This window comes from Sciurus carolinensis, chromosome 11, assembly GCF_902686445.1.
Source record: "Sciurus carolinensis chromosome 11, mSciCar1.2, whole genome shotgun sequence".
Lineage (NCBI taxonomy): Eukaryota > Metazoa > Chordata > Mammalia > Rodentia > Sciuridae > Sciurus > Sciurus carolinensis.
The window spans coordinates 10685356-10956802 of NC_062223.1; the positions used below are offsets into that span (position 1 = coordinate 10685356).

Here is a 271447-nt window from a genome sequence, read left to right on the forward strand (position 1 = left end):
TGTGACTACCAAGAATGTCTCCAGATATTGCTAAATGTCCCCGGGCTGCAAAGTCATTCCCCACTAAGAACCATTCCGTGTTTGTGTGTGTGCGTGCACACGCGTGCATACCTGTGCATGTCAAGTCAGGTCACACTGTAGTCACTTTTGAAATTAATGCCACAGTCACTTTAGGTGCCTTCCACATTCTTCTCCAGTCCCAGGTCTAATTAAAGGTTGCCAGGAGTTGTTTATCCAGTAATTTGTGGGTTGACAAGAAGACATATCTGTTACAGCTATAACCATCTTTTTTTTTTTTCCTTTTGGTACTTGGGATGGAACCCAGGGGCACTCTATCACTAAGCTACATCCCCGGCCCTTTTATTTTGAGACAGGGTCTTGGTAAGTTGTCCAGTGGGCCTTGAACTTGCTCTCCTCCCGCCTCCGCCTCCTGAGTGGTTTGGATCACAGTCAGGCTCAGCCGCACCCGACACGCTACAGTCATCGTCTATTGCCACACAACAGATTGCTGCGAACCATGATTTAAAAGCCCCATTTATGGGCTGGGGGTATAGCTCAGGGGTGGAGCGCTTGCCTAGCATTTGCGAAGCCCTGAGTTTTATCCCCAGCCGAAAAATAAAAATGAAAACCCTGAGCTCTTGGTTCTGTAGGTCAGAAGCCCAAGCACGTGGTTCCCCACGCAGTCTCAGACACGGAGATGCCAGCCAGGCTCGGCTCTCACCCGGTGAGCTTGGGACCATCTGCTTCCCAGCTCACTCACATTGTTGGCAGAACCTGCTTTCTTGAGCTGAGGGGCTGAGGTGCCTGTTTCCTTGCTGGCTGGCTGTTGGGGACCTCACTCAGCTCCTGGAGACTCCATTCACTTGCCAAGTGACCTCTGTCTTCAAGCCAACAATGACATGCTCACCCTCTCCTTTGCTGAGAATCTCTGACCTCCTTTTCTGCAACCGTCCAGCCAGAGAAAAAACTGCTTTTAAGGAGCTCATGTGAGCAGGTCAGCCCTCAGGGACAATCTCCCTACCTGAAGGCAGCCACACCACCTAATGCAACGGATCAGAGGAGGAAATCCATCCTGTTCAGTCCTAGAGCTCTGCTGGGTGTGTACCCTAGCTGGGGGATCTCAGGGACATATTGCAATTCTGCCTGCCACCCTGATTGAAGGACAAGAGAGGTGTTTCTGAGAGTGGTCGTGGTAACAAGCGGCAGGAGGCCAAAGTGAATAGGCAGGAGATGGAGGCCTGACTCCAGCTCTGAGAAGAGTCCCTCTTCATTCCTGCCCCCAGGGATGCCCCAACTTGCCCTTCTGGGAACAAGCATGGAGCTTGGGTCACCAAAGGGCCTTGGTGAAGGACTCTGGCTTCTGGACCCCTTTCAGATAACATCACCATTGCCTGTACTTGAGGACAGGATGAAGATACAGGTCAGAGGAAAGTTCTAGCTAGACAGAAAGGCAGTGAGAGACTGGCCATCATCAGAGAAGGTGGTCTGGGGCAAATGCGTGGACCACTCATGGGCCACCCAAGAGACCTGCCCAGAGTCTTTGATCTGGGGGGATGGAGGAGTGGGAAGGCCCTGGAGGGCAGGCTTGGTTATGATGTCTAGTTCCTACTGAGGTGTAAGAGTGGCTGAACCAGAAGCCAGGGGAGCTAGGCTCACTGAACATGGGCTGGGCTCTGATGCTGGTGACACAGGGTTAGGGACTCTCTACCTCCCAGTGTGTGAGGCCCATGATGAGGGTCAGAGTGGCCCCCAGCCATGGAAGAACCTGGAAGGAGAACGTGTGAGAGAGATGCAGCTAGAGCAGGTCAGAGGAAGACTCATGCTTGCACCCCACAAGACACACCCCAGGCTGCCCCCGAAAGTTCCCAGACATGAAGAGGGAAGTAGCCACAGTCACATAAGATGAGCTCTGACCACGGTCACTCAGGCAGCAACATCTGTCCCCCTCATTTGTGCTCTTAGACCACTGAAGCTGGGGTCATCAGGGATACACCCACCATGTCATCATTGTAGGGTGAGGGGGACCCCAGGACCCTGCCAAGAACCCCCTGATGTTATCACTGTAGAAAGCAGAATACTCATGTTACCAAATGGTCAGCCACTTCCCCAGGAGGCCCCCAGACGCCATTTGGCCACAGTGAAGGCTGGAGCTGAAAAGGGGCCAGGACCGCACTGGGGCTTTCCAGCGAGTCTGGGATCAATGCTGTGCCCTGCTCTTGGCTGCAGCTCCTGCCTCAGCAGTCCTGGCAAATTAGGGCCACAGGTCCCAGAGATTGAGATGCATGTTCAGAAGCCTAGCAGCAGGTGGCCTCTCCAGCCCAGCAGTTGAACTGTTGTTTACCAAAAGTGCACAGAGGTGTCTAGGTCTTGGTTCTGCAAAACCCTCTGTGGTCATACATGCATGCACAACTGTCACCAAGGCTCCAGAGGAGCAAAGGGGCCACAGGAGCTGGTAGCCTCAGGGCAGAGTGCACTCTAGCCTACGGCTGGGAAACAGGCTCTGAAATCCTGGCTGCTTTTCCATGATCTGGCGGCTTCAAATGGTCAGGGTGTGGAAAGAGACGTGTTCAGATTCCCAAAGCCCAGCATCTCTCTCAGCCTGGAACACAGATACTTCAAGCAAGTCACTGAAAATCCCCGGCTCAGGCTTTTTCTCACTGCGATTTGAAAGCAGATGAGATCTCCATTGTCATCTCTGAGCCCAGCCATGTCCCCACTGCCAGATGTCTGCAGAGGCCTCTGGAGCCCAGTAACGCTCCCCAGAGCCCAGGCCAAGGCCACGCACTGCTGCAAGAAAAGGGCCTCATTGCGTGTGAAGGATGCTCTCATGGCCAGCACTGAAGATCCTGCCCTATGGAAGGACGGACCACCCCAGTTCTTAACCCTGGTTTGGCAAAATTGATCTGCAGGCCAAATCTCTTCATGATTGCAAGAGCAAAAAAATCTGTGCTTATATGCAAACTTTCTCAGTGGAGAGAATGAACCACTTCTCATTTGAAGTAGAAACCTATGAGTTTTTGGTTTTTCCCAGCCTGATTCTTCTGCTGTATTTGGAGGAAAAAAACAAAACAAAACACCACCCCTGCTTTTTTTTTTTTAAGTTGTCTTTAGGGACATGTAGACATTTGCCTAGATTAGGCTGCTAGGGGACGGAGCAGTCTGCTTTGAGGGAGGGCAAGACAGTAGGAGACCTTTTTCTGCTTGTTGAGGGCAGCCTCGGAGAAGATCACAAGGTTCCAGGTTGTGGGTGTGAGTTTGCAAATCAAAGATGAAATCACCAAGCATGGGGGATGGGCATGGTTTCTGAGATACGAGGAAATATTTGAACCCTTTGCAGTTTGCCCTGGTCCCAGGCGGACAAGTGGAAAGTGAACTAGAGAAACCAAATGTAAACAGTTCATTTGAATTTCACAAAACTTTCCCACTGAACAGAAAGTGCCCTATTCAAAATACACAAAGAAATAAAATCAGGATCTTTTCACAATCTGGAACATTATAAGATAAGGAAGCTACGCTACGCAGGACCTGGGCACCAACTCAAGAGAAATTGGGGGAACTGATTCCAGGTCCCTTGAGCCTCATGACAGAGGGAGGGAGATCCCTTCTTCCAGTCCTTTGAGCTCCTTGGAGAAAGTTGAGTGGACATAGAGAACAACAGGGTCTGGGTTTCATTTATAAATAACCCAGGAACATTTTGTTCTCAATTTTCTGGGGCTCAGTTTTCCCAGTACACAGGGCCCTGGGGAGATGGGAAACCCATGCGGGTCAATGTGAGTGAGCTAGGGACTGAGCTCCCATAGTTATTCATACAATGAACAACCCTGTCATTTAGGATCCTCTGCCTGGGGCCCTTCCCTGTCCAGCCCGGAAATTACATCTTCGGGGTGGACCCCTCATCATTGCTGTGTAGGAGGCAAATCCTTTGGTTTCCAAGGCTGACCCAGGAAGTCTGGACTCGGCCTGCTGGAGGCTCCTGGTCACCAGCTGGCACAGCCTCTGACAACAACCCCTACACCCAGGAGCATCAACATCCTCTTGAGAACACCTCCCTTCCTTGCAAAATAGTCTCCCAGCTTCTCTATCTTACTGTGATTGATGGAAAGATTGCTAATAGAATTCCAATGACGGCAGGAAGGCAGGGTCTGAGACCACAGGCAAGACTGGAATCGCACATCACTCTCCTGGGTAGGAGCGAGGGGGAAGGCAATAAATGTTATTCCCTCAAGGGACAGAGGTCCATCCTACAAGACTGGGTGACCAAACCTCCCATCTGGTCCTCTTTGGATCCCACCTAATTGAGATCCCCCAACATATATATTGCTTGTTCTCAGATCTGACTTCCTGCCTGTCCTTTTTGCCTGCCATTCTGCCTTCTTCCCTAATAAGGAGCCCAGTTCCCCGGGCTTCCACATCTCACAGAAACCTGAAAGTTGGAGAGGAGTCTTTCAAGTTCCCAGGTTATTTATCTACTATTTACTTTAATGGGGATTGAACTCACTGAGCTACATCCCCAATCCTTCAACTTTTTTTTTTTGTTTTTTTTTGGACATGGGGTCTCACTCAGTTGCCCAGGCTGACCTCAAACTTAGGATCCTCCTGTTTCAGATTCCATCACTGGGATTATAATCATGTGCCACTGTGCCTCACTTATTTTATTTTTTGGGTACTGGGGATTGAACTCAGGGGTACTCGATACTGAGCCACATCTGCATCCCTATTTTGTTTTTTAATTAGAGGTCTTGCTGAGTTGCTTAGGGTCTCATAAGTTGCTGAGGCTGGCTTTGAACTTGTGATCCTCCTGCTTCAGCCTCCTGAGCCACTGGGATTACAGGCATGCACCACTGTGCCTAGCTCTTATTTTATTTTTTGGTACTGAGGACCAACCAATGAGCCAAATTCCCCACACTTTCTTTTTTGAGACAGGGTATGCCAAGTTGCTGAGGCTGGCTTTGAACATGATCCTCCTGCCTCTGCCTTCCTAGTTGCTGGGATCACAGCGTGCACCATCATGCCCAGCCTGGTTCATTTTATTTTACTTTTATTATTTAAAAAAATTTTTTTTAGTTGTCAATGGACCTTTATTTTATTTATTTATATGTAGTGATGAGGATAGAACTCAGGGCCTCACACATGCCAGGCAAGTGCTCTACCATTGAGCCAAAAACCCAGTCCTCATTTTATTATTTTTTAAATTTATTTTATTACTATTTTGTGGTACCAGAGGTTGAAACCAGTGTCTCATAAATGCTAGGCAAGTATTCTACCACCTACATTACTAGCCCCCCGACCCTTTTTTTTTGTACTGGGGATTGAACCCAGGGGCTTAACCATTGAGCCACATTCCCAGCAAACACTCCCCCCATCCCTTTTTCCTTAAATTTACAGACAGGGCCTCAATAAGTTTCTGAGGCTGACTCTGAATGTGCCATCCTCCTGCTTCAGCCCTCCAAGCTGCTGAGATTATAGGTGAGTGCCACCGAACGCCACCCCCTTTTTAATTTTGAGGCAGGGTCTTGGTAAGTTGACCAGGCTGCTCTCCAGTTTACCATCCTCCTACCTCAGCCTCCCAGATTGCTGGAATTACAGGTGTTCCACCACCACACCTGGCTTTTTTTTTTTTAAATGGTGCTGGGCTTCAAACCCAGGGCGTTCTGCATGCTAGGCAAGCACTCTACCGCTAAGCCACACCCCCAGCCTCACAAAATTTATTATTTTTTTTTACGTTGCCCAGGCTGGTCTTCATCTTGTGGGTTCAAGTATTCTTCCACCTCAGCCCTCCAGCAGCTCAACTACAGGCAGGTGCCACCACCAGCTCCCAGGTCCCCCTCCCACACTCAGGTGAACTGATATTGGTTACATAACAATCAACAGTCCCCAAAGCTCTGACATCACCCACTGAAGCTTCTTACCAGCCTGGACAGCCAAGGGGGTCCAGCTGTGGCCAGGGATGATGGCGGGGGCATGAACCCAATGGAACAGCCAGAAGCTGGTAAGAGGGATAGGGCACAGGTCGGGATGACTGGTGGTGTCCCTAAGCGGAAAGCGGAAGTATTTGGGCTTTTTAATTTCCCCTAAGTTCCCACAAGATTTCATTGTTGCCCCACATAGGGAATTTCCGATTTCGCTTCCTCAAAACCCAAGTAGCCAGAGGGCCTCGACTTCCTCTTCACCCCCTTCTGCCCTGCGACAGTTGAAGCCTCTTTGGGGAGGTCTTGTCTTCTCCCCACAAGTCACGTCATTTATGTCCTCCACGGCTGCGTCCATCTCCCAATCCCAGCCCCGCTGGCTTGAGGGGAGGCCAGGCCTCTTACTGTCGGTCGGACTTTCCCCATCAGACCCCTTCTCCCTCCCCGGCCCCTGGACTCTCTGCTCCCTCGGCCTCTTCTACTACGGCTTTCCCATCTCTCCTCCCCGGGGCAGATGTGGGGAAGAGCGTAGTGTTGGGGAGGCGGACGAGATGGGGAGGCGCCAGGGATCCCGGGGTCCTCCGAAGCTTCCGGGGATACTGAGCCGGTGGGAGGACGGTTCGCGGGAGGCAGCGCGGGTGGGGCGCGTAGTCGGAGAACTGGGGTGTCTGCAACCGTTGGGCGGGGCGTGGGTGGGTCATCGGCGTCGAGAGGCTCGCAGGCCCGAGGCCACCTTGCCGCGGACTCGGGTTCTCCCAACCACTGCACTTCCGTAAACCGCGGCGCGAAGGGCGGGACGAAACAGGCGCGGTTGCCAAGGTACCCAGGCCAAACGATCGCGATATTTGAAATCAGCCAATGGAAGGCGGGGGAGGGGGGGACGTGGCACGCAGCTGGGGGGGGGGCCGGGAGGAGTTCCTCCCTCTGCCTCTCCTTCTCCCGCTGGCCCGCGGGCGGCGGCGCGCGCCCGAGCGCTGCGCTCGACCCTATAAAGGACGCTCGGCGAGGCGCGCGCTCCACTCGGCAGAGGGCGCCTCAGCGAGCCGTGCCGTGCGCCTGCGCAGTGCGGGCCGCCCCCCGCCCCCTGACCCCCGGCCGCCGCCCGCCTCTCTCAGCCGGCCGGCCGGCCCCTCCTCGGCGGTGCGCCCTCGCCCCGCTCTCAGCTGCCCGTCTACCCCGCAGCAGCCAGCCCCGTTTCCCGCAGCATGTTCAGCTGGGTCAGCAAGGATGCCCGCCGCAAGAAAGAGCCGGAGCTCTTCCAGACAGTTGCGGAGGGGCTGCGGCAGCTGTACGCTCAGAAGCTGCTGCCCCTGGAGGAGCACTACCGCTTCCACGAGTTCCACTCCCCCGCGCTGGAGGATGCTGACTTCGACAACAAGCCCATGGTGCTCCTCGTGGGCCAGTACAGCACGGGCAAGACCACTTTCATCCGGCACCTGATCGAGCAGGACTTCCCGGGGATGCGCATCGGGCCTGAGCCCACCACCGACTCTTTCATCGCGGTCATGCACGGCCCTACCGAGGGCGTGGTGCCCGGCAACGCGCTCGTCGTTGACCCACGGCGCCCCTTCCGCAAGCTCAACGCCTTCGGCAACGCCTTCCTCAACAGGTACCCTTCCCTTACCCCGGGGCTCGAGGGGCGACCGGGGCCTCTCGCGTCCGTCACCCTCACTATCCTTTGTCTGAGAGGCCCCGACCAGACCCTGGACGACCACTCCCAGGGACGGCCCATCTGCATCCCACGGAAAAACCCATCCAACCCCGTCCTGAGGTCTGGGAGTGGGCATCGCGGACTCCTCTGACTTTGTCGCCCCCAGAATCTTCCAGGTTATCAGTTTAACTCCCAAACCCTCCTGCAGACCCCAGCTCAACTTAAAGCAAAGGGTTCGGGTTAGAAAGGAGCTATTGCTGCCCACCTTCTCTTGCTCTCCACCTTCTTCCCTAGACTGGAAGCATCCAGTTCATTCAAATCAATCTGTCCCCACTCAGGTCTTTTTTTCTTTTTAACTTTTTATCGTATGTGTATGTGTTTGTGTCCCCATGGGCTGGACCGGGGTGCTTTACCACCGAGCTACATCCCGGTCCTTTTTATTTTGACATAGGATATCACTAAGTTTCTGAGGGTCTTGCTGAATTCTTTTTTTTTTTTTTTTATTGTAAACAAATGGGATACATGATGTTTCTCTGTTTGTACATGGCGTAAAGGCATACCATTTGTGTAATTCTTGCTGAATTCTGAGGCTGGCCTCAAACTTGCAATCCTCCTGTCTTATCCTCCCGAATCACTGGGATTACAGGCCTGAGCCACTATGCCAGGCTGAGATGTTTCTTAAGTGTCCTAGAAAAACCCAGTAAGGCTTTTGGTCATTCCAGTTGCTGGTGTGGTGTGTCTCTGCTCTGCCTCCCCCGGGACCAGTGGTTTTGTGTAGGAGGGACAAGAAGGATCTGTGTGGTTTTCTGACTTTGGGGCAGCCTCCTGAAGGCAAGAGACAGATGGACTCTGAATACTTCTCCCAAAAGTAGCTCTTAATGGGTCATTTCTGCCTTGAGAGGCTTCAGGAGGCAGTGGCACTAGGAGCCCTGAAATGAGATTTGGGCCCTAAGTCCCACTGAAGATGTGCTAGGATGTCCCTTAGCCTACTTGGACCTGTTTCCCCAGTTAAATGGGTGAGACCTGTCTCCTTATTCTAAGAGTGATCCTCCAAGGTTCTGACCCTTACAATGCTATGAGTGAAACACAGTGGTCTCCTCTCTAAGGAGTTGTAACACTTTTCTCTAAAGCAACTCAAGGCGTCCCCACCCTTACCCCTGCCTCCCAGGGGACAAACCTCCAGACTTCACAGAGCCTGCCTTCCTTGCTCCATCTTTCAAATAGACTCCATGCTTTGAAATCCTGAAGTCTGCGTCAGGGTGAGCCTAGGAAAGAATCTCTCAATCCTGCCTTCCAGGTCTCCGCCCCGCATGATCACATTCCTGTCCACACACTGCGGCCGCTGCACAGGGCAGGCCGGCTCGCTCCAGAGCCCAGGCCCTGACCAGGCCCGCCTCCCTGCGTGAGCTGACCTTTCGTGTCTTTTTGCTCCTTGCAGGCATTTGATCCTGTCCTCCCATTTTATGCTGATGCTGTTGGCATGGCAGGGCTAGGTCGAGTGAAGCTCTTTGGGCTAAGGCTCCTGAAGGGCTGGTCCCCTTAGCCCGGACCCTTTCTGAAGGGTGCTTGTGTTTTATCGTGCCTGTAGATAGGTAATTGGCTCAGACCTTAGCTCAGACCTTTGTTCTTGTGAAAAGTTTGGCTGCTGTACTGGAAAGTTGTCCACTCATTAGGTTTCTCCTGCCAGGAAGAACTTTGGGAGTGACAGGGTGGGTCGCTGTCCTTAGATCTTTGCTTGATTGTGAAGACAGAGCTTTTTTAAAAAGAAAAACTTACACTGGGTGCAGTGAGTGGTATGTGCTTATAATCCCAGCGGCTCAGGAGGCTAAGGCAGGAGGATCACAAGTTCAAAGCTGGCCTCAGCGACTTAGGGAGGCCCTAAGCAACTTAGTGAGACCTTTTCTCTAAATGAAAACTAAAAAGGACTGGGGATGTGGCTCAGTGGTTAAGCACTCCTGGGTTCAATCCCTAGTACCAAAAAAAAAAAAAAAAAAAAAAAAAAAGGAGAAACGCAGCATGTTACCTATTTCCTGCTTTTGGAAACCTAGATTTTCAGAGTTGGAAGGATCCTGGATATCAGCTCGGCAGCCCCTGCCTCATTGATTCAGGAGACTGAGGCTCAGAGGGCCCAACTGATTTGTCGAGGTCACTCATTAAAATAAGCCCTCGATCACTGCTGCTCTGCCTGCAAAGGAAGAGCTTAGGAGTTTTGGTCAGACGGGCATTTTGATGGTGTGGGTGCCGCTGGACCCAGAAACCACACTTATGTGCCACTTTGTCACTCCCTCATCTCCAGAGGGTCCCTGAGTGCTGGGGGCCTGCCAAGGGGGTCTTATCAGCTTGAGCTGAGGTCTGAGCTGTGTCAGGATGTGAGGTATGCAGGGTGCTACCCGACCGGGAGGCACAACAAAAGGGGCTTTTCTGTGGCTGTCACAGCCTCTCCCAGCTCTTCAAGGGACCCATTGAGTCATGAACTGACTTTCTGGGCCTTTGCTTTCTGAGTGTCTGCTCTAAAAATACAGTCAGACGGAGGTGGAGCCGACCCAGACAGGCAGTCAGGGAGACCTCCGAGGGGCCGGGGAAAACCTGTCGCATCACCAGGCCGCCCACTTGCAGAGGGTGACAGGCCTGTCCTCGCAGGACCAGCATCTTTCCTGCCACCTGCCTTTCTTGGTTCTCCGCCGCGCTCCCAGGCTCCGCAGCACGGCTTCTTCCTGAGTCTCAGGTGCGCCTTCACTCGCCGGGCTCCTGGAGGGGCGTTTTTAAGTATGTTACGTGGCACTTCTCAGAGCTGGTTCTCCTTCCACACCCCTTCTTCTGCCAGCCTCTCCAGGGAGTCCCTTCCCGAGCAGGAACCCAGAGAGGGTGTACAGAAGGGCACTCATGCTCCGTGCTGGCCTTGCAGGGATGAAGGTTGAGGTTTGCTTACCCTGCAGGTCAGCTGGTTTTGCTTGGTTGTACTTGCAGATGGCACCTCTCGCCCCCACCTGTGGGCCACCAGTCACTTGGGGGCAGGGCCACAAGGAGTTACTAATCAGTTCGAATCCTCCCTGCTGTTTTAAGAGCAGCTCTGCGCCTGTGTTCTACAGGACTGTAGGATGTCCTTTGCTCACGATACCTTTTTTAGAGAGGTTTGGTTTGGTTTGCGGTGCTAGGAATTAAACCCAGGAGTGCTCTACCACTGAGCTGCACCCCAGCCATTTTTTTGTTTTGTTTTGTTTTGTTTTGTTTTGGGGCGGGTACTGCAGATCGAACTCAGGACCTTGTGCTTGTGAGGCAAGCACTATCTCCCAGCACCCCCCTGCCATTTGGGTCTTGCTCCATCGCCCAGGCTGGCCTCACACCCGCGATCCTTCCTGCCTCAGCCTCTGGAGTAGCTGAGACTGCAGGTGTGTGCCCCTGTGCTTGGCTCTTCAGAGAGGTTCTTTTGTGTGTGTATGTGGTGCTGGGGATTGAACCCAAGGCCTTGTGCATGTGAGGCAAGCACTCTACCAACTGAGCTGTATTCTCAGCCCCAGAGAGGTTCTTAAATGAGTCTTTTCTGTGTCTGGTAAAGAATCCTGCTGTCAGTTGCTCTTCTGGGTTGTTCTAAGCTCAGTGTGGAGCTCAAGCAGCATAGCTAAGCTGTCCCCCAGGAGTCGCTGGCCTGTGGTGGCTGTGTTCCTCCTGGGCGCGCTTTGACTTAAGCGTGGTGTGTCTGCCCACCTCCTCACTGTCCACCAGCCCGTGTGCTCCCCAGCTTCTCCTGGTAGCCCTCTGCAGCCCCCATCCTAGCAGCTGGCCCAGCAGCAATGGGAAGAGAACGACTGTCTTCGCTGTGTGGGACTCTAGCCAAGTTGAGGATTGTAATATGGAACGGCAAGGTCCCCATGTCAAGCGTCTGTTTCCTCCTGAACTGAGTGGTGACCTAGGCTCATGACTTTCATTAACAAGTCAGCAACTGGGAAGTTGAACTCTGGAACTCAGGGTGGTGGCCGGGTAGCAGCTGTGACAGAAGTGCTGCTGTGGGTCATTTGGAGCCTGCTGTTACATTTCCAGTTCAGAAAGTGTGTCCACTTGGTGGGGGCTGGGAGCGTGGCTCGGGTAGAGTGTGTGCTTAGCCTGCACGAGGCCTTGGCCACGTTCCATCCCAGCACCAAAAGTGAAAAAGAAAAGTTTTTCCAGTTTGCTGGCCACCCCTGGAAAGTAAGATGATAGGACACCCCCTTACGTTCCTTGCTTCTGGGAAGGAAGCCAGTGCAGAGACAGAGCAGGACAGAAGCCCTCCCTGTGGCAGCTGGAGCGGCAGCAGCTTTGCCCTGACAGCCTCTCTGGCCGTGCTCTCCTGCAGGTTCATGTGTGCCCAGCTGCCCAACCCGGTCCTGGACAGCATCAGCATCATCGACACCCCCGGGATCCTGTCTGGCGAGAAGCAGCGCATCAGCAGAGGTAAACGGACTCGGCTGTAGCCCGGGTGCCGGTGTCTGCGGCCCAGCTGCCATGATGTCCTTCAGGTTTCCTCAACCCCAGCGTTTTTCTTTATTTGTACCGGGGATTGAACTCAGGGGCACTTAAGCACTGAGCCACACCCCCAGCCCTATTTATTTTTAATTTTGAGAGAGGGTCTTACTGAGTTGCTTAGGGCCTCGCTAAGTTGCTGAGGCTGGCTTTGAACTTGCCATCCTCCTGCCTCAGCCTCCTGAGTCGCTGGGGTTCAGGTGAGGCCCAACAGGTTTTTAAAAATGTCTAAGGGGGCTGGGGAGGTAGCTCAGTTGGTAGAGTGCTTGCCTCGCAAGCACAAGGCCCTGGGTTCAATCCCCAGCACCGCAAAAAAAAAAAAAAAAAAAAAAAAAAAAACACAACGTCTAAGGAACAGGTGCCTCACATTGGCCTCTTATCTCCACTCCGCTGCTTTCTTCCTTGCCTCCCTGTACTCAGGTGACTGGAGCAGCCAGGAAGAGGCCACTGTCCATTCCCTGTGACTGACTGCTTTTGGATCCGTGGAGCATGCTGGAAACAGGGCAGATGGGGCCTCTGGCCATGCGGCGAGGTCGCAGGGCATAAGTGCCTGGTGTCTGCTAAGGTGTCCCAGCTAGCACCGCTGACTAAAGGAGTGCCCGGCTGGCCCTCCTGGGGTTTACTTGCTTACTTGCTGCCATCAGCATTTCCAGGTTTTGCCCCCTGGAGCCATCTGAGTTCTACCAAACCCAGCAGGACTGTGGACTGTCCAAACAAAAGGAGAAACTAGCGGAACTAGTTGGTTGCTTAGCGCTCAGAGAAATTTGCTTAAATTTGCTTAGCTTTTGGAGTCAGCAGCTTCCCTGAGGCGGTGTCCCCTGGGAGGTCCTGCCCCATGTTAGACCCAGCTGTGTCAACTCCTGTCGGAGTTGCACGTGCTCATTTGAAGATCTGGTTCACGGTGCCTGGCCTGGGTCACATCTCACTCTCTCCTGCGCCTCTGTGTAGAAAGTGGGCACCCCCTGTAGGGACTGTGCCTTCTGGGAGGACCATGAGCACAGGCTGGGGTTGGAGGGAATCTGCAGCTACAGAGGGAACAGGAAATGACTTCACAGTTGTCCAGAGGTCGAGGACCAGTGACCGATTTATCATTAACTTGCACAACTCCCCTGTGTCCCTTGCCCTCTGGGCCGCCCTGCGGTGGGGAGCCTGCAGATGAAGCCAGCCGCCTAGGCTTTGGGGTGCTTGGATCTGCTTGGCTATGAGGGGGAAGGCTCTGTCCTCTTTCCAGGCTCACGGACCCCAGCCAGTGTGGCATTGCATGGGACTCATTGAAACTGCGTCTCTCGCTTTTTCTCTTGAATTGGAGGTTGAACCCAGGGACGCTTGACCACTGAGCTACACCCTCGCTCTTTTTATTTTTTAATACGGGGTCTTGCTATGTTGCTGAGGCTGGCCTTGAACTTGCAAGAAACCATCTCTCTGTAATCGGGTTTGAGAGCTGCCCATTTTGCTTTTAGGTTGTAACCTTGGTGGGAGTGACACGCCTAGGAGTCAAAGGGAACAGATTTGGGGACCCCTTTAAAGTAGCCGAGGCCCATCTTCTTCCTTTTTATTGGTATTTTTGTTCCAACCTGGTTTTAAGAAAATGCCTACTAAGCCAAGGCCCAGTCGCTGGCCAGGGCAAGGCCAGTCTGAATAAGTCACTTTTTAAGAGGAGGGACTGCTGCGGGTCCATTCACGACATGCCTCAGGGCTGAGGTGTCCTGGCCTCTGAGGCCTTAGGAGCGGGCTGAGGGGTTGGCCCGCGTGGCAGTGTGACAGGGACAGCAGCTCGCCGAGAGGCTTATCCCTCTGGAGTGCCATTGTGGGTATGGCTGCAGGCTTCAGGCCTGAGCGCAGGTATTGCAGAGAGAAGGCGGGGCTCTTATGGGTCCTGTTACCTAATGAAAGGACTCTGCCTGCCCAGTGCTGTGACACTCGCCTGCAGCCTGTGTCCTCAGGGCTTAGGCCGAGCAGCTTGGACCGCATGTCTTGGTGCATTGATTCCCTGCTTCTATCCCCTGGATGCATCCCTTCTCTGCTTCCTTTCCTGTGAGGAAAGAGACGCGTGCCTACCATGTCCTCTCTGGGACATGGTAGGCAAGGGCTGTACACGGAGCTATGTTCCAGCCCGTGGGTTTGGTTTTGTTGTTCTTCTTTTGTTCCCGAAGTACTGGAGATGGAACCCAGGGTCTCATGGTTGCCAGGCAAGCTCTTTACCACTGAGCTACATCCCCAGCCCTTTCTTAGTTTCAGTTTGGGAGAGGGTCATTAAGGTGACCAGACGGGTCTTGAACTTTGATCTTCCCATTTCAGCCTCTGCTGCAGTAGCTGGGATGACAGGCGTGCACCCCTGCACGCTTCCTGGCGATGTGTTTTGACTGGGACTGGGAGGATACTGTGTGCCAGGCAGTTCCAGCCCTCAAGTGGCCTGTGCAGACAACACATGGAGGAGGGCGCCAACCAGAGGCGCAGCGCCTGCCTTGTGGGGCCTCCTGTGTCCACTAGGTGGAACATGAGGCCCCTCTGGTTTCTGTAGCCAGAGCCCCGTGTCCACTGACGGTCCCGTGCTGCATCCTGAGGAAGAAGGGTGCTTGCTGAAAGACTGGTGTGTCACTGACTGGAGGAGGGCTGTCACTGTGAAATAGTGAGATTGAGTTGGTTTCTAGACCGTTCCTTTTTCTCCATAACCCCAGAGATCCCGATTTAAATGTGTCTTACTATATGTTACCCAGCTAGGATTTGAGATGGGGTGTTTTATCGTCAAAAGAAAGACTCTCTTGGCACCTCTTGGGGCTGCTGGGTGTGGACTCCAGGGAGTCACCACCATGAGGTGGTAGGAGGGCTGGACTTCTTGGAGACTGTGCCTGCCAGTCCCACAACGGCCTCATGTGGCCCTGCGCAGCAGAGGAAGTCAGAGCAGGGCAGCATGTTCTGGGCGCCCTGTGCTGGCAGCAGAGAAAGCAGGCGTTTCCCTCGCAGAACGATAGGCCCAGGGGAAGGTGGGCTGGAAAGTGGCACGCTGCTGCCGTCTGTCCGCTGTTCCTGGAGAACACGTCCTGGGGGGCCGCCCGGCTGCGCTGGCGTTGCTGAGCCCACGTGCTCCCGCTCCCGCCCCGTCTGCCGCCCTCTCTGACTCCCTTTTCCCCATGGTCCCTAATGTGTGCAGGAAATGCCGTCTGCAGAGATAAGAGGGGGCCCGCACCGGCCCAGGGCAGTCTGGACACTGCCAGGCTCTGCTGGGGACCCTGGAGAGTTGCCTCAGGGAAGAGAAGGGGCCCCTTTGGGGTCTGAAGCTGCTTTTGCCTGTTCAGCTAATCTTCTGAGTGACTTAAAGATAACATTGTCCTGTGTCAGCCAAGAAAGGTGGTTCCTGAGTGTTACCGTGTGCTGATAAAGGGCAGCTGGGGCCAGGCAGAGCCTGCGCCCTTGGCTCCCAGAGCCATGACCGACCCCCCGCACGGTCACGCCAGTGCCTGGGGCAGGGTCTTCCTGGGCAGTCCTCTGGGCAGCAGCAGGGGCACACTTGGGGACCTGGCCAGTGCTCTCCCCTCCCCCATTGTCACTCTGTAGCCAAGACTGAGCTGTAACTTTTGTGCCTCAGTTTCTCCCATGAAAGCTGTGTTGGCAGGGGGAGCGTGACTTCAGCCTGGCTGGCTCAGTGCCTGGCTTCCTGCTGCCACTGCCCGGCAAAGCACCCCATCTCGTTACCACAGCAGCTGTGCCTGCGGGGGAGCTTCTGCTGTTCCGATGAGGAAACAGGTTGAGGACCCATCAGTAACAAGCACTGGACGACACCAGGCAAGCAAGGGTCGGCCCTCAGATTCGAACCGGCCTGGCTCACTTGGGCAGCAGTGTGGCCGAGAGATGCTGCCTTGGTGTGGGGGCCCTGGAGTTGGGTTCAGAGGGACCTTTGACCCTTTGGGGTCTTTGTAGGGCAGGGCTCTGAGCTCCCCTGAAATAACATAGGCTGCCTTCTGCCTCCCCCAGCCCGGGTCCCACTCAGTCCGGGGCTTGGAACAGCGGTGGCAGCAGCGTCTTCCTGTTCCTCGCCTCCAGCCAGAAGCTGCCAGGCCATCAGTGGAGGTGCCCGGGGTTCTCACTTGCCTTCCTGCCGACCGACTGGTTCCCAAGCTCCAGCCACGCTGTCCTAGTCCTCAGAGTCGGTTAGGGTTTCCCAGGATCAGACTCCCTTCGGTGCCGCCTGGAGCCCTGTGACCTGGTGATGCTCTCGGCCAGGTTTCCCCAGTGTTCTGCAGACCCCAGGCTGCTCCAGGGGTTGCCCAGAAGCCTGGGGCGCGGCTGAGTGCTGCATCCCTCTTGGAAATAGAACACAGATAATACCAGGAGGTTCAAGTCCAGCTCAGTACTGGCCCCAGGGAGTGGCTGTAACTCCTGGGGACCATGTCACGGTGGCAGGTACAGCAGTACTTACACTGTATCACAACCCTCTTAGGGCTGTTGATAATGGGGCAGGAGTGGACCTGCTGTAGGCTCTCGCCCTAGTGCCTGGTCCACAGTAAGCGTTCACCAGTGGCCCCTGATGAATAAGAGAGACCAGAGACTCCAGGGTTCCCCAGCCTGTGCTGTTTTTCTGAGTCACATCCTAAGGAGCATCCTGGGGTGGCACTGACTCAGCTGGGGTTCCCCTTGGATTCCAGAACATCCTTGGCCTGGCCAACCCCGGGCTTGCCTGTAGCCAACCTCCCTAAAGCCTCTGACTCCCCACCATGCACCACCACCGTGCGTCCCTCCTCGCTCCTCCCTCTCTGGTCCAGCAAGCTGCCGTGGCTGAGTGCTCGGCTGGGGGCGCGGCTGGCTCTGCCTGCGGAGGAGGCGTACCAGGCTGTGCCGGCCTCGGCACCTGTTCCCGGGCTGCCAGCCGGCGGCAGGCTGGGTAGCAGCCGGCCTGAGCCCTGCAAATGTTTGGTTTCTATTTGAGGTACCAGGCGTTCTTCACGCCTTAGAAGCCGTCCCTGCCCACACGCCCATCAGGATCTGAGCTTCTCGGCCCCCAAAACAAATCCTGAGAGTAAATAAGAGCAAACATTCCAACAGAGCCAGGCACTCGCTTGACCTTCCCGCAGCCTCTGGGGGAGAACTTAACTGAGGCTTGAAGAGGGCCAGCGGCCTGCTGGGGTGGCCCAGCGGGCTGTTGAGTAGAAGCTCAGGGTTAACGTGGGCCTGACGCCAGAGTCCATCTGGCCTTCCTCCACTGCATCGTCTCATTGCTTATTTCTAGGCCAGACGTAGTGAAGTCTGCGCCCCATGTGCTCGGGTCACCCTGCTGGGGTGTGCAGCTCGTGCAACAGCCGAGTGCCACCACCAGGGCAGGGCACTGCCTCACCCCAAACTCCCCTGCACCCCAAACTCCCCTGTGCCCTTCGTAGTTACTCCATCCCATTTTAGGCAGCATGGTGACTTTTGTCCCTAAAGCTTGCCTTTCTAATGTGTCCTACAAATGGAATCATACAATTCAGAGCCTTTTGGACCTGTCTTCTTCCATTGATCCTGATGCTTTTGAGATTTGCTCCTCTGTTTATGAATATTGAGCCGGGTGCGGTGGCGTACACCTGTAATCCCAGTGACCTGGGAGGCTGAGGCAGGAGGATCTCAAGTTTGAGGCCAGCCTCAGCAACTCAGCAAGACCCTGAGCCATTTAATGAGACCCTGTATTAAAATAAAAACTAAAAAGGACTGGGAGTGTGGCTCAGTTGTTAAGCGTCCCTGGGTTCAATCCCCAGTACCAACAAACAAACTCTCTCTTTAAAAATAAAATTTATTCTTTGAGGTGCTGGTGATGGAACCCAGGGCCTCCGCGTGCTGGCCAGGCGCTCCCTGGCCAAGCCACACCCAGCCCGGCGACGCATCCTCTCTTGCTCAGTTGCCTCCCGTTCACCTGTTGAAGGGCATTCGAGCTCTCTCCAGCATGGTGCTGTTTGGAATAAAACTGCTGGAAATGTTCGCGGGCAGCTCTCGCTGTGGACAGATGCTCTCGTTTTTCTCCAGTGACTAAACTGTGCCAGGGGAGCGTGGGCAGCTTCAGAGCCAGTGCTCACGAGCTGCTCGGGCCCAGATCCCGAGTCCCTGCTTTGCTGTCCTGGCCCCGTCTCCCCGAGTTGGAAGCTGCAGGTGGGGCGTCTTGGCGAGGAATACCGAGGCCCACGCTGCTTGAATGGCAGGAAACAGGAGTCAGCTGGAGACAACCCTCCATTGTTTCATGTTCTAGAAACTTGTGGAATGTGAGGCAGCCCTCTGCAGCTGCTGGAACCTACTGCCTGAGTCGGGGATGGTGCTGGGGACTGAGGGGGTGCACAGCAGCCCCACCATCCACCCCTGGGCCGTGGCGGGCAGGTGACCTCAGGCTTGCCGGGAAAGCAGCTAGCTGTAGGTGACCCGGGGTGGCCCGTGGGAACGGCCACCTCCACTGTGGCCTTCAGCCTCCTGTCGGGATGGCCTGCATGCAGACCTCCCCTCGGCTGGCTGCCCAGATCAGCCCCGTCCCCCTTGGGCCCCCTCCCGGGACTTTTTAAAATTGTGGTAAAATGTATCTACTGCACAAGGTTTCCCACTTTACCCACTTCTAAGTGCAACTCTGGCGTTGGGTACATTCACCTTCTGTGCAGCCATCCCTCTGTCCATCTCCAGAACTTCTCCAGCTCCCTAAGTTGAGACCCTCCCCAGTGACCCCCACTCGCCCATCTCCCTGGCCCAGGCCCCACCCCCCACTTTTGGCCTCTGCATCCCGTTCTGGGACCTCGGGTGGTGTCGAGTGTCCTCTGTGCCTGGCTGCTTCCACTTGGAGTCTCGTCTTCCACCCAGGACTTGCAGCCGGAGCTTATGCTGGTGGCTCATGTCCCTTATCAGAGGTGACTCTGGCTTTTACTCACTAAGATCCCTCACTGCACAGGTCGACTTTCCTCTCCAGCCCACCCTGAGGGCCATGCGTTCTGTGTCCCTGGTGGGAATAGAGGTGTCAGCTCTGTCACTCCACCTGGACCTGACCTGGACAGAGCTCACACGCCCGCCCCATCTCCTCAGGCCACGTCCTCTCTGGCCGAGCACACCGTGACTGCTTTGCCACCAAGCTGCTGTTGGGTTAGGGCGTGTTGACCCCAAGCCGACCTCTGGTGGCCCCAAAACCTGCAGGTTTGTTCCGTGCACATGTTGGGGTTGCCGGCAGCCTGGCGGATGTTCCTGCTCCCGCCGCCCCATTTCTAAGCTGAATGGTGGGCTCTGTGGCTGCTCTTGCCCCTGCGGGGACCCCAGGTGCCTGGGGCTGGTGTGGCCTCTGGAAACCCGTGTCTCAGGCTAGTGAGGTGCCTCCGAGGGCCTTGAGGGACAGTGGGCCACGAAGCTCTGGTGGCCTGGTGGTGGCGTCTAGCACGTGGACACGCCTGTGATGACGTGGTACAGGCGTGAGTGCGGTGACCCTTTTGGTGGCCTATGGCTGTACTTGGCCAGCTGCTGTCTCCCTCCCATCAAGAGTGTGAGCATTTTCCATAATAAACAGGAAACTTCATTCACCTGTGAAAATACGGCCTTAGCTCCACTTTTGCCTCCCGCCTAGGTGCTGGCTGGGAACAGGGCATGTGGGTTGGGTGGGACCGTGTGGGGGCCATGATTCAGGCTCCTTCCTCCTCTCTCATTCCCTGTGGATCAGGTGGGGGCATGAGGCCAAACGGGGTGGGACTTGGGAGGGTGACCTCAGCTCCCCAGGCACTGTCCTGACTGCCAAGCCAAATCCAGCACAGCCGAGCTCAGCCCATCAGGGCGCCCCTGTTCCCAGGAACTCAGTTTTGGCATCGCTGCGTCCCCAGCTGTGTGGATTATAGTTTCCATTTGTGGTGGGGCGAGGATACAGAGTGTGATGAGGGAGAAGTTGGGCCTCACTCTTGCTGAGCGAGGGGCCTCCATTATTCCTGAGCTGTCATTTTTCAGCGCTGGCCTCTGTCCCTTGGGCTGGTCCTCTAGAGCGGGTGTGGGCAGCAGCGTTGCCCTTCCAGTTTTCTGCCGATGTTTCATTCTCTGAGTGTTGGCTCCCCGCTCTGGGACCAGGTGTCCCTGGGGCCTTGTACTTTGGAACTGGCAGCCTGTGGTGGCTGTTGGCTGGCATATGGTGTCCTGGCACCTGCTCAGTGCTCTCCCACACCTGAGCACGTGGAACCTGCTCTGCTGACCTGCGCATTGCCGGCTGGAGCCCTGGGAAGCAGATTGGGCTCCCCTGCCCGGACTGAAGCCCAGGCCCCAGGCACTGCACACTCTGCCTGTGGGGAAGTCACCCTCTGGTCAGTATGCCTGTCCCTGCTGTGCTGGGGCAGCAAAGAGTTGCAAAGCACAGCTCTGGGAGCACCCTGCCCCCCACTGTCACTAAAGCAGCAGATTTGGGATATTCCTTACATTTTGGTGACTTATCTCAATGACAAAGGCTATCCTGTGACCTCCAAGCCAGGCCAAATGCTTGTAGCTCTTAGTTCCTGACCAGCAGTGGAACCCCAGGCCCCTCAGTCCCTTGCTCCCAGGGAACCCCACCATCCCCTGCAGCGGGACCATTTCCTGCTGGAGCCCTGCCCGTTATCTCCTGTGATCCTGCCTGTAGCGCCTGGAGGAGGGATTGTGCAGATAAAGTGTAACTCAGAGGTTAAGTCACCAGTGGCTGGAGCCAGGAGTTGAGTCCAGAACCATCTTATTTCAAAGCCTGTGTTCTCTCTGGATGCCCCAGTGTGGGGAGAGGCTCAGCAACCTGTAGCTTTAGCTGCAGCCAACGCTGAAGTGCACTTGACCCAGGGGCCTGGCAGCGTGAATGTTGTCTCAGCCAAGTGGCGTTGTGCCCTGGGCAGCCTCACGGTGGTGACCCTGGAGCTTAGCACCTTGGGAGCCACAGGCTGTCCAGGAGTGGCGCTGGGGACTTGCCCCCAGCCTGGGACAGGTGGGGACCACCAACACCACAGAGGCTTGAGCTGCCTGCCCACGTGCAGGGCAGCACTGGGCGGGCCTGAGAGGGCTGCCCTGGCATTCCCTGGGTGTCGTCCTCTTCTGTGGACTCCCTTCCCTGCCACCTTAATCACCTCCAGATCGCACGTCAGCCCTGGTGGTTGGGCCCACCACGCAGTCTTCACGGGGATGCCAGGTGCAGGCGGTTTGCGGGGCGCTGGTTGGGCCACTAGCTGGGTAGCGTCCCAGGCGTGCCCCCTCCTGTAGGAAGGGCTTCTCTGGTTTATTCGCAGGAGTTTGTGACTGCTCTCTCTGAAGCACTTCGTGGTTCTTAGAGGGCTGGCCTACATTTGTGGTGGCTTGGGGCACTGGTGAAAAACCAGGGGACAGCCCAGGGAGAAGGGCCGGGCACTTGTGGGCTGTGCCTAGTTCCCCAGACACCTGTTTCCCCAGATCTTCCTTTCTCCTCTTAGTGTTCCTACAAGTGAGAATCACAATTTTCTCTTTTGGAAAGATTTTGAGGAGCCGTAGTTTTCGGATGAGAGACTAGTTAAAGCACTGTTCCAGAGACCCCAAAGTCATGGGCCTGGGTCAGATAGCCCAGAGTTTATGTGAAAAAGGTGTCTGCTCTGGCTGGCTCCTGCCATCGCGTCTGTATCCCTGTCCTCGGGGAGGAAAGCCAGAAGGGCTCGTATGCCTTTTCTCATTTCTGTTGCATGAAGGATGGGCGAAGGCAGGCTGAACCTGGAGGCCGTGAATCCAGCTTGCACCAGAGAGTTGTAACCGGTGGGGAGTTCCACTTAGTCTGTCACATGGCGCAAGTCATTTTAATTGGTTGACCTTGATTGGACTTAATTGGCTGGTGAGAAACAGCATAAGCAGGCTTTGGTGCTGGATTTGGTCTCAGAGACCCCTCCGAGGGCTTGCCGACCCTGCTGTCATCCCCACTGCCGTCCCCACTGCCGCGGGGGAAAAGAAGAGAGAAGTATTTAACACCGAAGGGGAAGTGGTTTGTAGCAGTTCACGGCTCGTTGTGGAGCAAAGGTCAGCACGCTTGCTGGAAGGGTCAGCGTTAATATTGCCAGCCCTGCAGACTTCACGGTGTCCGTCACAGCTGAGCCCTGCCACAGCTGAGCCCGGCCATGTGAGCAGGAGCAGCCCCTGCCTAGTGGGTGGGGCTGTGTCCACAGTGCCATTTACATAAGCAGGTGGTCCCTGAGCTGGGGGTTGCCAGCCCCTGTTGTAGAAAATAAGGGAGCCTGGCACGTAAGCACCGAAGAGATGGCATTGTGACTGAAGAGCACCGCTCACTGCCCGGCACACAGTAGGCAAGCGGCAGCCCCTGGGTCCGTCTCTGCCTGCCCTGCTGTGTGGAGCCTCATGACTAGAGTCTCCGCTTCTCGTCCTCACGTGACCCACTGTAGAACATGGGCTTGGTCGCTTCTGGGCGTGAGCACCTGTCCATGCCAGGTGGCATGTGGTGAGGGTACGGCCATGTGATGCTGCAATAGGGGCGACCCAGTGACCCTGTCCTAGGCTGTGGTGCTGTTCAGATAGGTGCATTCTGGGAATCTGAAGAGCACCCATAGAAGTTCGAGACGAGAGCCACCAGGGCAGCCTGGGCCCTCACCCGACTCATGCCTCTTTCCCCCAGGTTATGACTTTGCGGCGGTCCTGGAGTGGTTCGCCGAGAGGGTGGACCGCATCATCCTGCTCTTCGACGCCCACAAGCTGGACATCTCCGATGAGTTCTCGGAGGTCATCAAGGCGCTCAAGAACCACGAGGACAAGATCCGAGTGGTGCTGAACAAGGCCGACCAGATCGAGACGCAGCAGCTGATGCGGGTGTACGGGGCCCTCATGTGGTCGCTGGGGAAGATCATCAACACCCCCGAGGTGGTCCGGGTCTACATTGGCTCCTTCTGGTCCCACCCGCTGCTCATCCCCGACAACCGCAAGCTTTTCGAGGCCGAGGAGCAGGACCTCTTCAAAGACATCCAGTCCCTGCCCCGCAACGCTGCCCTCAGGAAGCTCAACGACCTGATCAAGCGAGCCAGGCTGGCCAAGGTAGACCCTGGGGCATGGGGACCGGCACGGTATCCGGTGGGGCCCAGGGGCTCTGGGGCTGGAGTTGCTCAAGACCCACCCCACAGGCTGCAGAGCCACATCAGCAATGCCGTTCCTCGTCACAAAGCCCTGCTCCGTGTCCCTGCGGTGTCGCCCGCTCTCGGCTAAGCTTCTTCACCTGGCCGCCCCTTAGCCTGTGGTCTCTGGGGCTGAGCCTCCGTCCTGTCAGAGAAGTCTGAACGTGTTCAGTGTAGCAACCCCAAACAGGAAGTCCCACAGAAGAGGCAGCAGCCCGGAAACGGAGTGTGGTTGGTGGCGCGGGCCTCCTGCAGTTCCCCTCAGGGTGCCTTGTGCCTGGAGGTGCACACGGCCTGGTGGTGGCGCTGGGCATGGTGGAGGGACACCCAGCCCATCCCAGCACTCTTGGCTTCGGTGGGGAAAACTGGCACAGACGAAAATGAGCATCAGGCCTCTGCTGTTGCAGGGGAGGCGTGGGGGCTGCAGGGCCCACAGCTGAGAGCCATCCCAGGGGGCAGAGGGCCACGGGTGGCCTCAGTGGGAGCTGCTGTTTGAGAGACAGGAGGAGCTAGCAAGGAGACGGGCATTGTCCTTGAGCCCAGAGAGAGCACTGGTGCTTCGGCCCACGCCCCAGGAGGCGGTCCTGTAGGCCATCCTGACCCTCCAGAGGAGCACAGGGCCCATCGCGCCTGACGACAGCATGTGTTGCTGAGCTGTTGGGATCTTGGTGCCTGACCAAGTGCTTGAGTGCGAGTCTGGGTGGCTGAGGCTAGGAAACCACAGCCAGCGAACGCTTCACACAGGGCAGAGGGTCCCGTTAGGGTGTCTGTTTTGTTTTTTTTGCAACCCTGGGAGTTGAACCCAGGAGCCCTCTGCCACGTCTCCAGCCCTTTTTATTATTTTTTTCTGAGACAGTCTCACCAGGTTGCGCAGACTGGCCTCGAACTTGCAGTCCTCCTATCTCAGCCTCCCATGTTGCTGGAATTCTAAGCGTAGCCACCATGCCCAGCTCAAAATGGTGTTCTCACATGATCACTTGTCAGAAGCCCGCTCTGGAGGGTACAGGCTCTTCATTTTTCTAGATCCCTCACTTTCTAGATACTCAGGACTCCCCATGAGCAGAGCCAGCTCTGAGAAGGAGCTCCTGGGAAAGCTGTATGACCGGTCCACAGCCTCAAAGGACCAAGAAGGGCCTGAGCCGAGGTGCAGCCCTGGCCCAGCACGCTGCCCCAGGGCTCAAGAGAGTGGTCCTGCCTCTGCCTGCCCAGCCTCCTTCCGGGAGAGGCAGAATAGGGCAGACTGGACGCCCTGCCTGTCAGAGATGGCATGTAACTGTCTGGCCTGGGGCACATTGAGTCACATGCCTGGAAAGCCCCAGGGTCTCTAGTTTTGTCCCCACCTGCTGTTTCATGGCTGCTTCCTTTTCATTGGTGATTCACACCAGCCTGTGCTGGGAGAGTGGTGGCCGCGGCCAACCTGTCACGCATCCCTGGGAAATCCCAGATGCCAGCCCAGGGGTGGGGAGGCTGCTGCTGAACTGAGTGAGGGGACGAATGGGCTGGAATGGCCCCAGGGTGTCAGGGTGACTGGCATGCCAAGGGGAAATGGAGGGTGTGCCGCCTTTAATTGGGAAATGTCTGGGCCAGGCTGGAACCTTGGAGCAGCTGGAGAAAGCCTCGCGGGCCTCTCTAGTCCCGTCATCCCCAGGCTGTCGCGGTGATGCAGCGGAGCTGGGGACTCTGCCCGAGCACGGCAGGGATCTGAGGCTGCAGGCTGGGCCCCGCCCCGCTGCCTGGCTCTGCAGGAGCTCACCTCTGCTGAGGCTGGGCAGCTGGGGCCAAGGAGAAACAGATGGACGGGGCCTGGTCGCCTCAGCAGTCCTGTCACGGGCTGCCTCCCTCCTGCCGGTGCAGGAGCCCCGGGCCAGGCTGTCGACTCTCGGCTTACTTGGGTGGGACTGAATTCTTCTGACCCCGAGGGTCAGGTGAGGATGTGCAGTGCCTAGTGGTGCCTCTCTGTGCTCAGCTGGTGGCCTTCTCTTTTTGACAGGCTGGGCTTGCTGTTCCCACTTGTCACTGTGACTTGTCCAGATGTCGTCTGTCTGCTTCAAGTGCACCTCCTTTTCTCCATCCCTGTGGCAGTATTTGCGTCTGGTCCTGCCCGGGAATCCTCTGATGGAGCCGCAGCTCTGAGCACAGCCCCGGCTCCTGCCTTCCTGCCCCGGCAGTGAGCCGCGGGCACCTGGCCGCATTCCCAAAGGCTCTTGGGCGGCCAGGGCACATGCCAAGCAAGCCCTGACACCCGGCCCTCCTGCCCACCCAGGTCCACGCCTACATCATAAGCTCCCTCAAGAAGGAGATGCCCAACGTCTTTGGTAAGGAGAGCAAGAAGAAAGAGCTGGTGAACAACCTGGGCGAGATCTACCAGAAGATTGAGCGGGAGCAGCAGATCTCCCCCGGAGACTTCCCGAGCCTCCGCAAGATGCAGGTATGGCTGCCCTGGGCACTGCTGCTGGAGGGGGCCCAGCTGCGGGGGGCAGGGCGTCCCCAGACGAGGCAGCTGGCAGGGGAAGTGGTGACTCAGCCGGTGCGGGGGGCGGGGGCACCTGGGGCATCCTGTGGCGACTCCTGGAGGGGCAGCGGTAGCCAGGGCCCACAGGCTGGGCTGACCTGCCTAAGCCAGGCAGAGAGGAACCGGCTTCCTCTTTTGTTTGTTTTGCGGCTCTGGGTTTAGAAGCCGGGCTTCCCCGCGCCAGGCAAGCCCTCTGTCCCCGGGCTGCACGCCCAGCCCAGCAGCTTTCTCCTGGGACGCTGGGGCCTCACTGCTCTGCCTGGAGCCCCAACCAGCCCTCTCCCTCCTCCGCCATAGGAACTACTGCAGACCCAGGACTTCAGCAAGTTTCAGGCCTTGAAGCCCAAGCTGCTGGACACGGTGGACGACATGCTGGCCAACGACATCGCTCGACTGATGGTGATGGTGCGCCAGGAGGAGTCCCTGATGCCCTCCCAGGCCGTGAAGGGCGGCGCCTTCGATGGCACCATGAATGGGCCCTTCGGGCACGGCTACGGCGAGGGGGCCGGCGAGGGCATCGATGATGTCGAGTGGGTGGTGGGCAAGGACAAGCCCACCTACGACGAGATCTTCTACACACTGTCGCCGGTCAACGGCAAGATCACAGGAGCCAACGCCAAGAAGGAGATGGTGAAGTCCAAGCTGCCCAACACGGTGCTGGGGAAGATCTGGAAGCTGGCCGACGTGGACAAGGACGGGCTGCTGGACGACGAGGAGTTCGCCCTGGCCAACCACCTCATCAAGGTCAAGCTGGAGGGCCACGAGCTGCCAGCCGACCTGCCCCCGCACCTCGTCCCACCCTCCAAGCGCAGGCACGAGTGACAGCCCCGGCCACGCAGGACCACCCGCGTGTCCTGCCACCCTCTCTGTGCCCGCCCAGGTGGGTGGGGCTGGGAGGCAGAGATTGGGGGAGGGGAAGGGTCACCACTTTTCAAGGTCCATAAAGACTGAGCGGTGTTTCCTCAGCTCTCAAACAGGAAGAGCACCATCTTTCTTTAAGGCTGTTCCTGGGCCCTGTGCGGGGAGGCAGGGGTGACGCTCGGATGTGGATGATGGAATTTTGTGCACAAGAACTATGGATATTTTTAATATATAACGTTAGAGGCAGCCTTCTTTCTTGCCTCCTCCTCTGTCCGACAGCCCACGCACACACACCCTCTCTCCCGTCCCAGCCTTTACTGTTGCCCTGGCCAGCTGGCGCGGTGGCAGCGCTGACCCCGGGGAGCAGGCCCGCCTGGCCCACCTCAGCTCACCGTCTGGCAGCTGCCACCAGGAGCCCCATGTAGACAGGAGGCCAAGCTCCCTGTGTCCAGGTGGGGCTCACCTGGGGCAGGGGCTTCAGCTCCGCCCCCACCCCCACTCTGGGGTGAGCCAGTCTAGTGTCTCCCCGCCCGGCCTGGGCTCCCGGCGCCAACACTCTGCCCCTGTCCCTCACACCCCAGTCTGACAGCCCTCCCAGCGTGGCAGCCCCAGGTGCAAAGCCCAGCCGCCCCTGTCGTTCTGGAGGACTGGGAGGGGTGAGAGCACCTTCCAGAAACATAAGCTATGTCTTGTTCTACAAAAGGACGTCTTTCATACTTGACCACATTTCCAGAAACTTCCAGACCACTAGTTCAAAAGCTGTGATTTTTGTCTCCCTTGCCCACGGTCCAAGCTGGGGGCAGCTTCACCCAGGAGCCATCGGGTGTGTGGAATAGCGCAGAGCACGCTCTCAGAGGCCCAGGAGCGGCGGCCATCCCAGCTCCGCAGAGGGGTCGCAGCCGTAGCCCTCACTTCACTCCCTGGCTTTGCCGGCGCTTCCTGGTGCTCCTCTTGAGTGGTTGGTGGGTCCCCGTGACCTGGCGTGGTTTGGTGCTGTGAAAGGAAGCCTGTGGCCCTGGGCCCCCTGTCCGGGCAGCAGGGACCAGGGGAAAGTCCAGCCCCTTCCTCTCCCCCCCGCAGCAAAGGGTGTCCGCCCAGGACCTGGATGTCCTCAGATTGACCCCTCAGCCTGACTGAGCAATAAGAAAGCAGAGCCCCAGGCAGCCAGTGCAGCAGCTCCACTCTGCAGCCTCGGGAACCTGGGCACCCAGGTGCACTCGCTGACCAGGGCAGGTGGAGCAGCCTCCTGTGCTCAGGTGGGCTTCAGGGAGCCACGTGCCCACCCCAGTGCTGCTGTTGGCCTTGCCGGGCTGTGTCCGGGCTGGCCTGTTACCTCCACTGCCCTGGCCCGTCTTCCACCCGTGTCGTTGGGTGAGGGTGGATGGGGCGCGCCCTCACCTGCCCCGGCGTTCACTCTTCACTGTGTAAGGGCCACGGCGCCTGTCACACTCACCCGGGGGTGAGCGACAGCCTGAAGACTGTTCTCCTTGCATTAAAGAAAGTTAACGTGCTGACGCTGGCTGCTGGTGCTCAGTTCTTGTCCAGGGCCGAGGGCCCCAGGCCCTTCCCACTCGGCCCAGGGGCCCACTGGCAGAGCATTTGGGGGACCAAGACTCCAGCAGGGACAGATCGAGAGGCCTACCAGGGCGAGGGGGCCATGGCTGCCCAGTCACACTAACTACAGAAGCTGCCACCTCCTATTTACGGGGTCCTGCAGACAAGGGTAGGGAAAGGGGGTCCCCGAGGAGGAGCTGAGGCCCTGTTTCCTTTGCTGGGCGGGGGCTGAGCTTGAGGGGTTCATTCCGGGTGGGGCTAAAGCAGCTGGGAGAAGCCTGATGCGTGGACCAGGCAGGCACCTCCGCCTGAGCGTCGCAGCATCGCTTGGCCTGGGCTCCACTCAGACAGATGAGTGGGTGCCCTTGGGGCCATTGTCACCTGGAGGGGTCTGGTAAACAAGGGTTTCTGGGCTCCAGAGCCAGCCTGGCTCCATGCTCACCCCGAGGGGTGTTTAAAGACAGGGAAGGCGGCTTGGAGACTGAGAAAGCAGACACTGGCGACAAAATCCACAGTCTGGGTGGGGCCAGTCAGGGCCAGCGATGTCACAGATAGGAGGCCTGTTTGTAGCAGCAAATGAAAGGGTGACTCGGGAGTGACGTGCCCCGGAGGGTACCGTCTGGAGGTGCAGCTGGGGAGATAGACCAGGTGAACATGGCCCAGGACGGAGGAAGCAGGTGCTCACATGGAGGGTTGAGGACTCGGCGATGTGCCCCGGGGTCCAGCCGCTGTACCGCATCTGGCCTGATGTCTGGTGTCTGAGTCAAAGTGCCCCAGGCTCCCCAGACTTCCCAGGTCACTCAGTCACCTCCTGTGTAGGTTCACCATGAGCTAGGTTCTCCTAAACCCTCAGGATCCTAGGAGGGCTGCCTTTCCCATTTCACAGCAGAAGAGCCCAAGACAAGACAGCTTCAGTCGCAGGGAGCAAAGGAAGGTTCAGACAGGTCTGTCCAGCTCCGGGCTGTTTCCACCGTTTCCCACCGAACGTTTCCTTGAGAAAGAAAAACAGTCCGGAGCAGTGGCGCACACCAGTGACTCAGGAGTCTGAGGCAGGAGGCTCATGAATTCAAGGCCAGCCTCAGCAACTTGGTGAGGCTCTAAGGAACTCGGTGAGACCCTCTCAAAAGAAAACAAAAAGGGCTGAGGATGTGGCTCAGTGGTTAAGCACCCCTGGGTTCAATCCCCAGTACCAAATTAGTAAATAATTTTTTTTGTTTTGTTTGGGTACTGGGAATTGAACCCAGGGATACTTTACCATAGAGCTACGTTCTCAGCCTTATTTATTTAGGGTACCAGGGATTTAACTCAGGAGTGTTCTACCACTGAACTATACCCCCCAGCCCACCCTCGACTGTGGCTACTCGGGCTCCAGAAGCCCACAGTAAGACTGAAGTCATGTCACCTGCTTTCCTACCCAGGGCCTAGAAGGGGGCGAGCTGTCAGAGTCACTGAGAACAGACCCCAAGTGCTCTCCTGGAATGTGAGGGGCTGGCTGGGTCTGCCCTCTTCCACCGGGGCACAATATCCATGGGGCTCTGCAGCCTGTCCAATGTCCACGCTCAGCATCCCCCGCCTCCCTGCAGCAGTGAAGCCCCAGAGGCTGCCAGGAAGTGAGCTGAGCCTTAAGGAAGGACAAAGAGTGTGCACCCCACCCGGCTGCTGCTGCAGAGCTCCCAGGCCTGGTTTGGGTTCATAGATTTGGGTCCTCTTTAGGCTGAGAAGGGAGTTGAGGGGGCCACTGGATGTGGGTGGAGGAGTGGCACCCTTCCGGAGGGTGACCCCACCACTCGCCCCCTTCCCAGTTCCCTCGCAGCCAGGATCCTGGGTGAGAAAACCCTCTCGGAAGCCTGTCTAGAGGCCTGTTTCCAGCTTCGAGCGTGAGAGGCCTCCGCGGCAGTTTGCCACCACCCCTGTCCTGTCCACGCAGCACCTCGGAGCCCAGGACCGCAACACTGCCCCCCGCAGCAGCTGTTGAATCTGCTGCGGTTCCTTGTAGAATTTCATTCAGAACAAACATGTCTTCTTCTTAGAACACAAAGAAACTAACAAATCCACCCCAGGGCCCTGTCCTTATCTCAATCAGGCTGGTCATAGGACCTGTCCAAGGCCAGCGGGTGCGAGGACACCCAGCCACCATGCCTGCCGTGTTTGAAGTCACCGCCAGGGCCCAGGGCCGGGCTGGGCTGAGTGGCAGGGCACTTCCCCAGCATGCATGATGCGTGGAACTCTAGGTTTCATCCCCAGCACTACAAATTAAAAAAAAAAAAAAAAAGCCAGCATTTAGAGGGCGCCCAGCGGGACCAGTCTTTTGCCTCCTGAGTCGCCTCCTCAGGCTCCAAATGCTCTCCCGGCTCCGCCTTCAGTGGCTTCCTTTGCGGAGCACCTAGGCGGCTAGTTGGGTAGGAGAGAGGGTGGGGTCTGCGGAGCACAGTGCCCCACCCAACACCCAGAACAAAACAAGGGCTCCCACCCTTCCCTGAAGCAGCTCAGACTTGGTGGCGCCCATGGGCCAGAAGGATGGTGGCCAAGGGGGCTCGGGGCAGGGCTTCCTGTGCACCCAGAAGGACCATTAATTGCAAAACCACATGGGCTACAGCTGGGAGCGTGGGAGCCCCTATGTCGAACCGTAGCAGCCTGGGGAAGGTTTTTGGAAGAAAACCCAGGATGACGAAACCACCATATGTCCACTCCTTTGGAGCTTTGGACATTTCCAAGGACGCACCCCTGAGAGCTGGGGCGGGCGGGGGAGTGGGATGGGGTGCCAAGGACGAGGTGGGGACAGAGTGGCTGCTCAACCTGGCCAGCTCCATTAGCCCTCCCCGCTCCCCAACTGACATCTTCAAACAAGAAGGGTGCCTAAGCATCAAGGCAGGCGCACCTCGACCCCCACGCGCTTCCTGGAGACATGGTGAGGGGCCAGGGGGGCCGTAACACGTGCCTCCTTTGTCCCTCACACCTGAGCAGGTGTGCTGCTCCATTATACACAAATGTGCCCAGAGAGAGGGAACAGGACTTGCCCAAGGCCGCACGCCTGGGCCCCAGGGACAGGGCTTCAAGAACCTAGGCCAGGGCTGGGGAGATAGCTCAGCTGGTAGAGCGCTTGCCTCACAAACACAAGGCCCTGAGTTCGATCCCCAGTACCGCAAAAAAAAAAAAAAAAAAAAGAAGAACCTAGGCCAGCTACCTGCTCCCTGCTCCCTGGGGGAGGAGTGTGCACTGTGCTTCTGGTGGCTCAGAGCAGGGGCAGTAGCTTTGAGTAGCTTCAGAAGCCACGCTGGGGGACTCCTCCTTAGCGCCCCCCACTGGAGGCTGAATCTCTGGACCTTGGGAGGGGGAGCCACAGAACTGACCTCACAACTACTACAATGTGACCTTGGAGGTCACAGACCTGGCGCCTGTGTTGTGTGGGAGCCTCCTTCTAGTCCCAGAGGGCCAGGCCGGGGGTTCAGAAGACCTGGGGCCCCTGGGCACGTCTACGGGGCTCTCGGGGCCTCTCCCTGTGGTGAGCAACCTTCTGGGTTTCTCCCCTTTTCAGAAACTTCTCTGCCTCTCTTTCTGCTAAGCCTGGATTGCTGAACGGATAGCTTCTCTCCATCTAAGACTCTGCAGGGGCTGGGAGTGGGGCTCAGTGGTAAGCGCTTGCCAGGCACGCCTGAGGCACTGGGTTCGATCCCCAGCACCACATAATAAAGCGAAATAAACAAAAGTATGTGTCCATCTACAACTAAAAATACTAAAACAAACAAACAAAAAACAAAGACTCTTTGCAGAAGCCTACGCAAAGCCTAACTTGGTCTGGCCTCTGTCTGCCCCAGGTCCCAGCTTTTGGGGGCTGTAGAGTACTAACCTGAGCAGGGAACCCAGGCGCTCAGGTAGGGTGCGGACTAGGGCTGGAGCCCAGGGCTGGCACGGACATGCTAATCTCTGAAGACGTGTAATCAGAACTCTCCTGGTAGGGCTCTTGTGGCGATAAGAGATCTGAAGTCACTTTGAAATGCTAAGGAGCTCCTAGGAATGCAAGGTGTTATCATGACCTCTCCCCCAAGACCAGCACCTCCATTCGGAAGGGGCTTCAGGACAGCAGGTCTTCCTACCGTTCTGAGCCTCTGGAAAACAGTGGCCACGAAGGAGGCATTGGAATGAGGACAGTGTGGGAAGACGGAACAGAAAGACAGTGGCCGGACTGCTCAGACCAGCTGGGGGCGAGGCCCGGGGTGGAGGGAATCTCTCATTCACTGACACCTTTTGAGCAGGGCCAGCGGCCCCCACAGGGCATGAAGGGCTCTGTGGGGAGCGAGGCCTGCCCTGGGGGCCGTGGGGGCCTGGCTTACAAAGGATCCAAACGGAGCTGGAGCTGCTGGGACAAAGGGAGGTCATGTCCAGGTCATGTCCAGGCGCTGTTTCTGACTGTCAGGGCTGGAGGCCTGGCCACCCGTTGGGGCTGGACAGGGGCAGGCAGAGTGAGCCTTTAAGGATTTTGAGCACCAGGGCTGCAAGAGAGTGAGCAGGCAACTGCAACCCCATTTACAGGTGTGGAAACAGGCCTGCAAAACGATGTGACAAAAACAGACAACCAAAAACAAAATCAAATGCCCGAAAGTGCCTGAGAGGCAGGGAGTACCCAGCACCAGTTCCAGTCCTGCCCGGCACCCGGAGAACTCAGGACTCAGCGCCCCTCTGCTGTAGGGTGGGCATAGAGTTATGCCGCATGGGTTTTTCTGAGAATTCAGCATTCAGAGAGGTTAAGGGACGAGCCCAGGGTTATACAGGGAAGGAGCCAGGACCTGGAGGACTGGCTGCAGTGGAATGGGGTTAGAGGATCAGGATGCCCAGTCTGTGGCGGGGTGTGGGTAGCGGGGGAGAAGTCCACCTTACTGCCCAGGACCCCTTACCTGCCCCCTAACTGGCTGAGAACTTGATTCCCGCAGAGCGACGGCCCCTCCTCTGGTCTCTGGCGCCCCCGTGTGGCCCCTTCTTGCCTTCCGTGTGCCCCACCCGCGCCAGGTCCCCCGAAGGCGAGCTCGAAATCCCTCAGGTGAAAGCCAGGAGGCCTCAATCAAAGGGTCCAAACGCCTGTCCCTCCCGCTCCAGGAGACCCGACGCAGTGATGAAGATCCCAGATCTGGGTTTGAATCCGCTCCCCTTCCCGGCCTGACGAGGCAGGCCCGCGTCCGTGGAGACCACGTGGAAGAGCCGCTGCGTCAAGCCCCAGTCTGCAGCCAGGGGTGTGGGGTCGGCTCTGCAAACATTCACAGGGCGCCCCCTCGACGCGGGAAGCCCACCCCGTCCCATCCCAGGGCGCTCCCCAGCCTGAAAGGTGCAGTGAATCACCAAACAGGTCTTGTAAGGAAAGAATGTTTTGTTGAAAGTAACCTGGCCTCGGCTTCAGGGCAGCTGGACACAGCTGGGCAGAAATGAGCAACGGCATTAGACAGAATCGGCCCCTTCCCGCCCCGGCCTCCTCCAGACATCCCGGACCTCTCCTGCCCTTCGCATTCCACGTCGGGCCGCAGGCCCTGCTTAACAAGCCTGTGGAGGAGGCGCCAGCTCAGGCCACGCCGGGGTCTGGCTTTGGAGTTCCCTCACTCAAGCCCTCATTCGCCTTCGTCCTCCCGAGCCTCAGTGTGCCCATCTGCCAAATGGGTGTGAACAAACCTACCCCATCTACCTCTCAGGTCAGTTCTCACGATTAAAAAAAAAAAAAAAAAAAAAAGGTAGGAGCAGAAATTTGGGGTGGGGTGAGGGAGTGCTGCCAAGCGCGGCGGGCAAACCCGGGAGAGAGCGAACTACAACTCCCATCCGGCTCCGGGGCCGCGGCCGTCCCCAGCCCCTCTCCCTGGGCCAAAGGGGAGGCGGCCGCTGCCCTGGGCGCGAGGAAGTCGTAGTGACCCGGGCATGCACCATCTAGGTTGGGGCCGGCGAGGGAGCAGGTAGGGCGGGCCTGGGGTCGCGCAGGGGTCCCGGCGGTCGTTGCGACCCCAAGGGAGCCCCCTCCCCGCCCCGCCCAGGAGTTACTCTTCGCGGCCCGCCCCCCCACTTCCTGGCCGGGAGCTGGCCCCGCCCCCTCGCGCCTCCGCCCTCCCACCTTCACCTTCAGCCGCAGCTCCCATTGGCCGGCGCGCACCTGGCCGTCCGTCGGGGGGCGGGGAGGAGGGCGGGGCGCGGCGCCCAGGTGAGGGTGCGCGGGCGGCGGCGGAGGAAGGTGACAGCGGGGAGGGCGGGAGGGTGGGGGGAGGCCGCGCGGAACCAGCTGCGGACCGACCGACGGACGGACGGATCGACCCACCGACAGGCGACCATGCCGACGGCCTGGCTCTAGTCCGGGCGCTTGGCTCCGGCCGCGGCCATGGAGCAGAGGCTACGCGCGCTGGAGCAGCTGGCGCGGGGTGAGGCCGGCGGCGGCCCGGAGCTCGACGGCCTGCTGGATCTGCTGCTGGGTCTGCACCACGAGCTCAGCAGCGCCCCCCTGCGCCGGGAGCGCAATGTGGCGCAGTTCCTGAGCTGGGGTGAGTGGCCCGGGCGGCACGGGGTGGGGGTGGGCGAGCTGCCCTAGGGACCCCGCGCTGGGACTCCGGCAGGAACGCACACCCTTGAGAATCCCCGTGAAGACTCCCCCCATCCCCGCACTTGGCTCTAACACGTGCCGGCGGACCCCAGGGCTGGCCGGCTGACTCACTTGCACACCTCAGTGTCACTCACACACGCTGGTTCCCACTCCCAGACCCCAGCACATGTGCACAGCACGTACTTAACACAGGCGCACACAAACGAGTCCCCAGGTGTGGACCGCCGACGTATGTACTAATACACATTCTCCTTAACCTGTATGCAGGATTCCCTGGTCACAGGCCACACATCAGGCCCCCACAAGGACCCCTCTGCCTGTCACACAGACACACACAAGCTTTCTCAGTCTCTCTCGTTCCTCACCCACACATTGAGACACATACTGCCAGTGAAGGGACCCAGGGCGCCCTGCCCTCGGTGCTATAGAAAACCTGGATCCCTCCGACTGTCCGACACATTCACAGACCTGGAGGTGCTCACAACACCTCACACCCCGCACACAGCCCACAGCCTGGTCTCCCCTTTTGTGCAATCTGCTTCCTGAGGGCTGGGGAGGGGGACCTGACTGGAGGTGGGTCTGCGCCCTTTCCTGGTTGACTCATCTGAATCACTGGGAGTGGCCGGCTGGGGGGTGACCCTGAACCCAGTGTGGGCACTGGCGCCAGCCTGAGGGTTCCCTGGTCACACCTGGCCAGGGCATGGGGACCCAGCCTGGAGGGTGGAGTGAGGTGGGGTGTTTGCCCAGTGGGCGACTAGCGTTCCTGGCGCTCCTGAGCTGTGGGCAGGCAAGGCTCCGCCTGGCACGGTTGGGGGCCTGCCACCTAGGCTTGCTCCTTCCTTCTGGGGTGAGGGCAGTCCGGGCCCTGCCCCTGTTGCCTGCTGGTCTGCCCGGACTCCTGCATATCATGCCGTGTGTCTTAATGTGTTGTCGTCACCCACCCCTCCCCCATGATGCCCACACCCACGTGTGTGTGTTTGCACACACGCGTGTGCTCCTCCCTGCCTGCCTTGGCATCTCTACCTAGGACCCCAGCATGGGGGCCCGTCTGTTGACATCTCCCGAGGTAACTCCAAGGGCGTGACTCACTGCTTTCCTGCCCTAACTTGTCCCTGCTCCTGCCCAGAGCCCCCATCCCATGTGGCAAGGCAGGGGTACTAAGCATCCTGTCCTGGGGGCCTGGACTCTCCGGGTCCTGGACCCCAAGCCGGTGCCCTATCTGGCTAGTGGGGAACTGCCCCAGCCTTGTCCCCCTCAGCTTGTGGCAGCCCCTCCCTAGCTCCATGCACAGACCTGGGAAAGAGACAATTAATTTCTGTAATGAGGTTTCCACACCACCCCCGCTGCGGGGGTTCTGCCTGATAAACCTGTGGAGCAGCTCTCCGTCCCACCCACGGGCCCGCCCAGCTGGAAGGGAGTTTACCTCCTGGCAGGGGGAAACTGAGGCAGGACGCCAGACCACAGCGGCCCTCAATCCTGACTGGTGGCTCCTGCTTCCCTCCCGCCGTCCCCAGGACCCAATCCCCCCGGCCCTGGGCCCGTGGCTATTCCAGGCCTGGGGAGGCCTGGGAGCGACTGGAGATGCCCCTCTGGGAGCTCTCGGGGACTGTGACGCAGAGGAGGCTCTTGGCCAGTCACAAGCCCAATCCGAAGAGAGAGGCAGGGCCAGAGCAGCAGGGCTGTCCAGGCTGGAGGGGATCCTGAGTGCTCACACCCTTGGGTGCCGGCATCAGGTGCCAGGTAAAGGCTTCTGGGCCTGTTTTTGAGTCTTGAGAGCACCCGGGACGCCGGTATCTATGCCTCCGGACCGAGGAGCCCCACTTGGGGCGCACAGCCTGTCCTCCCTGCCCTCGCAGACCCCTCCCTGCCCTCCAGGACCTACCCAAACTTCACCTCAGCCAAGTACTTCTGTACCTGCAGGGACCCTAGACCCAGGCTCACAGTTCCTGAATGGCAGAGAAGCCTCTCTGGGGACAAGGAATGTCACCTGTCCAGTTTCCCAATATAGGCCCCTGGCGTGACCCTGTTAGGGGCCAAGAGCTGGGAGCTGGGAGTGGGAATGGTGTCCTCATTGTCCCCAGGGTGACCTGGCCAACCAGGGTCAGGGCCCAGACAGGGAGGAATACAAGTCCCATCAGCTCCTGGGAAGGAGGCTGCCTGGAGTCTGGGGACAGGGTCCAGGGAGGTCAGGGGGCTGTGCGTAGGCTGCTGAGCCAGGACCTTCCCTCTGGGCTTCTTGACCAACGTGAACAGCTCCCGGTCTTATCAGCCCCTTGCTGTCCCTGGCGAGTTTCTCTCTGCCCTGGCCTCATGGGAGTGGTAACTCCCAACTTCCCCAAGGTAAGAGAGGGAGCTGGGGCCCTCTCACAAGTGCACTGAGCCACCTGCTCTGTCCCCTCAGCCAGTCCCCTCGTAACCAAGGTGAAAGAACTTCGTCTACAGCGAGATGACTTTGAGATCTTGAAAGTGATTGGCCGAGGGGCCTTCGGGGAGGTGAGCAAAGGGCCTGGGGTAGGCAGAGAGGAGGGGATTTGCACCTGACCTGGGCTGACCACAGTTCTCCCTGTGTCCTCAGGTTGCTGTGGTGAGGCAGAGGGACAGTGGGCAGGTTTTTGCCATGAAAATGCTGCACAAATGGGAGATGCTGAAGAGGGCCGAGGTCAGTGTGGGCTGGTGTGCGGGAGGAGGCGCGGGCCGCCAGTAAGACCTGAGCATCCAGGGGAAGTGGGAGGGCGTGGCCGCTAGGCAGGCGAAAGCGCCCGGGACAGCCTCCCTCTCACTCCCCTTCCTCCGATAAGCCTGAGTCACCCCCAGCCCTTTTTGTTTTTGAGACAGGGTCTCACCAACTTGCTCAAGGCCTTGCTAAGTTGCTGAGGCCGGCCTTGCACTTGTGATCCTCCTGCCTCAGCCTCCTGAGTTGCTGGGGTCGCAGGCATGTGCCACCTCACCTGGCACAATAAACCTTTCTTAAGAGTAGGCAGGGTTGTTCCCACCTCCTGTAGGTAACGCTGAGGCCTGGAGCTAAAAAGCATGGGCTTGGCCCATCCGAGGTCATCCTGGGGCAGAGCAGAGCTGTACCATCAATCCAAGCCCTAGGCTTATCCCCTGAACTGATGAGGGGCCTTCCTAGGCGCTGCTCCTGACTGCCCTCTGCTCCCCAAAACCTGTTACAGACGGCCTGTTTCCGGGAGGAGCGGGACGTTCTGGTGAAGGGGGACAGCCGCTGGGTGACTGCTCTGCACTACGCCTTCCAGGATGAGGAGTACCTGGTGTGGACACTTGGGAGTGGGGCAGAGCTTGCCTGGACAAGGAGAAGCCCCTGGGGGGCGGGACACTGGGTCCCACCCGGACCGGAGGCAGCCTCTTCTCCCTCGCTCCCGGGCCAGGAGCCTCCTGCCCGAGCTCTGGCTGGGAGCTGGCTGCCCGAAGCTTTCAGGAGGCATGGCCCTGCCCTCGCGGTGCCCCAAGGGACCTCCTCCCCATCCTGACTGGCACTTCCTGCCTAGTACCTGGTGATGGACTACTACGCTGGCGGGGACCTCCTCACGCTGCTGAGCCGCTTTGAGGACCGCCTCCCCCCTGAGCTAGCCCAGTTCTACCTGGCCGAGATGGTGCTGGCCATCCACTCGCTGCACCAGCTGGGCTACGTCCACAGGTGAGGCCCTCCCAGCCCTGCCGACTGCTGGGGATAGTGTCGCCACGCGCCCGGCTTCGTGCCGGTGCTTCCTACGTTGCCCTTGACTCCTTCCAAAAGCAGCGTGCCCTTCACAGCAGAGGAAGCCAGCACTAGGCTTCCTGGAGCTAGACAAGCCCCTAGCTCCAGGTGACCCAGCTAGTGGGCAGTGGAGCCAAGGTCCGCCTGGGGTAGCCAGACTCCTTGCATCCCCCGCAGGCTCCCCAGAGCCATCTTGTGGGCCTTTCCCCGCAAGCTAGCCACCTTCTTTCCCCTGACCCCCAGCCTTCTCCCTTCCCGCACGCACGCACGCACACGCACGAACGCACACACGAGGCCCGCAAGTGCCCACAGGAGCCACAGGTGAACACATGCGTCGAGCAGGCGGCACCTGGACGCGTGCCTGATGTGCGTCCGCGCGGAGCGGTCCCTCACTCTCCCGCCCTGGACGCGTGCCTGATGGGCGTCCGCACGGAGCGGTCGGTCCCTCACTCTCCCGCCCTGGACGCGTGCCTGATGGGCGTCCGCACGGAGCGGTCGGTCCCTCACTCTCCCGCCCTGGACGCGTGCCTGGTGTGCATCCGCACGGAGCGGTCCCTCACTCTCCTGCCCTGCTCCAGGGATGTCAAGCCAGACAACGTCCTGCTGGACACGAATGGGCACATCCGCCTGGCTGACTTTGGCTCCTGCCTGCGTCTCAACAACAGTGGCAGGGTAAGGACCACGCCCAGCGCGGGAACCGGTGGGGCCAAATGCTCAGGGGCCGAGGGGGCACCAGGGCAGCCGCCTCTGGGTAGTGGTGGTGCCAGGCCTGACCTGGGGCCATGATGCGGACCCAGCAGGCCAAGCCAAGCCTGAAGGTGTCCTCTCAGCAGCTGACACCAACACCCACAGGTAGACTCATCGGTGGCAGTAGGGACACCCGACTACATCTCCCCTGAGATCCTACAGGCCATGGAGGAGGGCAAGGGCCACTATGGCCCACAGTGCGACTGGTGGTCACTGGGAGTCTGCGCCTACGAGCTGCTCTTCGGGGAAACGCCTTTTTATGCTGAATCCCTGGTGGAGACCTACGGCAAGATCATGAACCACGAGGTCTGGCTGCCTGGCCCTGGGATCCTCGGAAGGCAGCGGGACCCCCATAGCTTTGTGGTCGGAACGCCTGCAGGCCACGCTGGGCCCCGGGCCTGACCTGTCTGGCCCCTGCTCTGGCCCACAGGACCACCTGCAGTTCCCCTCGGACATACCTGACGTGCCAGCCAGTGCCCAGGACCTGATCCGCCAGCTGCTGTGCCGTCAGGAGGAGCGGCTGGGCCGTGGCGGGCTGGATGACTTCCGGAGCCACCCCTTCTTCGAAGGCGTGGACTGGGAGCGGCTGGCGGACAGCACTGCCCCTTACATCCCTGATCTTCGAGGGCCTGTGGACACCTCCAACTTTGATGTGGATGACGACACCCTCAATCATCCGGTGAGTGGCACATGCCACTGCAGGAGGGTGCGGCCCTGCCTGCTATGAGGCTAAGAGAATCCCCAGAAGTTCCCTAGACTGTTGCTGGACTGGGCGAGGCCTGTGGGGGTTCATGGAGTTAACGGTCCACCTGGTGGTTCACCTGCATGGAGGTGGAGGTACCACAGGAAGGTCATTTGGCCAGGGGTCTTTCTGTTAACCAGAATGCTGGCATAACTTCAAGGACCTGTGGGACTTGTGATCGGTTTGGTTGGTCGGGCCACGTTGTCCCTCTGGACTCAGGTCTGAGTAGGAGGAGGCGGTCATGCCAAGCCATGGGGTCTCCTGGAGCTGTGCCTGCTGGTCGTGACTCTCCTTCCCTGTCCTGCAGGGTACCCTGCCACCACCCTCCCATGGGGCCTTCTCAGGCCACCATCTGCCATTCGTGGGCTTCACCTATACCTCCCGCCGGTGAGTCCAGTCCTCACACACGTGCTGGGAAGCTGGGGGCCTTGCCCATCAGGAGCCTGAGAAAGGCTAGAATGGCTTCCTGGCGCCAGTGTTTGGCAGGTGTACACCGAGCCTCACATCCTCAGGGTCCAGGCGAAGCCAGGGCCATATCCTGCATGTGACCTTCATGATGCCCAGCACCACAGTCTTCAAATGCACTGGACTCAGAGGAGAGGCCTGGAGTTGGAAGGGCTCCTACTTCCCCTGAGCCTCAATTTATGCCTCTGTAAAATGGGTGGGAAGATGACCATTTGTGGGGCTGGCCCAAGACTGAAGCCAGAACTCAGGGAAAAGTGCCATGAGACCGGAGGAGTGCTTTGAGCAGCACTTGCTGAGGACCCACTGTGTGCTGGGTGTGGGGCCAGTGGGCCCACCTCACCTGGGCCTCTTCCCAGCCCTTGGAGGTGATCCTGCTACCACCCCCATTTTCCTGTGTGAAAACTGAGGCTCAGATATGTTAAATGACTGTCCAGGTCACCCTGCTTGTAGGGCCAGAATGACCCAGGGTCTCCTAAAGGCCTGGTTTGGTCTCTCCCTGGCACTGGGCATGGAGCTGCCGCGCAGTGGGTGTTCCCAGGGTGAACGGATGATGGAAGCAGGAGGGTGGAGGAGGCTTTGGGGCTGCGGTTCCTGGTAACTCGTGTTGCCCTGTCCTCTAGTGCCGGCTCTGAGAGCAGACCTGAACCTGCAGCTGCCCTGGAGCAGAAACTCTGCTGTTTGGAGCAGGAGAAGGCGGAGCTGAGCTGGAAGCACCAAGGTACGGGCAGCTGGGCCGAGTGGAGTGCCCAGGCCCTGGGGCTGCTGTGTGCGGCAGGGTGGGCCACTCACCTGCGGCCCCTCCCCTGCCAGAGGCCCTGCAGGAGCTGTCGCGGCTGCAGAAGGAGGTACAGACTCTGCAGGAGAGGCTGGCAGGTATCGCTCCCCTTTCCCAGTACAGACCAAGTCCTCCCTGTGTCCCCATCCTGCCCCTCTCTGTTCATGCTGCATGGTCTGAGGGGAGAGCTCTGAGCCGGGGAGGGCCCTGGGCTGGGGAGGTCAGTATGCACAAGTCTGAGTGACTATTCCTGGCAGAGATGCTAAGGGACAGCAAGGCCCACTTGTCCCAGACGGATGGGGCCCCTGCCGGTAGCCCAAGCCAAGACAGTGACCTGTGGCGGGAGAAGGAGCGACTCCAGCAGGTGAGAGCTGAATGAGGGGGCGAGTGGCCAGGGCCCATGCCACACAGGTTGGCGCCCTGACTTGACCTTGTGCCCATCCTGGGTTCCCCAGGAGCTGGCCCAGGCTCAGGCACAGGAGCTGCACAGAGTCCAGGGCTGGCAGGAGGAGCTGCTGCAGAGGCTGCAGGAGGCCCAGGAGAGAGAGGCAGCCTCGGCCGGCCAGATCCAAGCCTTGAGCTCCCAGCTAGAGGAAGCCCGGGATGCCCGGAGGGAGGTGGGTGACGGAGGGAGGGACAGCAGTTGGACCCTATCCCTGTGTGTCAGGAGGAAACCTGCAGAGCCTGGGTCACATGCCTTCGTGTCCCACACGTGGCTGGCGGAGGCTGAGCCAGGGCACCGTGGTGGGGAAGGGGTCTGGGAGCCCATTGCCTCCCCCGCCCACTGTGGCTGGCAGAGCCTGGGAGTCTGTGTCAAGATGGGGCAGAGGGATTGGCAAGGTCAGCAATGGCCTGATTGCATCCCTCACAGCTGGAAGGCCAGGTGGCTACGCTGAGCCAGGAGGTGACGCGGCTCCAGAGACAACTGGAGCAAAGCCTCGAGCAGAAGTCCTCCCCGGCCAAGGTAGGGTAGTTTCAGCCCCCTGGCGAGGAGCACTGCCCCTCAGGGCCCCAGGCCAAGCCCCTGTCCTGTGGTGGAGTGGGCCATGGCCGCTCGGGCCCTGCCCCGCCTGACCTCTCTCCACATCCTCAAGGCTGTCCACACAGCCTCTGAGACCAATGGCACGGAACTGCCTGAAGGTGGCCCTCAGGAGGCCCAGCTGAGGAAGGAGGTGGCTGCCCTGCGGGAACAGCTGAGACAGGCCCACAGCCAGGGGTGAGCAGGCAGCAGGGAAGGTGGCAAGGGTGAGCGGGGGCCCCACTGGGTGTCACCGCCACCACCTCTGCCTTCTCGCGCCAGGCCTGTTGAGAAGGACGTGGCCCTGTGCCGGCTGCAGGAGGAGAACCAGCGGCTGAGCCAGGAGCAGGAGCGGGTGAGCAGGGTGGATAAAGGGGACTGGGCGGCTGACAGACGGACAGGTTGAGTGCTGGTGGGGTAGGTGGGCAGAGCTGCCAGGGACCCGGCTGGTGGGCATGCTGTAGCAAGTGAGAAAGGTGAAGGGCGGTGGGAGACTCGAAGGGCTAGGGAGCTGGCAGAGGGCCGGGCCGCCCAGGCCTCCTGGGGACTGAGCCCACCTCCCACCCGGCCCAGCTGGAACAAGAGCTGGAACAAGAGCTGCAGAGCAAGCGGCGGCTGGAGGGCGAGCGGCGGGAGACGGAGAGCAACTGGGAGGCCCAGATCGCAGACATCCTCAGCTGGTGGGTGCCATGGCCAGGGGGTCCCAGGCAGGGCTGAGGGCCCAGCCTGTGACCCTGAGCCCTTCCCAATCAGGGTGAATGATGAGAAGGTCTCTAGAGGCTACCTGCAGGCCCTGGCCACCAAGATGGCTGAAGAGCTGGAGTCTTTGCGGAATGTGGGCACCCAGACACTCCCCACCCGGCCTCTGGTGAGCTCCGGATTTGTGCTGGGGGGTGGGAGTGGAAGAACCAGGGCTTTGGGCCTGGCTGGGTGGCATGGGCAGTAGTGTGCTCTGGTGGGAGGGAGTTCTAAGGCAGCCAGGCCCAGAGGGCATCTTATGGGACTGCCCTGTGGCCACCAGGACCACCAATGGAAGGCACGCCGGCTGCAGAAGATGGAGGCCTCTGCCCGACTGGAGCTGCAGTCGGCGCTGGAGGCTGAGATCCGTGCCAAGCAGAGTCTGCAGGAGCGGCTGACGCAGGTGCAGGAGGCCCAGCTGCAGTCTGAGCGGTGAGGCCAGGGGTGGCACTGCGGGGGCCGGGCCCCTGTGGAGGCCTGTGGTAAGCCCGGCTCCATGGCTCCATCTCCCAGACGCCTGCAGGAGGCCGAGAAGCAGAGCCAGGCCCTGCAGCAGGAGCTGGCTGCTCTGCGGGAGGAGCTGCGGACCCGCGGGCCAGGTGGTGAGTGGCCACAACACACCTGCCCGGAGCCAGTCCCCCGCCCTGACCTCATGGGCACCAAGGAGGCTCCCAGACAGCATGGCAGGGCTGTGGAGAGAAAAGTCTGCCTGCGCTCTGCAATGAAGCCCAGCATCTGTTCCCCAGTACTTGCTGAGCACCTGCTGTGTGCCATCTCCCCTCCCACCACTTCCTGAGATGGGAGCTGAGACCTCCCGCTGTCACTGCCTGTGTCCGCAGCCCAGGAACCGCACCTCCAGTGACCGTGCCCTCTGTTTGCAGATACCAAGCCCTCAAACTCCCTCATCCCCTTCCTGTCCTTCTGGAATGCAGAGGTGAGACCCAGATAGAGGGACTGAGGAGGGGTCCTGGGAGAGGCACAGGGGCCTTGACTGTGTCCCTCCCTCTCCCACCCCCAGAAGGACTCTGCCAAGGACCCTGGCATCTCAGGAGAGGCACCAAAGCCTGGGGCAGAGCCAGAGCTGAGGCCGGAAGGCCGCCGCAGCCTGCGCCTGGGGGTGAGGACAGGTGGGAATCCCCTGGGGGGCTGGGCCGTGCCCCGCCCAGTGCCCTTGTCACCTACTCGGTCCTCCTGCAGGCTGTATTCCCCAGAGCACCTGCTGCCACCACTGCCCCTGCAGAAGCTCCTCCTGCCAAGGTCGGTGCCTTGAGGGGCAAAGCGGGGTGGGGCGACCAAGCCATTCTGCCGGCCTCCATGCACCCGGTGGGGACCCTCCGCAGACATCATGGCAGGCAGACCATGCTTGTGGTGGCAGCAGTGGCCAAATGCACTGCCACAGTCCCACACTGGGCCTCGGAGTGGGCACTGTGACACTGTCAGCCCCTGTCTGTCTGCCTGACGCCTCTGAGACGGGAAATGGAGCCCTGGGCGTGGCGGGCATGGTGACGCGTGTCCCTCCCCCGCAGCCTGGCTCACACACACTGCGTCTCCGGAACTTCTCGTCCCCCACCAAGTGTCTCCGCTGCACGTCACTGATGCTGGGCCTGGGCCGCCAGGGCCTGGCCTGTGAAGGTGAGAACCCCCCACCGCACACCCGCCCATTTCCCCTGCTAGGCCCCAGGCCCAGGGGTGTGGCCCTGACATCCCAGCCTCTTCCTGTCCACCAAGGGTCACTGGTGCTTCCTGGTCAAATTTCCCACCACTCAGTTTTTCTTTCCTCATTTGACGAGCAATTGGCAATAATAGGTGAGGTGCCACCGTGGCCTCAAGGGAATGGGGACTGGGAGGCCCCCCACCATCCAGCCTCATGCCATCCTCCTCTGCTTCCCTGCAGCCTGTGGCTACTTCTGCCATTCAACCTGCGCCCCACAGGCCCCACCCTGTCCTGTGCCCCCTGAACTCCTCCGCACGGCCCTGGGAGTGCACCCCGAGACGTGCACGGGCACTGCCTATGAGGGCTTCCTGTCGGTGAGCTGGGGCTAGGGGACAGGGAAGATGGCACTGGGGCTGAGGACAGGAGCAGCCCTCCCATGCCTACCTCCCCAGGTGCCGCGGCCCTCGGGCGTCCGGCGGGGCTGGCAGCGGGTATATGCTGCCCTTAGTGACTCCCGCCTGCTGTTGTTTGACGCACCTGACCCGAGGGTCAGCCCAGCCAGTGGGGCCCTGCTGCAGGCCTTGGATCTGAGGTAGGTGCCAGCCAGTGTACGGGCCCAGTGACTAGTGGGTGAGGCGGGCGGCTAGGGACAGTGCAATCTCTGACCTGCTCCATGCCCCTCCCAGGGATCCCCAGTTCTCGGCCACCCCAGTCCTGGCCTCAGATGTTATCCACGCCCAATCCAGGGACCTGCCACGCATCTTCAGGGTGAGTGCTTACGGCAGGATGGACTCAACCACTGTCCACCTTGCTGTCTCCAGCCTGGCCAGAGCTGCCCTGTTGGCCAGTCCCCTTTGCCTCCAGGTGAATGGCTATGTAGGCCTCATGGGCTCACCTTGCAGGAACTGGCCTTGTCCTGCCTTGTTTAGGGCCCTTGTGTCGTTTCCCAGTGCCCTCAGGGCTTCTGAGGCTGAGGCCTTTGCCCGTGGATCTGACCCCAGACCTCCCAGCATGCTCTCCTGTCCCCTCTGCTCTGGCCACACCGTGCCTTCTCCAGCTCCCAGAGTGCCTTGTGCTCGTGTGCGCCTCCTCTTTGGCCCCCCACATTCTCTTCCCCTGTACGGACTTGCCAGCCCCAGGCCTTCTCCCCCGGCGACTAACTCCTGGTCAGTCTGCTTATCCCCTGGGCACTGCTCGCCACCTCTCGGCCTGGGTAGGGCCCTGCTCTGCATTCACACAGTGCCTGTCCTGCCCCCACTGTGGCGCTGCCCACAGGGCTCAGAACTAGCTGAGTGCTTGCCCGATTGTCCTGTCAGGCTTGTCCTCTGCTGTCCTGTGCTTAGCCCCTCTCCCAGCAAGCACATGGTCAGTGCTAACAAATGGTCAGTGCTAACAAACAGCCAGCTGGTGGAGGAGGGAAGGGGGGAGGGAGGGTGGCTCTTGTCCTGCAGCCCTGCGGCCTGGGTCCCCGCCCACAGGTGACGGCTTCCCAGCTAACGGTGCCGCCGACCATCTGCACCGTGCTGCTGCTGGCGGAGAGCGAGGGGGAGCGGGAACGCTGGCTGCAGGTGCTGGGTGAGCTGCAGCGGCTGCTGCTGGACACACGGCCCAGGCCCCGGCCTGTGTACTCGCTCAAGGAGGCCTACGACAACGGGCTGCCACTCCTGCCCCACACACTCTGCGCCGCTGTCATCGGTGAGCCTCTTGCCGAGGGGATGCCACTCCAAGCAGGCTGGGGGAAAAGTTCAGGCCTGCAGGGAGGGGCTGGCCCAGACAGTCATAAAGGCCACTGTCCCTGCCCTCTCCCCGCAGCCATGAGCTGTAGGCTCCACCCTACACACAGGTCCTCTCAATCCTCCTCTAGGCACAGCCGTGTGAAGAGCCAGGGCCAGGGGGCTTCTCACGCTCTATTTCTCTGGGCCTCAGTTTTGGCTTTTACTAAAGAAATCTCAAGTGATTGGAGGGAGCAAAGGCCTTAGAAATCGACAAATGAGCCAGGCATTGTGGCGCACCCCTGTAACCCCAGCAACTTGGGAGGCTGAGGCAGGAGGACCCCAAATTCAAGGCCAGTCTCAGCACTTTAGCAAGGCCCTCAGCAACTTAGCAAGACTGTATTTTTAAAAAATAAAGTGGGCTGGGTAGATAGTTCAGTTGGTAGAGTGCTTGCCTCACAAGTACAAGGCCCTGAGTTCAATCCCCAGCACCCAAAAAAATAAATAAATAAAATTTAAAAAGGCTGGGAATGAAGCTAGGTGGTAAAGTACCCCAGGTGGGTTCAATCCCCAGTACCTACCCCCATTACCACCCTCCAAAAAATCACAAGTTCAAGTCCAGTGTGGGCAACTTAGCAAGACTGTGTCTTAAAATAAAAACGACTAGGATTGTAGCTCAGTATACAGCACTGCTGGATTCTATCCCCAGTACTGGGGCGGGGGGTGGGGTGGGGAGATAGGTGAGGGGTCCAGTCCTGGTTGTCCTGCCAGCTGCTGGGTGACCGTGGGAGAGCCACAGAACCCCTAAAGCCTCAGAATGTCTCCAGAGCTGCCACGAGGTTCACTTGGGTTCAGCTGGGACCCTTGGCTCAGCAGAAGTGAAGCCGAGCTCTTTGCCTTCCCCGGCAGCTGAGATCCTGAGCCAGGTCCAGCCATGCCGCCACTTAGGGTGGAAGCCACAGGAGAGACCGTGTGGGTCTCCTGGATCATGCTGGAGCCAGAGAGGTTGAGGTTGTTTCGGAGCAAGGGGCTGTACTTGGCGCTTGGCACTTGGCACTTGTCCTGTGCTCCTTCATCTCCTCTTCCAGGCACCTCTGTTTACAGGTCTTTAGTTTATATAAGGGGAAACTGAGGCTCCAAGAAGTGACATGTTGTATCCAGAATCCTACAGTTTGAGATGTTAGGCCTGTCACCTGGACCCCAGCCACTGAGGCCCTTCCCCTTTAAGAGTCAGCACAGACTGGGAGTGAAGTGTCCACTATGGGACAATATGCAGGATCCTCGCCCCCATCACCTCAAGAGATAGGCTCAGCAAGGCAGGTGGCTGCCCAGTCTCCCCAACCTGGCCCTCTGACCCTTGACCCTCTTCCCCTCCCAGACCAGGAGCGGCTTGCCTTGGGCACAGAGGAGGGGCTGTATGTGATCCACCTGCACAGCAATGGTACATGCAGGGTTGGGCCAGGGTCATGCGATGGGGCCAGCCCCAGGGTACAGAGGAGGATGGGGATGGGCGGCTTTTCACGCACCTGCTCTTCTCTCCACTCCCCAGACATCTTCCAGGTCGGGGAGTGCCGCCGGGTGCAGCAGCTAGCCGTGAGCCCCTCTGCAGGCCTGCTGGTTGTGCTGTGCGGCCGCGGCCCTAGCGTGCGCCTCTTTGCCCTGGCGGAGCTGGAAAGCACTGATGCAACAGGTGCCAAGATCCCCGAGTCCCGAGGCTGCCAGGTGCTGGCAGCCGGGCGCATCCTGCAGGCACGCACTCCCGTGCTCTGTGTGGCTGTCAAGCGCCAGGTGCTCTGCTACCAACTGGGCCCAGGCCCAGGACCCTGGCAGCACCGCATCCGGGAGCTGCAGGCACCTGCACCTGTGCAGAGCCTGGGGCTGCTGGGGGATCGGCTGTGTGTGGGTGCCGCTGGTGCCTTCGCCCTCTACCCGCTGCTCAATGAGGCTGCACCTTTGGTGCTGGGGGCCGGCCTGGTGCCAGAGGAGCTACCACCGTCCCGTGGAGGCCTGGGTGAGGCCCTGGGTGCCGTGGAGCTCAGCCTCAATGAGCTCCTGCTGCTCTTCACCACTGCCGGAGTCTATGTGGATGGCACTGGCCGCAAGTCACGCAGTCACGAGTTGCTGTGGCCAGCAGCACCCACAGGCTGGGGTAAGGCCAGTGGCGGGCCTGGCTGGATGGGGCTGGGCACTGCACTGCACTGAGGAAGACAGGGTTCTGCCCAAACCCCCGAGCGCGGCACTGGAGCCCGGCATGCCCTGTTCTGCCCTGGGTGGCGTGCCTGGGATCTTCCTCTTCTGTCCCTTCGCTTCTGCTCTTTCCCTCCCTGTGCTGCCCTCCTTCCACTTGTGTGGAGGGTGGTGACAGACTCTTGGGCCAAGTCGTTAGTTAGTTATTTATTTTGGTACCGGGGATTGAACTCGGGCACTTGACCACCAAGCCGCATCCCTGGCCCTATTTTGTATTTTGTTTAGAGATAGGGTCTCACTGAGTTGCTTAGCACCTTGCCTCTGCTGAGGCTGGCTTTGAACTCCCCATCCTCCTGCCTTAGCCTCCCGAGTCACTGGGATTACAGGTGTGCACCACCGTCTGTACCTGGCCAACTCTCAACAAGTCCAGCTCCATGGCAGCTCAGGACCTGGAGCGCCCAGGCACTCCATGACTGCTGTCATCATTATTGCCTTCCCGCTCCCTGTCCTCCCTCCCCTGTCACTGGTCCCTGGCTTCTCTTTGCTCCTCCACCTCTTTTCTTGGCTCTTTTCTCCTACTTCGATACTGGTTGTGGTGCACCAGGAGCCTGCAGAATAGGCTGGGACTGGTTTCTTCCACATCCGGACCCAGCCCAGAGCTAGGGGCTATGGATGTCAGGAGCAATGTGCAGTGAGGTGGTCTGGTGCGTCCACAAGTAACGGAGTGATGGGATTAGGGCTGATGAGAGGGACAGGGCTTCCTTCATGAGCAATGGCCCTTCTGGAGTAGAGCCTATGGGTTGGTTCAGCATTGTAGGTGTTAAGACTCAGACTGCCTGGAGCCAAATCCCAGTTGCCCTCATCAGCTGGGTGACCTTGGCCCTTACTTGGCTAAGGGTTTCCATTTCTCTCATGTGTAAGTTGGGGGTGATTCAGTACCAGCTCGCAGCTGTTAGAGAATTAAGGGAGAACAGGCCAAGACCCAGAGCTGTGTGGGCGTGCAGTGAGTGCACCCTGGTTGTCTCATTGAGTGGGGCAGCTGGAGTATTCAGAGGACCTTTGCAGTGGGGCGTGGAAGTCTTTGTGCTATGGCAGGGCACAGGGTCTTCCCCCTGGAATGGAGGCGGGAACCAGCTCAGAGAGGTGCCTGACTTGCCTAGGGCTGCACAGTACAGGCGGTTTCCCACCGGCAGGTTACACCGCCCCCTACCTGACAGTGTTCAGTGACAACGCCATTGATGTGTTTGACGTGAGGAGAGCAGAATGGGTCCAGACGGTGCCTCTCAAGAAGGTGAAGGCTTGCCCGGATCCCTGGGGCTGCACCGGGGCGGGGCTGGGGGCGCGGCCTGACCCTTGCACCTACTGCCTCAGGTGCGGCCCCTGAATCCAGAGGGCTCTCTCTTCCTCTATGGCACCGAGAAGATCCGCCTGACCTACCTCAGGAACCCGCTGGCAGGTGAGGGAGCGTGCACACGGTGGATGTGTGACCCTGAACGCCAGCTGCCTGGAGCCCTGGAGACTGTGAGCACCCCCACCCCCAGCTCTCTGCTTCTCCCACAGAGAAGGACGAGTTCGACATCCCCGACCTCACCGACAACAGCCGGCGCCAGCTGTTCCGCACAAAGAGTAAGCGCCGCTTCTTCTTCCGTGTTTCACAAGAGCAGCGGCAGCAGCAGCGCAGGTGCGCACGCGCGGTGCGGGGCCGCTGCCGGGCGGGGCCTCCCACTCGGGGGCGGGGCGAGCGCCCGCTCGGCCGCCCTGCGCCTTACGCCCCCTCTGCCCGTAGGGAGATGCTGAAGGACCCTTTTGTGCGCTCCAGGCTCATCTCACCGCCCACCAACTTCAACCACCTGGTGCACGTGGGCCCTACTGACGGGAGGCCCAGCGCCAGGGACCTGCCCCGCGTGAGTCCGCCGGACCCAGTCACGGGCTTCCCAGGGAGGCCGAGCCAATCACCGGGCTCCCTGGTGCGCGCCAGCCAATCACAGGCCTCTGATTACCTGACTGCCGAGACCTGTGACTCACCCCCCTGATACCTGGCCCGGAGCCCAGTGTTGCTTGGGATTCCCGTCTGGGTGCTTCCCGTTCCCAGCCCCTCTGCACTGTCCCTTAACAGGCTTCGGAAGAGAAGGGCCGAGGCGCCCGCAGCTCCGGCCCGCAGCGGCCCCACAGCTTCTCCGAGGCGTCGCGGCGCCCTGCGTCCATGGGCAGTGAGGGCCTCCCTGGAGACACAGACCCCAGTAAGGACAGTCCCGCAGCTTCCTGTACTCCGCACCCCTCCCCTGAGTTTCCAGTCCTTCGGACCCCTCAGATTTGACCTAGGCATTTTTGTTCCCTCCCCAAATCCTGCCCCTGGAGCAGTGAAGAGGAAACCTTGGACATCTCTGTCCAGCGAATCAGTGTCTTGCACCCAGGGATCCCTGAGTCCTGCAGCATCCCAGATACAGGTGAGCCGGTGGGAGGGGCTTTCCCTCCCCCACTCGAAGGGCAGGCAGTTCTGTTGTGCGCTAACCCCTGCGCTGGCACGTGAGGCCAGAGCCTATCCCTGCCCCCTATCTGTCCTAAGACAGGCAGAGTCTTATCTGCCTTAGCCCCTGGGGGCAGGTCGACCCAGGCGGCTCCGACTGTTCTAGCTATGTGTACCAGTGGGGCCAATCTCCATGGGCTTGTCTCACCTATAAAATGAGGTAATACCGTGAGATCGGTATGAGGCGATGTTACCTGTGATGGGAAGTGCCCCAGGAGAGTTCTTGGGTCACTTTGTATTTTTGGTGGTTGTGGCAGCCTGCCACCAACCCCGGGTGCTGGGGACAAAACCCAAGAGCTAGGCAAGCACAATACTACTGAACTCCATCGCCAGCCCCTGGGATTCTTCAGACCCAGCCTGTGGTTTGGGAGAAAGGTCAGGAAGGAGCAGTCCCGTGGTCAGAAGCATGGAAGACAGAAGAGGATTCGGGAAGTGTCTTTCTCCTTCCAGCCACCTCTCCTTCTGTCCCCCGATATACACTCTCTCACACACACACTCTCTAGTCACTTGGGGCCACTCAGAACCTCAGACCTTCCTTCTTCTTCCATACTTTCAAGCTCTTGGCCCTACAGTCCCCCCCTCCTTTGAATGTCCTTTTCTGTCTTCAACCTGATTCATATCCAGGCTGCCCACCACTATCACCTTCAAAGAAGTGCTCCTGGCCACCTGGTCAGAGGGTCACTGCCACCCCACCACCCCTTCATTGTGGCTCCTACCTTGCTCTGGTTTTCTTCTGGGTACCTGGCCTCTTTAGTGGACTGTGGGTTCCTTGATGGCGGGACTCAGGTTTCAAGGTTTGTCTGCCCAGAGTAAAGCCAGTTTGTTGACTGGATGCAGATTGGGATTCACTCAGGGTTAAGTAGGAGTTCTCCAGGTTCTTCCAGGGACTCCGTTCCCCCCACCCCACCTCACACCTCGCTTCTGTCTAGGCCCTGCTACAGCAAGTGGTGAGTTCTAGGGAGGCCTCCGGGAGGCACTGGTCCGCTGAGGACGGTCTTCCTGCCCCTTCCCCACTGCCCTTCTCTCCCTCCAGGTCTCAGAGCGTCCCCGGAGCCTCCCCCCAGCTGCTGAGTCAGAGAGCTTCCCTTGATGCCCTCTGCGGGCACCCCAACCCCAAGACCGCAGGATGTGAGGGAGCAAAGAGCTAGAGGAATGCCATACTCCGGCTGGTCCCGGACACATGGAAATTGGACTCAGGGAGGGCCTGGGCAGGGCAGTGGCCAGGAGGCTTGTCTGGGCTCCCAGGACTTGGAGTCCTGACTCCCTGCCCTCTCCTGCCTTTCCCCTTGGCTCCCATCCCCAGCCTGTGCTGGTCACTGGGAATAGAATGGCCCTGGTACCCAGGGATGACAGTGCCAAAGCGCTTTCTCCCAGTGCCAAGAGTCAGGGTGAGGAGGACAGAGAAGGACAGGGCCCCTGGGAGCAGGTCAGGAGTCTGGTCTACACACTGGCCCCCAGCTGAGGCCAAGATGGGGCATGTCACAGGCTGTGATTCAGAGAAAATGGTAGGAAGAGGAGGAGGAAGGATGTAGGTGAAGGAGAGAGAGAGAGGGAGAGGGAGAGAGGAAAGAGAGAGAGAGAGAGAGAGAGAGAGAGAGAGAGAGAGAGAGAGAGAGAGAGAGAAGGGCCAGAGGGAGGGAGGAAGTGGAGGGAGGGGAGAGAAGGCATCCAGAGGGGAATGGAAGGATCAGGGAGGAACAAGGAAGAAGATGGGGAGGGAGCTGAGGGGGAGAACCAGACCCCCCCAGGGCTCTTCCCTGGGAGGGCTTGTGGTCCTGGGAGCAGGATGACCTGACCAGCTAATCCACCCATGGGGGAAGACGATTCTGAAGCAGGGGCGGGATGGGGAGGGTATTTATAAGGCTTCTTGTGGGAGATGGACACCCAATGGGGGCCACTGTATGGTCTCCAGGCGTACTTTGTCCCTTCCAAGAAAGGGGGGTCCTTTTTCTCGAAGCTTCAACCAACTGTGTATTAGGGGAAAATAGGGGGCATTTTATTATTGATTATAGTCATTATTATTGTTATTATATTACTATTTTTATTAAACCTCCCCCCACTAAAGCCTGGGGGGCAAAATAAGTATTTATCTCCTCAAATGCCACATCCCTGGGAAGGATCGACCTGATGCTCTGTAAAGCAACAGGAAGCCAATAAAGACAACTTTGTAAGCTGCTGGCCTCCCCGCCTGGGTGTATCCTCCTGGGGTTTGGAAAATGGGGGACGGGAGATGGAGGAAGGAGTGGTGGGGTGTCTCATGGATAAAGACTGGTCCCCTTCCCTGTTTTTAGAAATCTAGTGACACTCCAGCAGTGTGAGACTTTAGTCATGAAGGGAGGGTGTGCAAAGGCACAGGTAGGGTGAAGGGAACCCTCTAAGGAAAGGCCCACAGGCAGGAAGTCGCAGTGGTGCCACCTGATGGGAGCTGTGGCCTGTGGTAGCCTGGCCGTGGCCGAGCAGGAAAGCAGCCCAGGAAGTGAATCCCTCTACCTGGCCGTGTCCTTTTGTGAAACCCAGCCAGCAGCCAGAGGCCCCAAGGGCACAGTTACTGTAGGTGGTAGAGGGCAGCCCTGGGGGCCAGGAGCCGGGTGGGGAGCCAGGGTGCAACTGGAGGCCTTCCCAGGTGTGGCGCCGACAGGAGTGGGGGGGTGGAGGGAGGGCCTGGAGGGGTCTAACTTCTTAGTTGGGGTTTCCATGACGGCAGCACATGGACCCTGGCAGCTGGGCTACATAGAAAGGAGGGGAGCCATGGAATCAGCTGTGCCATGAGGCGCCGGAAATACAGAGAAGAGGCCGGGGTGCCACCATCTGGTTGGTAGTGGGGGTTGAAGGTGGACTGTGGGATTCTAGGGTCTGGTTAGCCCAGGCATGAATTAGACAGCCTGGATTCTAGTCTAGCTGTGCAGTCATGAGCAAGTTACCTGGCCTCTCTAAGCCTCAGTTTCCCCATCTGTAAATGGGAATCATAAAACCCATCTCCTGATGAGCTTCAGCGAAACAGTGATATACAATGTTTTCAGGCCACTCAGGAAATGTTTCCTCCACCTATTGGGGTGCAGAGGCCCAAAGAGAGGACTTGTGTTGAGACCTGGAGCCACTCTTCACCAAACTAGAGAAAAGACTCCTTCCCTGGCACCCAGCAATGAGTTAGGCAAAAGACTTCCAGATTTTGACACCTTTGAAAAGTTAATTTTTCCTAACATTTTATATTCACAAATTCCAAACTAATGAAAAGGTTAAAAGAATATGAACTCAGGGCTGGGGAGATAGCTTAGCTGGTAAAAGTGCTTGCCTCACAAGCACAAGGCCCTGAGTTCGATCCCCAGTACCGCAAAAAAAAAAGAATATGAACCCTAAATGCTCTCATCTAGATGCACCAAATAAGAGACCAGGGGTTGGGCATGGTGGCACGTGCTTGTAAGCCCAGCAACTTGGGAGGCTAAGGTAGGAGGATCCCAAGTTTGAGGCCAGCCTCAGCAACTTAGCAAGCCCTGTCTCAAAAAAAAAAAAAAAAAAAGCTGGGGATATCATCCTTGGGTTAAGTACCCCTGGTTTCAATCAAAGCCCCAGAGAGGGGTGGTATTTTTGTTTTTGTTTTTTCTTTTTGGTGGTACTGGGGATTGAACCCAGGACCTGGCGCATGCTAAGTACTCTACCACTGATCTATAATCCCCATCCCTTAAAGTCACTTTAATGACAATATATGCAAATATTTTTTGTAACAATTAGAGGCCCAATTCCCCTTTGCCCTCCCCCATCCCACAAGATGAATTTATGTTCACGTGAGCGGGTGTACCCAGGTCTGTGCTGTCTGGTAGATCTCCAGAGGCCCCTGCCTGCCCTGGCCTCCTGGCCTCCTGGCCTCCAGCAGCAGGAATCAGGCTGGTAAGACCACCACACCCCTGCCTTCACACTCACAGGCTCGCCAAGCCCACAGCGTCTTGAAACCCTAAGACGCGGTTCACCCTTTATCCCTGGAGGTCAGGCTCACCGCGGAGTCTCAGGCTTCCCAAGTGCATGACCACACCATTCTGTTGTAGCCCACTTCTGGCCCTTGACCCCAGATAGCTGCTGCGTGCCCTGTGTAGTTGATGATCCATCTTCATCAAACTCCTGGTCCTCACCACCTCCAAAGTCCTGCCCTCCTTGAGGTCCTGGCCCCCACTGCCCTGTGACTTTCCTCCTCCTGGAGGAGGCGGGCAGACATGCCCTTGGCCCTCATGCCACTTACATATGTTCTCCTTCCTCTTCCAGACACTCGAGTTCAAGCTTCCTTGTTAGCTGTTCCCCCTACTTTGTTTCTGACATCTCCCAACCCAGGGTGGCTCATTTCTTGGTTAGTCCGGCTGCTGGCTTGCCACCCCGCTGCACCCTGCTCCTCTCTCTCGGTGTTCTGTGTACATGACCCCGCTGTCCCCTCTCACTCCCTGGATCCCTCTTCTCCCAGGATATTCCATCCTCCATCAGCCGCCAGCCAAACAGGGCTTGAGAACACTGTGACCAGTCTGAATGGACGTGCATGTGCTGGAATATCAGGTGCATCTCAGCTTCCCAAGACTCAGTGTGAAAGAAATGTAAATTATTCGTAATTTGAATTTAATTGAATATAGTTGGCCTGCCTCCAACTCAGGAGAGTCAATCGATCCTCCTGTCTCAGAATCCTGAGTAGCCAGAATCCTGCGCTCCTCTCAGCAAGTATTTGGTGAAAGCCTCTTACGGGCCAGATAATATTCCAGGTACATGGAACACAATAGAGAACAGAACACACACACAGGCTCCCTGTCCTGTGGTGCTGGCGTCTCGGTGGGAGGAGGCAGCGACAAATAGGTGAATGCCAGAACAGTGGTTCTCCACGGAGGGCCATTTTGCCCCTCAGCAGACATCTGGCCATGTCTGGGGACAGTTTTAGGCATCACACTAGATGAGGGGTGCTACTGGCATCCAGTGGGTAGAAGCCAGGGAGTTGCTACCATCCTGCAAAGCACAGGACAGCCCCCACCACAAAGAATTACCTGGCCTTCGACGTCAATCCTGTGCAGGTCGGGGAACGAGGGCGTGACTGAGTTGGCCTTGTTGAGAAGGTGACATTTGAGCAGAGGGATGAAGAAGGGAGACTGGTGACACTTGCAGAAGAGACGCAGACCCCACACCTGGTGCCTGTGTGCTCTGCCTTCTCTGCGGCTCTCGTGGGCTCGCTGTCCACATCCTGGCAGAGCTGGACTTGCACCCGGGAACCCGTTCCCCCAACCACTCAAGGCCGTGGCTCCTACATGCTCTGTTAATCACCCACAACCTTCCTCTACCTCTTCTTTCCAGCTGTCTTACTTTTCTCCTTGACTTTGCTGCAAAGGTCTCTGGAAGACTCTGGGCTCAGTACGGTGTCCAATCTCTCTCCTCCCCCTTTCTTTTTTTATTTTTTTGGTACCGGGGATTGAACGCAGGGTGTTCAACCACCGAGCCACTTCCCCAGCCCTATTTTGTATTTTATTTAGAGACAGGGTCTCGCGGAGTTGCTCAGCACCTCACCGTTGCTGAGGCTGGCTTTGAACTGGTGATCCTCCTGCCTCAGCCTCCTGAGCCGCTGGGATCAAGGGGTGCGCCACTGCGCCAGCTCTCCTCCCCTTTTTCATGAGCCCAAGCCCATCAGACTTTTGCTCCCACACTACTCTTAATACGGTCGTCAGGGGCTCCCCCAGGGCCGCACTTGCTGTCAGTCCTGGTCCTCAACTTGCTCAGCCGGTTGGCAGCATCTGCCACGTGGACCACACTTCTGCCCTCATACTTGATCTCTTATGTCCCTCAGGTTTTTACTCAAATTCCTCCTTTGCAGTGAGGCTCTTTCCAGGCATCCTAGCTAAAAATAACCTCACACTTTTCCTTTTATTGCTGTTGGGGATTAAACCCAGGAGCAGTGTACCACTGAGCCACATCCCCAGTCCTTTTTATTTTTATTTTGAGACAGGGCCTCACTAAGTTGCTTAAGGCCTTGCTAAATTGCTGAGGCTAACCTTGAACCTGTGATCCACCTGCCTCAGCCTCCGAGTCCCTGGGATTATAGACATGAGCCACGGTGTCTGGCTTCCCTTTATTTTTCTTGTATAAAAACCCTATGTTGTAGCCACAGCTGGAGGCTGGACCTTCTGCATAGAGTGTCTGGTGTGGGTTTTCACAAGATAGTCGGTGAATTCCTGATGGGGAGACTTGGTGAACACAGTCTCTTTCCAGAGATGGGGGGTCAGGGGGCTGTATGTCTTGGAGATGGCGTCAAAGGTGGCCTTGGCAAAGGTGCCCAGGGTGGCAGTGCAGCCCCTGGCTGAAGTGTAGCAGCTGCCAATTCCAGCCATCAGCAGCAGCTTCTTAGGCACAGGGCTGAGTTGCTGCCTGTGCTTCTGGGGGCAGGGATGACACACCCCACGCAGAAACACAGCAGTGGCTTGTCACCCTGCAGGGGACAGTGTGGGGCTTGCCCATCTTGTTCCCCCAGTAGCCTCTGCGCACAAGCAGTGGACAGTTGGCCAGGATGATGGCCCCTCAGAGAGTGGGCCTCCTCCTTAGAGCACTTAACTCCTAGGCCCACGTGACCACTGTAACCCACATTGACAAAAGCCTCGCAAAAGCCTCGCAGCTGGTCCCCGGGCCAGCTCTGGGCTGCTTCTGCACAGGCATGATCGTCAAAACCTCACCCTTGAGCGATGCCCCAGGAAAAAGTCAAAGACCTCAGACTCCTTGATGGGCAGAAAGCTGAGCTAGATCGCCTCCACGGCTGATCTTCAAGTCCTTGACCAGGAATCTCAGCTGGGTGACAGGCATCCACTCCTAGCCTCAGCCTCAGCCACAGCCTCAGTGCCAACCACCACCTTGGAGGAGGCTGCCATGGCCTCCCGTGGGGGCCTTCCCACTGCAGTGGTGTCATTGACCTCCTAGGCACCTTTATCCCCCTCTTTGCTTTACTAATTTTCCCCTTAATGGTGTTACACACTATACTTACTATTGTGCACGTTGCCGTCTGTCCCTCTAGAATACAGGCTCGGCGAGGGCAGTGGCCTAAAAACAGCTGTTAGGGCTCGGGAGGTGGTCCAGTGGTAGAGCACTTGCCCAGCCTATGGGAGGCCCTGGCTTCCATCCTCAGCACTGCAAAGACACAAATAACAACACCGTCACAAAACAAAACTAAACAACAACAACAACAACTTTATTTGATCGAGGTGGTGTGGGAGGCTGAGGCAGGATGTCTGCAAATTTGAGGCCAAACTGGGCAACTTAATAAGACCCCGTTTCAAGTAAAAAATAAGGACTGAAGGGGCTGGGTTGTGGCTCAGTGGCAGAGCGCTTGCCTAGCATGTGTGAGGCACTGGGTTCCATTCTCAGCACCATGTATAAATAAATAAAATAAAGGTCCATTGACAACTACAAAAATATTTAAAAAAATAAGGACTGAAGGTGTGGCTCAGTGGCAGAGAACCACTGGGTTCAATCACCAGTACCAAAAACAAAGCAAAATTTATTTTTTAATAATTTTGGATTTACACAAGTATACCCTTCAAACCCGCTGCTCTGTTGTTAACATCTTAATGCAACTTTAGTGTATTTGTCAGGATTAAGTGATGAAAACTATTAACAAAGCTACAGATTTATTTGAATTTCACCCATAGGGCTCTCAGGCACTCAGGAATTGACCAGTGAAACAGAAAGTCCAATGCCCCTGAGTCCCCTCAGTCCTGGACCAAGTGGGATGGTTGGTCACCCAGTTATTCACCAGTTTTTCCACCAGTGTACTTTTTCTGTTCCAGGATTCATTCCAAAACACATTGCATTTAGTTATCCTGTCTTCTTAGTCTCTAATTTACAAGATGCTGGATCTTTCTTTCATGACCTTGACACTTAAAAAAAAACCTTTATTTTATTTTTCTGTGGTGCTGAGGATTAAACGCAGTGCCTCACAGGCGAGGCAAGTGCTCTACCACTGAGCTAAACCATCAGCCCGCCCTTGACATTTTTAAGGAGTACCATTAAGTGTGTTTTTAGAATCTCCCTCAGTTTGAGTTTACCAGATATTTTCTCAGAAACAGGCTAGAGTTATGGATTTTGAGAGAGAGAGAAAAAAAAAAAAAACTACAGAGAATAAATAGGGCAGAAATTTAATCTGGTTGTTCACTACTTTATAACTAATACCCAGAACGGATTGCCTGGCTTATTGTGGGACACACACATATACACATTTGTTAACTGGGTGTGGGGACGCAGCCTGTAATCCCAGCTATTCAGAAGGCTGAGGCAGGAGGATGGCAAATGAGACCAGTCTGGGCAACTAGCTAGACACTGTCTAAAACACAACACAACACAACACAACACAACAAAACAAAACAAAACAAAACAAAACAAAACAAAACAAAACAAAACAAAAGGGATGGAGTTATAGCTCAGGGGAAGAATGCCATTGGGGTTAGTCTTCAGTTTGAAAGGAAAAATTCTTGTTGAGCGAATAAACGAATGATTGATGCTGTATAAGTTTTTTAGTATTGTTTTGAAGTTTTACAATATCATTAATATAAATACTGTTCTAGCGTGCATATTGCTCTGCAGTTCTTTTCCTGCAAGGATATCCCCTGAAGATTCCTTTAAGGATGCTCAGAGCTACGTACTTCACTGTTTTTGAACGTCTACCCTAATATAAATTACTGCAGTGGTTCTTTCAATGTGCTTTGCATGTTAGATTTTCTCGTGTCAGAATGAGCGGAGAAATATTAGACACGGGGTAACATGTGACACACGTTACAGGATATTGCTAAACTGTCACCTACAGTGGCCGAACACATACGCATTCCAGCAGTGTTAAAAGTACCCCTTTTCCTCACATCTTGCCGACCAGTCAGAACAGACCCTACAGCAGCGCATCCACTCGCCCAGGGCTCCTGGTCACTCCGGGGACTACCTTTCCCACAAGGCACCGCGTACCCCGTTCCTTACCTGCGCCGCGTGAAAGGAGAAACCAATCCCCGAGGACCGCGGGAAGGTGGTGCGACCTCCCTTCCTACCCGCCTCCCGGACGTCCGGACTAGCGGGACTACCTCTCCCACAAGCCAACGCGGCCGGCCTAAGCGCCACCATTTCCAGACCCGGCGGGGCTGGGCGGGGCACGGCCCCGGACTCCACTTCCCGGCATACAGTGCGGCCCGAGGGGGGCGGGACTCCATCTCCCAGCAGGCTCCAGGCGGCGGGTGCCGCGGTGCCTTGTGTGGGATGTAAGCGCGGAGGTGGGCGCGGGGGACCGAGGCCAGGACTCTCCTTGGGATTTAGGGGGACTGGCCTGGGGGCGCCTTCCGGACGACTCTAGGGGCTCGGGAGTGCGGTTGCAGGAAGGGGGCGGGGCGGCCTTTGGGGCCCTCAGAAAAATCCTTGGGGCGCACCCCATCGGGGCTGGGGGTCCCAGGGTTGTAGGGGACAAGGAGGCCCTTCAGCTTCGACTGAGGGGTCTCACCGGCGAAGGAGGGGCCGCCGGTGGAGCGGAGGGTGAAGGGGGCGGGGAAGCAGGGGAGTTACGGGGGTAGAACCTTAGCCGAGCCTGGGAGGGGGCTCCCCGGCCGAGCCCGACCCTTCCTCCCCCGGCTCCTCCGCAGGCCGCCGCCCGCCGCCATGGGGCTGAAGGCCGCCCAGAAGACGCTGTTCCCGCTGCGCTCCATCGACGATGTGGTGCGCCTGTTTGCTGCGGAGCTGGGCCGAGAAGAGCCGGACCTGGTGCTCCTCTCCTTGGTACTGGGCTTTGTGGAGCATTTCCTGGCTGTCAACCGTGTCATCCCCACCAACGTGCCCGAGCTCACCTTCCAGCCCAGTCCTGCGCCCGACCCTCCCGGTGGCCTCACCTACTTCCCGGTGGCCGACCTGTCCATCATCGCTGCCCTCTATGCCCGCTTCACCGCCCAGATCCGCGGCGCCGTCGACCTGTCCCTTTACCCGCGAGAGGGGGGCGTCTCAAGCCGAGAACTGGTGAAGAAGGTCTCGGATGTCATATGGAACAGCCTCAGCCGCTCGTACTTCAAGGACCGGGCCCACATCCAGTCCCTCTTCAGCTTCATCACAGGTTGGAGCCCGACAGGTGGCCAAGGGAGAAAATGAATCTTGGCCCACCTCTTCTCGACACTGTGTGGTTTACAGAACTCTTTTGAGACCTGTAAACCTTGGGAGGTGGGGCAGGTATTAATTTTCCCTTCGCATTTGGGGAAACCAAAGCTTCAAGAGAGGATATGTTGTGTCAAAGTCACAGAATGGCAGGACTGGGAATGGAACCTGATCAGATGACACCAAAACCATTTACTGACCCTTGGCCCCTGAGCACTCCCAGCCCTGCCACTGAGCAGCCACAGGAGTCCTGCAGCCCAGCATGAGGCACAGAGAATGGCAGCAGATTGGGGGTGGGGGGAGATAAAAAGAGGACTGTGTTGGAGACACTTAAATGGAATGATATCAATGAAAATGTTTTGAAAGGGAACAGATCATGGACTTGACCTTAAGAAGCTTAAGGGTGTAGGTTGCAGAGCCTGTGCCAAGGCTTGGTGATGCAATTGCATCATGGTGTCATGGTGAGCAGGTATCTGAGGTCACTTCTGGGCTTAACAGGAAAAAAAAATGTAGAGCTAAATTAAGAATATCTCTTGGTGGGCGTGTGAAGTGTTGTCCAGAGTGCCCTGTTATAACTAACAGGTGCAATAAAACTGGGAAATCCTACAATTAATAGAAACAACATAGGGTTACAGAGAAAGAGAAGGGACAGGGTCAAAGGCTGGGTCAAGCTGTGGGAGGTCCAGAAAAGTCTCTTGCTGGGGATGGGGGTGTAAATGGAGAAGGAGAGGCTGTAAACGCATGGGAGGGCAGGCAGAGGGATGGGGGCAAGAGCACCTTCGGCAAAGGGAACAGCCTGGGGGGGCTGTGGGGAGGGGCAAGACCCATCAATACCTGGTCTCGTTCCTCCAGACCAGAGCCAAGAGGACCCTTTTTCATTACTGTCCCCTTCACAGGTACTAAACTGGACAGCTCAGGTGTGGCTTTTGCAGTGGTGGGGGCCTGCCAGGCCCTGGGTCTCCGGGATGTCCACCTGGCCCTGTCAGAGGATCACGCCTGGGTAGTGTTTGGGCCCAATGGGGAACAGACAGCTGAAGTCACCTGGCATGGCAAAGGCAACGAGGACCGCCGGGGTCAGACCGTCAATGCAGGAGTGGCTGAGCGGGTATTGTACCCCCCACCTTGTCCCCTTTATACTCTGCTAGCCTAAGCCATCCAAGAGATAACTTTCAGGGCTGCACTCCCCTCTTCCTGTCGCCACATACATACAGTCCCCAAAGGAGGCACAGGGTGGGCCATCATGAGACATCCAGTCTTGTCCCCATTCAAGAGCTGGCTGTACCTGAAAGGATCATACATGCGCTGCGACCGCAAGATGGAGGTGGCCTTCATGGTGTGCGCCATCAACCCTTCCATTGACCTGCACACCGACTCCTTGGAGCTGCTGCAGCTGCAGCAGGTAAAGGGTATGCCCCAGGGGCAGCAGAGGACGAGGCCGGGCTGCTGGCTTGATTTGCTGTGGGGTCAGGGGTCCCTTCCTGAGCCTCACCTTCCCTTTTGTAAGATGAATGGAGGATGCCTGACCTTTCCCAGTGCTCTTGGGAGAGTGAAATCGAGACATGAAAGGGCTTCGACTCCATGAAAGGGCTGGTTCCTGAATTGTGCCCTTTCGTACCTGGTGGGAGGTCCCTGCTGGTTCTGGACCACACCTTGCCTGATAGGCAGCTCCCCTTCCCACAGTTCATAACTCTTCTTCGGCCCCTAGAAGCTGCTCTGGCTGCTCCATGACCTGGGACATCTGGAAAGGTCAGTAAGGGGAAGTGGCTAGGCTGAGCCTGAGGGGGCCAGAGGGCTGGGGGGTAGCCTGGACTCCCGATCCTTTCCCAGGTACCCCATGGCACTAGGGAACCTGGCAGATCTGGAGGAGCTGGAGCCCACTCCTGGCCGGCCAGACCCACTCACCCTCTACCACAAGGTGAGGGCATCTCAAGATGGGGCAGAAGGGAGGCCCCAGAAATGGCTGGGGTCCCCTTCTTTCTGGGGACAGGGAGGATTCATGAGAGAACTTTGTGAGTTCAGGGGTGTTGCCCACCCAGTTCCACTTTGTATCAACCATGTGCATAATTGGCATAGTTAGGGCTGCCCAAGAGGTGCCCTGTGTTCTCCAGCCTAGGATTGGCAGAGTTTGGGTTGTCCCCTGAACTCTGCATTTTTTACTGCCTCTCATTGTCCTGTCTGTGTCCTGTAGCAAAGGTCAAATGTGGTGGAAGCATTGAGGAAGGGAGGGGGCAGGAGGGTCACTGGGTTTGGAAGTCTGATGTTTTGGTTAGAAGAGGGTGTGCGAAAGACCTGTCCTAGGCCCCGCCCCTCCCAACCCTTGTTCTGTGGGGGTCCCTACCCCTGCAGTCTGCCCCAGACTGGCAGGGAGTGGAGGTGAGGTCAGAGTTCAGGAGGTCAGATCTTCCTTTTACCCCTTCTGGGTGTGCCTTGATGGGGCATTCCTGCCAGCCCAGGCAGCTGGTGGCTGCTTCCCTGAGGGTCTTCTGCCCCACCCCCCAGGGCATTGCCTCAGCCAAGACCTACTACCGGGATGAGCACATCTACCCCTACATGTACCTGGCTGGCTACCACTGTCGCAACCGCAATGTGCGCGAAGCCCTGCAGGCCTGGGCTGACACGGCCACTGTCATCCAGGAGTGAGGATCCCCCCAGTAGGGCCCCTAGCCTGTCCCTTCCTCTTTCTCCACTCTATTTCCAATCACTCTTATTCAGGCGTGAGATCTGAGTCCCAAGCCCTGTCCCCTCTCCATCCAGTCTCTAGGCAGCCAACACCACCATTCACCCAGGAGGTAGGGATCTCAAGCCCCTCCCTCCCCTCTCTGCCCAGTGTTTGATCATCCAGAGACCCTCCCCTAGCTGCTTGCCCCCTCCCCACTTTTGCTGAGGACTGACAGACATCATCATCTGGGGGAACAAGGATCTTAGTCACTCACTCAGTCTGTGGGATGACCCCAGAAGAGTCCTGGGCTGCATCCCCCGCCAGCTCCCTAGGGGTTCCCACCATGGCTGAGCCCCCACATGCCCCGCTGCTCCCGTAGCTACAACTACTGCCGGGAGGATGAGGAGATCTACAAGGAGTTCTTTGAAGTCGCCAATGATGTCATCCCCAACTTGCTGAAAGAGGCAGCCAGCTTGCTGGAGGCTGGCGAGGAGCGGCCAGGGGAGCAGAGCCAGGTGAACGGCTGAACAGTTCCACCTTCCCACTTGTGCAGTGCCCCAGCCGATGGGACTGCATGGACAGGACTGGGGACTGCACACTGAAGGTGGCCCAGAGCAAGGGCTGTGTTCCCTTTTACTGTAGCTGAGGTCCTGGGTCTGGGCTTGAGGGGACCAAGGTGTTCCAGAGGTTTCTACCCTGTAGGTAGAAGCCTGTCTCTTTTATGACCAGGGTCTCACTCCGAGGGAGCCCTCCATCCTGGCTGAGGACTGGCTTTATTTTAGGAAGGAAGTTCTAAGAATGTTCCTGACCCCAGGATACCTCTGCAGCCAGGGCTCTGCCTAGGGGATGTCTTGGCCTGCACTGTCTGCTAAGGGGGTCTGACCTGTGCCCTCCCTTCCCCTTGCCCAGGGTACCCAGAGCCAGGGTTCTGCTCTCCAGGACCCCGAGTGCTTCGCCCACCTGCTGCGATTCTACGATGGCATCTGCAAATGGGAGGAGGGCAGCCCCACGCCTGTGCTGCACGTGGGCTGGGCCACCTTCCTTGTGCAGTCTCTGGGCCGCTTCGAGGGACAGGTGAGGGTGATTGCGAGGGGCTGGGCACTACAGGGGGTGACAGCAGCCATGGGGAGTTAGACCTTTGGGGCCCAGAGGCCATACCTGCCCAGCCATCTGGATACAGATGAGACTGAGACTCGCAGATGGCTTGGCAGCAGGTAGCCCTCGGTGTTCAGCCAGTGGTCTGCAACCTTTCCCCGGCTTACTCTCTACCCACCCAGGTGCGGCAGAAGGTGCACATAGTGAGCCGAGATGCTGAGGCAGCGGAGGCTGAGGAGCCCTGGGGTGAGGAAGCTAGAGAAGGCCGGCGGCGGGGCCCGCGGAGGGAGTCCAAGCCGGAGGAGCCACCACCGCCCAAGAAGCCAGCTCTGGACAAGGGTCCTGGTTCAGGCCAGGGTGCGGGGTCGGGACCTCCCCGAAAACCCCCAGGTACAGTCCCTGGCACTGCGCGGGGCCCTGACGGTGGCAGCGCAGCTCAGGGGTCAGCGCTCCCCTCGTCACCGCCGCCCGAGGGCCCCGTGCTCACTTTCCAGAGCGAGAAGATGAAGGGCATGAAGGAGCTGCTTGTGGCCACCAAAATCAACTCGAGCGCCATCAAGCTGCAACTCACGGCTCAGTCACAAGTGCAGATGAAGAAGCAGAAGGTGTCCACACCCAGCGATTACACTCTTTCTTTCCTCAAGAGGCAGCGCAAGGGCCTCTGAACTGCTGGGGACTTATGAACAGCCCACGGGGACCCAGGCCCCGCCCTCAGTGCGAGGGGATACTTCACCCCAGCCCCACACCCAGCGCCAGGCTCCGCCCCCGGGCCTCACCCCTACCTGGAACTCTAGGTCCCAGATTTACAGACTACACACCCCGGCACCCGAACCTACGATTTGCTCCAGCTCGGAACCCAGGGCCCTGTCTTGGTTAGAATGTAGGTCCCATCTTCCAGAATCCCAGCTGGCCAACTGGAATCCTGGCCCCACCTTGGAACGGAAGCGCAGACCCCAGGCCAGACGGTGTTGCTCAGGGTTTCTCCCAGTTCCCCTAACTCAAGGAGCACAGATCCTGCCTCCACCATGAGACGAAGGACCCTACTCGGCCCCTGGGAATACGTTTCCGTACTTAAGAACTCCATCCCTTGGGAATTCAAATCCTCAACCCCAAAGAACTTAAATCCCATTGCCAGAATTTGGGAATCCTAGCTTCCTCGCCTCCCTGTCCCAAGAGTCTGGACGCGAAGCTCCGCCCCTAGCCTGTGTGGCCCCTGAGCCCCGCCCTCTTCCTGAGCAAGCTGGCCCCAGATCAGAGCAGGACCTCTTCCGACCCCCTGGGAACCTCTCCGAGGTCCCGCCTATCTCTGGGGAGCCAGGAGGAAGTCTGCAGGGGGTTGGGAGTGGGTGAAGGGGACCTGGGCTCTTCCTGTTTTGTACATAGATCTATTTTTCAGTTCCAAGGAAGATGAATACATTTTGTTAAAAAAACACGTGTCTGTTCCGTCTGGGAAATGGGGATGGGGCGGGAGGTGGAAGGTCCCCTCTTTCCTCTGCCTTCTTCTGGCTCTGGACTTTGCGTTCCCCACCTGTAGAGCGCGAGAAACCGGTGCCTGGAGAGGACCCAAGCTCCGCCCGGGCCTCGGGACTTCCCCGCGCGGCCGGGGCCTGTCCCGCGGGCGCCTCCTCCCGGCTGGGCGGCGGGGCATCCCTGGCATGGCCCCGCCCCCGGGCCCCGGCCCCGCCCCCGCGGCCTCGGAGCCACCGGCGCCCGCCCCGCCCCGCCCCGCGCCGCCCCGCGCCGGCTCCGCAGCTCGCGCCCGCCGGGCGCCGGGCCATGGCGCTGCTGCGGGATGTGTCGCTGCAGGATCCGCGGGACCGCTTCGAGCTGCTGCAGCGCGTGGGGGCCGGGACCTATGGCGACGTCTACAAGGTGCGCCGGGCGGCAGGACGGGCGGGAGGAGGGTGCCCGCGCCCGCGCCCGCCGCGGGAGCCGGCCCCCAGCCCCGCCCCCTCCCATCCCGCTGCGTCCCTCCGCCCGCAGGCCCGCGACACCGTCACGTCGGAACTGGCCGCCGTGAAGATCGTCAAGCTGGACCCAGGTGAGGGCCCGGGCGGGGCCTCTGCGCCGGAGGGAGGCCGGGCGCGGGCGGGCGGGCGCGCTGTCGGGGGCGAAGAGTTGACGCTTCGAGACCCCCTGGGAGACAGGCTCCGGGAGGAACTGTGGCCTGACACCTGTCTGGCCGGGAAGGAGGCACTCTGCGCATTCCGCAGACGGGGACACTGAGTCAGGGCGACCCCTACCCTCCACCCCATGATGCCTTGTGCTCCTCAGGGGACGACATCAGTTCCCTCCAGCAGGAAATCACCATCCTGCGTGAGTGCCGCCACCCCAATGTGGTGGCCTACATTGGCAGCTACCTCAGGTGAGGTTGCTTTACCCTCTGTCCAGGCAGCCCCCATGTGGCCTGCTGTGTGCCCACCCCCAGCTCTGTGTCCTCCCCAGGAATGACCGCTTGTGGATCTGCATGGAGTTCTGCGGAGGGGGATCTCTGCAGGAGATTTACCACGGTGAGGGCCAGGCTCCAGGCCTCAGAGGGCTATGGCCTTCCCCCAACACCTATACTGGGGGAAGGAGAGGGAGTTCAAATGGACTTGGGCTTCTCTCCACTTCTGACTGGCTGTGTGACCTTGAGAGAATTGCTCTCCTTCTCTGGGCTCAGAATCCCAGACTATGCTGGGAGGGGATTCTTGGCCTGCACTGTCTGTGGCTAATACTCCTCCTCGCTTAGCAGTGCTTGCTATTTACCTGCTACAGGGTAGTTGGGAGGGGTGGCATCAGGTGGAGACTCCTGTGTCAGCCCCTCACCCTTTCCATTTCAGCCACTGGGCCCCTGGAAGAACGGCAGATTGCCTATGTCTGCCGAGAGGCGCTGAAGGTAGCTGTGCCCGTGAACTCCGCACACCCCCTGGAGTCCAGCTGACCAGTGGTGGGAGGGTGGAGGCCTCAGCAGCTGGCCCAGGGGCTGTGAGTCCTGGGGGGAAGGGGCCTCAGGCCTGTTGCCGGAAGTAGCCCATTTCCCTCTTGGCTCAGTCACTTCCTGTTTGGGGAGAGGGGAGGAGGAAGCGCCTTGGGTGGGGGGCCCCAGGCCTGAGAAGGGGCTCTGGGGAGGGGAGTTGCCCTCAGGGATGCCTCTTTGTCCCCAGGGGCTCCACCACTTGCATTCTCAGGGGAAGATCCACAGAGACATCAAGGTAGGGTCGGCCGAGGGCAGGGCACAGGGGTGGGGGCCCAACGGGACACCAGCCACTCTCTCCGTTCCCACAGGGAGCCAACCTCCTCCTCACTCTCCAGGGAGACGTCAAGCTGGGTCAGTACCGGGCACGCAGTCAGGGTGAGGGCTGAGTGGGAGCCCTGGAAGCCTCAGGTGCTGGCGACTTGGGCAGCCGCTTGACACCTGAGCCTCGGTTTCCCCACTTGGAAAACATCAGTACCTCCTTCTTGCTGGAAGTTGGCCTGGGTGGAGGCTGAGGTGGGACCAGGCACTCAGGCAGGGACAGAGAGTGTCCGACCCCTCCTAGGGACCCGGCCTGGCCTCAGGCCTGTGGCAGCTGTGACTGTCCTGCGCCACCTGCCATCCGAGCCTGAGCCCTGGGGGTGGACAGCAAGTGGGGCAGAGGGCTGAGGAGAGCAGCTCCCTTCCTTGCAGCTGACTTCGGGGTGTCTGGGGAGCTGACGGCGTCTGTGGCCAAGAGGAAGTCTTTCATTGGGACCCCTTACTGGTGAGGCGGTGCCCCGGGCAGAAGGGTGGGGGCCACGTGGGGCACCTGGCCATCCCGTCTGCGCGCTCCTCTAGGATGGCTCCGGAGGTGGCCGCGGTGGAGCGCAAGGGTGGCTACAACGAGCTGTGTGACGTCTGGGCCCTGGGCATCACCGCCATCGAGCTGGGCGAGCTGCAGCCGCCTCTGTTCCATCTGCACCCCATGAGGTCAGCCTGGTGCCTGCCCCTCGCCTGACCCGTGCCCGCTGACCCTTGACCCGACCTCCCACCCTCCACAGGGCTTTGATGCTCATGTCAAAGAGCAGCTTCCAGCCACCCAAGCTGAGAGACAAGACGCGCTGGTGAGGACCCACCCCCTGTGGACCCCTTTTCCCCCAGGTGCCCCGGGGAGGAGGAGACTTCTGCTGGCCCCAGGGCGGGCACGGAGTCAAGAGACCTGCTTCTCAGGCCTCCACAGACCATCTGAGTGTGGCCTGGGCTGGGGGGACCGGTGTGGGCAGGAAAGAAGGGCAGGTGACTGGTGATGGAGTCGCTGCCATGTCGCAACAGCCTTGGGCCCAGGCCGGCCCCTTCCTGCGTGGGCCGTCAGTCCTGGAGGGTGGCTGGGTCAGCCGGCAGGTGCCCTGCACGAGGCCTAACCTGGGTCTGGGTGGGGGGCTTTCGTGCCCACCAGGACCCAGAATTTCCACCACTTCCTCAAGCTGGCCCTCACCAAGAACCCCAAGAAGAGGCCAACAGCCGAGAAGCTTCTGCAGGTGGGAGGAGGGGCCTGGGCCTGGGCCTGGTGCCTCGAAGCAGGGCCTGGCTGACGGGGGCCAGTCTGATCGCCCTCCATCCTCCAGCACCCATTCACAGCCCAGCACCTCCCACGGGCCCTCCTCACCCAGCTCCTGGACAAGGCCAGTGACCCCCACCTGGGAGCCCTCTCCCCTGAGGACTGTGAGCTGGAGGTAAGTGGACAGGGTGCTGGGAGATGGGTTTGGCCTGCCCACGTAAGAAGGTGCCCAAGGGCTATATAGTTTGAGGGCCTTCTAACTCCCATTCGGTTGAGCCTGCCCACGAGGAATCTTTGCTGAGCTGGGTCCGGCTTCCCTTTCACATCCCCTTGATAGGTTCTTACCCTTGGGCCCAAGCTGACCATGACTAAGCCTTCTTGCTTTCTGTGTGGTCTTTGGCAAGTTACTTGACCTCTCTGTGCCAGTTTTCCCATCTGTGAGATGGGGTGCCATTTCACCTCCCAGGAACCTCAATGGGTTGTTGGGAAACAAAACACACCTATGCCTATGAAGTACCTGGAAGAATTCCTGGCAGCAGGTGAGGCCGGCTGGGCGTCCACTGTGTGTCCTTTTTCAGACCTATGACGTGTTCCCAGACACCATCCACTCCCGGGGGCAGCACGGCCCGGCCGAGAGGACCCCCTCCGAGGTCCAGTGTGAGTCCTCCGCAGGGTGGAGCAGCACAGATCAGGTGTGAGTGGGGCCCGTCCTCAGGCTGCGGCCCTCACCTCCGCGCTCTGGGCCCCCAGTTCACCAGGTGAAGTTTGGCGCCCCTCGCAGGAAGGAGACAGACCCGCTGACTGAGCCGGTGAGGGCGGGCTGCGGGCAGCGGGCGGGCACAGGAGGCCAGCGTCTCTCCAGGGACCCTGGGTCCAGGGGCTTCTGGGGCCGAGTTCTCTGGATGGTGGGCTGGAAGGCGGCAGTGACCACACCTGTCTGAAAGGGGCCGCAGCCCCTGTGCTACCCAGCCCTGTCTTTCTGCCTTGGTTTCCCCCAGTGGGAGGAAGAGTGGACGCTGCTGGGACAGGAGGAGCTGAGTGGGTGAGTGGAGGAGGGGAAGTCACGGGCGGGTGTGGGGACGGCAGCGAGGCTGACCTCTGACCCCGCCCCTCTGCCAGGAGCCTGCTGCAGTCTGTCCAGGAGGCCCTGGAGGAAAGGTGAGGGCTGGTGCCTGCGGCCGGTGGGTCGGCGACAGCTGGGCCCAACTCACAGCCGGTTGCTCTCTGCTTTGTCGCCACAGGAGCCTGACCATTCGGCCGGCCTCGGAGCCCCAGGTGCAGGATGGTGGGAGGCTGGAGCTGGAAGGGGGTGAATGTGCAGGAGGCAGTTAGGCTGGGACAGGTCACTACTGACAGTCAGCTGGGGCCTCGACCCTCTTGCCAGGAGCCGGAGCCCCCAGATGACGCCATGGGAACCATCAAGCGGGCCCCTTTCCTGGGGCTGCCCCCCGCTGAGCCCACAGCTGAGGCCCCTCTGCCCAGCCCCCCAGGTGAGTCCTGGGCTCCGGAGCCAGGAGGCCGGGCGCCCAGAGTGAGGGTGGGGCTGGACGTCCCTGGTCTGTGTCTGCAGGAACCCTGCCCCCGGCTGCACCCGGCCCCGGCTGCCCCGCACTGCTGCCCACTGCCTGGGCCACCATGAAGCAGCGGGAGGATCCCGAGGTGAGGGGCCTGCCCAGGATTGGGGAGTGGGCCCGGTGGCACCTCTGCCTGACTCCTTCCCTCCCTCCCAGAGGTCGTCCTGCCACGGTCTGCCCCCCACCCCCAAGGTGCACGTAAGTGTCCCCGCCCCCAGCCCCGCCCCCCAGCCCCGTGCCCGCTGCCCCGCCCCCGCAGCCCCGCGCCTCACGCCCCTCCCCACAGATGGGAGCCTGCTTCTCCAAGGTCTTCAACGGCTGCCCCCTGAGGATCCACGCTGCGGTCACCTGGGTGCACCCTGTTACTCGAGGTAGGTCAGGACCGGGTAGACGCCAGGGCCCTGTGCGGCCTGCCAGCCTCTGACCTGGCCCCTGCTCCGCAGACCAGTTCCTGGTGGTGGGGGCCGAGGAGGGCGTCTACACCCTCAATCTGCACGAGCTGCACGAGGACACACTGGAGAAGGTGAGGCTGGCGGGCTGCGGGGCCGGGGCCGGGCCGGGGCTGACCTGCCCTCTGCCTCTGGCCTGCAGCTGATCTCGCACCGCTGCTCCTGGCTCTACTGCGTGAACAATGTGCTGCTGTCACTCTCAGGTAGGAGGACGGAGGCGGGGAGGCAGCGGGGAGGTGGGGAGGCGGGGAGGAGGAGGCGGCTGTCTGGACTCTCAGCCTGGCCTCCCCCTCCTGCAGGGAAATCCACGCACATTTGGGCGCATGACCTCCCGGGCCTGTTTGAGCAGCGGAGACTCCAGCAGCAGGCTCCTCTCTCCATCCCCACCAGCCGCCTCACCCAGCGCATCATCCCCAGGTGAGGGCTGGAGTAGCCTCACCCCTTACTGGGACTGTCGTGATCTTAGATGTGTCACTTGGTCACGTCCCTCCCCGAGCCCTGTTTTCCTCCTGGTTAATAGACTTGGTGGCCTCCCCTCCCCCTGCCCCCAGGCTCCTTGGGAGACAGGAAGGGGACAGTCGATGTGAAAGTACTTTGGGGGTCGCCCCACAGTGAAGCAGGCACTGAGCACTTATGCAGGGCCTGGGGACATAAGCCATCAAGTGAGTCCTTCCTTTCGGAAAGAAGGGGTGCACACCAGTGGCAGACAGCACCCAGGACTAGGTGGGTCTGGAGGGAGACCCTTGGGGGCCAGGAGGCTTCAGTGAGCCAGAGGGGCTCGTGGGGTGTGGGGTGCCGGAAGCTCTCCAGGTGGCCGGGTAGGGAGCAGCCTTCGGGCAGGAGAGCCAATGCAGCCCACAGACCTGGGTGCTCTGAGTCCGAGTCCCGGGGCCGAGCTCAGCCTCTGCCTCAGGCCCAGGCTTTGGGATCTGTCTGCTGGCAGTGGCCTTGGCAGCATGTTATTTATTGTTTTATTTTATTTCTTGGGGGTGGGTACTGGGGATTGAACCCAGGGCATCTAACCACTCAGCCACATCCCCAGTCCTTTTTTATATTTTATTTAGAGACAGGATCTCACTGAGTTGCTTAGGGCCTCACTAAGTTGCTGAGGCTGGCTTTGAATTTGTGATCCTCCTGCCTCAGCCTCCTGAGCTGCTGGGATCACAGACATATGCCCCTGGGCCCAGCCTGTTATTTGTTTTCTTGAGACATAGTCTGCTGCTATGGCACACATCTGAAAAACTCAGCTTTTTGAGAGGCTGAGTTCCAGGCTGGAGAATCACAAGTTTCAGGCCCCCTCATCAACTTAGCAAGACCCTGTCTGAAAATAAAATTTAAAAAGGGCTGGGGAGCTGGGCACCGTGGCACACGCCTATAATCCCAGCAGCTCGGGAGGCTGAGGCAGGAGGCTCAAAGTTCAAAGCCAGGACCAGCAACTTAGTGAGCCCCAAGCAACTCATAGAGACCCTTTTTCTAAATAAAATACGAAATAGGACTGGGGATGCGGCTCAATGGTTAAACGCCCCTGGGATCAGTCCCTGGTGCCACAGGAAGAGAAGCAGATCAGATCTTGCTGTGTTGCCCAGGCTCAGCTCACACTGGCAATCTTCCCGCCTCAGCCACCATGTCCAGCTACTGTCAGCATTTTAAGAGGATCGGTCTGTGGGCCAATCAGGATTCTTCCTCCTGTAGGTGATTCAACTCTTTGACTTAAGCACAAAACGGAGTTTAACAGCCATGTAACTGAAAGCGCAGGAGTAATGTTAGCTTCAGGCTCAGCTGGATCCAGGTTTAAATGGCACCAGCCAGTCTTTCTGTGTATCAGCGCCGTTTCCTCTCGTTGTCTTTATTCCCAAGCTGCCTTTCTGGTCAGGTAAGGGCTGCCCACGGTCCTAGGCCAGCATTCTCCCCACAACAGCACCAGGGCCAATTTGCATTTTTTAGCTTAAGTGCCTGCTCACCCCTGATCCGGTCACTGGGGTCAGTGGCCCGGCCTGGGTCGAGGGGGCTGGTCAGCCCTGCCCAGAGGAACATCCTGATCTTCTTGCCAAAAACAAAGAAGAGGTGCGGGCAGATGAGGGCCAGGCACATCTGCGGCCCGGCGATTGGAGGAGGGGAGGGGGCGGGGCCAGGAGGCTGACGCAGAGGAGGGCAGCGGGTTAGGCTGCCCTGGCTGGGGCAGGTGAGGAGGGACGTGAGGGCCCTGGGCCCTGCCCTTGTCCCCACACCCCACGTTTGTGGAGAGAGGGAGGCAGTCGTCAGCCTGAAAATGGAGGCTGCCTGGGGTGAGGGCTGAGGGAGGTCTTCCGTGGAGGAGCTCCAGGAAGGAGGCCAGGGCGAGCGGGCTGGCGGCTAACTGCGGCTTTCAGTACTGGGGATGGGACCCAGGGCCTGGCACGTGCCGGCAGCGCTTTACCAGGGCCACATCCCTGGCCTGCCCTTTTCGTTTATTTGATTTTAAAATTTAACTTTTACTTTTATTTTTTGGTGCAGGGGATTGAACCCGGGGGTGCTTCACCACGGAGCTTTGTTCCTATGCCTTTTTCACTTTTTATTTTGAGACAGGGTCTCACTGAGAGGCTGAGGCTGGCCTGGAGCTTGCCGTCCTCCTGCCTCAGCCTCCTGAGTTGCCGGGATTGCAGATGCGCGCCCCCGCACCCGGCTGTGCGCGACTTTAACCAGCACTTTTCTCTGGCGAAGTGCTGTTTGAGCAAAGACTGGGAGGAGGTGAGGGGTGGGCCCTGTGGGCTCGTGGGGAGGGCATCCAGGCAGAGGGGGCAGCAGAAGTGGTCCAGGCCTGCCTGAAGAACAGGGGGGCAGACCGTGTGGCCAGAATGAATGGAGCGAACGGGAGGTGATCAGGGAGGGCCCTGTGGCCTGCAGCCTTGATGCGGAGAAGCCCAGGGGCCACTGCTGAGGACACGCCTCAAGATCTCCGGGGACCACTTCAGCTCGGGGTCAGGGTGGACACGGGGACTGTCTGGGAGGAGGCTGTCGCAGGGGCAGGTGGGAGGTGGTGGCCTGGTGGACCCGGGCAGCAGTGAAGGACGTGAAAACCGGCCCTTCTCTGGCCCTGTTTTACAAGCTGAGCCAACAGGATTTCCTGACAGATGGTGGATGGAAGAGCAGGGGAGTCAAGGTTGGCTCCAAGGCCTCTGGCTGGGCCACGGGAAGGACGGCGCTGTCATCAGCTGTGGGCGGACCAGGTTTCGGAGGGAGCGGAATCAGTTTTGTCGCGTTAGTGTGCTTCTTCCAATGGTGCAGGCCTGTCATCTCAGCTACTTGGGAGGCTGAGGCTGGAGGATCACAATTTGGAGGCCAGCCTGGGTGGCTTAGCGAGACCCTGTCTTAAAAAAAGAAGGGCTGGGGTGCAGCCTGGTGTTGAGCGTTTGGCTAGGTGCGCGCGGCTCTGGTTCCAGCTCCAGAAGCGCAAACAGGAAAAAAAAGATGCTTGCTTGACATGCAGGTGAGACCTCCATCAGTTCATGGCTGGAGGGGGCTGGTGCTCAGGAGAGCAGGCCAGGCTGTGGGTTCAGTGGATGGTTCCAGAAGCTGGTGGGCCAAGCGAGAAGGGTGGACCGGGCCAGGCCAGTGAGCACCAGCTGGGGACCGGGAGGGCCAGGCCTTCCTGTGTGCTCACTCTGGGACTGCACCTGGTGCCCTGTGGCCTCAGAGCTTCCTGAGCCCTGTCCCCAAGCAAGCCTCTGCTTTGGCCCAGCCCAGGACCTGCAGGAGCAGAGAACTGAGCTCCTGGGAGTCAAGGACAGCCGTAGGACTGCGGGAAGTCGCAGTCACAGGGTCCACTTGGAATTTAAAGAAGAGAGAACCATAATTGTTTGGAGGAAAAATCAAATACAAATATATATGCCACTGTCTCACCCCAAGGTCAGCTGGGGAAGAGCGGGAGGAAGAAGAGAGGCAGAGGGCAGGGAGGGGCAGACGCCAGCTTCCTCCCAGGGGCTGCGTCCTGGCAGAGGTACAGGCAGGGCCTGGGCCACTGGGTGGGGGTGGCAGGGCACATCAGAGGAAGAAACAGGCTCAGAGGGTCCCCTGGGGGTGGGGAGCTCCCCGTAATCAAGGCAAGGACCCCTCTGATGACCACCCCCACCCCTTCTCCCAGGCAACAAGACAAACCACCCACTGGCCCCACAGGCTGTGGCCACAGCCCAAGTCCTTGCTGCTCCCTGGACCTGTTTGCCTGTCTGTGAAACGGGCCACGCCTGCTCTGTGCAGCGCTGCAGTCAGATCCCGCCTCGATTCCGGGACCTCCGTAGTCTTTTTTTTTTTTTTTTTTTGGAGGGGAGTACCGGCAACTGAACTCAGGGGCACTCGACCACTGAGCCACATCCCAGCCCTATTTTTTTATATTTTATGTAGAGACAGGGTCTCACTGAGTTGCTTAGTGCCTCGCCATTGCTGAGGCTGGCTTTCAACTCACAGTTCTCCTGCCTCAGCCTCCCCAGCCGCTGGGATTATTGGCATGTGCCACCATGTCCGACCTACAGTCTCCTTTCTTCATTTCTTGGCCTTGCCTTTGCCTAAAAAGGAGGTGCAGTGACTCAAAACAGCTGAGAAGTAAGGATCTTGGGTGAAAGTGCCCCCCAAGCCTTGTTGTGAGCCCATGAGGTGGGCTCCACTGATATCCCCATTATACAAATGAGGCAACTGAGGCACAGACAGGTGGAGTAACTTGCCCAAAGCCACACAGCACTAGATGTAATTCTGGGATGCAAACTCCTAGTGTTCATGGAGGAGGTGCTTGTGGGACAGCCACAACACAGCTGCAGACTCTCTGCCCCTTCCAGCTGTAATAAGCAAGTTGCTTTGCCTCTCTGAGCCTCAGTCTTTTACTTGTAAAGTAGGAAGATGAGCCAGAACATGGTGGTGCACACCTGTAAATCCCAACTATTCAGGAGGCTGAGGCAGGAAGATCCCAAGTTTAAGGCTAGCCTTGCAACTCAGGGAGACCCTGTCTCAAAAAATATAAAGGGGTAGGGATGCAGCTCAGTCAGAGAGCACCCCTGGGTTCAATCCCCAGGACTGCAAAAAAAAAAAAAAAAAAACTAAGCAGGAAGGTGACCTTGGCCACCTCGGGGCTCAGGACCTTGCCCACAGATGACTCCCCACGGTAAGTCCTGCTTGTCACTCCTGCAGGCGTTTTGCCCTGTCTACCAAGATTCCTGACACCAAAGGCTGCCTGCAGTGCCGCGTGGGTAAGAGCCGGCCGGCGTCTGGGCGGTGCGGGCGCAGGCCTGGCCCCCGCTGACCGCCCCTCTCCCCCAGTGCGGAACCCCTACACGGGCGGCACCTTCCTGCTGGCCGCCCTGCCTGCCAGCCTGCTCCTGCTGCAGTGGTACGAGCCGCTGCAGAAGTTCCTGCTGCTCAAGGTGGGGTCCCGGGACCCTCGGGGGGCGGCAGGGGGCCTGGGGGAGAAGCAGACCCCAGCATCCCTGCCGCCCCCCAGAACTTCTCCAGCCCCCTGCCCAGCCCTGCGGCCATGCTGGAGCCCTTGGTGCTGGAAGGGAAGGAGCTGCCGCAGGTGTGTGTGGGTGCCGAGGGGCCCGAGGCACCTGGCTGCCGCGTCCTGTTCCACGTCCTGCCCCTGGAAGCTGGCCTGACACCTGACGTCCTCATCCCACCCGGTGAGCAGGAGCTGGGCTGCTGGGTGGGTTTGGGGTGCGCATCTGCCGGTGTCGGATCCCCAGCCAGGTTGCCAGGTGACGCCACCCAGAGCGCTCAGCTCCCGTGATCAAGTCCGTCCCGCCTCAACTGCGGCCTCTCTAGTCACAGCTGCCTGGTAGGCGAAGGTGGGAGGGTCGCTGGAGCCCAGGAGTGTGAGGCCCTCTTGGGCAGCACAGTGAGATCCCGTCCCAGAAAAAGTGGGCTGGAAGCTGGATCAACTGGTGCGTGCTTGTAATCTCATCGATTTGGGAGGCTGAGGCAGGAGGGTCACAGGTTCGAGGCCAGCCTCAGCAACTTGGTGAAACCCTTTCTCAACATATAAATAAATAAATATATAGGACTGGGGGGTGGCTCAGGGGTACAGCGAGCCTCTGGGTTCAATCCCCAGCACCAGAAAAGGGGCGGCTGGGGTTTTGTTTGTTTGCATTAAACTGAAGGGCACGGGAGCCGAGAAAAAAGGGGTGGTGGTGCTCGGCCACGGGGGGCTGCAGGGAAGAGGAGCAGGGACGAGGACCAGAGGCTTCTATTCTGAGCAGGGAGGCGTGGGGAAGGCTCCAGGCAGTGGGCACAGGGGAAGGCACAGCCTGTCCTCCCACAGCTGCCCTGCGGGGCAGGTGTCCTCAGGCCTGGGTTGCCACCGAGCTTGTTCTGGGCCACACAGTGACTGAGTCTCAACCCTGGATTCCTCCCCTGCCCCCGGGAGCCTGAGGACAGGTCCCCGATCTCATCTGAGTGAGACTGGAGTGCCCTCATGGCCAGGGCTGTCCTCTGGGGCCAGCGTGGGCTGGTGGCTCAGCCAGGCTCTGTCTTCCTTCTCTGCCCACAGAGGGGATCCCAGGCTCAGCCCAGCAGGTGATCCAGGTGGACAGGGACACAGTCCTGGTCAGCTTTGAACGTGAGTGTCTCTGGATCAGGGCTTGGGGCGCAGATGGGGCAGTGAGGGAGCCGTGTGGTCTGCCTTTCCAGAAGGGAGCCCCGACCAGCCCTCCCGCCCGTGCAGGCTGCGTAAGGATCGTCAACCTGCAGGGCGAGCCCACGGCCACCCTGGCCCCTGAGCTGACCTTCGACTTTCCCATCGAGACTGTGGGTGAGTGAGCCAGAGGAGGGCGCAGCAGTGTCCCTGACGCCCAGCACATGACGTGGCCCAGGGCCTGGGGCTGGCAGTGTGGGAGGGCAGGGCCCCTGGTCCTTCTTGGGAACACCCTGGCCACCTGAAGTCAGTGAGGACCTCCATGGTCCAGACCCGTGTCCTGGGGGGCTGTGGAGCCCGCTGCTGGGGGCAGGTGGCGCTGATGGAGCTGCCCTCCCAGTGTGCCTGCAGGACAGCGTGCTGGCCTTCTGGAGCCACGGCATGCAGGGCCGCAGCCTGGACACCAACGAGGTGAGTGGGCTTGGACCTGGCTGCCCCGTACCCTGCTGTCCCTGCCTCTGTGGAGAGGATCTGTGGGGGTGGCCTTCACACCTCTCGTCCTCCCAGGTGACCCAGGAGATCACAGATGAGACAAGGATCTTCCGAGTCCTGGGGGCCCACAGGTAGGTGGGACCCGCAGCTTCCCCTTCAGATGCCCGAGGCCAAGAAGGGGTGGGCAGGCCTCCCTGCCTCACTGACGGGGCTGTCCCCTCAGAGACATCATCCTGGAGAGCATTCCCACCGACAACCCCGGGGCGCACAGCAACCTCTACATCCTCACCGGCCACCAGAGCAGCTACTGAGCGGCCCTCCCTGCCCTTTTGGGCCACGGGGCTCTTCCTGGTTCGGAGGCGCCCAGGCCTTGGCTCCACCGGAGCTGAGAAGTGTGGGCAGGAGGGCAGGAGCGCCCCCAGGCCTCAGCAATAACTGGACCAGAGGAAGCTGCTGTCGCCTCCCGGCGCATGGGCAGCTCCGCCCTTGGCAGGGTCCCCTTGGCAGGAGGGGCCCCTGCCAGTCCATTCCATTTTCTTCCCATTTCCTTTCCACTCCTCTGCCAAGAGCCGGCTGGGCTCCATCCTGGGAGGTGTGTTCAGGAGAGCGCGGTATTGGTATTAAAGCTGGCTGCCTTGCCACTGGTCCCTCTGCTGGGGAACCCAGCCTGCCTCACCTCCCTCCCCCGCTCCCTCCCCGCAGCGCCCCGTCCGCGGGCTCCTGGTGTGTACTGCATATGCCCCATGGAAGGGGAGGGCCACCAGAGCTCTGGGAGTCCAGGCATAGGTGACTGAGGCCATGACCCCAGCAGCTGTCTCCGGCAGGGCCACCCTCAGGTTTGCAGTTTGACACCTCCCGGTTAGTTTGAGCCCCAAGGACTCATGCAGGGGTCTCTGAACAAGGAACCCCCAGCCAGGGCAGCCCTGCTCCCGGTGGCTCTCTCCTGTGGCCCCCAGAAGGAACCTGAGGGCTGCTCCCCCAGCCCTGGAGGCTGCTGCCCCGAGACAGCCTGGGGACAGCCAGCGGGCCCTGGGCTCTCCCCGCCCACTGATACCCTGCGGTCTTCAGGTTACTGGGAAGCTTGGCCCCGTCCATGGGCACACTCCCCGAGGTAGCCCTCAGTGCCAGGCCCTGGAGTCACACCAGATAAGGACCAGCCCTGGGAGAAGGGGCCGTCCTGGCCAGAGGCTACACCTCAGAGCGGGTGTCCTCACGTGGCTCAGCTCACACTTTACCTTGTTCTGTGAACCCCTCAGAAGGTCTGGGCGCCCATGCCGGGGGTCCCCTGTTGCCCCAGGTATTGACTGGCTGCTTGTGACCAGCGCCTTTGTGCAGGGCAGGCCATGGAGGCAGGATGGGAGCCCCGAAGGAGGCTTGGGGTGCACAGCAGGGCTGCAGGGGGAGCCTGGGTCCTCTGCACCCCCAGGCCAGCAGTGCCTGCCAACTCAGTGAAGCTACCGGAGGGCCGGGGAGGGCCACTCCTGTGAACCAACTCACGGCCCTGTTGTCCCACTTGGCCACCCGCCAGTAGAGCTCTGACTGCTGTTTCCAGGGACCAGGAGGGGAATGGGGAACTAGACCGAGTGAGGGGCACACCCCGCGTCCCTGGTGAGCCCAAAGGATGGCGAGAGGCACCTGCCCAGCTCTGAAGGCTCATGTCCATCAGGGAGCCATTTCGGGCTAACAGGGGTGGGGCACCTGCACTCCCAGCTCCAGCCATCGGGACCTGGGGGGGGGGGGGGGCTGCTGGAAGCCGCTGCCGGTGAATCCCGCCCTGCCGAGGCGCAGCCGGGCCAGGGGCCCTCGGAGCAGCTGGCGTCAGCGCCACCTTGTGGCAGGCCGTCCAGCCCTGGGTTTGGCCTGAAGCAGGGCTGTGGAGGGGGGTCCCTCCTGTGAAAGGCCAGGAGGGGCCTCTGATGAAGTGCTGCCAGCAGAGGCAGGCTGCAAGCCAAAGATGGCCCAGAGCCGGACACATACCGAGACGCTCACCTTTATTTCCGTACGCGTTCATACACAGCCTTGCCCAAGGCACAGGATTTTTTTCTTTCAAATGCAACAATGAAAAGTCTCCCTTCCACGCCACTGCAGCCCCGGTGCCAGTCACTTACGAAGGCTTTTACAAGTGTTTATGTGTATTTAAGCATTTCAGTATGCTTTTTCACACATGCGGTGACACATGCCGCATGTCCTACTGGCTTGCCTTTCCCTCATCCCTGCTGCCCTTGTCTCTTTATGGCTAAGGGTGGTCCCTGGTACGGGTTCCCATAACTGATGCTGGTGACCTGTAACTGGATACCTACTGATGGAAAGTCACGTCGTTCCTACTACTTTGATATTAAAACAATGCTGCAATAAATGTCCTTATGTCAATGCCACTTGGCACAGTCAAGTGTCTGGAAAATAAACCGCTGGGAATAGCCTGCTGGGCCTGCAGTGGCTGTTTGTCCTGGTGAGGCCACTGTCACATTGCCTCTGTGGGCAGAAACCTGTGGAAGGGGAGAGCAGCCTCATACCTGTGGACAAGGACGAGATCTGGGCACCTCAGGATGCCCAGGGAACGGCCCTAACAGGTGCACCTGGTAGCGATGGAGGAGGAAGAGCCCCCTTGATGTGTGGTGGGGTTTGCACATTTGCTGTGGGTGCACGGGGTCCCCGGGAGGAGTGAGTATGATGTGGTGAACAGGACGCTTTCGAGGCTGAGGCTTCCCGAGTGCTCCAGGTCTTCTGCCGAGGGCAGGGCCACAGAGGGCCTGCAGGGCCACGATGGCACGCTGTGGCTCACGGGGCAAGGGGCGGGGGAGATGAAGCCATCTGTGTGTGTGTGACAAAAACATGATAGATCATGGGGAGCGGCCAGGCCTGGGGCGCACACCTGTACCCCCAGCAACCCAGGAGGGTGAGGCAGCGTTCCAAGTTCGAGGCTAGTCTGGCCGACTTAGGGAGAACCTGTCTCAAAATAAGTGTCAGGAAGGAAAAGGACCAAATTCAAATGACAGCCTGAGGGGAATGCAGATGGCATAAGGACGGACCCAGGGATCTGCAAAGGGACCGGTCATATTCCGGCTCTCGGGTGGTGGGGTTACAGGGTGTGCAACGTCCAACTTGGCTTCTAACTCCTCAGGTACTACACACCCTTCTATATCAAATATGTGGAAATTTTACTTTTAAGTCGTGCAAGGCAGTGCACGCCTGTAATTCCAGCGACTACAGAGGCTGAGGCTGGAGGATCACAAGTTCAAGGCTAGCCTCATTGACTTAGCAAAACACTGAATCAAAAATAAAAAGGTCTGGGGTGAAGCTCAGTAGTAAAGTGCTCTGGATTTAATTACCGGTATCAAAACCAAAAAACAATTATGCCTTAAGCCTGTGCTTTAAAAATACAAATAAATAAAACAAATTTTAAGAAGCCAACCACCCAACTTTATTCAGGTGTAACTGGTATACAATAAACTGCATATATTAAAAGGTACTCTGTGAGCCAGGCACAGCGGGGCACACTTGTAGTCCTAGTTACACGGGGGCATCAGGCCGCCCTGGGCCACACAGGGAGACCCATCTAAAAAAAATGAGCAAAACGAGATGAACAGAGGCACACGAGGGCCCCATCTTCAAAAAAATTTACAGGGCTGCGGCTGTGGCTCAGTGGTGGAGTACTTGCCTGCACGTGAGGCCCTGGGCACAAACCTCAGTACCACATAAAAATAAAAAAAGGTATCGTGTCCACTCACAAAAAGATGTGACTTGATACTCAACTCCTATCCCACTTTTTTTTTTTTTTTTTTTTTTTTTTGGGGTGCTGGGGATCGAACCCAGGTCCTTGTGCTTACAAAGCAAGCACTCTACCGACTGAGCTATCTCCCCAGCCCCCAAATGGGGGGAAATTTTTTTTTTTTTTTTTTGTGGTGCTGGGGATCGAACCCAGGGCCTTGTGCTTGCAAGGCAAGCAGTCTACTGACTGAGCTATCTCCCTAGCCCTCCCACTTTTTAAAAAATTATTTTTTATTCTAATTGGTTCCTACTCCACTTTTTAAAACTTTTAGTTGTAGGTGGACACACCTTTATTTTTATGTGGTGCCGAGGATCAGACCCAGGGCCGCACACGTGCTAGGCCAGCGCACTACCACTGAGCCGCAGTCCCAGACCCCTACCCCACTTTTGGGGGGAAAAAAAAAAGTCTTTAAAAGGCTGGAGGGCTGGGGATGTAGCTCAGGGTAGAGCATCTCTGGGTTCAATCTCCAGCACCAAAACAAACACAAAACAAATTACCTTTAATGGGAAGCTATAAACAAACATGGCTTTACTTGAATAAATATTTGTATACCAAGGTTTAAAACAAACAAACATGGCTTTCAGAATTACCCTGGAGTACTGGGGTGCTCACTCCAGGGTAGAGGGCTGCAAAGACGGTGTGGTCCCCAAGTCCAGGAGTTTCTGTTCTTGGGGAGTCAGGGTGTACCCTACCCCGCCTCAGCACCATGTTCCCCAACCTGGAAGCTCTCCCTGCCTCCTTGCTCGGTTTCTACTGAGGTTTAATTACATAGTCGTGGTAAAAGGAATCACTGCCATGGGATTACACTCAGCCTCCAGCCCCTCTCCCCACCCTAACTGAAAGAAGATTTCTTTTTCCCCTGATGATAGCTCCCATCCTGAAGCTATCTCAGGGCCCGCACGGCTGGCAATGGGTCACTTTGTTAGCATTAACCCAGGGTAAAGTCCCAAGAGGTTTAATGTGAGCAGCAAAACACTCCTATCAGGAAATTCCAAGAGGGTCTGAAGTTCTGTCAGGAATGGCAGATAAAGGCCAGATGTATATATATTTTCCCTCTACCATACTCTTCTATAAAACCAGGAGCATCTGTCTGAAATCTGTGTGTAGTTCTGGCCCCTACAGCTCAGGAGTTATCCTACTAAAACCAACTATGCAGCCAGGCGTGGGTGACCCATGCCTGTATTCCAGTGACTCTGGAGGCTGAGGCAAGAGGCTCACAAATTTGAGGGCAGCCTCAGTAACTTATCAAGGCCCTGACCAACTTAGTGAGACCCTGTCTCAAAGTAAAAAAATAAAAGGGCTGGGGATGCAGCGCAGTAGTTAAGTGCCCCTGGGTTCAATCCCCAGTACCAAGGGGGTGGGGGAAATGTGCTTTTTGGAGATTTCAAGGTCATATTATAAAGGTAACAAAAGTAGAAATCCATAATAAAAAGATCATCAAAATATTTTAGTTTGGTAATTAAAAACACTCATAAAAATCCTGGCTCAGAGAGGCAATTAAGCTGAAGTAACTAGAAAGTGTGAGAGTGACCGCCCATGAGTCGGTCACAGTTGCAGCCCTGACGGTCATTATTTGTCAGCTCAGTTATCTATGCACTTTTGCTTTTTCTGTGTTAAACTATGCTTCTCCGAAAGGCAGAACTGCGTTTCGGTCACTGTGGCACCGACGGGTTTTGCGCTCAGTAGCTGCTCAGACATCAACGGCTCATCCCTCCACAGAACTTGTATTTACGGTAGAAGTTAATTTTTCCTTCTCTCCATTTTCAAATAGATGATTTTAAGCCTTTTTTTTTTTTTTTTTTTTTTTTGACTGGTGATCGAACCCAGGGTGCTTTCCACTGAGTCACATCCCCAGCTCTTGTTTTGAGACATGGCCTCACTAAGTTGCTGAGGCCGGCCTTGAACTTGCCATCCTCCTGCCTCAGTCTTCTGAGTAGCTGGGTTTACAGGTGTGCACCACCCCACCTGTCGACCTCTTGATTCCCTCTCCAAAGACAGAGGATGTGCTGTGCATCTTTCAGTAGCTTTCTGTATACAGTTGGCTATCCACGAGTCCCCCTCCATGGATTCAGTCAACTTTGGGTGGAAAATATTCAGAAAAAGGAAATGGACAGACAACAGACGTGAACACCGTCTGGGTCATTACTCCCTGAACAATAGAGTGTAACAGCTACTGGCAAAGCATTTACATGTTAGGAATGAGAGATCACCTAGAGATAATTGGCATTAGACAGGAGGACGTGCACAAGTTATATACAAATTCTATACCCATTTTGTAAAATGCACTTGAGCAACCAGATTTGTATCCCAGTGGGGTTCTATAACTGAGGTGTAGTAGAAACACGCACAAACACATATAGGCATTTTTGTTTTGCAAAAACAAGATTACATGCTATGTGCTTCTCTTGCTCAGTAACACAGAAATCCCTCTAGATCAGTTGGTATGGATTAACGGCTTTTCAAGGCTGCCTAACAGTCCAGTTTATGAATATTCTAGCTTGCTCATCCACTCAGGTATTGATGGAAATTCACTGTTTCCAAATTTTGGCCATTACAATGATGCAGTAAATGCAGAGGACTTTGAACACATTTTATAATCACTTGTCTTATTTGGGGGCAGATCGCCAGCAGTGAGGTGTTGGATTGAAAGGTTTTGTTTTTTGAAAGGGAGTAAAAAAAAAAATTTTTTTTGAGACAGGATCTTTTTACCCAAGCTAGTCCCCAGCTCCTGGGCTCAAGAGATTCCACCTGCCTCAACCTCCCAAGTGCTTGCCTGGGTGTCCAGTTCTCAAAAGAGCACACTGCCTTTCTTTCCTTTTTTGCTTGGCTGGTCATGAACCTAGGATCTCACTCTCGGCTAGCATGTGGTCTACACAGAATTATGTCCCAAGCACACTCCCTTTAAATTTATTTTATTTGTATGCGGTGCTGCGGATTGAACCAAAGCTTTCTATGCACTTTTCTGCTACTGAGTAGTAGCCCACTCTCCATTTTCAAATTTTTCTTTCAAGACAGGGTCTCGCTAAGTTGCTGAGGATCTTGCTAAACTGCCGAGGCTGGCCTCAAATATGCAATTCTCGTGCCCCAGTCTCCCCGTGATTGGGATTACAAGCGTTTACCACCATGCCTTTTCCAATAATGACTTTTAACCTGCCCTATGCGGCAATCCGCCCCCAGGTCTATCATCCTTGACTTTTGCACACAATTTAATTTTTGGTTATAAAGAATGCCTTCTGTCCTTGTAATCTCTCCGCCCCACCCCCACCTTCACTTACTTCCTGGTACTAGGGATTGAACCCAAGCGCGATTTACCACTGTGCTGCATTCACGGCCCTTTTAGTTTTGGGACAGGGTCTCACTAAGTGGCCGAGACTGGCCTTGAGGTTGTGATCCTCCTGCCTCGGCCTCTCAAGTAGTTAGGATTACAGAAGTGCGCCACCACGCCTGGCTCAGACATTGTTCTGAATCCTTCAATAAGGCTACCCTATTTTATAGCTCTTCTGGGACACTTTTAATTTTTTCATGGAAAACAGGAAGTCCCTTCCTTCTGCGGCGTCAACGGGTCCGGCTTGCCAACGAGCCTGCCCCTCCCCCGCTCGGGCCCCACGATTCCTGGTTACCACAGGATCAAGCAGTGACGTCACTTAAGGCTTCCGCTCCAGACCAGTGGAGGGAGGAGCGGAGAGGCCGCTTTGCCCTGATGTACGCGTGCGCACTCCCTGCCCCACCCCTCCCCCGCCGCAACTCTTGTTCCGACCCGGGCTTTTCCGCCGCGACTTCTTGTCTAATCCCAGCGTAACTGCTCCCTGGGGGAGGAGAGTAGAGAGAGGGAGAGAAAGAGTGAGAGAGAGGCTGGAAGTAGAGTCGGCCAATCACACGACACTACGAGGCAAACGAGGTTGATTGACTCCCTCACCTGCAGCCAATGAGAGCGTTCTCCGCCCTACGTCACAGAGTTTGCTCCATCCTATCCCCTCTTTTCTGGCCTGCGAGCTCAGTCCGCGCAGTAACAAATGAAGTGCGCGCTGCGACACCTCCCAGCCCACCGGGGTTCGCCGCCATTTCCTCGCCTGGCCTAACGGTTCGGCCAATCGCAGCGCGCATCGAGAAGGACTAGCGCTCCGCCAATCGGAGGCCGCCGGCTTCGACCCCTTGCCTCCGCCCGGCCCAATCCAGGCCGCGGCCCCGCGGCCCCCAGCCCGCCCCCGCGGCCCCCTCTCTCCTCCCTCTTTGTGCGTCTCGCGCCGCCGCCGCCCGCCGCGTGAGAGGACGGGCTCCGCGCGCTCCTCGGCAGCGTAGTCGGGTCCCCTCCCCCCCGGAAGGTTCGCGAAGGAGAAGCCGCCGCCGAGGAAGAGCCGCCTCCGGTGCCGGTCCCCGGGGGCGCCATGGCGACCGGAGCGAACGCCACGCCGCTGGGTAAGCTGGGGCCCGCCGGCCTCCCCCCGCTTCCCGGGCCCAAAGGGGGCTTCGATCCGGGGCCTCCGCCCGCGCCTGGGGCGGGGCTGCTGGCGCCCGGGCCGCCGGCGCCCCCGGGCGCGATGGGGGCCCTGACCGCGGCCTTCCCCTTCGCGGCGCTGCCGCCGCCACCGCCGCCACCGCCCCCCCCGCCTCCCCAGCAGCCGCCGCCGCCGCCACCGCCGCCGTCCCTGGCGCCTCGTACCCGCCGCCGCAGCCGCCCCCCGCGCCGTCGCTCTACCAGCGCGTGTCGCCGCCGCAGCCGCCGCGTCAGGACCAGCAGCCGGGCCCGGCCGGCGGCGGAGAGGTGAGTCGGGCCGACAGCGCGAGAGGCGTCGCGCGGACCGGCCCGGCCCGGCCGGCGGAGGGGCGCGCTCGCGGCGGCGACGGCGGCTGCACCGCGGCAGGGACGCGCGCGCGCTCACGGGAGGCCCGGGCGGAGGCGCCCCAGGGTGCGCGCGGCCTGGTTCACGGGGCCTCGAGCGCGCATGCGCGATGGGGAGGGCTTGGGGGGAGAGGAAGGGCGGGAGGCGCGCAGGCGCAGCTTGGCGGCAGCCCAAATCTGAGGACCCGGGTCCGAGCACCTGTGCCCTCAGGGCCGCTGGTGCAGGGTGTAGGGGTGAAGGCCGGGGAGGGGTTCACTGACGACGTGGAGCAGCTCCCATTCTGGTCTTAGAGGAATCTTAGAGGGAAACAAACAGCAAGAGTCTCTGCTTTTACGATAAACTGGATTTTCACTAATACGGGAGAGGTTGGAAGGCTTCAGGTGGTGATTGGGCCCGATCTTTTTTGGCACTTGATCTCCCTTTATTTACCTAGAGATTTCTCAGTCTGTTCAGTTTCTCTCTTCAAATTTTTTTAAGACTTTCTCTCTGGGCCTGTGCCCTTAGGAAGTACACTTACCACGTGGTAAATGCAGGGAAATGCCTGTGTATCGGAGAATGAGAATTTGGCGACCATCCGTGTCTTGTTTTGTTGAATTTTTGGTATGTCATTTAAGAGTTCAGATCTTGTCTGCCTAACTGGCCAGGAAAATTGAATGCTAGTCTGGGCTGCAGGTTTTCCTGTGAAAAAAAAATCAGGTCTTTTCATTTAGTAGTTTTGAGTTTGGTTGTGCTCTGATCTCTTTTAGAAAGGTGTTTGGGGTAGGGGGAGTTAGAGGTGGGAAGAGCCAGCAGGTCTCTTTATAGACTGAGTGAGTCTTCAATCTTGTTTCTGTGGTGCCATTAGTCGTTTGTGAATGATAGTGTATATGTTCATAATACTTTACATGGAACCTGGCTTCCATGCCCATCACTGGAAAAAAGAGTTGTTCCATATGCTTTACAGAGTTGTTCTAGACACAGATTTAAATGTGAAATATTAGCTTTCCTGACCCAGACTCAAGTACCCTTGTAGTGACCATGTTTCATCTCTGACCTCTGAGGTTTGTTTTTTCATTCTTTGCCATTTAAATCTTAAGTTGAGTTTCTCAGTTTCACGAGTGTGCTGACGTTCTGCATGATATCCTAAGGATCCTGAACTGCCGGTTGGTAATACTCTGCTGGTTTATATTTGTACCTGATGGTCTTTGTCTGCCTTTAGACTTCCCAAGTACGAAGCGGAAACGGAGCAGATGGAACCAAGATACAATGGAACAGAAGACAGTGATTCAGGAATGCCTACAGTTATTCCCCCTGGACTTACTCGGGAACAAGAAAGAGCTTATATAGGTAAATACACGTTCTGTATCCAAGTGCATTTTTAGGTGATTATTTATTCTGAGTGTTCTGTTGAAAGTACTATAGTTTATTATTATTATTATTATTGAGACAAGATATGGTCAGGTGTATGCTATGACTTTGGCATAATCTCAGGTTTTGCTCAGTAGTGCTGTATTTGTAGTTCCTTGTTTTGGTCTGTTCATAACAGCAGTGTTCTCCCACGAGTGCCAGGAAGTAGAGGGCCCCATTTAGGATGAGATAGTCCCCAGTACAGCAGCCCACCCTTTTCAGCTGCTGTTCATTGCCAGTTGATGAGGTGAGTGTCTTGTCTTGCCTCTCTGGACGGCCCCAGTGGAGAACACTGCAGGTATTATAATCAAGTACCTTTTTCACAGCATGGCCTTTCACCATAATTTCATATTCCTCCCTTTCCCTAAAATGTGGTTTTACTTTTTATAGGTTCTTTCTGAAAGGAAAAAAATTTTTTTGAACAGGTGTTTCTTGACAGGTGGTTTACAGTTCACCCCTTTTACCATTTGTTGAACTTAACCTTCCCTTCAGCATCTTCTGTTTGGTCTCTGGAGAGCTGTCTTAAGATGAAGGCTCTTGTATTTACTACTAAAGAACTCTACTGGGAAGGGGATATTGCTTGATACATAGCATAAAATGGTAGCTTTTCCCCTGTGAGGATTTCAAGAGTGACTATCCACAGTGGGATTAAAACTAACCTCCAAATTACTTTAAGAAAATAATGCAAAGTCTGATGTAGTCTTTCTGTTTATATACTTGTCTAACTGTCTCAGAAAGTACACTTCATAACCTTCCTACTAATCAAGTAAACGTCTGTCCTGCCCACTCACCCCTTTGGAGGAAATTAGGGCAAAGACCTCCTGGGCTTTTGAGCCTGTGGCCTTCCCAAAAAAGCTTCAAGGCCATCACGGTCTTAATTTTAGAGAGGGTTTTGATTTTGTGGCTTTTATATTATTGGGGGAGGGTGTTTTGTTTTTGGCACTAGGAGCATTCTGCTTCTGAACTATACTCCAAGCCTTTTCTTTAACTTTAATTACTATTATTTTTGGTATTGGGGATTGAACCCCAGGGCACTGTACCTCTCAGCTACTTCCCACCCCTTCACCTCTTTTAATTTTTATTTTTTAAGTATTTTTTTTTTTTAGTTGTTCAGTGAACCTTTATTTTATTTATATTGGTGCCGAGAATCAAACCCAGTGCATCATGCAGCTAGGCTGACGCTGTACCATTGAGCTACACCCCAGTTCTTGGCCCTTTTAAATTTTATTTAGAGACAAGGTCTTTCTGAGTTACTTAGGGCCTTGCTAAATTGCTGAGACTGACCTTGATCTTCCCTGCCTCAGTCTCAGTCTCCTGAGTTCATTGGTTATTACCGATGTGCACCACTGTGCCCTTTTTTTTTTTTTTTTTTTTTTTCTTTTTTTTAGTTGTTGATGGACATTTATTTATCTGTTTATAGTGTGATGCTAAGGATGGAACCAGTACCTCTCACGCCAGGGCAAGCTCTACCTCTGAGCCACAGACACAGCCCTCTACCCATGTTCTTTACTTTATTATTTTGAGACAGTCCACTAAGTTGGAGAGACTGATTTTGAACTTAAAATCCTCCTGCCTCAGCCTCTTGAGTTGCTGGGGTCTTAGGTGTATGCCACCATACCTAGTGATTGTTGAGAATTTGGATGGTATTGGAATCTGTATGTGTGATTGAGGCTTTAATCCAGGGGTGCTTTACCACTGAGTTACACCCCAGGTCTTTTGAGAGGGGTAAATTGACCTTGAACTGATCCTCCTTGATCTTCCTGCCTTGTTTCACTAGTTGGGATTATAGGGGTCTATCTCCTTTTTCATAGTACTACTAATACTTTCCCCATGCTCCTGTCTACTCCATCCCACCCTTTGTGTCTTATTAGACCAGCGTGGGACTTCACAACCTTGTGAAAATGCCTCTAGTGGAGTCATATCCACAGATACAAGCAGACTTGAAAAAATGGGGACAACACGACTCATTCTTTACAACTTCATTTCTCTCCCTGTGCCTCATTACTGCACTGAGCCCTAAGGGCCGTTTTATAGCCATCACCAAAGTACAGATAGAATACTCCAAGCGAGACTGGTACAGGCCTCTGATCCGTGGCGATAGCAACCCTTTTTTAATTTAATTTCACTATCAAACATTAATCGATCAATACTTATACACCCACAGTCCAGTAAGAGGACTGCCACATCCTTGACTGTGAAGTCAAAAGGTCTGGCACGGAGGAACTTGCAGAGCCATGTGTCTCACTCATCTTCTGTCTCTTATGGTACACAGTGTCTTGTCCAGAATGCCCCCAATATTGTCTCTTGTGTTAATGGATTTTCATTTCTTCAGAGGTTCAGTACAAGGATGTGGTTTATACCCCTGTGGGATGTACTTACAATTAGAAGGTATCTGGGGTTAGATGTACATTAATCCTATCTGGAGCCAACTCAACTTTAATCCGACCCACTTAGCCTTGCCCCTATTTGAGGTTGCTGCAAAGGTAAGAAAAAGGTGATTGATTAGCCTGTTGAAGAAAGCCCTCTGGCTCTGCAGTTCCCATATTTTGGAAATCAACCGTGTAACATTTCCCTGGATTCTCTGGCAACTTTGTGAAACCCTCATCTCTCTCTTTCGTGTACAGCCTCAGGTTCAAGGCCTGAGGGCCTCATGTATTCTCCTTGATCCACACTTTGCATCTTCTACATACCTACTCTCTACATTAATAGCGGGTCTGAAGATAAACTAGCACTTTATGCCTACTGGTTTATGAAGATAAAACATGGTTTTCCACTTAATATTTGCATAAAAACTGCAGGTATTGGGAGACCCTTACTAGTGCAGGTCTGGATGTGCAGAAAGTATATGTATAAATCGATTTAGGTGTCAGGTTGGTTATTGAATGTATTTGTTCAGAAGTTTTAAACCTGGTCTTATGAAATGATCTTTGCTCAACTGGTATTTTTCTTTGTCCCATGTTAATTGGGTCTCACTTTGGGCTATGTTTAATATTTAACAAAGAAAAATAAACTTTGCAAGTCGTGCCCTCAAGTAATTTGATGGGAACCAGGTAACGGTGATGTCATACAATTGGTGTTGGCTTTGGGTGCCAATTGTAATAATAAGCAAGTGTTGGTGGGGAGGGAGAGGTGAACACCTCCTGATAATGGTTTTGATGTAAGCCTTAGTGAACAGTCTATTGCTAACCCCTCTTCCACAAACGGTTTGCTTCCTTAAGTGAGAACCATTTTGAAGTGAAAAATAACCTGTAGATGTAAGTGGACTCCTGCCGATAGGTGGTTGGGGGGTTTTTGCCTCAATGTGTTCACTGATCAATCATCGTCCCTTTCAAAGTCTCCGAGTTCTTCATGCTTGTTGTTGAGATTTGAGATGTTTTTTGGTAACATTGTCTTTTTTCCATCCTTTTTTTTCTTTCCCTAACCTGGTTTCTTCCAGTGCAACTGCAGATAGAAGACCTGACTCGTAAACTGCGCACCAGGAGACCTGGGCATCCCCCCTAACCCTGAGGACAGGTTGGGAAACAGTTTTACCAGCTGACAGTAACGCTTTACCTTTTTCTCAATACATTTACTGGTGGCAACATTGTGTCAGTTCGATATAAAATCCTAGTTAAAGAGACTGGTGGTTCTGACCACTCTGGGGACTAGGGTTTAATTAGTAAATGTATGTGGTGAGTCAACAGTTAGAAAATTGGAATTTTAACTAAAAAGAATAAAAGTTACAGGAAAATGGACAACTGGTTTCTAATTGGTAAGCATCTAGGTTTAACCTGATTTACCCACCCTAGGGACAGTGAGAGGTGGCCATTAACCTGCCTTTTCAGTGCCTGCTTTGGCTGCAAGCCCAGAGTATAGTTTTTCTCACAGGTACATGATGTAGGGGTTAAGAGTATTTTTGAGCATCACTGAATTTAAGCGTGGCAGAAACTTAGACCAGCTCATTGCTACAGTATTCCTGCTCAAGGTTTTGAGGTGGTTTTAAAATTAGGTGAGATTTCTAACCAATTTCCTTCACTGCCAATTAATTTTCAGCCTTGGCCATTGCCTGGGGGTTTTGGGAGGGGCCAGTATATTCTCACCTGTTTTGGGGAAGGCAAGCAACCAATCCTAATTACTTTTTTTCCCCCCCCCCTTTTTCTTTTTTTTAAAGGGAATGTGGCCTCAACAGCTGTGGTCATGTCATTTCAGTTTATAATTTTCTCTCGCCTCGAAAAAGTAGAGTCTATGTGAGGGAGATGAACTTTTTAAACTGAAATTTTATGGCTGATTGATCTTTGAACAGCTAAAATCTGATCATTTAATAAGATAGTAACCTTCCTCTCACTGAAATACCTTAGTGCATGCAGCGTACTTTAAAAGGTTTGCTTTAGAAAGTAGTGTTTTTGGCTTTTGTTACCCAGTGTGGCTCATTCAGTCAGGAAGATGATGTCATGACTTTACAAGTCACTCACATAACGCATCTTTCTGCTGCCTTTTGCCAGGAAACAAATTAACTTCATTATTTCTCCATGTTGACTCTTTAATTTTACTTAATAAATTTGTTGTATTTTTGCCTGTATTTTGGTTGGAAGATTGTGTTATGCTTTATTTCTTTTTGAAGATTTTTTTCTTTTTTTCTTTTTTCTTTTTTTCTTTTTTTTTTTAAGATTTACATTGTAGGTTATAGACCACAACTGTTAGTGCCTTTTTGGCCTTTTTCCCCTTTAATAACATGTCTACAGGTTACAGGCAGTTCCTCTAAAGATTGAGTTTTTAACAAACCTCTTGCTTCCTGGAGAACTGGGATTAGAATTTAGTTGATGTGCCCGATGCCTATTCAGGTGAAGAAGTCCATTCAGTCTAACCTTTAGATCATTAGCTTTTGCCTTTCACTTCCATAATTGGGGAGAGGTTAAACTTGTGAGGTCTTTAAAAGGCCAATTTGGTACTGGTACATCTTGTTCTGGTGATTAGCCAGAAATGCTCAATTCTAGACAGCCGTGGGGTGGGCATAAAAATGTCAAGCATGTTAGAAATAAACCAGAGTAGGGTTTTTCTTCCCTTGCACTTACTTAGTTTTGAAAAAGGCTCTAATGCCTGATTGGTTTTGCTTTTTGAGCCCAGGTTGGAAGGAAATGCATGAGTTTCTTACTTTAATAAGATTATTTCTTAAGGTATATCTCAAAATTAAGCCACTTTATATGCTATTTTGATGTTACTTAACTTGCACAGTTAAAAGTGTTTTTAAATCTCTTGTAGACTTTAATGTGTAAGATGATAGTCTAATGAGCTGGGGTATGTTTGCCTGTGTTCACTTTCACCGGATTGTGCTAACAGTTTATGCAAATGCTAGAAACGGAGGTGTCATTTAGCCGTCATTAGCCATGAACAAACCTGACCTTTTATTCCATCGTGTGTGTGATGTGGTATGACATGGTTACCTTTAGGCTGAAGACAGTGGGAGCAGCCGTTCAGTCCTTGCTCTCCATCTAGGCAAGGTTCTCTCAACTAAACCAAGGGTGTAGGAGTCTGGACTACTTTGAGGATGTTTTTTTAATAACCTGATACACATGGTCTTTCCCTTCTTGCAGCTGCTACTAAATTTTCATACAGAATATCAAGCTATGGTCCTTTTTGTAATCTTAACTCAGAATTCTAGGAGTGTAACTTCTCTTTTTTTATTACCGCAAAATCCAGCTGTGGTAAACTGACCATTTTATCATTACTATTTTTTTGCTTGTAGCATCAGCATTTTATTCCTTAAAAAATGAGAGAGAATAATCTGCTTTCTGGACTTGTAAACTCTGGCGAGAATCATAGGTTTCCCCCTTGCTGTTGACAGGTTTAGACCCTAGACAAGTATTTGACCAAATCTGCATTTGCAGCCTCTTGCAGAAGCTGCTTTAGCACTTTAACGGTTTTCTCCATCCAGACTCCCCACCTCGAACAGCCCAGAAACAGGTTGTCTCCTGGGCCTTGGACACAGCCAGCCAGGCCATTGAAGGAAAAGCAGAGACGAAGCCTTGAATCATCTCTCTCCATTGTGGGGGCCAAGTAGCTGCAATAGCTTGAGTCCCAGCTGCTTTGGTGAAAGAGCTCGTGTTCACTATGTGTCAGGGGTACAGATGCTCTTCCTGATAGGCATGAGCTCTCAAGAGATAACGTTTCACCTAAACTCGGGTTTCTGTGGTTAATCAAGTTGGGATATTATATTTTTTTTCCCAAATGAAAGAAAATTCATATTTGGCAAGAAGATTCCTGAGGATGATAACTGTCCTTGCCACTTATAGTCCAAAGATTTCCCCCAAAGTACAGACTCCCCCTGGCATCACTTTTAGAAACCACCTTTTTTTCCTTTCTCACACACACCCCAGTCCCCCTAATGCTAAGCCAGCGTCCATTTCCCCATTCCACACGATCTCAAGTAGCACACGTTATGGTCGGTTCCTCCGAAGAGTGTTAGGGTCTGAGAGGCAGAGGGGCTGGGGAAGACTGTTATAGTCCATGTGGGAATGAGGGAAGTAGGGACAGAGCAGTAACGGGGGTCTGTTTCCCACAGGTCCCCTTCCCCTGAGCCCATCTACAATAGTGAGGGGAAGCGGCTTAATACCCGAGAGTTCCGTACCCGCAAAAAGCTGGAAGAGGAGCGGCACAACCTCATCACAGAGATGGTTGCCCTCAACCCTGATTTCAAGCCACCTGCAGATTACAAGTAAGCAGGGGACCAGGTCCCTTGGGATAAGGACACATGCCTATCAAATGTGACCTGCTGGGGCTATTTTGGTACTACTCACTCTTGTCCAGAATCATCCATGAGTAGTACATGGTGCTGGTGATTAGTTCTAGAAAGTATTTGTTCTCTGGAAACATACAGAGTTGGTGATAGTCTTTCTTTCATAGACCTCCAGCAACACGCGTGAGTGATAAGTAATGATCCCTCAAGATGAGTATCCAGAATCAACTTCGTTGGGCTACTAATTGGGCCCAGGTGAGTAGTTACTAGCCTTTGGGGTATGGAATTCCTTAGAGCCTCTGAGATGGGTCTTCTTGTGCCTAATTGGAGCGCCATTCATTGGCTTTGTTTTGTTAAGATGTTGGCTTTGGCTGAACTCTGACTTTCTGTGAGAGACCTTGTCAATATTCCCTTTTATTGCAGAGAAGTAAAATCCTCACATTTGCTGTGACGAGCTTTAACTTAGAAGCCACAGAGTTCTCAGTGGGAAAATCTAATTCCCTATAGTTGTAGTTTTCCATCAGTTTGCTCCCAGCCCAGCCTCCCTGTTGAGTTCGCGCTTGGGTATTGAGTACAAATGAAATCCTTTCTGCTTCTAGAGGGAACACCCTGAAGAACATTGAGAAGGAGTGCAACGCCAAGATCATGATCCGGGGGAAAGGATCTGTGAAAGAAGGGAAAGTTGGGCGCAAAGATGGCCAGATGTTGCCAGGGGAAGATGAGCCTCTTCATGCCCTGGTCACTGCCAATACAATGGAGAATGTTAAAAAGGCCGTAGAACAGGTGAGTGATGAGTCCAGAAAGGAAACCTCTTCCCAGCAATCTAGGTGGCAGCCTAGGCTCGGAGGCAGCTAACTGCTATTTTTTGTGTGTGTATATTGGGGATTGAATCCAGGGGCACTTTACCACTGAGCTAAGTTCTCAACACTTTTTATTTTGTGATAGGATCTCACTGAGTTGCTTAGGGCCTTGCTAAGTTGTTGGGGCTGATCTCAGCCTCCTCCTGAGTTACTGGGATTACAGGTATGCATGACTAACTTCTCGTTGGTGTCTTCACTAGATCAGAACATCCTGAAACAAGGTATTGAGACCCCAGAGGACCAGAATGACCTACGGAAGATGCAGCTTCGAGAGTTGGCTCGCTTGAATGGTACCCTTCGGGAAGATGATAACAGGTAATGAATGATTAGTTTAGAGGAGTGTGCAGAGACCTGAAGAACCTGTGGAAGTGGAGAGGTTGTCCGCAGCCTTTGAGTTGATTTCTCTTCTCAACAGAATCTTAAGACCCTGGCAGAGCTCAGAGACCCGCAGCATTACCAATACTACAGTGTGTACCAAGTGTGGAGGAGCTGGCCACATTGCTTCAGATTGCAAGTTCCAAAGGTGAGGGACTAGCTGTTCTGGGGGTTTCCTGGTAACCAGTGACATAAAAGATAGTTCTCTTTAGCACATGGTTGGGTGTTGGTTAATCTCATGCATCCAAGAGAAGTATCCTTCCTGTGGATATGTCCAGTGATGGTGTGGTTGAAAAATTGAGGAGGATTAGAAACAACCTTATAGAACATCCCCATTTTATTATTTGTTTGTGTCCACAAAAATCAGAAGGTTTCTATTCTGATATTACTATTTTTTGTTTGTTTTGGTACTAGGGATTGAATCTCAGGGAAAATTTTATCACTAAACTACATCCCCAGTCCCTTTATTTCTTATTTTTGAGATAGGGTCTTGCTAAGTGCTTAGGCTGGCCTCAAACTTGCCATCCTCCTGCCTCAGCCTCCAAGTCACTGGGATTATAGGTGTGTGCCACCAGGCCCAGATTGGTTATAATGTTTTCACTGTAACTCAGTATTAGTTTACTGCCTTTATTGCTTAAAGATTTGTTTGAAGCTAGCATAGTGACTCAGGAGGCTGAGGCAGGAGATCTCAAGTTCATGGCTCAAAACACCTTAGTGAGATCCTGCCTTCAGAATTTAAAAAACACGATTGAGGTTGTAACTCAGTGGTAGAGCACTTGTCTAGCATGTGTGAGGCACTGGGTTCAGTCCTCAGCCCCACATAAAAATAAAGGCTTTGTGTCCATCTACAAATGGGGAGGGTGAAAAAAAAAAAAAAAAATATATATATATATATATATATAAACAAAAAGAGGACATAGCTTGGTGGCAAAGAATCCCTGGGTTCAATCCCCAGTATCCCCCCCCCCCCCCAAAAAAAAAAAAAGGTTGAAGAATGCTAAACTGACTATAGAATTTGACCATTTATAAATCAGCCCTTGACACCAGCATTTTCCTATTCTGGAGGCAAATCCCTAAGGCTTTGTTAAGATGGTTTTTCTGGCAGTTGCTCCAGTCTTGAAGAGGTTTTTTTTCCCCTCACAGTGGGAAAGTAGAATTTGATGAAACTTGAGAGACGTGGTGGGGACCTGTGCTCTTGTGACTGGCAAGGGCCTAATGCTTCCTCACTGGTTCTCTTGGCCTAGACCTCTGCTGTGGCAGACTCTGGTAAGCTACTTGCAGAACTGGCCCTGAACTAAAGAGCTGGTGGAACTGTTTATGCCCAGTAAGAGGTTAGAAAGAAGTGGTGACCAAACTCTTAAAACCGTATATTGAGGTTTCTCAGAATCAAAGCTTCCCCTTCTCTATGTCCTGCACCCCGACTTCAGGCCTGGAGACCCCCAGTCAGCTCAGGATAAAGCACGGATGGATAAAGAATATTTGTCCCTGATGGCTGAACTCGGAGAGAGCCCCTGTCCCAGCATCTGTGGGCTCCACCTCAGGGCCTGCTACCACACCCCTGGCCAGTGCACCCCGGCCTGCTGCTCCCGCCAACAACCCGCCTCCACCGGTGAGCCTTAGGGAGGGTTTTCTTGGTCTGGCTCCCCTAGTCTCTTCCTCAGAGACTGGACGCTATGGCCAAGGGCTTTGGGTGGAGCTGAGTGATGGACATGGGTGGCAACACTGTTCTTCTGGAATGTCTGGCCAGTGTGGGACTTCTTACTTTGAGAGGACCCTGTACTTAATCCTGGTCCTGTGGCATTGCTGGAAGGACAGTGTTGCCATCAGGGGGAGCAGGCAGGGACGTTGGCGGGAAATGCTCTCACATAGTCTCTCATGTCCACCACCCAGAGCCGCCCACCCTGGATGAATTCTGGCCCGTCAGAGAGTCGGCCTTATCATGGCATGCATGGAGGTGGTCCTGGTGGGCCTGGAGGTGGCCCCCACAGCTTCCACACCCGTTACCCAGCCTGACAGGTGGCATGGTGGACATCCCATGCAGCACAACCCAAATGGACCCCCACCCCCTTGGATGCAGCCACCGCCACCACCGATGAACCAGGGCCCCCACCCACCTGGGCACCATGGCCCTCCTCCAATGGGTAAGTAAGTGTCAGACCAGAAACCTTGGGGCTCTGGGATAAGCAAAGGGACCTGAAAGCAACTCTCTCAGTGGCTTGCCAGTGTGCTGGGCCTGCTGGCCTTGCCAAGTCTTGGGTTCTAGAAGGAGCAGACTCCATCTGAATTAAGAAGTGCCTTATGCATGGGGAGGCCCAGCACTGCCTCTGTACCAGGACTCTCAGAACTGCTCTCATGAGGGTAGCGATTCAAGCTGTGTGACCGAGGAAGATGTTGGGGGGTGTCTTCCCTGGCTGGTTCAAAAGTCCTGCTAAGTCCCTGCTCTTTCCTTCCATCAAGATCAGTACCTGGGAAGTACGCCTGTGGGCTCTGGGGTCTATCGCCTGCATCAAGGAAAAGGTAATAGTGTCTGCTTGCTGTGGGTCTCCACCCAGGTCTGGGAGTGAGTGGGCTCTGACCCAGGTTCCCTCCTTCCCAAAGGCCTCACCCTTCTTTGACCTACCTGTAGGTATGATGCCGCCGCCGCCTATGGGCATGATGCCGCCGCCGCCGCCGCCTCCCAGTGGGCAGCCCCCGCCCCCTCCCTCTGGTCCTCTTCCCCCATGGCAGCAGCAGCAAGCAGCAGCCTCCGCCACCCCCTCCGCCCAGCAGCAGTATGGCTTCCAGTACCCCCTTGCCATGGCAGCAAAGTGAGTGCACTATTTTGGGCTCGTGGGGGTGGGTGGGTCAGGGTTGGGGTTTAGAACAGTAGGGCCTGGTAGCTCACACACCTTGGGATGAGACTTGGTCTCTGCTGGGGAGCTGGGAGGCAGAAACAGAAGGGGCCACCTGGCCCTGGGATGTCTTGGGGAGGAAAGCTGATGTTTGGTGTGGCTGTGTCTGGGGAGAGATCTGTGGGGTCTGGAGGGGAGCCTGCAGTTGTAGGTAGGGACCAGAGGTCCAGGCTCCCGCCAGCTGAGTGAACTGCTGGCTGGCAGGCCTCGTGCATAGGGCCAGAGTGGGAAGGTGCATGCTTGCTCTGGACGGGGCTGTGACTGGGCCTGAGAGACTGCAGAGATGGGACTGGGCAGCGGGGAGAGAGCAGCTGTGGCCTTGAGGTTGAATGTGCCGTTCGGTGGTGGTGGCGGCGGCTGGGCGGAGGGACGTCAGAGCCGGTTCTTGTGTCTGGTACTTTCCCCTCAGCCCCTACAGGGGCATTGGTGACAAAGGGCTTATGCCGTTAAGCCCAGAGACCTCGAGGCTGACCCCAGGGTAGTCCTGCCCACCCCTCCACTCCCCATCACCAGGACAGCCCTGCCCGCCCGCCCCCCACCACCGTACCGCATGCCAAGCAAGGAGCAGGCGCCCCTCGCCCCCATCCCAAGGCAGCAGCCGCAGAGAGCCGCGGTGTGCCCCCCGCGCGTGTGACCTTGGGCTTCTTTACCACCCCAGATACGACGACTACCACACGAGCGCTGGCACAGGGTCCATCCCGCCATGGCAACAGCAGCAGGCGGCTGCCGCAGCTTCTCCAGGAGCCCCTCAGATGCAAGGCAACCCCACTATGGTGCCCCTGCCCCCGGGGTCCAGCCGCCTCTGCCGCCCGGGGCCCCTCCCCCTCCGCCGCCTCCGCCACCTGGTTCCGCCGGCATGATGTATGCCCCGCCCCCTCCTCCTCCGCCTCCCATGGACCCTTCTAACTTTGTCACCATGATGGGCATGGGGGTGGCGGGCATGCCGCCCTTCGGGATGCCTCCAGCTCCCCCACCGCCTCCACCACAGAACTAGACTCGTTTTTTAAGAAAATATATTATATATAGAGAGAATTGGTCTCGTTTAAACACACGCCGAACCTCACCATATGGAGCCAGACATTGGGACGCACGCATGTGATTGTGTGTGCACGCATGTGTGTGTGTGCACGCACCGGGCTGGGCCAAGCGACTGAGGACTCGCTTGGGAACGGGCAGGATATAGTAGGGGCGCCAGCTTGGGCTCTCCTGGCGCCCCGTAGCATCGAGTGTCTCTTTGTCTTCTCTCCTCACCCAACTCCCTTTGCCTCTCCCCAAACCGGGCCGCCCGGATCCCTCCCGCAGCGGCGATGGCCCGAGCCATGAGAGTGAGGACTTTCCGCGCCCATTGGTGACCCTTCCAGGCAGACAGCCTCAGCAGCGCCCCTGGTGGACAGGATGGTTCGGCAAAGCAGCCTGAGTTATTTTTTGTGGACGGAATCGGAACACGCTGGCTCCATATCGTGAAATTTTTATTAATTTTTCTTTTTCCTTTGTTATTTCCTTATCTCTTCCTTTCTTCAGACTCCGTCCAAGGAGATGCTCTCCCCGGTCTTCTGCTGCAATTAGAATCCTTCCCTTCTCTCCATTCCTCCTCCTCCCCCTGCCAAGGAGAGGGGAGCAAATGGTTTTAGGCCCAGGCTTTGACTATTAATGTTAGGCCAGTGGGGGTGTCCTTTGGTTCTAAGTATTTCAGGGGGCCATGGCTACCCTAAAGATGTTTGTCTTAAATTTTTGAGTAGCGGGTTTATCTCTGCCACCTTGTCAGAGAGACATGTGAGGTTGCCAAGGGTGGCTTTCCACACGCAACCTGCACTTCTGCCAGCAGTAGGGACACAGCCGAAGCCACCTTGGCTGGCTTGCCAGCCATGCTCCCCAACCACCTAGGCTGCCGCAGAATCCATTTGTTCCTCTCCTCCCTGGAAGGCTTCCTCTTTTATTTAATCCCAAATGTCTGAATGTGTTGCGGTGTCTGGGGTGTGAGCCCCCTGTTCTCTGTTCTGCTTCTTTCCCGCCCCTCCCCTCTTCATGGAGTGATTATGTTGACAATAATGTGTAACGCGCGTTCTCTTCACTGGTTTACCTACAGAAATTTCTCTGGGCTTTTTTTCGGTGTTTGATCCAACACTGCACTAAAGGGGGGGTGTTCCGTTGAATAAAAGAGCAGTGTGGTTTTCCTGGGTCTGTTTCTTTATTTTCTTTTAACCCTCTGCCCGCAGTAGCCCCAGAGTTTTCTGGGCCACGTTTGTGCTCAGCACCAGGCCCCGGTTCCCCCTTCTGGAGTGAAGCCATGGGACATTAATTAAGGAAGCCTTCCACCTGCTCCCTGTGTGGCTGAGCCACCGGGAATGGAGCCGGCTGTGTGGCCCCCTCCATCTCGATCTTGTTTGTACTCATGTACCGAGAACATGGCTCACCCCACATCCCTCTAGTCTGTCCCTTGGAAGGCCTTTCCCTGGCGCTTGGACCCCCACATTTGCTGAGCTCCAGTGGTGACTTGTGCCTGCAAGCTGGCACCTGACTAAGACCCTGGGCCTGGGGAGCCATCAGCACTAAAGGTCAAGCCAGCTAATCCTGCCTGTCAGGCACAGTAGCTAAAATTAAAAACCGCCAAGTGGCTTTTTTTTTTTTTTTTTTTTTTTTTTCTTTCTCTGCTGGTGGCTCGTGGCCGCCAGCACTGTAGGCTTGGGAGCAGTGGGGGCAAGATGGTGCCCCACCTTGTGCTTTGTCAGCACCTCTTTGCAGAGGGTGTTAGCCGGCTGTTTCTTTGTCTGGGGCTGTTGATGGTACCTGTTGTGGCATCAGAAAATCTAAGTCCACGAGGTAGTAAGGTTCTTGACCAGCCTCTGCTGCTGTTTCTTGGCTGTGCCACCCCTGGGAGCGAGCCACCTTGGAGCTGGGCTGCTCTCCAGCTTTGAGCTGAGGCTGGCTGGCCATCTGGGCCTTCCAGGGTGCTTGTGCTCAGCCAGGGGCTATAGGCCTTCAGCACTGTGAAGCAGGCGGGGGCGAGGGGCCTCCCTAACTGAGCCCTGAGCTAGACGAGGGTGGACCTTTGTTCTTAACTGACAGGAGCTGGGGCAGGGCCTTGGAGCCCAGCCCCTTTGACCTTGGCTTTACCTCGTTGCTTCCCCCACAGGCTTGGTTTCCCTGGTGGGCTCATTGGGCGGTTAATTAGCTCTTTGAAGCTCTGGAAGCAGCAAAGTGGCGCTCTGTGGGTTTTAGAAATGAAATCAATAAATGACTAACCACAGCCGGGCTATCTCCTCCGCCTCTCCCTGGGGCCAGCACATTCCTGTGCTCCTTCTCTGCCCCCAGCCCACAGCTTTAAGGTTTTGGAGAGTTAACAGCGGCTGTAAAAGGCATCCGTCCAAACACTGCCTGGTGGCAGGCACCTGCCACAGTGGCAGCGTTGGGGAAGGTGGAAAGGCTTCCCTGTCCGCCTTAACACTACCTTGGGTGCAAAGGTAGCCCCCTGTCCTGTTGTGATAGGGCTGTGCCCACACAGTTCCAGTTTTCTGCTGCTGCAGCAGTGGAGTGTCCCCACCCCTTGAACTTGGCCAGGGGCATGTCAGTCGGGAAAGGTCAGTGTGAGGGCTCTGTTACTGAGACTCAGCCAGACACTGCAGAAACCCAAGATTGGTCCAGGGAGGGAGGCCGAGTTTCTGCTTAGAAACTTTATGATCATAAACAACCTCAACTTGGTTCAGGTGGAAGAGTGAGCTTCCGGGGTTAACGCCCCTGGGGCGTAGGGCAGTGGAGGAGGGTGGAGAGATGGGAAGCAGAGGTGAGGTGAGACATGCAGGGCTGTGTTGTGCAGAAGGAAGGGGGGCCCTGTGATGGTGTCACCTCAGGGAGAGGAACCTGGGGACAGTCCAAAGGGTTTTTGTGCCACCCAGAAGGAGAAACAACAAGAGCAGACGCTCAGACGACCTGTAGGCTGGTACGTGGAGTGCAGGAGGGTGAGCTGGGGTGGGAGTGGGGCCAGCAGCAAGCGAAGGACCCCTTACTTGGTGTGGAAATGGTCTGGTGGGGTCAGACCCTTGGCAATAGGGTGGGTGAATCTTGGACACAGTAAGGGGCAGTGAAAAGTTGGCATGACCCAAGCATGCTGCCACCATCAGGGTGGTGACAGTCCAGACAATGAACTACGTACGGCTTGTCAGGTGATTGATTGCCAAGAAGTCGGCTCACAGGCTGGGGATGCAGCTCAGTTGGTAGAGCGCTTGACTTGCATGCACAGGGCCCTGGGTCCAATCCCCAGCACAGCGGGGGGAAAAAAGAAATTGACTCTGCCACAACCCACCAAGGGACAATGCAGGGATAATGCACGTCTGGGTCCCCCGCACATGTGGGGCCACACCAGAGGATAGGTGCAGCCCTGTGCAAAGATGGGGATGGAATTGTGAAGGGGCTGCCAGGTGTTTTTTTCCATTAAAAATGGGAAGTAGCCGGGCATGGTGGTGCACACCTATAACCCCAGCTCGGGTGGATCGGGAGCTCAAAGCCAGCCTCCGCGACTTATACCCAGACTCAAAATATAAAAAGGACTGGGGATGTGCCTCGTGGTTAAGTGTCCCTGGGTTCAATCCCTGGTAACAAAAAAGAAAAAGGGAAGTAGTGCCTCAATCCATGCATGAGGCACTGGCATCCGTCCCAGTACCAAGAGAAAAGTTGCAGAGTTGTCCACTGTCTGCCCAGGTGTCTGTCCTGATCTCTGTGGAAATGGGGCCTCTCCACCCCTGAAACCCAAGCAGGGCAACACCCCTGCATCTGGGACAGGTGTAGAGTGGGTCTTGGGAAGAGTGGAGGCCTTGCAGAAGGGCCTGGTCTGCCCAGCTCAGAAAGTTCTCGTCAACAGCCTGGCTGTCCTGAAGCAGGCTCAATAGCATCCCGCAGCTGCCCAGGCCTCTGACCTGCTTCTTTGGTCCTCAAGCAGAACAGCTAGTTCTTCCCCTGGACCAGCCGGCCACCCTGGGAGGCCCAACCAGCCTTTGAAACAGCACAAGATCCTAGGTTCTGTTTACCCGAAGAACAAAACAGTTTCCAAAGTCTGCCCCCAGGAGATTAGAAGGCAGTGGCTGAAAGGGGCAAGGTTTAATAGTCGGTTTGAGAGTGTAATTGGGGGGGGGGTACCAGAGACTGAACCCAGGGGCACTTAAGCACTGAACCACAACCTTTTGTTGTTTTAGAGACAGCATCTCACTGAGTTGCTGAGGCTGGCTTTGAACTTGTGATCCTCCTGCCTCGGCCTCCTGAGCAGCTGGGATTACAGGCTCAAGCCCCGCCCTGGCGAGAGTATGCATTTGATGGAATCCCAGGCTCAGAAAGTTAAAGCAACCATCCAAGGGCACCCAGCAAGTCTGTCACAGCCAGGACGTGAGCAACCCAGATTTTAGCAGGAAGGGCCTGAAGCTGACTGGAAGAAAGTGGCAGAGTAGACCCGTTTTAAGTGAGGTCACAAAGCCATGAATCCTGGCCTGCTAAATCCTTGCCCACTGTGCGGCCCCAGATAGGAGGAGTGGGTGAGAGGCGGCCACGTCACCTGCTGAGCAGGTGGGTCACAGGGAGACCTGGATGTCACTGACTGTCACCATTGAATGAGTGGGAATGCTGGTTTCTCCTGAACCCTCAGGACTACAGTTCCCAGGGACTCCTGCGCCAGGCTGGAAGCCTCCGCCAAAGCTAGCCTGTAATCTGACCATCCCTCAGGGAAAGGTCACTTCAGAGCTCCTTGAGGGACAGCAACAGGAGGGGCTCAGAGTGGCTCAACTTTGGTGGGGGTGGGGTGAGGGCAGTTTCCCTGCCTCAGGCGAACCCCCCACATGCCACCTGCTGGAACTCAGGTCCTGGTTCCCCTGCTAACAGCTGCCCAGTGTCTTGAGTGCCAGCCACACCTCTTCTGTTCAAGGCACACTGACCCTCAGTTCTTGGCCCCTCTCGCTGTCGCGTGCGGCTCCCCCCTGTGTGCAACCACCAACAGGCCCCGGCCCAGTTTCTCTGCCGTGATAAACCTGACTAGAGCTTGTTGGAGCTGCCGGCTGCACCTCTGGGCAGATGTTAGAGCAAGGGCTGGGGATGTGGCTTAGTGGTGGAGCGCTTGTCGAGCATCTGTGAGGCCTGGCGTCCATCCCCAGCACCACTAAAAGGAAAACGTGCGCAAAACAGGCCCTCTGCTCCGCGGAGGGGATGGCATGTCCAGAGCCCAGGACTGGGTCTCCTGAAACCTGTCCCCATGATGGCCCCAGCCCCTCGTCCTCTGCAGGTGTCACATCCAGCCCCACACTTCATCCGCGGCTCAGGAAAGGGGCTCAGTGGGGAGGCCTTAGCCCAGGTCCGTCTCCCAGGCCAGTACTGCCTGCGTCATCTTGTCTGGAAACCTGCGAAAAGCAGGAACAGGACAGAAGACAAGTAGGAAGTGGGTCAGTACAGGCTGCAAGCAGGCCAGGCTGGGCCTGGTCTGGCCTGTGTGGAGCTGTCCCTCCCTCCCCTCCCCTCCTCTTGCCCCCAAAATAGCTCCAGGAGCCTCCTGGCCAAGACCCTCCCCTGGCAGGGGAGGCGGGGCAAGCCGCCCTGAGCCAGGCTTTAAATCCCTGCTGGGCCGGGGAGCCCCACTCCCTGGCTGGAAGTGCCTCAGAGGCTGCCTGTCCACTCGCCCCTCAGTCCAGCCCGCCCTCCCGCAGCCATGTCCCGGCCCCTGTCAGACCATGAGAAGAGAAAGCAAATCAGCGTTCGTGGCCTGGCCGGCGTGGAGAATGTGACGGAACTGAAAAAGAACTTCAACAGGCACCTCCATTTCACACTGGTCAAGGACCGCAATGTGGCCACCCCACGCGACTACTACTTTGCGCTGGCTCACACCGTGCGTGACCACCTCGTGGGGCGCTGGATCCGCACGCAGCAACACTACTATGAGAAGGACCCCAAGGTGCTGCTGGGGGCACCCCGGGTGGGGAATGGGCTGGGATCCTGCCAGGGAGCCGGGAGGTCCTGACCAAGTGGCTGCCCCTTCCTGGGGCTTGAGTTTTCCATGACAAAATAAAGGGTCACCTCAGGGTCTTGGGGTTGGAGGGTACAGGGTGTCAAGCAGAAAGGGTGAGACTGGGGCTAGGGGCTAGTCGGGGCTCAGGGCAGGTGGGCTGCTTGCAAAGAGTGTAGTGCCCACTTCAGGTTGGAGTGGCTGCTGATGGGCAGGAAGACTCCGGTGGCCTGGTGTGGGCCCTCCGTGGAAGGACGTATCACTGAGTGTGTGTGGTGTGCCTGTACCACAGGTGGGGCGAGCCTGGGGAGTCTGGGAAAGCAGGGATCAAGTGTCTGGTGGGGTCACGGTAAATGTCAGCAACCTAACACCCCATGCCAGGGGTGGGGGAGGGGGAGGCGACCAGGAAATGGGGAGATGAGGCACTATCAGCATCCTCATGCCGCCTGTCTCTGTCCCCTTCTTGGCACTGAGGCCGAAGGGCCAAGGGGAACTGGGCACTGCATGGATGGGAGGCTGCAATCTCTAGCCTGAGTCATTGTGTGACCTTGAGTAAAGGCCTCCTCTCTGGCCTTGGTCTTGCCCTTTGGGGGAGCACTTGGAGGTGCTTCTCTACGTCCTGACCCCCTGTGGGCTACTGGGGTGTGTGGGTATGACTGAAGGGGTCTGCACCTGTCTCAAGCACCTCAATCCCTGAGGTAGGTCTGGCCAGCCCCATTCTCCAGATGGGGAAACTGAGGCCAGAGAGAAAAGACACGTGTCTGAAGTCAAAGGAATGATGGGCCCTGAAGTCTGAGTGGGGACAAAAAAATTGGGGACAGAGATGGAACATGCTGGGGCCTGGGAGTGGGAAAGGAGGGTGAGAGACTGAACACTGGTAGGTGACTCTGACTCCTCTCCTGTCCTCTGCCTGGACAGAGGATCTACTACCTGTCTCTGGAGTTCTACATGGGACGGACACTGCAGAACACCATGGTGAACCTGGCCTTGGAGAATGCCTGTGACGAGGCCACATACCAGGTGGGGGGCCTCTAGGACTTGGGGGGGCTTCCCTGCTGCACCTGGTCCTGACCACTGCCACCCCCTCCGCAGCTGGGCCTGGACATGGAGGAGCTGGAGGAAATCGAGGAGGATGCAGGGCTGGGCAACGGGGGCCTGGGACGGCTGGCAGGTGAGAGGGTGGCTTGCAGGGTTGGGCTGGCAGAGGGTCCCTTCCTGCCGGGTCCCTGACACCCACTCCTTCAACACCCCAGCCTGCTTTCTGGACTCCATGGCGACACTGGGCCTGGCTGCCTATGGCTACGGGATCCGCTATGAGTTTGGAATTTTTAACCAGAAGATCTGCGGGGGTTGGCAGGTGAGCAGTTTGGCCCGGTCATGATGGAGAGCTCTCCCATTTGGTCATCCAAATCCGGATAGGACCAGAATCAGCCCCTCTCCAGTTGCCCCAGCCAGCTGGGGACCCCCATAACCTGTGGGCGCCCCTGGGCCTCTGCTCCTGCCCTGCCCCATGGCCCACGCGGCCTGAGTGCCTGAGTCTGACGCTGCCTTCTTTTGCCCGGACCTGCCTTCTGCTCAGATGGAGGAGGCTGATGACTGGCTTCGCTACGGAAACCCTTGGGAGAAGGCCCGACCTGAGTTCACGTTGCCTGTGCACTTCTATGGCCGAGTGGAGCACACTAGCCAGGGGGCCAAGTGGGTTGACACACAGGTGAGGATGAAGGGGCAAGGGAGGAAGCGCCCAGACGAAGCGGGACACAGGGAAAGAGCCTGGAGCCGTTGTACAACTGAGGGTGCCGAGGCTCAGAGAGGTTAAGTGACTTACTTAAGGTCAAACAGCCAGAGCCAGGAAAGGTTGGAATGAGGATCACTGGGGGCCCAGGTTAAGAGAAAGACTGGAGGGAGGAGAGAGGTTGTCCCTGCTCCAGCAACGCCTCTCCCCGCCTCCACTGCTCTCCACAACACGACTCATCAAAGGGCTCTCAGCTACCTGACTCCCCTGCACAGCTGACCTGGGGGTACCCATGGAAGCAAAGCAGCAGTCTCGAAAAGGGTCAAGGGGAGAAAACGAAGGCCTCGCAAGAGCAATTGCTCTGGTCACTCAGCAGCAAGTTACAGGGAGCCCAAAGCTAAGCCAGGCATCTAGATCCCTGGTCAGCCAGTCCTCTCGCCGTGGCTGCAGGTCACCAGCCTCCAGAGGGGCCACACAGAAGCCTCCATGCTTTCAGAAGTGGGCATTTGATCCAGTGACAGGTTGAGGCCCAGGGCCGTGTGGCCTGGCACGTGCAGCGCTGGCTCCCTGGGGCTGTGCCGGCACCTTCCCTCTCCCAGCTTCTGGGGCTGACACTGAGCTCGCCAGGAGAGGCCGCCTCTTCTAGGGGGCTCCCTTGGAGGCTGGATGTGCCTTGGCACTGAGGCAGCAGCGGTGGCTCAGCAGCCATTACTGGTGCTTGCTGCTGTGGGAAGGCTGCTCAGCAGCTCTGATCAACCAGACACCAGACCTTTAGATAGACCCGGCCTTTGTGACCCTTCACCCTGACCCCTGTGACCCTTCGGTCCCCCCCTGAGTCCAGAGTGTCCTCTTGCTTTTGCTGAGCCCTGCTGCAGAGTGGCCACCCAGAGAAGCCCCACCTTGGGCTTCCCATAATACCCCTGAGAGAATAAGGTAGCCGTTAGGGGTGTTGGGGGAGAAGCTGGGGTTTCTGCTTCTCGATGAGATCCAGAGAGGTTATGCTGCTTGCTCATAGTAACCCAGCTAATAAACACCAGCACTGGGACCAGGTCCTGGGGGTGGAGCTGGCAGAGTGCAGGATGATGCCCTCAGTCCCCACGAGCCACAAGCAGGCAGGTGCCCAGGGCTGGCCCGCCCCCCACTGGCAGCCTGTCCATCTCCTGACCCAGAGTGCTCCACGCAGGTGGTGCTGGCCATGCCCTACGACACACCTGTGCCCGGCTACCGCAACAACGTGGTCAACACCATGCGCCTCTGGTCTGCCAAGGCGCCCAACGACTTCAACCTCAAGGACTGTGAGTTCATCTGCTGGTAGCAGCAGCCCGCCCAGCCCCTGTTTGGCTCATGCTTAGCCTCAGTCTGACCCTGTCCCCACTTCATTCCTCAGTCAACGTTGGTGGCTACATCCAGGCTGTGCTGGACCGAAATCTGGCTGAGAACATCTCCCGTGTCTTGTACCCCAATGATAACGTGCGTTGCCCCCTGGGCTGGGGTCTGGAAGCTTGATCCTTGGGAAGAGGGGTCAGGGGCGCTAGGGAGGGACACTCTCTGCTGCCTTAGTCTCACCCAGAGCATACTGCTGGCCCTGCGTGTGCTGCGTCCCTAGTCCCTACCCCGAGTTGAGTGGGAGGGCACCTGAGTCCTGAGGGAGGCAGGCTGGGTGGGGCATTGTGGTGGGCTGTTCCTGCTGACACGCACTGGGAGCTTGACACACTCCTGCACCAGCCTACCTGGGGCCTGGGGCCTGCGCTTTAGGTCACGCCCCTTCACCCTGCACTGTCCCTAGTTCTTCGAGGGCAAGGAGCTGCGGCTGAAGCAGGAGTACTTCGTGGTGGCTGCCACCCTCCAGGACATCATCCGGCGCTTCAAGTCCTCCAAGTTTGGCTGCCGTGATCCAGTGCGCACCAACTTCGATGCCTTCCCAGATAAGGTACTCCCCGAAAAGGCCGCCACTCCGTCTGGCCTTAGCCGGCCTTACCGCTCTTCGTGGGTGAGGCGCGGGGGCTGCGGAGGCCCTGCACTCTTCTGTCTGCTGCCCGGGCCTTCTGCCCTTGGAGCACCTTGGCCCTGCTCAGCCACACAAGGGACAGAGGATAGTCGCCACAGCAGTTAGGTCGGGTCCCAGACTGACTCCAGTGCCCTTCCATAGGTGGCCATCCAGCTCAATGACACCCACCCCTCCTTGGCCATCCCCGAGCTGATGAGGATTCTAGTGGACCTGGAGCGACTGGACTGGGACAAGGTGCGCTTCAGGACCTGGCCACCCCTGAGCTGTGCTCTGTCTCGGCGTCCCCTTCCCAGACTGGAGGAGGACATGAGTTGAGGGGAGGGTACGGGAACAGGAGACCGGAGGGTGAGGGCCGGAAGCCGGCTCTGCAGTGGCAGGCCCATGGGCGCAGTGTGTGGAGCGCCTAGGCTCCAGCCTCCGTCCTGACGCCCCGCCTCGTGCGCCAGGCCTGGGAAGTGACAGTGAAGACCTGCGCCTACACCAACCACACGGTGCTGCCCGAGGCGCTGGAGCGCTGGCCGGTGCACCTCATGGAGACTCTGCTGCCCCGGCACCTTCAGATCATCTACGAGATCAATCAGCGCTTCCTTAACGTGAGTGGGCGGAGCCAGGGGTGCCCTGAGCCTTGGGCCCCGGAGGGCCTTGGGCCAGGCTGGGGCGGGGCGAAGGCGCTGGGGACCCGAGTTCCTGGGTCCTGGTCCTAACTCAGCTCTTCTGGCACAGAGGGTGGCGGCTGCGTTCCCCGGGGACGTAGACCGGCTGCGGCGCATGTCCCTGGTGGAGGAGGGCGCTGTGAAGCGCATCAACATGGCGCACCTGTGCATCGCCGGCTCGCACGCAGTCAACGGCGTGGCGCGCATCCACTCCGAGATCCTCAAGAAGACCATGTGAGCCCGCTCTGCCGCCACCGCGCCCCTCCTGGCTCCGCCCACCCCACCGCCCTAGAGGTCCCACCCCCTCTTCCCCGGTGGCCCCTTCTGCGGGTGCTGTTCTTAAACACACGGTGACCCCTTCCAGTACAGCCTTGTTTCCAGATCACCCCCTCTTAGGCTGAGCACCCCACCTACCCCAGGGCTGCATCCCCCATTCTAGAAACTAGAGTAGGGACCCCAGGGAAGAGAGCCCAGCAGGAGCCAGCGGTGACTCCCGTCCAACCTCATCCCGCAGCTTCAAGGACTTCTATGAGCTGGAGCCTCATAAGTTCCAGAACAAGACCAATGGGATCACCCCCCGGCGATGGCTGGTTCTGTGTAACCCGGGGTTGGCAGAGGTCATTGCCGAGGTGAGAGGCCACAGTAGGGCCTGTAGGACCAACACGGGTCCCTTCAGGGATTGGCTGGGTACCTTGTGCAGGTAGCTCACTGTGCAAGTGCTCCCAGGTGAGGGCTGAAACCCATCCTCTATTGGGGTCCCCAAGCCAAGCACCTGCCTGGAGAGAGGGGCACCATTTCCCTTTCCGCATGAGCTGTGCTCAAGGGCTAATGAAGGCCAGCTACAGAGGTCAACCTGCTGGAGTTCACAGTCTAATGGAAGGGTCATCAACCGGTCACAACTGAAGTGAGACTGTGAGGGGCAGGTGTCTGATGGAAGAGGCTCAAGGTTATACCAGAAAAGCCAGGAATCCAGGAGGGCCAGTTGTGTTCAGCTGGGTCAGCCATCAGAGGTCAAGGTTGGGAGGTGAGGAGGATGCACCATGCCCTCACTGGGAGGCTGGAGAGGAGGAGATGGGAAGGCTTCCAGAGCAGTCAGCTAGGGGGAGGAAGTGAAGCTGGCTGACCTCAAGGAACCCTCAATGTCTGGAGGAAAGAGGTGGAGCGAGGGGGCTTGACTGACAGCCTGTTTCCGCAGCGCATCGGGGAGGAGTACATCTCAGACCTGGATCAGCTGCGCAAGCTGCTCTCCTACGTGGACGATGAAGCCTTTATCCGGGACGTGGCCAAAGTGAAGCAGGTGGGGACCTCTGTACCAGGGCTGGCATGTGGCCAGTGCAGAAGGACCCAGACACCTGGGTCAGGATGGCAGTTCAAGTCCATCTGTCCTGCCAAACTGAGGCCTTTGCTAAGCGCTCCTTGGAGCTCTGGAGTCAGTGGTGGAAGGCAGCATCCGACCTCATGGGAGAGTGCGGACATTGATTAGCGATGTCTGCCCTGGTGCAGGAGTGGATGAAGGTGGCAAGTGAGCCTCCTACCATCTGCCTTCCCGATCCTGAGTGAAAGGAGAGACAGGACGGGAGGACTGTGTGTGGTGCTGGGGCTGGAGCCCAGGGCCTCAGGCTCACCAGGCTGACACTACTCCAAGCCACATCTCCAGCCTGGATTTCTTGATGCCCGAAGGCTGTCGGTGAGCACCTCACTCTGCCTGCAGGAAAACAAGTTGAAGTTCTCCGCATATCTGGAGAGGGAGTACAAAGTCCACATCAACCCCAACTCACTCTTCGATATCCAGGTGAAACGGATCCATGAATACAAACGCCAGCTCCTCAACTGCCTTCACGTCATCACCCTGTACAACCGTGAGTGGCAGGGACTCTGCCGGTCCCAGTCCTCCCTGCTGTGCATCTTCTAGCACCATACCACACTGCTTGATCCAGAGCTCCTTGGGCCTGATGACAACATGGTATTATCCCCATTTCATAGATGGGCAAATTGAGGCTCAGAGAGGGGGAAGTGACAGCCACAGAGCAAGTAATTGCCCCAGCCAGGCCCACCGTCTCCCAGTCCAGGCCCTGCTGCCTAGGTGCTCTCAGGGGCTTCTACCTGAGGGGACAGCTGGCCTGCTTCATTCTCTTTTCTCCATAGGCATCAAGAAGGAGCCCAATAAGTTTGTGGTGCCCCGGACTGTGATGATTGGAGGCAAGGTGAGAAGCACAGACCAGAGCTCTGGGCCTTGGTGTCCGGGCCGGATCCACCTGGCTGGCTTGTGGGATAAAGGGTCAGGAACAGGGCAGTAGCTCTGACCCCAGACTGTGCTCCTAGGCCGCACCCGGGTACCACATGGCCAAGATGATTATCAAGCTCATCACTGCCATCGGGGATGTGGTCAACCACGACCCGGTGGTGGGAGACCGCCTCCGCGTGATCTTCCTGGAGAACTACCGAGTCTCGCTGGCAGAGAAAGGTGGGGTGCTATTGGCAGGAACCTAGGGAGGCTCTGAATACTTAGGTCCCAGGAGTGGCACTGGCCATCTTTTGCTTGGGTGCTTGCACGTTAAAGAAGGTGCTGGAGAGGGTCAAGCTGCGAACACAAGAATGCTCCCTTAATGGTGGGACCTCAGGCAATACAGGGTGAAATCTGGGGAGCTGGGTACTATTGGTGCCCTTCAGGTCACACAGTGGAGGGCTCAGGTTGGCTCCCAGATATTGGAGGATGACAAGAGGAGGAGGGACGGGGGAGAGGGAGATTGGCTAGTGAGGACTAGAGGGATGGGGTGGAGGGGACACTGAATCTGGCTATGCCCAGGGCCAGCCTAATCCAGCTGGGCTGGGGCCATTTCCCAAGTTGACCTTGTTCTCTGCTGCTGGCCTACAGTGATCCCAGCAGCCGACCTCTCTGAGCAGATCTCCACGGCTGGCACCGAGGCCTCAGGCACCGGCAACATGAAATTCATGCTCAATGGGGCTCTGACCATTGGCACCATGGATGGGGCCAATGTGGAGATGGCAGAAGAGGCCGGAGAGGAGAACTTCTTCATCTTTGGCATGCGGGTGGAGGACGTGGAAAGGCTTGACCAGAGAGGGTATGGGGTCAAGGGCTCCAAAGCTGAGGGTTCATGGGCAGGGGGCACCAACTGTGACTGTGGGAGTGCAGGGTTAGGAGGCAGGGGCATGCCTGGAAAGGCTGACCCAGGCTGTGCAAGGGCTTAGTTATGGCCCTTAGGATTCTGGAAAACTTTGGGGGAGCTTAGAGCTCCGAAGGTGAATGAAATGGGAAAAGAAAGAAGTAACACGGAACTGAAGAAAAAGAAAGGAAATTATGTCAATCCTGAGGGATAATATTACTCTGCAATTGGAGGTAAAATTAAATCATTAGCTACCTGGAAATCATGGCAAAAAGAGAAAAAGAATAGTAGTGATTACAACTGTGCTTGTGGTCAGGAGCACAGTTACTTGAGCAGACTTTATTTTTACATGAAATTTTTTGCCCAGGCTGGCCTCAAACTCATAATCCTCCTGCCTCAACTTCCCAAGTAGGTGGGACTACAGGTGTGCACCCAGCTAAAATTTCATTTGTTCATTTTTGTGGTGCTGGGGAGCTAACTGAGGGCTCTCCACATGCTAGGTGAGTGCTCTACCACCGAGCTCCGTCACCAGCCTAAAACTTATTTTTTAAATATGATTTTTCTAATTACAAAAGTAATACTCCTCATTAATTAGAAACATACAAAACAAAGAGTAAAAAAAAAAAACTGTCACCCATAATCCCACACCTAGATTTAAAGCCACAGTTCCCTTTTTTATGTGTGTTTATATGCATATATAGTTTTTAAAAGTTGGGAATAAGGGCTGGGCATGGTGGCACATGCCTATAATCCCAGGGGCTCCAGAGATTGGGGCAGGAGGATTGCAGGTTTGAAGCCAGCCTCGACAATTTAGCAAGGCTGTATGCAACCTAGTGAGACCCTGTCTCAAAATAAAAAATAAAAAGGGCTGGGGATGTGGCTCAGTGACTGAGCACCCCTGGGTTCAATCCCTGGTACCAAAAAAAAAAAAAAAAAAAAAGTTTAATAAAAATTGGGAATAAGGGGCTGGGGTTGTGGCTCAGTGGTAGAACGCTCACCGAGCATGTGTGAGGCACTGAGTTTGATCCTCAGCATGGCATAAAAATAAATACATAAAATAAAGGTATTGTGTCTATTTACAACTAAAAAAATTTTTTAGAAGTTGGGAATAAAGTATGTAGAATTTTAAGCCCGGATACCTTATTTAATATTGAAGAGACCTTTTCTTTCTTACATTTTGCAGTCCTAGGGATTGAATGAAAGCTTCATACATGCTGGGCAAGTGCTCTACCACTAAGCTATATCTCCAGCCCTTTAATTGATATTTTAACACAGGATCTCACCAAGTTGTTGATGCTGGCCTCGAACTTGTGATCCTTTTGCCTCAGCCTCCTGAATAGCTGGGATTACAGGCATGTGCCACCATATCTGGCTAGAGAGACTCTTTTTTTTTTTTTTTTTTTTTTTTGGTGCCAGGGATTGAACCCATGGGCGCTTAACCACTGAGCCACATCCCTAGCCCTTTTTTACATTTTATGAGACAGGTCTTGATGAGTTGCTTAGGGTCTCACTAAGTTGCTGAGGCTGAGTTTGAACTCGCAGTCCTCCTGCCTCAGCCCCTGGAGTCCCTGGGATTACAAGCGTGCCCCACTCACTGCACCTGGGCTTAATGACATTTTTCATGTCATTAGTTTTCAAAAATCTTTTAATATTTGTATATTTGTATAGTGCTCCATCCTAAGGATATGCCATATTATTATTATTATTATTTATTTTGGGGGGTACTGGGGATTGAACTAATGGGTGCTTAACCACTAAGCCACATCCCCAGCCCTTTTTTGTATTTTATTTAGAGACAGGGTTTCACTGAGTTGCTTAGGGCCTCACAAAGTTGCTGAGGCTGACTTTGAACTCATGATCCTCCTGCCTCAGCCTCTCGAGCAGCTGGGATTACAGGCGTGCACTCCACCACACCCAGCTTATATTATTTAACTCATTTCATATAGTTGGACAGGAAGGTTAATTTTGCCGGTTAGTCTAATCATTGCCATAATGAACAACCTTTCTCTCTGTGTCTTCATCACTATTATTCCCTTAAAAGAACCACTAGAAGAGCTTTGCTTGCTTCCTTTTGTTTTGGTCAGAGTCTGAGTTCTTAAGGCTCTGGGACAGATTGCCAGATTGCTTTCCAGAAAGTTGGTTCCAGTATACACTTCCCCCAACAGCTTCAGAGAGCTGGCATTCAGTGCCAAGAGACTTCTCCTGTGAGGCTTGACTCAAAGATTGGCTTTGTCCTTTGGGCAGGAAGGAGCTGTGGAACGTTCTGAGCAAGGTCCCACATTTTTCGGACTAGGCTTCAGTACCGTTCTGGCTGCAGGATGGAGACTGGGCTGTAGGGGGTGGAGGGGGGACCCTGTGGGGCCAAAAGTCACTAAAGCAGGGCAGCACAGGGGCCTGGGATCAGACATCGTGGAGGAGGCCTTGGTTTCTGACTGGAAAAGGCAGGTAGCGAAGGAGACCCGGCTGGCCTCGGGGAGGGTTTCGAATGTGGGGTCTGGGGCATAGGTTTGCCATCTCAGAAGTGGAGGAAAGATGGTACCGCCTATGATGAGCTGGGTTGGACATACCCGAGGATGTACCTGTTGGTGCCACCTGGAGCCCAAAGGCGAGGCCAGGGAGGGCTTGGGATGATAGGGAGAAAGGACATTCACAGAGGTTTTTCCTTTCCTTTCCTTTTATCCCCCTGGTGCTGGGGATGGAACCCAGGGCTACCAGGGAGGTGCACACCCAGCTCAGGCCATTCATGGAGGAAAGAGTTGTGGTGTGTGGGAGGAAGGGCTCTTGTTGGAGGCCTTGGCTCCAAGACTTACCTTTCCACCCAGGTTGAGTTTCCTCATCCACAAAGTGGGAGAGGAGACAGGGAGCCAAGCAGAGGGACTGCCAGGGAAGGACTCCAGAGGGGCAGCAGCTCCAGGGGGTAGCAGCAGGCTATAGGCCTGGGGTTGACACTGAGACTTGGAACTTCCTGGATCTTCTCTGGAGGAGGAACCAGGAAGCCCTTTCTAGGGAGCTGACCACGGCTCTGCCCTGGCAGGTACAATGCCCAGGAGTACTACGACCGCATTCCTGAGCTTCGGCAGATTATTGAGCAGCTGAGCAGTGGCTTCTTCTCTCCCAAACAGCCCGACTTGTTCAAGGACATTGTCAACATGCTCATGCACCATGACCGGTGAGCTGGCTGGCCGGCCAGGCAACCATGCAACTGGGGCTGCTGGGTGGGGCAGGGCTTAGGTGGGGGTGGGGAGGCTGAACAGGGTCCTGAGCAGCTGTGGCCAGGTTGTTTTGCAAGGAGCATCAGCGATCCACTGGGGCGAATGACCCAGAGCTTGCTGCCTCTCCTTTCCCTTCCAGGTTTAAAGTCTTTGCAGATTATGAAGAATATATTAAGTGCCAGGAGAAAGTCAGTGCCCTGTACAAGGTGAGAGGTCCTGGCCAGGGGTTGGCAGGGCGTTTATGGCCCCGGCTGGGTTGAGGCAGAAGGTAGGGAACCTGCTTATGGAGTGACCCAGAGTTCCCCTTTGGCCTGCAGAACCCGAGAGAATGGACACGGATGGTGATCAAGAACATAGCCACCTCGGGCAAGTTCTCCAGTGACCGCACCATTGCCCAGTATGCCAGGGAGATCTGGGGTGTAGAGCCCTCTCGACAGCGCCTGCCAGCCCCTGATGAGAAGATCTGAGCCTCCACACCAGACCCCAAACCTGTCCTTGAGTGTTTGCAATCCCTTGGGCCAGCTCCAGCTGGTCACCCTGAGAGTGGGCCACTGGAGTCAGGTCCTTAGGCCCCTTCCTGGAATCCTCACTTTCTCAGCCTCTAGGTCCCAGCATCCACTGTAACTAAGGACACTGCCCTCTTCCTGTCTTTGGGCTCCCTGCCCCCTCCTATTTATGGGGTCTGACCAACCGCACCCACTCCCCAATAAATTGATTCTCCCTGGGAGCCTCCCTACTCTGTGGGAAATATTTTTAGCTTTTGGCGGGCACAACAGCAGCTGTGCAGTCACACTCTTAACCCTCCTACCCGGGCTCGGCAGGTGCGTCCTGGTGGGGGAGCGCCGATGGGGGCGGGGCCTGGAACTCTCCCTTTGCCTAGCGTCAGCCTCCACGCCTTTCTTCCCACTGCTGTGTCCATACTAGGTCAGCTGCCAGCTAGGCTGGCCGGGGGCGGGGCGTCCTCTGGGTGGGGCCCACTGGAACTGGGAGCCGGGTCTCGGGATGAAGCCTCCCCGGCTACAGGGGATCCACACCGTGGCGGAAGGACCCTAGGAGGGGGCGGGGCCTACGGGTCCTAGGCGCCTTCTTGGCCCCGCCCCTAACCCCGCCCCACTGCGGCGTTTTAGGGTCTCTTAGCAGGTGGCTTTGCTTGGTAGAGTCGTGGTGTGGGGGGAAGCGTCAGGGCAGGGGGCGTGCACAGACCGTTTAGGCGAGGCCTTTGTCGTCCCCCTCATTATGGGGAAAGTGGGGGCCAGGCGGAGCCTATTTGTGCCTTTCACATTACCGAGGCCGGGGTGTGGGAGGAGGTCCTGCCCCCGGCCTGAGGCAGGGAGGGGCACGCCGCAGAAGCGAGGTTTGGGGCCCGTGTGGGGCCCGTGGTTTCACAGCGAGTGTGTTTGACAGAAACGGCCGGAAACTGTTACGGGTTCCCTTGGCCCGGCTTGTGGGGACCCCAACTGCCTGTGGCCGCCCCTCCCAGGTTGCTTCTGCCGGGCCCAGGCCTCCAGGCCCCAAGCTACGGAGAAGCCACCACCGCCGGCAGCTGCCCCTTGCGCCCGGCCTGTGGGGAGCCACGCCTTCCGGCGTGAACCAGAGAAGCCCCTCGCCCATCCCCAGACCCCCGGGGCCGCATGTCGGGTGTCCCTCGCCCCAGTGTTCTCATCTCGTCCTGGCCCCTTCCGACTCACAGGACCCACTGCCCCAAGCCCCCGACCTCCACCAGGCTAGCGCCCCCGCCGCCCGCTGGAAGACGCCCGGCCCGGGGCCGCGCTAGCCCCGTGGGAACCGTTAGTCTCGAAAACAGGAACCCGGGCCGGGGGCTGGGCGGGGCGCCCCTTCCCCACCGCAGTCCGCTTCCTGCCCCTCCCGGTTTCCTCCGTCCGATACCCAGGCGGGCGGAGGGCACCGGGGCGTCCGGGGTGGGGGCGGGGGCTTGTAGATCAGTCCCCCCGCGTCCCTCCGCTCGCCCACCCGCGGCGCGGCGCGGGGCACAGCCTCAGCCCGCGGCGCCGGCCTCCCGGGCGGTGCGGCAGCGGAGGGGTTAAGCTGCCGCAGGGACCGCCGCGTGCGGGGCGAGGGGGAGCCCCGGCCGAGGAGGCGCAGCCGGCGGTGCGGAGCCTGGCGCAGGGGCGGGGGGCGGGGCGGGAGGGGAGGGGGCGGCTGCGGCGCGGGGGCGGGGCGGCGGGGAGCTGGGCCGCGGCGCGGAGAGCGGGTTGGAGCCGCAGCCGCAGCGAGGTCGGCGGGTGGGAGCGCACGGAGGTGGCCGGCCGGACCCTGTGCGGGCTCCTTGCGGCGGGTCCCAAGAGTGAGTGAGCGAGCGCGGGCGGGGCGCTGAGCAGAGGAGGGCGCGGCCCCTAGGGTCCCTCGGGGCGACGCGGCCAGGTTGGGGTGGCGGATGGGTGGGGAATCTGCGGTCCCCGTCCGGGGTGGGAGAGAGCTGCATCGCTCTGGACTACCTGCGGGAGGGGGGACATCACAGCGCACCCAGTTCTTCCCTGCTACATCTCTCAGCCTGACCTTTCCCTGCCAGTCCCCATTTAACAGATTGGAAAATTGAGGCTGAGAGGCCAAGTGATTTTCAAGGTCACAGCATGGAAGCAGCAGAGCCAGGCGGGGCAGCTCTGGTGACTGAAAGGAAAAGTCCGCCCGAGAACTCCGTAGAGGAGCCCCCTTAGTCCCAGAATGGGGGAGTATGTGAAGGGGCGGGGTACCTTTCCTTGGGGCAAAGCTCTGCAAGGGTCCCGAGAGTCAGGGCGCTGGGGCTGCAGGGCTCGCCCTGAACCACAGATGAAGGGGGAGGGGCGGCAGAATGGGCGTGTGCGCGCCCTGGGGGTGTGTGCATGTGCATGTGTGGGGAGAGTACATGCGTGGAGACATACAGTTCGGCGTGTGTGCACACGTGTGGGGATGTCAGCGCCACTGTGACCGCGAAACTAGAGGTTGGCTTGGCTCAAGTGAACAGCAGGTCTGGGAGGCGGCTTCGTCCTCGGATTTGAGTTGAAGGGTGGACGAGCTGGGAATCTGTGTTCCCGGGGGTTCCCAGTGCAGGTGTGCGCAGGGCGTGGGTGCCATTGTGTGAGACAGAGGGTAGGAGGCAAGTGCTTTGTGGCCTTGGTGGGTGGGAGAGGGGGCTTCCTGCACCTAACGTAAGTCCCTGGCCTCCGGAATACAACTTGGGTATTGAACGAGAGTCTGTCCCTGCATGGGTGCGTATAGCCCCTGCCAGTGACCAAGTTGCTGGTGTTATCATGACCGCAATGGCCACCCCATGGCGCTAGCGCCCCCTTCTGGGCACCCTACTCTCTATGCGCTCACGATTCGCCTGTGCAGAATGAGGTCCCCGGCTGAGAAGGAAGATGGCCCTGTGGAAGGGCTGAGCCGGGACCCCTGGGGCCTTCATGGAGTTGACTTGGGAGCGCGTGGTTCCCAGGCTCCGGCTTCCCGCTGACGCCGCCGGGCCGCAGCGCCCCCGCCCCACACCAGGAATGTTCCTCTGCACTACAGCCCGCCGCCCCGAGGACAGGCCCCAGGGGGACGCCACAGCCCCGCCGAGGAGGGGCGATGCGGGCAGGACGCCTGGGTTCCCTCTGCACCCTCCCATCCCAGGGAGAAATTCCTCCGAGGTCCCCTCAGGCTCTGGGTTCCCAAAATAACCCTGCGGGGGAAGGGAGGCTGTGCAGGGAGGGAAGCGGGAGGGGCGCAGAGCCGAGCTGCGGGGTGCTGCAGGTGCTTCTGGGGAGCAGGCGCGAGGAGAGGGCCTGGGGGGGCTGGGACACCAGCCAACCAACCCCTGGAGTCCGGGATGGGCCTCATCCTCGTGGAGCCCTTCGGTCCTCCAGCAACTCGGAGGGTTGGCCGGAAGCCTCTCCGCGGGTCCATTTCCCAACTAGAGGGTTGCACCATCCGGGCCCGGACCGTTTAGCCCCGGGGGTGGCCGCGGAGGACAACTCCGCCCCTGCCCGGCAGGGGGCGTGCCCGCCCCGCCCCGTTCCTGCCCCCGGGCCGCTCCCCGGGTCCGCGCCTCCGCAGACTCCCGCTTTGCCTCTCCCGGGACAGGGTCGGGTGCGAGCCCCTTGGGGAAGCCTCCGGAGCGTGGCTACGGCCCAGCGCACCGGCCCCGGCGGCCATGGCGGGCACCCTGGACCTCGACAAGGGCTGCACGGTGGAGGAGCTGCTCCGCGGCTGCATCGAAGCCTTTGGTGAGTGGCGCGGGAAGGCACCGTCCGGAGCCTGAGCCCGGGTTTCTGCTTCCCAGGGCAGACCCTTGGCCAGGACCCACCCTTCCCTCCCATCCTGCAGCCTCCTTAAGCCTCTCATCATCACAGGGCAGAGAGGTGCCCACGCTTCAACCAGATGAATGCTTCCCTTTTTCAGTCTTCCGAAGGGGGCGAAGGGAGGGCCGGGGTCCCAGACTTTGACACATGCGGGGGCATTATCTGTCTCTCCGCGGGATCCGGAGGAACTCGCTATCTGTGGCCTGGAAGCTGTTTCCGGCAGACGGGTGGGGGCGGCTTATCTGAAGGGGTGCCCCTTCCCCCAGCGCTCAGGAAATGACCTCTGGATTCTTGACCCCGGGGAACCCAGGCTCCTTCCGCCCCAGCTGGTTCCCCTCCGGACGATGGACTGTCTGGGACGCTCCCTCTAGCTCCTCGGGCCCTTTCGTACCTTCTTCACCCCTTTTCTTTTTAATTTGCCTCCTGGTTTCCGAGACCTGGGAAAGCAGGAGGCCGGCTGTGTTAAGAGTGCAGCCCGAGGGTCTGATACCAGAGGGCTGCGGGCTAGGGCTTCAGGATCAGAGCTTGAGGACCAAGGGTCAGCCCGCTTCTCTTTGATCCTTCCGACTTAGATGACTCCGGGAAGGTGCGGGACCCGCAGCTGGTGCGCATGTTCCTCATGATGCACCCCTGGTACATCCCCTCCTCTCAGCTGGCCGCAAAACTGCTCCACATATATCCTTCGCGGGCTCGCCCAGGCCCCCGCTGTTGGAGTCCCTGATCGAACCCCACTGCGCAACTTGGCTGGGAATGCGCCTCAGGCCGAGAGTGCAGGCCCCTCCTACGTCCCAGAATCCAGGCTTGGCCCCTTCTCGCTCTAGGGCCTAAGCTCTGCCCCTGCCCTCCCATCTTGACTTGCTGACCTAGGTCTTGCCCTCACTCTCCCTAGAGCCTAGGATTGGCTTCTGCTCCCCGCCTGGACGGTCTCTTGCCTCTCAGAGCCCAGGCCCCACTCAGCCTCGCGGATAAACTGCCTTTCCACCCCCACCTGCGCCCCCTTCCCGAGCTCATACCTCACCCTCAGCATCTTCCCGAACCCAGGCTCTGCCCTGGGGAGGGGGGGGTGAGGGGGCATCCCATCCCACGCTGCAGAGCCCAGGCCCCGCCCCTAGCCTGCGCTGGTTCGCCCGCCCCTGCCTCCCTCCTTAATGTCAGGCTCCTGCGCCTGTGTTCCTTAACTCCCCTTTACCTACCAACAGTCCCGGAAGGACAACTCCAATTCACTGCAGGTGAAAACATGCCATCTGGTCAGGTGAGTCTTCCTCCTGGCTCCTGACCCCTCCTCTGGCTCCTTCCTCTCTGTCTTGGGACTGGCCAGAGTGGACCTAGTGCCCTCGGGTCATGTCCAGGTGGGCTTTGCTGCTGCAGGACCCCTTCCTCCACTAGCCCTTTCTTTTCTTATTCCCTCGGTGTGGGTGGATGTCTCAGGAGGCTCTTTAGCCTTGGGGAAGGAAAGAGCTGGGAGATAGGGAACCCAGTTTTGAGGCTCTTTCCCCCTCTTTGAAGGACTGCAGTTCCGACGGTGACTTTGGCTGCCCACGTGGGGACAGGGGGCGCCCGGCCTTGTGTGATTCTTGTGATTCCGTCCCTCTAACCAGGTACTGGATCTCAGCATTCCCAGCAGAGTTTGACTTGAACCCAGAGCTGGCGGAGCAGATCAAGGAACTGAAGGCGCTGCTAGACCAAGAAGGAAACCGGAGGCATAGCAGCCTCATCGACATCGAGAGCGTGTGCGTGGGGGGACCTCAGGGGGGACTCAACATCCTACACCATCTGCGCTTAATAATAAATGTCTGTTGAATTGAATGAGTGGGGGTCATGTCACTCTCTTGCTTAAAAACCTCCATGGCTCCCTGTCGCCTTTGAAATGCCTGTCTGGCCACGGAGGCCCTTTGTGGTCTCAGGCCGGCTTGGTGTTCCTGCCTCATCTCCCACGGCCCATCGCCCATCCCATGCACCTCACGCCTTGGCTGCACGGGGTTCACTCAGCATCGCCTGCATCCTTCCCACCGTGGTGCTCCACTGCTGTCATTGCCCTGTCTCCTTCCCCGGGCCACCAAGACTCGGCTGCAATGTGGAGTCCGCAGCTCTGAGGGCTTGGGCTCTTCCAGGGCAGACCTCGTTGCTCCCTCTGTTTTCCCATGGCACTTTGGACAGACGCCTGTGCAAAGGCCTCGGTACATGTGTCGCGCTGTCCAGTGATCGTGTGTTTCTGTGTCTGTCTCCCTCAGTGGACTGTGAGCTCCTCGGGGGCAGGAACCGTGTCTTGCTCACCTCTGTACCCCAGCGCCTAGTGCAGCGCCTGGCACAGAGTACGTTGTCCATAAGTGTGTGTGGAACGCGTGACGAGGGGGAGATGGAAGAACTGCCAGGACTGGGGCCATTAGTGCCTAGGACAGTGGCTCCCACTGCACAGGTCCCCAGTCAGCCCGAGCGGCATGTCTGCGTGAGTGTGGGGCCAGAGGAGGAGGGGGTGTCCCCAGCACAGGGCTCACTTCCCCTGCCCCCTCAGCCCCACCTACAAGTGGAAGCGGCAGGTGACCCAGCGGAACCCCGTGGGACAGAAAAAGCGCAAGATGTCCCTGTTGTTCGACCACCTGGAGCCCATGGAGCTGGCAGAACACCTCACCTACTTGGAGTATCGCTCCTTCTGCAAGATCCTGGTGTGGACCCAGGGCTGTGGTTGGGCTGAAGTGCGGGCTGGGAAGGGGCTCCGGGAGGGGTGGGCTGGGTCACAGGGAGGCCGAGGGGCCAGCACCGTGCTGAGCTGCCCCTCCCGCCCCCAGTTCCAGGACTATCACAGTTTCGTGACTCACGGCTGCACCGTGGACAACCCTGTCCTGGAGCGGTTCATCTCCCTCTTCAACAGCGTCTCCCAGTGGGTGCAGCTCATGATCCTCAGCAAGCCCACCGCTCCTCAGCGGGCGCTGGTCATCACGCACTTCGTCCACGTGGCTGAGGTGCCCTCCTCTCCCTATCCCGCCTCCTCTCCACCAAGGCTGCCTCGCCTCCTGACTCACTGCCTCCCTCTCTGTTGTCCCTCAGAAGCTGCTGCAGCTGCAGAACTTCAACACTCTGATGGCGGTGGTCGGGGGCCTGAGCCACAGTTCCATCTCCCGCCTCAAGGAGACCCACAGTCATGTCAGCCCTGAGACCATCAAGGTGCCTGGGCCGGGGAGGGCCTGTGCTGTGCTTCCCAGTGGTGGGTCTAAGCGCCGCTGTCCTCATTTGACAGCGGAGGAAACTGAGTCTTGGAGGAGTTGCATAATGCCGGTGACAGGGGGACTCAGGTTGGCCTGACCCCAAAGGTTGTGCTTTCTCCTTTGTACCATATCGGGTATTATAGACATAGAGAAGCAGATAGACCATGTGAACGGTTCAAAGAAAAATTATGAGGAAGACACTGGGCAGCCACCATCCAGGTCACGAAATAGAGCTTAGGGGTAGAGACCCCAGCACCTTAATTCCCTCGCCACCAGAGGTAGCCAGCGTTACGACTTTCTTTGTGGTTTTACATCTAATGGGGATTTGGGGTGCCCATTTTTAACCTCCTCTGAGCGGAGTCGTGTCCCGTGCTATCTGGTGTCTTGCTCCCTTCTTTCCGCCGGATTGGGAGAGTCTTCTCATCCTGTCATGCGGAGCAATCGGTCCTCATTTTCATTTTCAGACCATTTGCTATTGTAAGTCCACCCCAGCTTATGTGCCTGTTTGGTCCTTGGACGTACGGGGTGTGCAGTTCTCTGTGTTACCCTCTGCACAGCCCGGGGCGTCCTCCTGGGTGGCCTGTGCTGCCTCGCCTCGCTGAGCCTCCGTTTCTCTTTCTGTTCCATGTCGAGGGTGCCCTGTGAGCAGGGCTGGTGTACAGGTGTGGTATTTGGCAGCGGGTGTTGCTTTGAACTCATGAGGTGTGAACTAAGAGATCGAGGGAGCCCTGTGGGGGGCCAGTAAGGGGGATTTGACCTTTTCTCCTCGTCCTTTCCCACCTCTCCAGGGGAGGTGGGGAGGATGTTCAGTGCGGGGGGGGGGGGTGCGATCCTCTGCCCTTTGCTCCCCAGCTCTGGGAAGGTCTGACGGAACTAGTGACAGCTACAGGCAACTATGGTAACTACCGGCGCCAGCTGGCAGCCTGCGTGGGCTTCCGCTTCCCCATCCTGGGGGTACATCTCAAGGACCTAGTGGCCCTGCAGCTGGCACTACCTGACTGGCTGGACTCTGCTCGGACCCGGCTCAATGGGGCCAAGATGAAGCAGCTGTTCAGCATCCTGGAGGAGCTGGCCATGGTGACCAGCCTGCGGCCGCCCGTGCAAGCCAACCCCGACTTGCTGAGCTTGCTCACGGTGAGGGGCTGGGCTCCTGGGCCTGACAATGGCACCTGGTCCTGGCAGTGGGCTTGACCTTGGGTTCTGGGACCCGCTCAAGGAACTGCGATGGGGCCTGGGTTCTAGAGCTTGGGCTGAACGGAGACGGGCTGCAGACTGGTCAGGCCCGGGACCTGAGGTCTCGGGTTGAGGCAGGCAGGAGGACCGTGGGCTGGTTTGAGGCTGGACCTGGGTCCTGCATCTGGGTCCAGTTTATGGAGGTGGATTATGTTCAAAGTCTGGGGTCAAGCTCTGGATTCTGCCAGTTGATGTAGTTTCTAATATAGTCCTGGCCTCTGAGTGAAGTTCTGACCCTAGCCTTGCACTGGGTCTGGAGGCACTGGGTCTGGAGAGTGAAGTGGGAGTCGGGGTCTAGTCTAGAGCTGGACGTAGTACTGGACACTGGGCCAAGGCTCAAGTGTGAAGGTTTGGAGTGAATTCTTAGCTTCGAGACTGGGTGGGGATCAGGGTTGGAATCTGAGCTGGGTTCTGGATGAGGGACAGAGCTCAGGCTGTGTTCTGAATTGGCCTCTTGACTAAGTCTTAGCAGCGCATTGGGTTCCAGGTCAGGCCAAGCTGTGTTCTGGTCTTTGTGCAGGCTGGCGTGGGCGTGGCTGGGCTGTGTTCTACGCCCGGCTTTGTCCAGAGTCTAACTGGGAGCTGGGCCAAGCCATAGCCTCTAGGTGGCCCTGTGACCCTAGACTGGAGCTCCTGAGAACTGTAGGGGACAGAGGGCGTGACCAGATCTGTGTACCCCAGGTGTCTCTGGATCAGTATCAGACGGAGGATGAGCTGTACCAGCTGTCTCTGCAGCGGGAGCCGCGCTCCAAGTCCTCGGTGAGGGAGGGGCTGCCTGCTTCCCCACTTCTCTACCCCACCTGAGAATCCCGGGTGTGAGGATGAGTCTTTTTTTTTTTTTTTTTTTTTAATACTTTTTAAAAAAAATTACTGGGGCTTGAACGTAGGGGTGCTTAACCACTGAGCCACATCCCCAGCCCTTTTTATATTTTATTTGGAGGCAGAGTCTCACCAAGTTGCTTAGGGGCTTACATAGTTGCTGAGGCTGGCTTTGAACTTGTGATCCTCCTGCCTCGGCCTCCCTCGCCTCTGGGATTATAGGCGTGTGCCACCATGCCCAGCAAGAGGAGCTCTCTGCAGCTACCCCACCAACCTGCTTGCTGGGCAGAGGAGTTCTGAGGGTGGACAGTGGCCTTGGGCAGGCTCCCTTCTCCTCTCAGGGCCCCTCTGTTCCCCTGGGCCCTAGCACCGCCCTGTCCATTCCCACAGCCAACCAGCCCCACCAGCTGCACCCCCCCTCCCCGGCCCCCAGTGCTAGAGGAGTGGACTTCGGCCGCCAAGCCCAAGCTGGACCAGGCCCTCGTGGCGGAGCACATAGAGAAGATGGTGGAGGTGAGAGTCGCGGAGCCCAAGCTGCAGCAGTGGGTGGGCAAGTCCGATGGTGGATGTGGCAGTTAGTGAGGCGTGGCTTTGCCAGAGCTGCCCTGGGAGCCACCACTAGTGCCCGTCCAAGGGCCAGCGCTCCATCCCCAGGAAGCCCAAGGCAGAGCAGGCTGGCGGGCGGAGCTGATGCGGGTAAGGTGGCAGGGAGCCGTCTCCGATGCCCTTCCTAACATAGGTCTGTGGGAAGGATGGGCCCTGACGTTCCTTTTATTTTCCCCTCTCCTGCCCCTTCATGTCCCTCTGTGTACCCCAGTCTGTGTTCCGGAACTTTGACGTCGATGGGGACGGCCACATCTCACAAGAGGAGTTTCAGATCATCCGTGGCAACTTCCCTTATCTCAGCGCCTTTGGGGACCTGGACCAGAACCAGTGAGGAGGGCCGGGGGCTGGGGGAGAGGGCAGGCAGCCCGGCTCGCTTCCCCTAGGGCTTCAGTTTCCGCATGTGCTGGAGGAGGCCACTGATCACACGACCTTGGCGGGGGAAGCCGCCAAGGCCGGGAGGGACTGCTGGATTTTTCTTGGGCGGAGGAGGCCGCCAGCCTAGAGGGGCACTGCTGCCTCACTAATTCAGACAGAGGGGGCGCCACCTGAATCTTGAAAGACTGAGTTTTGGGGACCGTTGCTACATGAGCGCTGTTTTATTTGCGGAGCTCACAGCTGGCAAAAAGTGTGCGCGAGTCAAGCGCCTGGGTAGCCGGTTTTAATGAATAGATAAGAAAGGCCTGTAATTAGCAGCACCCACTTGCTTATCCACAATTCATATGCTGACAATTTGGAAAAACATCTGGTTCTCTGAAGTAGGTTAAACATGCCCTCTGCAACCATGTTTATGCCCCATTTTTGCTGAGCAGTCAAAACCCCAGTGAAAATATACAGTCCATCCTAGGTCCATCGTTTATTTTTAAATGTGACCTGTATTTCAAAAGTCTGTTGTTCTTTTGTTTTGAATTTTGGTTTGGTACTGGGGATTGAACCCAATGTGCTCTACCACTGAGATACATCCCCAACCCTTTTAATTTTATAATTTTGAGATTTGAAATAGGGCCTGGCTAAGTTGCTGAGGCTGGCCTCCAACTTGTGATCCTCCTGCCTCAGCCTCCAGAGTCGCTGGGAGTAGAGGCATATATCACTGCACCCAACAGTCTGTTGTTCCATAAATCCCACATTTAAAAAATCTGTGATTTAAAAAAAAAAAAAAAAAACAAGAAGTGGTAAGAAGTGAAAGTCCCCTCCTCCTTCCCACAGGTAGAAGTGACTAATGTTAATGGTTGGGCAATATACCTGTCCTTCCAGTCTTTTTTCTATGCAGGTTAAAATGGATGTAGATTTTGTTTGTCTGGTGTGTGTTTCATGGACAAACAGGATGATAGCATAAATCCAGTTCTGCCAGTGATTTTGTTGTGGTTGCTTTGTTTCTTGTTCCAAAGTTGAGCCAGAAGCAGTGAGGTTGGGGTCCTTTAAGACCCTGGAGGCCCCAGCTTCAAGCACAGCTCAGCCTTAACTCTACCTCCGGGGCTTCTCAGGCCTAATGCCCAGCCTTCCCTGGGTATGGAGCCCCAGCAGCCAGTTCACACAGAGGGAAACCTTGCAGGCCGGGATTGCAGCTCAGAGGTGGGGTATGTGCTTAGCACGTACAAGGCCCTGCGTTCCATTCCCAGCACCAAAAAGAAAAGAAAGACCAGCGCCCCCTCCCAGGACCAACCCCAACTCACTGCTTCATCTTGAAGCTCTTTGTTTCTGGAACCTGAGGGTTTTCCATTCCTTTCTTGCAAAATCATCTATGCATTTAAATTTTTTGATATATTTTTAATAGCATCTAGGTATCTGTAACAGTGGGGTTTTCTTTTTCTTTTTTTTAAATCATGGTCTCCAAGGAACCCCACACCTTGCTTTTTCCTTTGGGTCTTTTCCCACTGCATCACAAACATCTTTCAGGTGGATTCATGTAGAACTACCTCATGCTTCAGAACAGCTGCAGAGTGTGGCCTGTTCCAGTGTTTTTCTATAATTATATGCCACACTGCTGTGACCCTCTTTGTGCCCATGCACTCAGGCCAGTATTTCTGTAGGAGAAATTCCTAGAAGTGGGGTTAATTGGATCAAAAGATATGCACATTCTAAATTAGGAGAGAGACTGCCAGACTGACCTCGGACAAGGTTGTAGCAGTCTGCACCCCCTCCGCAGCCTGAGTCCTGACTTACTTGCCAAGAATGCACACTATAATTACAAAGCTTGACAGCCTTACCCATCTCATTGGCAAATGGTATCTTGGTTAAATTTGCATTCCTTAATATGATTGGGGATAGCTTATTTATTCATATGTTTATTGGCCACTTATATTTCTTTTGTTAACTGCCTGTTCATATATTCTTTGACCAGTTTCTGGCTGGGTTTGTTGGTCTTTTTCTCCTTGGTTTTTAGACTCTCTGTTAATGGATATTAACCCTTTGCTGTCGAATGTGTTGAATATTTTCTCCCTGTGTGTCCTTTATGTTGTTTTTTCCATATAAAATTTAAAAAATGTTTGTGTGTCCAATATGTCAGTCTTTTCCTTTATGACTTCTTGGATTTGTGTTGTGTGTAGAAAGGTCCTCAGTTGCTCGAGATGACAACATGATTCTCTTACATCTCTTCAGATACTTGTATACTTTTATTTTTGTCCATGTTCTTCATTCATTGGAATTAGTGAGAGAGTAAGTCCCACACCCAGGATGAGGTTTACATGTACTGTGTATTTTTCTAAATGGACAGTTGTCCCAGTGCTCCATGGATTTGAAGGACCACCTGGGTCACAGTATGGACCACCCCCCACACGGTGGGTGGAAGTTTCAAACAAGGGCCCACCTTGCTGGAAATAACTCCTGGCGGCTGAGGACCTACTGCCCACATGGCCACTTGTGTGCATGATCTCATTTAATTCTCACCAAAATCCTCCCAGGCGTAGGAAGTATTACGATGTCCCTGTGTAGATGAGGAAACGGAGGCGCAGGGACATTCACCAGCACCAGGTCACATGGTCAGGAGCAGAGCTGGAATTTGAACTGAGGGCTCCTTCTTCCCCTAAAATAAGTAAGAAAGGGGGCTGTGCCTAAACCCTGGTAGGAGGGAACCCTGGAGCACAGGTGTCCTTCGGCGAGCGGGGTGCAGCCCTGCAGTCCCGCCGGGCCCCAGAACGCAGGCATCGGAGAACTCCTGGGGCTGGGGCTCCGCTCTGACAGGTGTTGCGCCGAGCGCGCTTTGGGAGCCGCGGGCCGAGATCCCGTGGGGAGGGCTCCCCGCGAAGCGTGCGGGGCAGGGAGGAGGGAACCCACGGAGAGCCACTTGCCGGAGACCACTGGACCAGCTTGTGGCAGCCGCCACGTCTGTGTGGCTCCTAGTCTCGCTTATTTCTCTTCCCTGGACCAAGGTTCAAATTTGAGCTCCCCAGGGGCGGGGCGGGCGAGCAGGGGGCGGGCGGCCCCCAGGAGCCCGAGCTCAGGCGCCGCTCGCCACCAGGGATGGCTGCATCAGCCGGGAGGAGATGGTCTCCTACTTCCTGCGCTCCAGCTCGGTGCTCGGAGGCCGCATGGGCTTCGTACACAACTTCCAGGAAAGCAACTCCCTGCGCCCGGTCGCCTGCCGCCACTGCAAAGCCCTGGTGAGCCCCCAGCCCGGCTCCGCCCACGCCCCGCCCCTCCCGCCGGCCCCGCCCCTGCCGGAGCCTCCCCGCCCCTGCGAACCTCAAATCCACCTGCCTCTCCTCTGCTGGTTCTGGCCCGGTCCCGAGGCGGGTTCTAAGGCTCCAGGCCCTGCCCTCGGGAAGCAAGAGCGAGACATCACCTCTAAATCCCTACTCCCCAGCACGACCCCCTGCTCTGTTGCAGATCCTGGGCATCTACAAGCAGGGCCTCAAATGTCGAGGTAAGATGGGATGAACTGCAGGGCTGCCGGGCCGAGGTTTCTGGGAGAGTTAGTTTCTGGGTCAGAAGTTTTAGTTTGGTGAAACAACTGCCAAGAAGTGAGGTGCTTTGGAACCAGGAAGGTATGCTGATCGAGGTGAAGGGTCAGCCTTGAAGAGAATGGTACTTTGGTGGGGCGGCTGCCTAGAAGCAAAGAACTTTGAGAGGGGATAGGCTGGCAATTAGAATGAAAGGAACACCTTGGAAGGGGACTCTTATTTTGGTGAGGCGGCTGCTCCAGAGCGAAGGAACCTGGGGAGAAGTTCAGGGCTGCGGGATGGGATGGAGGGTTCTTCCACCAATGGCCCTGGCTGGGCTCTTCTTCCGTCCTTCAGCCTGTGGGGTGAACTGCCACAAGCAGTGCAAGGACCGCCTGTCGGTGGAGTGCCGGCGCAGGGCCCAGAGTGTGACCCTGGAGGGCTCCGCACCCTCCCCTTCCCCCACGCACACCCACCACCGGGCCTTCAGCTTCTCCCTGCCTCGCCCTGGCAGAAGGGGCTCCCGGCCCCCAGGTAAGAGTCTCTCAGTACGCTGCCTGTAGAGGAGGCAGGCAGGCCCACCGCACAGCCTGTTCATTTATCCAGGAAGGAACCCAGTACAGAGTTTGCAACTCTTTTATTTTGGTAGGATTTATAAAGAAGGATTGGTAAGGGTGCCAGGAAGGTAGCCACGGAGCTCTTGAACTTCCAAAGCTGGGGAGGAGAGAGACTCCAATTTGTAAAGCAGTGTAAAAGTGAAAGAGGTTTCTATCCTCTTATTTTGTTAGGATTGAGAAAGGATTGGAAGAATCGCATGAAGCATTTCCCCACATTTCCTTTTTTTTTTTTTTTTTTTTTTGGTCCTGGGGATTGAACTCAGGGGCACTCAACCACTGAGACGCATCCCCAGCCCTTTTTTGTTTTTTATTTAGAGACAGGGTCTCACTGAGTTGCTTAGTGCCTCACTTTTTTTGAGGCTGGCTTTGAACTCCAGATCCTCCTGTCTCAGCCTCCCGAGCTGCTGGGATTACAGTCATGTGCCACCATGCTCGGCTCCGCATTTCCTTTTTTGACTGTTCTGAGAAAAGTTCCTGACCCTGATAACCTCCTGGCTGCTTTCTGAGGGTCTCCAGGGTTTTAGATCAGTTTGATGAATGACGATTCACCAAATAATTACCTGGCTGAGAACAGTCTGAACAGCTATGTTAAACTGGAGCCTGAGGCAGTTGACCACAGCCATTTTCGGTGGCCTAAGTCCTCAGAAACAGAGGCAGACACAGGGTATTCGTCCTCCAAAATAGAAAAGATAAGACCATCTGCACTGAGCCTTCCAGAAGTGCTGGGGTCTGAAATGTGAAATACACACACAATTGACCTTCAGGCTCACTGCTCGGACTGATCTGAGGCTGTGAAGGAAGCCGTGGCAAAACTAAAACTTAGGGAAAAAACCTTGATAATTGGGTCATTCGGTGGATGGATCTGCTTCCAGGGTGGGGGGCTGTTTCCGTGAGACAGGGAGGGTTGCACCCAGGATGGAGACCAGGAGTGGGTTCTAGGAAAACCCTGCCCCCTGCAGAGATCCGCGAGGAGGAGGTGCAGGCGGTGGAGGACGGAGTGTTCGACATCCACTTGTGAAGAGGTGAGTCCGCCCAGGGTGGTCTGGAGCTCCCTCTGAGGGCAGGAGGCAGGGCGAGGGGCACCCGGGAAAGGGTGCTCCTTCAAAATGGTGGCCTTGGGGCCTGCTTGTGGGCCGGGTTGTTTCCCTCACAATCCGTTTTTCTCTTTCCAGCTGACTGTATCAAGGACTCATTCCTGCCTCGGAGGAAAGATTTGGACCAGAGCAGGGAGCCTGGGGTTCCGGGGCAGGAGTCTGGGGCTGGGGTTGGGTGTGAGGGTGGCATGTGCTGATGGCAGGGCCGGGGACAGCGTCCCTAAGGTTGTACAGACTCTTGTGAATATTTGTATTTTCCAGATGGAATAAAAAGGCCCATGTAATTAACCTGGACCATCCGAGCCTAGAATCCTGGGGGGCTGTACTTATAGGGACAATCTTGGGACCTAGAACTTGTGGCCAGAGAGACTTGGGAAATCTTGTATCTCCTGTGGCTGGGATCAGGGGAATAGGATCTTAGAACCAGAACACCTTGGAACAGAAGAATCTCGGGGAGGGTCTAGAATCTGAGAATCCAGGATCTTGGGATTGAAACCTTGAAACTAGTATGTCTGTGCACTCCAGAATTGCTGGGCCCAGTGGTCACATATAGCCAGAGGCTTCCGCCTATAATCAGAATTACCTTGCTTGACAGGTGACCTTTCAGTCACTGCTTGAATACCTCTAGCAACAGGGTGCTCACTTCGGGAATCCTGGGAGGGAGAGGGCAGCTTGGCTGCTGTGGGCAGAGGGGCACAGACAGCCACAGGCCCCGACTGGGCTTGTGTGCCTCTGGGCGGGGGACACTCCCCATCAGGCAGCCTCCTGGCCTGGCGCTGCTGCCAGCCGGAAGGACAGTGACTTCCAGAGGAAATGCGTATTGATCCTCTACTCAGCCTCCGGAGGCCTCTCCCAACCCAGCTCCTCCTTCCCTCCTGAGCCTGCAGCTCGGAGGTTCTGTGAGTCACAACTACCTGGAGAAGGCCAAGGCCACTTTTAAGGCTGACCTGGGTGAAGAGGGCTGCTCGGGTGTTTCCTAAAGATTCTGGAGCCAGGCCAGGCTGCCCCTGGGTTTAGGAGACTCTGGACAGCGGAGTCTGGGAGCTCCCGCCCCAGTCCCCCCAAACTGGGGGGTGCCCTTCAGCTGTGGGCTCATCCTGAGGTGGAGACAGACGGCACCCCAGATCCTCCATGCGCAGCAGCTCCCCTGTGAATGCCCTCCCCCGGGCCCTTACCCCATGTCCATCTCGGTTTTTCCTAATTCACTCCTCCTGGCCTTTGCCTTATTTCGGGTCACCCCTTCTCTCTCCCTGTCACATCTCAGCTTCAGCCCTGTTCCTCACTGGGTCCCCTGCTCGGCCCAGCTTCTGTCCTCAGCCCCCTCCCGCCCTTCCCCCTCTCAGGCTGTAATATCCGTTTCACGATTTGGGGGTTGAGTTGCTATAACAACAGACGGCGATTGTGTTGTGAAGAGCAGCTAGCTCCTGCACCGCCCGCCGCTCCGCGCTGCCTCCATTCCTGCAGCCTGGTCGCTCCCCTTCCCACCCCGGCCCCAGCCCGGCCTCTTCCTAGTGTGTGTGCGTGAGTCGTGTGCTCAGGTCTGCCCCGCCCGGGATGTGACGTGTGCCGCCTTTTCATGGTCGCATGTGTCAGAATCGGATGTCTGAGCTTCATGTTTGCGGTGTGCGTCTGTACGTGTGTGCAGGGACATGCACTCTATTTGCTGCATGTCCCCTCCCCATGTCCCCACTGACCTGTGTGCAAGGGAGAAGGGTGTGTGTTCTCACATCACAGTGAGAGGGCGCCTGTGTGTTTGGGGTGTGTGTCTTGAAGTGCTGGGGTCCCAACTGCATTAGGCATCTGACTCCGGGACCTTTCTGTGAGACATCCCCGTAGCGGGCGGGGCAGACAGGTACAGCAGCCACTGAGTGACCTTTCTGCCCTTGATGGGCAAAGTCTTGTGTGGCCAGGAAACCAGTGCTCACCCTGACCTCCCTCCCCGCCCAGACTCATTAGAAGGGTCTGAGAGTTGTCGTCACGAGTCACCGCACCTCGCTGTCCCTCTCTGCTCTGGTCCCTGGGTGGACATGTATGCCAGTGAGGAGGCTGTAGGAAGAGGTGCGTGCGGTTGCGGGGTGAAGGGGCACTGGGCCGTGGGGTCAGAGAGGTGATCTCACATTCACAGGCCCTGACTCAGCAGTTCCCATTCTCTGGCTCCTCCAGTGGCTTTGGTGAGGATGGCTTGAGGGTCTCTCCAAGGTCAGAGCTGGTCTGAGGTCTGGGACCTGGTTCCCTCCCAACCCTTAGCAAACACCCCCTGTAGCCTGGATCCCCCTTCTACCCTCCCACAGGCCCCTCTGGGGGAGTGTCCACATTAATCTCTTCAGTAATTGATTGCTCTCTGTGAAGTGCTTAGATGGGCAGGGTGACCCTGTGGGCAGGTCTCCTGTTTGTACCTATTTCCCTTGGCATGTATTTGCCCTTGAGCGTAAAGGTACCTGTGTACATAGTGTGTGTGTTCTTGAGCAAGTATGTGCTTCCTGAGGCTGTCTTACCATGATGGGGCATTTTTGCAGGTGTTCCTGGTGTCTCTCTGGATTGCCTGTTTGCACAGATAAGTGTGTTTGGCTGTGTGTGCATATGCATGCATTAGTGGTTTAATGTGTCTTCTTGTACACTGCCTCTGGCTACAAAATGCCAACTACCACCAGCTGTGCAGATCACAGACCCTGCAACAGGAAACAGGGTCCTGGAGTGAGCTGGCAAAATGCTCTAGTGTACACACACACACACACACACACAGCCTCATTCAGAAGGCAGTGGTTCAGCTTACTTAGTGGTACACACACTAGGTGCTAGGTGCACCTTTTCTTGGCTGAGTGAGTAAAGGGATGTCCCCTCCCCACCCTCAGATGCATGCAAGGTGTTGGAGCTGCTGTGCACTCCAGTACCCACCTGAAACTCATGGTCGGGGGACAGAACAGAGAGGGGGCTGTTGCCAGTTTCCCACAGTGAGCAGGCATGAGTACCCGCCATCCCACCCCCAAATTTACTAGGCAGAACTGGAAGTCTGGCTCCAAACTCTGGGATTCCCATGAGACTGGGCTGGGAAACCCCAAGCCCCTAGGTTTACCCCACCCCCATCTCTGCCTTTCCCTCCCCGCACCGTCTTCCACCTTATCCCACCTAAGACCCTCCCTCCTCGGTTCTGGAGGCTCCCAGATAGGAGGACCCGCTGCCCAGCCCCGGCGCCCCGCAGTGGGAGGTCTGCCGACTGGAAAAAGCCCTCAGCGGCCCGGGGTCCCCTTCCCTAGGCTCCTCGCAGCCCAGGCCCACCCCCGGGAGCAGCCAGCAGAGGGCGCTGCGGCTCAGGCCCCGCATCAGTCCTGCTCCCTCGGTGCCCCAAGTCCGGGTCCACGCCTCTCCTTTGGCTTGTCCCATTCCTGGTCGCTGCCACACAGGACTCGCCAGTGGGGTGTGGAAGGTGCAGGACCTGAAGGCTCGACCCAAGGGCGAGGAGCTAAGGCACCTGGTTTCCGGAAAAAGACACTGAGGCTGGGTTGGGAATGGGCTGGGTTGGGGACCCGGGCGGCTGGGCTAAAGACCTCGAGAGGCCGGGAAGCGCTCTGATGCCCTGGGGCCGGGACGCCTGGGTCCGGCGCGGGGGAGGGAGGTGGGCCTGTGGAGCCGCGGGACTGGCGGCTCCTGCGCCTTCGCATTGGCTGCGCCGCTCGTCCGTTGGCGCAGCGTGGTCCAATGCGCGCGCCCTGGGGGCGGGCACTGGTGCTGATGCTGCCGTCAGTCGGTGTTGCAGGGATGCGGCGGCGGGAGCAGCCGCCCTGACTCGCGGAGCATCCTCCTCGGAGCGGCACCGCGGCGGGGCGGGCGGGGACGCGACTGGGAACCAGAGAGGCGCGAGGCGGCCAAAACCGCTGGTCCCGGCTCTGCCACCCGCCGGAGACGGGGCGACCCCGGGGCTCTGATCCCTACTCTCCAGCTCCTGGCGCCCCCAGAACTAGGTACGGGAGGGGGGGCTGCGGCGGAGACGGGCGGGGGGCGGGAGCCGATCGGGGGAGGGGAGCGATCGGAGGGGGCGGGGGAGGCAGGAAGGATGGATTGGGGGCGGGGGCGCCGAGCTGAGAGGTCTGGCTGGGTGACAGCTAGGAGGCGAAGCTGCTGGGGGGCTTGGCGGTCGGAAGCTCCCTGTGGAAGGGGGCATTGGCCCTGAGCTGGGGCGAATGGAGGGGGTTAGAGGGAGGGTCGTTGGGGGAAGGGTTGGGGAGAGAAGGAGGGGCATCTAGAGGGTTGTGAGAGGGGCTCTGAAGAGGGTCCCCAGGAACTGGAAGCAGTGCTGGGCCAGAGGGGCTGGGAGCTGTTGTGCTCCGGAGGGTCCGCAGGGCAGAAACCAGCGGGACTGGGCTTCGTGGGAGGAGGAGAGGGGCTGGAGAGGAGAGGAGTGGAGAGGAGAGGAGCAGGCCAGAGGACTTGCTCTACTGGGGGTGGGAGCCAAGGGGAGAGGAGGTTATGGGGGGAGCAGAGGGGAAGGTGCCACGGTGCTCAGGGAGGGAGGGGTCTGCGCCGGGGGAGACTGGGCAAGGTGGGGGGCCTGAGAGAGAGGAGCAGAAGCTTGCGGGGGAAGGCCAGGGTGATGAGCAGCGAGACTGGGAAACCAGTAGGAGGGGGCTCTGCTGGGGTGGGAATGCGCTGGGGGAGGCGACAGGTTCTGGTCAGAGTGCTGCAGGGGGAGAGGATCGGCTGCAGGGCCCTAGGCTGGCTCCCCAATCCCTGAAGAGGAGGGGACCATTTTTCATGTCCCAGCCTTCTCCCCAGCTGAAGGAGCAGTCTGCCCTGGGTTCTTTGGGCTGGAGTGTGAGCTCTTGAACCTTGATGGGCTGTTGGAAGCAAAATTGGCTTTGGGTGGGCGTCTCCTTTACTCTCACCCCCTTGAGTCCTGGGAGAGGGATCTGGTGCCTCACTGAACCAGCAAGGGCTGGGAGGGGCAGCCTGGAGGTGGAGTGGAGGCAGACCCGGCCTGGAGTGATGAAATAAATCTTAGGGGTGGGTCCTGGGCCTCTGCTTGGGGGGCTCTGTACACCTTGGTCTTCTGGGTGCTGGGTGGGTGGGGTGGGCGAGGACCTTCTGTTCATTCCTGTTCCTCTGGTCCACCTTCCCAGTCTGGGTGTTCCTTCCTGGGGGAGGGTGGACTTAAAGGTTTTACATTCTCTGTCTTCTGTCGGAGAGGGAGGAAGAGAAAAGGGAGCAGGAAGGAAGGGAGGAGGGCGGTCAGCTGGTCCCTTAACCGTGGAGCCTTTATTTTGTGGGTGCTTTAGCGGCTCAGGGATGCTGGCATCCAAGCTGGGCGGGATCTTCCTGGGGGCAGGGGAGAAGGCTGGCTGGAAGGCCCTTCATCCCTGTTAGGGGAGGTGTTCTCAGACCCATCCTGTCCTCAGCTGCACGGGTGGGCGGGACTGACTGGCGGGCAGTGGCTGCTGGGGACTTCTCTCCAGGAGCCGGGGCCTGTCCTGGCGGCTCTGCCTGCTGAGTACACACAGACAACAGGCTTCTGAGAGGAGGGGGCTAGGTTTCCGGAGGGACTGTTGGGGGTCTCTCGTCCCTTCCAGACTTAGTCTCCACCCAGGTCCAGTTGCTCTCTCCTGCCCACCCTTGCCAGTGACACAGACACCCTGACACAAATACACATGCTCGGTGACACCCACCCAGACACACGCCCACACAGGCGCACACACCTGCGTACACAGCACACCTCCCGGAGCACACCACCCACACTCCCGCCCAGAGAGGCCTCCCCGGGGAATCCTGCTTTCACGTACACGACTCGACACACACTGCCCCTGGGTCCCCCAACACCACTGCCAGCCCTCGCGCTCAGACGTGCACAGGCCTCCATGCGACGGTTCCCCTCCCCGTGCCCACAGACACCTCAAGTACCCCTGCCCTGCCACCCAGGCCTTCCTCCCTGGAGCACACCTGCCCTCTGGGTGCCCCCATGCACACACGCCTTCCGGACAACCATCCTGCGCCACGTGCTTGTCGGGCCTGAAGCGCTTGGCCTCAAGCCTTTGTGTGAGTGCACATGCGTGTGCGTGCGCACACCGGCGTACACACACACCGGGCTATTATTTTGAGATGGGGTCTCTCTGTGTCGCTCGGGCAGTTCTTGAAGTCCTGGGCTCATGCCATCCTCCTGCCTCGGCCTCCCGAGGAGCTGGGACTCCACATGGCTGCTGTGCTGCCTCTCGCACCCTTCAGCCTTGGCTCGCCTCCCCAGTTCATTCTGCCACCCTCTCTCTTATCTTTGCACCCCCCAGAAAGCCCCAAGCCCCAGGCCCTCCCGCCCCTCTTGATCATGCAGTCCCTCTGGGTCTAGCCACACTCAGCCCACCTGGCCTCCCTTAGAACCCGGATGCATCACCCCCAACACGGGTCTTCACACACAGGGCCCCTGCCCCTGCCAGAGACACACTGTGCGTTCATTGGAAGCGCCCTGCCAGCCCCCGCAGGGATGCCCCCATGTGTATCCTCACACCCCACCCACCCCCAGCTCCATCTGTCCCTGTGGCTCTCCCATCTTGCTCCTTCCATGCTGACAGGTCTGTGGGCTCCCCGAGACTCATTCAACAAAGAATCCAGCATACACGGCATTACTGTCATTTTCAAAGTTGTCCTTCCGCTGCCACCACCCTTTAACTTGGGGGAGGCAGCGAGGATGAGGCTGCATGGACTCCACTCTGCCCTGGGTGAGCCTCAGCTTCCTCATCTGTTAAATGGGTGCTCTCATACCTACATCACAGGGATGTTAGCAGGACTAGATGAGATGGTTAAGAAGGCAATAACAATGGCATTTAATGTGCACCTACTGTATGCCTAGCTCTGTGAACTTCCTTTCATCTGATGTGTTTGTCAGGCACATAGAGGGCCCCCGATGGGTGGTGGCTATTTTATCTTTGCTCTCATAACTTCTCCTACACACACACCCTGCCATGGTACGTCCCCGGGTACCTCAGGCTTATTCACAAGGCCACCCCTGGAAGCATCTGCCCCCTTTGCATTGCTGGGGTGCCCCCATCCAGGTTAGCATGCCCCAGCTGTGCCTGGCACGGGGACACTCCATGTGCCCGTCCCATGCACTGCTTACCCCAGGGCTCCAGCCCCCGCTCCGCCGAGTCATCCTCGGCACCTCCGGCCCCAGCCCGCCCCCTTCTTCAACCCCCCTCGCTTGACAGAGCCTCCTCGTGGCACCGTGAGCCGGCACCCTGTCCCCAGGTCCTTTCTGCTTCCCCCAAGCACCCAGAAGCCTGCCCAGGGGACCCGCACACACACCCGCACCCTCTCAGCCCCGCTGGCGTTACCTCCCGTGGTCTAACAACCTCTATCTGCCCGGCAGAGTGGAGAAGAGCCGGGAGCCCAGGGCTTGGCTAGACCCAGACCTGAGCTCCAGCTTGGCCACTTATGAGCTGTGTGACATCGTGGGCCCCTTCTGCCCTGTCAGTTTTCTCTGCTGTAAAAGGGAGAAGTGATAACACCTGCCTAGCTTACACCCCTCATAGGGTCCTGGTGAGAATCAAAGGAAACGATAGACGCCTGTAGTTTTGTAAAGTGTGAAAGGCTGAGATGGAGCGTTTTAGAAGTGATTGTTAGTGTAACACACCCCTCACGCTTCAGTCTCTGCTAGGTGTTGTACTGAGTGCTTTACACATATTAATTTGAATTCTGCCAACACTATTCCCACCCCTGTTTTACATGGAAAGAAACAGAAGTACAGAGAGGCTAAGTAACTTGCCAAAGATCACACAGCTAGACAGGGGTAGAGTTGGCATTGGCAGCCAGCTCCAGAGCCAGTGCCTCTGATTAGTGTACGATCTTGTTTCTGTCCCTGCTGAGGCTGGGGCTGGGTGTGGATAGGCCCAGGTCTCCTTCCCTCGTCTCTGCGAGGTCATCAGAACTGGAAGGAAGGAGCAGGAAGCGCAGTAGGAACGCTCTCCGGTCCTGCGGGTGTTGCAGGAGCTGGAGGGCATCTTCTACAACATGCTGACCTAGGGACCTTGGGGTTGAAGGGGTCTGAGGCCCCTGCCCCTGTGACTCAGGAGCCCCTGGAGCATCCTGAGCAGTAGTCATCTCACAGCCCCCAAGACAGGCTGCTCCGACATGCTCCCAACTTTGGATTGCCAGCAAGTTTCTCTTCAGCTTGAGCCAAAATCTCCTCCCCGCATAGCACGCACTGCTCCCACCTGTCCACGGGCTGCCTTCTGGGGCCACCAGAATGTGTGTAAACCAGCTCTTCCTCCTGGCGCCTGGGGGAGGCCCCTGCTGTCTCACTCCCAGCTGGCATGAGAGGATGTTGGCGTGAGGCGAGGAGAGCCAGAGGGAGGCTGGCATTCCCATGGTGGAGGTGTGTGTGCGTGCGCGCGTGTGTGTGTGGTGTGCACCAGGCCAGAGGGGGCTGAATGGATGCTGGGAGAGGGCCCACGCTCGGGGCTCTGCCGGAGTGGGCTTGGACTAGCTCACTCGGGAAGTCGCTTTCATTTGCTCACTGGTCAGGCTGGACGGCCAAGGTCTGATCAGCTGGTACAGGGGGAGCTTCCAGAAGGCAAGGCTAGTGACCTTGGGTCTTGCTCTTCTGTGTGACGCCTGGTCAGTTTCTGTTCCTCTCTGGGATTCAGTTTCTACCGCAGGAAAAAAATGAGAGGGGTGAACCCAGTGGCTCGAGGTCTCTGTCTTTAGTTCTGGGTGGGCTCGGAATCTGGGGTGCCTCTGTGGGGGCCAGACTGGGAGCACGCGGGCTCTGAGCCTCAGACACTGCTCTGCAGCTGTGGATGGTGCGGAGTGGAGGAACAGTCATGGCCTAGGAGCCAGCGACCCTTTATCTACTGTGCTAGTGAATTCCCCCTTCCGAGCTCCGCGGCTTCGTAAGACAAGGTGACAGAACTGCCTCTTAAAACCCGGGGGCAAATAGGACAGTGCTAGTGGGGGTCCAGCCTGGGGAGCCCCAGAGTTGCTGCCCAGTCACAGTGGCACTGAGGACAAGGCCTTGTGGTTCGGGAGGACCTGGGAAGAGCTGCCGGGACACTGCCAGTGAGAGGAGGTCCACAGAAGCCCTGAGGGCAGCCGGTCACCTGGCCCAGCCCACCTGTGGCATCACCTTCGGCCCAAGGCTGTGGAGTGTATGTGTAGGTAGGGGTGCTGGGTGCTTTCTGGGTGCAGAATCCCGGGCTCTGTGGGAGAGGTCGGTCCCCTGAGGAGCAGTGACCTGGGGAGATGGGGGCTGGGAGCAAGCACGATACCGACCTCTGTGAGCCACAGGGTAGCCTGGGGGCCACTGTGCCAGCGTCCCTGAACTGGTAGTGGGCACTAGAGGAGTGTGGGTCTTGGGGGCTGGTGTTCGGACGCAGTGGGTGTGGGAAGCCTCCATTTCAAAGCCTGCGAGGTGGCCTTGCCTGGCACAACTCCTGGGGACGCCTTTACTGACATACTTGTGCAAGGCAATGGCCCCGGCCCGAGGGGAGCAGGTCTCTGGAAGTAAGGCTGCTGCTGAGGCCAGGGAGCCCAGGAGCAGGAGCTGAGCAGGTGCCTCCTAGGCTACCAGGACCCCTGTGAGCTGGAGGTGGGTCGGCAGAAGCCTGGCCCTGCGTGGGGGAGGCCAGGGGAGCAGCAGAGAGCAGCAGGTGTCCTGAGCACTGCAGGGTGAGGTGGGGTGGAGAGGACCCAGGTGTCCATTTAGCACTCACTCCCCTTGGGGTTCTCTCTGATTCGCAAACCCGAAGCTGCCCCAAGGGCCTTTGGGTCCCTGGAGAGAGGACTTGGGAGGGCTGCGGCTTCCTCCTGGCTGGCCCTGCAGCCCGTGTCCCCAGTGTGGAGCCAGGTCTGCCTGTGCTGCAGAGCTTCGGGCTGTGGAGAGCACAAGTAATGAGTGTGAGGCCCACGGGCGCAGCCCTGCCCTCGCCCCTTATCCCCCACAGCGACCCACAGAGTGCCTGCCGACGGCAACCCCCACTCTCCCCCCACAGCCAGCCAGGGAACCACCCCCTCCTGGCCTCCCCGCCTCCAACCAGGTAACCACCTCAGGCTCCCAGAAGCCAGGCGTCTGCTGCCCCACCTCTGGGAGGCCTCCCTGCCATCTTCTGCTATCTGTCGTCCAGTTCCCGGAGTGGAGGGAGACCCTGTCCCTAGGCTTTCACAAGGACCCCTCTGCCATCTTCCAATGGGGATTGTGAGCGTGACAGGGGCCTGCGGTGGGAGGTAGGGAGGGCTTTGGAGGGATCACCTCCTCCCTGAGCTGGCGGGGGGTGGACAGCAGCTCGCAATCGCAATCCCTCTGCTAGTGGAAATCAATAGCTAATTAATTCCCTCCCCAAAACAGTGTCCGGGGGCAGGGGTGGGGGCCAGGAGGGAGGCAGACAGAGGCTAGGCTAGGCCAGACTGACTGAGACCCCAACAGAGGCGGTCGGGAGGATGGTCAATCTTCTGGTCACCAGGGCTTGGCCTTTGTTGGGGGATCTCTGCCCCTTCTGGAGAAAAAGGGGAGCGTTTCCTGTCCTGAGCCTCAGGGACCCCCTCCCCTGCCCTGGGCTGGGGTGGGGGGTGCATGTATGTGTGTGGGGGGTGAGGGCGTCAATCAGGCTGGGAGCAGGTGCTGCATTTAATTTGATTGGCTAATTAGCCCGCGCATGTTAATTATCTCCATTACCCAATGAGGAGAGGCAGCGGCAAGCTATATATAACCCAACGATGGTGTTTGGGGGAGTGGGGGCTGCTGGGCTGGATCTCCTCCCTGCCTGGGAAGGGGCAGTCCTTGGAGGGAAGCTGGGGCAGGACATGTGGGTCCCCGTGGGAACCTGTAGGATTGGGAGGACAGCAGTCAAGGGGCTGATGGAAGGCGCCCAGGAGGGAGGACGGGGTTTGCGGGTCTCTTGGAGAGCTCTCCCAGCACCGATGGTGGCCTCGGAGCCTTCTCTGCCCATCTTCCTCCTGCATGTGGGTCACTCTAGCCAGCCCTACCCTCCTGTGACCCTGCTCCTCCTTCGCTAGGATCTTTTAGGGGGGCCTGAGCTTCCTCTTCTTGGCTCCCTTCCTGTCCCAGCTCTGTGGCTCCTGGCCCCACCTCTGCACCCACCCCTCTCCAAGCCAGCCTTCTTGCTTTGTTCCCACCTGAGTTGCACCTGTGGCTGTCCTGCCCTTTGTCTCCTTGGTGGGCATGCTGGAGTTGACAGACTTGGATCTGAGGCCGAGTTCCCTGCTGACCCGCTGCATGACCTTCGGCAATTACCCAGACTTCTCTACGAGGGCTTCCCCAAGGGTTAATGGGAATAATGGGACTTCTCAGAGTGATTAAGTAAGATGACATTTATAAAATGCCCAGGATCCAGGGCCTTGACGAATGCTGTTGAATCCGGAGTTTAATTTTCTCAGTCTTCTCTTGCTTTTCTACTCTCAGGCTTCCCTTCTCTTTCATTATTCTTCCATCTCTGCCACTTTTCATGAGCTCCTCTCCTTCCTCTTTCTCCCTCCACCCCACCTTTCCCTGTCTCCTCCTAAACTCTGGCCCCTCCCTCTTTCTCTCCCAGGCTTCTCCCCACCTCCTTCCCTCCCTCCCTCCCCAAAATAAAATCAATGCAATATTCAGGAGGGTTGTTGGATATAAATAATTACGACTCAGAGTTTAACGAGATGCAAATTCCCCTCCCCGTTGTGGGGTATAAATTGCTCTCTGACAGCCAGTTACAAGGGTAATCATTTCAGAAAGGCAATTTTATGCAAATAAGCCTGCCTGCCTCCTGGTAGCTCCCCCATCTCTGGGTGGGGGGCCGGGAGGAACTGAGGGGTGAAGAGATTCCAGTAGTGGGGCCAGTCCTGAGGCTGAGGACTGGAAGCTGGAGGTGGAGGGTGACACATACTTCCTCAGAAGGACCTGAGCTGGTGAGCAGTGGGGTTGGGGCCCCAGAAGGCGTGAGTGTGATTTGGGGGGAACTGGACAGAATTGGATGCCTGTGTCCTTGCAGGGATGGAGAGGGTTTGGGGTATGGGTATATGGGTGGTGCCTGGCTTCTATCCTTTGCCCCCTTCCCAGCCTGGTTACCCTGTGATACCATTGACGAATTGGCATTTAATTAATCCCAATGAATTATTTAGCAACTTCATTATCCAGCATCAAGAGCTGATGAGAGAGAGAGTGATCCCTGGCTAGAGGTGGGAGCCACCGCACAGAGGTTGGGCGGCTTAGAGAGGGCGGGTCACAGTAGGAGAGGTCCAGGACTCACCCAAAGGAGCTGGCCTTGGTCCTGACCCCTAGGTCTTTTGAGAGGTCAGGGTGAGGCCAGCAGGATTGAACTACTGAATGCCACGGTGCCACTTTCCCACCTGTCCACATCTCAAGGCAATACTGTCCCTTCCGAGTCCTGTCTCCCCAAGTGTTTGTCCCCCAGTACCTCGTCCGCAAGTATGTTTCTTGCTTTAAGACACTCTCCAGGCCAGGGCCAGTTCAAGTCCTAAAGGCAAACAGGTGGGCATCTGTTGGTTTGAGGCGGGAGCCAGACACCGACCGGGCTTGCTACCTCCGAACCCCTCATTAAAGCTTTCTTCTCTGTTTCCCCGCAGGCGTCCCTCCCCCAACTTCCGTCCGAGCCCGCAGCGGGGGAGGGGCTCCGCCGCCGCCGCCGCCGGGGGGACGTCGGCACCTGGGCCTCAACGCGCATCGCCCCACCGCCAGGCCCATGGCACTGTGAGCCAGCGAGGGAGCCCCGCTCGGTGCGGGGGGCTCCCGGTCCCCTCCCCGCCCCATGCGCCCGCGGCTCTGAAGCCTGAGCGGGGCTGGGGGCCGGGCGGCGCCGGGGCCGCCGGAGGCATGGCGCCCGGGAGCCGGTGGCGACCGCCACCGCCGCCACCGCTGCTGCTGCTGCTGCTGGCGCTGGCGGCGGGCGCCGGCAGCCTGGAGTTCGGCGGCGGCCCCGGGCAGTGGGCTCGCTACGCGCGCTGGGCAGGCGCCGCGAGCAGCGGTGAGCTCAGTTTCAGCCTGCGCACCAACGCCACGCGCGCGCTTTTGCTGTACCTGGACGACGGCGGCGACTGCGACTTTCTGGAGTTGCTGCTGGTGGACGGGCGCCTGCGGCTGCGCTTCACGCTTTCGTGCGCCGAGCCCGCCACGCTGCAGCTGGACACGCCGGTGGCGGACGATCGCTGGCACATGGTGTTGTTGACCCGCGACGCGCGCCGCACGGCGCTAGCGGTGGACGGCGAGGCCCGCGCCGCCGAGGTGCGCTCTAAGCGGCGCGAGATGCAGGTGGCCAGCGACCTGTTCGTGGGCGGAATCCCTCCGGACGTGCGCCTCTCGGCACTCACGCTCAGCACCGTCAAGTATGAGCCACCCTTCCGCGGCCTCCTGGCCAACCTGAAGCTGGGCGAGCGGCCTCCGGCGCTGCTAGGCAGCCAGGGCCTGCGTGGCGCTGCTGCCGATCCGCTGTGCGCGCCAGCGCGCAACCCCTGCGCCAACGGCGGCCTCTGCACAGTACTGGCCCCCGGCGAGGTGGGCTGCGACTGCAGCCATACAGGCTTCGGTGGCAAATTCTGCAGCGAAGGTGAGCCCCGGGGAGTCGCCGCAGGGCGCCTGAGTGCGGGAGTAAGAGGCTAGAGGTGCCGGGGTGGGGCGGTTGCGAGGGCGGGGATCCGGGTCCCGGCGTGTTGCCGCGGGCTCGGGCGGAGGGAGTGGGAGACAGTACAGCACCCGAGGGTCGTGCGAGCGTGCGCGTCCGCGAGAGGGCGTGTGCGGTTAATCAGTGGGCGGGGAGAGACTGCGAGCCGTGTAGGCGTGACCCGTGTGAGTCGGTCAGGTGTTGGAGGGGCTGGTGGAGGTCTTGTGGGCAGGCCCGGAGAGCGGCTGTGGCGTGCTGGCATGGGTAGTGTGGGGGGTGGGCGAAACCTAGGAGAGGCAGTGGGTGGGGCTGGTGGGCAGGACCTGGGACGAGTTTGACTTGCGTGGTGGGCGAGCTTGGCCTTGCGTGGGTCTGGAAGGGTTGTGAATGGGGCCTACGTGGGAAGGTCAGGGAGTGTGGGGGGCCTTTGAGGTTGGGAACTGTGTGGCCGGGCCTGTAGGGGTGGGGCTGTGAGGGGTTAGGGCAGGACCAGTTGGGTGGGCCCTGCGGGAAAGTGGGCGTTCCCTGGGAGAGTCAGCAGGCCGTGTGGGCCGCACTTGCTGGAGGCTTGGGGTTAGGGACAGCCACAGTCTGTCGAAGGTCCTGAGTCCGCAGCCCAGGCAACAGGGCGGATGAGGGAGAGTGGGGATTGCCATACTGTGATCTCAACCTCTAGGAAGGCGGGAACCGAATTTCTTTTTCATCCCAGAATCGCCAGAGCTCCTTGGAGAGTGAAGGGAATAGCGGGAGAGGGTGGCTGACGCTCTTGACAAGGACTTGACGGTTTGGGTGAGGGGACAGGAGGGCAGGTAGGCTGTCCCAGGTGAGAGACCAGGAGGCGAGGCTTCTGTGTCAAACATTGGAACCCTTCGGGCGCGGGTTCGGGTTGGGGATTACTGGACTGTTCAGGGGTTGCTGACTTTGAACAGGAGATAGAATGTGGAATGGGGACTTGGAAGGGAAGCGTTCGGGAGCGGGTTCTGTCAGCACCCCAGCTGCAAGAGGGATGCCTGGCAGGCAGCAAGGGTCAGGGTCTTGGGCTGAGCCTGGCCTGGGTCTGGGCTGTGATTTTAGTGGGGATGAGGGAAGAAGGGAGCTTTCAGGATCCTCTTTTACTTTGGTCTGGCCGGGTGGTGGGGGAGAGGTTTCCCAATCTGTGTGGGGGTGACAGTGCCTTTCCCAGCAGGTGTGTGCAGTCAGACATGCTTTCTTCTCCCCCAGTGCCTCTAGAAGGTGCGGGCCACTCTGCAGTGTGTGTATGTCTACCCTCCAAGAGGTAGAGTCTTTTGGGGAGTGTGTGACTCAGAAAATGGGTGTCCCTATGACTATGTGCATGTGGACAGCCTCTGGAAGAGCTGAGCATGCAGGGTGGCTCTGGGTGTGAGAAGTTTGGGCTTTGGACAGTATCCTGATTGTGTATTTATAAGGTGTGGTAGATGAGTACACAAGGAAGGAGTTTGGATTGTTTTTATGGAGCTATTTGTACAAGGTTGTGGGATAGATCTTCAGGAACTGTGTGTATTAAATTAATCTGACACCTTCTCAGCTTTTCTCCAAGGAGCTCAGGTGCTCCCTAAACTGTGAAGTTGTGTGTCTTGTGTGCAGAGACCTGAGAGTCTGGCAGTGTGTGTTCTATGTATGAAGGGATCTGTTTGAAGTAGTGCTTCTTGATAGGAACCGAGTGCCTAGTGGGGTGAGTGTGTCAGGGGGTGTGCGCATGTGGAAAGGCAAGACCTCAGTAAGACGCTTGGAATCTATGGGAATTCTGTCCAGGTCCTTGACTTTATCCTCTTAATTCCTATGACCCCTCTCCAGCAAGGCTTCCTAAGAAATAGGAGGAATCTTTTTTTTTTTTTTTTTTTTTTTTTTGGTGGTGGTGCTGGGGATTGAACCTGGGGTGCTTTACCACTTAGCTACATGGCCAGACCTTCTTATTTTTTACTTTGAGACAGGGCCTTACTAAGTTCCTGAGGCTGCCCTGGGACTTGCGATGCCCCTCCTCAGCCTCCTGATTTGCTGGGATTACAGGTGCATGCCACTGTGCCTGGTGGAGATGAACCATTTGATCTGTGGAGAGCTACAGTAACAGGCCCGAGAGTTCACTGTGTCTGAACTGGGCTTGCAGATAGGAAAACTGTCCGGAGGCACCCTGGTCAGTCCATTCTTTGAAAGTATTCACTGGCCAGAGGTTTCCTGCGAGACAAATAAGGTGTGTGCTACTGAACACAGGGCGTGTATGTGTGTCAAAGATGTGTCTGAGTAGCTGAGTGAAAGGAATGGTTTGTGTGTATCGGATGGGTGTGCATCAGAATGTTGGTGTCAGCTGTGTTCCAGCTGAGAGATGGCTATGTACCTGACCTGCTCTGTGTGTGTGTGTGTGTGTGTGTGTGTCTCACATAGGAAATAGGAAAGGGAGATTTAAGGTGGGTGTCAGGCAACTGGCAGGGCAGGGTTGCTGGGTGTACGAGGGGTGTGTATGTCTGTGTGTGAGCTGTTGAGAGAAGGGTGTGTGAGAAAGGGCACGATGTGCCTATTCATTCCGTAGTCTCTGCACCTAATATAGCACCAGGCACTTAGTGGGTGTTTGATAAAGATTTGCGGAATGAATGAAGAGATATTAATGAGTATTTGAGAGAACAAAGGCTTGAGGTGAGTCCATATGTACATGCAGACGTATGTGTGTGTCATATATACACGTGTGTGTTGTCAGACATATGTGGGGGTTGTAGTCACGGATTGTGTCTGGAGGTAGCAGGCACCGCACGACCCTGCCGACTCCCCTCCTTCTCCCGCCCCTACCCCAGTCCTCATTCTTTTCTCCTTGTATTTGTTCCTTGTTTCCCAGGCAGATTTCATGACATCTGATGCTCATTACACTTCTTCTAGGACATTCTTGTTCAGCCAAGGAGGGAGGGTATGGGATCCCGCCATGGTGACTGTGGGAGCAGGACAACTTTGGGGTGCTCAGGCCTGGCTCCTGATCTCAGAGTTCTTAGGACAGAGTCCTTAAGCTTCCCTGGAAGTTGTAGTCACTTCATTATTATCTGCTTTGAGTGTTTGAGTGGTTTCCAACTTTTTCTGAAATTGAGGACATTTCTCAAAGTCAGTAGTTCACACTATTCCTTCTAAATAGTAGTTATTGTTTTTATTTCTGTTTATTGGGAAAACAAATGACTCAAAGCTCCTATGAATTCAGAAAAGCTTTTAGATGACTTTGATGTTTCACTTGCCATTGCAGTTAATAAAATATACATTAGAAAAATAGTTTTAGCTTCATACGCAAGATGTACCAAATTACCTTCAGATGTTTGGTGCACATCTGGATTTGTGGATACTTTGGAGGCTTCGTGTGCCTTTCCAGGGTCTGGGCTTACCCACTGATTGAGAATCTCCAAACCAGGAATTTGCTTTTTTTTCTCTGGGGGGTCTGGCTACACGTAACTGAAGAGAGCTGAGTGTGAGTGGCTGGGAGTCTTGTCCCTGCTGTTGGTTATCTGCCAAAGGCAGGAAGGAGAGAGTCGGCTGGGATTTTGCAGGGGGTTTGCACATCTGTGCTTCCTCATTCGTCTACGCATGTGGAAAAAGGGGTGCAGAGGTGTGTGTGGGAGACCTTGGGTGGAGGTGGGGTACAGATGTGTAGGGCTGAGTGTCAGGGGTATCCTGTGCTCAGGAGAGGACAGTAGGAAGCTGGTGGTAATGTGTGCTTGTCTGTGAGAGGCTGTGTTGGGGTGGCAGGGGAATCAGAGACGAGGAAGATGGACTCTCTGCTCTGGGCGGTCACTGTTCCCTGAGGAAGCAGATAAGAAGGCAGTCCAGTGAGTGGTTAAGAGTGAGATTCCGCATCCAGACCCCCTGGGCAGGGAACTTGGGCTTAAGCTTCCTCATCTGTAAAAGGGAATAGCCACAGTTCCTACCTGATAGAGTTGATGTGAAAAGTAAGTTAGCTAATTCAGGTAAAGTGGGTAGCACAGTACCTGGCACTTAGAAAATGCTCTGTAAATACGGGTTGAACATCTTTAATCTGAAAAATCTGCAATCTGAAGTGCTGCAGAAGCTGTAGTTTCTGAGCACTAACATGATGCCACAAGCGGAAAATTTGCCGATGGCAGGTCACAAACATAGGCGCAGGAATGATATCGTATAGAAGAGTCTTCAGGTCTTGTGCACAAGGCGTATGGGGAGCAAATGCATTTTGTGTGTGGAGTTGGGTCCATCCCCAAGACAGCCCGTGATACGCACATATGCCAAATCTGAAAAAAAAAACCCAAATTGGAAACTCCTCTGTTCCTGGGTGTTTCAGATAAGGAGTATGCAACCTGCAATGGCAAGAAATAAACAAAACCTCAAAACAACACAAGAGTATGGGGTCTGCCCTGAGATGCAGCAAGGTAGTGTAGCTTAGTGGTTAAATCACAGGCTCCTGAGGCTCAGATCTGGGCTTAAATCTGTCTTTTCTACGCACTAATCCTGCAATATCAGAAAAGTATCTAACCTTTAGACTCATTTTTCTTGATCTGTAAAATGGAGATCAACATGCTTATCTCAGGTTCGTTGTGATAATTGTCTGGTACATAATTAGCAGTGATTGGTAATTATTGAAAGCAAGATATGATTGCGGGTCTTTTTATTACATCATGAGGATATTTACAATAAATAATACATACTTGTGGACACATCAAAAGTTGGGGAGACACCATCAAATAGTTGGTTGGGGCAAGACTTAAGTTGTGTATTTTCAAAAGTTGTTCTATATCAGGAGAGATTTAAGTCGGGAACGCAGGATAGTGACTGTCTGAAGATACGTTCACAAGTTGGTTTGGTAATGGGTTTGTGAACAGCGTGCTGTCTGGGTTGGTCTGAATACTGACTAGCAAGTGTGACTTGGGGGAGGTCACTCCAAGCCAAGGAACCGGCAAGGACAGAGGCGTGAAAGGGGGCATATGCATTGGGTCTGCAGAAGGTCCCCAAGGAGTGAAGGAGACAGAGTGGAATCAGCAGCAGGAGAAGTAGAAGGAGACCCCGGGGCTGAAGATTTGGCTAAAGTCACTCAGCTAACAGTTAGTGGGTGCTGATTGGGTACCATGTGCCGGTAAATGAGCCCCAAAAGGGCTCAGGTATATGAAAGTATATGAAGATAAGAGCCTCATTAGGAAGCTGGGGGTGAAAGGCAGCAGGGCCAGAAAGGGACGTCTGGTGGGGGAAAGGCAAGAGGTTTTGAGGCCCCAAACCTTAGTGTCTTGGAGAGTGGCCGAGGAGGGTGGTGACAGCTGCGGTGGCCGTCCTGGCAGCCGCAGAGCTGGAGTGCCATTATTGAGGCTGAAGCTGCACAGGGACTCTGCCTTTTGGATGTGGGGCTGGGCTGAGAGGGAAGAGGGCAGTCGGGATGGGGAGCAGCTGTGGACAGCAGGTCACGAATGTCTTGGTTCGGGTGCCCCTGGGCGTTCCTCCACAGAGATGTCCGGGGGTTGGAGAGGTGAGACCGGATCTTTGCGTTGAAGTGGGGGCTGCAGATGGTGCCCTGGGAGTCATGTGTGGCGCGGGAGTATGTGAGACTCTGGGATGGGAAGAGGTGGCCGGGAAGCACAGAGCACCAGAGGACCATAAGTGGGAGGGGGCGGGAGAGGAGGGCTGTGTCCCAGCAAAGGAGCGAGTTGGAGCCCAGAGAGACCTGGATGGAGAGTCGAGGGAGGAGGAGGGCCCTGCAGCTGGCCAGCCTTTGCTGGGTCCCTCGGGTGTTTCATCTCAGTTAGTCCTCAGGATCCCTGCACGAGGGTAGCTCCATTTCCCAGAGGGACAAAGTGAGGCTCAGAGATGTGGAGCTGGGACCTGCGCCCTGAGCTGACTCCAGGGCTGTAGCTCCTCACCTGTCTCCATGCTGCCTCCAAAAAGGAGCGCCGTGTCCCTTGATTATCTGAGTCTGGCTATTGGGGTGACTTAGGGATAATGTCTCAAGCATCTTAAATCCCCTGGCCACAACTTCCCTGAAAACCAGGTGGGCCGAGGGTGTCCCTATGGTTGCAGGCCAGCTGTCCCCGCACAGAGACAGGCCATGGGGACAGATCAGGAGAATGTCGGTCTTCTGCATCTTCTGGGAGGAACTGCCCCTGGAGAGTGGGGTGTTGTCCCCCTAAAACACCGAACTCACCCACACTGAAGCCATTTTCGTGGGAATCTTTTCGCACTGTCACGCACCTCTCCGCCTTCCTCAGCGTAGTGCCTGGCATGTGATTTAGCTTTCCCCGGGGACTCAGGGAGGTCACGGTTCTCCTCAGGTGTTAGGACTGGCACACGATGGCTCCTTCCCTGAGGTTTGTCCCTGCCTGAAGTTGTGCCTGACTGTTGTGCTTGGTCTGTGGCCCTGACACTCCCTGTGGGTAGAAGGGGCTCCGGGCTGAGTGGGATGGATTTCTCTAGACAGTGTGGACAGTGGCTGCCCTGAGAACCCAGGGTGAGCGAGGGGCTCCCAGGGGAAGATGGCGGTTGGTGAAGAATGTACACTGCCCGGTTTTGAGTCCCCTCTTTGCCACTTTCTCGGGGTGCGTTTACTGATCTGCATTGTTCTTCCATGTCATCTTACTCTGCAAAATGGAAGCAATAATGTTGTAAGGACAGATAGTTACTATGATTACTAACCCGAGTGGTCAGGGAAGGCTTCGTGGGGGAGGTGGGACTTGGCTGGACCTTGAAGGATGACCATGTGAGAGTTATCCCGGGGGAAAGGACAGGGACCAGCTTTCCTGATGGTCGTGTTGCCTAAACCTGGCGTGTACGGGATGTGAATTGAGTGGTGTGTAGGAGACCAGGTTGGTTGGCAGATAAAATCAGAACTGTAGGTTAGTTAGAAGCTTCTAGCAATCTTGACTTCCAAAACATAGCCCACTGGAAGTTTTAAAACCAGGCAGATTTCGGTTCAAATTTTGACTCTGCTCCTCACCAGCAGTGTGACCTTGGATAAGTTACGTCTACCTTTTCTTTTTCTTTTTTTCGTTTTCCTTTGGTACCAGGGATTGGACTCAGGGGTGCTTAACCACTGAACCACATCCCCAGCCCTATTTTGTATTTTATTTGGAGAAGGGTCTCACTGAGTTGCTTAGTGCCTTGCTTTTGCTGAGGCTGGCCTTGAACTTGTGATCCTCCTACCTCAGTCTCCCGAGTAGCTGGGATTATAGACATGCACCACCACTCCTGACTTGCTTCTACTTTTGGAAGTGTGGTTTCCTCATCTCTAAGAGGAACCTCTAGTAATATGCATTTTTGTGAGGTGGGTAGAGGAAGCAGTACCTGCCAAGAGCCAGGCACACTTTAGGACTCAGCACACACGAAGTCTTATTTTATTATTCACTCAACAAACAGAAATGTCTTTTTCTGAGCCAGGAACTGTGCAAGCAGCTGGAGATAGAGAGATGAAACACACATTGTCCTGTGGGTATTTTCACAGTCCAGTCAGGAAGCAGACCCGAAACACAATTGCAATATAGCCTTGATAAGTGCAACAATAATAGAATGTGCACGTCTAGAGCTGGCACAGACTAGGGTGACTGGCTGCTCTCCTGTGTTCAGAACACACAGATGCGTGTTGATTCAAGGAAGAGTCGACTTCCTCAGGCAGCTGTGGGAGGGAAGAGCGTTTCAAGCCCAGGAAACAGAACGTGCAGAGACATGCGTATTAGGCAGGCATGGTGGCACTGGCCTGGAGATCCAGCTACTTGGGAGGCTGAAGCAGGAGGATTGTGGGTTTGAGGCCAGTGTGGGCAACTCAGTGAGACCCTCATAGAAAGCAAGAAAGCCTGTGCCTATGAGGGAAGTTGGGAGAGGCAGGGTGTGGCTGGAGCCTGGGTTGGTGCAGGAAAGGCCCAGTTGGACTTTGAAGGGTCTTCCCGCCAAGATTGGACCTTATCTGGTGAAGTCCAATGAGATGCCAGTCGTGAAGAGTTTTTAGCAGGGTTGCGATATGGTGGGGCTGCTTTGGAGGAGCAGAGTATGAACCGCAGGATGAAAGACGGGTTGAAGGGGGATCTTCTCAGAGGCTCGTAATGTTCCCAGGAGAGGAACAGCTGGGGAGCCGACCGGGGGCCGTGCCAGGGCTGCAGGGTTTCAGAAGGCAGAACCCGTAAGACCTAGTGATCCGTCTGGAAAAAGAACAGGGCTGCTTCCTGGGCGCTCACGGGATCGGGGCATGCAGGCGGGCAGAGAGGGCCTGGGGAAGGTTCTCGGGGAGAGCCAATCCGAAGCTCAGGGGTTTGACCCAGAGCCACGGTCAAATTGAAGTGTGTGTTGATCACTGCAGGGGTTGGTAAGATGTGTCTGGTCTCTGTGCTGAGAGAGCCGGGTGGGGACAGGAAGGGGGACCAACCAGGAAAAGGCTGTTGCAGACAACCAGGCGAGAGGGGTGGACAGTCGCCGCGGGGTGTACCTCCTCTTCGGCAGGGAGGAGACAGATGAGTCGCTGAGTGCGAGGCTGTTACGGAAAGTCCCACGTGAGGGTCGCTGGGTGCCTGGCACATGGTTAAATGGTATCTCTGAAGCCTGGGAGCTCCAGAAGTGTTGACTGGCAGCAGGACGAAGCCTAGGGACATGCACGTTTGGTTTCGGGCTGGGGATCTTGCATGTGGCCTCAGTGGTAGTTTAGAGGCCACAGAGCTGTGCAGGCAACCGTGGGCAGTCAGGTGGGGATGGACCGTCGCTCAGAGAAGAGACTGGGGCTGCAAACGCAGGTGTGGGAGTCCCTCAGCCACCGAAGTGAGCTGTCACCAAGGAGAGTTGGGGGGGGAAGCAGGAGAGTGAGGCAGGGGACAGAGCCTGGCACAGGAGCCGGCAGGGAGCAACGAGCAGCCTAGAAGAGAGGGTCTCTCAGTGCTTCTCTTGAAGGTGGGAGAAACCAAGCTTCCTGAGATAGCGTGTCGTGTTTCTGGCAGGTGGAAATACCTTTTGAAATACCTGCCTTGTTGGCTTATCTAGAGTTCCGCCTGCCTCCTTGTCCACACAGGTGCCGTGAGTTGGTTGTGCTGACGGGCCAGGGCCTTAGCAGCTGGGACAGAAGAATTCTCAAGACCTCCCTTAACCAGCCAGCTCTCCCCATAAATGTGTGTGACTGTTTAAGAAAATCATTGTATTCATAGCATTCGGGGCTGTAGATGTCAGGCTAAGAAGCTCTTTGTTGTATAGAAATGTGTTTGTAGCACGCGGAGGCTGTGTGTGGAGGCTGTGTGAAATGGGCAAGAGACAGGGAGAGACCCTGGATAGGAAGGGAGTGGTGCTCCTCGAAGGGTGGGTCGCAGGCACTGAGGGAGTGTGGGGTGCTGGGTGGGTGCAGCCCCTGTTCTGCAGTAGATTGCCGTCCAGGGGTCGATACTGGCATTCGGCTTCGTGTGCGTGCGTGCACGTGTGTGTGTTACGGGTGTGGTACAAGGCATGATAAACAACACTGTTTGTCCCCCTCAGAGGGAATGAGCAAATAGCACGTGGAGGGAATGTGCGTGCGCGTGCATGCGTGTGCACCAACTCTGGTTTCCGGGCGCCCGGGGCCTGCTTCCTGATGGGTTCTGCTGTTTCTCTCCTCTGCCTGTCGCTTCCTCTGGGGGCTCCCAGTAGCTGGCAGGCAGCAATGTTAGGAGATGGGGTGCCTGGGTCCCCGTTGGAAGCAGGCCGGCGCTGTCAGTTTGAGGAGCTGCGCCCACCCCCACCTTCTCTCTTTACGCGTCTGATGCACCCTCAGGCCAGGCCGGGGTCAGTCCCCCATAGGCCCGGGGGGTGCGTGGGCAGGTCCCGGTGCGCCCAGTGTGGCCCATCCGGCCTGGGTCTGCCTCCCGCTGTTGAGAAGGCGTTCATCTGAACCGTGGAAGCTGAGCCGGCCAGAGGGCCCCAGAACTGCAACCCGCCCTCGGTCTTTGCAGGAGGGGGAGGAGTGGCTCGGAGTGGCCAGTGGCGGGTGGACATCACAGGCACTTTGGGGCAGAGCTGTTTCCTGACCGCGTACTGCGCGCTTCTCCCCTGGGTGGTGGGGGTGGGGGGGTGGTTGGATCCCAGTGTGAAAAGCCTTCAGGTGTGAGTAGTGTGAGAGCTGAATGTGTCACTGGATCGCTAAGTGCTATGTGTGTCAGTGTGTCACCGAGCGTGAGTGTGTCTCGGGCAAACCCAGCGAGACAGTTACTGGTGTTAGCGTGTCCCCATCTGTCTCTGAGACGCAGTGGAGTGTGGGGAGGAGCCTGCCTCGGGAAGGAGCCTGGCTGCTGCTGCTGCTCGGCCTCCCCCTCTCCAAGTGACCTTGAGTGGCCGCTGCCCGGCCTGGCCTGGGTTTCCGAGGGCAGCATGAGGGTTGGGTGCGAGGCGCATGGAGGGGCTCCTGGCCTCCTGGACGGGCTGGCTCTGTGGGAGGGAGGCTCAGAGGACAGCTCTGCCGTTCCCTGAGATTCAGGCCTTCCAGGTTGGGTGACCTGTGTCAGGGCCTGGGTGGGCTCAGGCTCTGGGAGCCCTGGCCGTCCTCGGAGCCTGGCTGGTGTGTGGCCTGCTTGCTAACAGCCCTGCTTTTCCTTCTCTCCCTGCCTCCCCTTCTCTGAACCTGGCTGGCTGCAGAGGAGCACCCCATGGAAGGTGAGTGAGGCTTCTCTGTCACTGGGGTAGCACATCTGTCACCATGGGGCCCATGTGAAGGCGTGTCATCGGCCACTCGAGGGCTCCCTTCCGCGCCTGTGTGCGGGGCCCCTCGGAGGAAGGCTGTCTGGGTCCTCCCTTCTGCCTGGGCCCACTTCTGCCCGTGCCTCTTTGTTGCTGGTGTGGGGCTGCCAGGTGGCCGCAGGCCCTCCCCTTGCCCACGTCACCTCATCCTGACCACTGGCCTTTCTTCTTCCTCGCAGGACAGGGAAGGGGATCTTTGGGAAGAGCTGGGGATGGGGATGGAGGGCTGTGGCTGATCGGATCAGACGTGCCCTGCCCGGCTCAGGAAGCCGGGGAAGGCCCTGCCTTGGGGGTGGGGTGACGAGTGGCCTCTGCCCCAGGAGGCTGTGCGTGGGAGAACCCACCCTCTGCTCCACGGCTCCTGGGCCAGAGACTGCAGGCTGGGTGGGGACCTGTCACTGGGCAGGCATGTTGGGGCTGCTCCTCTGCTCTGATAAACCCCGATGGCCATGGTGAGGTGAAGACAGGTGGCCTCTTCGTTCTGCCCCGTCCCAGGCAGGGCGAGGTTGGGCCTCCTTTCCGCCTTCTGTGCTGGTGGTCTTTCTCTCTCTGCTTTCCGTCTTGAGCTTCCTCCAGGGTCCCGTCCCTGACTCTTTCTGTGTGTCCTTCCCACAGCTCGCTCTGGGTTTCTCTTTCTCTCCATCCTTCCAGCTTTGGTGTCCCTCTTTCTTTTCCTCTTCGGGGTGGACTCAGATCAGGGAGCAGGAAGCCTGTGTTCAGTGGTCCGGGCTTGCAGGCTGGGCTGCAGCGGAGTCCTGTGGCCCCCCGGGAAGGCAGTGGTGGGTGCGAGTCTGGACCACCTCCCAGCCCCACCCTGCTCCACAGTCTCTCCTGTCCTGGGAAGGCAGGAGTGGGCGACATGCCAAGATCGCGGGGCCCTGGCCCGGGAGGAGCAGGGAGATGCAGGTTCCTGGGAAGGAAGGCGGGAGGGCTCTCGGCCTGGCGTGGTGGAGTCCATTTTTCCTGTGGTGTCCATGGTTTGGCTTGTCTCTCCTGGTGTCTCGTCTTCTAGGGGGTCCTTAGGTCCTCTGGTCCCAGCAGCAGGCACTGTGTGTGCACACTCATACAACTCTGGGGCCTCGGCATGTCTGCGGACATGTGCCTGTGCACAGTTGTGTGTCCTCGTGTGAGCATGTTGCACGCCCACATGTGTGTCTTTGTGCGGTGGCCACATCGCCGTGTGCCTGCAGAGCGCCTGTGGCTTTGTGGTCCTCGCTGTGTTTGCATCTGTGTGTTTACTCTTGTGTGTGTGTGTGTGTGTGTGTGTGAGGGAGTCTGCGTGTCTGGGTGGACGCAGCCTTCTGAGGACTGGAGATAAGATTTAGTGCTGATGTGACTTTTACTTGCTCTTGATGTCATGTCTGCTCCGGAACAAAGGGAGAGATGGAGGGAGGAAGAGAGAGAAGAAAGCGGGAGGAAGGACGGAGCAGAGCCAGGGAGAGCGGGTGGGCTAAGTGAGGAGGTGGGATGACGACTTGCCGAGTGAGGCAGAGAGGAGAGGGAGCGGGAGGGAGTGGCGGGTCCAAGAGAGGAGACAGGCAGCCGGCTGCTGAGGTGGCCTGGAGATGGGGGGCGGGGAGGGGCAGGGGCAGGAGGGAAGCTGGGCTTGGGGCGGTGGGACCGAGACCTGTGGGCACCCCTAGACTTTTCTTTGGGGTGCGGCAGCCTGCTGCTTAGATGTGGTACGGTGTGGGGCTGCGAGCCAGGCCATGCAGGTGTGTGTGGGAGGCTGTGCGTGCGCGTGTGTGCACCCAGGAGTGTGGTCTCTGTGTCTCTGTGCCATATCTGTGCCTGCCCGTGTGTCCTGGTCTTGCCCCGTGGCCATCTTTCTCTCGATGGCTGTCCACTCGGGAGTGTGTTGGGAGAATCAGGGATGGGGTTGGGCATGTGGGTGGAGGTTTCCCAGAGCTGGGCGGGGGGTAGGGGGTCTCTTCCGTGACACTGCACTCTGGACCCTGCAGCCCTCTTCACGCTCTCAGGTCCTCAATGCCTCTGCCTCTTCTCCATCCCTCCGTGCTGTGACACTGTGCCCGGAGGCCTCTCTTCCTTCAGGGGCCAGACATCCTGCTCCGCAGCCCCGCCAAGCCCCCTCTCTGCTCCTAGCCCCTTGCGGCAGAGAGAGGAGGCCCAGAAGCAGCCAGATAGAGTGCCCTAGGAAGAGACCCTGGGCAATGCCATCCGTCACTGCTGCCTCTTCTCCAGCGGTGGAGGAGGGGCTGGTGCTACAGGTGGACATGGGCAGGAGAATGCCTGGGCAAAGCCAGGGTCCAGCAGGAGGGAGCGGACACAGGCCTGGGTAGGGGGAGTCAGACTTTGGGGAGGGGACCCTCGGGCTAGCTGGGGCTGAGCCAGGGGTAGATGGGAAGGGAACCAACCTCCCCTCACCAAGATGGCTGGCTCTGTCACGCCTGAGGGAGCCAGCCGAGCAGCTGGTTGCCGTGGTGACAGAGGGAGAGTGCCGCATGCTAATGAGGCTGGTGAGGAGCTGGGCAGCGGAAGGGTCTTGGAGGGGAGAGACCCTGCCCCCCACAGCAGCGGGCAGGCAGGCCTACAGGGGACAGAGTGCGTTTCCAGCGCCCCTGGTCCCTGGATAGGGTTGGGCAGAAGCCTGAAGTCCCAAGAGTGGGTGCCAGGGGTGAGGCTGCCGCTGACAGCTGGATTTAGGGGGTTTGGACGCAGGTGCTGGTACTTCTTGGGGACAGAGTCAGTGGCCGGGGCCTTCAGAACAAGGAATAAGACAGCCCAAATACTGGGGTCCCCACCTGTGCTGTGGAGGTAGCCTGTGTCTGCCCTGCCAAGAGCCGCTCTGTCCTTGGCACCCCAGCAGCGGTGCTCCCCCCCAGCTGGCTTCACACCCAGAGAGGATGAGTGGAGCACCCCCGGGGAGTGGGAGGAAGCCGGTGACCATCCAGGGGCTGGGCTTTGGTCCTGCTCTGCCCCTCTTGGCCTGGCTGCGTTTCCTCCTGGACCCCAGGATTCTGGTCCTCAGCTCTGCCCCAGCGACTCCTGTGGCCCTGTAGCCTGATGCTCCCATCCTGGTCCCCGTTTTCTAAGGCCCGCATCTCTTTGCCATAGCAGCTGGGGTGGCTTCCTGGGGTGACAATGGTGCTGCAGGCTGTCCCCTCTCCCACTCTCTTGACCAGACCCCACAGCTGGGAGTCAGGGTTGGGAAGGGACTGAGGTTTGGTGGGCTGGCTGGTCATCTTGGGGAGCCCTGGGGTCTCAACTCAGCCATGGGACCTGGTTCCAACAGCCTGTGTAGGGCCTGGGGTCCTGATCCAGCGGGCTGGTTCTCTCCCACTCTGCCTGAGGAGGGGGGTCCCTCAGGTTGGGGCTGGCAGGACTCTTCCAAGGGGCTGAGGTAATCCTGGGTGGAAATCCTAGTTGATCTTGATCTTCAGTAGATTTTCAAAATTCAGCTTTTGGATTATCTCAGAGAGGTCCTGGCCAGAGCCGGGGGATCCGTGGCTAATTTAGGAATGAGGTGCTTTGACCTCAGAGCTGGGCCTCCTGCCCAGGGGCTTGGTGTCCTCTTTGGACCTTGCCAACCTTCCTGTGGAAGAATCCACGCCTCCAGTCTTCGCTCCTGGGTTTCCCCAGACTCCACCTCCTCTTCCTGGCTTCCTCTCTAGCCGTGGCCTCTGAGAGCCACTTTCCTCTTAGAACCCAGGCATGGGGGATCCCTGTTCCCCAAACAGTGGTCATCGGGAGGGCAAGTGGGAGGGTTAGGCCTGGCGACCTGTCTCTGCAGACCCCGCTTGGGTGGGGGACTCCTTTGAGGCCCAGGTTCCTCCCCTGCACCCCCTCTGCCCCTCCTCAGCCAAGGTCACAGGGGTCAGGGGGATGGGTGCATGGGCGGGTGGAGGCCCCGTGCCGGCTCAACCCCATGCTAACAGGACACTCTCTCTCTCTCCAGGTGGCTTTGGTTTTTGTGTCGTGTTTTATTTTCTCCTCCATCTGAATCGTTTTTCTCGTTGACCGTTTTTTTTTCTCTCCGCCTCCCGGAAGAAAAAAAAAAAGAAAAAAAGAAAAAGGAAAAAGCAGTCCGCCCAGCCTCATGCTTGTCCTCCTTTTCCTTTTTTTTTCCGGCAAGAAGAAAAAAAAGAAACCAAAATCCCCCCCCCAGCGACCCCTGCCCCTCCTCCTCCGGCCCACCCTGTCACCCTCGCTGACTGACGGCCCTGTCTCTCTCTCTCTCTTCCCCTCCACCCTGCACCCTCTGTCTTGCATCGGGCCCCTTCCCTCAGCTCCCGGGCTGGGGGCTCTCCCCCGATGTCTGTCACAAGTTAAAAAGGGTTTTTAAATTGTGGCAGCAAAAGCTTTTTTCCTCCCTTCTCTCTGGCTGATTTTGATGACGCGTGTTTTCTTTGTTTCTTTCCCCTTTCCTTTCTTTTTTTCTTCTTTTTCCCTTTCTTTCTTTCTCTCCTCCCCCTTTCCAAGGTCCGGCTCACCTGACGTTAAACAGCGAAGGTATGGTCTGAAGTTTTGGTTTGCTTTGGATTGGATTGGATGGCCCCCAAGCTGCGCCTGGATTTTTCTGTCCTCCCCTCCCGCCCTCCTCCACCGGTCCTGCCTCCTCCCTTCCTTTCCTCCCCGCCTCCTCTGCCATCTCTCTGTGTTACTGGGGGTGCGGGTGGGGGCGGGGCCGACCGGCTGTGCGCTGCCCTCTCCCCCTGCCCTTCGCTCCATCGCCCTCATCTCACTTGGTTTCTGACATCAAGAGATGTTTGAACTCCTGCCGCGTCTCCAGTCACCCTTGGTTTCCCTGGTAGTGTATCTCGCTCCTTTTCTTTCTCATGGTGGTGTTTTTATTTTCTTCCACTCATTCTGATCATCCTTTCTTTTCTGTGAACCCAAGTAAACAGAGAAGGGCCTGGGCTGCAGACAGAGAGCAGCCATGTCCCCACCTTCCCCTTCCCCTGGGGCTGTGGGAGGCTCCCATCTCCAGAATGGGGAGGAAGTAGGGGGCTGGAGGCCGAGGACCCCCCTCTTCCATAGTGTCTCACTGTCCACCTTCACCCTCTTGCCTTTTAAATGGCTCTTGACCCCATTGGACAGATGGGAGCCTTGAGGACCAGAGATGAAGTGACTTGCTAGTGATCGCACAGTCCCAGCTGGTAGTACGTTGGGACTGGACATTTAACCTGAGCCTCCCTTCAGCCGAGTCCCTGCCACCTTTCAAAGCCCTGGTGTCAAGAAAACCTGGGGACGGAACCCAGGAGTCCTGACTGATGCCCTCCAGCTCTGGCCTCCTCCGTCCTCCCTGTAATTGATTCTTTAAGAGCCCAGGAATTGGACCTTCCAGGTGCTTGGGCATTGCTGTACCTGCCCTCTTTTGAGGTCATCCTACACAGGGACAGGGTGGAGTTCTTAACTGTGGGCAGGGGGACCCCTGGGACTACAACTGGACTGTAGGGAGAGACTTACGTAGATCTAAGATCGGGGAGGGGTTTAGGTCTGGGTGGTCAGGGGCCTGGGCTTCTTGCAGGGATTTGAAACTATGGCAAGAAGCGAGGGGAAAGAGGGAGTCCCAGGTGGGGGCAGGGGGATGCCCTGGCTGGCTCACGCACGTCCCTCATGCCGCTCAGTCCTCGATTCTGGGGTGCTGGCTGTGGTTCCCCTGGTCATTCCAGAAGGCCCTCCCCTCCTCCAGCAAGTTCCGCAGTTGAGTTCTGGGGACTTGGGGTTGGAGTCAGAGTCACAGCCTAGATCGGAGCTGTTCCTCTCTGTCCCTGGGTCCCCTCATCCTGAAGCCGTCCTGTGGGTCCGGCAGTTGAGAGGGTGCCTGGGAGCCGGGCACTGAGCTCCTGAGTGAGCGCTCTGGCCACTCCCGGGCCCAGACATGGCAACTGTGCCTTGCGGCCCTTTAGAGCAGAGGCCCCGTGGCGGGGAAGAGGGTGGTGGGGAGCGGGAACTGGCTCCCGGGGGAGGCCGCACACCTCCTTAGTGACCTCTGCCCAGCCGGGCCCTCCCTTGGGCACTGCCCTTCTCTGGGCACAATGCAGGGAGGATGAGTCAACAGGAACCATGGGAAGCCCCCCCCAGGGTTTAACTGATGACATTCCCTGCACTCGGAGGGGACTCCAGCTAGTGTAGGTGGCCAGCGAGAGGGTGGACACAGCCGAAGAGGAGTCTGGTGTGAACTGGGGAGGCTTTTGGAGCAGGGCTGTCTGTGTCTGGAGAGGAGGAGTGTGAACTCTGACCCAGCAGAGGGATGTGAGCAGAGATGCCCCGTGGGGAGGCACAGTGGCAGGGACAAGCGGGAGGTGGGAGTCAGAGCTCAGGGCCGCTGGGGGTCAGGGCTGGCCTGTGTGCTCCTTCCTCTGCTCCTCTGCCCAGACTCCCCTCCCCGGGCAAAGACTAGAAGTTGGTGTTTGTGAGTCTAATAGGGTCTATGGGGACGGTGGTCCTTGGTTTGTCATTTGGCTCCTTCCTAAGAGGTCCCTAGAAGTGAGTCCCCAGAGAAGCCCCCATCACCAGTGCCCTGCAAGCCAGCACCTTTGCCCTGGAGAGGGCCCTGCGTCACTCAGGACTGGGGTGGGCCTGGCTGGAGAGCCCTCTGTGCCTGACCCCCCAATTCTGCTTCTCCAGTAGGGTCCTTACTGTTCTCCGAGGGGGGGGCCGGGAGAGGAGGAGCCGGCGATGTGCACCAGCCTACGAAAGGTCAGTGATCCCACGGTCCCAGAGAGCCCAGCCCTTACCCACTGCAGACTAACTGCCCTTCTGAGAGAGCCAAATCGGCACGAGGCCTTCCCTGGGTACCCACGAGGCCTTCCCTGGGCTTCTACTGCAATGCCAGTCCTGAGGCCCCTGCCCGGGGACGGAGGGCCGTAACCTCCATTTCTTTCCCAAAGCCTGTTGTCCTGATGACTTTCTAAAACACAGGTGTCCTTTTCTATGGGAGTCGTCAGGTCATCCCTAGAAAATATCTGTTTCTCTGGGAGCAGGGCAGCCCCTCATTGAACCATCAAATTCTGAAAACCCACCCAGGGGGATTCTGGTTGGGCTTCTGTTTTTTGTGTGTATCATACACATGGCCTCAGAGAGCCTCCATGACTCTCGGTGGCAGGGATCATTGCTCTCATTTTACAGATAGGGAAACTGACACTGGCCAGAGCCCCCAAGGCCAGCGCAGGGGCCCTTTTGCATCTCCGGGCTCTAAGATTTCAACTCCTTTTTCCAAGCTGTGGCTGCCTCTCTTAGGAAAAAATCTTTCCGAAGAAATTTACAGGCCAGTTTGACAGCCCTCAAGGAACTGCGGTGGGTCCAAAGCCTGGTGCTGTCACAACCCATCTCCGTCCTCCAGTGCTCTTCTGTCTGCCTGTCCCGCTGTCCCTGCCCGCCTCCAGCTCCGTGCTGTCTCTTTCAGCCATCCACGTTGGCAGTCTCCCTCAGCTCCCCAGGCCAACCTGGACATTTCCCGGAGCCTCCATTAGAGTCGGTCACACTGCCGCGTAACTGTTGCCCCCCTGCACTGAGCTCCCTGAGGACTGGGGATTTTCATTTGTATCGGATCCCCCCCGACCCCGGCCCCCCATGCCCTGCACGGTTGCTGGCACAAGCGTAGGTGTGAGCCCAGCACACTGTTCTAAGTCAGTGAATGGTCTCTGGCCCCAGGGGCTCACTGATGGTCTAACAAGTAGCTACAATATAGTGTGGTCCACGCAAAGAATATGAAGAGTGCAGACTTTGTTCAGAAGAGTTGATTTATTCAGAGAGAGAGGGAGAGACAGAGAGCGCCTGCGCACATCCGCACAAGTTTCCTCCCAGCAGAAGAGGTCATCTGTGGGCTGGTGTACAGTCGAGGAAGCTGCCCCTGTCTGCTCTTTCTGAATGCCCGCAGCAGCCTGTGTGGTAGGCTGATGATTAGCTCTTTTTTCCAGAGGAGAAAGCTGGGCTTAGAGCTCTTGTATCTTGGCCAAGGTCACGAAGCTGGTGGCGGAGCCAGCACTAGTGTCCAGGTCTTCTTTCTCACACCACACTTCCTCCCCAGGGAGCAGTACACGATGTTACTAGGCAGTAAGTGCCAGACGAGCAGAACAGACAGCTGTAGTGCTCCAGAGCGGGGAGGGCCCCGGGGCTGGAGACCTTCCCAGAGGAGGCCTTTGAGCTGGTCCTGGAAAAGAGGCAGCTGCTGTGTCCCTCCCTTTCATGGCGCTCGGAAACCCAGGATCATAACAGCTAGTCTCTGGCCTTACTCAGATACACTGGGGACACTTGTGGGACCGCAGACTCCTCCGCCGGCGAGGTAGCGGAGTATCAGTATTACAGCCTTTCGGCTCCCGGAGCTCGGGAGCTCTAATTGTTCAGGCGCTGCTGGGAGTTGTAGTTCTCCGCCCCGTGGTGCCGGAGATGGGGCGGAGCGCCCCCTGGTGCTTCAAGGGCTCCCGTATCCCAGACCTGGTTGGTGCTCTGCAGTGCATTCTTAGCCACCCTACATCCTGACCCAGGAGTGTCACCCCATTATCCCTTGAGGTCCTGACCCTTGGGCTCCCCAGGGTTCTCTCTCCTCTCTGCCCTCTGTTTTTCTCTGCTGCAGTTTCTTACCTCTCTCTGTCCTTCCCCTCCCCAGGCTCCCAGGTTCCCCTTGGCCACTTTGGGTCTCTTCCCATCTCTGGGCCTGCCAGTTCTCTGGTGGCTCTGGGGACTGGAGCCTATAGTAGGCAAAAACTGCAGTGTTACTGGCTCTGCCTTCTCTCCCAGGAGGCCTGGGACCGAGCTGAGGAGTCGAGGAATGGCCTCATTTCTCCGCTTTGCCTTGGCAGGCCTGGTCCAGCCCCAGACCCGCCTCTCTCCTTTTTTCCAGCTTCTTTTGTTCTGTCCCAATCACTTGTTCCTGTGGCTGCCCTGTTCTTTCTTTTCCTTTGGTCTGACTTGCTCTGTAATGGTATTTTCTTTGACTGCGGTGAAGGTGAGGGAGTGGGAGGGGAGGCCAGGCCTCTGGGCGGGCCTAACCAGTAGTGTGGCAAACCCAAGGTCAAACACATTCCCTTTTCTGGTCCTTGAGCCCCCTGGCTCTGCCAGTATCTGAGCAGCAGGCCTGGTTACTATGGAAACAGTAAGGTCCCAGAAAGGCTTGTCTTTCATTCCCTGGAGGGTCCCTGTCCCCTCTCCTTGTTGGCCCTCTTCCCGTCTCCCTGCCTGTCCCCAGGGCCTGTCCTTTTTCTTTACCCATGTAGCTTCACATCACCTCTGGTTCCCATCCAGCCCTGAGCTGTGTCCATCTCTCCTCTGATCCCTGGATGGCTCATCTTTCTCCAGCTCCATGATACCTCCCTCCACAGCACCCTCTGCCCCTCCTGTCCCTTCTTGTCCTACTGGATCCTCACCATTGCCTCTGGTCCCCTAGGTAGACAGAGGGAGGGATTCAGGCTGTCCCGATGTGTCTCATGCCCTTCCCCCAGCCTTGCCGCCCTGTGGCCTCAGGACACCAGGCCTTGCCAGCTGCAGTGAGGGCTGTGCCAGGCGCTGGGGCAGCAGCTGGTGCCTTGGCATCCGGAGGCAGTGAGGGCAGAGTCTGTGGGCAGGCTGCCCGGAGAGAGAGGCAGGCTGTGTGAGCAGGGCAGGGGTTCTGCTGGATCTGCACCCGGAGACCCTGCGTCCACATGTGGCACTGCTGCTGAGCCACAGGAGGGCAAGAGCCTCCCGGTGGTCCTGCATGCCCCTGGCATGGTGAATGTTCTTTCCTGGGCCTTGGGAGTGTCCGCGAGAACCTCTGCACGTGGGTAGCTCAGTCTCTGCGCAGACCCTTGCGACACAGTCCTGTTTGCTCCTGCCCACCTGCAGCTGTGGTGCCACCATTGATTAGCAAGGAGACACAAGTCACTGCCTGAGCCCAGGGTCTCTGGTCTCCCCTGATGGCATCTGGTTCCTTTCCCTCTGCTTGTGCTCTGGCTTGACCCCAGCTTCCTGGTTCCAGAGTCAGTGACCTCTTGCTTGTCACCTACTTGCAGGGCATTAGCAATCCCTAAGGCCCTCTTGGAAGTCACTGCTGCTTAAACAGTGCCAGTGGAAGGGGCCCTGGGCTGGATGCTGTGACCATGCACACCTCCCGCGCACACAGGTGCACGCTCGTGAGATCTCAGCCCAGCCTTGTGGTCTCGCCGCTGCTGCCTGCCTGGCACACCCAGCACACCCGGCCCTGTGGGGCCCCTCGGGGGCTGTCCTCAGACTGGAGTCAGAAGCTGGGGGTGGGGTGAGAGCTGGCCTGGCGGCCACCATGAACACTCCACACAGTGGCTGCTGCCTGCTGCACACCCCTGTCACCTGCATCGCCTTCCTGTTGTCTTACCCGTCCTCCCCTTCCCACTATTTCCTCTCCCCCTGTCTGCTCAGGGCTGTACAGTAGGCTTACCAGCCCCATCCCGAATGGTAAGGCCTGAAACTATCCCTGGGCACTGAGAATGTCCGTCACCTGGGGAGGTGGGCTGCCCTAGGGAGACCCTTGGTGTCCCAGTCCTAGGGAGGAGCCAGTGCAGCCTCTTGTCTCTGTCCTATGTCTCTTTGCTAAGGGAGTGGCCAAGGGAGGGTCGATGTGGGGAGATGGTGAGGACTGTCCGCTCTGCCTGGCCCTCTGGCAGCTTAATTGGCAGCTGTCAGTGTGGGAGCCACTTAGCAGCCTCTGGCTTTGGAAATGGACCTGAGGGGAAGTTGGTTTTTAACAGCAAAGATGACTGGGCCCGGAGAGGAGGGTTGACAAGCTGAGGAAGGGGAAGGGGGCCTAAAGCTCAGAGGCGAGACCCCAGGACCCCCTGTGCCCAGGGCTGGTGTGTGGGTTGCTGGCGGGAAGAGGGAGCCTCTGGCCCACCCTGCTTCACTCAGCCTTCTCCCCTTTCCCCAAACCACGGCGTCCAGGCAAGGAGGAGTTTGTGGCGACCTTCAAAGGCAACGAGTTCTTCTGCTACGACCTGTCACACAACCCCATCCAGAGCAGCACTGACGAGATCACGCTGGCCTTCCGCACCCTGCAGCGCAACGGGCTGATGCTGCACACGGGCAAGTCGGCCGACTATGTCAACCTGTCCCTCAAGTCTGGGGCTGTCTGGCTGGTCATCAACCTGGGCTCGGGTGCCTTTGAGGCTCTTGTGGAACCCGTCAACGGCAAGTTCAATGACAACGCCTGGCACGACGTCAGGGTCACCCGAAACCTGCGCCAGGTAGGGGGAGCAAGAAGGCAGGGTCAGCTGCACCTGGGACAGGGCACAGGAGAGGGGGCTGTGCGCTGGAGGGATCAGGGCCAGGCAGGGCTTGTGGTTCTGGAGAAGAGCAGGACTTGGGGCTGTGGGGGCCCAGAAGGGAGGCCACAGCTGGGTGGCAGGCAAGAGGGAGCCCAGCTGAGGATCCTGGGCAGGATCCTTAGGCCAGGCCAAGGGCTGAGTCTGATTGGTGGGAGCAGCTGGGCTCCGGAATCAGGTGATGGGCAGGAGGGTGTGTGTCAGGAGACGCAGGTGTGAGCTAGACCTGACTGGGGGCCAGGGGGTTGTGGAGCAGAGAGGGGTCCTCTGGGGTGCAGCCTCTGACCTGGTGCAGCAGGGTGGTGACCTGACTCTAGGCTGAGGCGGAGGCGAGGAGAGTGAGGCGGAGGCGAGGAGAGTGAGGCAGAGGCAGCCCGCGGCGGGTAACACGGTACTTACCCTTCCTTTCTCTTCCAAGGAGCCATGCTGGCCTTCTGCCTCTGGCTCCTGGGTGCGCAGAGGAGACCCTTCTGGGTCAGCTGTGTCGGGCAGTGTGCCCTCCGCTTCTGTTACCAGACTCACCACAGGACAGGCTCTCTCAGGAGGGGCCTTTTCACTTCTCACAGGGCCTGTGGTGACCACTGCAGGTGAGGCCATCTCTCTGGTCAGGACTGCCTGACAGGAGCCCCACAGCTAGTTTCCAGACCCAAGAAGTCCCTGCCTCCATTCTGGTTCAAACTGGCCCTTCATCCCGAGGAGAATCAGGGGAGCCTCCTGTGGGGCTGTCTCGTCCGTCTTCTCCCTGCTTGCTCCCGCCCTGGGTCCCGGTTCTTGTGCTGTCTCAGGGTCAAGGTCGCACGGCTAGTGGCAGTAAAGCTCTTCCAGCTGCACAGGCCCGGTCCTGCTGCTTCCTGGCCCATCTCTTGCTGGTTTTCTTCTCTGGACTTCCTGGTTCCTGCTGGGTGGCAGCTCACCTTCTCTCTCGCTCTTCCTTGTCCTTACTGTGTCCCCGCCTCCTCTCTTCCTCCCGCTAAAGTCTCATCAGCGGGACTCCTGACCTCCCACTCCTCTTACCTGTCCCTGCTTCACATGGCGGAGTGATGATCTAATGGGGATTCCTCCTCAGTCGATGCTGCTCCCCTTGCTGTGACAGCGCTGTGACTAATCCTGCTGCTCTTTTGGGAGCCTGTGCGACCTGTCGCAGTCCAGCTCCTGCCGATGAATCTCTCCTCAGCGCCCCTGTCTTCTGCAGGGTGACGTGCACGGTGGGCTCACTCTGTCCCTCCAGTGCCCCTGTGTCATATGATCCATTTCCCAGTCAGAGGGCTGTCCCATGTTGTCGCAGCCATCTGAGCACACCTGGGTGCATCACACGCATCTGTGATGCTTTCCGGTGCCGCACGCATTTTATCCGGGAGCAGGAAGTCGTCTTTGGTGCTTCTTGCTCACTAGCCCTCCCTGGGACCAATGCTGTCACCTTACCTTTTGCAAGACACCGCAAACCCACAGTCCCTATGCACGTGTCATTTGGTCAACAAATACGGTACATCACACTGGGTAGAGAGGGGACGGAGACCTGGTTCCTACCCTCTGGGACCTCGGCTCTTGAGGAGCTCGTATAGATTTGTTGAGAAGGAACACAGCGAGACATGCAGGTGCCAGGCACAGCAGAGGAGGGAGGGGTCTGTGGCTAGGGAAGGTAGGAAGCCCCCAGGGTGGTTTGTGGTCACCTCTTCCCGCGATGTGCAGTCATGGGTCCAAGCTGATAACTGATGGAAATCCCTGAATGGCCCTAAATTGTTCTACCAGCTGACTCAGAGCAGAGGCCTCCCACTGACCCAAAAGCCGGGCCTCCAGGCCACACCGGGTGTCTGCCTAAAACTTGATGGAGAGCCCTCTTTGGGTTCGGGGGATTTGATTTGACTCCTGAACCCAGACCACACCCGTGAGTGAGAGGTGCAAGAACTGCATCTGGGCAGCCTCCCGGACAGCCCCAGGGCCACCTCTGGTGCCCCAGGCTTGGCTCAAGGCTTAACCTGTGGCCAAGGGCATCCTTACCCTGGCCTCTCACCTGCCTGTTTTTCAGGATTCCCAAAAGTGATTTCTTGGGCAACCCCTCTTGGGTCCCTTCTTACCCTGAGAGAACTCTATTTCTTTTCTTCCCACGTGAATAAATCCCACTTTTCTTCACTCAAAAATAACAACAACAACAACAACAAATAATAATAATAATAATTTGGGGTGTTCTATTGTTCCTACAGCAGTGTCTCTCAATCATCCAATCTCACTGTCTCCAGGAGACATTTGCTAGTGTCTGGAGACCTCTCGGGTTATTGTAACTCAGGGGGTGCTATGGCATCTTGTGGGTAGAGGCCAGGACTCTGCTATACAGTTCACAGGACAGTCCCCACAACAAGGAATCATCTGACCCCAAATGTCAGCATGCTGCTGGGGAGAAACCCTGTTCAAGCAAGTTTTCACTGTGTCTGTTTGACATCCTGGAACTGGAGAAGTCCTTCTGTGGTCAGAGGGGTGATTTGGGGTGGGGTGGCTTGCATCAATGTCCTGTCTTCCTTGAGTTTTATGGGCCAGAAGCCCAGGACAGAGAGGTACTTTAGGAAATGAATCTGCCTCCAGGTTTACAGGGTGGATGGCCAGAGTCTGAGAACACCGTGGTTTCCACATTCTTCTCCCCTCGTGGTGAGCGTTCTGTTGAGCTTCTCCAGGACCAGCACCCAGGGTGCTCTGCTCCTTCTGCTCCTGCAGGTACGGGAGTGGGTCAAAGGCCAATTCCAAAGATGGGAAGGAGGCCAGAATTCCCTCCTTGTCCTCCTGGATTATGTTATAATCCCTGGAATCATTGAGACACTCTTAGAACTTAGGAGTTAGGACCAGAGGGGCCTGACTGAGATATATCTTCCTTTCCTTTCCAACTCAGCTTTCGAAGCCACTGTGACAGTCAGTTCTCTTGGGGGATCTTGGCAGGAATGATTACCTCTGAGAATTCCCTGAGGCCTATTTTTAATCCTGGGCCCCATTCTGCTTCCATCCCCAGTATGCCTCCCAACTGCCTCCCCCCGCCATGTAAGCGGAATGTGCAAATCCGTTTATCATTTGCTGGTACCAAACTTGGAAGACAAGCTGGTTACCAAAGAAGCACGTGGGGCTGCCACTTGCCCAACTCGGATGGTGCCTCTTCTCAGTGCAGAGACTTGCAGGAGTACCTCTCGGCCACAGGGATGGAGTCCTTCAAGGACAGAATTCCTTAAGAACGGAGTCCCAAAGGATGAGCCCCTCAAGGAAGGAATTCCTAAGGCTAGAGTCCCACAAGGATGAAGCCCACCCTCAGGGTGGAATACCCTGTATCTAGTCCCTAAGGATAGAATCCCCAGGGATGGAGCCCCTGATGATGGGATCCCCAAGGATGGGGCCCTCTAAGAATAGTTTTCCAAGGAGTCCATCTGGAACTCAGGGCTCCTCCTCTTCTAAGTGCTCACTGAGCTCTGCTCCTCTCCCTGACCCTCTACACTGACATGCCTAGCTCCCCCTTTCTGCACACAGCTCTCCGAAGAGAGCTCCCTCCTTCCTGCCCGGCAAAATCCTGGAGCTGGGGTTTGAGTCTGACAGACTGGGTTCGAATCCCAGCTCTGTCACTTGTGCTTGAGTGACTTCAGGTAAGCAATACAGCCTCTGAGCTGCATTTCCTCATAGGCAGAGTGGCAGGGAGTCTTCCCGTGACTGAAGGAGTGCCTTCAAGCATTCAGCACGGGATGGACGGCATAACTTATGCACTGAAGGGCTCACTACTGCCTTGATGGTGAGCGGAGCTCTTTTACTTTTCCCTGAGTCCTTCAGACCAGCTTAAATGCCACCTTCTTCGTGAAACTTCCCCAGCTAGGCTCCCTTCTTCCCTCTGTTCTTTGAGCCTGGGGAACTTGTCACTTTCTGACCGTGTGTCCTCATGTGGGTTCATTTCTTATCTCAATTTCTGGGTGCTGAGCACACTGAGGGCTTAATCCCAGCAACTATTGTGTTTAGTTGTTTTTCTAGTTGTTTCCCTGATTCCTCTGGTTTCCTTCTTAAAGCCAGTTGGTGAGATCTTGGACATGAGGACCCCTGTCCAAAATGAGCAGATCTAACTACTTCACACACCTCTTGTCCTCCTGGAGGAAACTCCCATTTGCTCTGCAAGACCAGAAGGTCTGTCCCCACCCCTGCTCTGAGAGGATTTTCTGAGTTTTTTCAGGACTCCTTCCTCTGGCAGAGCATTTCTCAGATCACACCAGACCCTCTCTTTTCACTAACCCTCAAGTTCAAGAGTCTCATTCCTCCTTTGTATCTCACCTGGTTTGTATAACAATTCCATGAGTGGAGATATTATCCCCATTGTACTGATGAGGAAACCAAGTCTTGGGAGGAAATGGTGGAATTGGAAGTCTGTGTGACTTTGAAGCCACTTTGTTTTCTGCCTCCCAGGGAGGACCTGGTGGTAGTCATTGGTACAAAATGCAAAGGAGGCTGTAGCTCCTCTTGTGGTCCTGTCATTCTTGAATGTTCCCAAGTCTAAAAACTATTAAAATGTTCTGCTCTTGTCTCTGAAAAATGGTTTCCCCTTATCTCTGAGTGCAGTGGGTTCCTCTTTTCTCTCTCAAGCTTCTCTTGCTCACACTCCATGGAGATTGTCTTCATCCCAGATTTTTGCAATTAGTGCACGTAACCCCTCTCAGCTTCTTTCTCGAGGGGTCTGGAGCTACTCTTGGAGTTCAAGGTGGAGGTGGAGTTTAGTTTTGTCTACAGGCCCTTGGCCACGGCAAGTCACCACCTACAGGATGACTAACTTCTCCCCTTGTGACCTGATGCCCGCCTCACCCATCAGACTTTGTCATCTTTGTGCTCCGGGCTCAGAGGACAAGATCTCCAGTGCTCACCTGCTTGTCTGGAGGCTCAGCTCTCTAGCTCCTGGCCTTCGGAAAGGGCTGGCATGCTGTGGCTCCCTTCCCTGTGCTGCCACAGGCCACCAGGAATGGGAACCAGTGGAGAGTCCATTCTAGCACTTGACCACCTTTGCCCCAAATCACGATCACCACGGTGGATACAGTTCTAGGTCCTCAGTCCCTAGGTCTCGAGGGACCCCATTTATCACTCCAACTCTGCTATTTTTCTGCGGAAACCTGGATCTTTTGACAATTTAGTGGAAGGCCCAGGCTTTGAACTTGCATCTCTTCCTTCTCAATCCTGGTTTTAATTTGCTTTTCTGCTTGCAACGGTGGAACCTTCTTGCCGGGTGTGGTCCCATCAGGAGGTTCACAAGTTTGAGGTCAGCCTCAGGGACTTAACAAGACCCTCAGTGACTTAGTGAGACACTATCTTCAAACTACATTAAAAAAAAAAAAAAAAGGAGTGGGGGAGGACTGAGGACTACGGCTGTGGCCCAGTAGTAAAGCACCCCTGGCTTCAATTCTCATTACCTGAAAAAAAAAAAAAAAAAAGAGCTTTCTTTGTGAATATAATTATTTTTTTTGTATTTTAGTCTTCACAACCAGTTCTAATTCAGAAAGAATAGTACTTGAATTATTTATTTATTTATTTATGTATTTATTTTTGTAACCAGGGCCCGGGGCACTTAACCACTGAGCCACAGCCTCGCTAATTTACTGAGGCTGGTCTTAAACTCGTGATCCTCCTGCCTTGGCCTCCAGAGCCACTGGGATCTCAGGCGTGCGCCACCAGTACTTGGTTTTTGCCCTTCCCACTGCACCTTGTCCAACTGATAGTGATATCAGACAACTCCAACCCTTTTGGGCCCGATGGGCTTAGCTGCCCTGAAGCTAACTGTCCCTTGCTCTGACTAGCTGGCCTCTTCATTCCATGACAGTCCCACCAGCCGGCAGTGCTAATCCTCCACTGCACGTGATGTTGTCCTCCAGTCCCGCACCTGCAGTTCCACTCTTGTGTTATGCAAACTGCTTCCACATCAGTAATAATTAATATTGGTTATCCAACACCTCTAGCTGCTCAATATCGAATTCTGTTATTTTTAATTATACCAGGCCCTTATTAATTGTCTTACTGAATTAGTCCTGTGCCCACTGGTTATAGCAACTCTTTAACTAATGGATCTGTCCCTCGAATACCTCCCCCCTCCTGCCGCGGTCTTTACTGGACACCAAGCAGCAGCGTCCCTGCTCTGTAGTAAGGGCGCCTCAGCCTCTTCGCCATCTCCTCACCGAGGACCAGGGTGCTTCTGAGGTGGTTGATGCCCCAGTCCCTGGCAGTGGGAAGAGAAAAGGAGCTTAGAAGCACACAGGGGTGGGGGCTTTAGAGACCAGGGCAGGAGGTCCAGCTTACAGTTCAGGGAGGAGGAAGGGGTTTTGGAGGTGGGTGGTCTGCTCTGTTCCCTTCTAAGGGTGTGAGGCGGTGACCTTCTGGTGCTGGCTCTGGGAAGCAGAGGGTGTCCAGGGAAGGAGGCTGGGATGCGGGGATGGCCTTACCAGTTCTGGGGACTTGCAGGGTGGTGATGGCGGGCATTTAATTCTGGGGTGGGGGGCAGTCAGCCGCACAGAGGAGATTGAGAGAAGGGGTAGGGTGATTGAAGACCTGGAGGACTTTGGGGGCAGGAAGGGAGGAAGGCGGGCTCTGGGAAGCTCAGGGGGGCTGGCAGGGACAGTCAGCGTGGGGGGAGAGGGAGGCGAGGGAGGCGGCGTGGGCTGGGGCTCTCTGCCAGCCCACGGAGGGCAAGGCGTCCTTTCCTCAGCTCTGATGGCGACTCACTCTCTTCCTTTCTCAAGGAAGAAAAGCAAGGAAAAAAATAACAATAACAAAATAAGAGAGAGAGGGATAAGCTGCCCCTCTCCCCCAGCGACTCCTTGGATCTCTTCGCCTATCCCCGTCCCCAGGAGACGCAGACACCCATGTCCCCTCCTGTGCTCCTGGGGAATCGCTTCCTGTGGCCTCCAAATGAAACTGCCTCTCATTCTTGCCAGCCCTTTGATTCTCCGGGGGCACTGCCCACTCTTCTCCCAGCCTGACAGCCAGCTGGCCCATCACCAACCAGTTAACCCATTAACCCGACATGGCCACCGGTCAGCCAGTTGGACAGCACCAGCTCGCTCCTTCGCCAGGTCTCTGGAAGACCATCTGGTTGACCAGTCAGCCAACAAACCCATCGTCCATCACCGAGTCAGCAGCCCCCCTCGCACCCTCCCCTCCCGCCTCCCCTGATCCCTAACATTCCAGCCCACGGGACGTACTAATACCGCATCACCGGGCCTGCTTCTTAACCCTGCCTCCCCCCCTCTGTTGGAAAACCCCGTTGCCGACTCTGTGTGTGTTACTAACACGCTTATAACCCAGGGGACCAAGGGACGGGCAGGGACAGGTGGGGCAAGGTATGAGTGAAAAACCGAACTAACCTTTCTGTCTCATCTGCGGAATGTCGGCCATCCTAAGTCTTTGCTTTCTTGGTCCAGTTCTTTTGTCGTTTTCTCTACTAACCCAGGTCTCTAACTGTGCCCCCTTCTCTGCAGACGGCTCTTCAGGGAGGCCGGGCGGGGTGCGGGCTCCAGGCCGGCGGGGTGGGCTGGGGGCAGAGGGGTTGCCGTGTGTGTTTTCTCCCCCTTTTCCTTTGATTTTCTTTGAACTGGCGCTGCTGAACCTGAGGCGGGAGGGTTTGAGCAAACAACCAAATCTATGTGGATATATACTTCTCCTCCTTCCTCGAGTTTCACAGTTGGTCATTTTTTTTTTCCCTTTTCTTTTCGTTCTGTTCTTCCGTTGTCGTTGTCCTTGTTTTTTTTTTGACCCCCCATCTCCGGTGAAGCACGCAGGGATTGGACACGCTATGGTAAACAAACTGCATTATCTGGTAGATATCACTCTAATTGTCTTACCGTTTGGTTTGCCGTGGGTTTTTTTAACTGTTGGATTCTCCCACTTTTCGTTGCCTCTCCTCGTTTGGTTTGGTTGTTTTGCTCTTCCGATTTTGTTTTATTTATTTATTTATTTATTTTGCGTCCTGGACAACCTGCAGGTTTTGCTTCTCTCTCTTTTTAGTTTCCCTCCTTCCCTTTTCTTTCTTTTTTTGGTCCAAACTCAAATCCAAAAGACAAATGGACCTCAAGGAATCTGGCCTGGCCCTGTCCTTACGACCCCTCCCTCCGGGATCCAGATTCCTGGCACGGAGACCCCAGGCGGGCCCCACGTCCATCGGCTCTGGTTAGACCAGCCCCGATGCCCAGCGGCTTATTTCTGTTGCTTTCTTTTGTTCTTTTCCCCCCTCCCTCGTATTTTCTCTTTGATTTGGTTTCTTTCTTGGTCTCCTGAAAATCCATGGAAAACACCATCCCATGACATGCTACGCTCCGCTCACTGTTGGCTCCAACGGGGCCCCTCAGGCTGAGCGGGGGGCTGGGGTGCCGCCTCCAGGGGCAGCCAGCTGGGCAGGCTCCCCGCAGGGAGGGGAAGGCCTTGGGGGAGACAGTGCCGCCCCGGGCCAGTCCAGACCTCCTTCAGATGACCGGTTTGGGACTGTCCCCTGCTGGCTGCCAGGGAAGAGGTGACATCCCTTCTCTCACTTCTCAGCCGTGAGGGCTCCCGGTTTGGTTGGTCTCCCCCCATGTTGCATGGCATGAATGGTCTTTCCCCCGACCAGGGATAGCGTCCGGTCCCCCACGCTCCGTGGCTCTGACTAACACTGTGTTCCACACTGTCTTCCTCCCTCGGCCCCTGCCCTCTGTGCCCCTGCCGCTCCCGCATGGCCTGTGACAGGGCTGGCTTCCTTCCCTGGTGAGGGCAGCGAGAGGAGGCCCCGCGGGGGGCGGGGGGCCGTGTTGGCGTCCTGGCCCTCGCACGCTCCCGTGTTTGGGTTGGGCTGGTGTGGGTGTCAGTGTAAAGGCAGCTGGTGTGTGCTGGCGTGTGGGCGTGACTGTGTGTAAATGTTGGTGTGACATTTAGGGATGTCAGTGGGAGGCGCGCTGTGTTGGGCGATTGCTGGTGTCTGCGTGTGTAAGCGCGGTGTGAGCGGGGACTGTGGCCCGGGGCCTTGGTGGGGGTGCCGTGTGGGGCGGGCGCGGGGACTGGCCCTTCCGTGTGGGTGCCACGGTGGGCAGGGATGGCCGCGTGCTTCTCGCCTGCCTGCCTCTCAGTTCGTGCCCGCAGGCCGCGTGGGGCGGTGCGTGATCCCCTGGGATTCCCTCATGTCTGCCCAGTTCTGGCTGTGCCATGCGGCCGGTTAGTCATCGCCTATTAATAATGCAGAGTGATTGAGCACCAGGCTGGGGACCCTGCAGATGGACGTGTCTGCTCCCGAGGGGCCGGCGCTGCTTGGGGCCAGCTGCCTGTCTGCCCAGCCTCCCAGGTCTGAGTGGCTGACCGGCTGGAGGAGGGAGGCGTCAGGGCTGGGGTTCCCATCCTGCCTCCCTGGGCGGTACCACCTCTAAGGCGGCCTCTGGCCTTTCCTGACGCTTCTGTAGGTTTGGGTTTTCCCACGCCCACATAGGCTAGTGCCCCACACCCACCACCCCCAGGCCCCCCATCTAAGACCTCAGCGTGGCTACTCCCAGGTGTCCCAGGGTTCAGATGGAGCTGTGTGGCAGGGCCAGCGATGGCCCTCTCTCTGTTCCTCCAGCTGCTGCTTCTAGGAGTTAGCTTGGGTTCCCTGCTTGGGCTCCCTGCTTGGGCTCGGCCTTTACCTGGCCATTTGAAACTTTCTATGTAGAGCTTCACTGGATAACCAACGGCTCTGGGGACAGAGGGAGGCATTGTTAATCCATGTGATCCGCTCCAAGCACCTGGGGAATACCGTCCTAGAATAGGACCCAGCAAACCTTTGTCTAGGCTCAATTTGGTGAAAATTGACCACTTGGGCTGAAACTCCAAAAGCTCAGTTTCCTCATCTGTCAAATGGGATGATCGCACATGAGCATTGCATTGAGTTCATGGGGTCAGTGTGAGGATCAAGCAGAGCAGTGGCGGGAAAGCTCCTGTACTCTACAAAGGGAATCGTAGTCTTATTAAGCTTTGTAAAGCGTTAGCTGATCAGCTCAGTGTTTCTGGAGCAGGGATGTTGTGTGAAGAAGTGATTCCCTCCCTATAGCAGCCCCTGGAGAATACAGCATCTCTGCCCCGCCAGAGATCCTATTACCATCTCTCCCTCGTTAGGAAACAGTCCCAAAATAACTGCAAGAAACCTTCAGAAATGGGGCTGGGACAGGGAGGGGAGATGAATGCCTTGGTTAGGTTGGTTAAGAAGCCAGCAGCCCTGCCAGGTGTCAGCCCTACAAGGAAAACCCCTGCTGAATTCTGAGTCTCCAAAGTCCACGCTTCCCTTCGGGGGCAGCGCTGATTGACAAACAGAGCCCGTTGCCTCGGGTGGCCTCACAAGCTGGCTCTAAGGACAGTGGCTGGAGGCAGAGATGGGGTGCAGCAGCTCCCATCCCCTCGGAAGGGGTTTCGTGGAGTTCCGTAGCTATTTTCACTAACCTGCTCACATGGGCTCTTTCCTTGTTACTTGGCACCACTTCTTGGGGGCAGAGTGGGGAGGCAGAAAAAGCCCACCTACAAGCCAGGTTTGGCTGAGGATGGCCAGGCCCCTGGCTTCTAGTTCTTTGCGCACTGGGATCTTTCGGTCACTCTCACATTTTGCATATTGGTTAGACTTGATGAATGTCTGGATTCCAGGTGGGAGGTAGGGATTGTTCCCGTTTGCTGACGAGGAATCTGGGGCCCAGAGAAGCAGCTCACTGGGGCCCATTCAGTCAACCCTTTCCCCTTGGTCTCAGCGGATGCTCAGAGCAAGCGTGGAAGACAGGGGGTCAGAGACGTAAGATGAGATGGTTCTGGAAGACAGTGTGGGCTACAGGAGAGCTCGGGGCTCTGACCTGACGTCTGCTCCCAGGCTTTGTGGAATCCAGACCTCAGGTGCGCTGTGATCTCAGGGCTGTGATGCGCTGGCTAAGTTTATGTCTTGGGTGCATCTTTCCAGCTGCCTCTGCCCTTAGTCACTCCCGTCACCCCAAACAGGTGGTCAAACTAAACGCTTAGCAGGGCTGTGGCGCTCACGCAGCTCGGCGTCCCCTCCTTCTCCCTGTCTCCCGCCCCCACTCACTCCACCCTAAGAGGGATGCCAGGGACTTTTTTGTTGACCAGTTGTTCTTAACCACCTTGGGCTCAGGGTCCCTTGAGAGTCTGACAGCTGTGAACCCTCTCAGGAGATGATAAAGCCCATCGATGCAACTTCGCATTTGCTGTCGAGGGGCGTCAGAGAAGCCCGTTCGGTGGTCCACAAGTTTAAAACTCCTGTCCTTGTCCCATTCTCCCCAGAGTAGGACCATTAGTGACTCTGTGACCATGGCAGGCAACTGGGAAAGGCTCTAGATAATGACAGTTTCCCTTCTTCCTCAGCCTGTCTTCCTGGGGCACAGTGGGTATGGGGTACCCCCCCATGTGGGGACATTGATGGCCAGGACCCAGTTTTCCTTCCTACCCAACGTAACTAAGTGGGGTGTGCAAAGGTCCTGGGAGCGCAGAGGGCCTGGGCTGGGGGCTCCTCTGCTTCTGTGACCCTGCCCTCTTCAGGACCCATGCGCTGGCTCATCCCTTGGCCTCCTTTGAACCCCCTGGGCTGGTGCGTCTCGGGGTCCTAGCTACAGTCTGGCAGCGGAGGCCTCCTGTGGCCTTCGGTGGCAAGTAGCGTGAGTGTGGGTGTGTCTTGGACTGGCGATCGGTGGCGAATGGGCAGTGGTGCGAATGGGCGGCCAGCTGGTGAGGAGGCTCAGGTCGACGTCCTCTTTTCTTTCTCGGCCCGCAAGTGTCTGTCCTGGTGGTTGCTCCTCTCTCTCCCTCGGTGGAAGGAAGCTTCTCCTTCCCGCACCCCGACGGCTCTCTCGCCTCCATCTCTGCTCCCCGATCTCCCCTGCCCTGCATGCCTGCTCACCTGCCACCGCCCTTCTCTGGCCTGTCCTGCCGGGCCTGGCCGCCCCCCTCCTGCTCCTCTAACCTGCATGGGTCCCGGCTGCAGGCTGTCTGTGTCGCACGGCACCCCTTCCTCCCCCGCTGGCCCCACCCTCCAGAAGCTGCGTGGGGGGGTTGGGGGGCAGGGGCATCGAGACCCTGGGGGTGGAGGGGGACCGGGGAATTATTCCCCCGTTTCCTGCTTTTACTAACGAACCTGCCATTTTTGTGTCTGGACTTTGATTTGTCTGAGGGAACAGTTGGGTTTTACTAATCCAAGCCATCTCCCTCCCTGTCTTCCCGAGACCTCCCTCCATTCCCTCCACCCTCGGCTTCCTCTTCACCACGGCCGACTCCCCCTCCCGGGCTGACCCCCTTCCTCAGTGCACCTCCTTGTTCCCTGGCCTCTGCTACCTTCCCCGCCCCTGGGCCCTAACAGGGTGATCAGGTGGCCCTTTCCCCATAGGGGCCAGGTAAGGTTTGCCTCTTGGTTGGGGAAGCCAGAAGGGTGTTCGTGTCCACCCGGCTCCAGGTCAGGCTCTTCTAACTCAGAGGGCAGCCTTGACCTTGGCAGATGGAGTGGGGCGAGAGCCTGCAGGATAGGGGTGCCTTGGCTCCCGAGGCCAGGGAGGGCGGGCCCAGCCGGGGTCTGGGGGCCTGGAGAGCAGATTTCCTGAGGGCTTTAGGACCAGGAGAGCCCTCCCCCTGAGCAGAAGCAGGGGCGCACAGACAAGCACACTGGCCGGAACGGGAGGTACTGTCACCAAAGTCACAGGCTCCCAGGGTGTTAGGTCTATTAGGTGAAGAACAGGATGTGTCCGCTAGTGACCATGTGCTTTGTCCCCTGGGCTGTGCTGGGGTTAGTGGGGTTATAGGGGCATGTCAGGCAGGTGCTTCCCCTGTGGGAGTCTCAGGAACCCCAGTGGCCCACTTCCAGGTCTCTGTCCAGCGTCAGGAGCAGTGGAGGTGGCGGGCAGGGTGGAGCCGGATTTGCCCCAGAGAGACCCTTTCCCTGTCTTGCCCTCCCGCCATGTGCCCGCCCTTCATCCCACCCCTCTCCCCCTTGCCCAGCCCCTTCCCCCCAGTCTAACCTTGTTTGCATGTTTCTGTGACTAATACTTTGACCCTTCCCTTTTCTACCCAGACCCAACCCCCTTCCCAGCCTCGGGGCGAGGTGGAGGGAAGAGGAAATAGCTGATAATGACCAGCCCTCCCCTCAAAACCAGACACGGAGCTTTCAGACTGCCCCCTTTCACAAAGACACCTTCGCCTTGTCCCTGACCCGCCTAGCTCCCACACCTGCACAAGGTTTGATGGTTCCGGCAGGACCTCTTCAGCCCTGGCCCTGCTCAGCCCCACCCACCCACCTGCAGGCTCCAGGCCAGCGTGAGGGGGACTCCAGGGTCCTGGGGAGGATGGGGGACTCCCCCTACCCCGGTCCTTCCCTGTCCCGAAGGAGTTCCTACCCCTACCCCCAACTGAGACACAGGAACCTGAAGACCAGGTGCTGGAAGGTGGCTGGTGGCACGTGCGTATGGTCTGGTGTCATTGGGGAGATCACAATGTGACTGGAAGGCCCCCATCTGCAGACTTTGCCTGGAAAGGGGATTCTGAAGCACATTTGGGGTGCAGAAAATGGGTGAGCTCTGGCCTGTGGAAGCAGCTCCCCGATGACCTTCACAGGGGGCTGCCTCTGTCCCAGAGCCCTCCTGGCAGTCTTCCCGGGCTCGTGGTCCTGCGGCCCTTGGCTTCTTCCCACAACCTTCTGGGCGTCTCAGAGCCCTTGCCGGCTGCTGCTGTGACTGCAGGGCCCAGGTGCGCATTTGCCTGGGGATGGGACAGAGTGTCTGTACTTGGCCCTCCTCCGAAGGTCACATCTGCCTTCCCCGGGCCAGTGCCAGTTGCCTCCTTGGAACACCAAGTGCCCCCCTGCCATCTTGCTTTCTTGCTGGTTCCCCACCCTGGGTCAGCCTGTCCTGCTCTGCTCCCTAGGGCTGGAGTGACAATGGCATCAGGGAAGTCAGGAGACTCGAAGAAGTGGGGTGAGGAATAGGTACGGGCTGCCCTTTCCTTTGGAGGAAAGAAAGTGACCCAAATATTGGGGTGCACAACATGCAAAGCGCCCTGAGAAGTGGGAACCCTGGGAACTTAGGTGGCAGGGGCCCCAGTCAGCCCCAAAGGGTGCTGTGCACCCCAGTCCCAGGACTCCCCAGGCTTATGCGAGCCGTGGTTCCCTCTGCTGCGTCTCCCACCGGGGCCAGGACTGAAGGACCTTGGCACCCGAGGGGAGGGCTGCGGGTGAGTCTTGGCCTCCGGACCCATGAGCCTCCTTTCTGAAGGAAGCTCTGAAGCCACGTGTGTGTCCGGACATCCGCACTGTGGCGAGGAGAATGCTGGGGTGCCCTTCATCTCCCCCCACTCCCTGTAGGGGGGCCCTGTCCTGGAGTCCCCTCTCCCATCCTGAGCACCTTCCAGGAGCTGCTCCTGGCTCCCTCATGGGCTCTCCATCTCCCTCCGGCTCTGCCTGCTGAGCTGGGCCCACAGGGCCGCAGGGCAGGCCCGGCCCACCTGGACCATCAAATCTTGTGCCGCCCCTCCTCCCCTTCCCTCTCCTCCCCGGCTGTTCCTCCTCCGAGACAAGCAGACATAAAAATGGGGGTCCCCCTCCCCCGCTGCCCCCTGGCCCCTCCCTTGCCCAGCCCTCAGCTCTTCCCAGGGAGTTGATGCCAGTTGTCTCCTGTCTCTCCCCTCCCTGGGCTGGGCAGGTGACCATCTCGGTGGACGGGATCCTGACCACCACAGGCTACACGCAGGAGGACTATACCATGCTGGGCTCGGACGACTTCTTCTACATTGGGGGCAGCCCCAACACAGCTGACCTGCCGGGCTCGCCCGTCAGCAACAACTTCATGGGCTGCCTCAAGGACGTGAGTAGGTCCAGGAAGGGCTGGGGTCGGCCAGGAATTGTATGGCTCCTTTGGCCTGGCCAGCTGCCTGGGGCCTCTGACATATCCCCTCTTCAAACCCCAGGCGTCTCCCCTCTCATGTTCTGGTGCCTTGGGGAGCCCCCCAGCCGCCCCCGTCCCCAGCCTCTAGAGGACCTCAGAGGCTTGGCTGTGCCGGTTGGAGGCTGTGTTGAAGTCTCCTATCGTCCACTCTCTAGCTCTGCGACCTTGGCCAAGTCTGAAGCCCAGTTGCCTGTGTCCACATGCTTCCTAAGGTGGTAGTGAGGAGCAGATGAGTGTCAGTTAGGGGGTGGCGGCCAGCTGGGGGCGGCCATTGCTGCCTTTCACGATTGTGAGCTGTGGTCCACGGGCCCTCGGGAGGCCCCGGGTAAGCCTCCAGTCAGTGCTGAGGCAGAGGAGGGAAACGGGGCAAGGGAGGGCTTTGTGCGCAGCCTGTGTTTGGAGTTCTAGAACAGAGGCCCAAGCCAAGTGCTCTGGGGCGGGGTGCTGGGGTCCCCTGTGCTGGGCAGGAGCGGCCAGGCCCTAAGCTGCTTTTGCGTCTTCATCCCCTCCGGCCCTCCCTGCAGGTGGTCTATAAGAACAATGACTTCAAGCTGGAGCTGTCCCGCCTGGCCAAGGAAGGGGACCCCAAGATGAAGCTGCAGGGGGACCTGTCATTCCGCTGCGAGGATGTGGCTGCCCTGGACCCCGTGACCTTTGAGAGTCCTGAGGCCTTTGTGGCACTGCCCCGCTGGAGTGCCAAGCGCACTGGCTCCATCTCTCTGGACTTCCGCACCACTGAGCCCAACGGGCTGCTTCTCTTCAGCCAGGGCCGGCGGCCCGGGGCCGGGGCGGGCGGCCACAGCTCTGCCCAGCGGGCCGACTACTTTGCTATGGAGCTGTTGGATGGCTACCTCTATCTGCTGCTGGACATGGGCTCAGGGGGCATCAAGCTTCGGGCATCTAGCCGCAAGGTCAACGACGGCGAGTGGTGCCACGTGGACTTCCAGAGGGACGGGCGCAAAGGTCAGGAGGCTCTGGACTTCCCCTCCCTGGCCACTGCTCCACCTGCCCTGCTCCCCGCCAGCCCTCTTCAGCTGGCCTCTGTGCTGCGTCATTTCCTGCATGGCTCCTGGCCGCTCCTTGCGCCTTCCTCCTGTCCCCCCTGTCCTTTCCCTCACAGCAGAAAGGACACCCTGTTCCTTGCCAACCAGACCTAACCTCTGCCCCTTGCTGCCTGCAGGGCTCAGGTTCCTCACCTGTGAAAGGGACAATGACACAGGGCCATCAAGAGGGGAAAATAGGATCAGCACAGCCCCTAACACAGTGGGTGTCTGTCCTCCCTCAATGGCTCCCAGCCCTGCCTCCCTTCCATCCAGTGCCACCAAAGTTCCTTTTGTGAACTCACTCGACAAATACAGCCGTCCCTCGGTGTCTGTGGGGCTTGGCTCCAGGACGCTCCCATATCGAAACCCACGAGGCCAAGTGTCTTATATAAAATGGCTTCATGCTGCCTGTAAGTCACACACATCCTCCTGTGCATTTTAAGTCATCTCTAGATTTCTTATGATGCCTAATACAGTGTAAATGCTGTCTAGTCGCCGTCACGCTGTATTATTTGGGGAGCAATGACAGGAAGATCTGCTCATGTTCCATACAGACACATTTTTCCCCCTCAAATATTTCCCACCTGTGTGTGGTGGAACCCATGGATGTGGAGCCGGAGGACACAGGCTGCCTGGATTTACTGAGCACTTGCTATGTGCTGGGCGCTGTCCAAGGTGCTGGAGATGCACACAGCCAGGACTGAATGACTGTCCTCTGTGTCTGGCCAGGAGAGTCCACAGAGTCCACAGCAGCCACAAGGAGGGCGCCAGATCAGTGAGGCCGCAGAGCTGACTGTCCAGCCCCCGCTTCTCCACCCTTCCATGTCAGCCTTCCTTCCCGTCCTCGTGTTTTCTGCCTGCTAATTCTCTCTTCTTTACCCTTCTCCATCTTGTTGAGCATCAGAGAGTCATCCCAGAAAGGGAGGATTGATATAAATGAGACCTGACATGTTATCCAATTTAAGCACTTATCAACGTCAGCTAAATTTTTGTGCCCGTCAGGCTGTCACCACCCCCGGCCTGGTCTGGGCGAAGTGACCAGTCCTCTGCACCCAGGGAGGAGGGGACTGCCAGGCTTTCAGAAATGTCGGCTTCTCGTGGGCCTGCTGTTTCTTCCTCTTCCTTCCTCAGAGGATGTGTGTGAAGTGGCTTCATCCCCCGGCTGTGGCGCGTGACAGCATCAGAGGCCAGCATCCAGGCAGGTGACCTGCCACTCCCAGGCTGGAAGTCCGCCCAGGCCCTGGAGAGCTCACCAGGCCTTCTTCTCCTCTGTGCTCTCCGGGAGTGGTCCTGTGGGCCTCCCACCCATTTCTAGAGCCCAGACACTAGGTCTGCCTGGGCCTCCGACCACCGTGTTGAACAGCTCTGGACGTTTCTTTTCTTTCTTTGGGGCTCGAACCCAGGTGTGCTCTACCCCTGGGCTACATCACCAGCCCTTTTGGATCTTTTGTTCTGAGACACTCTTGCTAAATTGCCAAGATTGGTCTGGAACTTATGATCCTCCCACCTCAGCCTCCTCAGTAGCTGGGTTCACAGGTGGGTGCCACCCTACTGGGCTCAGTCTCCAGACATTTCTGATGGCCCACGTTCACGGGTGCACATGAACTCAGGCTGCGAGCCTCGATTCCAACAAAGCTCTCCTAGAACTTTCCCTGCTTCTTTTATTCCCCCCTAACTTTAGTTTCGAAATTGTGCATGACATAAAGTTTGCCATCATAGTCATTTTAAGTGCCCGACTCAGTGGCGCCAAATCTTTTCACTGCTGCGCACCCACTGCCACCTTCCATCTCCGGGACGTTTTAATCTTCCCAGGTTGACACTTCGTCCCTGTGATGCACCAGCTTCCACTCCAGCCCCCGCCCTGGCGCCCACCTTCTCGCGTCCCGTCCCTGGGAGTCCGGCTACGCTAGGGCCTGGGATAGATGAAATCAGACAGCTGTTGTCCTTTTGCGTTTGGCGATTTCGCTTAGCTCGGTGCCTTCGGGTTCCTCTGTGTCGTAGTTCCAGTCGGTCTCCCTGCTTCTTAGGGCTGGAGAGCACCGGTCGTTCTCCTGTTCTTCCTACGGGGACAGACTGGCCTGCCCCTGCTCGCGTTTTTCAGTGGCCTGGAAGTAGAGGCTGTGCCCGCTCAGACTTCCTCTCCCGACTCCCCGTCATAACCCCTTTCCCTGCCTCCCCCTTTCCCACCACTCTGTTCGTGTGCCGAGAGTTCAGCTGGGTGGCCTGGAGCCTTGGAGGCCCCCATAGTGGGTGGCAGAGCTAAGGGACTCTGGCCCTAATGGGGGCGTGGGTGAACCAGTGGGTCATGTTTGGGGTCCCTCAGGGAAGGGGGCTGCTAACTCTTGGGAGTGGGTGGGTTTAGCAGCTGGGCCCTGGGACAGGTGACATCATGGCAGGAGAGAAGATTATGAGACTAAAAGGGGGCCAGGGTGGCATGTCTGAGTCAGGTGAGGTTTCGGTCAGAGAATGTGCAGGCGACGGTGGCCCCCAACTGACCTCCTTCAGCACCCACCCCCAGAGATCCTTCCACATTTAGGCCTCATGTAGACCCCAGCCCCTGCCTCTCTTTAACCCCACTAAGTTTGGCAGAACCCCCCTCCCCAGTGCCGGGGAGTGAACCTGGGGCCTCTACCAGTGAGCTGCATCCCCCAGCCCTTTTTTATTTTATTTTGTTTTTTCACTTTGTTTGTGGGGGGGTTTGCATCATAGTGGTACATAGGTGGTAGGATTTGTTGTTTAGAAATATGAAACACTGCAGGATTTGTGTGTCCTCCTTGTACAGCGGCTGGGCTAATCTCTGTACCCTTCCAATTTTTAGTACGTATGTTGCTGAAGCGCGCACCAAGTTTGTTTGTTTCACATAGGGTCTTACTAAATTGCCCAGGTTGGCCTCGGATTTGTGATCCTCCTTCTTTAGCCTTCCAAGTTGCTGGGATTACAGGTATGCCCCACTGTGCTCAGCGTGGAAGAGCTTAAAAAAAAAAAAAATTCTTACTAGGTATGTGGTGGGACACACCTCTAATCCCAGCAACTTGGGAGGCTGAGGCAGGAGCATTGCAACTTGGAGGCCTGCATGAGCAACTTAGTGAGACTCCGTCTCAAAATAAAAAATAAAAAGGGCTTGGACAGTAACTCAGTGGTTCAGCACCTCTGGGTTCAGTCCCCAGAACCCACCCCCCATGATTCTTCCAAACTTGAAAAGGAGGAAGGAAAACTTATAGAATAAAAATTACAAACAGAATAAAGTTTCTACTACATAAATTTCTGCAGCTTAAGATCTCAGTAAAGGCTTTGAAGTTCTCACCTGACCCCAGTCTTTTTCTAAGATGATTACTTGTTTTAGTTTGTCTTCTGTTGCTCTAACAGAGTACCTGAGACTGGACAATTTATAAAGACAAGAAGTCTATTTGGCTCATGGTTTTGGAGGATGGGAAGTCTAAGGGCATGGCTGTAGCTTTAGTGAGGGTTTCTGTTCTGCATTATAACATGGCAGAAGAACTGAAGGGAAGCAAGTGCTTAGGAAAGGGACAGAACCTGAGGCAGCCTTGTTTTATGACAATCTGCTTTCTTGAGAATGAACCCACTTCCAACTTAATACAATTCCTTTGAGAAAGGCATTAGTTGGTGACGTAATCACCTGCTACAGGCCCCACCGCCCAGCCCTGCCACAATAGCAGTCAAATCTAACCTGAGTAACCGTATCCAAACCACAGTGTCACTCACTCCTTACAAAGAACCCTCTAACTCAGCAGCTCCACACCTGGCCTCCCTTCTGGCTGCCAGCCAGCTCATAGGCCCAGGAGCTGGCCTGTCTGCCTGCTGGCCACAGGGCTGGTTCCAGGCCCGGATGCAGGCCCAGAGGTGGAGAACATGCTCTAGGGTCCTGCTCCTGGATAGGACTTGAACTCAGCTCCTTCCCCATGTGGCACTTGGGCGGGTTCCCTGGTCTCTGGAAGCCTCATCTGCCATTTCAAAATGAGATCGTGAAGGACCAGTTTCGTGCGGTTATTGTGAGCCTCAGAGATCTAATATGTTTAAAGTACTAGGCGCCTGGCAAACCATCAGAGAGCTCAATAAATGTTCGCAGCGGGAAACCCTTTGGATTCAAATCTTCCCTCGTCCTCCAAGTTCTCTACCTCCAGCTCCTTGGCTGGCGGGATAGCCCAGTGCCTGACTGATCTGGCCCTTTTGAGCTCAGACTTTGGGGTGTGTCCACCTTCTCTGAGGGCTTGCTCAGGTGTTGGGGAGGGGTCTGGACAGAGGACCCCAGCATGCTAGCTGGGCAAGGGCTGGGTTGCACAAGCTCCTGAACTTGGAGACCTTTATCAGGCAGTTTTGGCAGCAGGACGAGAGAGCCAGGCCCGCAGACCAGGGCTGCTGCTTGTTCTGAGTCCACTGCAGGCTACAGGGTGCTAGGGCCCAGCTGGGACCGCGGCCTCCTTGGCAGAGTTGGGACAGCCCTTTCCAGCCTGTGGCTCGGTCCCCTCCTGCCTCCCCACTGAGGCCCACTCTCCCTTGTCCCCAGGCTCCATCTCGGTGAATAGCCGCAGCACCCCTTTCTTGGCCACTGGGGAGAGCGAGATCCTGGACCTGGAGAGTGAGCTGTACCTGGGCGGCCTGCCCGAGGGGGGCCGGGTGGACCTGCCCCTTCCCCCGGAGGTGTGGACAGCGGCGCTCCGGGCTGGCTACGTGGGCTGTGTGCGGGACCTCTTCATAGATGGACGCAGCCGAGACCTCCGGGGCCTGGCCGAGGCACAGGGGGCTGTGGGTGTGGTCCCCTTCTGCTCCCGAGAGACGCTGAAGCAGTGTGCATCCGCCCCCTGTCGCAACGGGGGCGTCTGTCGAGAGGGCTGGAACCGCTTCGTCTGTGACTGCATCGGGACCGGCTTTCTGGGGCGGGTCTGTGAGAGAGGTGAGGCTGGCCGTGGCCGGCGCCCCGCCCTGCTCCTCAGGGGACCCCCACTCCCGTGCCTCCGCCCCCAGGGACCAGTCCCAGCTGCCACCTGGTAACGAGTCTCTGGTCTTCTCTCTCCCTTCCTTGGCCTTCGCCTGCCCGCCCCGCTTCCCGCTCCCGGGCAGAGGCCACGGTCCTGAGCTACGATGGCTCCATGTACATGAAGATCATGCTGCCTAATGCCATGCACACGGAGGCCGAGGATGTGTCCCTGCGCTTCATGTCCCAGCGGGCCTACGGACTCATGATGGCCACCACCTCCAGGGAGTCTGCGGACACCCTGCGCCTGGAGCTGGACGGGGGGCAGATGAAGCTCACTGTCAACCTCGGTAACCACCCCGCCCCGTGCCTTCTGGCCCCCTCCCTGGCCTGCCTCTGACCCCCACCCCCCTCTGTCTGGAGAAGCTGGTGGTGGCGCCAGTGCGGGGTGCCCCCTGCAGAGTTTGGGGGTGGGAGGTGACAGCCTGGGTCCTGGTGAGGACACATAGCCTAGGCCCCTGCTCCACGCTCGACAGCACAGTGAAGGCCGGAGACCCAGAGCGTGGCCACACACCTGCCCGAGTGTGCCAGGGCTGTGGCACCTGTCTTCCCAGAGTGCTCACGTGGACCTTGGTGGCACCTGTCTTGCACACACATGTGATGACACAGCTCGGTCTTGCTTCTGGTGCGCCCAGCTGCTCATTCACTGGGGTCCATTCATTGGGGAGACCCTGGCGGAAGCCTGCTGGGGACTGAGCCTGAGCTCTGTGCAGCGGCGGATACGGGACGGCAGGCAGCCACCCCTGGCTGCTCTGCGTTGTTTAGAGAGCCAGCTCTGGGGCGGGGGTGGGACCTGTGCACACACTGGACTCTCAGGGACATGCTCTCCTGCCTTGTCCAGCACCACCGGGTTTCACAGCCGAGCCCCGAGGCTGCCCCGTGACAACACTGGGTCCCAGGCAGGCATCGCCCTCCCTGTTTTACAGACTACGAAACTCGCCTACAGCCCAAAGCCAGGATGGAGCCCGTCCTAAGCCCTTGCCACTGGCCCTGAGGTGGTGCTTTCTCTGTCACCTCCACAGGGCTGTCAGGTTGCTGGCCCTCTCTACCCCTGTCCACTGCCTCTTCCTCTGCTCATGGGTGAGGGCAGGTTTGGTTCCAGGTCACCGGCCAGTTCCCAGTATCCACGTGGGACTGAGGCTCCCTTGGGAGGCTCCATGGGCTTCACCTTGCATGGTCAGGACAAAAAGAGGCCAGTGGGTTTACTCATCCGGCTAATATCTACGGGACATCTCATAAGTGCCAGCTGTCTTCAGATCCAGGGGCTGCAGCAGGGAATAAGCAAGGCTGTGCCCTCCTGGAGCTTCTATTGCTGAGGAGCTTGGGAAGCGAGGGGTCCTAAGCTGATCGCATGGGGTCACATCTGCCCATCTCAGACTGGCCGCTCTTGGCATATGAGGATGCAGTGCAGGGACCTGACCCGTAGAAGCCTTCAGGCCACGAGGGTCCCCTGGTGTGTCCTGGCCTGGAGGAGAAGGAGGGCTCTTCTGAGCAGGTTAGAATCCTCAGCTGGGCAGAACAAAGAGGGTGGAGCTGTGCACATCGACCTGGAATCTCGTCCTCGCCTTGGACTCCGGGGCACTTCTGGGGAAGACTGGCCTTTCAGGGTTCGTCACCTGGTTAGTGGGGTTACACTGTGCCTTTCCTCCGCCTGGTCACCCGGCCTGTGCATTCCTGGGTCCAGGGCCTGTAGGGAGCAGGGCCTGAGGTGGGGAGCTGTGCAGGTGGCCAGGCCCTTGAGCTGTTTGAGGGGATCCTACAGCTCTGCTCTGACCGCAGTCCCAGCCCAGAGAGTGGGTGGGCAGCCGCTCTGCCGGGGAAGCCGGCTGGGAGGCGCCCCCTGGCCAACATCCTCAGGTCTGCACAGCAGACTGGAGAGGAGGCTGCATCCCTGGCCTGGAAAACATGCCCTGCTGGGCTTTGGGAACTTTCGCCCTTGGGATCTACCCTCCTTCCCATTGGGCATGCTTCTCTGTCTGAGTCACACAAATCTCAGAAGTCAGATAACAAGGTGGCCCTCCTGGAAGACCCATGTGTTAAGAATGGGCTTCTCACACTGACAGCCAACAGGACTGTCCTGCCCTCCTGTCACCTCTGGCTGTGTTCCTGCCCCCATCCACAGGGATGTGTGTGCATAGCTCATGACAAGCTAACCCAGCACTTGGTGCAGATCAGATGCCTCCTGGTGTGTGGACACGGGGTGTAGCCACTGGAGACAGACACAGTCTCAGATGACGATTACCTAGCTGCCCAGCCACCCAGCCTAGGGCTGGGCCGGGAGAGCTTGTGTTTGGGTTTGGGGTCTAGACTTGGGATCTTTTAATATTGGGTAAGTCATTTCTCTTCTCTGAGCCTCTGTTTTCTTTTCTGTTAAACGGGGATAAGAATCCTCTCTGCTCTCTGGGGTGGTTCTGAGGCTCAGATGGGATGATGGGACTGAAGATATCTGCAGGGACCCATCCACCTTCTCAAGGAAAACCACTGGAATAGGGGCCCGGGCTTGGAGGTGGGCCTGGCAGGCTGCTTCCACCTTGTGTCACCCAGTCTCGCCTCAGGAGCCCCATTTCCATCTCCATCTTGCTACTCCCCAGGGCCTAAGGGGCCCCACAGACCAGCAGCACCCAGGCCCTGGGCCTGGGCCAGGGTTTTAGTCTCTGGCCTCATCTGTAGGGAGGGAGGTCAGAGGTACAGAGGTAGCCATGCGACTCAAGAGGCACTCATGGAAGGACCCAGACTCAGTGCTGGGCCTGAAGAGGGAGTGGAACCTGCCAGTGACCCCTTGGGATAGTTGGAGGGACCCTATCTGGTGACTCCAGAGATGGGGAACTTGCTAGACAAGACAGGGCTCCTTCCAGGCAGAGGACTGAGGAACTGAACTGTGCCCCCGCCCCCACCCCGCCATGTCTGCAGACACGGATCACATTTCCTGAGCTACCTGCAGCCTCTGAGTGAGGCAGTTGCTCTCTGTCCCTAGAAGATGGTAGTGTCGCTGGATTCTTTGCCCTGTTCCAGCATGGCCTGGGTCCTGCCTTCTGCCCTGGGGTTGACCGCAGGGCCAGTGCCAACCTAGTCTGTCCCCTCCTCCCCCTTCCTGCAGTTGTCCTCCACCAGGTATGCCGTGGTGGCCCAGCTGTCCCAGCGTGGCTGACATGAAGTGCGTGGCCCCACGCTGCGCATGTCCTGTCCGCGGGAGGTCATGTGCTCTGCCGTGTCTGGAGCTGCCCTCCTCTGAGATGGCCAATCTGATGTTGGGCTCCTCTTCCTTAATGTCATCCTGCTCTTCTGAAACCCCCTGGTTCCAAATTCCCTCTAGTTCTGCCTCTGGAGCTGAGTGGAGCTCTGGTTCACATTTGAAGTCAGGCTGAACGCATGTCACATCCACACCCTTTGACCCTGGCGCTGGGGGAGGGACGCTGTCTTCCCGCGAGGGGCTGGTCAGGGGCTCCTTCTGAGAGCCAAGCTGCAGGGGAGCTGGCCGTGCCCGAGGCTGTGCCAGGAGCTTGTGCTGCCACTCTCTGTGTCGCTGCCGAGAGGAGATGCAGCCATGGGCTCCGGAGGCTGTGGGCCACAGCTCCATTCTGGGCCTGGTGCGACGGCGCTGGGGAGCCGCGTCTTTCTCTGCATCCTTTTCCACATGGATGGCTTCCCCCTGTCCTGTCATGCATTCACACCTCCGCCCTGCTCTGTGCAGCTGGGGCCTTGGTGGGTCTGTGCAGGCTGATCCCGGCCGTCCACTCCCTGTTCTCAAGGCGCAGGCTGCGGGAGAGCAGGCCACGGGTTTTCCGGCTCCGAGCTGTGCTCGGGTGGGCGTGCATGGGAGGGGCCTGCTTCTCCAGCCCTGCTCCCCTGGGAGTCCACCTTCAGGGTGGGCTCACCCTTCTCACGCCCCACTGGAGCAGGGGCTTCCGAGGTAGGAGTCGCTGCAGGTGGGCTGTTGCCGTCACCTCTTCTCTGGACAGATGGACCCTCCGCTCCTGACCCTCCTCTGCTGGGGAAGGGAGAGTCAACTCCCCTGGGTCTGTTCCCCAGCGGGGATCGGCCTGCCCTTCCATCCCCTTTTTTCTTTTTTGGACCCTTCATTGGTGAAGACTCTGCTGGCCCTGAGAGAGCCCCCGGGCCCTGACTCCAGGCCTGGCACCCTCCCAGCTTGCCGGCACCCCTTCCGCCTCTGTCCAGCCTCTCCTGCCCTCTGCTCCCCAGACCTTCACTTTCTCTCTGCACCCTCTCTGCCTCCTTCCTCTCCCTGTCACTTCTCACTTCCTGTGTCTGCCCTTTGACCTTCCTCTGCCCCTCTCTTGGTGCCAGGCTGTGGCTCAGGGTCCCGGCTGCTCCCCCCACTCTTCTGCTGCGGTTGACAACGCGTGTGGAGCTCAGCTGTACTGCCCGACAGGCCCATGACCCCCAGGGCCACAGGGGCCATCTGATTACCTCCACTGCAGGAACCTTCAGGGGCCCAGGGGATGCCAGGGGCATCCTGAGCCATGGGGTATGTGGGCAGGGCCTGTTTTTGGAGGAGCAAAAGGAGGGAGGCCAGGATATGGCTGTTCACTGAGGGCTCCCTGCAAGACGAGGGCTGTCACCTGATCCCTTGCTGATCTTCCTGTCCCAGTCCCAGTTCACAGCAAGGGAAGCCGAGGCTCAGAGAGAAACCCTTTGCCCCAGATCACATAGTAGGCAGTGTTAGGAAAAGACCACCGACCCCTGCCTCCAGGCCCAGGGCTTTCTGCGGCTCCGGCCAGCCGACTCCCTCAGGCTGAGTCGGGTCTGGGTCTCATAAAGCAGGGCAGGCAACCTAAGGGTCTAGGACCTGGACTTCACAGGACCTGGTGCTCTGTTCTTCTGCAAGGGCTGGCTCTTCCACCTTTCGGGCGATGTGTCCAACCAGGGTGATGGCCAGAGGATCTGGGGCCCCAGGTTGCAGGTTCTGCGAAGCCATGGTCTTGCCAACCATGACCCCTTCCAGCCTGGAAATCGGCACGGCAGTGCCGGGCTGGGCAGAGGCAGGAGCCTTTGTTTACCAGGTCTGCTCGGCCCCGACTTGCTCTGTGTCTTAGGAGAGGTCGTATTTTGGAGGTCTCCATGTCTCTTTCTGTGTGACCTTGGCCCCTCCCTAGGAAGACATGAAATACTAGTTCTTCAGGGTGAAGGAGCACCCCAATCCCTAGTGGCAGCCTGGCTTCTCCCAGGACGGGTGGGCAGAAGGAAGGTTCCTGTAGGGGCGGTGCAGCCCCTGGGGCTCTGGGAGGCACATGGCCTGGGGAAGGGGCCTGGGGCAGACCCCTCCATTGAGCTCAGAGCAGGAGCAGCCGTGTCACGCCCGGGCTCTGAGCAGGGAGTCGTTCCAGAGCAGGGGGTGCAGGACCTTGGCCCCCCACCATCTCCCTCCCAGAGGCTGGGGAGATGTGGGGCTGGCCAAGCCCTCAGCCCCTGGTGATCCCCTGTACGACTGGGATTCCCAAGGTGCCCGTCTCCCTCAGACACGAGCGGCCTGGGCCCCTCCAAGAAAGGGACACAAGCCCTCTTCCCATCACCTGACTGCCCTGCCTCCCGGCTCTGGGGAGGGTTGGAGCCTTCTTGGGGGCAGGAGGGGTTGGGGTTCAACTGAGGAAGGGGAGAGGGCACCTGAGCACGCGTGGTCCCCGGAAAGTGGCCCTGGGGGGAACCCCGCCCGCAGATACCCCTCCCTGTGAAGGATGTAAAAAAAAAAAAACCTTGTTCTGCCTTTTTGTCTCCCCTCCCCCTCTGCCCGCCCCATGGCCCCCCCAGACTGCCTGCGCGTCGGCTGCGCACCCAGTAAGTGGCTTCCCTCTTCTGCAGAGGCCCAAGGGGACTGGGGTGCTGGACACTGGGACTTAGGGAGGGAGGAAGGGCGGGAAGGCGGATCCTGCATCGCTGGCTTGTGTGGATGCTGGGGATGGGTGAGGGGTGGGGAGCAGGTGTGGGGGCCGAGTGGAGGGGGTACTGGAGGGCAGGACGGACAGAATGAATCGGATCAGGGACAACTGGCAAAGCATCCTTGGTCAGGGTACTCGGTGGGTTCTGAGAAAAGAAAGACCAGGGAACTTGTCACCGAAGTCTACAGGAGGGTGGAGAGGAGGTGGAAACAGGGGCCAGGTGGCACCTGCCTCAGGAAGCTCCACCATCCTATAGGCGGGAAGGAGCGGAGGTGCAGGGGATGTGCTGCCGCATCTCCAGAGACGGCCACAAGGGGGCAGGCGAGGCACGCGGGAAGGAAGACGAGGGCCAGGAACGCCCAGGGCCTCAGAGTTGAGCCCAACGCGTGGCTGTGTTGGCTGAAGCGCGCCACCCTGCGGGCTCCTTCAGAGAGGGCAGTGAGGGTTACCAGCGGGGGCCGGCAGGAGGGCGGGTGTGGCTGGGCTGGATGCTCTGAGGTCAGGTCATCAAGGGAGCATGTGAGCATGGAAGGCACGGGTAGACTGTGCACTAGGTCCCTTGCTGAATGTGTGTGTCACATGCTGTGTGAGGACCAGAGACCCTTTAATGCCAGCACACTCAACCCCAGCAGGAGTGAGCACCAGGGGCCCAGGGATGACCTGGGAATGCAGCACAATCCACCTACGGTTGAAAGATAAGTATGTTTGATCTTAGACTTGGGGAGCAGATAATCCTGACCTTGAATAAGTGGTCGAAATTCTGAGGAAGCAGAACATCGCCCTCTGGCTGTGCTGGCTCCTTACCTGCTGTGCATGTGGCCACACGGCCTGTGTGCAGAGTTCAGCAGGCAGAAGGGTCACACAGGGTCCCCCTGCGGAAGGGGGAGCTGGGTACCAGGGTGGATGATGAGCTCCGGGTGCCGTTTCCATTGGGCTGTGCGGTCAGGCTGTGTGGCTTTTGAAAGGGTCAGGCCTGTGCTTATGTACTGGCGACACACTGCAGGTCCTCAGGAGTCAGGAAAGTGATTGTAGGTCTGAACCTCTGCGTGTGGGGTGTCAGGGTGCGACTCCAGGGGCACCGTTCACCCCCTCTTTTACGTGAATGGCACCCTCTGAAGTCGCGCCCCGTGACTGAGTGCATCTGAGTGAGAGAGCTGTGTGTGTGTGTGCACCCTGGGTGTGAGGTAGGCTGGGCGTGTGTGTACTTGTGTGCACGGGTGTGTGGCATCACAGCTGTGTGCACACGTGCGTGGGGGCTGCCGTGTGCCCAGGTGGCCCGGGAAGCTGCGTGGGCACGTGCGGGTGCCGTGCTCACTCCCCCCTTGGTGCTGCAGGTAAAGGGCCTGAGACGCTCTTTGCGGGTCACAAGCTCAATGACAATGAGTGGCACACCGTGAGGGTGGTGCGGCGTGGCAAGAGCCTGCAGCTGTCCGTGGACAACGTGACCGTGGAGGGTAGGTGGACACCTCTCTGGGGTCCCGCACTGGGTTCTTGTGGGCCACAGTGGCGTTCTGGGGCGCGGTCGCTGCCTTTTCTCCCTCAGGGGTGGTTCAGCATGGGGTGGGCCCCAGGGCCTTCCAACGCCCGCAGGCAGCTTTCCCCGAAAGCCCACAGGCCATCCAGCAATGGGCCCACCAACTCCTCGAGCTGTGTCTGCCGCTCGTGCTGGCCGAGGCCAACTCTGCTGATGTCCCTTAGACCCCAGTGAAGTCCAAACCTTGACACGGTTTACTATAAATAATCCCAGTGTCAACTTTGACCCTATCAATAACCCTTTCACTTGAATGGTAATGGTTAACTCACTAGAACCTGAGGCCCAGTCCCAGAGGTGACCCTGCTCTGTGCTCCGAGGCCATCCCCTCATCTTGTCTCCTGTCCCGAGCAGGGCAGATGGCAGGAGCCCACACGCGGCTGGAGTTCCACAACATCGAGACGGGCATCATGACGGAGCGGCGGTTCATCTCCGTGGTGCCCTCCAACTTCATTGGGCACCTGAGTGGGCTGGTGTTCAACGGCCAGCCCTACATGGACCAGTGCAAGGACGGCGACATCACCTACTGCGAGCTCAACGCTCGCTTTGGCCTGCGAGCCATTGTGGCGGACCCTGTCACTTTCAAGAGCCGCAGCAGCTACCTGGCGCTGGCCACGCTGCAGGCCTACGCCTCCATGCACCTCTTCTTCCAGTTCAAGACCACGGCCCCCGACGGGCTTCTCCTCTTCAACTCGGGCAACGGCAACGACTTCATCGTCATCGAGCTGGTCAAGGGGTGAGGGGCCGGGCATTGCTTAGGGGAGCGAGCGGTCCCCTCCCCTTTCAGACCAGACACAGCTCCCTGGACCACTGCGGGTACCTGGCGCCCCCAAACCACAGGTCAAGCTTCAGCTCCCCAACTACGGAGCCAAGATGGAGAAGCAGCACCATGTGCAGGCTGCTGACTCCCCAGTGTCCTATCGTCCCCCTTCTCCCCGGCCCTCTTCACACGCCAGTCAGCCTAGCCCCTCAGCCTTGGAGGAGTCTATCCCAGAACAGCTCCCGGGGGACCCTGCCGCCCCGTAAAACTGCCCCCATCCACTGGCTCCTCTGAGCTTGTGTCACGGGAGCCCGCTCCTCAGTGGGCCTCTGTCCCGGTCCCCTCCCTAGGATGGGACCTTCCATCGTTGCCCTCTTGCCATTGCTTCGGTTCCCTCCTTGGGGTCCCCGTTATTCCCACGGCCCCCAGGACCCCTGCCAGCTGTAGCTCCTCGGTACCCGCCTTCCAGCATCGCCCCCTCCCTGACCCCGTGTCTCCTCCCTACCGTGGGGCAGGTACATCCACTACGTGTTTGACCTGGGGAATGGCCCGTCCTTGATGAAGGGGAACTCAGACAAACCAGTCAATGACAACCAGTGGCACAACGTGGTGGTGTCCAGGGACCCAGGCAACGTGCACACGCTCAAGATTGACTCCCGCACTGTCACGCAGCACTCCAATGGCGCCCGAAACCTCGATCTCAAAGGTGGGGCTGGGGCCTCTGGAGGAGGCCTGGCCCTAGCCCAGATGCCCGGCACCCCGGCAAGGGGCCCTTCCTGCAATGCTGCTTCCTCACCCCCACCCAGCCTCCCTGCCTCCCAGTCTCCACTAGGTCTGACTGACCATTTCCGGTCAAAGTCCCACTCAGCTTTCCTGCGAGTCCACCTTGCCACTTAGCCCTGGTCACGAGACATGTTCCATGGGGTTCCCAGGGGCCTGAACCTAGAGCGAGGAGCATGTAGCCCAGGCCTTGCAAGGACCTCCCAGACCCCCAGCTTGAGAAGCCTGCCTCAGTTGAGGGCTGGAGAGAGAAGAGGTGCTCGGTAGCTGGTCCAGTGCTGCTGCGGGGCGGGGACAGAGGACGGAGCACGCACAGTACCTGGTGGCCCTGAGTCCTGCATCTTGGGCATGGGCTGGGCTCACTGTGGGTGACACCGGTGTTCCACATTCTCCAGGGTCTCTTCACTAGTCATCGACATGGTCATTGCCTGTCCCCAGGGTAGGCGGTTGAGAGGGTGGGAAGAGGAGTGTGAATGAAGAGGCTGGACATTGGGATAGGAGGGATGAGGCTGGTGGCTGCTGGAGCCCACGGAGGTCCATGTGAGCTACCTCCTCGCACAGGCCCCGAGGGACCCCGGGTATCCACAGGACTCAAACCGCCAGAGCTGGGGAGGGCACCGGAAGTCAGAGAATTCACTCCCCTCACCAGATCCCAGGTCTGCCAGACCTGGTGGCACAGGGCTGCCAATTCTTCTTGCTCCCAGGAGAGGGCGATGTGCCCCAGAGAATCTGAAGTGGCCGCCAGCCTGGGGTGGGCTTGTGCCCGCTGGCCAGGGTGCAGGTTGACCAGTGTGTGGGCGGAAGCCCTGCTAAGCACTGGCCAAGGGGGATCCTGGGGGGGATTGGGTGGCCCCAAGGAGAACTTCTTCCCAGAGCGCCAGCTGTTTGGGGCGGGGAGGAGGCTCAGCGCTGCCTGGGAGAGAACTCCAGGTTGGGAGAGGCCTAAGGAGTTCTAGAAGGGGAGGCTTGGGGGGAGCGGCGGGGGTGGAGGGGATGGGGCTGCACGTTATGAAAGGCCCTGATTACAGGCCGGAACTGGAACCGAACGTGTGGGAGAGAGCTCGGAGCAGGTTCCTCCAGCTGTCCCCCCACCCCCAACTCTCCCCGGCATCTGGGCTTCTCTGGGAGGGGTGCAGGCAGATGGCAAAATGGAGAGGAAGGAGGAAGAGGTGGGGGGTGGGTATCTGCAGGTCGCCGGCTCTCTGTTAGGGACACCATGAGCCTCCTAGAGAGCTGGGAGGACCTGAAAGCAGGGTGCCAGGGTCCTGGGAGGGGCGTGGGGACCGGTGTGCTGACCCCACTCCCTTTGCAGGGGAGCTGTACATTGGCGGCCTGAGCAAGAATATGTTTGGCAACCTGCCTAAGCTGGTGGCTTCCCGGGACGGCTTTCAGGGTTGCCTGGCCTCGGTGGACCTCAACGGGCGCCTCCCGGACCTCATCGCCGACGCCCTGCACCGCATCGGGCAGGTGGAGAGGGGCTGTGACGGTGAGTGAGGGGAGTGGCTCGGTGTGGCCTGGGCCCAGCACATGCTTCCTTCTTGGGCCTGTGGGAACCTGTACCCAGAGCTCTGGGGCAGGGGACCTCTGGGTGAAGGGCCGCTGGCCCTCCACTCCGGCTACTTTGCATAGTTCAAGGCCAAGCCAGGCAGTCTTTGAGCCTCACCTCGTCCCCCAGGCAGAGCTGAGGCTCCTGCATCCCCTGGGGGAGGGAGGGGGCTCGGCTGAGTCGGGGTGTCCCTTCCTCCTGCCCGCTCCAGGCCCCAGCACCACCTGCACGGAGGAGTCCTGTGCCAACCAGGGCGTCTGCCTGCAGCAGTGGGACGGCTTCACCTGTGACTGCACCATGACCTCCTACGGAGGCCCCGTCTGCAACGACCGTGAGTGCCCGGGGGCGGGCGGTGGGAGAGCAGGTCCCCAGCCCGGGAGCTCTGCTGCCTTCTTCTAACTTGCCACCATGCCACCAAAGCCAAGCAGAGCTGCTGGCAGAACTGTCTCGGAGTCTTTCTCTGGAGACGGTGCAGAATCACTGCTGCCTGGATCTCTGGGGTCATCTGTTGATAGGTGACCCCTCCTGGTTCTGAGCTGGTGGGACAGCTGGCTTCCCTGGATACAGGCCCTGCTGTTCCCTTTTTCTCCTTCAAGAATCCCAAGTGCAGGTTGTCCTCTTGAGACACAAGGACACTCCCTGGTGTCCTGGCTTGGTTCCTATCCCTCCCTGGGCATCTACCTGCCAGCTAGTGTGTTGTCTGAGGTCCTTCCCCAGAGAGGGCAGGGTTAGCAGCACTTTCTAGTCCCTAGTGGTTGGTGGCTGGCAGCTAGTTAGAGACTGGCGGAGTGGGGACAGTCTTTGGCTTTTGGAGGGACTTTGGAGCTTCTCTCTGATGACTGGGCTGGGGCAGGGGCTGGGCAAAGGACAGTCTCCTCGGACATCCCTTGAGAGGGCTCTGGTGGGAAGCTCTGTTGAGAGACCAAACAGACACGCTCATTCACGGGCACACGCGTGTGTGCACTCACACACACACAAAAGAACTGCGTCTTTCCATGTGAGGAGCGTGCAGAGAGTCCCGGCGAGGGCAGCAGATTCGCAGAGGTAGTCCACAGCGCCCCTGCCTCCATGACCACACTGCTGGCTCTTTGGCGAATTTCTCATGGGGACACCTACTGGTTCCAGGGACTGGGGCTCTTGAAGGGAGGTTGGCTTTCCCTTCCCCTTTGAAAACACATCCAGCCCATCTCCCTCAGCACTTTTCTGGTGTTCTTAGGCATGGCCAGCCCTGGGGCCCTTGTCCCCACGCTGTCCCCAGGATTTCTCTCATCTGATCTGCTGCTCTCTGTGTCTGCCACAGCCTCCCAAGACGGTCAGCTCAGGGGCACTTGGGGCCTGGCTGTCATGCTGTGGCCGGGCCTCTTCCCTCCAGGTAGCTCAGCTCCACACAGTTCTGCAGACATATAATGGACAGTTCAGTGTCACTGACAAAGCCCCTTCCGTTTGATCTTCAGAGAAGTCTGTGGGCTGCAAACCATCCTTACCTTTTGACTGGGGAGGAAACCGAGCCTGGCATCCCAGGGCATTGGAGGCACAGCTCAGCTAGAACCGTGTGTCCTGCCTCTGACTGTTGCCCCTGTTGCTCGAGTTCTGAGGATGGTGGTTGTGCCATTTCTTACTTGGGGTGGAGGAAATCTGATCAAAAATTGCTGCTACCCATCAGCACTACTCACTCCCACACAGTGGAAGCTTCTGGAAAGGGGGCCCAGTGATAGATGGTGTGTGGGGGGGAGGTCTAGGGAGTTGTGCCACCTTTGGGCAGAGATGGGAGGAGCAACTTCTCTGGGTTCCTGTCTGGTGGAAGGGAGGGAGAGTTGGGGCTGGGGAGCAGGGCCCATCTTGGGAAGTGTCACCGTCCCCAAGCACTGGTCTGGTGGCATGGCCTGAGCAAAGCTGCGGAGCTAAAGACAAGGTGGGTGTGATTGGGAGCCTGCATGCTGCTCCTCCCAGGGAGCCACCACTGACCCTGGGGTACCTCTGATCTGTCCCCACCCCAAGGACAGGGCAAGAATCTGGGGAGTATGGTCTCTGCTGAGGCTTTCAAGCCACACCCACTTTCCTCCTGGGGTTGCTTTTCTGTCTGGCTTTTCACGCCTTTTCTATGGCTGGTCTTCTTGGGGACCTGTGTGCCCAATATCAGGCAGGGACCCAGTGGGGAGGTGCACTCTATATGAGGGTCCTGGGAGCCCAGCATGGCCTGGGCCTGAAGAGAGGGAGGAGGGAAGACTCCACCAAGGTGGAGAGGCAGAGCCAGGCCCCTGAGCATCCCAGCTGGGGCAGGCAGCTGTCTGGTGAGGAAGACACTGGGAGGTGTGACCTTTGGGACAACCTTTCTTCATTCATTGACTCCATTTCTCCATCTGTGACTTGGGAACTACTCCTGGTGGGGACAGGACCTCTGTTCCTCTAAGGCTCAGGAGATTCTGCTCTGGGAAGACTGGAGAGAAGATCAGAAAGAGAGAGCCCATCTCTGTGATGAGAGACAGGAAGGTGGAGAGGATGAAAACAGGATTTGAAAAGAGAGGGGCGGTACTTCCTTCCCCAGAGCCCCTGGGCTTGTGCTCTGTCTCAGAGGCTGTCTCCTGCCTCCCAGGGGGTCGGCTCCTCTCTGGCTCTGCCTCCCTGCCTCTGCGTCTCTGCAGCTCCTATTGATCTCTTGCACACCTCTGTCTCTCTGCCTTTACCCTCCTGTCTCCCCCTCGCCAGCGCCTCCCCTCCCCCTCTCTCCAGTTCCCACTCACCGATATTGATTGGCCTCTAGGCGGTTTCCCTTCCTCTCCTCTCGCCACCAGCTCCTCCCTCCCTCCCTTTGGGGCCATAAATTTTCTGCCTGCTCAGAGCTGTGTCAGTCTATATTCCAGAGCACAGGAATGGGCCAGAGAGGACAGGAAGGCTCCTCCTCTGGGAGCCTCAGCCTACTGTCTCCTTCCTCTTGGGGCCACGCAGCATCCGGAAGCCTCATCCCGGGGGCCTCTGCGAACCTCTTTCTTAACTTTAGAAGGACTGGGGGCCTTAGTAGGTTCTGGCATCTAGCAAGGATTAAGGGTGGCAGCCGCAAAGGGGGAGCTGTCCCAGGTTCTGACTGTACCCAGGAACAAGGGCAGTGTACAAGTCTCTCGGAGACAATTCCGCTCCCAAACAATTCAGACTCCATAAGCAGGAGCCAGCTGTCCCCAGCCCTCCCCTTTTCCACCTCATCTGCCCCTTCCTCTTGCCCATTTCTTCTCACTCTGCTATACCATGTTTTCAGCTCCGCACCACCTCTCCTCTTCCCTTCCTCCTGTACCCTCCACCTGCTTCCCCAGGGCACCCTCTTTCCTGTCCAAGCAGGTTGATACGAAAATGGAGGTGACATCCAAATGCACTTACCCCCAGAGCCATGACGAATGCTTCCCAGAGGCCCCCCAAAGTTTTTTGGAAGGCAGATCCATGTGAGGGGCACTCCATGGGAGACAAAAATATCCCAGGAAGGGTTTTGTTGTAAGTGGGACACTCAGTGGACAGGTGTCCTGGAGACCCCCCGTGAAGGGAGAGGTTGAGGCTGGGAGAGAGGTCTCAGGCCTGGAGAGGAAGGAGTGGAGGAGTGGGGGAGCTTGTGCAGCAGTTGAGATCACCCTCTTGGGACGGTGGGGAGCAGAGTGTATGGCTGTGTCTTACTCTTGAGCACCTTTGGGGCTCTGGGTACATTGTCTGGTATGGATGACCCTGTTTTGGAGGGTGAGTTTCGGGGGGGAGGGGTGTATGTGTGTGTGCTGGCCATGCATTGCCTGCGATCAAACACGTATGTATGTGTGCACGAATGCCTCCGTGAGCATGTGTGCACGCCCTGCTGAGAGCGATTTGGTGTGCAGTGTCCGTGAGCACATGCATGGATAGTGTCTGCACCGTGTGCCTGCCCGCACACTGGTGCCTGTGTGGACACGTGGGTGTCTCCATATCCAAGCCCGTCTACATCCCAGCGTGCACGTGTGTTCGGAGGGCTGCGTGAAGAGGTGGCTCTGGCCACATCTCCGCGCTGGACCAGCGAGCACTACTGGGGCTCGTCCGGGTGGGGGGCAGGGGAGGAGGAGGAAGAGAGCGGCCTCTCTCGCTAGCCTCAGTCCTGTTCAATTATTCAGCAGGGCCCCTTCTCCCGGAGGGGGGCGGTGCGGGTGGAGAGCGCGCGCCCGGCGCGGGGGAGGGGCGGGGCGCGCGCAGAGGAGAGGCGAGCGCCGAGCGGGCTAGCCAGGTGCCACGCCGCGGAGCTGCCCAGCGCCGCCCGCAGATCGGGAGCCGCTCGGCCCCTCCGCCCTGCCCCCTCCCCCCGCGCCCCCTCCCTCCCCGCCTCCTCCCTCGCCCTCCTCCTCTCCCTTCCAGCCTCTCAGCCTCTGCAGCAACACTCCGCTGCCTCCATCTCTCCGCCGGAATCTCGCAGGCTCGCGCCTCTCCTCGGCTCGCCCCGCTCCCTCCTCTCCTCTCCCCTCCTCTCCTCTCCCTTCACCCCCTCACCCGGATTCGCTTCCCTTCCCCGTTCTCCCGCCCCCCTCCCCGGCCGCTCCCTCCTCTCCCCCGGCCTCCGTCGGGCGGCAGCGGCAGCGCGGCGGCGGCGCGGCCGGGAGTCTCCGCCGGCCTCGCGCTTGCCGGGGAGCCGGGCCTCCGTCCCCCTTCTCTCCTCCAGCCCGCGCCCTCCCCCGCCGCGCTCGGTTTTCCGCAGGATTTCCCCGCTCTCCCCTCCCCGCGTGGCCCCCGCTCGCCCGTCCTCTCCGCCGGGCACCATGCCCCCTCCCGCGGGTCTCTGACGGCCCCTCGCCGCGCCGAGCCCGCCGGCATGCGGGGAGACCCCTAGCTGCTCGCGATGGACCCAGGCGTCCTGGACCTCGGCGTCGCCGCTCCGCGGACCCCGGATTCCCCGGCGGGATCCAGTTGATCTCATTGGCTCCGGACTGAGGCTCGGGCTCGGGCGCTCCTTCTCCTCGCCCCCACCCCCCTCCCGGAGCTCGGAGCCGGAGGGGGGCTTCGCGGGGCCGCGCAGCCCCGCGTCCCCGCCCCCGGCATGGGGCTGTGAGGCGGCCGCCCCCGGGCCGAGATGCCCCCCGGGGGGAGCGGGCCGGGGGGGTGCCCGCGCCGCCCCCCCGCCCTGGCCGGGCCCCTGCCGCCGCCGCCGCCGCCGCCACCGCTGCCGCCGCTGCTGCCGCTGCTGCTGCTGCTGCTGCTGGGGGCGGCCGAGGGGGCCCGGGTCTCGTCCAGCCTCAGCACCACCCACCACGTCCACCACTTCCACAGCAAGCACGGCACCGTGCCCATCGCCATCAACCGCATGCCCTTCCTCACCCGCGGCGGGCACGGTAAGTGACGCCGCCACGCCGGCCTCCGGGTGCACCGCCCAGACCCCGGCGGGCCTCACCCCAGCTGTGCGCGCGCGGACGACCCGGGGCACCCCTCTCCAGCTCCCATCTCGGCCCCACCCTCGCCTCCCTCTCTCCTCTGCCCCTCGGTCCCTCCGTCACTTGGTTCCGCGCCTCACCTGCATCTCCTGATCCCGGCGTCCGCTCTTTCCGCCTGGCCTCTCCGTAGCCCCATCACCTCCTGCCTGTCCTTTCATCCTTCCCATTTCCCTTCCCCATCACCTCCATCCCTGCTCTGCCTGTTTCACCTCCACCTCTGCCTCCACCGTATCACCGCTCTGCCTGTTTCACCTCCACCTCTGCCTCACCCTCACCTTCCCATCACTGGTCTGTCGCCTTCCCCTCCCACCCATCTCGGTCCCATCTGTCATTTTTGCCTCTGACATGTCCATCTCTTCTGCTTTTGCCTCTTCATATCTGTCGGTTTCACCTCTGCCCCTTCAGCAACCTTCCCTTCTTCTTCCCTTACCCGCCTTCCATCCATCCCGGCAGTCAGCCCCATACTGTCCCATCGTCCACCCACCCTTGCCCCTTCCTCTCTGGTGTCTACTCTCTCTGCCACCTCATCTCAGCTCCACTTCACCTCTGACCCCTAGCATCTCTCACCTCTGTAGCCCCAGCACTGTGTCCCAGGCTCCCCATCACCTCCATCAGTCACTGTCCACTCATACCAACCTCGCCTCGTCCCTGCAGCCTGCCACCCCTAATCCCTTCCCTTTCCACCTCAGGTCCCAGCCCCTCTGCTTCTGCCTTCCGCCACTTCTCACCTCCACCCTCCCTGCCCTCCCTAAGGGCCCTCTGTCGCTTCATATCTTAGGCCCCCAAGAATTCTCTGTATGCCACCTCTTCCCATCTCTGTCCCTGTCACCTCCTGCCTCCTTTTCACTTCCCTCCTCTGTACTCTGCCTCACCTCCCACCTCTGTACCTTGTCCTTCCATGGGTTACCCTCATCACCTCCATCTCGACCTCTCTTGCCTCCACGTCACTTCCCTCCTCACCTTTCATCGTTCCTTCCCACTTCATCCCTCCATCACGTCCCTCTTCTGTCCCATCCCATCCTGTATTCTCATCACCTGTTCCTGAACTCCCATCCCTTCCCATTTCTGTGCCCCCATCTGCGCCTTCCACTTCTGTACCCCTGTCACCTCCCATCTGGGTGCTCTGACACCTCCACTCTCCAGCCACCTTTGATCTTGACTCCTATCCCCTGCCACCACTGGCCTTCAGCAGTTTTGCTCTGTGGCCAGTGTGGCTTCCCATTTCTGTGCTTCCCTTCCCTGGCAGGCCTGGACCCTCCTCACTTCTCATTTGTGACTTCCCACCCCCTCACTCTGTTCCTCCCTTGGCCACTACGGCCACTACGCCTCCCTCTTCCTTGCTTCCCATCCTTGCCCCCACTGCCGCCCTTTTCTCCACTCATCTCTACCTCCCATTGTTGTTCAGGCTGCCCATCCTTCCTGCCCCTGCTACTCCAGGCTTGCTGCTCCGTTTCTGGCCTCCCCTTTCTCTTTCTTCCTCTGTAGCTCTCTACTTTCATCTGTCATGGCTCTACTTTTGTTTCATCCAGTTCCCCAAGAGCAGCTCCTGCAGATCCTCTCTCCTTTCTTCTCTCTTCTCCAACATAGCTTCCCCTATCTAATCTCTGTCCGGGGGTGCTCCTCCCTTGCAGTGCTCCCAGTTTCTTCTCCCATGTCCCCACCCCACACCTTGCTCCGGATCTTAACTCCCTCCCCTCCCCAGAGTCTCTCTGGCCTTCTCCACCTGCTGCCCCTCATTGTCTTCTGGCTCCCCAGGCCCGGTTTGTTCTCAAAGGCTCTCAGGCCTTGGTCTGTCTGGGCAATGAGGTGAGGCATAAAGGGGAAAGATAGGAGAGGGGAGCCAGGTACACTGGGAAGAACTTTGCTGGGTCAGGAGGAGGGGAGTGAAAGAGGAAGGCAAAGGAGAGAGGTGCTGGCCCAGGGATGATGGGATGACTGCAAGGAGGGCCCAGGAGCTGGAGTGCCCAAGGATCAGTCAAGGAGCAAGAGCGGGGCAGAGAGAAAGAACACGGGCCATGGCTTTCCACTGTGCCTGATGTTTTAGTCTCTAACAATTCTAGATCTTCTAGAAGGGTTTTTTTTTTTTTTTTTGGCCTGGCTTCTAATGCTGCATGGACGCAGGCAGACACACACACACACACACACACACACACGCACACACGCACGCACGCACACGCATGCGAGCGCTCAGAACCTATGGAATGTTGGCATTGAGATTGCTTCACAGATGGCTACTCTCTTTCTGGGCACAGGAGGGAGAGGACCAGTGACTGCCCAGGGCCATGTGAAAGTAAAGGAAGAGCTGGAGGGCACAGTGGGACAGTAAGGAAAAGTGTCTGGAGGTGGAATGGGGAGCCTCTGAAGGGTGGGGTGGCCAACAAGGAGGAGGGTCCCAGGAAAGACAGAAGGCAGGGAGGAGGCCACCTGTCATGGCTGAATGCCACCTCTCCTCAGGCCTCATCCTGCCCAGAGGCTCCCCAGAGACGCCCTGTGCAAGAGCACCCCTCTTCTCTCCTCGCCTGCTCCTCTGCTACCCTCAGGGAGTCCCACTGTGCCTCTGCTCCCCTTCCTCATCTCCTCTCCACTCCTTCCCATTCCCCCTCCTAACCCTCACCTCTCCTGTTACATAATGTCCCTGCCCACCTGCCAGATGCCATGGACACTTCTGTACCTGATGTCACTCTGGGACGAGGGAAGACCATGCACCTGGTCTAAAAATGTGAAGAGGAGGTGACACTCCCTTGGTCCTTGACCTCCCCCCAGTTCTTCCTTTTTTTTTTTTTTTTTTTTTTAGTGGGGATTGAACCCAGAAGTTCTTAACCATTGAGCCACATCCCCAGCCCCTTTTTTGTATTTTATTTAGAGACAGGATCTCTCTGAGTTGCTTAAGGCCTTACTAAGTTGCTGAGGTTGGCTTTGAACTCGAGATCCTCCTGCCTCAGCCTCCTGAGTCACTGGGATTACAGGTCGTTTTTCAAAGTCCTTGAGGAGCTTTCAGCCTCAGGTTTCAGGTGCCAGAAAAGGAGGGCTAGATCCCAGCTTTGAGTCTGTAGCTTCCAGAGCTTCTGAATTTACTGCTCCATTACAAAGGAGTTCAGCACATATTTTGATTCTGGATATGAGTATTATTTTGGATTTCATACTGGATGACTTATGGCCAAGAATGGGGTTAAGGGTTGAAGGGATATGTTCTGGGATTTTAGACCAAGAGAAAGCTGAACTCAGGGATCTGGACCTGTGGAGATCGCCCCTCTGTGTTGTGGAGGTTTTTACAGAAAGATCTGGGACTGGCTGTGAGCACCTATGTTAGTCTGAGTCTTCTCTGGATTGTGCAGGACACTTCAACTTCTCACAAGTCTAGATCTTCTGTCATGGCATCTTATGCTGTGGGGAAACAGGGGGTCTGCACGACTAGCTTTAGCCCTGGGGGCATGAGTGTATGGGATGGTTTTACATGAATGATTATGTTGTTTGGGTCTGGGTTAGCTAGCCATTATTAATGGTTGGTTGGATTTTTTTTTTTTCTTTCTAGAATGCAGGTGTGTGTGGACTGTATGGAAGATTGTGATCATTTAGTGTTTTACTGGAGCAGTGAATTTCTGAAGACTGTTGGGTGTGGGCAGAAAGTGTCAACCTTAGGCCTATGAGCTCTGTGGCTGGCCACTGTCTTGACTTGGGCTTCAGGGGTGTAGTACTCCCGGAAATGTCTGAAGACTCATACTGACCATTCCCCACACTAGTGATTTCCCAGGGAGGTCCAGAACAATTGGTCGGCACCACCCTAGGGCAACATTTGGGGCCTTAGCTTAGGCTCTTCTCACTCTTGAGCCCTTTTTGGAGGTTGTCAGAGGTTCTGGATGTGGGGGGATGTCCTGGACTCCGTGTCTGCTGGAAGGCCAGCCATGCCTGCTCCTGGGGAGCCTGGGGCAGGGCAGGGGACAGCTTGATGGAGAGCGGCAGGAGGAGCTTTCTGAGCGCGACCGGCCCGGGGCGGGACCGGTGGAGGCCCCGCCTCCTCTGCCTGGGCCTCCTCCCAGCCGAGCCCTTTGCGCCCGCGGGCGGGAGCCGGGGTGCCGGGGAAAGAAATGTCTCCCCAGGGTAATTACGCCCGCCCCAGCCCAATAAACCATTCATCCTTCACCTCTTCTGCCCAAGAAGTGTCTCTCCGCCCCTGTCCCCCCAGTGTAATAAACGCCCTTAGGCTTTAACAGGCCCGCCCAGCGTAATAAACTGGCTGCAGTGTGAGAACAGCTGGGTAATCAATCCCGGGGGAGGCCTGGGCCGGGAGCGCGGCGGGCATCGTGTGCGCCGCGGGCCTCTCCCGCGCCCAGCCGGCCGCTGCCCTTGCGCCGCCCGCGATGGCCTGTCTTTGTGCGCCTACCGCCATGTTTCCCGGCTGCCAGCCCCGGTCGGGGTCTGCCTCCCCACGCTGGGGCTTTGTGTGCCGCTGGGTGCGTCGCGGCCTGTGTGTGGGTGTGGGGTCTGGGCGTGCGTCACTGGGGAGGTGCCTGCTGCGGGGCCTGGGGCTTGGGCAGTGAGCACGTGCCTCCGATCCTCCCGCCTCACTGCCCAAAGGGGCATCAGGCCTGCCGGCTCCTCGGATGCCTGGGCACCGGCCATGGCTCTGTCCATGGTGCTGTGCTGTTTGGTATCCAGCGGGAAAGCCGGGAGAAGAGTCTGCCTGCTTTCCCCTAGACTGCGACGGGGCTGGGCTTGGGGGCAGGAAGATGGGGCTTCCTTCCCTGGTGTGAGGGGACCTAGGACCCCAGGGGTGTAGAGGCTTCAGCCTCTGGTCAGGGCCTGCGTGTGGAGGAAGGTCAGCATCTCAGCTCCCCTGGCCTTCCCCACCCCCTAAATTCGACGTGCAGCTTGTGAGTGGAGCGGGGAGGGAGGACCCTGGGTATTACGTTGCCATGGAAACAGCCGATTTTCCGGAGCGCTGCAGTGTTGGGAGTGGAGAGACTGTACCGGCTGAGGCCTAGCCCTTTCCAGGCAGGTGACCTGCACAGGGGTAGAGATGGTACTCACTGTGGGCTCCGCCCCAGCCTGCTCTCCACTCTGGACATGGGGCCCATCCTGAGGGTTCAACCTTTACCACTGTGGTTTCAGGGTCCCCAGGTAGAAAGGACACCTGGGTCTGGAGGGGCAGAGGTGCACTCCCTATGCCTGCTGAGGTGCTTTCTGAGCCACAGACTGGATGAGATGTCACTTATCAGACATCCAGTGGTTCTTCCTGCCTGCCCTGCCCCGGGGTCATGTCTCACTCTGGCCTGTCTGGGGAGGTGGAGGGCCACTTGGTAGGAGCTCTGGGAGACAGCAGGGTTCTCACGGTTCTGCTGCCCCAACCCCGATCCCCTGCTATCTCACTACCTCTTTGGTACCCAGGCAGCAAGCCTTCCCTTCTTGCCTCAGCAACCCCCTGGGCTTTGGGAGAACTTCCCTCCAAGGCATGCAGGAGTCTCCCCTCTCCCACGGGGGCCTAGGAGCTCCCTGGGACAGAGCCCCCTTCCACCTGATTGCTTGAACTACAAGGGAGTTCCTGAGAGCCTGAGGTGAGAGACCTTGAGGGTGTGAGGGGACCTGGTTTTGTATTACCAGCTGGGTTGCCACCTTGACCGAGCAGGTTTCCGCCTTGCTTCTTGGAAGTGTCTTAGACCCTGCAGGATGTCCTGCCTCCTGGGAAGCCGGAGCACCCCCACCCCCAAGACCAGCACTTTCCACAGGCAGGGCCACACACCTCTCCCAGCCTGCTCCAGGCGCTTGCCCTCAGGCCCCACCTCTCTCTCTGTCTCTCGGTCTGGCAAAGTTTTTCCTTAAGCCCCTTTCCCCCCAAGACGTGCTTTGAGAGGAGTCGTTAGTGGCTAATTATTTAATTAAGCATTTTATGAATCTCATCTGCTCCATTTATGTCCTGAAGAATGCAAGATTGTTCTCTTCCCTTCCCTGCTCTGAAGGCTCCAGAGCCCTAGTCCTCCAGGCCTCCCAGACAAGGCTCTTTCCCGGAAACTGGGTGACCAGCCCCCCACCCCCACCCCCAGGGAGCTCAGTCAGCCCGCAGGAGGGAACATGGCGACTAATGGGGTTTATTTTGGGGCTGAGATCGTTAGGGACCTCACACCCGCCCCCGGCAGCCGGATGGTGAAGAGGAGAGGGAGAAGGGGAGAGGGTGGGGTGGGGGAGGGCAGGAGAGGGAGCCTACATCTTGGGCTCCCACTCGCCTGTTTCTCTCACCTACATCCCTCTCTGTCCTTCTCTGTCCATCTGTCTCTGCCTCCTTCCTCCTCTGGCTCTCAGACCCCCCTCCCCACTGTCTCTTCCTTTCTGGGCAGGGCTCCAGGTCTGCTTTGGGACCCAGGCACCCCTGCTGGGGGGTGGAGGCAGGGAGTCCTGGACAAAACAGGAGGGTTCCCAGAGGGTTGGGAGTGGACTGGTAGGGGGAGATGTTGGTGGCAAGCCAGAGATGGGCCATGAGTCAGAGCTGCCCACAGCCCTGCTCATCTTCCCGCCATCGCCTGGGGCTCCTTTTTGCCTTGGTGCTGCTCAGCCCTGGCCCCAAAGAAGCACACATTTGAATCTGTCACCCCTGTCAGCCTTGGGAGAAGTCATGCTGGTCAGAATCAGGACCCTGGGTTCTGGCCCAGGGCACTCTTGTCACCTGGGTCCCCTTGCAGCCTCTCTCTGGGTACTCTCTCTGGGTCACTCTCTCTATTACCTCTCTGCTTTGCTGTAATTAAAGCAAGCATTCTTGATGAGGCAGCTACATCTGTCTGCGTGCACAGACTCTCGCCCTGGCACCCGCCTGCCAACTGTTCCCTAGGGCTGCCGGGCTAGTGGCTGCTGAGGGCATCACAGCTGAAGCCCCGCGCCCTGAACCTGGGTCGGCATGCTCTGCCACAACTCCAGGACCTCCTGAGCTCACCCTCCTGATGCCTTCTCTCCCTCTCTCCCTTTCCTTTTCTCTGCAGCCGGGACCACATACATCTTTGGGAAGGGGGGAGCGCTCATCACCTACACCTGGCCCCCCAATGACCGGCCCAGCACGAGGATGGACCGCCTGGCCGTGGGCTTCAGCACCCACCAGCGGAGCGCTGTGCTGGTGCGGGTGGACAGCGCCTCAGGCCTCGGAGACTACCTGCAGCTGCACATCGTAAGCACTCTGGCCCTCCCCCGTGCCTGCCCACTCCCTGCCTGCTGGTGCTTCACGGCTGAGGGTCAGCCCTGCACTGTTCCCTTCCTGGGGAGCCCTTAGAGCCTATTCCCTCATCCTTAGGGCTTCCCACAAGAAGTTCTGTTTCTGGGACCCAATCCGCCTCTCATCTGGTTTGTAGGTCCCCACCTCCTCTACGCCCTGAGACCGTCTGTATCTTCCTCCTTCCAGGATATAGTCGAGGGCCTTCCAGGCCATTCTCCTCAGCCTTTAGATGTCCCTACATTTTTTTCCCCACTGAGGGGCTGGGGATTCGCACCCAGGTCTGTGCGCACACTTCGTGAGCGCTCTACAGGATGAGCTATCTGCTCTACTGTCCCTACATTTGTGACTGCCCCTGGGTGATTTGCCTGCTCATTCCTAGTCCACCTGGAGCAGCCCCCACCCCATCCTGCACCTCCCTTCCCCACAGCTTCCTACCTTTGCTCTACCTGGTCTTGAGATCCTGCCCCTGCCTCTGACCAGCCTTTGAGCTCTGTTTCTGTGGACTTTGCCCCCCCAGCAGCCGCTCCTGACTGTTTAAGCTCACTCTTCACTGACCTCTTGGCTCAACCCCTCGTCCCTGCCCTGGCCTCTGGTCCCAGCCAGCTCTGCCTTTTTCTGTCCCTCCACCCCCACCATAGGCCTCGCCCCCTACCCTAGCCTGTCCTGCTGGGCTCCTTGATCTCTGTTCCCTCTCAGTGCTTCCCTTGGGCCTCCCTCCATGTCCACCTCCCTCACCTCACAGGTTTGCATCTGACTCACGTCTTCACTGGGCCCTTGTCCTTCCTGGCCCTCTGCCCCATCTCAGGTCCTGCCCATGACCTTCCCTGAGACCTCTGGCCTTCCCCATTTCACTTCTGGTCTTAGTCTCTCCCTGGTCTGCTCCCCAATCTTAAGTCCTGGGCTTCTGGCTTTCGTCTCCAACACCATATTTACAGCTGTTCCTTTCCCTCATTGGCTGGCTGTGTCCCAAGGCTGGCCCCGGCCAGGCACTTTGGGTGCCTTAGCTTTAAGGAGGGCAGAGTCGGGAGGGGGAGGAGGCTTGTGTGAACTCTGACCCCTCCCACCTGCTTGAGGCGGGTATGCTGGCCCCTCACAGGACAGCTCATCGGAGCCCCAGTCTGCACCCCTCGCCCGATGGGGGTTTGGAGGACGGAGGCGGAGGGGTCCTGTGGGCAGAGCATGGCTAGGGTGGCAGCAGCAGCTGATGGGCACAGACCTGTGGGAAGGGGTGCAGAGGGAAGGGTAGCCAGTGGGACACTGGGCCAGGCCAGGCGTTCTGTGCCTGTGAGTGAGTGAGGCAGTGTCTCTGACTGTGAGTGGCAGCCTGTGGGGAGAGACGGTGCAGCTGTGGATGACAGTGTGGCGCCGGGTGCCTGATGGTTGTGTGTCGGGAGACGGCTGTGACTGTGGATGCCGCCTGTCTCTGTTTGAGGATGTAGCTATGCGTTTATATTTCCCTGAGTGGCATTTGCTTGGTTTCAGTCACCCCTGAGTGGCAGGGTGTGACCGTGTTTCCCCATGTCCTCTGTGAGCGCAGACGGTTGTTCCTTTCCCTCCGTTGTCGTGTGAGGCCCTGCGTGGCTTTAGAGCAGATGGTCTGGGTTTGAGTCCCAGCTCTGCCCCTTCCTGGCTCTATTTTTGTGCAAGTCACCGCACTCTTAAGTTCCCCCAGGTGTGTGGCACAGTAAGAGGGCAGAGGGATGCCAGGCGGCTCAACTGACAGCTTGCATGTAACGCGCTCACCCCGCCCTGCCTGCTCGCAGCCCTCCGTACCCCAGTCAGCTGTGACGGGCCACCCCGATGAGTCTGCGTGCGCTCTGTGCCTCAGTGCTTCGTCCCAGGGCTGAGAGGAGAGGGTGGGGGTCCCGGCTGGGAGAAGGGGCATCCTCCCTTTCCCTCGCACATGCCTCACCTGGTGCAGGGCCGTGCGGGAGCAAGGCCTGGCACCTGGGTGCTGCAGAGGCCTGGGAGGAAGGGAGACCCAGTGCGAGGGTGGCAGAGCCTGGAAAGGGTAAGGGGTCACCAGAGAGGCCAGCTCTGTTGGGCACCAAACAGGCCAGAGCCCCTTGGGGTGAGCCCCTAAGCCCCCTCCTCCCCTGGTGACACATCAGCTCCCACCGCAGCGTCATTAGCAGCTCTCAGAGAGTGGGGAGGCGGCAGCAAAATAAGAGAAAAGCAATTTGACGTTTCTAATAAAGCGTCGCTCCACTTTGCCAAATTAATTTTGACTCCCATAATTATTTGCTGTAGGAGCGGCCGCGTTCTCCCCACCGCCGCCTAATGAGGTAATTGGGGAATTAGGAATTAATGACTTTAACAGAAGTGACAACTGACTTCACATCGGGAGCGGCTCGGGGGAGCTGCCTCTCCCCCGGAGCACACGGCTCGAGCTGGGCTGCCTCCTGGGGAACCCAGGCGTCCTGCCCTCCAGCTCCCCGGGCTGGCCCTTTGCTGCTGGCTCCCAGACTGCGCGTGCCCTTGACCATCACTGCTTGGGCGGAGCCTCGTGGGGAGGAACCCTCAGAGGCATCCAAGGGGCTGATGCTATTCTGGGTGATATTATTACTAACAATAGTAACGAGGAGGCTCGACTGCTCGCTTCCCGGGTGTGTGGGGAGGATGATGAACCGTCTCCCTGGGGATGTTGTCAGTCTGTGGGTGGCGGGTGGGTGGGGCTTGCTAATAGTCTCTGTCAGGCAGACCTGGCCTCAGTTTCCCTGCTTTACTGCACACATGTGTGGCTGGGGGTGTGTGCGTGTAGATGCCTGCCTGCGTGCGCCACTTCCCTAGGTTCTAGGAGGGGGAGGACTGTACACCACAAGTGGAGAAAGGACATGGCATGGGTCTCCAAGGAAACCACAGCTGCCCATCCTATCCCTCCACTCTCTCTGCCAAGCCCCAGCCTCTGCCCCCTCTGTGAGCCACCCTGCCCCTATCCCCAGTGTCACCAGGCCTTTCAGCTCTGTTAGATGTAGGAGGTGACAGCAGAATGGTTCCTTTGGCCCAGGCGGGACTGGCAGTCTTTCAGGAAGACCCCAAGAGTATAGTGTGTTTCTATGCTGGGCTGGGACCCTGTGAGCAACATAGGGGGCCTAGAGAGTCTTGTGTCAGTCCTGTGGGTGGATGACTGGGCCCACTCCAGGGCTGGGTGTAGGAAGGTGGCTGAGAGGCACAGGGGAATGGAGTCGGGGCTTACACCGAGGGCCATGTGGGCTTTCTACTGCCTTGCCAGACCTTGGAGGTAGGGTGGCCTCAGCAGATGGCCCCACCCCAGCCCTTTGAGTCAGTGTCCCAGACTAGTGGGCAAGGGACAAGAACACTGGCGTTGGAGTTAGACTAGCTGGGGTCCAAACCTGTGAACCACGAGAGTTTGAGATGTTATTTAACCTCTCTGGCCCTCAGGTGTCTTCCTGGATAAAATGGGGTGCTATGAGCTTCCTCAGAGCATTGTGTGGAGATGACCAGAACACATGCAAACAGTACCCACAGGCCTGTCACTTTTGGGGTCTCAGCCTAACTCCTTTCACTCCAGAGCCACTGGCAGAACTGTTCCTGGGCTGACCCCAGGTGGCCTCCGTAGGATCTCTCTGGTTGCTCAACCTCCTTCCTCCCCTTCTGCAGTCCTCAGTCCTTGTCTGGGTTGCCCCTGCCATCAGAGCCTGACCTGTGTGGGGCCTGCGAGGCTTCAGAGGCTGCACACTGATGCCCCGATACAGGGGAGGGGAGGCTGGAGACTGAGGTTTGGGCTTGAAGGTCAGGGCTGTCCTCTGGAGCTTCTGTGGACTTCTGTGTTGTCTAGCCCTCAGGGAGGCACACCCTCCCAGACCCAGGCTGTTCCCCAGCTTGGTCCCCATCCGCATCCCCTCTGCACTCAGGGGTACTTGCACCGCATAGGTGCTCTGTAAACATTCTTTGCAAATGCTCTGGATGAACCAAAAGGCAAGAGACAGAGGCGACTAGTGGAAAGGGCTCCAGGTCTTGGCTCTGCGCCCCACGGTAGCTGCCAGCAACCTCTGAGCCTCAGGCATCTCCCTTGTTTGCAAGTGAGGGTGGGCGCTCCAACCTGCTCACCTTGAACGCTTGAGACCTGAGGAAGTTGTATTATGAAGCTGTAAAACGCTGCAGAGCTAGGCTGGTGGTATCCACAGATGGAGTTCTGGGAGGAGTGACTAGTTGATCTCTCCCAGTGGCTGACTTCTACCTCCCTGTTACCAGGACCAGGGCACCGTGGGGGTGATTTTTAACGTGGGCACGGACGACATTACCATCGACGAGCCCAATGCCATCGTGAGCGACGGCAAATACCACGTGGTGCGTTTCACTCGAAGCGGTGGCAACGCCACCTTGCAGGTGGACAGCTGGCCGGTCAACGAGCGGTACCCGGCAGGTAGGCGGCTCAGGCCCGCAGAGGAGGAGCGGTGGGGCGGGGCGGGAGGCTGGAGGTCTCAGGTAGGAGCGCGGTGCGTTCCTGGGCGGGGCTCAGTAGAGGCTTTTGGCTGCGGGGTGGGGCGTGGCTATGGAAAAGATGAGGCTTGCAGGGGCGGGACCAAGGCGGGGGCGTGGCTAAGACTCATCGGGATTTGGGGGGCGGGGCTAGACCGCAGTGTTGGGAATTGGGCGTCTGGTGTTGGGGGCGGGGTGCAAGGCCAGGGTCCAGTTTGGGTGTAGCCGGAGAAGAGAAATGGAGGAAAGCTAGCGGCAGGGAGGGTCTGATGCGACCGAGTGCTAGATGATTTCAGAAGGCAGAAGGAAATGGGGAGGCAGATGCAGAAACGTAGGAGAGAAGATCCAAGTAACATAAAAGGTGTCTTGGCAGGAAGCAGGGTGTTCCCAAAAACAACCAAGGAAAGAACCAGGGTCTTTAGAAAGACCCATATTAGGAGATGTAGGTAAAGAAGCGCATTAGCTAGGGAGAACCAGAGAAAAGGAACCTCAGTGTCTCAGGGGATGAGGGACATGGCAAAAGGGAGGGAGAGACAAATGACAAGGCTGAGCGAAAAGCAGGGTCTGATACAGTCAACAACCTTCCCTGACAATCGACTAGGTGTTAGGGTCTATGCCTGGCCCTGGGGACCAGGGAGCCTCAGGAGTACAGATGGACCCAGTCCAGCAGGGTGACTGCTGTGGTCATCAAGGACAATTCAAGGTCTGAGGAGGACAGGGGAAGAACAGGGATGAAGATATAAAAGAAAGGAGGAACTCGAGACCCTGTACGATATCAGAGTGAGAGGAAACCAGAAAAGAAGCCAAGGAAAGATCTGGAAATAGTCACTAAAACAAATGCAAAGATGGAGGCAGCTCCAGGAGGCATGCAGAGAGATATATGGAGAAACTGACACGCACAGCCAGCCAGGGACAGAAGAGGTGGACAGAGCCCAGTGAGTGCAGGAGAGCCCAGCACAGGAGACAGAGAGGGAGGGGCAGGGAACACTGCAGGGAGAGCTGCAGGCACAAGAGATGCTGAGATACAGGCTGGGTGGCACTGCAGAGTCACACACAGGACCCATCTGAGGAGAGAGTGAACATCTGCAGCCTCCATCGCTCAGCGTGACAGCCAGGCCCAGGCGGAGGCTGCTCCAGCTGATGGAGGGGCATGGGCAGGCCAGGGTGCAAAGCCTCTGGGCTCGCCAAGGCTGGAACAAAGAGTTCAGAAGGCCCATGACTCCCGGTCCTGCAGACTTGCACCCACATGTTCCTAGGTAGCTCCTGAGATAATGAGACCCCCAGAGTCCCTTCTAATAAATACAGAGGCTGAGGTACACACAGGCCAACCCCAGGCATATGGAGCACTGCTGCCATTCACAAGGTCAGACAGACATGCGAGAAAACTGCTCTGCAGAGGGATGCTAGTCTATGCTAAGGCCCTGAGCATGTGTGGGGTCACTCAGACACACCAACCTTCCTACAGGAAGTCCCAGCCCTGCCATGAGCAGACCCTGACAGCTCGGGCTGTGCGGCATGGTTCTCTGAGCCTTCAGAGTTCACTCCGTCTCAGACACACATGCTCCAGGGCAGTGATGACATGGCTCGTGCTGGACAGAGCTGGACTTGGGGGCACGAAGGCCTCACCAGGTGGGCCAGGACTCACGTCCAGAGCTTCACCCTTCGGAGCCCAGCAGACCGGGGAAGCCAGATGAAGGGGTTATGCCTGTCTCCTCTGTTGAGGAGCCCCTGACTTGGGGTGGAGAAAGGTTGCCTGGGGTCCTTTCCTGCAAATTCCAATAAACCAAGGGCCTGGTGGCTGCCTGTGTGCACTGGGAGGGCGAATCTTGAACATCACCAGCAGGCCAAGTCAGCAGCACGCCAGGGCCTGGAGAATGACCCCCACTACTCTTAGGGAGCAGAAACGCAGCCCATGGACTCCCAGTTAGCAGGATTTTAATACTGGATCTCCTCTTGCCCGGGGACGGGTCATCTAGCCTCTGAAACCAGCTTCCACCTCTGAACCATGAGGACAATTCCTACCTCATAGTGATGCTGTGAGGATTCCATGTGAAAATCCAAGGAAAGTGCTGGAACTGAGAGAGATGCTCCATAAACAGGGTTTTTGTTAGCGTTTTTATATACTCAGCTGCCCTCCAACAAGTCAGATGTACCTTCTTCCTTTCAGGACACACACACACACACACACACACACACACAGATGATCGAATTATCCATTTTCAATTTATAGGGAAAGCGGAGTCTGTCTTGTAAGAACCTGAGGAGGCACCATCTATGCACACAGGAACACACGTGCCCACGTTCATGGGAGGTGTACACAGGCAGGCCCAGGCCAGAGCCATGCAGTGGAGACTCTGCTCCCAGGCCCAGGGTGTCCTGAAAGGCATGGAGTGGTTTAAATGGAAGGAGTGGCTAGATTCCCAAGCTCAGCCATTTTCCTTTTCATTGCTATGGCTTGGGATCGCCTCCGCCCCCGAAGGAGCACATACATACCTAGAGGCACACCGACAACCCCGTACCACACAGGTGCGCGTGCGCCTGTGTGCTCACGCACACCCTCCCTTCCTGTCTCCAGGGGCTGCAGATTGGGAGTGGAGAGAGGAGCAGGTGGGTATCCAGATGGGCAGCCAAGGAGGGAGAGAGGGGAGGGTTAGAATTGGGAGAAGGAGTCTGAAGGAGGAAGGCTGAGGGGTGGGCTGGGCCTGCGGATGAAGGAGAGGCGAGGAGCTGAGACTGGGCTGGCAGGGCAGGAAGGAGCGAAGCGCTTTGAGCAGAGAGCAGGGGTGAAGGCCAGCTGCCTGCAGGGGAGGGCTGAGAGAGTTGTGGGAGAAGGGGTTGGGGGCTGCGAGGTCACCCGTGGTGGCCACCAGGTACTGAGGGAGCTGGGACTAGCGTGAGGAGGCACGGTGCCTTAAAAGAGAGCAGCGATGGGGTCAAGCTGGAGCAGGGTTAATGTGAAGGTGGTGGCGGGGCCAGGGTGTGGCGCGAGCGGGAAATGAGGGGCAGCTGGAGCTGAGCACCTGAGGCAAAGGGAGTCACCGTGGCTTGGAGAGAGCTTTAAGTTGCACAGTCGGATGCGTGTGCCGGGAGACCCCCTTAAATGCCGCATAAACCCCTCTTAACCCACCCTCCCACTTCTAAACTGCCCTCTAAACCAGTAGCCAGTTGGGCCACCTGGGCCACGAGGACTCCCACCCCGCACTTAAACCTGCTAAATGCCCTGCCCCTGTCCCGCCGCCCACTTTGGGATGGCGGAGGAAGAAGGGCCTCAACCCAGGGACCAGATAAACCCGTTCCATCTCTGACCTTGACCTTCGGGCTGCCTTTTCTGTACATCCCTGGCCTTTTCTTCTTTTCCCTCTTTTGCTCTGGGTTGCTCCCGCCCCCGGGGGGGAGGCTGGCTCTGGATGGGAGCCTAGGGAGGGGCTGGGAGAGGAGAAGAGGACCCAGCATTTCTTTTCCTGCCTCCCGCTCTTTCGTTGGACGTGGCTGCGTACCCTGGGTCTCCTGAGAAGTGCATAATTACTTTCTAACTCCTTTGGACTTCGCCGCCTGAGAAACCTACTGTCTCTCTAAACTTTTCCAAGGAAACTTTGATAACGAGCGCCTGGCGATTGCTAGACAGAGAATCCCCTACCGGCTCGGTCGAGTAGTAGATGAGTGGCTGCTCGACAAAGGTAATTAACCAGAACTAATTAATCACTAACTAACCCTAAACTGCCATCTTAGAGGTGCAGAGCTCTCTCTTCCCCGCCCGTGCCTTTGCCACGCCTGGCCCCACGCCAAGGGACGATTGTCCGGCCAGATGCTCCCCTCCGTCCGTCCCCTTTGTAGCCCGCAGTCTCTGGGTTTCAGGATGGGGTTTGGCGAAGGGTTTTCTAGAAGAGAGAGAGGCTTCCTTCCCTTTCTAACCCTGAGATCCACGAGGTCAGACGCTCCCCAGCTGCTAGGTCAGATCCCTCTGTCTGAGCCCCTCTCTGACTGATGAGGCTTTTGTGCAGGGCCAAGCGGCCCTGGCCCTTCGGGAAGCAGGAAGGGCTGATTCGGGGATCCAGGTGAGGGCTGGGCAGGCCTCCTGGGGCCAGCTGAGGAGAAGGGGAAGAGCAGGGGCCTCGGATCCTACTGGAGAGACCCCGAAGCTAGCTCCTGCGGGCCACTGTCTCTGGAATGGGCTCCTTCGGTCCACAAGACCTCTCAGAAGTAGTGGAAGCCAGTGGGAGACTGAGGGAGGGAGGAGGCCATGGCCTGCAGGGGCTTCTCCCTACCGGGCTATTGAGGAAGAGGGTGGGCTCCTGAGAGGCCCCCCTGTGGCAGGGTGTTGGAGGAGGGGCGAGCTCTGTACCTCTAAGGCTAAACTCCAGGGGGGAGCAGAACTGTTAAACCCCCACTTAACCAGCTGATAACTGTGCTTAAATGTCCACTGGGGCCTTCCCCAATAAAACTCCCAATGTAACTTCCAGCCCCCCACACCAGAGGGGCCTAAAATGCTGATAACCAGATGTGATAAATCCATAACAGGACAAAAAGTTAAAGGGACTGTAATAGACATCGCTAAAACCTACAGCCCCCAGCCACACTGGGCTGCTCCCTCCAGCGGGGCGAACTTTAACCCTTTGAGGCATTCACGGTGGGTGGGGACAGGGGCAGGGGCCACAGGACCAAGTTTCCTAAAGTCAGGTGGCTTCCTCTCTGTTACCCACCTCCCTCTCCCAGAATCACAGAGGCCAAGGGATCTGCCTGGGCTGAGGCTGGGCAACTTGTGACCCCAAAGGTTAGGGAGAACTGAACAGGCCCTGCTAGGGGCAGGATGGGACTTGGGGTCCAGCTGTCCTTGACCTCTGTAGGCCTGTATGTACTGTTCTAGAAAGTGACAGATTGAGCTTCCCAAGGAGTGGAAGAAGATGCTCAGTTTGGGTGTGGCCTTGGCTCAGTGCTTCCCCCAGCTAAGCTAGTTCCCTCCTTGAGAAGACAGGGACATGGGCCTAGCTCAGCCCACCTCCAAAGCATATTGCAAAGGTGCTGTGCAGTGAGAAGCCTCAGGCAAGTATCTGAGATAAGGGTGAGGCCTTCTTGGAGGGGATGTTTATTGTCACAGCCCGGCTTATGGTAGGTGCTCAATAAATATTTATGGAATGAATCAATTTTCCAGTTCAAAAACACATTCTGTGAAATAGTCCCATGAGATGCTTCACAACAAAGGGACTGTGGTAAGATAAGTTTGGAAGTGCTGAGTCCTGTTTCCTCCTCTCAGAGATGCACATGTACCTCGTTTCATAAAGGCTCTGAGACATCCCACAAGAAAGGAACCTGTTTAGTGATGACTTGTTTGCTTTTCAAACCCATTTGACCACCATGACTCTCTTCTTTTTTTTTTTTTTGGTGATGGTACTAGAGATGGAACCCATGGATGGGCTCTATCCCTGAGCTACATCCCCACCTCCTTTTATTTTTAATTTTGAGACCGGGTCTTACTAAGTTTCTGAGGCTGGCCTGGAACTTGTGATCCTCCTGTTCCAGCCTCCCAAGCCACTGGGATTACAGGCATGCACCACTGTGCCTGGCTCTTTTTTTCTCACCATTCTTATGCCTAGGAATAAACTTGAACACAGTGGTTCTCAGGGTTTTCTGGATCTGGTATCTTGGGACCTGTCCTAAGCTGCCACCATCAGTCTTCTGCTTCTGTGGGTTCTGACTCCCTCGTTTGTAAGGAAGCAGCGATGCTCTGGGATCGTCCTTGTGTGGGCAGTGAGAGGCTGCTGGAGGAGGAGAGGCTGAGCAGGGAGGCTGAGGAAACACACCAGTGGCCCATAATTGGCCAGAGGCCAGGCAGATGACTGGGGGTTCCAGGGACTTGGGTGTCCCAGAGAGCAGGTGTTTCCAAAGAGGTTGTGGGTTTCACAAGTTGGACTGTCCTCAGCCCAGGCTTTGGGGGCAGGGCTTACAGGCACCTAACTCTAAACCAGATCTTTAACGAGGCATTAACCAGAGGCTAACAAGGGCTAAGCCAGGACTTAAAACCCCCAGAGCCAGCAGTTGAAGGTCCAGGGGAGAAGGGGCAATGGAGCAGTCCATCTGTCCAATCCCTACCCCCCAAAATAAGCAACACCAAAAATCAAAGTTAAATCTAAACTTAAACATAATAAATATCTTTTCTAAAAACCAAACCAAAACAAACAAACTCAGAGGGTTAAACCGACCCCCAGATCCACTAAAACCAAAGTGAACAGCCAAACCCCACGCAGGTGGGAAATCTGAGGTGTAATACGGCCGAGTGCGGAGCGAGATTGGAGCTGGAGCGGTTTTTTGGCTGTCAGCGAGCGAAGCAAGGTCCCTTTAACGTTTTCCACTTCTGTGCTTGCACACCAGGCGGGAAGGGCTGTGCCGCCCGGTGCGGGCCTGGGCGGGCGGGGCCTGGGCGGGCGGGGCCTGGGCGGGGAGGAGCCGGGGCTGCGGTGGGCGGGGCCGCGCACTGACCGCCCTGGTCCCGCCTCCTCCGCCGGAGTGCCCCGTCTCTGCCTCTTGGTCTTCGCCATCTGCCACTTCTGGGGGCGCCACGGCTCAGGGCTGGGCACGGGTGGGGTGCGCGGGGAAGCGGTGGGAGAAGATGGGGGCTGCATTGAGGGGAGAGGAAGAAGCGGGTGATGCCCTGGCAGGGGAGCCGAGGGGCCAGGTGGAGGCTGAGAAGGCATGCGCATGGTGGGGAAGAGGGGGTGACGGCTCCCTGTCCCAGCTCATGTGTGCCCTGGGGACCCTCCCCTGCCGGGGTCCCTCCTGGCTCGGCTAAGGGCTTCAGCTGACAAGGACTTTCCCTTTGGTTGTCTGCCCCTTCCTCATTTCTCCCCGACCCCACCCGCGGTGTCCCCCTGGTTCCTCCCTCCTCCCCTTGGCTCCCCTCCATTCTCCCCACCCTTCCTGGCCTCCCCCACACTCCCTGACCCTCCTGTCACCTTCTCCCGCCCCTTTCCCATTGCCCCCCACCCCAGGACGCCAGCTGACCATCTTCAACAGCCAGGCTGCCATCAAGATCGGGGGCCGGGATCAGGGCCGCCCCTTCCAGGGCCAGGTGTCCGGCCTCTACTACAATGGTCTCAAGGTGCTGGCGCTGGCCGCCGAGAGCGACCCCAACGTGCGGACTGAGGGCCACCTGCGCCTGGTGGGGGAGGGGCCGTCCGTGCTGCTCAGTGCAGAGACCACGGCCACCACCCTGCTGGCGGACATGGCCACCACCATCATGGAGACCACTACCACTATGGCCACTACCACCACGCGCCGGGGCCGCTCCCCCACGCTGAGGGACAGCACCACCCAGGTGAGGCTCTCAAGGACTTTGGGTGAAGGTCCCAGGGGTCTGGTAGGATCCTGGAGGCTGCTTTTCCTGACCATGTTGTCAAGGTGATGGTTTAGGTGAGAGATGCTAGGTCACCTTCAGGAAGTGGCCTTCACCTTGGTGACCAGGGATACTGAAGATGTGGGGGCCATTATTTCTAGAGGGTCCTTTCCCAGAGCTGGGGGGGTAGTTGCCCAGGGGAAGACTACCCACCCCACCCAAGAGCCGGGAAGTCTAGACCAGGGGTTGGGGCAAAGTGACCTTTCTGCTTTCCACAAAGGCCCTGGCTGGTGTTGTGAGGACAGGTAGTGGGAGGTGGGCATTACCTGGATGTCAGCATCTTGGGCAGAGGGGCCACACTGGAGGGGACAGATGTAGTCACCCTAGGTGTATGTCCCCTCTCCAGAGGCTGCTGTAGGCCAGGAGCAGCCTCTCCTAGTTTGCCGGAGTCCCTTCCAGGGGAGTTCCTGCTCGGGGACAGGCCCTGGCTGTAGGTCCCTTGCCTTCACACATCCTCTTCCTGTGACCTGGAGAAGCACCCCCAGTAGCCAGCCTCAGCATCCTCCTCTGTGCCTGGGGGTCTGAGCAGGTCACAGTTCCCTGGAGCTTCACCCCACCTATGTAGGTGCGCCCAGGGTCAGGTCAGGCTCTGAGGGACCCAAGTGGGCTGCACGTGGGGAATGATGCTCCAAGGAGCAGGGTGGACCTGGCTTTCCTGAGCGTCACAGCCGATTAAGCCTGGGGGACTACTGAGGCAGCCCTGGGGCCGGCTGAGCTTCCCGCTGCTCGTTGCTTGTTCTGGCAAGGGCTCACACCTAGCCCCTTGCCCTTGCTTAGCCACCCTGTCCCATGGTGCATCTACCTCCCATTGTCCTATCTCACTGCCTGGGCTATTGGGCTTCCAGGTCTGGAGGGACCTCTGTCCTCTAGGAGGGATCTGGGGGTGGCCATGAGAACATGTCCCTACCTACCCTCATCCAGTCTGTCTTAGCGTCTACTTCTGAGGGCTGGGCTCTGTGCTCCAAGGTCCCTCCTTCCTGTCAGTCTGTGCTGCAGGGAGTGGGGACCCAGCAAGTGGAGGCAGCCAGGTGGGAGAGACAAGCCTGTGTCCCATCCTCTCTCCTTTGCCATCCAGGGATCTGAGGGGATTCAGTTCCCCAGGGCCTTGACTCTAGGAGTGGGGAGGCCTGGGAGGAAGACCTGGACTTGACCTGGGCTGGGTACCTACCACACCCGAATCTCAGGAGGGATCTGGTCTCAGTGGAAGAGGGGGCAGGCCATCCATGAAAGGGAGGGGTCGGGACCCCAGGTGTGAGGTGGTGATGGAGAAGCCCCCATGACAGCAACTGGAGCCAGGGGACAAGCTTGGTCTTGTCTGCATCTGCAGCCCCTTGGGTTCTTGTCCTGCCTGGACTTTGGGTTTCCCTCCTCGAGTCTCTTCCTTGATACCCGAGTACCCCCTCCCCCTCACACACACTCATCTCAGGGATTCTCTTTCTTTGCAATCAGAAGGAGAGAAAATGCTGACAAAGTCGACTCCTGTTGTCATGGCAACCACAGCCCTAATTATTGTATGCAGCCCGGTTCTCCGGAAAGGGGGCTGGGAGACACACGAGGGGCGATGGGGTGGGGGTGAAACTGGAGCCAGGAAACCCCTCTAGACCCTGTCCCTCTCAGCTCATGCAGCTTCCAGAGGCCCCTGTGCCTTGCCCCCTGACCCACCTGTCCCTGCCCCAAGGTGTCCTGGACCCTTGCTGCCACCCTGCAGCCCCAGGTCTGGCATTCTATCACCTCGCTTTCTAGAAATAAAAAGCGCAATGTGTGCTGTCTGATCCTTGGGAGCTGCAGGGGCTCCAGGGCTGGTGCTGTCTGGTGTCCTGTTGCACAGGAGGAAATGGAGGGCCAAGGTCACCAGCAAGTGATGGCAGGACTGGGCCTTGGCCAGGGCCCAACCCTGTGGTGCCACACACCTCAAGAGGCAGCTATGGAGTCTGCTCACCCACCTGGACCCTCTTTCCCCACCCCTCCTCTCGCCCCACAGAACACAGATGACCTCCTAGTGGCCTCGGCTGAGTGTCCGAGCGATGACGAGGACCTGGAGGAGTGTGAACCCAGTACTGGTGAGTGCCTTTCCCCCCTCCCCTGCCCCGGGGGCCCCTGCGACGACACTGCTGGGAGGTGGGCGACAGTCCCTGTCACCTGACCCCAGCCCAGGACCTGCTGCAGGCTTTAGCTCTCCCATACTCCCCCTCCCCCCCTTATAGCCCCCAGGTGCTTCAGATGTCCTCTGGCAAGGTGCTTTTTGGTGCCCCATCCCTTGGAGGTAGTGAGGTCCTTAGCATGGAGTCCTGGGGTTGAGTGCAAAGGGGAGGTGGAGGGAAAAGAGGGAGCGGGTTTCCTTAGAAAGATGAGAACTGCAGCTCCCAGTCCTGGAGTGGGGGTGGGGAACTACAACTCCCATCAGCTCTCAGGTCCAGAACTACAACTCCCAGCAGTCCCAAGGCCCAGTACTCCCTTGGTCACTCATAGAGGTTTCTGCTGGATCCTGAATCCTCCTCATGCCCAGTCTCGGGGCCATGTCTGGTGTTCTGATCCAACGGGTGCCCAGGGTGGAGACTCCACCAGAATGCCAGATCAAGGCGAGCAGCTGATGTGCCTGGCAGCATGCTGGGTGGGAAGTACTTCCCAGGCCAGACCTGGGGTTCCCTGGAGAGATTCCAGTAGGGGAGCAGCTGTAGGAGAGCAGGCTGGGAGGGAAGTCTCTGGAGGGTGGGGCCCCAGGGAGCCCTCCAGGCCTCAGCTTGATGCTGCCGGCTGGAGCCAAGGTTGCAGCTGCAGAGAGCAGCCCTGCAGGGCAGGTGGCCTTGTATGTAGTTCAGGGTGGGAGTGAGGTGGCATGGTGGGTGCCTGGCTGCTCATTTGGGCAGGCTTGCAGTGGCCGAGAGGAGCTGGGGTGAGGAGGATGCTCCAGGTCGGCTGTGGGAGTGGAAGAAGTACTGGATGTGGCTAGATTTCCCTGTGGGGGAGCATGGACGTTACTGCAGCCCAGATGAGCCTGTGGGAGTGGAGAGGCCACCCACATCTCTTGCTTGGCTTTCCAGAGACTTTTCCCTGTTACCTTGCAATGTTGGCACCTGGCCTATGGCAGCAGGCCAGAGGTTGGGGCAGGTGTGCTCAGGTGCAGGGGAGGGCTGTGGTCAGGAGGTGGGCAGCATATCCTGGCACATTCTGTGGGGGCCAGGGATCCCATCAGCACCAGAAGAGACATTCAACCTGAGGTCGGGCTGCCACTCTGGATGGAGTGTGGGTTGGGCAAGAAGGGAACAGGACCAAAACATGGAGTGTGGAGCCCTGGGGCAGAGGCTGAGGTCCAGAGACCAAGGACAAGGGACCCCGGACCCAGAAACTGGAGTCCTGTTTGCCCTCTGTGTCCCGCAGTGGGCTGAGCTGAGAGGGGGCATATGTGGTCTTGGGCCTGGGGGCACTTGGGGGAGATGCTGGCTGCTGGCTGCAAGGCCTCCCTGGTCCACAGCCCAGGGCTGTGCTTCCTGGAGCAGATGCCACCCACTGTGGAAGGACGGCGGGGAGTCTCAGCTCAGGGATGCGTGCTCCAACCCCACCACGTTCTGGAGGCTCTGGGCCTGTGGCAGTGTGGCGTGCAGTACTGCCCCTCGGTCCTGCTTGGCCCTCTAAGCTCGGTACTAACTGGGGCTCCGCTGGCTGACTAGGGCCTCTGGCCCAGGCTCACTGGAGCAGGAGAGCCTGGGATGGGGCTCTGGGGACAGGGGCCTGTGCAGGTCTTGAGGAAAGGGCCCTGCCTGGCCCCGTACTCTGGGATGGGAACTCCCAGTGACAGAAGGAGTCTCCGCTTCCCTTGGACCCTGCACAGGCCCTGCGGGGCCAGACAGTCACCATACAGGGACATGGAGTGCATACTGTCCGTAGCAGGGCCACATTCTGGGTGGGGTTCTGGCTTCCAGCCCAGAGTCCAGCCAGGGCCTGGGTGTGATGCCCAGCGTATACACTAATGGCCCCAGATCTTTCAGGCTCTCTTAGGACAAGGGGGTGAGGAGGAGTCGAAGTTGGCAAGTCAGCTGCCCCCAGATAGGGCTCTGTGAGGTCACTGACCACTGAGCTGTCCTCTTGGGAAAAGAGCCACAGTTGGGAGGTTGGAGATTGGGGGAGGGCTGGAAGCCAGGGATAGGGAGGGGCTGGTGGCCAGCCCAGCACCCAGCTTTAGAAACAGACACGGGGGAGGGAAAGTGCACGGTGGAGCCCCCAGAGGAGGTCATGGGAGTCCAGTGGCTCTTCCCCAGCCCTGGGTCTCTTGTGTGTGCAAACCGCACACCACTCCAAGGCTTAAGTGTGGTCCTCTTCATCCTGATGGGAAGACAGGCAGGGAGCAAGATGGACTCCAGGATCTTCCCTCCCAGACTGTTGGAGGAACCCACCCCACCCCCACCAGCCTCTTCAGTCAGAGCCTCTCCAGAGTCCCAAGACAAGGAGGCTTTTCTGGAGCAGATGACCAAGCCCTTTGGCTCCACGGTCAGTGTTAGAGGTCAAGACAGCCTGGCTGGAGACAGTGGCTGCCCAGGACCTGACCCCTCCCAGCTCCCAGAGCCTCATGCCTGGGTACAGTGGGCCCTGGGAGCTCCCTCCCAGCCTGCTCACCTCCCCACCCTTCCCGCTAACCCGGAGCCTTCACAGAACCGGGCCCCGCCCCCTCCCCCACTGCTTAGTGAGCTGGCCACCTGGTGCCGTTTCACCTGAGGTTGGCCAGCCAAAGGACCTAGCTGAATTCTTTAGAATGAGGTGTGTTCGGGGCATGCACCTACAGCGACCATGTGATGTCCTCAGTGTTCCAGGTCTCTAGGAATCTGACTTACACGAAGAGCACACGTCCATATGCACATGCATGCGCTCTGGCCAGAGACGTGCACACGTGTCACACACAACAGGCCCGCAGCAAGCTCACACGGTCCCACTTCCACATGTGCACACACACACACGTTTTTACCTGTAAGAGCCCTTGCTCTTCATGCTCAGACACACAGAGGCATACGTGTGCTTAAAGCCAAAGGGCGTGTGCACACCCAGACCCCCTGCAAACCCTTAGACACCCATACACACCCGTTGAGACCCATAGATACAACCTATGCACACAGGCACTGTCTTGAGGCGGCTGCCCAGGTGCTCACCTGCTCCGTCACACTTATAAGTGTTCCCGGCACAAGTGTGCCCTCACATCTGACAGCGCCTTAAACCCACCAGGTCATACGAATGCGCAGAGCTGTGTGTACACGCATGTGAGTGTGTGCTCGGACCCACAAGCACACTCTCTCATCTGTTTTGTGTGCATGTCTGTGAGGCATCTGCAGCCCTGTTTATTTTTTGTTTTGAAACGGGGCCTCGTTAAGTTGCAGAGGCTGACCTTGAATTTGCAGTCTGCCCACTTCAGCCTTCCATAGCTGGGATTACAGGTGAGTGCCACTGTGCCCAGTCCTGCTCGCCTCTGTCGATGTATGTGCCCAGCGTTCCAAACCATACACAGGGCTGCAGGGCTGTGGAAGCACTCACTGATTTCAGGCCCTTGGGACACACACATGTTTAGGTGTTAGCATGTGCTCACATGTGCTCAGACCCACTGAGACCCATGCTTTGCAACATGTCCTCGGAATCAGAATCCCCATCTGTGCTCAGCTCACATAGCACATATGTGGACAGACCCATCTGCATGTCTCACAGCTACACAGGGATCATAGGATCCCACGTGTGTTCAGACTTACGCGTTTCAGAACCACAGAGGTGTGTGTGTGTTCAGATCAGCATGCACACGAGTGCTTGTACCCACTGAAGTACATGCACACACACAGAAGAGCATGTCCCTACTTAGGAGCACAGGGGTGCATGTACCACAGCTCCATCCACGTGTCCTTGCCAAGATGCACACAGACATCTGCAGAGCCAACCTGTGGTCCATTCCCACACACAGGTGCGCATGTGCACTGAGGCCCAGAGGGTGCATGCGGGCACATTCTCAGAGGCCGGCCGTGTGTGCTGAGCCCCAAGGTGTGCGTGCACACACACACACACACACACACACGCTCACTTGGGCCTGTATGGACCCACATAGGTGCTCACAGTGATGGGTTCACTGTGTGCTCAGTGGTACCCGTGCAGTGGCACATAAAGGGTGCATGTGTATCTTTAGACCCATAGGGCGTGCACACGTGTTCAGACCCAGCATAGCACATGCCTGTACGTTCGCCCTCTCGTGGGTACACACAGCTGTGCAGACCCACAAGGGCGGGCACATGTGCTTAGGGACGTGCTCAGGCGCACAGAAACACAGCCTCTCAGATTCACTCAGTCCCGTGCATGCTCAGGTGCATGGAAGTAGCCTCACACGCTGGCCCCTGGTGGGGCATTGTCCCTATGGGCACATAAAGGAGACACACCGGCTTCATTCCACAGCATCACACTCATTTGCTCAGACCCACGGAAGCATAAAGGTGATCAGATTCCAGGAGGCTCTCAAGTAACATTGCGTTAGCCCTTATCACAGATAAACTCCACATCTCTAGTTCAACATAGAAATGTGTGTCTTCTTTATAATAGGATATAAATAGGTGTTCCCGATTAGAGGGCAAGTCTTCAGGTGATAACCCAGGGCCAGCCTCTTCCACCTTGTGGCTGTACTACTCCTAACACTTCCCAAGTGGTGAGGCTGGGGACGGGGACGGGGCAGGGGAGGTTTTCCTGGGCCAGGCCCGGGAGAGCTGCCATTGCTCCTGCCCTTGTTCTGCTATCTAGAGTTCAGTCATGGGGCCATAGCCTGGCTTTCAGGAAGGCGAGGAGTCTGGTCTTGCTGTGCCTCCAGGAGGAAGCACAAATAGGCTTGAGTTCCAGCTAGTGACTTACGTACCACAATCTGGCCTTTAGGGCCACCAGGGATGTTTCACTCCTCTCCCATCTCAGAATACACCCACCTTTCCTCAAGGGAAACAACCGGAAGTCCCACCCAGTGAGGGCATTTGTCTCAGAGCAAGGATGTCCAGGAGAAGGCTGCCCACCCCATCCCAGGCCTGCCTCCCCTGGTGGGGATACCTCTATGTGACCTGGAGACCCGTGAACTGGAAGAATAATTTACCTTGTGCCTGCACAGCCTGAGAGGCACCTGGAATACAACCACACAGCACCCTCAGCTCAGAAAGGGAAGGCCGGTGCCACACGGCAGCTGCTGGTTCCCAGCATGGGCAAGGAGCCTCAGGGTTCACACTGGCCCAGTATGCTGGGGGCATGGGGACATCCTGCAGGCAGCCTCCAGCCTGAGGGGGGCGTTTCTCTAGCAAGCCCCGCCTCCGTGGTCAGACCCCCATCTCCATGTCCCTGGAGGCCCTCCCCACCCTCATCCTCCACGGAGTGGATATTGGGAGAAACGTCTTCCTTGGGCACGCAGGAACGCTCATGGCCCACTCCGCTCTTGTGTCTTTGGGGTACAAGGGTGACTTCAAGGCTGAGCTGGTCACAGCACCATTGTAGAGTTTGCTAGGCACAGTCTGTAGGCCCAAGGCTTCCCATTCTCTGCCCCTGCGCCCTTTTTGACCGAATGTCACACGCACACATCAGATCCATCAAGGGCCACGTGAACAGCAGGTGGGAGGCCACACCCTCATTCGGATCCTGGGAAGGGCTGAGTCCCAGATAGCCCCTCCAGCCCTCTCGGGCTTCTCTCTTCCCATCCGGGGCTTGGAAGCTGTGGCTTCTCTGACGTTTGCAGGCCCTGCATTTCTGGCCTGCGCTGTGCCCTTCATTCCTGCTTGTGCACCAGCCAGTTCTTGCCTAAGCTTGTCTCCTTTTTGTAACACGTTTCTAAAAGCAGAAGGTCAGTGCTGGCACCACCCCCAGCCCTTTGCCCTCGCTGTCCCTCAGGGTCCTAGCCTCAGAGTGTGCCCTGCCCTCTAAGGTTCCCAAGCAGTGGTTTGCACCAAATGCTTGCCACCACCAGTTGTATGGGTCTTCATCTTTCCCACCTATGTCCCTTTCATTGGATTGTCACCTGAGTGCCTCAGGGTTTTGTTATCCTAACACCCATTTTGGGTGCCGGTGCCTGCATTTTGTTAAGGGAACCTTTGTTTCTGTAGCAGACGAGCCGGGAATCTCAGTGGTTCACTCAGGAACAGTCTTGCTCTTAGGTGCATTCTACCTAGCACTCCTGATCAGCACGTGGCTCTGTCCCCAGGGCGTCTTCATAATCCACCCTCCTTCCATCTGTAGGTCCTCCATTTTCAATATGTGGTTGCCAAGGTCACTGGAGAGAGTGTGGAGCACGGTACCCCAGGGAGGCTGCTAGGGGCCTGTATGGGCAGGGTCCACTTCTCAGCCCTGTGGCCACGCCCAGTTGCAAGGGATACTGGGAAACGTAGTCCAGCTGCCTGGGGAAGGAGGAAATGAGTGGTGAGGAAGGCAGGTGTTCAGAGCCATGGCCTATGTTCTGAGAGGCAGTCACACGTTCACACGGAGCCCAGAGCCAGGCTCGGAGGCCAGCAGACACACGCCAGGGCCAGAGAGCCACCCACGCACGCTCATCTGTCCAGACATGCCCATCAGCTCCACGGAGCTTGTGTGCACAGACGCACGCACGTGCTTAGTGACATGTGCCAGGGGCATGGAAGCTGGCCTCTGAGGGCGAGCTCGTGTGCTTGTGCAACCCCAGGAGGTAGCTCTCCTCTCTGACTCGGAAACGCCCTGACCTTCGCCCTCGCCATGCTGACGTTCCAGGGGGGGCGGGGCGCCGTTCTTCAGGCCACGGTGCGCAGTGACATGGGTGGTTGCGCACACAGGTGAGTAAGGACTGGAATCTAGCCAGTGCCCTGTCTGCCCGGCTGTTTCCTGGGCCCAGAGCAGGGTGCGCCTGCATGGAGGAGAGTGGCTTTTTCCAGCGTGGCACAGATGCCGCCTGTGAAGTTGTGCCCAGGCAGGGCCGGCTCTGCCGAGTGGGGCTACCTTTTTCCCTAATCCACATGAAATGCCCTGTAGGAGAGTGACCTTGCCCCACAGCCCGGGCAGGGCACCCAGGGCTGGTGGCTGTGCCTTGTGAGATGATGGCTCGGTCTCGGACACTCTCAGCCTCAGTTCTGGGCTCCCTCACTAGGGAGGGCACATCTTGCTTAGGTGGGAATGGGGTTTGTGGGTGAATTTCTAATTAGGGGACTTCTGTGCCCTACAAATAGAAAGAGCCCAGCTTGCTGGGCATGCTTCTCCAGAGAGAGGAGAGTCCAGAGGGAGAAAGTATTCAGGAATGGCTGCTGGTGTCCTGGGTCAGAATGGAATTCTCTAGCAAATGGGCCTAATGTGCACTAAGATTCTGTTTTCTTAGGATGCAGAGGAGCAAAGAGTGGGTAGGTGACATCTGTGATAAACGTGCACCTGTGTTTTCCAAATGCTGCAGCTGCCTGGAAGCCTGAGGATTGGGCAGGAGGCTGCCTCGGGTTCTGACTAGACTCTGATCGCTCCAGAGGGCTCTCAGGGTGCACCCTTGATATAAAGCTGACCCCCTCCAAGTCCTCACGAATCTGTGCCTCTCCCTCAGCAGTCCATCTGGAGGGGCCTCAGTGGGACTTTGCCCTGTGAAGAGTGTCTGAGGGGTCCTCCCTGCCTTCAGGCCTTGCTGCCTCTTCACCAAGGTTGGGCTCACCTCATCCTTCCTGGAAGGTCAGCACATGACCCCAGGAAGGCCAGGAGGGCCAAGCACCCAGAGCCCAGCTGGGGTTGAGAGGATTCTCCATGGCCTACTGGATAGGGGGTGGGGTGGGAGACAGAGTGCAAAGGGGGCACCGTGGGGCAGTCACGGCAGTGTGGGGGACATGGGCTTGCAGGATGTCTTGGGAGATGTGCTGCCAAATTTGTGCAGAGAAGGGCCAGAAAGCCCCCAGAGAGGCTGGAATGGCAGGAAGAAAACAGGCCTGATGTGAAACCCAGGAGAGCTGTGGGCCTAGGGAGGGGACCTGGGAAGCCCGAGTGTCCTGAGGACCAGCGAGTTGGGGCAAATGGTTTTGGGGGACTTAGGGCAGCAGAACTTGTCTGTGGTTCAAAGCTTGAAGCTCCACCTGCCTTTGCCTTGCTGGGGGTGGCAGGATGGTAGAGAGCCCAGGTCTGTACTGTGATCAGCACTTTAGGATGGGACATGTCACAGAATGGTTCTCCACTGGGTCTGAGCCTGAGCCTTGGACCTGGTACTTTGCCAGGTCTCCAGCTCTGGCCAACTGACTGAAGGTCATAAGTCAGCTTAGGGCAAACTTTGACCCTGGAGTTCCCAGGACTCACGGGTGGCCAGTCTGGAAGATGAGGCTGGCAGTCTGGCATGGTGGTGCACACCAGTAATCCCAGCAACTCTAGGAGGCTGAGGCAGGAGGAGCACAAGTTTGAGGCTGCGTCAGCAATTTAGTAAGACATTCAGCAACTTAGTGAGACCCTGCCTTAAAATAAAAAGGGCTGGGATGCGGCTCAGTGGTAGAGCACCTGTGGGTTCAATCTCCAGCACCATTAGAAAAAAACAGTGAGGCTGGCAGAGGGTGGACAGGGCCATGTAGTGGGGTGCCTACCAGGCTGAGCTCTCAGCAGTAGGACCTGCTGCCCAAGGTGGTGGAGGCAGGAGGGTGTGCAGAGCTCTGCTGCTCACCTGCTTCCCCAGGTACCTATCCTGATATGGCTCAGGAAATACTTGAAGAATGTTCTTTCCCTTTCCCTAGAAAACCATAATGACCCCGGCTCTATGCTAACCTCGATGCTGGGTGCTTGGGGAGACTGACAGATGAGGCGTGGGCTTTTGGGCCTTCACTGGCAGCAAGTCCAAACCTATGCTCCAGGATAGAGCAGGGATGTGGCACCAGAGGCAGGCGCATCCTCTGGAGTGCCTGAACCAGGTGTTTGGCCGAACTCAGATGAGTGAGCTATCGGTAGGGAAATGTGCTTTGAATATAAGGCAAAGGTCAGGGAGACAGGTGGATTGGGCTGCAGGGAGGACCCCAGACAAGCTCAAGGTCTGTGCAGGAAAAGGGAGTCTGGCACGTTTGGGCCCAGGATGTCACCACATGAGGGGCTCTCCGCTCTCCTGCAACCAGGGTGCAGGGACCAGGAACCAGGCTGTAGGCCATCCTTCAGTGAGTGAGGCTCAGATGGGTTGAGAAGGACACATTCTGTTGCTCTATAGGCTGGAGGACCCTTAGAGCCAGGCCTTGACCTCACTCTGAGCCTGGAGCCCCAAACCCTACTTTTGTAGATGAGGAAACTGTGGCCCAGGAGGTGAAGAAACGTGCCCAGTCACATAGGAACTCGGTGACCAAGCCGGTGTGTAGCCTCCCAGGTTAGCATCTAAGTCCGAGCATTGCCTGGAGGCGTGGGAGGATGCGTTGGGCTTCCCTGGTGTCCAGAACCACGGAAAGGACTGGGCACATCCCAGCCTCCACATCTGCATCCATTAGTATCTGGAATTGGACAATCCCATCAGGCTTCTCTGCTTTTGGCTCAGCTTTTTATTGAGGTTGAACCCATGGAGGGTCAGGAGTCCTGGGGCTTCAAAGTTTGGGGTTCAGGGGAGCCCCTGACCAGGGATGATTGGAGTCTTCCTGGTGGGAAGAGCAGCCTGGGGAGCTGGGCAAGTTTTCCAGTTCAGTGGCCGGGTCTCCTCTAGGACTGGCTGATGTGGCCAAGATGGCTCTGTGAGATTGCTGGAGCTGGTGAGGGAGGGGTCAGCAGAGGTGTGTGAGCTGCAGAGCCTTCCCAGGGCTGGGGTGGGTGGAGCCAGGGTTGCAGTGGTGCAGGACCCAGCAGTGCTTGCTTACCGGGGAGGCTTCGCAGTTCAGGGAGATCTTGCTCAGGTGTGGGTGGGGCTTAGGGTGTGCTAGAGGGAGAGCCGGAGGTGAAAGCTGCAGCCCCAGAGGAGTCCCACCCCCACCCCCAGGCACTGAGAGCCCTGCTCCAGTCTCTTCTAACCCAGGCCAGTGGGTTGCTGTGCTTTGATTTGAGGGGAGGCCCAGGAGGCTGATGGGAGTTGTAGTTGTTGACCCAGGAGTCCATGGGACTACCCCTCCGAGGGCTAATGGAGTTGTAGTTCTCACTTGGGGGGCTGATGGGAATTGCAGTTTCTGCCCTGGGGGCTCCAGTTATGAGACCTAGAGAGGAGGAGACCCCACCACCACTGTGCCCTGCCCACTAGTTCCCCCGGGCCCTGTTTTAGCAAGTGCACCCTTCCCAGATGGCTGTGTATGTATTTTCTTTTCTTTTTTTGCTTTCTTCTTCTTTCCGTTGTTTTATTATTGTTTTAACAATAATAAGAGGGCCAGAGGCAGTCAAGCCCTGGCCAGGTCCTGGCGGCTCATGGGGGTTCTGGGGTGGAGGGAGGGGGGAAGTTAGTGGGGGTCAGAGATGGAGGGTGGAGAGAGAAAGGTGGGGAGTTAGGTTTAGCTCAGGACTCAGGTGACCCTGTTCCCCACCCCCTGCCTGCTCTTCCCCGGCTTCCCGCCTCTTCTGGCTTGCCCCGCCCCTCCCAGAGTGACCTGCTTCTGACTCCTCCGTGCCCACTCTTCCTCTCGGGCCTCATCCTCCCCCTTCAGAGTCTCCTTTCCCACCGCCCACCCACAGTTAGCCCTCCAAGCCCCTTCCCTGGCCACCCCTCCCACGCAGCAGTTCCTACGGCGCCTGCTAGTCCTTCCTCCCCGGCCCCTCTTCCCACTGACCCCTCCTCCCGACCCGCCACAGCCGGTGCTGGTGACAGTCGCCCAGCCCAGGCCTGCACTGCGCAGAGTTCAGCTTTGTGTGTAATCGCGGGGGAGAGGGCACAGGTGAGGGAGGAGACAGTGTTGAGGAGGAAGTGAGACGTCCAGGGAGAGCAGAGTGAGGGAGGGAGGCCAAACAGACAGGAAACGTTGTACGGAAAAGTTGTTTTTTCTTATTTTTTTTCCGGGAGAACCCGCTTACACAGCTCTGTTTGTAATTTTTTTCTTCATGCTAAAATCACACGGCCTATTTGTTGATGTAAGTTGCCTGAATTCCGTGGTATGCTATCTTCTTTTTTAAAAACAAAAAGAAAAAAAAAAAAAAGAAAAATCTAGAAAAAAAAAAACCCTAAAAGATATTGTTGTTAGGTTTGTTTAAATGCTGCTGTTGTATCTGTTTTAAAGCCTTAAACCAGTAGAGTTGTTTTTGTTTTTTTCCGTTTCTTTTCGATTTCCTTTCCTTTCTGTTCCTTTTGGTTTCTTAAGACAAACAAAAGACCAAAACCCAGAGTCGCAGAGCCCGTGCGTGGGGTGCCCAGGGCATCCGGGCCGCTGCCCGCTTAAAGCGCAGTGCTCCGGCCGGCTGGCGGGCGGGCCCGGCCCGCTCTAGTCTCCGCCAAAGCCAATTGGAACCGATTGGGTGTGTGAGGCTGTTGTTTCTCTCTCTGTGCCGGCCGCCCGCGCCCCGGCCCGCGCTGACGCCCCCTCTTCTCTCTTCTCTTTCTTCTTCTAGGAGGAGAGTTAATATTGCCCATTATCACGGAGGACTCCTTAGACCCCCCTCCCGTGGCCACCCGGTCCCCCTTCGTGCCCCCGCCCCCCACCTTCTACCCCTTCCTCACGGGCGTGGGCGCCACCCAAGACACCCTGCCCCCGCCCGCCGCGCGCCGCCCGCCCCCCGGGGGCCCGTGCCAGGCGGAGCGGGACGACAGCGACTGCGAGGAGCCCATCGAGGCCTCGGGCTTCGCCTCCGGGGAGGTCTTTGACTCCAGCCTCCCGCCCACGGACGACGAGGACTTTTACACCACCTTCCCCCTGGTCACGGACCGCACCACCCTCCTGTCACCCCGCAAACCTGCTCCCCGGCCCAACCTCAGGACAGATGGGGCCACGGGCGCCCCTGGGGTGCTGTTCGCACCCTCCGTCCCGGCCCCTAACCTGCCGGCGGGCAAAATGAACCACCGAGACCCGCTGCAGCCCTTGCTGGAGAACCCGCCCCTGGGGCCCGGGGCCCCCACGTCCTTCGAGCCGCGGAGGCCCCCGCCCCTGCGTCCCGGCGGGACCTCAGCCCCCGGCTTCCCCCATCTGCCCACAGCCAACCCCACGGGGCCCGGGGAGCGGGGCCCGCCGGGAGCGGTGGAGGTGATCCGGGAGTCCAGCAGCACCACGGGCATGGTGGTGGGCATCGTGGCGGCGGCGGCGCTCTGCATCCTCATCCTCCTCTACGCCATGTACAAGTACCGCAACCGCGACGAGGGCTCCTACCAGGTGGACCAGAGCCGGAACTACATCAGTAACTCGGCCCAGAGCAATGGGGCGGTGGTGAAGGAGAAGGCCCCGGCCGCCCCCAAGACGCCCAGCAAGGCCAAGAAGAACAAGGACAAGGAGTATTACGTCTGAGCGCCCGGCTCCGGCCCACTGCCAGCCGCCCCTCCCGGGAGGCCTCTCCTGCCGGGCCTGGGGACCCTCTCCCTGGCTGCCTCAGGCTTCCCTCGCACAGAGGAAACGCAAAAAAGAAAAGGATAACCCCGTGCTCGTCCCCTTCCTCCTCCGTCCACGGCGCCAGGCACTGTCAGCCCCGGGGCTGTCTGTCCCTCTGGGCTCGGCGCCGCCAGGCAGGGCACGTGCTCACAGCCCTGGGTTGATTTATTTTTTTAAGGGGGGTAGTTTTATTTTGGTGGGGTTGGGCGGGAAGGAAGGCTGGGGTTTTGTAAAGTGTCCACTACACGTTGTTCATTTCCCTCGATTTTTTTCCTCCCTCCGTCCCTCCTGCCTTCCTCCCCTTCCCAAGCCCTCCGGTCCCCATCCCAGGCTTGCTGTGTCTCTCTGTCCCCACCCTCCTTCCCCCTTCTCCTTTTTTGTGTGTGTGTATCTGGTTTCTCCCTTTCCTCCCTTTGGGTTTCCAGAGTCGGTGGGAGAAGGGCGGGAGGATGGCCCCCCAGCGGCCCGCAGGGTGGCTGGGGAGGGGCGGGGCAGTGGGGTTGTCCCCGAGTGCCCCAGCTCTCCTCAGCGGGAGAGGCGCCCGCCTGGGGCCGTCCAGGGGAGGGGCTGAGGCCTGGCTGCAGGCCTGAGGCGTGTGTGCCGCCGGCAATGGGCAACGGGCAACGGGCAACGTGCAACGTGCATTGACATTGACGGGGAAGCTGCCGAGGAGCAGGGGTGGGGGCGGGCGGGGGGAGGGGAAGGCAAACGCAGATATATATTAAAGACAAATACTCGATACCAAGAGCAGCAGCCTGTGGCACCCGCTGGGCGCGGCGCAGGGAAGGGAGGGAGTGGAGGTGGCATCTGTGGACTGCTGGGGTCACCTCTCGGCCCACGGGCTCCCTGCTCCCCCAGTTTTTTTCTCTTTGTTAACAAATGTGTCTGAGTCTTGGAAAACACCCCAACCCCGGAAATGTGTGGGAAAAAGAAAACAAAAACTTTCCAAATTCCAACAGTCCTGTGCAGTTTGTTCATGGTGGTGCTGTTAGGACCCTGGACCTGGCTTTGGGCTGGGGCTGGGGCCCAAGTGGGACCCATGAGAGCTGGTAAGTTTCCGGCACTTTCAAGCTGAGCACAACTTTGGGGTCCTGGCTCGGCTTGTCTGTGTCTGGTGGGGCTGCCGGCAGGACACAGCCGGGAGCAGGTGAGCGAGGGCTGGTCTGTGCCCCCAGATCTTCCTTCTCAGTCTTCCCAGCAGGGATAGGCAACATGTTGCCCCAGAGACAAATCCCCAGAGGCTTAGTGTTGCCCAGGCCCTGGGGCTGGGCCCTGGGGCTGACCTGGTGTGGGGTGGACTACTGACCCTTCCCCGACCTTGGAGGCGGTGCACGCTCCTGGTTTATGGGAGCTTTGGTGCCTGGTCCAAGGTCTCAAGGGAGTCAGTAACTGAGCCCAACAGCCTCCACCAGCCTCCTGTGGTCTCTGCTTCTTCTCCTGGGCCCCCCGGAGTTTGAGCCTAGGGACTTCCGCCCCGAGTCCACCCTGGCCGACTGGGCGGCTCCTGGGACTGGAGGTGGAAGCAGAGCCTCCTTTTGCTGCAGGTGGCAGGGAGCGCATTCCTTCAAGGAGACCCCAGCAAGGCCACGATTGGGGGTGGGTCTGTGTTGAGCCTCTCAGGGGCAAGAAACAGACTCTGGAGACCCGGATTCTATGTAGGATCCACGTGTGTGGCGTCCTGGGGAGGAGAGTGAGTGGGCCTGGACCCAGGGGTGGCAGTGGCAGTGGTCTCAGGCATGCTGCTGCCACTCAGGCCTCCTCTCTCCGTCGGCGCCTGCGCCTTCTGCTCGGTGGATCTCGCCTCCCCTCCTGGCTCTGCTGCCTGGGCCCTTGGTGCTGTGTCGCCCATCACTGCCCATCTGCAGCAGGCGGCCCTGGCTGTGGGCCAACTCAGACTCCAGGCATTTCCAGTCCAAAAGCCTGGCCCATTTTAGTCCTAGGCACCTGGGTACCCACAGGAACCCACTGGGCAGAGGAATGTCCCTGAGGGGGTGGCAGATGCTGCCCAAGTGGCTCCAGCCAGCTCCAGCAGCCCAGCTTGCCCGCCCTCTTCTCCCCTCCATCCTGGAAGGGCTTATCTTGGGACCCTCCCCAGCATGGTGCCCCCTCAGGCCTTTTGAGAGTCCTCATCCAAAGCCCCATCAAGGGAGGGATCCCCTGCCCACCCCCAGTGTGGATTTCCAAGGACTTGCCTCTCCTTGCCCTCCCGAACCAGCCACCTTGGGGTAAGGCTGCAGCCTCATCCCCATCCCTGCCACAGTCTTGTAGCCTGAGGTCACAGGCTGAGGTTAGCCCTGACCACCTATGGGAGTCTGGGGAGGCCCTGATGTGGGAGTCCTGCCTGGACACACTCTCCCTCTGCTGGTGATGGCTCACCCGAGGCCCTCTGCTGCTGTTCCCTGCTCAGGGGCAAGGCTGTCTCAGTTTCCCCTGTCCTTGTCATTGCTAGTCAAAAAACCAATCAGGCAAACGGGAGCTCCTTGGTGACAGGAATGGAAGGAATATCCCTATTCTAGAAATTTTTAGAATGGCCCTGATGAAGTAGGGGAAGGAAAGGATGGTCCTAATCCTGCTGGTTGCCATTAGACTGGGGACTCTCCCTTTTGGCATAAGAGGTCTAAGAGCGCCTGTCACTAAAGGGTTTTGTTGTAAGAGGACAGATTCCTGGACTTGACCCTCGACTCATAAGACAGTTACTTAAGTCTCAGTGTCCTTGTCCTGAGCATCAGATGGTGACTATGGCACCTCAGTCTTAACTGGGCTCTTTGGGGCCTGGCTTGCCTGGCAGCCACCCAGGAGAGGCCCAAACAGCATCTGGAGGTGACAGAATGCCATGGAGCTGGGCTCCTGGGCGGGATCCTTGCAGGGATGTGTCAGATTTCCACCTTGTGGGTACAAGGACAGGGGCTTGTGGAAGAGGCTCCTGGGAGGGTCTGGCTGATGCCCTTTTGACCTTGAAGACCTACCCAGCCACCCGTGCCCCCAGGGAGGACCCCAGTGCTGGGGGTTCTCCTGGGAGGGAGCCCTTTCCTGGAGATGGATGTGGAGCCTGAGCACCCAGCCCTGCCCCTCCTGTGTCTCCCCGGATGAGCTGCAGGTCCAGCTGCGGCCAGGACAATGGACAAAGGGGGTCCCTTCCCTCTGCCCCTGCTGCCCTGAGACAAGACTGTTGGGGTGATCAGGGGGCCCCATTCCCACACCCAGGTCCCTTGCCCTGCTTTGTGGGGTGCCCAAGTGGAGCCTGCCACTGGTGGGCAGTCCCCAGGGACTGCAGGCTGCCTCCTGGGCAGCGCACCCACTTGGCCACAGTGATGTTGCTGGCTCCCCAGAGTAGCAGGGCCCTGGGTCTCCAGGGTTCAATCCTGTTAAGTGGTAGAAGAGAACCCTGGGTCCTGGCAGGTTGTGACCACCTGGAAAGACCAGGGGTGTGGCCACTCTGAATGGGATAGAGGGACAACCCTGACCTGAGGGGTGAGCAGGAGGGACACGCTGGGGAGAGGGGGAGCCATCTCCTCACTGGGTTCTGCCTCCCAGAAGTTTCTGGAAACATTGGGGCCCCAAGAATGCCAAGCAAGCCTAGGAGAGGCATTGGCTCTCAGCTGGCAGACAATGCCAGGGCAGCCAGGCGAGCGGTGTTGAGGCATCTGTGCAGGCATGACCCCTACTTTGTCCAGGGATGTTCACTGAGGGGCAACCATGGGTGATGGCCAAAGGGCATGACCCCCTATGCCCAGGGGCCACAATGTCAAGACCAGGCTGGGCGGAATTCCATCTCCTGGGGGCCAGAAGCTGCTTCGTTTTCCCACGAACCTTTCTGCATGCACACAGGTGTGTGCCTGCGTGTGCACACAGGTGTTGGGAGTGGTTGTGCAGCCAAGGTGGACCCAGAGACCATCTAAGCTTGTTCCCTGGTGGTGTAGCTGGGGTCCCAGCTGGTGGGGAACCATGCTGGGCAGCACATGGCCCCCACCTGCAGCCACACCTCTGTGGAGAACAGAGGACACTGTGGGGTCCAGGTGATTCTGGGAGGGATGACAAGGCCCTGCCGCTGCCCTGGAGAAACGTCCCTGCACACCCAGGTGGTGAGGCAGGGACACCGAGGCAGAACTGGACTTGGAGACCTACAGACCGGGGCTTGGTCTCGATTCTGCCTCCTCCTCTCCATATGCATGGGTGATGGGTTCCTACCAGCCTCAGGAATCCCACCTGTAACATGGGGCGGCTTTCCCTCAGGGGTTCAGGAGATGATGAAAGAAGACGGAGCTCAGAGGCCCAGCACAGCACATGACCCACGGCAGGGGCTGGAAACGGCAGCCCCTCCCCCAGGCAGGTAGACCCTGGGGCTGTCACTGGAGTCTGGAGGGCAGCGGCTCATTTGTTCCTTTCCTCACTCTTTATTTAATCCCTCACACAGCTGTCCCTCTGGCCCGGCTCTGGGTGGGACACGAGGCAGTGGGAACACCAGAGCATCGGGGAGCTCAGCTCTTGGTTGGCGGGAGGAGCTGGGCATGTGGACGTACCGTGAGCCAGGGTGTCACTAGCGCCCTAAGCTGGTGCTGCACCCCAGGAAGGAGGGCCCTGTCCTGGGCCTGGGAGGCAAAGAGGATCTGTCAGGTGTGGAGGTGGGAAGGGGACAGTAGGCAGAGGACAAGGCCTGGCCTGCGGCTGGATGTGGTGAAGCAGGGGAGGGCCAGGCCAGGCTGCGAAGGGCTCAGACTCCATTGCTTGCCCTAAGTCAGGGGACGTGATGTTCACCCTTGAGTCCTGGGGCATATGGACAAGTGGGTGGCGAGCATCAGGGTGGCCCTGGCCCTGGCCACTGTGCAGCCAGAAGGGGAGTCGGAATGCTCGGAGCAGCCTCCTGTCAAACAAAATGTCCTTTGCCCCTTCTGTGTGGGAGGGGGCTCTGGACAGTGAGGGAGACAGTCCTCTGGGCTCTGGAAATGGAGGCCTTGTTCTCTTCTGCCACCTCCAGAGGACATAAGAGGCCTCCTCGGAAGGTCCTGTGGCGGTCTTCCCAGGAGGTTAGAACTGGGTGGCTTTGAGGACCACGCCCCGCGGTGGGCCTTGTCTGACTTTCTTTACTGCCCTGTTCAGGAGAGATTCAGGGGAGCGTGTCTCAGCCTGAGCTCCTCATGGGGTGGGGTGGGGGGGCAGTGAGAGCCCTGGCAGTCATCAGAGGGCTTTGATGACAGAGTCTGGGGGACCTGTGAGGACCCCCAGCAAGGGCTGTCATACCACCAGATTGCCCCTGACAAGGCTGCACACTCCCTTTCCCTTCACCTTTCTAGAGGTGGGCCTGGGGGTAGCTGGGTCATTTGTCCCTCATGTGATGAAAAGAAGGACAGAGGCCAAAGCCACATGGTCAGGGGCAGACCCAGCTCTGGGCCTTGGCTCTCCGAAAGCTGTGCTGTGTGACTCTGGGCCAACCCTGCACCTCTCCGGGTCTCTACTTTTCCCTCTGTCCAGTGAGGAGGGTGGGTGCCCAGACCTGCCTTTTCTGGGGTTCTCTGGAGGAAGGGAGAGAAGAGAGAAGAAAGGGGAGGTGGACCCAGGGCCAGTCCACTCACTGGTTCTGTATGTCTTGGATGGTGTCGGGCAGTGGCAAGTTCTGGGTTTCAGGCAGCAGGAGCGCAGCCAGGCCACTCAGCAGAGGCACAGTGCCGTGAACCAGCAGCGGCAGTGAGGGGCCGTAGACGCTCAGCAGCAGGACCAGGGGTCCCAGGATGGCTCCCACGCGGGCGGCCACTTGGCCCAGGCCCACTGCTGTCATCCTGCGGTGCAAATGCTCCTGTGAGTGGCCTCTGTCTGCTGCAGCTTTGACCCTCTGCCTAGCCCAGCCCGCTTGGCCCAGGGGCTCTGCTGGACGCAGACCTGCCTGGACTGCCCAAGACCACACTGAAGGGAGACACGCGGCATGAGCCTCTGTCTGTGGAAGGGCCCCCCAGGTGCTCACCTGAGCACGGTGGGGAAGAGCTCACTGAGGAAGATGTTGGCGCAGGTGAGGCTGCTCCCGAGCGCCCCCAGCCCCAGCATGGCCAGGGCCGAGCGCAGGGCCCCAAACTCTGCGGACACAGTGGGGTTAGCAGGGTTGGCAGCAGGCTCTAGGGTCTGATGGGGGCTCCCTTTGTCCCCAGGGGCTTGTCCCTGCGCTCCAGGCCTGTGTCCACCTGGGACACTTGCCTCCACACTGCACTTGTCTAAGTGACCTCTGGCCACCCCCCAGGCTACTCCCACAGAGCCAGGCCCCAGGAGCGCTCCGTGACCGCCTGTTCTTTTTGGCTGAAATTCGTCACCGAGTCCTCATTTTCCCCGCCCCGCCCCCTGGACTCCCTGCTGCTCCCGCTGCACTGGCACAGCCAGGCCTGGCCCCACGCAGACCCCCGCAGCCTCCCAACCGGGCTGCTGCCCCGTCCCTGGCCCTGCTCCTGGCTCTGGCCCTGCGGTCTTGCTTCCCTCAGGCGCCCAGCCAGACTGTGCCTGCTCACCATGGGGCACCAGCGTGTTGGCCAGGACGCAGAGCCCGGACAGCAGCAGGGAGCCGGCCTGCAAGGTGCGGCGGCCCAGGCGGCTCAGCAGCAGCAGCATGCCCATCTTGACCGGGAGGTCCACGGCCCCCATGATCATCTGGAGCAGGAAGATGTTGCTGCCCAGGGCCTGCAGGTTCAGGGCCAGGCCGTAGAAGGTGAAGGCAGTGGCGAACCTGGGGGCAGCGGGCAGGTGACCCCTGGCAGGAGCCTGACTGTGGAGGGGTAGGTGGCCGTGCTGCTGGCCTCATCCTGGGGCACTCTCAGGCCAGGGGCCGGACGGAGGGCCAGCAGGGCCGTTGGCTGCGTGCCGGCTGGAGCTCTGTGTGCCGGCTCCCCTGCATCTGGCAGCCAGCAGCGAGGCTGGCCCTGGTCGGGTGGGGTTAAAGGCACCTACCAGATCAGCATGGAGACCCAGGTCCGGAGGCGCAGTTCGGGTGCGCGGAACAGGGTGCCCAGTCGGGCGGGGTCCTGGCCCCTGCTCACCTCCTCCTGCAAGACTGAGAGCAAGACCTGGCGGGGGCAGAGGGTCAGCGCTGGGACGCCTGCAGGCCTTGCTCCCAGTGGTCGGTCTCAGGCGGGGACAGGGAGAGGGTCTGAGGGGCAGGCTTGAGGAGGGCCCAGGCCCTCACCTCCAAGGTCAGGCCGTCCCCGGCTGCCCTCCTGCCGTTGATGGCGGCCACCTTCTGCAGCTCCCGCAGGCCCCAGTCCAGCTTGCCTGTGATGAGGAGCCACCGTGCGGATTCTGGCAGCCAGCTGGAGCGGAGGGTGTGGGAAGGTCACTGTCCGCCCCTCCCCCTCCTCACTGTCCTCTGACCTCTCAGCTCGAAGGGGGCCTTGCTGACACCACAAGCCCCAGGCTCGGAGCTGGGGGGTTCAGTGACCTCAGGGGAAGAGCACACTTCAGCCCTGTCCCCCGCAGGAGGCCCGTGCCTCCCTCCTCCACCCCCTGTCCCTGGGCAGGCTGCTGGGGGCGTGTGACCCTTGTTCCCTCCCACCTCCTTCTGCGCCAAAGCCCTCCCCCACCTCATCCAGGAGTCAGGCCTGGCTGCGCCAAGGCCCCCATGGCTATAAAACCACAGCCCTCCAGGGAGCGGGTGTCCCGCCCTCCACCCAGGTGCAGACATAAGGCCCCTGGAGACGTGAGGCCAGAGCCGGGGTGGGGCACAGATTTGAGGTCTGCGGCATTTGGAGGGGTTGGAGATGTGACTGAGACCCTCGACGGGGAGACTCTGGGCCGTGACCACTGCACGCTGTGGGGGCAGCCAGGTGGCAACACCTGGGTCATAGAGAGGGAGTGTGGGGCACCTGGAGGCCTCGGGGATTCACCTGGGCACACGGGCCCCAGGTTGGGGTGGGACAGTGTCCTGGGCTTGTGGAGTGCCCAGCTTTCTTTCTCTCCTCCAGCCCAAGTGCCCTGGCCTCCAGCACCCCAGCCTTCTGTCCCCAGGGAACAGAGTCTCCCACACTCAACCCCCCAAGAGTGGGCGGGCTCTCTTCCAGGAGGGCCGAGGGCGCGGTACCCACCACGAGTACACAAAGCAGAGAACGAAGGGGAGGGAGATCACCAGCTGCAGCAGCCACCAGTCCCGCACGCCGTAGGCCACCGCCGCCATCAGCATCTGGCCACAGCTGAAGCCCATGGTGTTCAAGGTGATCATCAAGGGGCGGGCCTGTGTCGACGTCCACTCTATCACTGCTGGGAGATGGAGGGGTCACCCTGAGGCCTGTGCACAGCCTCCCCTGCTTGGCACCAGGTTGGGGGACCTACGGAGACTGCCCGAGTTCATCATGATGCCGGCCACGGCGCAGGCCATCAGGAAGCGGAACAGGCAGTACAGGGGGAAGGTGGGGGCGAAGGCAGCCACCGAGCCCAACACGGCCGTCTGAAGGTAGTTCCAGGTCAGCACTGTCCTGCGCCCGAACCTGCGGCACACACACCGGGGCGGCGGATCCAGGGCGCGCCGCTGGGTCCCCAGGATCTGGACCACCTGGAGCCCGCCCTGTGCCCACCGAGCTGAGGAAGCTGCTGGAGGAAGCTGCACTTGGTCAGACCTCCTAGAAGACTCATGAGCGGCCGAGAGTCCTGGAGGTCAGAGTGGGAGCCATGCTCCCCGGGGAAAGAGCTCCGGGTCACAGGAAGCACTCCAGGGACCGAAGGCCAGGGTGGTGGAACAGGTTTCAGCAGAGCGATGAGAAACGTTGACACTCTACACCCCAGAGCAAGGTGGGTGACCCTGTGGCCGGAGGAGCGACAGACTTGCTCTGGCGACATGGAAAAAGGGAACCCACCAGAACTTGGGGTGCTCACCTATCCGAGGCGGGGCCGCACACCGCAGCTCCTACCAGGATCCCAGCCAGGTAGATGGACAGGGACACGGGCTTCAGAAACTGAGAGTCACACACCAGGTCCCACTGCGGGGAGAGGCAGGGGAAGGAGAGAGCCCAGGAAGCCCCAGAGCCCAGGTGGGCAGGGCCAGAAGCTAGCGGGTGGCTCCTATGGAGGGGGCCAGCCTTGGGGACGTGGAGCAGGGCCTCACAGGTGTAGCTCCATCTCCTGAGACGTGTGCTGCCACTCCCAAGCCCTCAGTGGCTCCCTGTTGCCTCCACCTCTACAGAGGCACCCTCCCCTGCCCGGGGGCCACATTCCTCCTCTTCTTTACAGAGGCCCCTTCCTCTGATTTGTCTGATGTCCCTTAGGAGAAGGTACCTGGGCCTGTGTGCGTTGGCCTCAGGGAACCCAGCAAATGGTCACCAAGCCCCCTGTGACTGACAGCCGGATGTCAGCAAATGGTCACCAAGCCCCCTGTGACTGACAGCCGGATGGGTGAGGCCGGCGAGGCGTGGAGACACATCTCTGTAGACTGATTCCCGCCACCCACCCGTCTGCAGGACCGTGTGACAGATGCCCAGCTAAGCTGACCCGAGAGCGAGGGAGGCCTGTGGAGGTGGGCCCCTCCTGACCCTGGAGCATTTTGAAACGGTCTGTGACCTCGACCTCCAAGGTGTCAGGTGTGGGTCCCTTACCTTGGTCACGATGGTGGAGGTGAAGGTGCTGTGGTCATAGACCCAGCCGTCCACACATGGCTCTGTGGCGGCCTCGCTCCAGTTGGCGGCCGTGGCGTTGGGGTCCAGGAGCTGCCACTGTGGCTGGCGGAAGCGGAGACACTGGTGTGGCTGCTGGCTGGGGCCCGGTGGGACGGAGACAGTCAGGAGGGCCTCAGGACTCAGGGCCCCAGGGAGGCCGACCTGGCTGGTGCTGTTGTCCAGGAGGGGCACCCAGCACCGGTGGCTGGGCACGGCGGCAGAGAAGTTCTCTGCCAGGTTCTGTGTGGTGAGCCACATGATGGGGACCACCAGGGCCGTCGCCTGGAGAACCTGGAACCTGCCCATGCCGCCCACTCGGTCCAGGAGTTCAGGAAACGCCATGGAGCCGGCCTGGGGGCCTGAGGAGGTGCCCGCTTCACGGAAGCTGGCCCAGGGCCCAGGGCCACGCGGTGAGCCTGCTCTTCCCACAGGAGCGAGCACGCCTGCTTCCCCGGCCTGGCAGCCGGGGGCATGTCAGGGGCCACCAGCTTTGCAGAGCTGGGCCCCAGGGCTCTCTGGCATCCACTCACTGGCCGTCACTCGGGGTGGCTCCAACTGAGCCCTGAAGCCTCTCGCTGTGTCCCGGAGACACTGCTGTCCTGGGCCTGCAGGAACAGCTGAATTTGGGAAGGGGGAAGGTGGAGACTGAAGCCACCCACCTGGAATTAAAGTGTGACCAGGGTCCGTTTATGGCAGAGCGTTGAGCAATCATTTCCCAGACAGTTTAACCCGGCGTGAGGAGGAGACGGGGCAGAGAGGCAGCCGCGGGGAGCGCCAGGCTCCGGCCCCATGACGCGTGCTCCCCCTCAGTGCCCCTGCCTGCCTCTCAGGGAGGCTGTGGGTTGGCCCAAGAGCAGGTGGCCCTGGGATTCTCCAGTTCTGGGACCGGCGTGTGTCCCCTAGCCCTGGGCTGCCATCGCTGATGCCCCGAATCTCCTTTGCCACTACCCTCTCCTGAGTCGCAGTGGGGCTTCCTGGAGTCACCAGATGCCCTAAGCTCAGAGTGTCCAAAGCCACCTTTGGATAGCCAAAGCTGAGGTCCCCAGACACGCCTCTCTGTCACCTTTCCCTGACTCAGCTTTTGGAGACTCCATCCTTCCAGCTCAGGACAATTCTGGGGAGTCAACAGGGAAATCCTGTCGGCTCAACCTTCAAAACTTGTCCAGGAGCCGGGTGCAGTAAACCCAGCAGCTTGAGAGGCTGAGGCAGGAGGACTGCAAGTTCAAAGCCAGACTCAGCAACTTGGTGAGGCCCTAAGCAGCTTAGTGAGACCCTGTCTCAAAACTAAATAAAAAAGGACTGGGGACGTGGCTCAGTGGTTAAGGACCCTGGGTTCACTCCCAGGTACAAAATAATAATAATAAAGTGTCCAGGACTTGCACACCACCCCTCCCCGACTGCTGCCATCTTGGCCTGTCAAGATGAAGCTCCCGGGTCAGTGCAGTGGCCTCTTCACTGACTCCCTGCCTCCGCCCCTGAGTCTTTGTAGATTGTTCTCCACATGAAGACACAGGGATTCTGTTTCGCTGCAGTCAGAGCACATCTCTGTGGTGTTCAAAACATGGCAGCCTCTCCTCATTTCACTCAGAGTAAAAGCCACTCCTTGCAGGTCAGTCAGTGCCTCTCTGAGCTCATCTCTTGTCCCTGCTGTCAGCACGTCAGCTGCCCTGGTCGCCTTGCTGGACTTTGATGTGCCAGGTGCACGTTTGCGTCCTGGCCTTTGTGCCTGCTCTGCTTACCTGGACCCCTCTTCTCCCAGAGATTCCCATGGAATCTTGAGGACTCCTTCAAGTCTTCCTTAGGACCCCCTGACCTCCCTAACTAAACTCCCACGCCTCACCCTTGGCACCCCTAGTTCCATTTCTTGCATCTTCTGTCTCCATTATACTTACCCCCATCGATCACATATGTTACTCATTTATTTTGTTTCTGTTTAGCTTCCCACCATTTGAATGGAAGCTCTTTGGAGGTGCAGACAGTGGCTATTTTGCTCACTGTCCATCCCATCACTTGGCATATAGTTAGCACTCAAGTATGGATTGGAATGAGTAAATTAATTAATAAAAAAATACTTAAGTTACATATTATCAACATACTCCAGAATCCATTGGCACCAATATCCTCCTTGGGGGGCGGGTATTCAGTGTCAGAGTCCAGCTTACCAACTTGCTCTTTAGTTGAATTCATTCTGCTTTTTAAATCTTCTATTACAATTTTTATTTTTCTAATCATGGACATTTTATTTTCAGAATCTATAATTTTCATTTCAAAATCACTATTGAGTTCTTCCTATTCTGACTCTGCCACTATTTTGGTTCTGCCTGTTCTTGTTTCCTAATTTCCACTTCTTGTTACATGGACACACCTCATTTCCTCACTCTCTCAGAGGATTCTGAATGTGCTTTTCTGGTTACTCTGGAGATCCATTTACAGAGTAGATGAAGGAGAGCCTGGGGAGACAGCAGGGATAATTCCCTGCTTTCGTCTCATGCTCTGTGGAAAGGCATGCCAATAGGGGAGGGGAAGCTGGCAAAGAAATACATGAATATAATACAACAAAAAGTAAAGATTATGCCTTAGAGCCACTAGGCCACATAAGAGGTGGACAGCGAAGGGGGGCTGCTTGAAGCAGTGCAATCACAGGAGACATCTTTCTGGAGGTGACATTAGAAGAGACCTGAGTAGGTGGGGGAGAAGACACAAAACTGTCTGAGGAGAGAACACTCCAGGCAGAGGGCAGAGCCTGGGCAAAGGCCCTGGGTGAGAATGTTCTGTACACTCAAGGAGTACTAATGGGATCAGTGTGGTCGGGGTGGAGTGAGCCAGAGAGATGAGAGGAGTTGGGGGCAGCCCAGCTATGGGGTCAGAACGTGCAGCTCGTTGTAGGGTTTGGAGGAAAGGAGTGATACCATCCGATTTATGTATTAAAAGATCCCCTGGCTACTAGGAAGAGAACAGCCTGAAAGGGGTCTGTTGTGAGCCAGGGACCCCCAGGCGTGTGGGTCATGCAGAAAGCATCTGTCAGGGGTCTGCACTGGGGCAGGGAGGGAAATGCTCGGTCTTGGGGTCCATTGACCCCACAAGGGTTAGGTTAGTGACGAGAGGGCGGAAAGGAAGGATGCGACCGGTGTGTCCGGGGTACTCAAGGAGCTGAAGAAGGCAGCGGAGCAGCCAGCCCGAGGGGAAGGAAAGGCTTGGTTTTGGATGCCGGGAACGTGGCATGGCCGTGAGCCACCCAGGCTGTGGAGTCATGGAGTGACTGGGGAATTACTGGGGTATTTCAGTTCACAGGACTGGATGAGTTCACTCTGGGAGTGACGTTTCTTAGCGAAGAGGGGTGGTTTGAGGCTAGCCTTCCGGTCTGTGGTTGTGAGAGGTCAAGAAGCAAAAGAGGGTGAAGGCAAAGGCAGTGGGGTGTGGAAAACCTGGCAGGCCGGTGTTCCAGAAGCTGGAGTAGAAAGTACCTGACAGGGTTGTCCACGATGTCAAGCCTGTGGAGGAGACGAGGACTGGACCTGGCTGTTGGGCATGGCAGCGTGGCCTCCTCTGAGGCCCAGGACGGGAGAGGGTGTGCCGGGGACTAGGAGTGACATCCCCACCCGCTTGGGTTCCTTGAGAACTAGAGGAGAGGAGGCAGAATCAGCGAAAACGGAAACGCATTTAAGGAATTTCCCTATAAGGAGGAGCTGGGAAATGGGGCCGTGGTTTGCATTAGGTAGACCGATGCTGGCTAGCTGCTGTGACAAGCAAACCCGAGGTGTCTACCAGCTCGACCCCGTAGAGGTTTAGTTTATTTAATCAGTTGGTCATTTTTGTGGATTGAGTCCAGGGCATTCTACCATTGTGTCACATCCCCAGTCCTTTTTTACTTTGAGATGGGCACATGCCAAGTGGCTTGGGCTGTTATCAAACTTGAGGTTCTCCTGGCTCAGCCTCCCGAGCTGACTGCAGTGGGCACCAGTGTGCCCAACTAGAAGTTTAGTTCTTGGTGGTGTAAAGTCCCAAGGTGTGTGGCTGCTCTGCGGCAGCCTTCTTCAAGAGGTGTCTGGGACCAGGCTCTCCCATCTTTGGTGCTCCTGCGCATCCAGCCATGGAGGGGCACGGAGGATGGCGAGTCACCTGCATCAGGACCTTCTTAGCCTCCAGGTGACGGACGTTCGTCGGTTCCCGCTCCACTGGTGAGAGCTAGTCCCAAGGCTGCACCTCGATGGCAGACCGCGGAGGAGGACGCGGTTCCAGGCGGGGACGCTGCCTCCAGGCGACGGCTGCACACTCCGCAGCAAGCATGCCGGGGACAGCGGCTGCTCAGGCTCACGCCGTCGTGCGGTGCTTTGTTCTCAGGAGAAGGACACCGCAACTAGCTCGTGTGCCCACGGAGGTGCCCGTGAGCAAGGGAAACCTCGACCCCTGAGAGGGGACGGGGCCAGGAGCAGGATGGAGGGCTTGGCCCGACGGTGGAGAGCCGGCAGGGGGGCGTGTGGACGCAGAGGGGTCTCCTTCCATCGTGTGGCCTCAGGAGGACAAGGAAGCTGGTGACAGGAGGCAAGTGGGGAGTGGGAGCCTTTGCAGGCTTGAGGACAGAGGACAGCGGAGAGGGGAAGGCCGGGGAGGGGCAGCCTCGAGGTGCCCCTCGAGGTCTGTGACCATCCCCCTATCGGGGTGTGTTTCTCCAGCCAAGCTTGGGGGGCAAGCTGGGCGGCCCGGAGTGGAGGGGGCCTGCCCTGCCATTGCGGGAGGGGGGGGGCAGGGAGCAGCTGCGCATGCGCATAGGCCCAGCGCTGCTGACCGCTGACCTAGTCCCTGAGGAGGTGCCGCTGGGGTGGGGTGGGCCTGGGTTTCCGAGCAGAGTCGTTACAGCCCAGCTCTGGAGAGGCTGCGGCTGCGGGGTGGTAGCTATTGGCCTTTTCTGACCATGCGCGTGGGGCAAGATTTTGCGAGAAAGTGAGGTGGGAGAGAAGAAATTAAAAAAAAAAAAAAAAAAGTGGAAAGGCGACAGAGCAAGGACAAGGAACTAAGATTTTAAAGCAGAGCTGGTTGCCCTGCAACAGGCCTGTAATCCCAGCTGCTTGGGAGGCAGAGGCAGGAGGATCACGAGTTCAAAGACAACCTTGCAACTTAGCAAGACCCTGTCTCTAAATAAAATATAAAAAAAAAAAAAGGGCTGGAGATGTGGTTCAATCCCTGGTAGGAGAAAAATAATTAACTCAGAAGTTCTGCATACTTTTCCAGGTCTGTTTCCCCTAAGCCTGCTTCCCTTCCTGGCCTGATACTCTCAGATTCTTGGGAAATTTGTAAATTTACCTGTACACTGTCAACCCCCCAATAAGTAGATTAAGCAAAGAGAGAGACGATGATCTTGAGTCTGTGATTTGGGGCACCTTGCAGCACTGTGCTGACTGGGGAAGGGAGACCACGTCCGCTTGAGGATCCCGAGACTGACCAGGCCGCCAGAAGCGTCCCGAGGTCCTGCACACCTCCCATACCCACTCCTCTCCAGGCTTCCTTTAAAAGAAGAGCCAGGAACCCCAAAGCCTCGTCTCCCCCTCCCGAGAAGGCCCCCATTCTCGAGTGAGCGTCTCCTTTCTAAATAAACCCCGTCTTCGCCTCGGACGGGCACGAGCTGAAGCTCTTTTCCGTCGTGGTGCCAAGGACCCTGCTGTCCTGAGCTCTGCCTTCTCTCTGGGAACTCCATGGACCCTCTTTGCAGTCACCTCTTCTCCTGTGACAGAGGGGGGGTCGGGGAACAGGTGAGACCTCTGGACGGAGGGAGATGGCATTGCCGAGGCCCAGCACTGCTCCTGCCCAGAGCTGACCTGGGCGCGTCTGCCTGGTTCCGGCCACGAGGGCAGGTTCTCTGACAACAGGCCCAGGCAACCCTTTGTGAAGCTTTTCTGGTTCTGTTCTGTTGTTCAGATGTTGATAGCCCTTTGCTTTATTCATTTATTCATAGGTGGTGCTGAGGACGGAACCCGGTGCCTCACACGTGCCAGGCAAGCGCTCCACCGCTGAGCCCAGCCCCGCCCCTGAACGGTTTTCTTGGTTTGCGTTTTATTCCTGGGGGTGCACCACGGACCTCTTCCCGGGCCGATACTGCAGCAGGATTTTTGTGATTCCTCCCTCTCCCCAACGTCCTGTGGTGACAGCAGCTGCCTCAGGTCCTGAGCCAGCCAGGAGAAAGGGCAGGCAGCAGTGCTGACGGCAAGTGACTCAGCAAAGCCGGAGCCGGCAGGGCTGGGCCAACCCAGGCAGGCGGCTGGAGGAGGCAGTGGCCGGAGCTGAGTTGCCAGCCTCTGCCAGGGCGCCTGCCAGGGCTCCGTGCCCTCCAGGTTCCCTGGACCTTGGGAAATTCTCAGTGTGAGGTGGAGCAACCTTTCCCTGCCGCATCTCTGGGGTGCAAGCGATCTCCCTTAGAAGGACTCTAGCCTGTGACCCTTGCTGGGAGCCAGAGGCCCAGGGGCTCCTGGGAATGCTCCTTCCTTCCTTTTGCTGCCTGGACTTTTGACCCACAGAGCATGGATTTTTCCTGAACGTGCTGTGTGGCCCAGACTCTCCTCTGTGGTTTCTCCTACCTGAAGGCCATCCTTGAACCCAGGCTTCCTGGGACTTGATTTCCTCATCTGTGAAAGGGGCAGGGTGCACCCGCTTTGCAAGTTTGTCTTTAGGACATGAAGGCACCGCTTCTCTTTTTCTCCACCGCCAGGATAAGTAGAGCCCCTGCCGCGTGCTGCCTGGCGTCCCCGCTTCCCCGCAGGAGCTCTGAAGGGCTGGGCCCCCGCTGGGATCCTCCTGCCTCAGTGTCCCAAGTTGCTGGGACGGCAGGTGTGTGCCACCACCCCCGGCTTCTTAGACCCATTTTGACAGAGCAGCAGAGGTGTGTCAGCAGTGAAGCTCGGTCTCCCAGTACCTCATGGCAGAGTCGGGACTCCAGCCTCCGTTGGTCCTGCCCTCGTGTCTGAGTCCTTAACTAACAAGTCTGACTCGCGGCTCTCATGGGATGGAGAGTACGGGAGCCAGGGAAGCCACAGAGCAGGCGTCCCTGCCTCATCACCAAGTCCCCTCCTCAGTGGGCCCCTGCGTCCTCGCTCCGAGTCCCGGGTTCATCCCCCCAGCTCCGGCACCTCCCTAGAGGGAGCCCCAGGTGGGTCACTGCCACAGCATCCTTGGCACCTGGAAGGCGTGCCGGTACTGCCCAAGCTGCCAGCTTGGCGCCACCTCCCTTGGACCGCATTCTGGCCTCACACTTGTGCAGCCGAGATGCCTGGTAACAGGCTTCTGGGACAGACAGCAGCCTGGTCCCCAAGCTGACTTCTGCAGTCAGCCAGAGCTGCCGTCTCCGCCCCTGCCGGCCTGTGTGCTGCCCCTTCCTGGCACCCAGGGGGCACTGGGTCGCCAGGACGTTTCTTCCCATTCTGCAGCGTTCCGGAGCATTGCTGGAATCCAGATGTGTTTTCCTCTGATGGCTCCTGGGAGCAGGGGTGGCCGGCCAGCTGTGTGCCCACCGCCTTCTCAGGGGCTGCTGGGTGGGGAGACGGCACAGGGCAGCTGGACGGGTCCTGGGTGGGCGGCTGGGGCTTGGGGAGATCGTGTTCTCCTCGTGACTTTAGTTGGCTCCCTGTGTGTGCTGCCATGGCTCTGGAGACCCTCTCCCCCTCTCCCCAGAAGCCCCTGCCACGGTGGCCCCTTCCAAGGGTCCACTGAGCAAATCTGCTGGAAGTAGGTCAAGGAGAGGGCCAGGCAGCCGGCTCCGCTCCCTTCCCTTCCCTTTCATGTGCCCCGCGGCTCCTCCAAGTCTGGCCTCCCTGCTCCAGAGGGACTTCGCTCTCCTTGCTGTGTCAAAAAGATATTTCATGTTAAAATTCAACGGAGGGATGTTAACCAGCCGTCGGAACCAGGCTGTCAAGACAGGAGCTGCTCAAACAGGTTGAACTTCACACCGCCCTCTGTTCTGCGGAGGGTCCTGCCCACAGCCCGCAGCGACCTGCTGGCACTCTGGAACAAGGCAGGGTGCCAATGCTGTCCCCACCCGCTGTGCCAGTTCCCGCCTTGGCCAGGCGCAGGAGCCGCTAGGTTCTCCACTCTTACCGAGGAGGAATCCCGGTGTCCCTCCTGGGGCGCGTCTGCCGTGTTCTTGGGCTGTCGTTCGGTGGAGCCATGTGAAGTGGACTCAGGACAAGCCTGGCTGGCAGCAGGAAGCGTGATGTGGATTTTGGCACAAGCCCTCTCATCTCACCGGAAAACACGGTGGCAGGATTTGGCTGGCAGCGTGTGCAAACAGTGTGTGAGCAGGCGTGTTCTCTCCGCTTCTGCGGATGGAGAAGCCACACTGAGATCAGAGTAACCGGAGAGCTGGTCTTGCCTGTAACAAACCCCACAGCTACTCCCCAAATGAGAGGCAGTGTGGCCCAGCGGTTATCCACCCACACTCTGGTGTCAGGCTGCCTGGATTTGAATCCCTGCTCTGCCCTACCTGTGTGGCCTTGGGAAAGTTGCTGAACCTCTCTCTGGCTCCGTGTCCTCCCTTGGGGATGGTAATAGTTCTGATCTCATCACGTTCTGGTGAGGACTAAATGCACATAGGTAAATAACATAAGATAATAACCTGTGATCACAGTTCCCGGCTGTGTACTTGCTGCTATTTTTATTCCATGATTTTTTAATGATTTTGGACCAGGAGCCGGGTGGGAAACACACACCAGCCCCGGAGGCTGAACCGGAGAAGGGCTCCCAGGGAGCCAGGGTTGGCCCAGGGTCAGATCTGTGTTTGGAAGAGGAGGCCCCAGACCGCGCACCACAGAGGGAGACAGGTGTGAATCTGGGTCGGAATGTGACTCATCTTTTCACATATGGCTCCTGCGTGCTTGGCGGTTCTAACGAAGATCTCTTATTTTTCTTATTTTCAACACAAGAACACCTGTGTCGCACATGTCAGGAGGATGGGCCCGTGAGAGCCACGGGCGATGGGTTCGCCCCGTCAGAGCAGAACTCAGAGGGCTGGGGGCATGGAGTGAGGGGGCCTCCTGTCCCTGCTGCGGTCCTCTCAGCCTCGGTCTCTCCCTGTGTCTCTCTCCTGGCCGGGTCTGTATCCTGCAAGTGTGAAGGTCCCTCCCTGGCCTTTGTCTACACAGACACACAAGCACACTTGCACACCGGGGCACCCTTGGTTTTGAGGACACAGGGCTGGAGCCTCTGCAGATGGAGACCAAGCGGGTGGAGAGGCTCCAGCAGTTACTAGGAAGACCTAAGCCAGGCCCTGGAGACAGCTCCGGGACGTGGTGAAGGACAAGACCAAGCACCCCTGCCTGCGTGCTGGGGTGGGGTGGGGAGGGGCCTCGAGTTCACCACAGGCTGACTGCTCTCTTGTGAAGGGTCACGAACTGGGTGTGGTGGTGCGTGCCTGTAATCCCAGTGACTCGGGAGGCTGAGATAGGAGGATCTCAAGCTTGAGGCCAGCCTTAGCAATTTAGCAAGACTCTGTCTCAAAATACAAAACAAAAGGGCTGGGGATGTAGCTCAGGTAGAAGGCCCCTGGGCTCAATCCCCAGTGCTGCAAAGAAAACAAAATGGCGTGGAGTCACTGGCAGAGGTGGGAAGGCCGAAGGCCAGGAAGGCCCTGCCAAGGAAAGGACCTGTGCTCACAGCTCACACCGGAGGCTGGGAAGGAGCCAAACACGGAGGGAAGAGCAGTCCTGGGGGGGACAGTGTGCAAGGACCCTGCGGTGGTGAGGGCCATGGCACCATGAGTCAGCAAGGATGAAGTGGTGTGGGTGGACGCTGGTCACTTAGGGCTCTGAGGGGTCTTTCAGTATTTGGGATTGAAGCCAAAGTGGGGTGGGAAGCAGTGGGACTTGGTGACATGGGTGCGAGGCGGGGTGGGGGGCTCGAGGACAACGCCTAGGTTTCCACTTCAGCAGCTGAGTGGAAGTCGATGCCACTGCCCAGAAGGAACTGCCTAGGGTCGGGGGGAAGGTCAGGTTCATCCTGGGCCTTGAGGAGGCTGAACCCCCAGGGAGGCAGCTGAGGGGCTGCCAGGTCACCGCTGGTGTAGGGAGGGTCCTGCTGCTGCAGAGATGTCCCCGACCTTGGTAGCCGCTCGAGGGGTCCTGGGAAAGAAGCAGCAGGAGGCTGGCCGGCTGCTGTGGCCGGAGCGTCCTCACGCAGCCCTGCTGGAAGGTGAGCGCAGCATGGAGCCTCCGGACAGATTTGATGTTGTCCAAAGGCTGGAATCTACACAATCCGGCCGACCTTGAACATCTGGACAGTTCACATAAAAATTATACCTCCTCTGACTTAAAAGCCCCTCGGGCTCAAGCTCCATGGCAACTGCTGGCTGGACCTGAGTGGCGTTGCCCGACTGCGGGGCTGAGCCCCACACGCCCCCTGCAGGCAGAGCCTGGCACTGCCTCCTGAGAGATCCCAGCTGTTAACCCAGACTCGGTCCTTTCCCACCAACCCCCTGGCCGCCTTCCAGGATCCAGCTGAGGCACCGCGTCACCTCCCCTGGCCCCACTGTGTCTTCTCTGGGCCATGGCGATTATTCCATCTTTCCTTGTTTATCGTGACCTTGACAGTTTTGAAGAGCAATGTTCAGGTATTTTGTGGAAAGTCCCTCCGTTTGGGTTTCCGCGACGTTTTTCTCATGGGCTTCGGGTGAGATCGGTGAGGTGGGGATCATTGCGTCCAGAGGTGCGGGCACAGCTGCATGAATATCTAAGGGTATCAACGGCAATGCTAGGACAGGTGTCTGCTGATTGTCCTCTTGGGGACCTTTCTTTATTAGAGTCATCACTGTGGACATCGCGAATCCACACCTGTGCCTCAGCAGCCAGATGTGGCTGGAAACTCCACACAGAGCTGGGGGTGGCTCAGAGGAAGAGCACCTGCTTAGCATATATGACCCTGTGGTTGCATCAGCACTGAAAAAAACGTTTTTAGTGGGTAAATTTTCCTGAGGGTGATCAACCACATGTGACACCTGTGTACACCTGCGAAGCCACCTTCAGGAGCCAAGCACGAACATCTCCCTCACCAGTCCTGCTCCCTGGGCTGTTTGTCTCCATCCCTCCTTCCCCTCCCCTGATCCGGGGCAAACACTGATCTATTCTCTATCATTGAAGATCGGTTTTCATTTTCTCCAATTTATATAAATTTATACACACAGTATTCCACTGCACGGATACATCCAGCTCTGTTTATCTAGTCACCTGTTGATTGGTGTTTGGGTTGCTTCCAGATCTTGGTTATTGCAAATCAATTTTCTATGAACATTTAGGTGCAAATTGTTGCTTGGGCCAAGCTCAGTTTATCCTCGTAAATACTTGAGAATGGAAAGAAGGACTGAATCCTAGGCTGGGTGGACGTTAGAGTTTTTTTTTTTCCAGTGCCGGGGATGGAACCAGGGTCTCACCATGCTGGGCGAGCCCTCTGGCCCTGAGCGAGCCACGCCCCAGTCCTGGATGGTAACCCTTTGGAGAAATGGCCACTCCTTTTCTAAGCGGTGGTGCTAATTCATGTGACCACAGTTGTTCCACATTTTCTCCAAAACTCCACCTTTTTTCAGCTTTTGCTTGCTGGGGGGAGTGGCCACTGTTCGCTGTGGTGTGGATTTGCATTTGTCTGGTGATGTCGTCTTTTTCTGTGCATATTGGCGTCTGTACATCCTCTTTGGGAGGTATCTGCCCAAATCTTTTGGGTGTTATAGAAATGGGATGGTTTTATTGTTGAGTTGGGAGTGTTCTTTCCGTCTTCTTGGACAGGAGGCCTTTGTCAGACATTTCTTCTAGCTCGTGGCCTGTCGTCTTATTTTTGAAGCAATGTCTTTTGAAAAGCGGAAGTTTTTTACTTTTTACGGAGTTCCACATATCATTTTTCCCTTTTATATTTTGGTGATGTGTTTAAGAATGTTTGCCAAACCCCAAATTGCTAAGATTTTCTTCTCAAATTTTTAATAGTTTTAATATTTATACTTAAACCTAAGAGATGGTTAATTTGGGATGTGGTGTGAATCAGCTCGAGTCCCCGCTTGCCCTCTCTGTCCTTTTCACATATGGCCACCCAGTGTTTGAGAGTTATTTGTTGAAAAGATCATCCTTTCCTCGTTTATTTGATTTGGACTTGATTGGAAAATCAGTTCACCATATATGCCTGTCTGCTTCTGGCCTCTCTTGAATAAGCCTTTTTGGTACTGGGGCTTCAACCCGGGGCTGCTCTGGCTAGGTGAACTCCTTTACTGACATACCTCCCCTGCCCTTGATTTCTTTTCTTTTATTTTCCCCCCAAAATGATTTCGGGCTGATCTAGGTTCTTTGCATTTACATGTAAATGTTAGGATGTGCCTGTCGAAATATACAAAATAGTCTGCTGACATTTTGGTTGGGATTTCTTCCCATCTGTAAATTGTGGAGAATGGACGTTCTGATAACAGATTTTTCCAGTCCCTGGCCAGGCCCACCTCCAGGCCCTTTTAACGCCTCTCGGTAATGTTGTGTAGTTCTAGTTTCTGGGACGTGCCTTTCTTTTGTTGAATTTGTCCCTAGGTAGCCCCTCCCCCCACCCCCAGCTGTGGTTAAATGGTATTGTAGTGACAGATTCCACTTCTGGTAGTTACTAGTTTACAGAAAAACAATAGATTTTCATATATTGGCTTTAGATCCTGCAACCTTGTTAAGCTCATTCTAGCAAAATTTTTGTGGATTTCTTAGGATTTTTTTCTATATAGACACCTGTGTCACCCTGCAGATAAAGACAGTTTTGTCTTCCTATAGAGTTTGTATGCCTTTTATTCCATTTCTTATTGCGTTCACTAGGCCAGTGTTGACAGAGGTGGTGAGAGTGGATCGCCCAGCCTCGTTCCTGATCTCACATTCAGCCTTAAGTATGAGGTTCCCAGCTGGGCGTGGTGGCGCATGCCTGGAATCCCAGCTACTTGTGAGGCTGAGACAGGAGGATCGCAAGTTCAAGGCCAGCCTGGGCAACTTAGTTAAGATGCTGCCCCCGGCCCCACAAAAAAATGGTGGGCGCTGGGATGTGACTCAGTGGTAGAGCATTTGCCTGGCACATGTGAGGCCCTGGGCTCAATGACCTGTTCTACCAAAAAAAGAAAAAAAGAAAAGAAATAGTGATGTTTCCTCTAGGGCAGCAGGATGCCCTTGCTAGGGCCACAGATGTCCTTTCTAAGGCTGAGGAAGTTTCCTCTCATGCCTATTTGCTGAGTGTTGTGTATCAGAAATGGATTTTGAATTTTGTCAAATATTGTTTGTGCATCTATTGAACATTTTTCAAAGTCTGTTAATAATTTAGTTTGTTAACCTTGATTTTCAAATGTTTAACCCACTTTTGTATTCCTGGAATAAAGTCCACTTGGTCGTAATGTCCTTTCTTCAGTACGTGATTAGGTTCAACTTGCTAACTGTTGAGAATTCTTGTGTCTCTGCCATGCTCAGTGGCGGAGTGCTTACCCTGCATGTGTGAGTTCCTTTTTACCCCCGGAACTGAAAAAATAAAAAAAATAAATAAAAGAAAGAGAAAGGGACATGTGTGTCCCTAAAAGATATTGGTTTATAGTTTTCTTGTAGTCTTTTTCTGGTTTTGGCATTAGGGTGATACTAGTCTAACAGAATGAGTTGGAAGCGTTACCTCTTTTTCAATTTTCTGGAAGATTTGTGTAGAGTTACTATTCTTACTATTAAAAATTTTTTTTGTAGTTGTAGATGGACAGCATGTCTTTATTTTATTGATTTATTGTTATGTGGTGCTGAGGATGGAACCCAGTGCCTCACACATGCTGAGGAATAACTCCACACTGACCTATAGCCCCTGCCTCTGAGTTACTATTACTTTTTGCTGAAATGTTTGACAGAATTCACTAGTGGAACCATCCAGGACTGGAGTTTTCTCCATGAGAAAGTTTTAATCATAAATATAATTTCTTTAATAGATTCAGGGGTAACAAGGTTACATATTCCTCTGGAGTGAGCTTTCAAGAAATTTGTGAGTTTCACCTAAGTGGTTGAATCTGTTGGTAAAATATTTCTCATAACAGTCTCTTATTATCATTTTAAAGTCTGTAGGATTTGCTTTTCCTCTTGTTGGTAATGGACATCTTTCCTCTTTCTTTCCTCATGGTTGTAGCTAGAGGTTTAAACGTTCTATTGATTTTCTTAAAGAACCAACTTGAGGTTTCATTGACTTCATTATTTTTCTATTTCTCTGATTTCTCCTATTTGTTATTTTCTTCTGCTTAATTTAGGTTGAATCAACTTTGTTTTATTTTTCTAGTTTCTTAAACATTGTGATTTCTTCTTTGACCATGAGTTATTTTGAAGTGTGTTATAGTTTGAAGAGACTTTCTGGCCCAAGAACATCCTTTGTGGAATGTGAAGCCTTTAGATTTTACTGTGTGCGAGATCATGTTGGGGACTCGCAGGGCTGGCAGGAAGCCCTGTTGGTGGGGAGACGGGTGACCTGCATTATGCATCACTGGAAGGTTTTAAGCAGAGAGGGGATTTGGTTTGAATTGTGTTTCTAAATGAGCATGTGACTGTGTGTGGAGGACCATGCTGATACCAAGGACCAGTATGGGGACCAGAGAGGACGGCGGCATGGACCAAGGTGGTAGCCACAGAGAAGGAGAAGTGATGGATTTGGAGCTCTGAGGAGGTTAAGTCAATTGGTCTGTGAGCCTTGGAGTGAGAGATGTCCCTCCTTACTGAGGGGATCAAGGACTGTTTCTGTCATCTCTACCCAGTGGGTTCAGTTCCCTGCCACCTGCAAACAGGCCAATCACATCCTCCTGCAGGAACCAGGAGCCCAACCTCTCCGTAGGGCAACACCGCTGAATGAGTGCGTGAAGATGTGGACGTGGCAGGGGGAGGGAGAGGACCCACGTCGTTCATGGGGCAGGCCGAGGCAGCCAGGCTGGGCGCGGCCACCTGGCTTCCACCCTCGGACGGGAGAAGAGGCGGCTCTGTCCCCAGAGGATTTTGGCCAAAGGGCTCCACACGGGCAGACTTCTAGAGCCAGGTGCTTTCTAGAGTGACCACCTCTTGCTGGACGACCCTGGCTGCAGTTGATACCCTAGAATAATCCAAACAGAGAGGAGAGACATGGGGTGAAGCAGCTGCAGGCTCGGAGGGCGGAACTGGGGCTCGGGTCAGGGAGTGCGAGAGCTTGTCCTCTCCTGTGTTTCCAAACCTAGGACGGTGCCTGAAACACAGTGGGCATGGGACATCAGCGAGTTCAGGCAAACACGAATCAAGGCCCGCCTCCTGCCCCGCAGCCAGGAGCCCCTGGGAAGCTGCAGAACCTCCCTCTGGCTCCTCGGCAGGGAGATCGGATGGGATGTCTCTGGCTCTGGGAAGACGCCATCTTGAGAGGTAGGGAGCTGGGGCTGGAGGTGGGTGGAGGAGCCAGGCTGGGCGCATTTTCTGTTTTTTGTCAAAGCCCAATTTACAAACTGGGCCTGTGTCCCCCGCCTATCCAGGACCCCGAGGCTCCGTCACCTCATCTCCCCCAACCTGCTTTTCTACCTGTAAGCGGGAACGGCCCTGTTGCCCGCCCCACGGGTGTTTGCAGAGATGAACCTCAGCAGGCCTCCATCCAGTCCCTTCCCCAGGGTGGCCACGGGTCACTCACTGACTCTCCAGGTCCTGGATGGAGTCGGGGAGTGGCAGTCCCTGGGTCTCCGGGAGGAAGAACAGAAGCAGGCTGGAAGCGATGGGGATGACCCCATAGGCCAGGGGAGGCAGCAGGGGCAGCGCCTGGTGGGCCATCCTGACCAGGGGGCCCATCATGGCTCCCAGGCGGCCTACTGACTGCAGGAACCCTTCTGCTGTCATCCTGTGGGGAAGGCCAGGCCCACGTCACGGCTACCACTGCGGCGGGGCCCAGGGATGCCGGGAAGGAAGGTGGGGCTGCGGAGTTGCCTCCTCCTGGCCTCTGAGAGGCTGCCTCCTCCTCGGCCCGCTGGATGTCCCCATCTGGCCCTTTAGCCCTGAGGAGCTGCCACTTCTTTAGGTGATGGGGGAGGCCACTGAGCTCCCAGCTCAGGTGTTCCCACGATGGCAACAGACCCAGTAAATATTCATCCAAAACCAGTTCAGGAGGGAAAGGATGAGGGAGAACAGCGCACCAAGGGCACCGGGAGGCCGCTCCCGCCTCGGCCCAGCGAGTCCGTCACCCCAGCCCCGGCCTGGCCTACTGTCAATCGTGGGGTGGTGCCGGCTCCAGACGCGCGTCCTGCCTCGTGTCTCCTGCAGCCCTGGCTCTGCCGAGGGACTCGAGGAGGGCAGCCCTATGCCAGGATGCCCCACGGCCTCCTGCACCTGGCGGGCCGTCCTGGCCCTGGCTTTGGACCCCTGAGTCCCTACCCACTGGCCCTCCCAGGGGTCCCTCTCACGCCCGACCCTAACCCTGACGGCCTACCGCAGGGACGTTGGGAAGAGCTCTGTCCTGTAGACGGTGAGGGTGGTGAAGTTCATCCCAAAGCATCCTTTTCCCAGCACAGCAAAGGCCAAGCGCAGGGTCTGCAGATCTGCGCAGAGGAAGAGGTGGTAGTGGGCTCTGCACGAGAGGCACCCCAAGGGCCACTGCCGGAGCAGAGGGGCCGGATTCTCCTGCCAGCTCCTGGCGGGGCTGATGCAGGGCTGGCCACCCAGGGCCGGGAGGTGACAGGGCAGAATGAGATAGCTTGGCCGTGGGCTGCGCCTCAGAAAGGTTGGGCCTGGGAACAGCTCTGGGGGCAGCTTGCTGTGTAGGAGAGGCCACGAGAAGCCAGCCCACAGCAGGTCCTGGGTGGCCAGGGGCCCAGAAGCCGTCTCCCTGCCTCAGCCTGTCTGTGGGCACCAGGAGCCCTGGTCTAGGTCTGCCTTCTCTCTGCCGAGGGTCTGGGCCTCCACGGCCTCCCACCCCCAGCCCTGGTTATGGAGTCTCCTGTGGTAGAGCCCTTGACCAGCAGGTGTGGGGCCCTGGGTTTTATCCCCAGCACCAAAGGCAAAGAAGGAAAATCTTATAGACAGTCAAGTGAGGTTCCCACGGAAAGGCCTTGTGTTTGAATGTGTTGTCAGAACACCTCATGTCACTTAGCACGCGGGCTCAGGCTGCGGCCTGCGGGGTGAGGCACAGGCTCTTGCCTCCTGGCTGCGGCCACTGCAGGACACATGGCCTGCCCACTGCCCCCAGTCTCCAGCCCTAAGCAGTGAGGAGACTGGAGATTTTAGGGCTTTACAGCCTCATTCAGAGAGAAGAGAGTAAGATGGGGCCCTTGGCAGCCTCCCCAGATCCCTGCACATGACTGACGTGCCACTTTAACAAGAGAGAAGTACGCGTGTGCACACCCATGTGTACAACGCGCTCACACAGACTCACTGTGCACACTCTCAGAGCTTGGCACTCTCTCTGCCTCAGTTTGAGCAACCTGCCTCTACCCGGGCTCTGTCTCTCGCTAGCTGAGTGACCTTGGGCACCTGCTGGGCCTCTCTGAACCCCAATTTCCTCCTCAGGAAAATGGGCAGGGCCAGCTGGGGATACTGGACTCCTGAGCCAAGCAACAAAGGTGGCGATGGTCACAGACTGGCCAGAGCTGGCGCCCAGTGACTGGCCATAGACACATGCCTCTCTGGGGCTGGGGGAGGGGAGGTGGCCAGATGGCCAGTGCAGTGGGGTGAGCGGGGAAGCAGGTCCCCAGGCCTCACCTTGTGGCACCAACACGTTGGCCAGGATGGCAAAGCCAGCCAGGGCCTGGGACCCTGCCAGGGTTTTGCGGCGGCCAAGGAACTTGAGCCAGAGGACGGTGGTGCCCCGGCCCAGGAAGTCCACGGCTCCGAAGAGGGCCTGCAGGAGGAAGATGTCCCTGCCCAGGTTCTGCAGGTCCAGGACCAGTCCGTAGTAGGAGAAGTACAGGGAGAAGCTGCAGGGCAGAGCCAGAGGTCGGTCCTGGCCCACGGACGAGAGGGACCCTCACCCACGAGTCACCTCCCAACCAACCCTCGAGGTCTGCTTGTCAGAGCGTGTCACAGCCAGAGTCCTGAAAAGCTTGTCCAGTGCAGGCCATATCCGCCAGGGCAGGCGTGTCCCAGAAAGGCACAGGGAGGCCATGCTCATCTGTTCCCCACGGGCAGGGGGCAACAGGCTGCGCGGTGCCCCTTGGACTCGCTGGCCACTGAGCAGCTGGATGACCTGATGCTCTCTTGGTGGTCCCAAGACCACTCTTAGCAGTCTCAGGGGTCAAGCTGTGCTGCCCTTTACGTGCCCGTCTGGCTGCTCTGGCTTGGTTTCCAGATGCCGGTCACACGGTCAGATGCTACATCCTCCAGGTCTTGAAAGAGAGGACACTCGCAGGGTGGGACCCCAAGGGACTTTGCAGCCCAGGCTCCTTTGGGACAGAAAGCCCATTTCCCAGCCCTCAGGGCTGGAAGAATGACCCGGCAGGGCCACCAGCCCCTGAGTCCTAGGCCCCGCCCACTTCCTCCTCTTCAGAGGGCTCTTGGTGGTGGCCCACCCCCGGGGTCCTGGGCCTCTGAACTTCACCTGAGTTTCCACCCTCTGGAGATGGGACTTAGATTTACAAGGGGCCCAAGGTGAAATTAATCTTGGCTCCTTTTAAAATCTGTCCCCATCCTCCTTAACCTGGCTCTTGTCTTCTGGCCCTGATGCTCAGCCGAGAAAAGACCACGAAGCCAGCAGAGCTCAGGGTTCATGAAGTCTACGCAAGTGTCACTAGAGGCCAGCGTGACGGGCCCGAAGTGGCCAGGACACTCAGGGATCCAGAACCTTCTGTGGTAACAGCTGGGTTAACAGTTGAAACCCCGAGAGGATTGGGGCATCGGAGCCTCTGTCTGAATAATGCGGCCCCTGGGGAGACTGAGGCGCCTGGAGGGGTTTTGGGGCGTGGGGGGAAATGGCCCTGGATGTTGGCTTCCTCCTAATTTATCAGAAAAAAATTAAGCTAAAAATAAACCGTTTTAAAAGGCATTTGATCCTGTTCTTTGTTCAGAGGTGGCAAATATTTGCTGAAATAACTCATATGTAGTTAAATATAGCATAAAATAAACTTTTTTCCTGATCTTCAGTCTTATTTCAAGATAAAGTTCTAATCAAACCTGATCCTCATTCTTAATAAGCCCTTGGACATCACTTTGACTGAATTTAAGGGACTTCTGCAGGTCCCAGGCAGCCCTGGGCCCCAGGTGGGGCCCCCTTGCGTGGGATCTGGTGGCGAAAGAGCCCAGGACCAGGGAGGCAGCTCGGTCTGGGTTCCAGCGCCAGTTCCATCATCTTGGGTGGGTTACCGAGCCCTCTGGCCTCCACGTTCCCCATCTGTGAAGTGGGGTGCCATGAGGGGGAGGGGATGCCTGGCCTGGTCACACTCTGGGGGTGCAGCTGCCGGGATAAGTCTCCAAGGCTGCTGGGCAGCCTCTGTGGCCCTGGCTGCAGCCTGACCACGCTGGCTTCCCCACACCAGCCGCTGGGCCCCTCCCACCCTCTCCTGCTCGCCGGGTCTCTGGCCTCCTGGGCACTCCTGTGAGGCTGGAGGACACTGTACTGCCTGGACACCAGCCCATATGTCCCTGTCCTATCTCTGGGGGAAGGGACCAGGACAGCGTACGTCACCATCAGCAAGGCACATGTCCTCCAGCGGAGCATTGGCACGCGGAACAGGTCCAGCACTGACCCACGGTCCTCTGCAGAGACCAGCTCCTCTTCCATGCTAGACATTAGCACCTCCAGGGAGAACGGGGCACAGTGATGTTGGGACAATGGCCCTGCCCTGCTTCCATGCCTAGAGTGGTGCCCAGGGGGTGGGGGATGGGGAGATGACCTTGGCTTCTGGACGCTGCTGTGGGGCAGAGAATCTTCCCTCTGGACCCCTGGCTTGTTCACAGGACTGGGCCACCTTCCTGAGCCCAGGAGGGACCTTGTGTCCCAGCTTTGGCAAGCTCCGACGTCCACCTGCAGCCCTCATGGCTGGCGCCAGGGCAGGCTTGCTCCTCGGTGCTCCCCGAGTGCCCACCCAGTCCTCCTGCTCCTCTGGTCCTGCCTGCCCCGTGTTCAGCTCAGTCCCACCACTACCTCCTCCTCAAAGACTTCCCCAGTCCTCCCGCCCCCAAGGAGCTCTGGGTTCCTCTAGTCTCTGGCAGCATATTCTCCACCTGACTCCTGCTTTCTGGAAAGAGGTGCCTTTAAATAAGCACAACCTGTTTCCCCAAATACATTAAGAAGTTCCAGGAGGCAGGTGTGCAACCCTTGTGGGCAGGTGGTGGGTACTACAGGTGATAATGAGGGTGTTGTAGTTTTTGGTGGTGGTGTGGATAGTGATGATGGTGATGATGACTGAGGTGGTGATGGTGATAGTGGTGATAGTGATGGTGGTGATGGTGGTAATGGTGGTGATAGAGATGGTGGTGATGGTGGTAATGGTGGTGGTGGTGGTGATGGTGAAGGTGATGATGGTGGTGAAGGTGATGATGGTGATGATGGTGATGGTGGTGATGGTGGTGATGATGGTGATGATGATGGTGATGGTGGTGATGGTGGTGATGGTGGTGATGGTGGTGGTGATGATGGTGATGATGGTGATGGTGGTGATGGTGGTGATGGTGGTGGTGATGATGGTGATGGTGGTGATGGTGGTGATGGTGGTGATAGTGATGGTGATGATAGTGATGGTGGTGATGGTGATGGTGGTGGTGATGATGGTGATGGTGGTGATGGTGATGGTGATGGTAATGGTGATGGTGGTGGTGATGATGGTGATGGTGGTGATGGTGATGGTGGTGATGGTGGTAATGGTGGTGATAGAGATGGTGGTGATGGTGGTAATGGTGGTGGTGGTGGTGATGGTGAAGGTGATGATGGTGGTGAAGGTGATGATGGTGATGATGGTGATGGTGGTGATGGTGGTGATGATGGTGATGATGATGGTGATGGTGGTGATGGTGGTGATGGTGGTGATGGTGGTGGTGATGATGGTGATGATGGTGATGGTGGTGATGGTGGTGATGGTGGTGGTGATGATGGTGATAGTGGTGATGGTGGTGATGGTGGTGATAGTGATGGTGATGATAGTGATGGTGGTGATGGTGATGGTGGTGGTGATGATGGTGATGGTGGTGATGGTGATGGTGATGGTAATGGTGATGGTGGTGGTGATGATGGTGATGGTGGTGATGGTGATGGTGGTGATGGTGATGGTGATGATGGTGATGGTGATGGGGATGGTGATGGTGATGATGATGGTGGTGGTGATGATGGTGATGGTGGTGATGGTGATGGTGGTGATGGTGATGGTGGTGGTGATGATGGTGATGGTGGTGATGGTGGTGATGGTGGTGATGGTGGTGGTGATGATGGTGATGATGGTGATGGTGGTGATGGTGGTGATGGTGGTGGTGATGATGGTGATAGTGGTGATGGTGGTGATGGTGGTGATAGTGATGGTGATGATGGTGATGGTGATGGTGGTGGTGATGATGGTGATGGTGGTGATGGTGATGGTGATGGTAATGGTGATGGTGGTGGTGATGATGGTGATGGTGGTGATGGTGATGGTGGTGATGGTGATGGTGATGATGGTGATGGTGATGGGGATGGTGATGGTGATGATGATGGTGGTGGTGATGATGGTGATGGTGGTGATGGTGATGGTGGTGATGGTGATGGTGGTGGTGATGATGGTGATGGTGGTGATGGTGATGGTGATGGTGATGATGATGGTGATGGTGATGGTGATGGTGGTGGTGATGATGGTGATGGTGGTGATGGTGATGGTGATGATGATGGTGATGGTGGTGATGGTGGTAGTGATGGTGATGGTGGTGATGGTGGTGGTGATGGTGATGATGATGGTGATGGTGGTGATGGTGGTAGTGATGGTGATGGTGATGATGGTGATGGTGATGGTGGTGATGGTGGTGATGGTGGTGGTGGTGATGGTGGTGATGGTGTTTGCGTGGTTATGGTGATGGGGATGATGGCAGTATTGGTGCTGGTGTTCTGTAGAGAAGCTGACAGCCATGCTGTTGGTGGAGTAGGTGGCCATGTTGGGGAAATGGTAGTGGATGGTGGTGATAAGACAGGGAACACCTCAGTGAATGTCCTTTCCCAGGTCGAGTCTCATACTGTGGGTCACAAACAGCAGCATCTCACCTCTATGGTCAGCGTCTTTTTGGCTTCCTTGTGGCCATTTATCCTGGCTACTTTTTTGAGTTCCCGAAGTGCTTGCTCTGTTCTGCCCCTGATAATCAGCCATCGGGCAGATTCTGGTAGCCACCTGTTAAAGAAGCTGGTGCTTTGGTTGGGACTTTACTGTCCTTTAGCACACTGGGACTCCCTGGGTAGCAGGGAAGGGGCAGTGGGCGCAGGGCCTCTGGCTCAATGGTACCAAAGACAAGGTAACTTTTTCCCTCTTTGGTGCTTCTAGGGCCTGACTGGGAGGTTCAGAATTGAGTCCCCGTGCCTGTCACCCCCAGCTGGCCTCCCTGGGTGCCAGGAGCCTTCCCACTTGAGCTGTGCATCTGGCCAGCATACAGGCTGCCTGGGCAGGGGATGACCCTGGAGGCGGCCACCTGTTCAGTGTTTCCAGGGCCACTTCTCTGATACAATGGCCACGTGGTGCTGAGTTTGTTTTTTTAACACATTGCCACCTGACTCAGTGCTGTACCAGCCAATGCACGTCAGTCAAGCTGCTGGGAGCCATAGGCCTCTGGCTGAAACGTCACCAGAGAACTCTGCGTGGCGAATGAGGAGGACCCAGCTCATGTCATTGTCATCTTATGGCTCCCCACAGATCAGGACCAGAGCTAGCCAGGACGGTGGGAGGAAGGGACTCCCTACCACCCTGGGTCCCCCAGATGGCACTGACCAGGACATCAGGGAGATGACAAAGAGGGGCACCGACACAGCCAGCTGGAGGTCTTGCCAGTCCCGCAGAGCGAAGGCCAGGCCAGCGAGGGCCATCTGGCCCATGCTGTAGGTGCATCCCAGCATGGTCATGGTGGCAGCCCTCTTGTGGGTCGTGGTCCACTCTACCACTGGGAGGCGATGCAGACACACAGGTCAGCGTGTCCCCTCCCCCACTCCCAGGGCGAGCGCATGCACAGGGGACTCACTCAGTGTTGACAGGGTCAGTATGATGCCGGCTATCCCGAAGGCGGCCAGGAACCTGAGGCTGCAGTAGGTGAGGAAATTCGGGGAGAAGACGGTGCTGGTGCTGGCCACGGCCGCCTGCAGACAGCACCAGCTCAGCATCTGCTTCCGCCCCAACCTGTTGGGGACACAAGTGAGCGGGGCCTGAAGGACGTGGACACGCGGCGAGTGCCGGCCTGTGAGGGCCCCACGAGGTCAGGGGACTGTGTGGCTCCTTCCTGAAGCTTCCGGGGCTTCTGGGAGTCCACAGGGAGGGCTGTTATCCACATGCCAGGAGCCA

General features: G+C 57.6%; 10 protein-coding genes and 1 long non-coding RNA gene across 67 annotated transcripts in view; 8 read left to right on the top strand and 3 right to left on the bottom strand.

The window, feature by feature from the left end:
* The first annotated feature begins 6901 nt into the window (after positions 1-6901).
* Positions 6902-27998, top strand: Ehd1 (EH domain containing 1). Its single transcript, XM_047517395.1, has 5 exons — positions 6902-7515; positions 11888-11985; positions 22625-23037; positions 25378-25542; positions 25924-27998. Exons 1-5 carry the CDS (start codon positions 7112-7114, stop codon positions 26446-26448), a joined length of 1605 nt encoding a protein of 534 aa, XP_047373351.1. The 5' UTR covers positions 6902-7111; the 3' UTR covers positions 26449-27998.
* Positions 27999-33563: 5565 nt separating this feature from the next.
* On the top strand, positions 33564-52496 carry Cdc42bpg (CDC42 binding protein kinase gamma). 4 transcript variants are annotated; one of them, XM_047516846.1, is made up of 38 exons: positions 33564-33716; positions 34334-34547; positions 37008-37099; positions 37182-37265; positions 37780-37875; positions 38113-38261; positions 38900-38993; positions 39174-39374; positions 39499-39747; positions 40118-40197; positions 40896-40993; positions 41086-41148; positions 41308-41414; positions 41506-41667; positions 41922-42014; positions 42145-42266; positions 42351-42423; positions 42642-42748; positions 42822-42936; positions 43090-43238; positions 43320-43408; positions 43688-43740; positions 43825-43923; positions 44004-44063; positions 44333-44438; positions 44701-44834; positions 44913-45052; positions 45147-45228; positions 45939-46155; positions 47551-47613; positions 47722-48321; positions 49553-49650; positions 49731-49815; positions 49920-50040; positions 50146-50263; positions 50476-50599; positions 50721-50806; positions 51920-52496. In XM_047516846.1, the coding sequence occupies exons 2-38, from the start codon at positions 34388-34390 to the stop codon at positions 51974-51976; spliced, it is 4626 nt and encodes a 1541-aa protein (XP_047372802.1). In that variant the 5' UTR covers positions 33564-33716; positions 34334-34387; the 3' UTR covers positions 51977-52496. The 4 variants fall into 4 exon arrangements, with proteins under 4 accessions (XP_047372802.1, XP_047372804.1, XP_047372803.1 ...); XM_047516848.1 differs by lacking the exon at positions 33564-33716 and having other exon boundaries at positions 34256-34547; positions 49782-49815; XM_047516847.1 differs by lacking the exon at positions 33564-33716 and having other exon boundaries at positions 34256-34547; positions 43828-43923.
* A 4468-nt stretch (positions 52497-56964) lies between these two features.
* Positions 56965-59955, bottom strand: LOC124958075 (uncharacterized). 2 transcript variants are annotated; one of them, XR_007103829.1, is made up of 3 exons: positions 59854-59955; positions 57875-58017; positions 56965-57328 (listed from the first exon to the last, which is right to left on the bottom strand). It is a non-coding gene; the product is annotated as an uncharacterized LOC124958075 (long non-coding RNA). The 2 variants fall into 2 exon arrangements; XR_007103830.1 differs by lacking the exon at positions 59854-59955 and adding an exon at positions 59688-59788.
* Positions 59956-60023: 68 nt separating this feature from the next.
* Men1 (menin 1) lies at positions 60024-66179 on the top strand. Of its 4 annotated transcripts, XM_047516843.1 has the most exons (11): positions 60024-60128; positions 60504-60636; positions 60808-60964; positions 61899-62107; positions 62273-62401; positions 62708-62748; positions 62830-62917; positions 63502-63638; positions 64041-64176; positions 64571-64735; positions 64939-66179. In XM_047516843.1, coding segments are annotated over exons 1-11 (1680 nt in total). In that variant the 5' UTR covers positions 60024-60126; the 3' UTR covers positions 65422-66179. The 4 variants fall into 4 exon arrangements, with proteins under 4 accessions (XP_047372799.1, XP_047372797.1, XP_047372801.1 ...); XM_047516841.1 differs by having other exon boundaries at positions 60504-60964; XM_047516842.1 differs by having other exon boundaries at positions 60070-60140; positions 60504-60964.
* Positions 66180-66468: 289 nt separating this feature from the next.
* Map4k2 (mitogen-activated protein kinase kinase kinase kinase 2) lies at positions 66469-80769 on the top strand. 3 transcript variants are annotated; one of them, XM_047517026.1, is made up of 32 exons: positions 66469-66628; positions 66740-66797; positions 67031-67121; positions 67202-67266; positions 67579-67634; positions 67903-67950; positions 68024-68066; positions 68406-68478; positions 68553-68684; positions 68756-68818; positions 69151-69232; positions 69320-69427; positions 69831-69909; positions 70003-70061; positions 70251-70294; positions 70372-70410; positions 70494-70527; positions 70637-70742; positions 70823-70911; positions 70983-71024; positions 71113-71197; positions 71270-71349; positions 71418-71478; positions 71575-71692; positions 76430-76488; positions 76559-76662; positions 76740-76917; positions 77784-77852; positions 77958-78044; positions 78268-78338; positions 78435-78490; positions 78583-80769. In XM_047517026.1, the coding sequence occupies exons 1-32, from the start codon at positions 66533-66535 to the stop codon at positions 78668-78670; spliced, it is 2463 nt and encodes an 820-aa protein (XP_047372982.1). In that variant the 5' UTR covers positions 66469-66532; the 3' UTR covers positions 78671-80769. The 3 variants fall into 3 exon arrangements, with proteins under 3 accessions (XP_047372982.1, XP_047372983.1, XP_047372984.1); XM_047517027.1 differs by having other exon boundaries at positions 68051-68066; XM_047517028.1 differs by lacking the exon at positions 67031-67121 and having other exon boundaries at positions 67148-67266; positions 78583-80768.
* Positions 80770-86078: 5309 nt separating this feature from the next.
* Sf1 (splicing factor 1) lies at positions 86079-101367 on the top strand. The gene is given in 23 exon segments (XM_053743271.1): positions 86079-86544; positions 88168-88233; positions 88236-88295; positions 91792-91832; positions 91834-91868; positions 94894-95046; positions 95235-95260; positions 95263-95289; positions 95292-95322; positions 95667-95854; positions 96128-96242; positions 96343-96450; positions 97730-97808; positions 97810-97911; positions 98172-98289; positions 98292-98318; positions 98321-98443; positions 98760-98819; positions 98929-99038; positions 99040-99109; positions 99852-99863; positions 99866-99982; positions 99985-101367. Coding segments are annotated over 23 exon segments (1902 nt in total). The 5' UTR covers positions 86079-86513; the 3' UTR covers positions 100188-101367.
* Positions 101368-102990: 1623 nt separating this feature from the next.
* Positions 102991-117623, top strand: Pygm (glycogen phosphorylase, muscle associated). 2 transcript variants are annotated; one of them, XM_047517249.1, is made up of 21 exons: positions 102991-103130; positions 105871-106115; positions 107085-107186; positions 107259-107337; positions 107420-107523; positions 107746-107877; positions 109082-109193; positions 109286-109368; positions 109685-109828; positions 110048-110140; positions 110353-110499; positions 110630-110793; positions 111074-111188; positions 111755-111856; positions 112271-112418; positions 112705-112763; positions 112882-113023; positions 113435-113642; positions 116719-116853; positions 117036-117102; positions 117214-117623. In XM_047517249.1, the coding sequence occupies exons 2-21, from the start codon at positions 105873-105875 to the stop codon at positions 117361-117363; spliced, it is 2529 nt and encodes an 842-aa protein (XP_047373205.1). In that variant the 5' UTR covers positions 102991-103130; positions 105871-105872; the 3' UTR covers positions 117364-117623. The 2 variants fall into 2 exon arrangements, with proteins under 2 accessions (XP_047373205.1, XP_047373204.1); XM_047517248.1 differs by lacking the exon at positions 102991-103130 and having other exon boundaries at positions 105791-106115.
* A 266-nt stretch (positions 117624-117889) lies between these two features.
* Rasgrp2 (RAS guanyl releasing protein 2) lies at positions 117890-132886 on the top strand. 6 transcript variants are annotated; one of them, XM_047517254.1, is made up of 17 exons: positions 117890-118036; positions 120953-121095; positions 121743-121845; positions 122360-122422; positions 122769-122900; positions 123683-123833; positions 123957-124130; positions 124216-124332; positions 125226-125507; positions 126288-126365; positions 126816-126938; positions 127243-127358; positions 130486-130627; positions 130854-130890; positions 131264-131440; positions 132483-132545; positions 132696-132886. In XM_047517254.1, the coding sequence occupies exons 2-16, from the start codon at positions 121023-121025 to the stop codon at positions 132539-132541; spliced, it is 1827 nt and encodes a 608-aa protein (XP_047373210.1). In that variant the 5' UTR covers positions 117890-118036; positions 120953-121022; the 3' UTR covers positions 132542-132545; positions 132696-132886. The 6 variants fall into 6 exon arrangements, with proteins under 6 accessions (XP_047373210.1, XP_047373209.1, XP_047373208.1 ...); XM_047517253.1 differs by lacking the exon at positions 117890-118036 and adding an exon at positions 118801-119005; XM_047517252.1 differs by lacking the exon at positions 117890-118036 and adding an exon at positions 119086-119201.
* Positions 132887-136382: 3496 nt separating this feature from the next.
* On the top strand, positions 136383-238464 carry Nrxn2 (neurexin 2). Of its 30 annotated transcripts, none has more exons than XM_047516380.1 (23): positions 136383-136576; positions 145170-146146; positions 156773-156790; positions 161315-161344; positions 163466-163537; positions 167729-168030; positions 175868-175912; positions 182763-182924; positions 183530-183968; positions 188574-188960; positions 189128-189331; positions 194808-194834; positions 196261-196389; positions 196821-197202; positions 197742-197932; positions 199319-199492; positions 199764-199883; positions 211941-212122; positions 216383-216554; positions 220198-220287; positions 223594-223919; positions 225979-226057; positions 237447-238464. In XM_047516380.1, the coding sequence occupies exons 2-23, from the start codon at positions 145417-145419 to the stop codon at positions 238331-238333; spliced, it is 5148 nt and encodes a 1715-aa protein (XP_047372336.1). In that variant the 5' UTR covers positions 136383-136576; positions 145170-145416; the 3' UTR covers positions 238334-238464. The 30 variants fall into 30 exon arrangements, with proteins under 30 accessions (XP_047372336.1, XP_047372352.1, XP_047372338.1 ...); XM_047516396.1 differs by having other exon boundaries at positions 238029-238464; XM_047516382.1 differs by having other exon boundaries at positions 196270-196389.
* A 4328-nt stretch (positions 238465-242792) lies between these two features.
* Positions 242793-248786, bottom strand: Slc22a12 (solute carrier family 22 member 12). Of its 8 annotated transcripts, none has more exons than XM_047517620.1 (10): positions 247969-248778; positions 247253-247356; positions 246713-246967; positions 246469-246637; positions 245574-245697; positions 245339-245454; positions 244903-245041; positions 244371-244479; positions 243985-244188; positions 242793-243503 (listed from the first exon to the last, which is right to left on the bottom strand). In XM_047517620.1, the coding sequence occupies exons 1-10, from the start codon at positions 248368-248370 to the stop codon at positions 243440-243442; spliced, it is 1686 nt and encodes a 561-aa protein (XP_047373576.1). In that variant the 5' UTR covers positions 248371-248778; the 3' UTR covers positions 242793-243439. The 8 variants fall into 8 exon arrangements, 7 of the variants coding, with proteins under 7 accessions (XP_047373576.1, XP_047373575.1, XP_047373577.1 ...); XM_047517619.1 differs by having other exon boundaries at positions 244903-245071; XM_047517621.1 differs by having other exon boundaries at positions 244903-245117; positions 246713-246867; positions 247969-248768.
* A 13123-nt stretch (positions 248787-261909) lies between these two features.
* The window catches only part of Slc22a11 (solute carrier family 22 member 11), a 13422-nt gene continuing 3884 nt past the window's right edge, over positions 261910-271447 (bottom strand). For 2 of the 6 annotated variants that reach the window (XM_047519623.1, XM_047519629.1), the window contains exons 3-10: positions 271131-271285; positions 270884-271052; positions 270169-270292; positions 267634-267744; positions 265716-265930; positions 264448-264556; positions 263659-263862; positions 261910-263100 (exon numbers count right to left, since the gene is read on the bottom strand). In XM_047519623.1, coding sequence (XP_047375579.1) covers positions 262807-263100; positions 263659-263862; positions 264448-264556; positions 265716-265930; positions 267634-267744; positions 270169-270292; positions 270884-271052; positions 271131-271285 — 1381 coding nt within the window. In that variant the 3' untranslated portion in view covers positions 261910-262806. Of the gene's footprint in view, positions 263101-263658; positions 263863-264447; positions 264557-265715; positions 265931-267628; positions 267745-270168; positions 270293-270883; positions 271053-271130; positions 271286-271447 lie in introns of all 6 variants that reach the window. The other 4 variants (XM_047519625.1, XM_047519627.1, XM_047519626.1 and 1 more) reach the window with 4 other exon arrangements.

What these genes read in the sequence shown, in the direction of transcription:
- Ehd1 (XM_047517395.1), top strand. Translation starts at nt 7,112, where the DNA reads ATGTTCAGCTGGGTCAGCAAGGATGCCCGCCGCAAGAAAGAGCCGGAG. An exon ending in GAAGCAGCGCATCAGCAGAG is followed by an intron (nt 11,986 to 22,624) that starts GTAAACGGACTC and finishes TCTTTCCCCCAG; the next exon opens with GTTATGACTTTGCGGCGGTC. An exon ending in CGAGCCTCCGCAAGATGCAG is followed by an intron (nt 25,543 to 25,923) that starts GTATGGCTGCCC and finishes CCTCCGCCATAG; the next exon opens with GAACTACTGCAGACCCAGGA.
- Cdc42bpg (XM_047516846.1), top strand. Translation starts at nt 34,388, where the DNA reads ATGGAGCAGAGGCTACGCGCGCTGGAGCAGCTGGCGCGGGGTGAGGCC. An exon ending in ACCTGCCACGCATCTTCAGG is followed by an intron (nt 45,229 to 45,938) that starts GTGAGTGCTTAC and finishes CCCCGCCCACAG; the next exon opens with GTGACGGCTTCCCAGCTAAC. An exon ending in CCTCAGGAACCCGCTGGCAG is followed by an intron (nt 49,816 to 49,919) that starts GTGAGGGAGCGT and finishes CTTCTCCCACAG; the next exon opens with AGAAGGACGAGTTCGACATC.
- Men1 (XM_047516841.1), top strand. An exon ending in ACGGCCACTGTCATCCAGGA is followed by an intron (nt 63,639 to 64,040) that starts GTGAGGATCCCC and finishes CTGCTCCCGTAG; the next exon opens with CTACAACTACTGCCGGGAGG. An exon ending in TGGGCCGCTTCGAGGGACAG is followed by an intron (nt 64,736 to 64,938) that starts GTGAGGGTGATT and finishes CTACCCACCCAG; the next exon opens with GTGCGGCAGAAGGTGCACAT.
- Map4k2 (XM_047517026.1), top strand. Translation starts at nt 66,533, where the DNA reads ATGGCGCTGCTGCGGGATGTGTCGCTGCAGGATCCGCGGGACCGCTTC. An exon ending in CTGAGAGACAAGACGCGCTG is followed by an intron (nt 68,819 to 69,150) that starts GTGAGGACCCAC and finishes CGTGCCCACCAG; the next exon opens with GACCCAGAATTTCCACCACT. An exon ending in CGAGTCCTGGGGGCCCACAG is followed by an intron (nt 78,491 to 78,582) that starts GTAGGTGGGACC and finishes CTGTCCCCTCAG; the next exon opens with AGACATCATCCTGGAGAGCA.
- Pygm (XM_047517249.1), top strand. Translation starts at nt 105,873, where the DNA reads ATGTCCCGGCCCCTGTCAGACCATGAGAAGAGAAAGCAAATCAGCGTT. An exon ending in ACTATGAGAAGGACCCCAAG is followed by an intron (nt 106,116 to 107,084) that starts GTGCTGCTGGGG and finishes CTGCCTGGACAG; the next exon opens with AGGATCTACTACCTGTCTCT. An exon ending in AGCGACTGGACTGGGACAAG is followed by an intron (nt 110,141 to 110,352) that starts GTGCGCTTCAGG and finishes CTCGTGCGCCAG; the next exon opens with GCCTGGGAAGTGACAGTGAA.
- Rasgrp2 (XM_047517250.1), top strand. Translation starts at nt 120,458, where the DNA reads ATGCGGGCAGGACGCCTGGGTTCCCTCTGCACCCTCCCATCCCAGGGA. An exon ending in ACTTCGTCCACGTGGCTGAG is followed by an intron (nt 124,131 to 124,215) that starts GTGCCCTCCTCT and finishes GTTGTCCCTCAG; the next exon opens with AAGCTGCTGCAGCTGCAGAA. An exon ending in GCCGCCACTGCAAAGCCCTG is followed by an intron (nt 130,628 to 130,853) that starts GTGAGCCCCCAG and finishes GCTCTGTTGCAG; the next exon opens with ATCCTGGGCATCTACAAGCA.
- Nrxn2 (XM_047516380.1), top strand. Translation starts at nt 145,417, where the DNA reads ATGGCGCCCGGGAGCCGGTGGCGACCGCCACCGCCGCCACCGCTGCTG. An exon ending in GCGCGTCGGCTGCGCACCCA is followed by an intron (nt 194,835 to 196,260) that starts GTAAGTGGCTTC and finishes ACTCCCCCCTTG; the next exon opens with GTGCTGCAGGTAAAGGGCCT. An exon ending in GTCATCGAGCTGGTCAAGGG is followed by an intron (nt 197,203 to 197,741) that starts GTGAGGGGCCGG and finishes ACCGTGGGGCAG; the next exon opens with GTACATCCACTACGTGTTTG.
- Slc22a12 (XM_047517619.1), bottom strand. Translation starts at nt 248,370, where the DNA reads ATGGCGTTTCCTGAACTCCTGGACCGAGTGGGCGGCATGGGCAGGTTC. An exon ending in TGCGGCCCCGCCTCGGATAG is followed by an intron (nt 246,968 to 247,252) that starts GTGAGCACCCCA and finishes TTCCTCCAGCAG; the next exon opens with CTTCCTCAGCTCGGTGGGCA. An exon ending in TGGGTCTCCATGCTGATCTG is followed by an intron (nt 245,072 to 245,338) that starts GTAGGTGCCTTT and finishes CTGAACCTGCAG; the next exon opens with GCCCTGGGCAGCAACATCTT.